General features: G+C 40.3%; 3 protein-coding genes and 1 pseudogene across 7 annotated transcripts; 2 read left to right on the top strand and 2 right to left on the bottom strand.

The window, feature by feature from the left end:
* Window positions 1-19,195: 19,195 nt before the first annotated feature.
* On the top strand, window positions 19,196-117,977 carry DUSP16 (dual specificity phosphatase 16). 4 transcript variants are annotated; one of them, XM_090272858.1, is made up of 8 exons: window positions 19,196-19,362; window positions 45,153-45,285; window positions 76,250-76,843; window positions 77,790-77,928; window positions 96,175-96,338; window positions 106,656-106,815; window positions 112,747-112,870; window positions 114,747-117,977. In XM_090272858.1, exons 3-8 carry the CDS (start codon window positions 76,616-76,618, stop codon window positions 115,921-115,923), a joined length of 1,992 nt encoding a protein of 663 aa, XP_090128984.1. In that variant the 5' UTR covers window positions 19,196-19,362; window positions 45,153-45,285; window positions 76,250-76,615; the 3' UTR covers window positions 115,924-117,977. The 4 variants fall into 4 exon arrangements, with proteins under 4 accessions (XP_090128984.1, XP_090128982.1, XP_090128985.1 ...); XM_090272856.1 differs by lacking the exon at window positions 19,196-19,362 and adding an exon at window positions 38,414-38,611; XM_090272857.1 differs by lacking the exon at window positions 19,196-19,362 and adding an exon at window positions 39,620-39,682.
* LOC150011413 (E3 ubiquitin-protein ligase makorin-1 pseudogene) lies at window positions 33,999-35,692 on the bottom strand (annotated as a pseudogene).
* Window positions 117,978-124,510: 6,533 nt separating the features above from the next.
* Window positions 124,511-197,878, bottom strand: BORCS5 (BLOC-1 related complex subunit 5). The gene is made up of 4 exons (XM_090275453.1): window positions 197,468-197,878; window positions 195,952-196,095; window positions 146,484-146,641; window positions 124,511-124,930 (listed from the first exon to the last, which is right to left on the bottom strand). The coding sequence occupies exons 1-4, from the start codon at window positions 197,523-197,525 to the stop codon at window positions 124,700-124,702; spliced, it is 591 nt and encodes a 196-aa protein (XP_090131579.1). The 5' UTR covers window positions 197,526-197,878; the 3' UTR covers window positions 124,511-124,699.
* Window positions 197,879-207,464: 9,586 nt separating this feature from the next.
* Window positions 207,465-225,995, top strand: MANSC1 (MANSC domain containing 1). 2 transcript variants are annotated; one of them, XM_090275451.1, is made up of 4 exons: window positions 207,465-207,978; window positions 214,169-214,468; window positions 219,013-219,153; window positions 223,941-225,995. In XM_090275451.1, the coding sequence occupies exons 2-4, from the start codon at window positions 214,246-214,248 to the stop codon at window positions 224,816-224,818; spliced, it is 1,242 nt and encodes a 413-aa protein (XP_090131577.1). In that variant the 5' UTR covers window positions 207,465-207,978; window positions 214,169-214,245; the 3' UTR covers window positions 224,819-225,995. The 2 variants fall into 2 exon arrangements, with proteins under 2 accessions (XP_090131577.1, XP_090131578.1); XM_090275452.1 differs by lacking the exon at window positions 219,013-219,153.
* Window positions 225,996-244,905: the final 18,910 nt, after the last annotated feature.

Genomic DNA, 244,905 nt, shown 5'->3' with positions numbered 1-244,905 from the left:
CTCCCGGTGTTAGACATAGAGTTACCATATGGCCAATAATTCCACGAGAATAAGTCCACGTGAAAACTTCCACAAAAATGTTCTGTCCTGGGAGCTTTATTCATAATAGAAGGTAGAAACAACCCAAACGACCATCAGTATTTGAATGACTAGGCCACTTGAGGTATATTGTTGGGATTATTATAAGACCATAAAAAAGAATGAAGTACTGATAACATGCTAGAATGTGGATAAACCAGGAAAACATGCTAAACGAAAGAAACCAGACAGGAAAGCCACATGTTGTAGATTCCATTTATAAAGAAATATCCAGAAAAGTTTAAAGAAACAAGTTGAGTGGTTGGCAGGGAGGTTTGGGAACAACAGGGTGGGGAACCGGGAAGGGGAGTGATTGTTAATGGCTACTGGGTTTCTTCTTGAGGTGAGGAAATGTTCTCAGATCCATTTGGTGATGGCTGCACCGCTCTGTGAATATACTAAAACCCACTTAATCGTACATTTTAAATGAGTAAGTTTTAATGGTACGTGAATGATGACTCAAAGCCCTTAAAAAAATAACTATGAGGGTCTTTGCGTCCTCCTAATTTAATCGAGTCAGTGAGCTTGTTGTTGCTTTAGCCTGTTAGGCCTTTGAGAACTTGACAAAGGTTGTGAGCTATTTTATGTTATTCTGGAGAGCCCTTTGACTCCTTTCAAACCCTTCCAAAATTCAGCTGAGGGAGAGTTCCCAGATTCAGCAATAAATACACAGGACACATGCAATATTTGAGACACACTTTTACAAAAAAAATTAAAAAAATTTATTCGGTTTTTCTTCTTTTTTTTTTTTTAATCTGAAAGTGAAAATTAACCGGGTGGCTTCTGTTTTATCTGGCAACTCCATACTGAGGAAGAGTAATTACAGGCAAATTGAATTGTCTCCCTCTGATCTATATAATCCTGAGGCACTATAAAAAAGGTCGCTTCTTCCAAGTAAATGCAGCTTAGGCAGGTCACGAGGTTAGTAATGGGTCTGGCACACTGTGGTTGTGGCTGTGGCTTTTGGGCCCAGCCAGGGGCACAGCCTTAACCCCTAAACTGCATACCTGGCTGGCTGAGAGTTGCCTAGCCATGTCCTCTCTGAGGATCAAGCACGCACTCTTCCTCTTCCTCATCTAATACCCGTTTTGTTCAACACCTCCAAGAGTCCCCTTCCACCTCCTAGCCTCCTCATCCCGTGCGGGGCCTGCCCTCAACTTGCCTCTTCAGGTATGCCCTTGCTGCTGCTAAGCCCTCTCTCTCAGGATGAAACTGGTTTTCTCCTCCATTAGTTCTCTGCCACTCTTCCTGCATCCCAACTGACAAAAGTGCACCTGGCCCTCTGTAATGGTGCTTATCCACCCTGCCCTTCCACGGATGGCCATGCCTGGCTGCATGTGAGTGGCTCACAGACCCACTTGCCAGCCACTCTGGAAAGAGGACTAAGATCGTTTGAACCACGTAGTAGAGATTAAAAACTTTCAGGGGGAGCATATACACTAGCTTCAAGAGAGTGGTTTTTCTCTAGGGAGGGAGGGGACTGGGGTGGAAAATGTCTTTGATGGTTGGCTGTGTATTTTAACTTTTAAAGAGATAAACAAATATGTTAAATCTAGTGGTGGGATGCATGTTGCATTGTTCTCTATTTCTGTGTATTAAAAAAAAATCACCTGAGGATATATTTTTATTGATTTTAGAGCGAGAAAGAGAACAGCGATGTGAGAAACATGGATTGGTTGCCTCCCATACACGCCCGACCAGGAATCAAATCCACAACCTAGGTATGTGCCCTGACCGGGAATCAAACCTGCAACCTTTTGGTGTAGGACAACGTTCCAACCAACTGAGCTACCCAGCCAGGGCTATATTTCTGTACATTTGAAATACTACAAAATTAAAATAGGAATTAAAATTTTTAAAGCTATAAACACTTTAGAAAGTGGAAATACTTTATTTAAAATATTTTTAATTTATAAAAATAAACCTTGCCCTGTCTGGTGTGGCTCAGTTGGTTGGCGGGTCATCCTGCAAAGCGCAAAGTCACCTGTTTGATTCCTGATCAGGAGACACACCAGATAGGGTTGCGTAGGAGAGGCAACCAATCGATGTTTCTCTCTCACATCGATGTTTCTCTCCCCCTCTTCCTCCCTCCCTCCCCCTCTCTCTAAGAATAAATAATAAATAAAATCTTTAAAAAAACAAACCTTAACCATATCATAAAATACCACCTTGTAAGTGGAAGAAAATCTTATGAAGAAGTTTTGTGTAGTCATATGTTCAACATTTGCAGAGAAATACCCAGAATTGGTAACATGAGTGCAGAAGAACAAGAGGGAGTATTAGCTTCTGTAAGTATAAATCCTCAAGAACTTTATAATCCAGGAAGTAGAAATTCACACATACAGGAGACTATACACAATCACTAAACAAGGCACAGATGAAAAATAATACAGATAAGTTTAATATCTATATGCTAAGTTGTTCAGAGTGGGTAAGGAGAACCAAGCATCAGAGTGATTCCTAGAAAAGGAAAAGGGAACACAGCAAATGTGTTCTCTCTCTCTCTCTAAGGAGTGGGAGGAAGTTCAGAAGAAAAATGTGCTCTCCAGATCCTGGGCATACTTTATATCCATGTTTTTTAATCTCTTCCTACATCGCCTTCTCAAAACCTCCAAAGCATGCAATTCCTTTTAAAAATGCATATAATTTCCTCCCCCCCACGTCTCTCCACATTTCATATATTCTCAGACACTCCATATAGAGGCACTGTTGGTCTATGATGCATCAAGCCTCTGCTGCTGCTGTGGAGTTTCTCGTAGTGAATTCCTAAGCAGCATGGCACACACCCACACCCACACCCACTAGGTCTGCACGCTTCCCATGCCCTCATCCCTCTCTTCCTGTTCTCCTTAGCACTAAGCTAAAAGAGCACAGGTGTCTAAACAGAGCCAAGATGATCATGTTACTCCGTGGGCCACATGGGTCTGCTTGGCACATGTCCCTTGGGGAACATCAGAGAAAAAGGAAGCTCATTAAAATACCTTGTTAGGCTCCAGCTGGTTTTCCATTAAATGTGACACATAAGACTAAGAATTTAAAAATTATCTAGCCCTTTCCAAACTTTCATTGGAAGTGAAAATAGCTTGATTCAATTCTGGCATGGAGATTTTTGCTAGACCCATCTCCAATCTAGAAATAGAAATAATTAAAAACAAAGTTTACCAAGAAAGAAACACCTCTGTGAAATCTACCATGGTACTGTCTGACCCACTGTACCATACTCTATACATATGGGGAACAAGGTATCCCAGAGTCATCCCAGAAGTGACCAGCTGTTACTTCTCTATCCCTGCTTGTTTTTTTCAGAGTTGATCGTCTGTGGCTGAGTAATAAAAATTTTAAAACAGTATGGTGTACAGTGAATTTGTGGATAGTTCCAGTTTTGACAGAGACTGAGAAAGGAAAAGATGAAAACTATTCAAAGAAAAAAACAAACCTCTGATTGAAGAGAGGTAGGGGGTGGCATGAGATTAAGTGAGGAGGGTAAGGGAACAAAAATTAACCTCATAGAAACCGCAAACAAGGGGAACAGTACAATGTTCTACATTCAGGAATTCCATGGCTACGTTGATATGTAAATCTGGCACTCAAACAACAGAGTATTATTGCTGCTGATATGATAATCTCGAGAGGTACAGAGGAAAAGTGGGTGGGTCATGTGAAATTCATGAAATAGTTGAGGTGAGCTCACTGTTGAAGTATTAGTCACATCTTGCTTCATGTGTGTTTTGTTTCCAATTTATTGTATAGATAAGTATTCCTCTGTACTTTTTGTTCCTGACAAGTTCAGTTTATTTTCATGACGCTATAAAATACTTAATCTCAAAAGTTTGTTTCTGTTCTAAAAGGCGTTTAGCAAAATGCCTCCCCTTCTTTGGCCTACTCTGACAAATATGCCTACATTTGCATATAGCACAGTACCTATTTGCTCTGAATTGGCTAGAAAGTTCAGAGGCAAGGGCCTGAAAGAACATTTTCAGACTGAGCACATAACTCAACCTCCAGCTTGTCAGCAGGAGCAAAATAAATAAATAATTCCAAGATGGGCTGAAACAGCCTGTTGACAAGGAAAAAGAGACCAAATCAGCATAAAAATAAGGAAGAGAAAATGAAGCTCAAGGAACCAAAACCTACCATGTTCAAACTTTGCCTTACCTCTTCCCCTTCGCCAATGTACTGAAACCTTCTCCTCAAACTCAACAGCTTTTCTTAATATTATCCTAACTACCATTTCTACTTAAAATACTGTTGTTATTCCTAAGCCATACATATAGAAAAGAATAAAGTGTGCCCTTGAGGTAATAATAAGAAATTTATTTATTTGACCTATAAGCAACTGCCTACAACTGAACTACCCTTTGTAAGAGATGGCTTGCTAAGCACTACTATTAGTCATTTACACTTCAGTATGAATATGCTTTTTTTCCCACCACTTACTTGCTACCTAAAGATTAGTGCAATATAGGGTTGAGGTGTAGAAGAAAAGAGAATTCTATGGCTTTGAAGATTTGGGTAGATATAATTGCTGTGGTGGGACTTCATCATTTAAAGAGCAGCAAGTAGACGCTAGATACCCGTAGGGTTAGGGTGAGGGAGACAGGAGACAGATGAAGAACCACCAAGTGACTGGGTACCTTCTTTCACAATCCTCCTGAGGGTTTACCCAACAGAAACACAGTAGACAAATACATCTTATTCTACTGACTCAGACCTGAAGAAGTTTAAACTTACCATGATACATGTCAGAATAAGTAAAAGAAAAAAACAAAAACAAAAAACCAGCCCACATTTATTGCTCAGAAAACTTTTTATAAAAGCAGCTTTCTTCCACCAGAGCTCACTTTTGAGGTTGTTTCTATGGTAAGATTTGGTAAATCCAGAGTTGTTTGCTGAGTGAGAATGTGACAGAGTTCCTCTTCTAGGCTGTGGGTTTGGTCCCTGGTCAGGGTGTGTACAAGCATCAACTAATTGATGTTTCTTTCTCACATCAATGTCCCACTCTCTTTCCCTCCCTTTCCCTCTCTCTAAAATCATTGAGCATGCCCCATGGGTGAGGATAAAACAAAACAAAACAAAACAAAATTAAATTAAAATAAAATAAATAAATAATTCTGTTTCATTTCTATTCTGGACTTGGTGCTGCCACACATTTTCTGGGACCTTCTACTAGAACTTATGGGGCATGTAACCACAGTGACTTATAGGAAATTTATATAGGCATATACATATTGTCCATGCAAATACTAAGCATTTTTGTTCATTTCATTGTTTTCCTCTTCAAGTTAGATCAACACATTGTTTCCCCCAAAAGATGGTCTTATCAGAACTGAGAGTTTTTAGAACTAGCGAGTCTGTTACAGGAATCCTTTTATAATGATCATAAGAATGTAAAAGTTTTAAGAGTTTGGTGTTACAGCCTCTCCTGACACTCCCTCAGCCCTCATGATGATGAGATTCAAAACACGAAAGTAACAACACCCTGATTCCATTTTTATCAGGAGTACATATTGCCCATTGATCATTTTATAGATTGACATTACATTTAAGTTCGGGCCTCTAGATATTTTTCTAAAGTCAAGTATTCAATAGAAAGTCATTTTTTCCTAAGTAATGCTGCCTTGCTCAAATAAGCTTCGTGAGTTGTATCGGTGCCAGTTCAAGATGGCCTTGCGCTGGCTAATGCAGATGCAGTTACAGCTTGTGCGAGGAATGCTGATCTTCCGCTAGAGTGTTTGGCACCCTGGTCGTCAGCCTGGACTCTTACTGGCTGCTCCACACTTCACCTTTCCCTTATAATGTGGTTATTGTGTTGTGCTGTATTGTTTTTGTTGTTTTGTATTACCAGACAGCAGGTCCTAGGAGAGGAGTTATCCTTTTCCTAATCCTGTAAGATTGTCTCCGGTTTGTTTTCTCTTGGAAAGCTCCAGGACTTCTGGTGAGTTTCCCTTAGATAGCCTCCTTCCTTACTCAGCACGGAACTTACCTGTTGATCTGCTCTGTTCTGGCTGCTGCAGGTGAGGCCCAAATACATGCTTGCTCCCCTCCTGCCCAGTTATAGTTTCCAGAGGAAAAGATCGTACTTCCTGTTCATGGTAACACCCATCCTCCTGGCCCCCTCCCACAGCCACAAACTGTAGGATCCCTGAGGTAAGTAGTACCAGCTACACTTGCCCAGTTTTCTGCCCTCCAGTTGTGTTTCCTCCCCATTCATCCCTTATCTCATTCGTGCTTCTCTTCTCCCTGGTTTTTACTCCTATATCGATATCTACTTCTCTCCTTGCTACTGATGCAGTACTTGGTAGCTCCCCAGGTTCTGCCCTCCTTCAGGCTTGGGAAGAGCTACTTCTTCAATTTCTCCAGGTGCCAGCTGACAGCTCAGTCCTCAGCCAACCGAAGTGCTAAGGTACACAGCACAGCTGTTCTCTTGTTTCCACAGGTGCTATTGCTAAGTTTGGAGGAGACAGTTTGTTGTGGGGAGACTGGTGATGGAATCAGACCCCCTTCAGCATTCTTCAAGGGAGCTGCCTCCCCAGATTTCTCTCTTTAACATTTCCAGCAAACAGGTGGTCACTCCAGTGGTAGGGAATTCCTGGATATTTTTACCCAACACCCCAGAAACAAAATGACAGTGTTATTGGACATGTCATACAACCAGGCATATGAGTAATGTCCTCATTAATCAATATGCCAAAGAAAATAGGTTACTATATAAGCTTGTTTGGAGAGATGCTAGCTATGTGAAGGAAGAAGAACTCAGCCATCTGCTTTAAAAAAGTACACTGTCAAGATTAAAATGATATATACTTGGTGACTTGGTATGTTTTCAAGTTAACCTTTCCCTATGCAAGATCGCACCAACTGTACAGATGACACTCAAGCAATTGTTACAAGCACCTCACTGTAACTAATGCCTTTGGTAATGCCTGTTATGCAGGGATTGGGGTAGAGATAAGATGGAGTCCAAGAAAGATGCAAGTTTTACCAGATTTGTCACTCTATTAAGGGATGTCATACTACAAAGAAAACCTGCTGCTGTAGTATGATTGATTCGTTTTTAAAACTCCATCTATTCATTTATGAGATGGATTGAGCACCCCTTCTCCCCAGGCATCTTACTATACACTAAGCACACAAAGGTCAATGAGACAGGGTCTCTGCCCTCAAGGAGCTTACACTCTAAGTACTTAAACAAGGACTGCAGGATAGTATATTAAGTGGGATAATAAAGGTATACATATCGATAAAAAACAGAGAGGATCTAGGGGAAATCTTTCCTGAAGAGCTGATTTCTGAGCCAGGTCACAAAGCATAGGTTCAAATTTTCCCAGAAGGCAAGGGAAGAAAAAAAAAGTCATTTCCAAAGGCATACTGATATGAAATAACAATGGGGAACTGCAAATAATTTGGTCTGGATGTAACAGGCACCTCAGGAGATGGGAAGAGCAGTGTCAAGAGCTAGAGCCAAAGAAATTGACAGAAGACAGATGATGAAGCACATTGAATATCAAGCTTAAGTGTGGGGACTTAATTTGAAGGTGCATGGAAGCCACTGAGAGTTTAAGCAGGAGAGTGACAATTAAATCTGGGGGGAGCTTGACTATTTCACATGCAGTCGGCAGCTCCTCAATATCTTTTATTTTATAATATACATTACATTATATTGTGTCATACTTGTATGCTGTCCCTGGCTGGTTTGGCTCAGTGGATTGAGCGTCGGCCTGCGAGCTAAGTGTCGCTGGTTCGATCTTCCAGTCAGGGCACATCAGAGAAGGAAAACTCTGACTCCAAAAAACCTCCGCTGCCTTGCGGCATACCTCTTCAGGGGAAAGGCTAAGGGAGTAAACCCCGACAGAAAATCCGGAGCCGGAGTCCCTAAGGCGGTTTGACGTTGTAGTCAACACCGGCAACTCCTGCGGCGCACCTGAAGCCAAGCTGTATTGACTCCGTCTTTCCCTTGGACCCTTCAGCTGCGAAGAGAGGGGGGGTCTGCTGCATGGGCAATAGCAGACCCTCCATATCACCCTGCCCAGGCTCTGTAGCTTCAGCTTCACTGGAGAGGACACTCCAGCGTCATCGCAAGATGTCGATTTAACACGGGAGGAGACAGATACCGTGTCACTCCCGAGTTGGACTGCACAGCCATTTTCGGCGGTGCAGATAGACTCTTAAGAAGCTACACCATCGTCTCTCGAGACGGACGGCTGCCGACGACTTGTATGCTATATGATGGTATGGTATATGGAATTTCATATTATTGCCTAAGAGCCTGGTATATACTAAGCTCTGAAAATCTGTTGACTAAATGAAGACTCTGACATAAGTCTCTCACCTTGGTCAGATGTTGGTCATATGACAGGACCATAGGCCAAACCTCATGATTTTCTTCTTCTCCAGGCTCTTTCTGTCACTCACTAGCAACTAGTGACAAAGGAGCTGTTGGGATGTCTTCATAGGTATGCATTTCTGCTATAGGATAATGCCCAGTATATATTCCAGAAATTAACTCCTCCATCACTGAGAATTTTCATTTAATCTATTGTAATATCTCTGGGAAAGGACATTAAGTTTTAAAATGCTGGTAAGGCATGGAATTCACTCTAAAGAAGTCTTTTATTCTCACTTTTGCTGAATTATGTCTACTTCGCAAGGTGAGTGATAAGCTAGGAATAAATAACTGCGCCGTTTTTTGATCCTTGGTTAGGAATCTACGGATTTGGAGGGCCAACTATATGCAGTGTTCTATGTCATCTTATATAATGAACCTAAGCATCCATGAATTCTGGTATTCATAGGTGATGGGTCCTGGAACCAATACCCCATCCTCCACCCCAGGTGGGTACCAAGGGACAACTAAGTTTTGGGGGAGTCAAAAGTTATATGCATATTTTTGACTGTGCCCCTAACTCTCACATTGTTCAAGGGTCAACTATAATCCTATTTATCAATCTTTTCTCTATGACTTCTGGATTTTATGTCCTACTTAGAAAAATCCTTCTCCATAACAAGATTATACAAATATTTGTTGTTTTATTTTAGTACTTTATGATTTCATAACCAACCACTTATCTCAACACCATTTAGTGAGCATTTTCCCTATTGATTTGGAATGCTCCTTTTATGTAAACTTATTTTGTTTGTGTCTTGGGCCCATTTCTGGACTCTCTACCTTTCTCCATTGATCTGCCTGTCTCTTTCAGCATTATACCAACTGTTTTAATTAGTGTAGCTCTGGAATATATTTTAAAACATAATGGCTTTAGATTTTATCATACCATGGAAATAATCCTTATAATATTACAATAATGGATATGTGTCATTATTCTTTTGTCCAAACTCATAGAATGTACACAATCAAGAGAGAACCCTAAGGTAAAGTATGACATTGAGTGATTATGATGTGTCAAGGTAGGTTCATTCTTGGTAAAAAAAAGGTACCATTCTGGGGAGTGATGTTGATAATGGGGGAGGCTATGCACATGTAGGGGACAGGAATATATAAGAAATCTTTGTACCTCCCTATCAATTTTGTTGTAAATCTAAAACCGCTCTAGAAAAAAATAAAGTCTTTAAAAAATAAAATTTAAAAAATCCAATGAAACTAATTTTTATTCATCATGCTATTCTCATGTTTATATTCCCAGATGATCTATGCTCAAGTGCCAATAAAAATGTAATTATATGTTCTGTTGTACAGAGTAACAATAGCTAGTAAGATAACCCAATGATTCTTAATAGCCAGTATGATTTTTATTGTTTTCATTCAATATTGTGGTGTAAACAACATTGATTCATACCTATTTTTCATACAAACTTCTGGCTGAACATTGTTTGACAATGCCCCAGTGTTCACTCAGCCACCATAGTGAACCCTCTGAAATGCACAAATATAGGCAGAGCTTATTGAAAATTGGAAATACTAGGCCTGTTGAGAAAGAAAGCTCATGTCCATCATGCTTCTCATCCTGTAATGGCAATAAATATAGGGGCCCAGAATCAGAACACACTATCTTTTTCTCCATACCAGGTATCTTCCATCAATGTATTTAGTTAGAGATGCAACTTTTCAGTCTTGGGAAAAGAGAGCTTTACCAAAGAGTACTAAAAAAAAATTTGGAATCTTAGTAACTGCTGTCACTGTGGCCAAATTCTAACCCTTATGTGGTTTACCACAGGCTATATTCTCCTTGTCCCCATGCCTTCCCCTTCCCCTTCTTGAAGTTCACAGTCATTCTGAAGGTCTCTTGAAACATCTGTGAGTCAAAGGTAGGAGGTTCAGAAATGAAAAGTTAGAAAGGTCAGAAATTACAACCAGAGAGAAATAACCCATGGTTTGTTGGTAAGCTCTGTCCCTCCTTATTATCATTTCCACCCCCACCCCACCACCCCCAAATGCCCCCAAGATCTGAAAGTTCAAATCTAGACATCACCTCTCTAGGACATGCTAAGGGAATTTCTCAGTTAGCTCTCAACTTCTGACTCCATTCATCTTGAAGTTTCAGATGGGCACTATTTTAACCACCAGCCACAGAAAAGCTGGGGAAATGGGAACTGATAGACTTAAAATAAGAAGTGGATTTGACTGGTGTATGTGACACTGAGCATAGTCCAAAGCCAGTTGCCTTGTGAAGTAATGAGGTTTTCCCTTGATGACTTTCTGCCTGGGAGCCTTAGATGGACTTCCTGAATTGGGCTAGAGCTTGGCTTAAATGATCTTTAAATTAGAGTGTGTGCGAGTCATGGAAAGTTTCCCCAAGAAGATGGCAGCCAAGCCAATCTAGAATGAGATTCAAATAGACAAAAGGGAGAGAACAGGAATCAGCATTTCAAATAGAGGGAAGAATATAAACAAAGACATGGGGGTGTGATACAGCATAGCAGGAGCTACAAATAATTCAGTGCTGTATTTCTGGAATATTAAATACCAGGTAAGGAGTAGTAGGGATAATGCTGGAGAAGTAGGGAGTGGCTCAGGGTCCCTGAGGAGTCCTGATATACCATGATTAAAAGCTTTGGATTTATCATACCAATGTTTGAAGGGTTTTTAAGCAGATGAATAACATACAGTCCCTGAAATAGCCCCATATATAAATATTGTAATGATGACCTCACCAAAAAGAATATAAGGCAATTTTGAAATTAACCTAATTAATGAAAGCTGGTGAGATTCTTGTCATTGATATGCTAAAGGATCATCATACTTATTCTAAGATTGACAAAAAGAAGTCTCCACTTAGCTTCTTACACTGGGTTAGGACATTGCTGGATTTATTTATCTATCTATCTATCTATTTATTTTTTATTTTATTAAATTTATTAGGGTGATATTAGTTAATAAAATTATACAGGCTTCAGGTGTACAATTTCATAATACATCATCTGTATATTGTATTGTGTGTTCATCACCCCAAGTCTCTATCCATCACCATTTATCCCCTCTTTATCCTCTCCTACCTTCCCCCACCTTCACTTCCCTCTGGTAATCACCGTACTGTTGCCTCTGTCTAAGAGTTTTTGTATTTTTCTTAATCCCCTCACCTTTTCCACTTAGCTCCCTAGCTACCTCCCCTGATCTGTTCTTTGTATCTATGAATCTGTTTGTATTTTGTCTGTTAGTTTATTTTGTTCATTAGATTCCACATACAAGTGAAATCATATAGTACTTGGCTTTCTCTGACTGGCTTATTTCACTTAGCATAATGCTCTCCAGGCCCATCTATGCTCTTGCAAAAGGTAAGATTTTATTATTATTATTATTATTATTATTATTATTATTATTATTATTTACGACTGAGTAGTATTTCATTGTATAAATTGTACCACAGTTTTTTTTATCCATTCATCTACTTATGGCACTTGAGCTGCTTCCATATCTTGGCGATTATAAATAACACTGCAATGAACATAGGGGTGCATATATTCTCTTGAATTACTGTTTCAGACTTTGGATATACTCATAGCTGGATTTATGTATTGGAAAGATCATACTGATAGTGTTGCAGGAAATCGTTTTAAGGGTATTGAGACTGGAAGTAGGAAAATAAATTAAAGCATTATTGGAATTATTGAGGAGAGCAATGATAGAGGCTTGAACTAGGGCAGTAAGTAGAGACATGTTGAAAAAAAATCAGCAGATTTGTTTTAAGAGATAGTGTGGCATAATGTAGTGCAATGAAAATGTATCTCTTAGAAAGAGTCCAACTGACTGATAATCCTTGTGTCTGTGTTCTGAAATCCATCACTGCTTCTTTCTAAGGTCATGCTTCCTGCAGGCCGCTTCATGAGTGAGTGCAGGAAGGATACTAAGGCAGGCTCATCCCTGGGAAATGTGGGACTTCTCCGATGGGCAAATTTAGTTCTAAGATGTTTCATCAGCTTTGCTGAACTTTCTTAGAATTGCACTACAGTCTAAGATTCTTCCATTCAACTTCCTTCCTTCCTCCCTTCCTCCCTCCCTCATCCCTTCCTTCCGTCTTCCCTTCCATCCTTCTATGATTCCTTAGGGTCTAATGGCTCTCCCAGACAACCTGGACTAAACACATGGTGGGTAAGTTTTTGGGCTTTGGAGTCACAATACCTTGGGTGTGAATCTGGCCCGACCATTCCTAGATTTATGAGTTCAAGTAAGTAATTTAATCTCTTAAAATTCCAGTCTTCTCATCTATAAAATCATGATAATTCTTGTGAGGATTAAATTAGTCACTCTTATAAAGTTCATAGCATAGTGTCTGGCACATAGAAAGTTCCTGATAAATGTTAGCCATTCTTATTATTAGATATGGGGAATGAAGGAGAGAAAGAAGTCAGGGGCAATGCCTGGGTTCCTGGCTATTTACAATACAGGGGTGGGAAAAACTAGATTTACAGTTATTCATTTGGAAAAAGATATGCAGGTTATGATTATGACAATAGCTTTAGTAACTAAAGAATGTCACAATGCAACTGTAAACTTGCTTTTGCCCATCCTTGTATATAAAGTCATCGCAAATATTATTCAACTCGACTCTTTGCATATAACAGATATCCTTTTGGGTACAGAAGAGGTTAGGAAATCCTTCCTTTCTTTCTTCCCACTACTAAATTTCTCCCGTGTTGACTCAACACGGGAGGAGACAGATACCGGTTATAAGCTCATCCGATTGGCGAAGGAAACGAGCGCCAGGGGTCTCCTCTGACGGTGGGAGAGGTCATCGCACCTCACTGGACAGCTACCGTCTCGCCATGGCTCGCCTGCCCCACTGGGTGCGTGGGGATCAGAGAGGCGCCTCTCGAAAAGTGGGCCACAAAACACCCGCACCAGTTAATTCCAAGCAAACAACAAGAAAGAAGCCTCCGGCTCTTCGCCTCGCTAGCTGGAACATCAGGACCATGTGCCCTGGACTTACTGCAGACCTTCCGTGGATCAAGGGTGCCAGGAAAACCGCTGTCATCGATAGGGAACTGGCACGACTAAACATCGACATTGCGGCTCTACAGGAGACCCGGTTGGCCGACAACGGAACTATCAGAGAAACCAACTACACCTTCTACTGGCAAGGGAAGTCTCCGGATCAACCAAGACAGCACGGTGTTGGGTTCGCTGTGAAGAACACGCTTGTTAACTCCATAGAGCCACCCACAGGAGGCACAGAGAGATTACTTACCCTCCTATTGTCAACAACTTTCGGCCCAGTCAGCATTCTTAGCGCATATGCCCCAACCCTCTGCGCCACCACCGAAGAGAAAGAACAGTTCTACCATGCACTGGACGAAGCGTTATCCAAGATTCCCAGAAGTAACGCTCTCTATCTCCTTGGAGACTTCAACGCAAGAGTAGGAGCCGACCACATGGCCTGGCCCACCTGCCTTGGAAACTTTGGGAGAGGAAAGATCAATGAGAATGGTCAGCGACTGCTTGAGCTTTTGTGTCACCACGGCCTGTGCGTGACAAACACATTCTTCAAGTGCAAAGAGATCCACCAGGTGTCATGGAGGCACCCCCGCTCCCGTCATTGGCACCAGCTTGACCTCGTCATCACCAGAAGAACGGATATTGGCAGCACCCTCCTCACCCGCAGCTACCACAGTGCAGACTGCGACACGGACCATGCCCTCGTGGTAAGCAAGGTGCGCATAATGCCGAAGAGGTTGCACCACTCCAAGATGAAGGGTCGCCCACGCATCAACACCAGTTGTGTCAGCAATCCAGTTAAGACCCAGCAATTCATCAACAAGATGGAAGATGCACTCGGCGAGGGAGTGGCGGCAGATGACATTATCGAATCCAATTGGCCACGTCTCCGCGACGCCATATACAACTCCGCCATTATTGCTTACGGGAAGAAAGAGCGGAAGAACGCTGACTGGTACGAGGCTCACTGGGAAGAAATGGAACCCGTGATCGAGGCTAAGAGGAAGGCCCTACTGGCTTACAAGGTCACGCCCACTCCCAGTACACTTCAAGCTCTATGGGCTGCCAGGAACAAAGTCCAGAAGACCGCCCGCCACTGTGCCAACACCTATTGGCTAAACCTGTGCAGAAGCATTCAGGAAGCCGCCGATATAGGCAACGCACGAGGAATGTATGAGGGTATCAAGAAGGCAACAGGCCCAATCCCCTCCAAGATCGCCCCCCTTAAGTCCAAGACAGGTGAGGTCATCACTGACCAGGAACAGCAAATGCGGCGGTGGACTGAGCACTACCTCGAGCTGTACGCAACGAAGAACACTGTAACAGACACTGCTCTTAAAGCCATCCCAGACCTACCAGTCATGGAGGAGCTAGACACCCCACCTACTGCGGCAGAGCTCGGCAAAGCCATCGACCGCCTTGCTTTCGGGAAAGCACCAGGAAGCGACGGAATCCCTCCAGAAATCCTAAAGAGCGGGAAACCAGTCCTGCTACAGCCGCTCCACCATCTACTCTGTCTCTGTTGGAAGGAGGGTTACATCCCCCAGGATATGAGAGACGCCAACATTATCACCATGTACAAGAACAAAGGAGACCGCAGCGACTGCAACAACTACCGGGGCATCTCTCTCCTCAGCGTCGTCGGCAAAGTATTCGCCCGGGTCGCTCTTGCCCGCCTGCAGACCCTTGCTTCCCGCGTCTACCCAGAGTCCCAGTGTGGCTTCAGAGCTGGCCGATCAACAGTGGACATGATCTTCTCCCTACGCCAGCTGCAGGAGAAGTGTCACGAGCAGCATAAACCACTCTACCTCGCCTTTATTGACCTCACGAAGGCGTTTGATCTGGTCAGTCGAAGCGGACTCTTCAGCTTGCTACGGAAGATTGGCTGTCCACCACATCTGCTTGCTGTGGTCATGTCCTTTCACGACAACATGCACAGCACGGTGTCCTACAACGGCGCAACCTCTGAGGCCTTCCCAGTCAGCAGCGGAGTAAAGCAGGGCTGCGTCCTCGCGCCTACGCTGTTCGGAATCTTCTTCTCCATGCTCCTCCAATACGCCTTTAAGGACTGCAGCGAGGGTGTCTTCATTCACACCAGATCCGATGGCAAGCTCTACAACCTGGCCCGTCTACGAGCCAAGACCAAAGTCAAAGAGGTGCTCATCCGTGAGATGCTCTTCGCCAACGACGCAGCTTTGACATCACACTCCGAAGAGGGACTCCAGCAGCTAGTCACTTGCCTTTCCCACGCATGCAAGGAGTTCGGACTAGCCATCAGCCTGACGAAGACGAATGTTATGGCTCAAGGCACGGGGACTCCCCCATGCATCACCATCGACGGATACACCCTGGAGGTTGTCAACGACTTCACTTACCTCGGGTCCACCATCTCGAGCTCTCTGTCAGTCGACTTGGAGGTCAATCGGAGAATCGCCAGGGCAGCCACAGTTATGGCCAGACTGAACCGGCGAGCGTGGAACAATTCCAGCCTCACTGTGAAAACCAGACTGCGCATCTACCAAGCCTGCATACTCAGCACTCTCCTCTATGGCAGCGAGACGTGGACCACCTACGCAAGGCACGAAAGGAAACTCAACAGCTTCCACATGAGGTGCCTGCGACGCGTCCTGCATGTCACCTGGCAGGATAAGGTCCCCAACACCGAGGTGCTGAAGCGAGCCAATATGAGCAGTTTGCATGCAGTTCTTAGCGAGAGACGCCTCAGGTGGCTCGGCCATGTCAAAAGAATGGATGCAGGCCGTATCCCCAAAGACCTCCTCTACGGCGAGCTAGCAGAAGGCAAGAGGATGACAGGGCGCCCAAAACTGCGGTTCAAAGACATCTGCAAAAAGGACATGACACAATGCTCCATCAATCTCAACACATGGGAAGTTCAAGCAGACGACCGCCTAGCCTGGAGGCTCGCGGTCAGGCAAGGTACGTCGCGCGCGGAGGCTGCGCGCAACGAGGAGGCGGTCCAGAAAAGATCGAGGCGGAAGCAGCGTCAACAGCAGCAACAACGGCCATCTGCCTTCACCTGTACCAAGTGCGGCAGGGATTGTCACTCCCGAATCGGACTGCACAGCCATTCTCGGCGGTGCAGATAGACTCTCAGGAAGCTACGCCATCGTCTCTCGAGACGGACGGCTGCCGACGACGACTAAATTTCTTGACTTCTCCAGTTCTTATGGCTAATGGAAGATAAATTATTTTTTTTAATTTAAGTAAAGTTGATATATAATCATAAATTGATTTTATTAGTGATCAGTGTACAATAGAGTGATTCAACATTTTTATATCTTACAATGTGATCACCCCGCTAATTCTAGAATCATCTGTCACCATATAAACTTATCATGATATTATTGACTATATTCTCTTTCCCCCACCCCCTCTTCTGGTAACCATCCCTTTGGCCTATGTTTCTATGGGTTTTTTGTTTTGTTTTGTTAGAGTCCACATGTAAGTGAAACCACATGGTATTTGTCCTTCTCTGTCTGACTTATTTCACTTAGCATAATACCATCTCGATCCATCGATGCTGCAAAAAAACAAGATATTGTTATTTTTTATTTAAAAAATTATATATTTCCAGTTGTATATATATATACCACATCTTCTTTATCCATTCATCTATTGATGGACACCTGGGTTGCTTCCATATTTTTGCTATTGTAAATAATGCTGCAGTGAACATAAGGGTGCATAAATCTTTTCAAATTAGTGTTTTCATTTTCTTTGGAAAAATACTTAAAGATTAACTATTAAATGCTTCATCAAAATGAACATAAAAAAGACTGCTCAGCTCTGGAGTTTAGAGGGTGGCCATTTTTTTTACCACATTACCCCAGGTACATAAGTTCCCAGTAGGAGATGAGCTATGAAAATATTCTTTCACCCTGTGAAGGAAAAGTCCATTCTAGAGCTCCTTCATGTAACAAGGGAGAAAAGTTATCCATCTTCCTTGAGAATCTGAGAAACGAGATGGGGGAATTCCAAATTAAATGCTTGTTAAAGAGTTTTATTTAAAACAATTTAGCTATTAAATATGAGATAGAAAGCACACTACAAAGCGCATATTAGCAAATGAACTTCTCCTTCCGAAGCACACTAAAACTTAACACAGATGGAGTTAAAACTAGCAAAATGGAATGGAAAGGGAAAATGTAAACCCCTAAACAAAATTTTAGGAAATGAATGGTTTAAACTTGGTACGGGGAAAATCTAGCTGAGCAGTGGTTTATATGAAAAAATACCATGGGTTTTAGGTTAACTGCCAGCTCCATGGAGCCAACAGTATCATTTTAGCTTGTAAAGAAATGAGTAATCTTTGACTGCATAGTATTGTAGAAGTTTAATATCCTAATAATGAGAAACTTCAGTTTCCTCAACTGCAAAATTAGAGGCTGGATTAGATGATTTCTAAGTTCCATGCAGTTCTCTGATTTTCTAAGTGCATGACTTTATGACTTTAAAGTTCTAAACCTGAATTGCTACATTTTCAGAAAATGACCATAGAAAAGATAAATAGGCTTGATGAAAACAGATCATCCATTTTAATCTGGTTGACTTTATAGCTTGACTGATCTTGGTGGTGGTAGTGGGGAATCTTCCTGTGTGTCGAAATGACGTACAGATACCTCTCAAAACAAGTGTGGCAATGGGACAAACTTGCATACGTGTATTTTGCACTATGTCAAGCTTGACACAAAACTATTTTGTCTTGAGGTGGCAAGCTTGAGCAACCAGTTTTTCCTGAAAGTTTGCCTGATGCATATGCTTATGGTGAGCTGTACTGTCATTCCTCTATCTTGCCATAGCCTTAAAGGGCCCCTCCCAAGCCAACTAGCTGCCTATTGACATCGGTAATCAAGGATTTCAGAGGCAGAATTCAAGGTCCACATAGGGCAATGACAGAAAGGACTAGAGAACCCTAGTACACAGGGCCCCCTTACTAGGCTATGCTGTACATGGGTTGAGGGAGGGCATTGATCCAAGTTTTAGCCACAGCATAATAGGCAGTGTGTGATGGTTTTGTGGGTAACCAGTGAGCTTCCTCCCTCCATCAGTCTGCTACCATTTTCTTCTGGACCCCTAAGCTGGCATTTTCAGGCATTTTAAACATATTTTGAGAAAAAGTCATCAAAAAAGACAAGCAAAGCTTTAATAAAAATAGAATTCAAAATATTTCAACTGGAATCTTTTTGTCTAGCTAAAAGAGATTTGGAGAGTGGACCAGAAAGCCTGCATTTCCTTCTTATTCTGCAGTTGACCAGGTGTATGCCCTCAGGCAAGCCTCTCACCAACCCTGAGCCCCATTTCTTCACTTGTAAAATGAGGAGGAACTCCATCTAGCCACTTCCAAGAGTGTCGAAGTATCTTTAGGCTGCCCTGCTTTCTGAAGGACCCCTGACCTGGGAACAGATTATCTACTAAGCAGGAAAGAAATTGTATATAGACTTTGAGGTGACCTCTGTGAGGTCGGTTAGAAGAAGGGCCCTAGAATCTAAAAGATGTGGTTCTGAAGGGCAATAAGCAAGAACTGAAATCACAGGACTCCCAGGTTCCTGCCCCGGGTAAGTCCCTCCCAGGTACTGGCTGAGCTGCTCTGTGCCTCACTTTCTGAATTCGGGCAGGCAGACGAGGTCATAGAGGGTGGGGCTATGACCAATGGACACCATTCTCAATGTTCTGGGAAAGGACAGAGGAAGCAAAAAAGCCAGAAGAGGAGTTTCCACTGCACATTAGCCTCAATTGACTATCCCATTCTCTTTCCAGATTGGAAGGGACATGGGAGCCAGGTAGCTTTGGCATCCCTGGCTTCTTAAATACCTTCATCGCCTCAGCAGCACAGTCACCAGCGGGGGCAAAGAAATCAAGATCTTGAACCAAACGGGGTAAGTCCAGGAGATGCTCAAGCAGATGTGCATTTGGAGGTTTTTTGTGGGACCCATCTACCTTTGTTTCCAGGGGAGAGGTCTTTCTTTCTTTTTTTTATTGTGGTATAATATACATAACATGAATTTTACCACTGTAACTATTTTTAAATACACAATTCAGTGGAGAAGCTTCTTCTGATTATGCAGTTGTCTCCCTATGCTGATGTATTGATAGATTGTGTGCTCCCTGCTAGCAAAGTTCTTGATTATTCTGCAGGGTCAGACTGCAGGGTCCTAGCAGTTAAGCTGGGTTTGGCTCTTGCAATAAGGAAACACCCCAAAACACCAGAAACAGGACAGCAAATTGTTCAGTGATCATTTCTCCTTGATACAGGGTGAGATTGTATTTGCTGCTATGTCCCTTTAATTTTTATCTCTGCCTTGGCCCTAACCACTTGTCCAGACCTGTGGCTTGCCCTTGGGCCTGCTTTCTTTTATTAGACTGCATTTTTGTTCTCTGACTCCTGTCTTATTCTGACAATGAAAAACCTATTTTTCCTGGGATCAGACCTGTCTTCCCCTTCCGTGATCCTGCATTGCTTATTTGTCAGATATGACCGACAGCTTCAGCTCTCTACCTGAGCTCCAGTCCCATACCCCTGAGTGCGTACTGGTCATTTCCTCCAGAATATGCCAGTAATTGTTCTGCCAAGCATATTGCAACATGCACAAAAACAGCCTTCATTTTTTTTGCTACAGAACAGCTGCTCTTATTACCTCTGAGTCCCTGTCAGTAGTTCATTAAATCATTTTGACAAGAGCCAAAGCCCTTTTCTGATTTAAGCTCCTTTCATTGCCTTTAGCCACTCAGTCCCTAAGAACAATCAGATTTTCTTTTAAATACTGTCCATTATTTCCATCCTTCCCGCCCCTCAACCCCATGCCCATTTCTAGGTCCTTACCACTTCTAATATAATCTAGTGCTGAGTCCACTCTTTCCCTAATTGAAGTTTCTGTGCCAGACTAATGCCAGACCTAGACCTATCTTCAGTAATCAAGTCAGGTCTGTTCAAAACTTTGAAGTTCTTCCCTGTTCCTATCATTTAGGCTTCTTGCCCTTATTAGGCTGTTAAAGTTTCCCCTAGTTTGATCCTATTATAGAAAATCCTGCCAGGAAGCTATATTTAATGGAAAGTTTAATGGACTTGAAATTAGTGGACCTGCTCTCAGATCCTAGCTTTGTACTCAGCAGAGCCACCTAGGGCCATTCAATGACTCTTGGAGTTTTGGATCCCCATTTGCAAAATGGGGGTCGTATGTATATCATAGGGAATTTTATGAGGATTTAATGAAATACGTATGCATAGAGGCAAATTAGCATTGTGCTCAGAACCCACATTTGAGCTGACTCCCCTGGTTCATTCCACTCAGTAACTATGTGGCCTGGGGCAAGTTCCTTGACCTCTCCGGGCTTCGAGTTTTTCATCAGTAAAACAGAGATACAACAGTGCATACCTCCCAGATCTACAGTGGCAATCAAATGAGAAAATACATGTAAAGTGCTTAATACATGCCTGGCACATTGTAAGCTATAATAGGTGTAAGCTATTCCTGTTATTATGTGCAAGAGACTTGTTGCTTGACACCTACACAGTACTTAATAAATATCTGTTAAATCTGTTGATGAATTCACCTTATCCATATGATCTCATTTCCCACTAATTCTTGCTATGCACATTCTTGTGCCACCCTTCCTCCAGACCATTTGACCACCTTGACTTTCTATTAAAACATTTTCCACTTTCCTTGCCTTTCGTTAGGGTGTTTCTGTTTTCTAGGATGTCATAATTTCTCTTCCCTGCCTCTCCAAATTCTTTCCATTCTTTAAGGTCTATCCTAAATCCTTCCTCCATGAAACTTTCCCTCATTACTTACTTTTTAAAATCCTCGCCTGAGGATATGCTTATTGATTTTAGAGAGAGAGGAAGGGAGGGGGAGAGAGAGAGAGAGAGAAAGAAAGAGAGACAAACATCAATGTGAGAAACAAAGATCGGCTGCATTCCATACATGCCCCAACCAGGGATGGAACCCGCAACCTATGTATGTGCCCCGACCAGGGATGGAACTTGTAACCTTTAGGTGCACGGGAACAATGCTCCAACCAACTGAGCCCACCCAGCCAGGGGCCCCTCATTACTTCTGTACTTATGGATTTTTCACTTTTCTGAACCAGTTACTCTTGATTCAGCATCTCGTACACTCAGATACTGTTTCCTATATATTTGTTTGTCTTCAACTAGTTTGAAAGGTATTCCTCAGTTTCAGAATACACAGTAAATACAGTGAATGCTTAATCTACTAGACTATCTTATCAACTCAGACAATCTCTTGGGATCACATTCCCAGATTATATTTAGGGTGGAATTTGGAGAAAGGGAAACACACTTTGTTGTTTGAGGGTGAGGAAGGATCCAGAATTCTGAAACAACTTTTCTGAACTAGAGTCTCTTACCAATAGAGTGGACCTGAAGGTGGGCATATGAGGGAGGTGGGGGGGTAAGAAGTTCCTGCTACATAGGACAAGGTCCTGTGGCCTCTGGGCCATAGTGTTGGAGAAACGCTTAAGGATGGGCTCTCTGCAATTGAAAGACTGGAGGCAGACCACAGCTGACACAGACAGAAAAGTGTCCCCATTCAAATTTGGTTGTTGCTGTGACAGGCTTTGCCTTTGACTCATTTCTCAAGCTTCTTACACAATTACATAACATTTGCCCTATTGAGAACTGGTTTTGCATGAAACTTCCCATGCCTTGAAGCAAGTATCCATGATGGTGTATGCATACCATTGGGGTTTTACCCCTCCCAAATGTACCAACAAAGATGAAGTGGCATTGAGATGACGTGATATGAAGGACATCACTGTAGCCTCCCAAACTGAAAATGTTGGAACTATGTGAAAGTTCATACCAAGATTTCACAATCACAGTAAAGGCCAAGAAAGACTAGCCCAGATGCAAGGTGAAGAATGTTGTCTTTGCCCCAGTTCTCACGAAACCTTCTTCGAGTACTGCAGCCTACACTGATCTCCCGTCTCTGAACTCCTGGAGTACATGTTGTCTAGACTACACAGTTCAGCCCTACATTATACATGGTCTTCTAAAAATTCTCTATGTGTTAGTGGTGTTCCTCCAGCTGGTGGTAAGTTCCTGAGAATACAGACTCTCTCTTATTCTCTTTTGCTGTCTTCTGTGCAGCTTCTCAATGCAGTTTAACTCAGTGTTGGGCACAATACGAGTCTCAACAATAAGTGTTGATGATTTGTTTTTAGAAACAGAAATTTATAAAAGGGGGTTTCACAAAGGGGAAATAGAAGACCTGTTTCTTTTTGAAAACAATAGGCAATGGGAATCCCACTATCATTTCTGGGACTGTCAGCAGCACCAACCTCCTTTCATCTGTTAGGGAATCAAGACAGTACAGAGAGGAAACAGGGTCCCAGTGATTTCCCACTTAGGAGAGAGGAATGTTCTGCCCTAGAGCCTGAGACCCCTTTCCGATTCCCTCTTCTCCCCCACCATGGAGGCCAACGCAGTAAGAGCTGTGAGGAGCATCAGATGAGGGTGGTGGAGGGAGGGTGTGTGGGCTACGGAGTCAGGCTTGGGCGGACACTAATCCCAGTGCTGTCACTTTTTAGTTTTGTCATTTGGGGAGTCTCTTCATATCTTAGAGCCTTAATTTCCTTATCTTTAAAGTGGGGTAATGCCTACCTACAGGAGAGGTAGTGAGAATTAAGTGAGATAATGGTATGGAAATACAGCTCTTGGCAGTAAGAGATGCTCAATACTTGTTGACCCTCTCTCCTTTCCTTCTCTTGAGTATCCTGCCCAAATTTATAAAAAATTAAGTGCTAGCCTCTCTTGTTTTCCAAGCTAGATATTCTTTCAACCACATACTAAACCTAGTCTTTCTACCCACTACAAAATTAGGATCAACCATTTAAAAACTTTAAGTGAACTTCACTGGGAATTTGGACCAATTTATTTGGAGCACATATATATGCCTCAAGAAAAAGAAATGAAAAGACAGAAATACTGAATTTCAGAGTGAAATTCAAAGGTATTGAGGTTTTCCCCACTTTCAACCACAGTATTTGAACTCCTGGAGATCCTAAAATAGTACTGATGCCTCATACCCCTTAAAAAATCTTGTCTCTGATATATTTACATGCTTTGCCTTTCAACCTGATATTTTTCACCTCTTTTTCTTAAGACATACTCTTCTGTCCATTAATCATCAATTGGAGCTAAACACTGCTGTTGAGGTTATGTTAAAGAAATAAGAAATATTTTTGATAATGATCACTGTGAACTTGTGGAGTGGTTTAGTCTCAGAAATGAAATGGACATTCATATCATTTGTAAAACTTAATGCTTGATGATAAATCTTTCTTTCCCATACTAGAGAAGACTTACTGGGATCATTATTTCTTTTTAAAATTTTAGCTAGTTAATATTCATTGTGTTTGGCTGCAAATATATTTTTAAACACGAAGCAGAGCCAGGAATAGACCAACAGAACAATCTCAGCATGAAATTCCTCCTAATGTGATTATTACAGAGATGAAATTGTGATTGACAGTTCATCACTTAGTGAAAAGGTCAGGTCTTACAAAGTAGAGGAGCAAAGCAGGAGCAAACCTTCCTGAAGTTTTCTTTGTGGAAGGTGTGGCAGGCAGAATAATGGTCCCTCAAAGCCCTTGTCCTAATCCTCAGGACCTGTGACTGTTAGGATACATGGCAAGGGGAGGATTAAAAGTGCAAAGGGAATTAAATTTGCTAATTATGAGACTTTAACAAAGGGGTATTATTCTGGATTATATAGGTGAGCTCAATGTCATTTCAAGGGTCCTTTGTGAGGGGAGAGGGGCAGAGGTGAACCAGAGAGAGGGTTAATTATGTGAGAGGAACTATACCCACTGTTGCTAGCTTTGAAGATGGAAGAAGGGTCCACGAGCCAAGGACTGTGGTACCTTCTGGAAGCAGGAAAGAGCCAGAAAATGGATTTTCCCTCCTAGAGCATCCAAAGTAAAACACAGCCCTGCTGTCACCTTGACATTAGCCCAGCAATACCCATTTTAGATGTCTGAATTCCAGAACTATAAGATAATAAATTTGTGGCCCTGGCTGGGTACCTCAATTGATTAGAATATTATCCTGATACACCAGTGTTGTGGGTTCGATCCCTGGTCAGGGCCCACGCAAAAAAAGATAATAAATTTATGTTGTTTTCAGCCACTAATTTGTGGTCCTTTATTTACAGCAGCAATCGAAAACTAATACAAAGTGTTTCTCCAAACAAAGGCTGACAGACTATTTTGCCAAAAAGATGCTGCCTGGCATTCTGGGATTTCACAAAATCATGGGCAACCTTTAAAGTTCCCAAAGGACCTGAGACATAAGGAGAGGCTAAATATCAATGTCAAGGGGGCAGAGTGATTGGTCAGTGGTTAGTAGAGAGTGCTTCCCATGTTTGGCCCCATATGGGATGGAGAAGAAATATAAATATAACTCATAACATCCAGGAGAGATGGGATTAATATCCATACTTGGTATTTGTATCACATCTTTTATTTCATAAAAGATTTCACTTAAATAGTTTCATTTAATTCTCCCATCAACCCTATGAGGTGGCAATTCTTACTATACCATTTTGTAAACAAGAAAACTAAAGCTTAGGGAGTTAATTCTCCTGAAATTAGACAATAGTAAGAAGAGTTGGAATTCAAACAGATCTGGTTCCAAAACCTAGGTGCTTCAGTACCTCAATATCTGTCCTGTTTGGAGAGTCATTCAGCCACAAAGTCAATATATGTAGAGATTGCTCATTAGTTAGAGTAATTTCTATTAATAAATGGAGGTTGTGGGGAGAGGTATGTACTTTATGGTGGATATCCACTTTCCATATGTCTGCTTCTCATGAACATAGAGCCTTCCTAGAATGTACCTATTGTCAAAAGCATCACTGGCCCAGTGGTGGCTTCCTGGTGAATGTTTGTAATTCATTATCTACCATAAACTTAAATTTGACATAAGAGGTCTGTCCAGAAAATGTCCAGCCATTGTTAACATAATGAGAACAGCTTGTGTTACATGTAACCTAACAGCCAAGGAGAGTGGACTGGAATGCACATGCATGAACAATGACGACTTCACTGTTGTAGGCAGCGGGAGTGGTAGACACTGTTGAGTGAGCATGTGTACTGTATGGCCATTCCATTAAACACGACTGAGTGAGTAGAGCAATGAATCTGCATCAGATTTTGTGTTAAGCTTGAACATTCCTCCATTGAAACTAATCAGGTGATTCAGAAGCCTTTTGCGGGATGATGCAATGAGTTCAACACAAATAAAAGCATGGCACAAACACTTCAAAGATAGTTGAGAATCTACTGAAAGTGATCTGCATTCTGGAAGGCCTACAGCAAGCAGAATACCTGAGAAAGTTGAATGTGTATGGACTGCAATCAACAAAGATCGGTGACTGACAGTGTGAGAACTGGAAGATGATCTGGGGATTCCCAAAACTACTATGTCCGAGATTTTGATGCAGGATCTTGGCATGAAACATGTCGTGGCAAAATTTGGTCCTCAGCTGCTGCTACCAGAGCAGAAGGAACATCGTGCTATAGTTGCTAATGACTTGATCCAAACTGCTACCAATGAACCAGATTTCCTTAAGAAGGTCATACTACAGATGAATCATGGGTCTATGGCTCTGATCCAGAAGCAAAGGCCCAGCTGTCCCAATGGAAGTCATCTGGTTCTTTACACTCGAAGAAGGCATAGCAAAGTTGCAGCAAGATCACGATTATGTTAACTATGTTTTTTGCTTGGGAATGTGTTGTCCATCACAAGTACACCCCTCCAGGCCAAGCAGTTAATAAGTACTACCTCAATGTTCTTCATCGGTTGAGAGATGCAATACAATGAAAATAAATGGCTGCAGCTATGGGCAACTGGTGACTGGCAGCTTCATCATGACAACGTACCCACTCATGCACCACATCTCCTGCAGAGTTTTTTTGTGAAACATCAAATCACCCAGGTAACTCAGCCCACTTACAGCCCAGATTTGGTGCCCTGTGACACCTTTGAAAGGGAAGAGATTTCAGACTGTCGTTGAAGTTCGGGAAAATACGACGGGGCAGCTGATGGCAATCCCAACAAAGGACTTTGCAGAGTGTTTTGTACAGTGGAAGAGATGCTCAGAGAACTGTGTGAGGTCCCAAAGTGCCTACTTTGAAAGGGACTGAGGTGTCATTATCCTATGCACAGTATTTCTTTTATCTTGTATCTTCAATAAATGTCTCTATTTTTCATATTATATGGCTGGGCTGGATACTTTCTGGGCAGATCTTGTATAGCTAAAGTATAGGTCAACTCCTACCTCCCTCACCTCAGTCAGAGCTCTACCCTGTTTCCTATTTCTTTTAAGAATTTTATTACTAATCAAGTCATCTAGACTCAACAGCTATAAAAACAACAGCTAACACTTACTGAGAATGTATTCCAGTTATTGTGCTAAGGAGTTAGATGTCATGCATTTAATCTGCCCAACAACCCTATGAGGAAGGTACAATTTTTAACCCCATTTATTGAGGCTCATATAAATGGCCAAAGGTGACACCTTTGCATCATCTTTCATTACTCATTTTCTTCACCCTCCATAGCTCATGAGCCACCAAGTTTTCTCAATTTCCCCTCTGTGCGTATTTGTGGCTTTCTTTCCATGTCCATTACCACTGTACCAGTCTTGGCTCTCTTTTTTTTTTTTTTTAATCCTCACCCAAGGACATGCTTATTGATTTTAGAGACAGGGGAAGGGAGAAAGAGAGAGAGATGGAGAGAAACATCGATTGGTTTCCTGTCGTTTGTGCCCCAATGGGGGATTGAACATGCAACCTAGGCATTTTCCCTAACTGGGAATTGAAACCACTACCTTTTGATTTAGAGGACGAAGCTCCAACCAACTGATCCAGAACAGCCAGGACTTGGCCCTCTTTGACTTATGCCTGAATTGTCATCATAGCCCAACATGGTCTATATTATTCCATGGTTCCCTTTCTTAGATCTTTCTCATATGTATATGCTTTGGTCAGACTAAACTACCTAAAATACCACTTTTATTCCATCTATTTCTAAGTTCAAACCTTTAAACTGGAGAAGGTACACCCAAATGTTTCCAGACAGTGTGATGCTAGTAATGTTTTTTTTTGAAAAATTAAACAATTTCATTACATTAAAATTAAAAGGAAAAAGTGTTACAACTATAGGTTGAAATGATAGGACAAGATACATAATAAAGATAAGCAAACATTGTACTGTATAAATGTATAGCTCAGACTTGCTTTGTTCCAGCATTGGGGAGTTCTCACTGGTCACCTCAACATCCCAAGTATGCAATTCTATTTTTTAGAGGCAAACTTTTGCATAAAAATTTATGTAAATGTGCTTAGTGTTTCCTATGTATTTGTAAACTTCATTACTGGTATTAAAATAAATGTACATGGTAAAAGAAAAATTGAATCAAAATACCACCAAAGATTTAGCAATAAAAAAAATTTGTCTCCCAAGGGTAACCATCAATTAAGGTGATTTGTATTTTCTTCTTTACACGTTACACTTTCTGAAATTTAAGACTTTTAGCAATGCACATGTACCGCTTTATAGTAGAAAATAAGGCCAATAAAGAATAATTTTAAAAAGAAACCAAACTTTCCACAATTCCCTGCTACTTATAATATAAAAACTAAATTCTTTGGCTGAGGCCCTATGTAATCTGGCCCCAAACTGCTTCCCAGGCTTATTATATACCATTCAATACAAATGTTCTGCTTCAGTTAAACTATTGTAAACACTCTTTCCCTGCTGTGTCTCTGACTGTGTGTTTTCTCTTCCTGGAATGAGTTTCCTCATTCTCTTTTAATATCCCAATTCAATCTATTGTTGAAGATCTAAGTCAGTTCTCCATAGAGCCTTTCTCAAAAAGGAAGGAATCAGTATGTAGCGAGTGTTTACAGTGTGGGCTATGTACTATATTTGGTGCTTTACTTGTTATTCATTTGAACCTCACAACAGTTCTGGATGGTTTGTATTAATTACCTTCATTTTACAGATGAGGAGACTAAGTGTCCCGCCAGTCACATAGCCAGGATGTAGCAGAGCTGGGATATGTAGCTGGATAACTGTCCTGCCTCAGTGCGCTCTCATTTTTTTCTACTTTTGTAGCACATACCTGAGTAAGCTGGACCCATAATCACAGAAGTGCATTCTAAGATTGCTTATAATGTTATTTTGAATGCCCTATATTTTGTATTTTTGTCATTTTGAATATTTTATATTTTGTATTTTTATTTATCTTAACAAAACCTCCTGTGGGAAAACTAGTGTTTGACTTCTAACTTACTATTTCCTAGCTATGTGTCTTCGGGCTGACTCTTTAATCTGTCAACTTCCTCCACTGTAAAGTAGGAAAGAAAGTAATAATAGCTAACTCTTAGGGTTGTTATTAGAGTTAAAAGCTCAGTATTTACTTTGTACAAAGGAGCTGATTATTGTCTGTTTGATTAAACATGGCAATATTAGTTTATTTTCAAATTCCATTTAATTTCTAGTTTCTTTATAGGAGTGGTTTGAAATATTCCTAAAACTCAGTGACCTAAAGAAGATCAGGCCTCTATCTTCACTACATTAAAAAACTGATTTTATACAAAATTAGAAAGCACTTTTGTGTTATTTGGTCAGAATATCCTGTCTTGCTATTTAACCAACATTGAACAAGAGATTCAGTAACTTGTTAAAGACTGTTCCTAAAGGTAAATGTTTATTTATATTTATAAACATGAATGTTGTTATTGAATGTTGTCATTGTTAGTCCAGAAAAACCACTGTGAATTTTAAAACTGAGCATATTGAGACCTATATTTACTTGGAAAGTGGAAAAAAAAAAAAACAACAAAAAAAACAAACCTACTGAAAATCCCTAACTTTCAAAAGCAGACATAATTTTTTTTCATATTCTTTATATTATAGAAAAAATAAGTCACTGTTTATTCCAATTATTTTCCTTTACAATCAGATGAAAAGAAGCAAAATTCACAAATATTTTTAGTCTTTCATTTGTTTTCAGCCTTCTGAAAGATGGATGCACCTGATAGTAGAAATGATAATTCTTTTATCCTTAATATTTTACTTCACAGTTATTAAAAGACTTGTCAAAATAACCTGGATAAAACCCCCAAATGTGTGTTCTACAGAATGTTGAAAATAAAGTTTGAGCTATAGATAGCAAAAGTCCATCTGCAGCGTTACTGAGATTGTGACCGAGAAATTCTCATTTCTCAAGGTACTTCTCTAATACCGATTTGTTATGAACTGTTTGATTAAAACAAAACGGTCTCATTATCAAGACATCAGGATCTTTGTAGGGCTTAAACGCCCTATATCTGTCTGTAGCTAGGTATTACCCTTTTTTCTTCTTTTAACAGTCAAACTTCTTAACAGTAGTTTCTATTCTGTTTTTTTTTTTTCTTTCTTCCTTTCTTATTCCTTTTTCAACTCACTGAAATCCTGCAGAGGCACGGTTGTTTTCAGTTAAGCCATTCTCTCCACAGTCTCTATTGCTAAATCAAAGAAAGTCTTTTTAGACTTATCTAGCCGGGCTTCTCTAAGCATTAACTCACTGGAAATATACTCTTTCCTGCTGAAACTCTTTTTCTTGGCTTCTGTGACAGCCATGTCCACTGCTTTTCTAGTTTCTCTTTTTCAGTCTCCCTGCAAGCTTCTTTATGAATTACCTCTTCCTGAAACATCAGTATTCCCTTGATTCCTGACACCTTTTTTCTCTTACTCTCTTTACATGATCTCATCCACTGGCCATGACTGCAACTAAATATGGCAAATGGATCCCACATCCTTATCTCCTTCCCAGACATGGCCTGTGAGCTTCAGACCCACAGATGCAACAATCTATTCCTCTAGAGGTTCCATAGGCACCTTGAAGGCAACATGCTTAAAATTCAACTCTCCACCTTTCCAATTGCCACAGTAAGCAGCACTATTATTCACCTATTTGCTCACACCAGAAACCTAGGAGTCATCCCTTGATACTGCCTTCCTGCTTAACATTCAGATCTAACTGGTCACCGGGATCCTTTTGATTCTAGTTTTTTAACATCTCTTGGATCTGTCATCTGCCCATTTATATTTAATTCTCTAATTTGTACAAGTGTCTCTTATCTTACTTTATATCCTCCCCACTAAACCATTCTTTACAGAGCAAAATGCAGATCTGATCCCGCCATTTCTCCTGCTTGAAGCCTTTCAGTGGCTTCGTCATTGCTTACCTTGAGTAAAGCCTGACCCCTTTGGCACAGCTTATAAGGCCTCTACGATCTTGATTCTGCTTAGGTGTGTAGTCCAGGCTACTCAGATCCCAGCTCTTCCATTTACTGTGTGAACTTGAGCATGTTAACTGTTAAATGGAGGTAATAACAGTTGTAAGAATTAAATGACTTCATTTTCAATAAATGTTAGCTATTAATTTAAATTATGATCAATATCCTTATATATATGTCTTTGGGAAATAGTACTGTTATTTCCTTAAGATAAATTCTCAAAGTAGAATTACTGGGTATGCATTTTTTAAGGCTTTTGAAAACATATTGCAAAATTGCTCTGCATCTAGTTAGACCAATTTATACTCTCACCAGTGGTGTTGAGAAGATCCCATTCTTCACACTCTTGACCCAATCCTGGGATTAACAACCATTTTAACAATCTTTGCCAAATTGATAAGAGAAAAATCATCTCGTGTTTATAACTTATTGTGTCTATGTACATATTTGCCATAGAAAGATGAGATATACACTGAAAACAGAGAGTGTCATTGCTATTTACTCTTTCTTGGTTTTATGTCTTAATTTGACATTGAGGTTTTTCATCCCTTTCCAAGCTGGGATTTTATCTTTTTGAACCCCATCACCTCTCTCTCTCCTTCCATTTCCCTAGGAATAAGAATGTCTTCATTTGAATTGAATGAGTTAAACATGTAATTCTTATTAGACTTTTAAGCACAATATTTGGTCCAGTTTCTTTGTAAACCTTTAGAAGAGGAGCACAGAGGAGAGTTGGGAGACCTGTTTCTAATCCCGGTTTAGTCCCTAACTAGCATCCTTAGGCAAGCCACTTAACCTCTCTGGACCTTCACTTTCTTATATGTAAAGTGAATGAGGTGGTACCAGGTAATGTCTTAGGTATCCTCTAGTTCTAACATTACATGGAGCTCCTTTGAGGGCAAATTCTTGGAATATTCCATTACTCTGCTGCAAATACGTAATGCTCTCCTGCAACATAGTGCCACCTCTGTGGGGCAGAATTTGCCTCTTTCCAGAACTATGACTCATTTATAAGGTGCCGTGAGCCCTAGGACAATCACAGCAACAACCATCCAAAAAGCACAGCCAAGACTTGAATGTAAAGTATGTAGGTCGCAATTATTTTGAGTATAACAAAACCATTTGAAATCTGTTGAAAGCTAGGGGCTTACTCACAGAAAAACACACACAAGGATATGTGCACGAAATTTTAGGGAGTCCCTAGATCCTCTGAAGCCTATTATGTATTACTGGATCCACAAATACTAGACTAAGAACATTTGATTTGGGGACATTAAAGGGAACCCTGGAGATAAACAAAATTATCAAAAATGCTTCCTCCTATTGGAAGAGGAAGCTGCTAAATTAAATATTTAAAGAATATTAAAACTCCTTTTAAAACCAAAATAATGGTGCTTACATGCTTAAATCTTTTAGAATAGAATGCAAACGCCTTACTACAGGGTTCTACACAGTGGTTGCTGTCCACTCTCATTTTACACCTTTGAGCTCTGCTGGCCCCTCTTTTGCCCTGGGAACACACCAACTCTCTCCAAGTCCCTGTCTTTCTGCTGAAGAGTCTCCAAGTGACTGTCCCCTCTGCCCACCTGATTTCCCTGGTTGCTATCCTTCAGGCCTCAGTTCAAATGTCCCCTCTTCATGAATGTGTTCCCCAACCACCTTCACACCTACCCTCAGATCATTTGCTAGGCACGTCGCCCAGTTTTTCCCCCCGTATAGTCAATCTTGCCACAATCCTAGCCATGGTTTTTGTTTGTTTGCTCAGTGTCTTCTCTCCCCAGCGGAATGTTAGTTCCATGAGGGAAGGGGCCTTGCCTCTCTTATTTATATCCGTATTCCCAGAGCCAGGCACAGAGCCTGCACTCGATTACCAATTGTTAAACGAATGATTAGATTTTAGCCAGGGATGGATTAAAACCTCAAGAAGGTCTAAATACAAAAGATTGTGATGCTCTTCTCCATTTAATTCTAATAAAAATTTTGGTGCCCCTCCCCCATATTATCTCTAACTAAAAACAATGCGAAATTAACCATACGCATACATGTACCAAAGTGAAAATAGCTCATTTGTAGATTAATTACCTGATTTAAGGTCTTGGAGCCTCTGCCTTGCTGGTGCCTTAAGTAGATTAGTTTTGTCTGCCTTTGGAGAATCTAACACTCACTTGTCTCTTTAAATGTGCTGGAAGCAGTTTTAGGTTAAATAAGCTTGTCTATGCCTAGAAAAAATCTTGTGGCAATTTTGATAGTAATTGTGTTCATCTATAGATCAATTTGCGAAGAACTGACATTATTTACTATATTGCTCCTTTCAGTCCATGACTATAGTAAATTTCTTCAGTTTTTTAGGTCTTCTTTAATTTCTTCCATCAACATTTTATAATTCTCAGCATATAGATTTCATACATCGCTTGCTAGACTTATACCTAAGTATTTCATATTGTTTGGAGCAATTTTAAGTAGTGTTGTGTTTTTATTTTGGGTCCACATGTTTATTGTTAGCATATGTAGAAGCTCTTTTAGTAGAACAAAGAGAAATGCACTGTTTAGTGAATTAAACTTGTTCACGGTTCACCTAGGGACTAGTAACAATCTATTCTAATAGTCAAGGACCTCTATAATGTGTCTCTAAATCTCTTAAATTTAATCCAATTCTTAATTGCTCCACACAAATCTCTACTACTATTAGAAGGGTTTGTTCGTTCCTTGCCTGGATACACCTTATTCATTCCACCTCATGTCTTTGCTCTGCTATTTCTCTCCTCTAGAATGATCCTTCCACTGAGTCATTTCACCACAAGTTAAATCTTAGCTATGCTTTAAGGTTGATGTCAAAGCATTCTTCAGCAGATGCCTTCCCTGACAAACCCTACATTGCTCCTTTTCTCAGTTGAATTCTTTTTTAAAATTTATTTTATTTATTTATTTTTAGAGAGAGGGTAAGGGAGGGAAAAAGAAAGGGAGAGAAACACCAATGTGTGGTTGCCTCTCTTGCGCCCCGAACTGGGGACCTGGCCAGCAACCTAGGCATGGGAATTGAACTGGTGACCCTTTGGTGTGCAGGCTGGCACTCAGTCCACTGAGCCACACCAGCCAGGGCTCAGTTGAATTCTTTTAACCAATATTGTATGCCACTCAATCATTCATTTAGTTTTGAATTAGTTTTTTATTTTCATTTAAATAAATTTATTTCTTGTAATTTAGCTCTGTTTAGGTTATGTTGTTGTTGTTCAGTTGTGAGAACAATCTTTAAAGGATGGTGGATTATTGGCTAGCTTAATGGATGGAATAGGAAAGCAGAATATGTAAAATGTCAGGAAACATACACTCAGAGCTGCTAAATTTGTTCACTGAGCCTAAGCAGGCTAATCCATTAAACACAATCTCCTCAGAAAAAGCACAAAGATTCTACTAACTGATACATAGGGTTTCCTCATTCAAATAAAAGTAGATATACCAACTAACCTAGAAGCTAGCTGAAATACAAAGAAGAAATCCCAATAGAAGAATACCCAAGTTTCAAGATAAAATGCATGCATTTAAATGCGGTCCATCTGGTTGAAAGTTGGCACAAGACACTAAATTCTTCCCCAAAATAGAAAGCACAAACGAAGACTGGGGAGGAATCTCACTTTATGATCTTGCTCTCAAATTGCTTAAGCTCTCTCCTCCACTTTCAGATACACTTGAGAAGAGTCTGTTAGGTGTGGTTGCAGTTGGAGAGGATCCCAAAGCAATGCTCACTGGGGTTGGCTTTCTCATAGACCACCTCCATGCAGATCCCACACACCTTGTACTTACTGCGCTGGATAGCAAACGAGAGCTCCATGTCCTTCTCAAGGGCCTCAATGCAAGATTTTATGTGTTGTGATCTCTGGGCAGCATCCACGGGATGGAGGACCTGCAGCCCACACGGATCACAGGAGTCTCCATGGAGATACACACAGTCCTCCCCATAGGGGCACTCTCCAACTGCTGCACAGGGGCAAAGCTGCTGCTTTGTTTCCACTGCAGGCTGCTTCTTCTCCGAGTCTTCCTTCATCACTGAGCCCTGCAGGGGTCCTTCGGTGCAAGAAGGGGCGGTAGGGCCCCGGGAGGGCTGCCCAGGAACAAACTCAATGGCATTCACCCAGTCTTCTGAATCTGCTGCTACAGTTGCAAAGTTTGAGTTTATTGACTCGGCCTCACCGGTATTCATGTCAACAATCGGTCCAACTACTGATGAGAGACGAGGAAGCCGCAAGGGATGATTTTGCAGTTAGATTTTGTAGTCGCTTCGTCCTGTTTCAATGGTTTGCTATGTTCCTATCTGCAGAGGTCTCTGTAAATACAGTACCCTCGCTGAAAATACTTGCACACAACACCGTAGGGACTGTCAGAGAGGTCATGCGGGTAGCAGCAATTATCTCCTTCCTTATAAACCCCATGCATGAAATACACACAAGGCTGGTCTTGGAACAGGGTGAGATGACCTGGGTATCCTCTGTGCCACATGGAAGGCCGCTAAAGGGTTTTGGACAAGGAAGGATGGATCTAGTTTTGAATTAATTTTAATCTATATCTTCTTTTCCTAGTTAGATGATATACACCAGAAAGGATCCCATAATGGCTATCATAGAACCACAATACCTGGGAGGCACTCCAATTTAATTGTTGTATAGACATAGACAGGGGAAAGAGGTTTCAAGATGTGTCAGAGTAAGGCTGCTGAAAGTGCAGCATGTATAAGGGTATTCTATAAATTCTCAGTTTTTAACCCAGGCATGATCCATGCTCTCCACTAGGACAAGGATTCTCTTTCTTCTCCTCCCTTCCCCCAAATCCAAGGCTCTCCAAAGAAGCAGATTTGGAATGTAGATCCTTTCCAAATAACCCTTCAAAACTTCTAAAACCAGCAGGTCTCGTTGGCAGCCGTCCGTCTCGAGAGACGATGGTGTAGCTTCTTAAGAGTCTATCTGCACCGTCGAGAATGACTGTGCAGTCCAACTCAGGAGTGACACGGTATCTGTCTCCTCCCGTGTTGAATCGACATCTTGTGATGACGCTGGAGTGTCCTCTCCAGTGAAGCTGAAGCTACAGAGCGTGGGCAGGGTGATATGGAGGGTCTGCTGTTGCCCATGCAGCAGACCCCCCCCTCTCTTCGCAGCTGAAGGGTTCAAGGGAAAGACGGAGTCAATACAGCTTGGCTTCAGGTGCGCCGCAGGAGTTGCCGGTGTTGACTACAACGTCAAACCGCCTTAGGGACTCCGGCTCCGGATCTTCTGTCGGGGTTTACTCCCTTAGCCTTTCCCCTGAAGAGGTATGCCGCAAGGCAGCGGAGGTTTTTTGGAATCAGAGTTTTCCTTCTCTGATGTGCCCTGACTGGAAGATCGAACCAGCGACACTTAGCTCGCAGGCCGACGCTCAATTCACTGAGCCAAACCAGCCAGGGTGACACTGAAATTACATGGAAGTAAAATACATAAAGGAAACTTTTTTTGTTTAAAGATTTTATTTACTTATTTTTAGAGAGAGAGAAGGGAGGGAGAAAGAGAGGGAGAAACATCCATGTGTGGTTGCCTCTTGCATGCCCCCAACTGGGGACCTGGCTCGCAACCCAGGAATCAAACAGGCGACCCTCTGGTTCACAGGACAGCACTCAATCCACTGAGCCACACCAGCCAAGGAACGAAACAGGTCTACTGTTAGATTTTTAGAGGTTTACTAGAACTCAGATAATCCCACGGAAGCTGCAGTAACATGTCCTGGCCACCAGAGGACAGGGAGTAGCGGGAGAGATTGCTTTCCCTTAGCAGGAGTTTTAGAGGTCAAAGGCAGAAGTAGAACGTGGGCTCTCCATCTATGGCTTTCAGGATTTTTTTTACTGCGTGAAGTGGTCAGCGGTCTCCCATCTCCAGATGGGCTCCTTTTCGTCTTCTAGAAGATGGGCCGGAGGTTCCCAGGGGCTTGCCCCAATACTAACATTAAACGATACCAGTCATAACGAATGCATTTCAGTTGCGAGAGTTAAAGGCAGAAAAGTATGGAGATGTTTTATCTTTCTCACCCACCCCAAACCCACTTTTCAGTTCTTGAGCCAGTTAAAAAAAAATCCCTTAGGAAGGGTCCAAGTGGACATTCCACAACAAAGATGCCCTTAGGGGACCAATGTCCCAAATGTAGTACGCAGCAAATGGAATATTTTAGGAGCACGATTATTCCTACACATAAATTCTGGCTCGAGCAGTCCATTCGCAGTGTGCTTTTCCGTCATTAATCACATCTTTGTTATGTGATATCCACGTGAGTACTTCTCAGTAGAAGCTGCTTCATGCTCAAATGCTCAAAGAACACTAGAATAAAGCTCCGATTGTCCTATTCAGTGATTCCAAGTCCTGGTTTGTCACCACCTCAGGTCTCTAGTTTTTCAGAGTGTGTAATGTGTCTCAAAACAAGGTATTGTAATTAATCCAAATAAAAAATGCACAAAGTGTACAGAATTAAACCCCAGGGTCTGGCACCTCTCAAGAGGCAGTGAACCTCTGGTCTGATTTAAAGATGATTCTGCACTGCCCAATGTAGAAAACATTTTTAAAGAGAATTTTTGGCTACTCATACTTATTAAATTTGTAAATATAAATAAGTATAAGAAAATATAGGCCAAGGAAAATAATAAATGTTAGGTACATTCAGATGGGGGACTTTCAACAAGAAATATGATAGCTGAATGTCTGTAAAACACTAGTGTGAATTTTCTTAAAGTACCTGTAACTTCTCTTTCATAACAGACGGCAGTGCCCTGCATTTTGGATTCGTCAGACTTTTTAAAAGAGTGACTGTAATTCTCTCAAATCATTGTTTGCGTTTCTTCAAGCTGGTGAGGCCGCTGGAAACAGCCCAAGGAGGAGGAAAAGGCTCTGGGTCTTGCTGCTGGGGAAACCCTTCAGTACCTGTTGGGGCGCGCGGCCCAGGCTAGGACCCGGGCGGGGGTCGGGGGCCGGGAGCTCGGGGGCGGAAGGAGGAGGCCGCGCGGCCGCCTCCACGGGCAGCCCCGGCTCCTCCCAGCGGCGCCAGCGAAACCGGCTTCGGAGTCGCCGAACTCGGGAACGGAACGTGACCCGACCCCTCCCCGCGTTGCCGGAACGGGGCGCGGAGTCGCGCTCGGGACTCGGGCTGCCGCGGGATGGGCGGGAGGGAGCGCGGCCCCGCCCGGCGCCCACCGCCCTGCCCTCGCCTGTCTCCTCCTTTCCCCCGGGCTCCGCTGAGTTCATTCACTGGGATTGGTTTCAAGTGACGCCATCTCTTTATTTTTAAACCAATGACCTCATCCGCGCTTGAAGTTTCCTGACCAGCGACTCTTTCTCTTTTTTCCCCCCAACCCCCCACCCCACCCCCCCCACCCCGCGCCTTTCAACCTCTTTCTGTGTATCACTGTTTGGGGGACTTTAGTCAGTTTTTAAACGATTATTATCACCCCTCCCTCCCCCCTTCACGTTCCTCACGCGGCCCCCCACCTTCACCTCCCCAGCTTCTTCACCCCTTTCAACATTGTTTTTTCAAGGCTGACTGGGGGTGGGGGGAGAGTGAAGAAAATTTGCAAACGTCTCCTTTCTTCCTAAGCCTCCCGCCCCCGCCCACCCCTCAGAGAAGAAGATAATATAGTGAAAAGAAGACGAGGAGAACGCGACGGGACGGACGCGAGCGGGAGCGCAGCCGCCCTCCCGGCTCCGCGGCGGCGCCTCGAAAGTCCGGGAGGCGAGGGGGGACCGAGGGGTGACGCCGTGACAACTTTCGTTTCCCCCAGAGGGAGTCGGGAGGTCGGCGGCCCCAAAAGTAAGTGGCCTCGGACCGGCCGCGCGGACTGTGCGGGCGGGAGGGTGCGGGGCTCGGGGCGCCCGCCCGCGCCGACAGCATGGACGCTCCGCGGCTAGCCCTGACGCTGGGTGCCGGGCGCCGCGCTCTCGTCCCTCCGGCTCTGCTTGCCCGGGCGTCCGGGTCACATTTTCGGAAGGCAGGGTGGGGGCGACCGCGATCTGGAGCCACCCGAGCGTTTGAAGCGGGGGGTGTAGGCCTGGCTGGGGGCCGGGCCGATCGGTAAGGGGGCGGGCGGCCGGGGACTCGGTCCGTGCGGGCCGGGCGGCCGGGTCCCGCCACGAGAAGCCGCCACCGCGGGTAGCCGAGGTACTTGCGCGGGCGAAGCTGCTCAGTTCCAGGCGCGTCTGTTACACAACACGCCTGCCAAATGGGGCCCCGGCCTGACTGTTCCTATTATCCCAAATTCGTCTTTGGTGTAAGCAGCGAGGCCACCTAGGTGGTGACGCCGTTGCTTTCTTAAACCAAGCTAACCTACTAACAACTCAATTTTCCATACTGGGGGCCCGAGTCATGATGTTGGGGAACCCAGTGCGCCATTGACTTCTTTATTCACACTAGTCATAAAACGTGAGAAATTAAAAAAAAAAAAAAAAAAAAGCTCGGGTAGACAACCGAGGATCTGTTTATCATGTGTGGTTTCATGTAGTAAAACACCAGGAAGGAAAATATTTAGGCAAAACTGGGGTTTACTTCCTAACACACACACACACATCAGTAATTAACTTGAGAAACATTAGATCTTAAAATGAATGGATACTGCAATATTCTAAACAAGATTATTAAACTTTAGCTGCAAAGATCCTAGAGTCCTGGGTGTCTTAAATTGTTCGGAGAAAGCACACCTCTAACCAGCCTGTGATGAATAAAGGGGAGGAAAAACCTGTTGCATAATCTCATTTGCCGTGGGGTTTGCTGTGCCGTCCCCCTTGAACGAAGGGGAAGTGAGTGAGTTAAGATTCAGGGTTTTAAAAACTCGCTCAAGTTTTTATTTACCCAGTGCTCTGGCTGCCACTTCTGCTTTAAAAGACTGTAAGTAAACACTCTGCTCTTACAAGTGAACCAAACCTATCAAACCTGTTTAGAAAATGAACAGGTATGTTTCATTTCTTTCTTTCGAGTGTGTGTGTGTGTGTGTGAGAGAGAGAGTGTGTGTGTGTGTGTGTGTGTGTGTGAAATTTACCATCCACGGAAGACCTTAATGAGTACTCTTTGGGGAACTTAGCCTGTCAGAAAAATGCCTCTTGCTGCAACTCATTTTAGGAGGCTGATTTAGAGTGCACATAGGTGACAACTGTTCCTTCAAAAGATTTGTACTGTTTTGAACTTCATGAAGAAAAGAGACTTTTTAAGGTAAATTTTTAAAAGAAGAAAAGAATTCTTACTAGTTGAGTTACTTTTTAATTCTTTACTTTTCGTTGCAAATCATGTATATTGGTGGACACACAGTTTGGGGGAGACTGTAATTAATTAATTAATTGAGACTTGTGGAGTCCTATGTTTGGTGAAGGCAGAAACCTGGAGAGGTAAATTGAAAAGCAAAGAACTTATGGTTCTATGTAGGTATTTCAGTCAGAATGTGACTAAGCACTGTGAAAAATAATAATAAAAAATAAGTTGTGGGATTTACTGAGTTGGAGGACTGTGGAAGATTGCTGTTAAAATTTTTTTTAGGGGGAGGTTAATATTTAACATCTTATGTAAAAATTTGGGCTAAATTACACCAGCTCAAAAGTCGGCTTTTAGGTAAAATCATTTATACTTATCAAGGTTAGACGTGGAGGAAAATTAAAAATGAGTTCATTCTTAATTCTGCCATTAATAGGGTGACAAGTATGAAAAAAATTGGTTCAGGCACTATAAACCTATGTTCAGATATAGAATAACTGAGTACCTGTAAAGAAAAAATAGTCAAGTAAAATTGAGGATTTAGGGGTCTCTTTGGCCATAAGCTTAATGGCAATAACTGAAAAGGGGGCGAAAGTAATATCCTACTAAATGTAATTTGCTGAAATTACCAGCTTGATATATCCTAGAAACCCAGCTTTTCCTGGAATATCTTAAAAAGTGGAGTTTTTTTATCCTGTGTTGTTTGGACTAAAAATTTCCCTGAACATTTAATGTTTTTTAAAATGCTTTTTGTTCTCAAGAAAATAGTACTTTAAATTGAAGATGTAAATTAGTATAGGAAAGCTGATTTGGATCAGAATCCCAAGAAAAAGGAGAAAATAAATCAGGGGAAACAGGAACCAGATATTATGACAGATTTCAACAGATTGAAAAAACTAGTTAAAAAGGCTTCATAGGAAAAAAAAAAAATTACAGTTGGTGTTTGATGGGCTTTAAAAAAAAAATTACCTACATCAGAATTTAAAACCAAAACAGATATCCACTATCATAAAAGAAAATGTTACTAACTTTGGCTTAAGTAAAAATATAATTAAATTAAATCTTGTCCAAAGCCACATATGATATATTCCAAAGCAAGATGTCATTTTCTTCTTGATTTTCTCGTGTTTTAAGTAATTTGATATATTTGTACATTTCATTAGCCCAGGTGATCAAGGGTTGCCCATGTGAAGGGATGTTCATAAAAGTTAGCTGCTGGATTTAAAGAAGCAGGCTCAGCCTTTACAAAGATGCCATCCTTATATTACATATAGTCCAAGAAAGGAAATTTGAAATGTAATCAAATAAGTGATGGAACTGGACAAAACAAGAGTGGCTCAAAAAGAAGTATATAAGTCAGATTACTAAAGACATGTACAAAGAAATAATGAAAGCTTGCCAGGGGTATGGTCACTAAAGAAGGAAATGGGATACATCTTGGCATGAAAGGGAAAAAATACCTTCCTATCCCTCAGCAACAAGAAGGGGGTAATGAAATTTTACAGCTCTTTTTTGATTGAGGTTAGGTAGGTATCACCAAAAAGTCATAAGATTCTTTTATATAAAATTTTTAATCTTGGGGGAGGGAAGATGAATAAAGTAAATTATGAGCATAAGTTTAATTATATGAGCATGTAAAACTTGAAATTGCCAAAGACATTTAAAACAGGGGGACCCACTACAATTTCAATTGAGTAATTGAAAAGGGAGGGATAGGTTATAAAAAGTTGAAACTATTAATTTATTTCTCAGTTAACTACAGATATAAATCAATCAAGCAAAAACACTTAATATACTGAGGTGGATACCAAAAGTTGCGGACCTGGGTCCATGTTTTTAATAAGGAAGAGGATTATAAGTGTTTTAAGGGAAGTGTGTACATATGCAAAAATGAAACAATTATCAGACAGCAGGGAAGTACCAAATTCATGGTATAAAGGAAGAGGAGATTGGAGGATTAGGTGAGGTAATCTTTATAGAGATAATAGAATTCGACCCTGGCTTTAAAGGGTCCTCAGCATGTGTATGGAGGAAAGGAAGTAGGAAAGGTCAAAGAAGGAGGCCATTCATCCATCTCTTCATTCAGCAGGTTTATTTAGATTTCTGTATTTTGTGCCAGATGCTGTTCTAGGAACTGCTCATAGAGTGGAAAGTAACAAATTCTTTACCCTTATAAAACTTACATTCTACTGGGAGAAGATAGAAAGACAATAACCAAGTAAACATTACGTGGATAATATAATGTCAAGTGGTGATGTTTGTTGAAGCTAATAATGAGCAGGGTCAGGAAGTTACAGAAGGCGAGTTATAGTTCCACTTATTCTGTGAATAACCTATTTTGCCTATGATATCCTGATAAATAATGTTAATGATATAACTTAATATTTATTTGCAGTCCAAACCCATTTGAATAGAATAACTTCATCTTTGCAAAAGGAACCTACAAAATGTTTTTTAGACTGAAGTGTGTAAGCTTTCAGTTTTTAACTCCTCATTAACAATTTATCTACCTTTTGTTTGTTTTTTTTCTGCCATTTGCTCAAAGTCTTTTTTTTACAGTGAGGTTAATATCATTGTTTATAATTCACTTAGGGTTGTGATGTATTGGAATGTATACTTAGATTCTCCATTAAGAACAATGTCACAGTAGTGGTATAAGGTAAAGCTAAATTCCAAGGACAGTTTCGATAGTACCTTGTATGATTGCACAGGCAGCAAAAGTTGTACAGACATATATGTAAGCTATTTGGTTCTATTACCAGATGGATAAAATAGGTTAAGGGTTCTCTGGGTCTTTTCCATATGGTATGGGAATCAAAAAATAAATTTGGACTGTGTTATGTTTTTGTGTGTTTAATTATGTCTTCTTAAAGATTTGTAGGGGAGTTAATGGTCTCACTGGAAATACTAGCTTAAACTAGGGATTTTTACTCTCTTCAAATAGAAACCTGAAGCAAAGTGCCAGTTCTGAAATGGGAAGTCTGGATTCTTACTACAGGTGTCTGACTGCCAGGTTTTGTTGTTGAGATCATGTCCTTTACACTGTCAGCTAAAAACTTCTTGATGACTATTTCTTATTTTTGGACACATTCATGAAATACTTCTGAAGCATTCTTGAAGAAATATGCTCCCTCCCCTTCTCCACTTTTTCTGCAATTTTAAAGATAAAATAGTTATAGGTGAAATTGTGGTAAAGGATTTATATTAAATGTATGTGTCTATAGAATCAAATCTTTGGAAAATTATTCTGTATGCACCTAACCATTTTTCATCGGCAGTAGATTCTGACACACTTGGGTAAGCCTTTGGAAAAGAAAATTTTTAGAGGAGGTAGGAAATACTTCAGCATTCCCTTGATTTTCTTTTAAACTAAATACTCCATTTAGAAACGGATTGTAGGTATGAATGCTGGGGGTCTGTGGTGTGTGTGATAAAAGCTAATGTGACTTGTACTACTCCAAAATATTTGGGATGGACAGTAAAACTCATATGTTTCAGCGTGTGGGTGAGAAGCAGGGCAAACTGATTTTCAGAAAAAAAGATGCACTATGAATTGTAATGGTATATGGCAAGATAATTCATATTAAAATCTTAATTCTTCCCCTTGAAATTAATGTGAAAGACATATGTAGAAAAGTATATGCTGTTTATTGTTTGCATTGTATAAATTAAAAAGCCCAAACAACTCATTCTAGGATACAGTAGTACCTGGTAGAGTTGGCTTTTGATGAATGTTTGCTGAATAAATTGAATTAATTTTCACAACTGTTACTTTTGATCGTGGTTCCATCACATGTCTAGCTTACAGCACTGCTTTTTGAAGGTTGAATTGAAATCTGAAGGGGGTTGGTTGCCTTCCAGCCTTGGTCACGTACCTGACTTGTTGAGCAGTATGCTCACTCTGGAACCTGGACCCTGACCTCCAGCTTGCCTGACCCTGTGGCTTGACCTGACCTCTTTTTTTTTTTTTTGAAATGGCAGGTGGTTGTTTCCTATCCACTTCTCTTCCTGAGCAGCTGAGCTGTGTCCTCTTCTTGTTCTCAGAATACTGAAGTGTCACCACCAGTCTGGCCTATTTTGTAGTGGGTTTCTTTCTTTTTTGTTTTTGTTTGTTGTTTGGTTAGGGGAGAAGCATATTCCTCAGGAAGATAGTTTTTGACTTTGTTTTGTAAACTGCTCGTGACATATTAAACATGGTATTATTTCCCCTTTCTTCCTAGCTTTTACTAAAAATCTTGTTTTTCTTGAAAATGAACTGGTGAGAATCATGTTTTGATGATACAAAGTAACAGACTCTTTTGGGAAGACAGTCAGGAAATTAGAACATGTAATATGTATTAGGTGGTATTTAAGAATCATAACCGCCTGGCTGGTATAGCTCAGTGAATTGAGCGTCGGCCTGAGAACCAAGTGTCGCTGGTTCGATTCCCAGTCAGGGCACATGACTAGGTTGCACGTCGGATCCCCAGTTGGGGCGCAAGTGAGAGGCAACCACACAGTGATGTTTCTCTCCCTCTCTTTCTCCTTTTCCTCTCTCTCTAAAAATAAATAAATAAATAAACAAAAAAAGAATCATAACCATAAAGTTTTTATCTATATTAGTGGTATTTTGTTGATGTTTAAAAATCCTCATATGTTAAAGGTACATATGGAAGTATTTATAGGTAAAATGAAATCATGACTAATATTTGTTTTAAAAAACTATAGGATAGGCACAAACACACATAAGAAATAAAAGAGTATTGACAAATTTTTAATTATTGTTGAAGCTGGGTAATAGGTACATTGGGGTTTGTTACTATTTTCTGTACTTGATGTATATTTGGAAATAGTCATAATTAGTTAAACGATATAAACTATACATTGCCAATTATAACTGTAGAAGAAGAAACAATATAGTGAAATTATGTGGGTGGACATTTGAGCTAATTGGCTAATCAAAAATCTCCACTTTGCATTTTTATTAAGTGCTGCTTTTAGTAATAAATTTTTAAGGGAGAGTTTTATAAAAATATAGTCATTAGAAGTGTTTAACACTCTTAACTTTGAGACCTTGTAATAATATGTCTGTAGTTTATAAATTGCTTTTTCATATTTTGTCTCTTGTCCTCAGAACAAGACATGAGTTATCCATTTTATGGATGAGGAAACTAAGTCCTTAGAGAGACTAAGTGATTTATCCAAATCTCAGAGCCAGTAAGAAGTGGTGCTAGAACGGAGCTGATAATCTTCTGATTCATTTTGAGGTACCCATTCTCTTATACATACATGTTTATAAGTGCTCTTTCTTAACCTGTAGTTTTCAAAAGTTTTGGTGCTCTTAAAAATTATTGAGGACCCCAAAAATATTTTGTTTATGTGGACTATGTCTATCAATATATAGCACATTAGAAATTAAAACTGAGAAATGTTTAAAATGTTTATTCATTTAAAATCATAAATTCATTACAGGTTAACATATATAAAACATACTTTTATGAAAAATGTACTTCAAAATAAAAAATACGGTGAGAAGTGTGACATTGTTTTACATTTTGCTATTCTCTGTAATATAATGCTTAATAGAAGAGAGAAGGATTTTCAGTACTGCCTTTATATTAAATCCGTTGTGCTTCGTTGTTTGCATGAAGTATATAAAGAAAACCCAGCTGTACACAGATATATAGTTGAAAAAGGGTGGATGGAGTATTTCAGTATCTTCTCATGTAATTGTGAATATTCTGTTACATCAAAACACAAAAAGTGAGCAGACTAACAGTGACTGGGGGGAGGAGGGAGGGAGAGAAGAGCGGTAAGAAAGGGAAGGGTCTAGTCAAGGAACTAGTACATATAAATGACCCATGGACACGGACAATGGGGTGGGGATTGACTGTGGGAGAAGGGGTGGATGGGGTTGGGGAGAGCAATGGGGGAGAAAGTGGGACAACTGTAATAGAAAACAATAAATAAATCAAAAAATTTAAAAAACTCAAAAAGTGGTAAGTTCTTAAAGGTTAGTTGCAGTGTTAACTTTGAAACCATATCAATGAAATTTTTTGTTCTCTGTAAGCTTAAAAATCTATTGGTTCATCTTGCACTTTGAATGGATCTTTGTGTATGTGATTTTATAACATCATACACTGGTCATTTGAAAAATAATGGTTTGTTGAGTTTGCAGATTTTTCAAATGTTGATATATTTGCTTATACAAATCACATTAATTAATATGACCATTAATCTCATCAAAAAAGTCTTTAAGAATTGGAAAGCAGCCAAGATTTTAGTGTTGAGTTCAAGTTTTCCATAATTCTATTTTTTTCTCAAAAGCTCAAATTTTATCATTGGCAACAGATATTGTCAGTTTTTCCTTGAAGTGTCAGGCTCACTTTATTCATTTTAGAGAAAATGTTTGCCAAGTACCTGAGTCTGTGTAAACTGTAAGTTGTCTGCCAGTCATTCTCTTAAGCAAAAATGGTATATACAATGAAAAAAGCGTGTAGTTTAGCTCACAACTCAAACAATTGCATACATGCATTTCCTTAAGGCAGCTATGGTATTAGGTATGTAGCAGAGAGATTTTTATCTGTACCTCCCATTTTATTACACAGAATATTAAAAAGACCAAGTTCTCAAGAGTGAGAGTTAATAAAATTAATAACTTTTGTTTTTATCAAAAACATTGTTAAGTGAAACTGGCTTTTTAAAAATAATTGAGAGAGAGGGAGGAATATAATTATTACTGGTTCAGTTTTGTACCCCTGCTTTGATTCATGCTAAAGTGCTAGCATTTTCTTTATTGCTTTTGTACCATCAGAGCAGATATCAACATGGTTGTTTCAGGATGAATCATGAGATTCAAAGTTATTTAATACTTTGAGTAATTCAGGAGCACTTGTATTTGTTGCCAAGTATTCACATAAAAGAAAACCTTTTTTGATGGTTAGTTGGCGTGGATACTGGGATAATAAAAACAAAACAGTAAGTCCATCCACATCCACGGATTTGTCCACTTATAAAGCAAAAGTACTATCCTTGAGGCGAAATATTAACTTCTAGTTCATGTTAGCAGTAAAATGTTAAATTTGATGAAATACGGCATCTTGATAAGCGGCATTGCTGTGCTTTCTTTCACTGACTTTTCATCTAGCCAGATGTGCAGCAGTGTCCGCCATACAAAGCTTGTTAGTTTCTCAGCTCTCGTGTGCACTGCTTCAACCCATGCAGTCTGATGAGTTACCCTATGTGATGCTTCAGTGGCTTTTTCCTTTCTAATTTGAAAACTATCTTTTGCTTTTAAAGAGCTCATCATGCCAGTGTTTGAAACATGCAATTTCTTTATCTTTCACTGAATTCATTTGGTGATTATAAGAATGAAGATTATAGCAGATATAATCAAAGATTGCTGTGCTAGGAAATAGAAGTAATGAGAACACACTGAGTTAATTTCTTTAAAAAATGCATGCTTAATACCTTAAATTTGCTACCTTAGAAAATTCTAAAGAACACAAGAATATAGAAGCATAGGTTTAATTAGCTGCCTGAGTGATACATTATCATTACACACCATGTGTCTTCTGGATTCATTGGTGTGCGCCCATGAGAGAATGAGAGCGAAAAAGGCAAATTACATCTTTTTATTACTGAAAATAATTTCGACATTGTGAATCCCCTAAACTGGTCTCAGGGATCTCCCACCAGGAGTCACTCGATCATACTTTGAAAATGATGATATAAACTAATGCAGTGTCCTCATATATTTTTAGAGCAGTCTAACATAGACACCTATATCAATAAAATATTGTTTTCATTTTAACTGATCAATTTGCATGGAAGATGGGAATATGCTAGTGTGTGGGTGGAGCCGTGTGACCCAGAGACCATATGGGTGGAAGGTATATCTCATCAGTGAGTAGAGGGATAAAGGGTAAACAGAGGGGAGGAGATGGCAAAAGCACTTTACTACAACTTAAAAAACGAACATTTGCTTGCCCTGTGTTTTTCTTTTTAAACTATAAAAAGCACTGAACCCGCATATATGTACAAAATATACTGTTCATACTATTTATGTCAGGATTACTAATCAGCCATTTTTTTTCTTGAATGACAGCAGGGGAGAGATGCTAACATACTTGAGAGGAGACCGGATGCTCATGGCAGTTGTTTGTTGTGTTCCTTCCAACTAGGGAGGCTGTTGATCTTTTTCTTTGTGGGACCTGAGGGATGACAGAAGACACATGAGGTTAGAAAGAAGAAATTGTAAAAGAGGGGGAAATGGAGTAGACGTGAGTGACATCAGCTACAGGCAGAGTCGGGCTGTGGACAGAGAGGGAGATAAGCATCGAGGGCAGAGAGGAAGACGGGGGTAAACTGGGCTCTCCCGTGCACCAGACGCAGGAAGAACAGGGCCACTGAGGTGCGGAGATGGGTGCAACGGGAGTCATGGAGGTGAACATTATTTGAAATACTTCCATCAAAATGTCGTTAAAATAACTATTTACAAAACGGTACTGGATAGTGTGACTTTTAATGTCTTACCAGTACAGTAGTCCCTCTCTGTATCACGGTTCACTTATTGCGGCCTCACTGTATCGCGAGATTTAAAAAAATAATATATTTAATTATTTATCGCGGGTTTTTTGCTGTATCGCGGGATGTTGCGGTACTGTATATGTATGTTGTTAAAGTTACGTAGGTTTAAGAGTGTAGAATATGTTTTAAGAATATAAGTAGTGTTTATAAAAGTGTGGAAAAGGTTAATAAGGGAGTGGGAGAGGTTAATAAGGGACTGGGAATGGTTTATAAGTGTGTGGGAAGGGTTTATAAAGCCTTAAAATATATATAAATACTAAAATAACTGTAAGGTTCCTACTTCGTGGATTTTCACCTACCATGGCAGCGGCGGGGGGTGGGGCGGTCTAGAACGGTCTAGAACGTAATACCCGCGATAAGTGAGGGAATACTGTATTCAGATTTTGTTACTATAACCAATGGGAAAAAACAACAATGCCATGAGTCTGTCGTAGTGCTGGTAGGTCTCTAAGTTTTGGTTACAAGCATCAGTATATGCAAATGTTGACTGGACGAGGATTGGGGCTGTAAATCCAAGATGAAATGTTAACACTTTATTTTTTACTAACAGTTATGTTTAAAGGAGACAGAAGAGTTTAGTTAACAAAAGGTACTATTTATCAGTTTGTTACTGATGTGGTACCTAATTCCAGAAAGGATTTGAGATGGCAGAAGCAATGATCCGAGTCAATAGTCAAAAACAAACATGATCTAAATTATGTTTTTTCCCTAATATTTTCTCTACTGATGACATTTATGTTAATAGGGTCATGTAGTTGAGGTACTATAACTATAAAGTAATCAAATTGGTCTCTGTCAGCTTTGCAGGAGAAATGTAATCCTGTCACTTTTTAGTTGCGTATAGTATAAACAATATATGTGTTTCATGGGAGTGAGATTGGGCGGGAAAATCATAGCATGCCACAGAAAAAAGATTTCTTTTTAAATTCAGGATGCTTTTGCCTGTAGTTAACAGAAAGCTACCAGCAGAGGCTCAGACCATGAGCTGTTTGTTTATGCAGCTCAGAGATGCTGAGGTAGGTGGTCTCATGGTTGGTCCAGCAGCTTAGCACTGTCCCCAGGTTCTCTCCCATCTTCTATTCTGCTTTCTTTTGTGCGTTCACTTATTACCTCAGCTTTAGGCATCACATCCCTTTTCAAGGCAAGGAGGAGGACGGAGACTAGTCAAGCAGTCCTTCCTCCTGTGCTTGCTGAACAGAGAACAAACGTTTTCTCAAAAGCGTCCATTCAGTTTTCTCTTCAGTATCATTTACCAGCACTGTTTCACAAGACTTCCCCGCTCACAGTAGAGACTCGGGAGGTGAGTGTATGGCCGGGAGGTGAGTGTATGGCCGAGGGGAACGGGGTTTCCATGGTTGGTGGAACGGGCATCATGTGTCATTTCCTGGGCTTGCATTGCCAAGGAAAAACTGGGATTCTGTTAGGCAAGTTAGAGGGGAAGAAGTGTCTGTTGGGGAGCTGGCTAATTGTGTGCCTGTCACAAATATGCAGGAAGGGAAGCACTGAAGGTATTAAGTAATTTGTTAAATATTTTTTTTAGTCTGGAGATTGTTATAAGTGTTCCCCACAAACAAGGCCATATCCATTTTCTTTCTTATTTTGGTGGAAGGTTATGCAAACTTGTATCCCAGTTAGTTGCAGAGCTAATTCAGAGACAATAAGGTCTCAGTTTTCTCAACTGTGAAATAAGAATATTGTATGAGATAATCTCTGAGGTGACTTACAGTTCTAAAACTCTTGTCTCTTTTTTCCTGTGATCATTTTATGTTTTTTTTTTTTTTAATTAAAAAAGTGGACAGGATTAGAGAGAGGATATGAGAATGTGTGGTGTTTTTTAGTCATCTTTTAAAAAATTTTTAATTTTAATTTATTTTATTTGCATTTTTTAATTTTACGTGCCCCAGGCATGAAACAGGTCTGGCCACCACCAATACAGGCATCAAACTAAGATGAACTAAAGACTTTTTTTGGTCATCTTGATAGCTGGGTAGTATCGTCAATAAAGATCTTGATGGTATAGAATAGTGATTTTCAACTGGTGTACTACAAGAATTTTTTTTAAAAAATAAGCTTTATTGATTATGCTGTTAACAGTTGTCCCAATTTCTTTTCCCTTTGTTCCCCTCCACGCAGTGACCCCTATTTTTTTTTTAATACAAGGATGAGTTGTTTTTGTTTCCTTTTTTTTTTCCTAAGATTCTATTTATTTATTTTCAGAGAGAGGGGAAGGAAGGGACAAAGAGGGGGAGAGAAACATCCATGTGTGGCTGCCTCTCACACACCCCCAAATGGGGACCCAGCCCGCAGCCCAGGCATGTAGCCCGACCAGGAACCGAACCGGTGACCCCTTGGGTCACAGGTCAGCGCTTAATCCACTGAGCCACCCCAGCCAGGGTACTACAAGAATTTTTAAAACATGCAATACATGACTATTTAGTCAGGGACACTGACCGCCTTTCCCTTAGATTGCGAAATAAGAAAATGACAATGGCTAACAACAATAATAGTCATCTGGTGTGAATGAATCAAAATTATACCTGTTTTTGTCATACTTTTTACCACAGAATTTTAGTAGTTTACATGAAGAGGGTTGAAAATTGCTGGTATAGAAGATTAAAGATAGAAATAGATTTTGACTTTGTGGCAGTTATTCATATTCTGCCCCAAATTTCCACTGAAAATGGAAAACTAATTGCATTTTATTTTAATAGGGGGTCATATACATATATTGCATAATGGAAAAACCCTGAGTATTATACAGTGTTCTGAGAAAACGCCCCCTGTCCCAACACAGGAGGCATTTTAAGCACTGTTGTTAAAGACCTGGCAGAACGTCCCTTTTTGGCATTCGTTCTTACCTTGTTAATGGTGTTCACACTGCATATTTGCCGTAGATAATATTAAAGGACAACTAAAGGAAAATAATTACCTTTGTGCATTGTATCAACTAAACTTTACTTGAATGAAGCCGAACTTCTGATGTTTCAAGTGCCTTAAAATGGGATTCTGCTTGTGTTACAGGGACAGCAATGATCTGTTTCCTGTCAAGATTTTATGAATTTAGTTGTACAGTGAATTGGCAATCATATTCCCATTTTAACAAATTACAAAGCAATTACACTACTTATAAAAGAGGTTGTTAAAATATTAACCTAAAAAGTGTTAGCCTTCTATTTAACAAAAATCTTACAGAAGGATTCACTGCATTTTATTTATGGTTTGTCAGTATTGGGAGATCCTGGAGATAAACATTACTAACTATGGCACTTAGGGACCAAAAACCATCTGCAATTTTGGGTTTATTTTTAAGAATAAAATGCCTATATATATGTATGTATTTAACAGCTGCTTTAAACAGCTTAGGGGCAGTGTCTAATTTCATTACCTAAGAATATCCAAATATCCATTAGAAACTTGCCTTCTACTGAAACCTTTTTAAGTATGTAACTAAAACAATTGTTTTCGTTTTTCATTATGTGAATGACTAAGAGCCTTGTTAATGTAAATATTCAGGAAGCTTGATTTTATAGCTTCTTGGTTTTATAGCCAACAATAAAAATTATGTACAGTGGAAAACCCCTTCTTTTCTTGTCTATAGTCCCAACTGAAAGACAGACTCAAGTGGTTTTCTCTGGCAAGTGAATGACCTGTGAGGCAGGATCTTAGATGCTGCCAGTGGCTATTTCATTATAGAATGTAATTAACGTGGTAATAGTTTAAAGGAATACAGTATTTGGGGCGGGGGGATTTCCAAGTACCAAGTTTTGGGCAGTATGGTATCTGTTTGCCAAGAAAAAAATCATTTTATCCAAATTTTAAATAAAAGTTATTGTGAAATCAGTAGAGATTTTTGTTAAAGAAAGAACCTTAATTCATTCATTAAAATGAGCACTTTGGTTTCTGTGTTTAGTAAGCTTTTTTCTGGACCAAAGATTCATTCCTTTTGCCAGTGGTCATCAGCATGTCATTGTAATTAGCATGCACATCCATTTATTGAGTGACTCCTAAGAGTGAGATATAATATTAGAAGGGATGCAAAGAAATAAAGCATGCTACCTTGGTCATCAAGGGGTTTATAGTGGCCAGCATCTCTTTATTGGTTTAAAAAAGTTACCGTAAAAGACTCCTTATTCTATATCCTCGGGGTTCCTCAACTGGGGGTCCAGCATACCATTCTCCACTCTTGTAGGCTGAGAGGTAAAGTCACAGACAGAAGTGGAGGTCAACCCACCCAAAGCCCTGTCCTGGCCATTTCACCTCTTTCCTGTGATTGCAGACTTGCATTGCTTACTCCAAGAGCAAGCGGTGTGCTAGCTGGCCGCTTCTGCAGAGTGGTTTGGGAGAAGGAAGACAGTGTCCTCAAGCAGTTCTTGATTCTTAGAGAGTGTGAATGGTTGGGAGGGATACAGCAAAAACAAAACAAAATAAAAACCAAAGTAACAGACCTGTTGCTGTTTCTTTCTTTTTTCTTTTTTGATTTTTTTTTATTGTGGTAAAAATGACATAAAATTTACCATTTTAATCATTTCTAAGTGTATAGTTCAGTAGTGTTAGCTCTATTCACATTGTTGTGAAACAGATTTTTTAAAATTTTTTCTGCTTACAAATGTGAAGCTCTAGATGCATTAAACAACAAATCCCATTTTGTCCCTCTCCCCAGCCCTATTCTACATTCTGTTTCTATGAATTTGACTGTTTTAGCTACCTTATGTAAGTGGGATCATATAAGTGTCTTTTTGTGGTCTATTTTACTTAGTAGAATGTCCTCAAGGTTCATCCACGTTGTGTTATGTGACAGAAATTTTTTCCTTTTTAGGCTGAATGATGTTGTATTATCATTGTATATATAATCACATCTGTTGAAGGACATTTAGGTTGCTTTTGGCTGTCATGGGTAATGCTGCTATGAACATGGATGTACATATATGTCTTGGTGACCCTGCTTCCAGTTCTTTTGGATATACACTCGGAAGTGGAATACCTGGATCATATGGTAGTTCTATTTTTAATTTTTTTGAGGAACTGCCATACTGTTTTGCATTGTGGTTGCACCGTTTTATAATCCCACCAAAAGAGCACAAAGGTTCCAGTTTCTCTACATCATTGCTAACATTTGTTATTTTCTAGGGTGTGTTCTGTGTGTTTGTTTGCTTTGAATAATAGCCATTCTAACAGGTATGAGGTGATACCTTCTTGTGGTTATGATTTGCGTTTCTCTGATGATTAGTGATGATGAGCATCTTTTCATATACTTGATTAGTCATTTGTATATCATCTTTGGAGAAATGTCTATTTAAGCACTTTGCCCATTTTTTTAATCGGGTTATTTGATTTTTTTTGTTGAGTTGTAAGATGCCCTTTTCTTTTTGAAATACGAATAGCATCTTAGAACTAGTCATAGATCGGGAATGATATAGTGCAGGGATAAAAAACAGAGTGAGTGGATATACTAACTGCAGAGTAGCCTCTCCCATCTCCTCATTACCAGAGCAGCTTGCTTAGTTGAGAACTTTGCAGTCCAAAGAGGATGAAACAACTATGGGACATTTACACAATGGACTACTACTCGGCCATAAAAAAGAAGAAAATGTTACCCTTTGCGACAGCATGGATGGACCTGCAGAACATTATGCTAAGTGAAATAAGCCAGTCAGAGAAAGACAAATGCCCTGTGATTTCACTCATATGTGGAACCTGAAGAACAAACTGAACTAACAAGCAAAACAGAGACAGACTCATAGAGAGCAGGGCAGCTCTGAGAGGGAGGGTTAGGGGGTGGAGGGATCAAGCAGATAGGAAAAAGGACTCATGGACATGGACAGCAGTGTGGGGATTGCTGGGGGGAGGAGGGGGGTAAGGGGGATACGTGGTAATGGAAAAAATATAATAAAACGAATGAAGAGGATTTGAGGCTTCAGATTTATTCTCTTTCTCCTCCTCCTCATTACCTGTAAAACCAGGGGGGTGGACAAGACAATAACCAAGGTGTCTTCCAGCTCAGAACTTCTATGTTTTGAGAGTATTGTCTTTTACTAACTGACCTCTAGCATCTGAAATATCTTTGGAACTTTGGTGATATCTGTCCCCTAGAGTGAGAAATCTTCGTATGGCTGGTAAGAAGCACTCCACCAAAGCTCTGGAACCTTTGGTTTTCTAACTTTTTATCTTGCTCATTTTTCTCTTGGTGTCTCTTCAAATCCTGGGCTGAAATGTTAATTCTGTAACTACTGCCCTATACACTCCCTCAGTGGGTACCTCATGGAGAGGTAGAGCTTGCACTTTGCCCTGGAGACATAACAGCAGTTTTTTTTTTAAAACCTTCTTACAGTCATGGGGAAATAGAAGCCAAAGTTCATTGGACAGTGTATTTGTTGTTTTAAATACATAGAGCAAATAGAACAACCAGTTCAAATTCAGTGTATTTTTATTTCTATAAAACCAGCTATATTTTTGTGTTAAATGCCAGCTTTAAAGAAACATTACCCTGAAACAGACTCACAGATACAGAGAATAAACCTGCGATTGTCATAGGAGGAGGGGGATTGGTGAGGGGACTGGGTGAAACATGGGAAGGGATTAAAAAGTACAAATCGGTAGTTACAAAATAGTCATGGGGATATAAAGTGCAGCATAGAGAATATATTATAGTAAATAATATTTAATAACTATGTATGATGCCATGTGGGTACTAGACTTATTGGGAGGGGTACCACTTCATCAATTATATAAATGTCTAATCACTATGCTGTATACCTGATACTACTATAAAATAATATTGACTGTCAGCTGTAATTGACAAAAAAAATTACCCAACTCATCTGTCTGTTTCTTGTCCATGACTTCCATAGTGATATGTATTGCAGCAATTAAAGGAAAGAAGCATGATTGTGGTGGTTGAGGTTGAAGGGTACTGTGGACTCTGCTATGATGTGCTTAAAATTACTGTAAGGTTTCATGTATTTGATATTTTAATTTTTCTTATAGATACTATTTGACAGGTAACCAGTCTTTAGGGAGCTTAGCTTAGTTATATGGAGTTTAATGTTATCTCCATATGGTGCTATGACTTAAAATGGTCTAATGCTAACAGTACTCTATGAGGTAATAAGGTGAACAAGCAAACTCTGGTAGACAGAATATGAATGAATGAGGAATATGCATGGCAACTCAGAAAATGAGTGATTGGTAGTTTTTGCAAGAGAACTCAATACTAGTTTAGTATTGTTTTTGAGCTTGACTGACTGTGGCATCTACATTGCTTTCTGGACTATTGCTTGGTCTTGATGGAACATTACCAATACTAAATATTTTTGCCAAAATACTAGATATAGCTGGGTGTGTAAACAGGGGAGGTCACGCAGGGGGTCTAAGGCAACTTCAGAAAGCTACATTGTGGGAAGCTACCATAATGTTCAGGGCTGCCCTAGGTCATTCTTAACCTAGATTATACAGTTAAGTCAAGGATTGAAATGCATTTGGTAACGTTATAAAGATTTCATTGCACAAGATTGTCTAGGCCCTGAGGGGGCTTCTCATCACCATCCCTCTGATCATAGGTTTGTAATTTAATTGTGAAAAAAAACACAATCATCAGAACATTGGTAAAATGAAAAGATAAAACTAACATGTGCTTGATAACTACGGGCCAGGATTCATTAATGTCATAATTCTCAAAAGGGTGTTAAGTTTCTCTTCCATATGATAGCCTTTCAGAAATATATCATATATAAAACAATCATGTTTTAATTATTTATCCCTTTACTTATGTTGCATGGGAAATATAACATTTCAATACTGTAATTTCATTGTGGTTTCTGAAAGTATATAATGTTACTGTTATTACAACATCAATCATAATTTTTAATAGAGGTTCTTTTTCCTTTTAGATGTTTCAGAATCCAAATATTAAACTTTCAGAGCGGTACATAAGGCTCTAAGACTGTGATTTGGTCACTGTTTCTCTGATTTGCTTTGTATTTAGTGTAGAAAGATTTGTTAGGAACTGTGACTGAAGTAATCATAGAATTCTGTCTAGAGGGTGGATTTAAGAATATCATTAGACTTCATTTTTCCATGTACCTTCTCATCTATTATTAGAGTAACCTAAGATTTGACCACAATTTGTATAATAGTAATAAGTAAGCTTTTCTAGTTAAATAGGACATATATGTATAAAATATTATGATAGTATTCAAAAATCAATTGCTATAATTCACTGTAAAAACAGCTGTAAAAAAGTAGAAACACCATATGACTACCTCACTGGATTCAGACAAAATATTTCTTAAAACCTAATACTTGGGTATGACAGTTCCTAACAAACAAAACTAGGGACTTCCCAAATATGACACCGAGATCTGTTGAGGATGCGGAGCAAATGGAACTTTCATGTGTTGCTGGTGGGAATGGAAAATGGTACAACTACTTTGGAAAACTGTTTGGTGGTCTCATAAGTATAAACTTTGTACACTTACCACATGACTCCTCAGTCCTACTCCTCCTAGGCATTTACTTAAGAATAATGGAAACTTATGTTCACACAGAAACCTGTACTCGAACGTTTATGCAGCTTTACATATAATCACCAAAAACTAGAAAGAACTCAAATGTCCCACAGTGGTGCAGGAATATACAAACTGTGGTGCATCTTCATAAACCATGGATACATGCAACAACATGGATGAATCCTAAAACATTATGTTGAGTGAAAGAAGCCACTCAAAAGTTGTGCACTGTATGATTCAGTTTAAGTCATATTCTAGAAAAGCAAACTATAGGTACAGAGAGCAGGTCAGTGCTCGCCAGGGTTTGAGGGCAGGGAGGAGGTGTTGATTACAAAGGAGTGGCGTGAGGGAATTTTTTGGTGTTATGGAGAACTTTACACCAAAAAAACATGAATTTTACTTTATATAAATTAAAAATAATACTTAAATAAGTTTAGTAATATTTCTAAATACCAGGTCAGTATAGAAAAAAAATCTGTATTTCTGTATAACAATAATAACCAGAAAATGAAATTTTAAGATGATATAAAACATCAAAAAATATCAATACCTATGACTAAACCTAATGAAAGATGTCGAAAACCATTACAGGAGCTGATTCCAAAATTTATATGGAAATACAAATGGTAAGAATTCCAAGGTAATAATATTGAAAGAAAACAAAATTATAGGAATTACACAATTGGATTTGCATTGTAGAATAAACAGATAGATCAGTGGAATAGAACAGAGACCAGAAACTCACCCATAATATACAAATACATAAATAAGTAAATCTAAGTGTGTGTATATTTGTGTGTACATATATATATATATATATATACACATACACACAATTTATGATTAAGATGGTATTACACAGCAACGTGGAAAGGAAAATCTTTTTAAAAAATCTTTGTTGTATTTTTTTTCCATAACCATTTAGTCCCCTTATACCTCCCTCTCCCCAGCAATCACAACACTGTTGATCCTAGGTCAATTGCCTATCCATATTTGAAAAAACCTAATTTTCACCCCATGTCATATCAACACACAAAAATTCCAGGTGAATGATAGATTTAAAATGTGGAAGGTTTAAAAAGCTTCTAAAGGTGCTCAACACATTAGTCATCAAGTAAAACCACCATGAATTACCACTACACGTAGACTAGAAAAGCTAGCATTTTAAAACAAATACAATTAAAAAACTTGAAAATATCAAATATTAGCAAGGATGTAGAGTAACCAGAAATCTTAAGCATTGATGGTGGAATTGTAAATTGATACTTTGGGACATTGGTAGTACAGTATTATATTAAAGCTCTAAATACTCATCATGCTTCCGACCCAGCCAATCAACCTCCAAATGTATACTCAACAGAATGTGTATTTATATTCACAAAAAGACGTATAAGCATGTTCATAGCTCAATTCATAACAACTTCAAACAGGAAACAACCTGAAGAGTCCCTTAGCAGAAGAATGGATAAATACATTGTCATATTTTCAATGAAATAGTATATAGCAGTGAACTGTTGTTATTTACAAAAGCATGGGCTCAAATATAATGTTGAGCAAAAGAGTTCAGACACAGAAGAGTTCCAAAACTGGCAAAACTAACCTTTGGTGTAAGTCCTTTAGGGAGGGAGATCAGTTGATGGGATGGCCTATGAGGCTGACTTCGAGAGTCTTCTATTTCTTGATCAGGATGGTAGTTACATGAATATGTTAAATTTGTAAAAGTTCTTAGGGCTGTATATTCACACTGTGTATGCTTTTTGGTATATGTTATAGTTGAATTTTTAAAAATTTGTTTAAAAACATTAAGAGTTAACCATAGGAGTGATTGGCATCCAAGATTGTATTAGTTTCTTTTTTCATTAGAAAAGTTCATAGTATCAATGTTGTAAGAAAGGAAATTATTGTATTTACAAATACAAGTAACTAGCTCTATAAATAAATATAGAGAACAGGCTTAAATTCTTTCCTAACTAAATCAAGACATTCCTACACTTCTTGAGGGTTTTACTGCTTTTGTTACTAGGCATAAACCCATTCTTCCTGTATCCTCTTTTTATTTTGTTTCCTTCACAAATGAATATATTTTTGGAAACCATTCAATATCAGTACATGTAAATAGACATCTTTCTTTTTAGACAGTAATGTGGAATAACACTACATTGATAATACATTTAGTCTATTTATCGTTCATTGACACAGATTATTTCTATTTCTGACTTTTACAATCAAAAACATGTTTCAGTGAACAGTATTTCACATATAATATACTTGTGCAAGTATTTATATAGGACAAATGATTGGAAGTTGAATTTTTAGATTTAATTTTTAATTTTTTGTTTAGAAACAATTTTATTTTTTATTTGTTAAAGTCTTTTTTAAGAAGATTTTATTTATTTATTTTTAGAGAGAGAGGAAGGGAGGGAGAAAGGGAGAGAAACGTCAGTGTGTGGTTGCCTCTTGCATGACCCCAATAGGGACCTGGCCCACAACCCAGGCACGTGCCCTGACTGGGAATTGAATCAGCGACCCTCTGGTTCACAGGCCAGTGCTCAATCCACTGAGCTACACCAGCCAGGGCTAGAAATAATTTTAAAGTCACAGAAAATATAAAAGATCATTGTCTACTGTTAAAGGTTTGCTCCTTTTTCTTTACTACTTGCTCTCTTGTTACATGATATATTTTCAATTTGAGAGTAAGTTACACGTGAGGCCCTCTACCCCCAAGCACTTCAGTGAGTCCGCAAACAGGCACATTCTCCTACCCACACAGAGCTGTCCTTGACTTAATACCTCTATTCAGTCCACCACTTGTGTTCTCAGTTGATCCAACTAGATTCCTTTTTTCCCCCCAACAAGATTCTTCGTAGCATTTCCCCCCTATTGCACAGGATCCAGTTTGAGGATCAAATATTGCCTTTACTTGTCATGTACCTTTTTAGTGTTCTTTATATTGGTAGCTTCTTGCCTTTTCTTTGTATTTTTTTTTTTTGGATACAACTTACATACTATAAAATTTATTTTAAAGAAATTGAGATATGGTTCACAACTATTTTAAAGTATACTAATCTGTGGTTTTTATATCTGCAGAACTGTGCAATTTTCACCACTGTCTTACTCCAGAACATTTTTATCATTTCCAAAGCAAACCCTGTATACATTTGCAGTCACTCCCCAACCATCCTCCCTATTCCTCACTGTCTCTGGCAACTACTAATCTACTTTCTGGCAGTATAGATTTGCCTGTTCTGGGTCTTTCATATATATGAATTCATATTTTATGTGGCCTTTTGTGTGTGGCTTCTTTTGCTTAGCATAATGTTTTCAAAGTTTAGGGATGTTATATCAATATTCATTCCTTTTTATGGCTGAATGGTATTTCATTTTATGGATATATATTACATTTTGCATATCCATTCATCAGTTGATAGCCTTTTTGACTTATTATAAATAATGCTGCTAAGAACATTCTTACTCAAGCTTTTGTGTGTCCATTTTTCAGTACTCTCATATCATATCTAAAATCTGATCTCACTGTGTCTCACTATAGCCCTCTGCCTAACTTTCTTGGCCATTGTTTCCTCTAGAGTTTGTAGTGGATCATTAGTAGTCAGAGATACAATTTTTAGACGTGGACCCGACAGTTCCGTCACTCTGTAGACTAAAAACCTTGAGGCCCATGGATCTAGACACCTAACTTCTCTATAACAATTATTACAGATTGTCCAACTCCTAAAAGTTCATGCCTTTTGCCTACCTTACTGGACCGTCCAATAACATGGACTAATTTTACTAAGGGTTTCTCTCTTATTTTTCCTGCTTAGCTTTGTGGGTGATGCTGTTGGGCAGCAATAATGTCAGTGTAGTCTTGGTAGATAAATGTCTGTGTTTGTATTTGTATTGGGGGAGGGGACTGGGGACTGGATGTACCTCCAGTCTAAAGGAAGATGAACTGTCTTCCCCCTCCCTGCTTTCCCTCTGCTAAATCAGTACCACAGTGAGAACCAGCAACCTACCTGCCTCCTGAAGATGAATCTGTACTGTTTCCTTGCAGGAAGCAGCCAGCCGTCAGGGACCAGCTGGAAAAAAGCTTGCCTTCAGAATCCACAAGGGAGTGTGCTAGCTAGTGATGTCCTTACTCCTTCCACACTGCGCTTGGCCAGAGGCTGTTTGTGAATACAGAGAGATTGTGTAGCAGCACCCTAAGGAGTCAGGGTAGCAGAGCATTCTGAGGAAATAAATGTTGGTGAGATTTCTTGCTTCTTGTTGACTTCGAGTCATCACCACTCGAAATTCTTTTCCTTTCCCGCTCTTGGATCGCTCGTATACTGAGCCTTGAAGATATCTGTGCACAGATTTTATTTCTATGGTATTATCTTAAATTGTGTCATTCAAAGTGTCTGAGCAAAAGGGCTTGCACAACAAAATAGATGTTCAAAACTGTTGTGTAAGTGCATGAGCCACAAGTTAGACCCTCTATTCCAGGGAGACCTCCAAATGAGCATTTTCTAGTTGTGTTTCTTTTGTTTTATGTCAGTAAGGTGTATTATGAATAAAAACTCCTGATTCTGAGCCCTGGCTGCTGTGGCTCAGTGGATTGAGCGTCAGCCTGCAAGCCAAGTGTCGCTGGTTCGATTCCCAGTCGGCACATTACTAGGTTGCATGTCAGGTCCCCAGTTGGGAGCACAAGTGAGAGACAACCACATAGTGATGTTTCTCTCCCTCTCTTTCTCCTTTCCCCTCTCTCTAAAAATAAAATAAACAAACAAAATAAAAAAAAAAACAACAATTCCTGATTCTGGTTGAATGCCACCTTTTTTAAAAAAAGTAATTGCCGGTACAACCTTGAGAAGGGTGAGGAGGTCCTTTATTTAATGTAATATAGAATGTTTGGCTGAAAGTCCAAATCTTGGTTTCCATCAGCAGCTTATTAAATGAAGTTTTACAGGACTGGATTAGAGGGAGGGATTACAAAAGATTGTCTGCCCTTGTACTGGTGGTTTGTCCTTAGTAATGGGAAATTCCTGTGTGGAGATGTTTAACTTATATTCACACACAAGTGAACACTGAGATCTATCTTGTCTCCTGCCAACCTATAAAGGTCTTTTCTTAATACATCTGCATCTTAAAAACAGTGGAGAAAGATTAGAAACTACATTGCTTCAATCATAAACTCTTACACTGAGCCAGAATGAGGTTCTGTGCCCCAGCATATCCTCGTGGTCTTTTGTTGGTTGTCACAAGTGATTTGTTGTGCTCCTTCATTATTATTGGAACTAAAGAAACTGTGACATTGAGAATTTGATCTATTACCTGACCATGTATTCAGAACCCCAGACTGCCAGCAGAGTTTAGGAAACCCACCTCAAAATATAGGTCAGATGCATTACAGTATTGTGGGTGTCACCAAATTTCTCCTTTCCTTCTTCCTCTTTAACTTTGCCTTCCAAGTGGCCTGTGCTTTGTGACCCTTTCCTTGGGAGGAGGTAAAGACTCCATCTTCACCTGCTTGTGTAGAAATGACTGATGCCTGGGCCCCACTTCCCAGAGGTTCTGATGTATTCGTTGGAGGTACATTAGGATGGTTAAGAGTTCCCCAGGTGATTTTAACGTGCAGTCAGGGTTCAGAACTACTGCGTTAGCCAACACCTCCTCCATTAATCCTGGATCGAGTCATTTTCTTTTTAGTGAATGTTTTAATTCAGAAAGTACTATGCTTCTGCACAGTCTTCTCAGAGCAAGCAAACAAGCTTCTGCTTCCAGGGTTCCTTATTTTCGATGACTGTTCTGTAAGAACTGTTGTCTCAGCATTTTGTCCGCTACTTCACACGGGACAGTTTATCTGTAACTTCATGGCAGGCTGGCATTTTGTAGAGGCCACCTCCCTTCACAGCCACTCACATCGAGTGCTTAAAAGGGTGTATTTTTTCTCACTTTTTGAAATCTATTGCTTTCTGTGCCTTTCACGAGCCTATTAAAATTTGCAGCATGTTTGGTAAGCCCCGTTGGGCCGTGGAAAGCACTATTCTATAGAAGCTCTAGTTTCTGTTCCACCATTGACAAATTGTGTAACTTTGGGCAAGTACCTAACATTTTGTAAAAGGTATCTTATTAACCTACCAGAAGGCATGCGTTAGGGATGAGACTTAAATTTTTCCCTAGCTGACTTCCCATTCCTCCCGTTATTGGCAATAACCATAGTCATGATTTTCAGTTCAAACTTAGCTTTTGCACCTTTATGTCCTCTATGTGAGAGAGACTGAAAAATCAGTGGGTCTTATAGGACTGATTGATTGTAAACACTGAGAAAAACTTTTTTTTTTTCAAACTTGCCTGATCCTAAGGACCTTCTGGGACATTTGTTAAAAATGCAGATTCAGAATCTACACTCCAGACCCTAAGTCAGTCTCCAGGAGTGGGGCCTGGATAATTATTTTTATCATATATATTTTAAAATTTTTAAATTAAATATATGGCTGCAAAAAATTTTTTTTCAACAGAAGTAAGTTTGCATTGTTACCCTGTGTCTGAAATAACCCAGACTGGAGTAAGTGCCTTATTGCCTAACCACTTTGAAGCTTGTTACTCAAATGTCACTTCTCAATGGGATATTCACTGGTTATCCTATTGAAAATTACAAATGCCCCTCCCTTACATACATCTGTCTAGTGCTGCCTTATCTTTATTCTTTACTTGTTCCTTCCCTTTGAATCTTTTAAAATAAGAATATATTCAGAAATTACTTCACTGAAAATACTAAGAGACAAAATTGGGACATTAAATGCCATGTTGAATTCTTAAGTAAAAAGAATAGAGAATAGAAAAATTTTAAATTAAATTTGGACTGACATCGGCTGATTACATAAGCTTCAATCCCATACTGTATCATCTGTGTATTGCATTGTGTGCTCATCACTCAAAGTCTAGTCTCCTTCTATCACCATAGATTTGACCCTCTTTACCTTCTTCATTTTCCCCCATTCCCCTTGTACTCTGGTAACCATCATACTGTTCTCCGTGTCTGTCAGTTTGTTTGTTGGTTGGTTCATTTGTTGCTTTCTGTTACACATCCCATTTATGAGTGAAATCATATGGTTCTTGTCCTTTTCTGTCTGACCTATTTGTCTTGACATGATACTCTAAAGATCCATGCATGTTGTCATAAATGGCAGCATTTCATCCTTTCTTATGGCTGAGTAGTATTCCATTTTATCACATTTGTTTATCAAGTTCCTATGTGATTCTTGTGATTAGACAAAAGTGGGAAGTTGCTCATAGGAAACTGAATGTAGTAGGTGTTCAATAAATGAACACAGGCCTACCCCACTAACCTGTTTAATTTTTCTTCCTGGAGTTTTACAGATTAGCTAAAGTTTAAAACCCCAGAATTCAAAAGAACAAACACTAGTTGCAAGAGAAAGAAACTATTTACTGCATTCTACTTAGAGGGCATTTTAGTTGCTGATACCTAGGGCTGTGCAGAGCTTAATGTGTTGATAGCAAATGTTAATAGGTTTTTTAAAACCTATTTGAAAATCTGTGCAGTGGGATAAAACAGTAGAGCTTTGTGAACATTATTCTTAGGGTCTGTGCCATGGACTACATTTTACATGAGATGGTGAAATTAGATATTTTGGTATTTAAGTCATTGTGTTTCTTAATAGACAATGCTGTGGCCTTGCTTTATACTGAATTTCACTTGGGGAAAGCTTATTGTATTTGTAATGATTTTGCTTTGAATTTTAATTTGGAATATGTAGTCGTTGATACATTTGGAAAAGGAACATTGCCTTGTACTAAACCATATATACTTATATTGCTTTGTATGGGATATATATATATATATATATATATATATATATATATATAGCATCTCAGAGCCTGGCTCTCATGGGGGATATGTAATTACATTTTTAAAATCTCTTTAATTTTTTCACACTACTAAGTCACTGTTGGATGAATCCCATGATCCTGTATTAAAACTTATTTTGGTTAATGATCATACAAAATAATTTTTACTTAGCTCATACAGAGGAGAGGCCTCAGTATTTTGACTTCCAGATTTTCTCCTTCTTCCTCTGAATGACATGAGCATGACTTGAGTTGTGACTGATTAAACAATATGTATATTTATTTTCTGTTGCAAATGTTTTATGTATATAATGGAAAATTTGGAAAGTACTGAAGACTCTGTAGGAGACAGCCACCCATGATGCCAGCATTCAGAGTCCATCTCTCTTCATCCTACTTTCCTTTATTTTGGCCTTTCCACATGCCTAATTCTTCTGGTTTATAAACAGTAACCTGCCTCGTCAAACTTGAACCTGTACCTATTGCTCATCTTGCTTAATACTGGTCCATTTGAAGCAGGGACAGAATGGAGTACTGAGATATTTTCAGATGCTTTACAGTGGAATAATTTAATAATGTAGTTGAAGTAGCCATTTTCATGGGCACGTTCAGTCAGGAAGCCAGTTACTGAGTAAGGGTATGTTTCGTGCCAGGAACACTGCCTTGGATTTCGACCATCACCAGTCTCTTGGGTCTTTCCTTTCCTGTCTGATTTTGTAGTCGCCATTCTAGGCAGAGCCCATCCTTGGAATACTAAAACTGTATGGTTTTAACTCATCAGTCTCCCTACTTCCGTTTTTTCCTCATTCCAGTCGGTAGAAAGTTATCAGAGTGAAACTCTTGCCGTGATTTTTCATGTTTTGTTCAGAAAGCTTGCAGTGGCTTAGGTAGCTTTAGACTTTCAGGAAACCTCACTAGCGTATTCTGTTTCTCGCTGATATAATCTGTTCTCTAGCCAGGAAAATCTGCACAGCCTTCCTTCTACCTTAGGGCATGCGTTTTCCTCATCTGGAATTTTGTTCCCTCTGCTCCCTCTTCTCTCTGGCAGTTCATGTCCCTATTTTCCTTCAAACTCGAGGGCGCCTTCCTCTGACTTCCTGTCCATCTGCTAGCACATTATCTTTTTATATTTTTCCAAATGTCATTTTTCAACTACTTACTATTGGGAATCTGCCATCTATTCTGTTTTTCCCACAGAGCCCTGTATTGGTTTGGAAACCTGTGTTAATTTAACTGAAACCAATACAGGCATTGGTATTTTTCAGTGTGGGAAACGGAGACTGTGATAGGATGGTGTTCACTGCTATGTGTGGCTTGCCCGGACCTGACCAACATCACACTGGAATTTATAGAAGGAACATAGTGTAATACCATCCAAAGTGACAGAATAACCTCTTACAAAAGAAACAAACAGACAAATAACAAATAGAAACACCATTCTCACAAACTTTCGTTGTAGAGCAAGAATTTTGTGGGAACCCTCTTTTTTTTTTTTTTTTTTTTTTGACTCAGGGTATTTATTTTATTCTGTGGGTTGTAAGCCATTACTATTTATTTGCTATTCATATTGTATGGGAAGTCCTTTCTAAAAACTGAGCAATGGAGTTACTGGGAGCTGAGAAAAGGGCCTGGAATTATTTAGTGTTCCACTCTGCTTTTCTTATTGTTCTTTGAAGATCCTCTGGATGGGGTTTTGCTCAGAGGAGAGAACTGATGACTCACCAAGGTGGGGGTTGGGGAAGGAGAGCAGGCAGGCAGGGACGCTGTCCAGGGGAAGGCAGCTTTGTGCACACATGCGGAGGTGACTTTCTGTTTTAAGAATCCTAGCAGTAGATTGTAAAATAATTCAGATTTTGTCAGTTGTCTTAGTATCTAGTGTGAAAACATGGAGAATTTGTGTTGTCCTCCGAGAGTTTGGATAGGGGTTTATAGATCATCGGGGCATTTGAAGGCTAATGAAAATGTGAGATACTGAATGGATTATCTCTACTCACTATAACCATGGATGAAATACCAAACTGGAACAATTTTACCTCTCCTCCAAAATAAAAGTTTTTATTTTATCCTTACAAGTAACCAGAAGATTTTAAAGGTTGATGAGACACCTGAATCCATGGATGACAATCTTCAAAACCATCTGGAGCAATTAGGATTACTCATTATAATTAGCAACACATCAAGGGCCTCAGTAGGCCCACTACTCCAAAAAAAGCCCAAGCAAACAGAAAATGGATTAAGGATGAGGACTTAACCTTAGAAAGACTTCTCTATAATCATGAAGAGAGAAATGAAGATGAATGTGAAGAGGAGGAGGCAAGACAGGGAAACAGCAAAGCCTCTAAGAACATACAAGGGCATAGAACCTGCAGTTAGATGGTGGATGGAGCCAAATTAGAGGGAACAGACCGGAGGGGAAACGGACAGAGTGGGAAAGTATTGGAGGAGGACAGGGAACATCCTGGCTCCCCGTGTTGGGCTGCTCTGTGGACCCTGGTCTGCTTGCTGCGATTCTCCTGCCCAGGTCCTGGCCCTGTCATCTACTTTGCCCTGTGGTGCCACTTCTGATATCATTACCCTCCCCCCACCCCAACCCCCAGGGCCCCAGAAGTGGGGCAGGTGCAGCGACTTAAATTAGCACCGCCTTAGGAGTGAGTGAGCAGTGATGCTGCCACCCCCTGGCCTCCCTCCCCTCCTTCTTCCTCACCTGGGGGGAGTAACATGTCCCCCGGAGGCTCCTGCAGAGAAGCGGAAGCCATTGGCCCAGAGCTCACCTTGGAAATCGCCGCCAGAAGAAATGATCTGGAGCAGTTGCCATGCCGTCTGTGGAGCCACTGCCCGGCAGTCACCCATTTTGATTGGGTGCTATGGGATATAAACTGGAATCATCACGTCAGCCCTGTGGCGCTGCTGGCCCTGTCAGGGCACCCTTACTGAGTCAGACCTGAGATGCACCGACTGTGCTATGATGCTATGATATTTTTGGGGAATAAGCCTCAGGTGTCAGGTGATGACAGGATTCCTCCTTCTGCAGTGAGGAAAAATAGGCTTAGGGATGTCAGGGGACTCTTGAAAGAACATTTTAGCATCTTTGTGGAAGAGCTGAAATTAGGAACAAGGTTTCCTGAGCCCTGGTCCAGTTTTGTTTTTGTTTTTGTTTTTTAAATAGTGCACCATATAACCTCACTCTTTCTAAATTCCTGGGATTAGTTTTGGTGTTAAGGGGCAAAGAAACTGAGCAGGCCCAGGATGGAGGTACAGAGAGACAGAGAAAGAAGCATGTGGTAGGGTTTCTGTAATTGCAGAGCTTTGTAGCTCCTGCTTTTACTGTTAGTGGAGCTGAGCAAGGGGCCTGCAGCTACCATTGGGCCTGGCTGGTGTCCCATTTTTGAGGCCCCGGAGTTATTTTTAGCTGCAGGGCCTTGGAAGCAGGTGTGGTCCAGGCTTGAAGGCCACCCCTGGAATGTGTTCAAGTCTTGTTGTGCATGTCTGTTTAGGAGCTGAGAATAGTGACGAGGCCACTCTATACAGTACTTTGTCAAGAGAATTTGTGCTTTTGCAGTGAGAGGAAGGAAGGTCATACTATGTTTCATTTGCAGTGCCTTAAGCAGGGTTATTTTAGAAACTATCAAATGAAATACATTTTAAGAGTGTTAGGGAATATGTTAATTTAAAAAAGAAAATAGCTATAAATCCTTTTTATATAGAAGAAACCTTTTGTATTATGAGTCATATCCCAACTGACCTGCTTTAAAAGCCCACATAGTCACAAGTGTGTGATTTAAAATTTATTTTTTCTTGTCCCCCCCCCCCAACATTATTGTTATTGAAAGTAATTCTTTAAAGTCCTTTTGTGAAGCAGAAATTCAGCTTTTACCTTGACGGTAAATGTAAATTTTCCTGTATTGTATCTGCTCATTTTCTTACCTTGCCCAAACCCACACTTTTCTTAACAGTATTGATAAGGAGGAGTGCAAACAGGACCGCCACAGACACAGTGCCTGGCTCTAGGTGTGCGTCATGCCCTTTTCCTCATATTTTTTCACTTTTCAAGATTGTGAAAAAGAATACTGTATAATAATATCTTTAATTACCCAAGCAGAACTATTATGTGTTTGTATGTATGTGGGTGTTGGAGGTCCTACTTTACCTGCTGTTCTGTAACTTGATTTTATTCTCTTAATAAATCATGACCATCTTTCATTGTCAAAAATTATACTTTGTACCATCCTTTTTTTTTGCCACGTGACCCAACATAAATCAATTTTATTATACGTACAATATATTTTGGTAAAGTTTTTTTTTTTTCTATTACAGTTGCCCCACTTTTTCCCTCATTGCTTCCCCCACCCTACCCGCCCCTTCTCCCACAGTCAATCCCCACCCCGTTGTCCATGTCCTTGGGTCATTTATACTAGTTCCTTGACTAGACCCTTCTCCTTCTCTCCCCCTTCTCCCCCCCTAACCCCCCTCCCCCATCAGTCTGTCTGTTCCTTGTTTACATGTCTCTGGTTCTGTTTTGCTCATTTGTTTGGGTTGTTCATGTACCATCCTTTTCAGGTGTTGCATGAGACTGTGTTGCAGGATTTTTCATAATTTTTAACTTATCTAATCCCCTTCTATTGCCCATGGAGGCCTTTTCCAATATTTTTTCATGTGTGTTTTAACTGAAAGGTGAGACGGTTTCTTGTAAGTCACTTTGGAAGTGTTCTTGTAAGCCATTTTGACTTTACCTTCAGGAGAATGTAGTTTGGCATTCTAGTTTTGCTTATTTTAGTGTTAGCAGATTTAAAGTAGGGAAAATTCTGGAAGATTACTATCATAAACGTGGGCTCAAGTGGAGGTGGTGGGAGGTTTGGTGTTGATGACTTGGGTTTTTCTTGCTTTTTCCTAGACCTTTCTGATCTTTGGGAAAATGTAGTTGTAGCCCCTCTCCCATTAGACTGTGTTCTGAATTGTCTAGATGTTTACTCTGGTCATAATATCTTTAATAACTTAGCTCTCTGTCAGGAAAAGTACACCTTATCTTTCATGCAGTGGAATTTTGTTGCTTTGGGGGTGGGGTGGGCTAAAGGTGGTGCTTCAGTAAAGACTATAAAAACTCATGTTAGTGTTACCACCCCCTTGAGTGCAGTGATCTAACTTACAAAGTCCTTGTGGTATTTGATGCACCTTCTGACAAGGAGAACTCGAAAGCATTTTTCTTCTTTTTTAATGGAATGATCCTTTAAACTAACTACTTCCTTGATGTATGGATCTCTTCAAGCATACATCTTGTTTAACATGTCTTTTGGTATTTTCCTGTGTTTTATGCTATAAAACCAAGATTCTCTTATTAAGTACAAAACATTCACGGAGTTGGAAGAATTGTATTACATTAGCTTTAATCTTTCTTATTACAGAATTTCTTTTTTATTTCTTTGGCAAATAATGTATTAATATAGGAATCACAGTTTCTGCCTTTGTAGTTTTATGGAAGAAATTGTACTGAACTTTCTTGGATATATATTGTAAAATTTCAAGTGCCTGGAAATGCTTTATAGATAGAGCCATAGTTCTCTGAAGAAAAACTGAACACCTGCCACATTTTTTATTGGCATTTGCCCAATTCAGCATTACCTTGGCCAGTGCAGACACTGGCCTCAAGCCTTTGACTTAGAGAGCTGTAGCCTCCCAGGTATGCATGGAGCTCACTCTCACCTCCCTCATGGTCTAGACTTAACCATTAGCGTAAGGCCTTCTCTGCCTCCTCTATATAAAATGCTAACAATCCACCACAGTACTTATCACCATCTGTCATACAACATGCTTTGTCTTTATTGTTGCTGTTGATTATGTGTCTCCTGTCACTAAATGAAGAACCAAGAGGACAGGAATTTTTGCCCATTTCTGCAGCATTCCCCACTGCACGGCCTGGCCCTTAATGGGTGCCCAGTAACTCTTTGTTAGTTGGCCAAACTAGTTACAGGAGGCCTGGCAGATGCTGAAGAAAACCAGATCGCACAAATTAGTCCCCATTTGACCTCTGTTCAATTTGTTCTGAATCTTTCCTCTTGAGCCTCTAGACCATCTTAATTATAAATATCCTCCCAAAACATTTGCACCTAAACTCTCAGATTAAAACAACCGCTGGTCACATTTTCTCTTGCTCAGCGACTCCAACCAGGACCTTCCATTCCCACTCCCTCCGGACCCCCTCATCTCTGGCCCTTCTTCTAGGAGGAAGAGTCGTTAGTTCTCAGGCGGGGTGCCAGGAGGAAACATTAAATGGAGAGGGGGTACGGGCGAGGGCTGTGTCTAGGATAGCTGCATGGCTTTGGAAGAGGAGAGCTCAGGTGGGTCAGGGAAGGGGAGGCAGGTGAAGCAGGTGAGTAGAAACGGGAGGCAGTGTTAAGAAGAAAAGACAGAGATTCTCCCTGAGCCAGTCCCAAGGGTCCAGTGCTCTCCCTTAGCAGATGCTTCGTGAAGACTTCTCCCAAATCTGGAGTGTGTCTGGGCTGGCCTGTGTCTGCAGCAAAGGCCTTCTATTTAGTCTCTGAAGGATGGCAGCTCTTCCAGCCTTTTTCTGTGGATCCTTGAGATGTATGTAAACAACCTGATAGGAGTGGGTTCTCCCAACGTGCTGTTAGATTGGAGAGAGGTGGCTGGCTTTTACGATGCTAACAAGTGTTTTCTCCATGTCTAGTACTGTCTAGAAAAGTTGGGCTTCAAGTAGTCTGTCCCATTACTGCCACTGCTTGTCAGAATATGTGTCCTCTAGTTTGGGCTAAGAAAATATAGTCAAGACATTAATAAGCAACTAAAAACATATGAAGCTCATATAGCCTTCTTGGCTTTGAGTTTTTTGTTTGTTTGTTTGTTTGGTATTGAATATATTTTACTAAATATCAGACCTCATAATTTCTATCAGGGTTAACCCACAGCTTATGAGGCAGAGTCGCTTTAGTCAGTGTAGAATGAAGACGGTCCATGGGAGGTTCTTGCTTGCTTTCAGACGTCATAGCCTGCTTTTTTCCCTTGTGGTTTGTTCAGTTTTTCTGTTATTGAAAGTCTGTACTTAAGGCTCTACTGAAAAGCTGTTTGGTGTATCTTGTTGCCTAATTCTTCAGTTTTATTGAAGGAAAAAAAAATTTAAACTAGCCTGTAGTTTAATAAAAGTAAACTTCTCACCTGATTATATCCTTTCTATAAATTCTCTGAGAATTTGAACTTGAGCTCAAGCCCAACCAAATAAGGCTCAGTTGCTCTCCTCACCAAACAGGCCTTTTAAGCACCCCATAATGTAGGATCCATTTCCTTCGCAGAATTTCTTTGTAAAAAGGAAGTGTTTAAAATGTAAATGTACCTTTCTGAGGGGTAACCCCTGCCTTCCCGGGGATCCCACTTTTCAGACCAGTGGGCGTTCATGGAGCTTTGTCCCTGCCCCTGCCTGCTGTGGGCCTTGATGTGGGCCTGGGGGTGGAAATATTGGGGTGGCAGTGCCTGGTGTTGACGGAGAGTAACCCGGGGTGGATGTGGAAACTGTGAGAAAGATTCTTACCTTTTTTTTTTTTTTTAATATACCTAGTGTCAGTCTCCCTGACTTAGAAGCCAGGATTGTGTCTGGTAAGTTGAAAAGACTAATGCTTCATCTGAGAAGAGGGGAGAGATGCTTAATCATTGACTAAGGATCATAGTCTTTTTAACATTTTCTGGTTGGGCACCAGCTTTAAAGGCTGCAAGTAGTGAAGAAAATTAAAACAAAGCATTTTTCCTCTTAGCTGTTGAGCCTAATGGCAAGTATTGGTTTTTATATAGTTGGACTTTATAGTGTTAATAAAACAGACTCCACAAGTTTACCTTTTCATGGAAATAGTCTTGACTTATGGTTCTCTGACATAACTAATTCAGTAGTATACTTTATTTCATTGATATTCTTTTTTTTTTTTATTGCCTCAGCCAAGGATGTGCTTATTCATTTCAGAGAGAGGGGAAGGGAAAGAGAGAGAGAGGGATAGAAAAGAAACATCGATGTGAGAGAGAAACATTGATTGGTTGCCTCTTGCATGTGCCCCAATCAGGGACTGAACCTGCAGCCCAGGCGTGTGCCCTGACTGGGAATTGAACCCATAGCCTTTAAGTTTAAGGGATGGTGGCTCCAACCAACTGAGCCACGCTGGCCCGGGCTTCATTGATATTCTTGCAAAGTTAGATGCAGAGTGAATTTCAATAAATAAAACTTTACTAATTTCCATTATAAAGTCATAGATACATTTCTGTAGGTAACTAAATGGAGTCTAAAACATAAAATAAATGACATAGAAAAACTTAAAACATTGTATATTAGAGGGGGAAGGTTCTTACACAACTCATGTTAATATTAAATGTTTTAAAATGTAAAACATAAATTGCTGAAATGCAAGCTGTGCCTAAATTGACATTTTTTTATGGGACTTGCCCATTTTGTTCCCTGACTTATATAGCCATTTTGTTATACTAAAATGTTGCCTCAGCCTATCTCTAAACCTTCATAAATAGTCTTTAAAAACCTTTATTTCTGAAAGGGGGATACTTTGCAAATATTTGTTTAGTGGCCTTGGTTAAGGTTACTGGTGTTCAGTTTGATAAATACTAGCTTATTGACTTTTATTTTAGAGAAATAGAAAGCTTTATTGTATGTATAGAAAAGGGCTATTTAGTGGTCTTCTGAAGGGAGATGACAGCAAATGTGCCTGTCACATAATCAATTTGGGAGAAGTCAGACATTGGGCATAGAGACGTAATAGGAGGGCTGCAGCTGGCCTGGGGACAAGGGAAAGGGGTGTCACTTGATCTTGATTTCACTTCCACTCCTTTGCTTCAATTACGTTTTCATATCGGGGTCACTCCGACCAGACCTTTGCTTGGTCAGGGAAAGGGTCTTTTTGTATCTGGAACTACTGACTCCGTTTCTCTGGGCAGGACTGACCCTTTTCTGCCCAGACAGGCTGTTGGCTTCAGCCTGTCTTTGGTGTCAGTGAGTTGGGCTTATGAGATTTGGCTGAAGGGAAGCAAAGATGAGAAGGTTCTAATTCAACTTTTGCATGTTTGCTGTCATCTCCCTCCCTTTGTCCATCGATCTGCTAACCCAGATAACTGCTTTGTCCCATCGGATTTTATCATTGCGAGGAGCCAATCCGACTCCGAGACTCAGTGCCATTGTCAGAGTCAGCTTGCTCTTGTTCTCGGGTTTCCACTTTCTGTGCCACCCAGGCCCCCTCATGGACAAGTCACGTCATTCTTTCTCAGTTCAGTTTCTTTATGGGACAGGTACTTAGGGAAAACAGGGTCACCCAGTAGTAGGATCCCTGGTTTGGGAATCAGACAATCTGAGTACAGGACCTTGCATTGCTGTGAACTGTGTCACTGAGCAGCCAGGACTTGATTCGGTGCTGTTGCCTTGGCAGGTGCTTTGCAAGGGGATTAGTTGATTGTCTAGGACAAATTCTCTGCTCTACTTTCTTCATTTGAAGGCAGAGATGACTTTTGTGCCTCATTGCCATTAAGCTATCATAAAAGTAAATATCTTAATAATAATGAAGACAAGAAATGGACAAATAATGTAGTCTATGGAGCGGCTTTGTGACAGGTGGGGGTGGGTGAGATGATTTCTCAGGTGCCTGCTCACTCTGTGTGTCTGGCTGTGTATAAAGGACACAGCTTGGCTGAAGCTGGACTGTAGGAGGCTGGAATTGCTTCTGTTTTTATCTGCTGAGTGGTGTCTTTCAGATTCCAGATGCAGGGCAGCTCTGTTCACCATTTTCCCTCTTTTCTCTGTGTAATATATAGTTACTTTTTCACTTACTCACTTTAGAAAACTTAGATAATTTTGTCCTCAAAACAAACTCTGTGTGGAGACAAGGCCAAGATTATATCCACATTTTCCAGATGAGGAAACTGTGGTTCAGAGAGATTACATGATTTGTCCAGAGTTGCATAACATGTAAATGGAAGGCCACTTCTCTTTATGTCCTGCTCCCTCTTCTCTGTGCTTCGGTTTCTAATTTGTAAGTCTAAACTTAGGAAGCAGGGGCTCGGTGATGTTTGGGGACGCTGCAATCCTGATCTGAAATCACTTAATCAGATATTCATTCAGTATCTTAAACTTTTTGAAACAAAGAGGATTATACCTAAAACAGCATAAGTTGAGTATCTTAGGTGCAGAACACTGTGGAGGTGAGAAATGTAAGACAGAACCCCTGCCATCAAGTACTTTATCCTCTAGAAGTTGAATGCCTGTGGACATCTGCTTTTCTGCAGCAGAGAATTTTATATAAGCAGAGATGGATCAGTAGGGACAGGAGTCTGAGAACATTGAAGGTCAGGGTGAGGTCCAAGCTATGGGTACAAAACAACTAGTATTAGGAAATGGTCGATTATAGGAGTGTGGTAAGAACGGGAAGCATTGGGTCGAGTATGAAGGGCTCTCTGTGTAGGTAGCTGTCCTGGAGTCCTAGGTTAGGGTGTGAGATTTTCTAAGGAGGGAGTCAGTGATTCTCTTAAGAATGAGGCACAAGAAAGTGAGGGGTCAGCCTATGAAGAGTCTGGGAACACTGGAGGGGGGGGCGGATTCAGGGAACTGGCCAGGGTTGTAGCGAAGAGTATCTTGGGTGGAGCTGGGTACATCACAGTACAACTAGCCCATCAATTAGCTCAGCAGTTGGTATGACAAGAATATCACCCATTTTCATCCATCTTCCTTAAGAGGCATCTGAAATTGATAAAATCTCACGTTTTTCTGCCGCTCCTCTCCTCCCTGAGGGCACTTTAAAGGGGTGTGTGCGTGTGCACACACTCACACTTAAAATAATTCTCAAGCCATCAGAAAAGGCTTTTTGTTGTTGTTGTTCTGAAAATAGGGGGTTGCTACCCTGGTCCTAGGCTATTGTTCTTTGTGTTATTTTAAAGAAATAAGCAAAGAAAATGGAGGATACCCACTTGGAGTAATAATACTCCAAGCTGCTTTATATAGCTCTTTTAATTTCATGCTATAACTCATTTAGTTCTGGGTCCATGGTGAGTATAATTCATGAATATGTCTTGTTTTGTCTTCTTTGTGTTTTTATATTTTGAGGTAAAATCGAATTATCATTAGCATGCTTTTCTGAAGGCATACCTAGTTGTCCTTTTTGCTTGTTTGTTCCTGTGAAACTGCATCAAGTATGGAATTAGATTAATGGAGTAAATATTATGAATCATACACTCTCTAATCTGACGTGCTTTCTTTTTTTGACCCCATGTTTTGTTTTCTGTCTGTCTTTCTCTCTTCGTGTAGGCTTTTCAGTCCAGTGTCAAGCTGTTGCAGCGAGGGAGCAAAGGTAAAGAATGATGTAATGTACTGGCTGCCCCAAAGCATCTTTTGTTGTGGAATGGTTATTCCAGTCATCTCTTTATGAATCAACTGTGAGGGGCTGCTTTGTGGAGGGAGTCCTTTGCAAGAGCACATCAACAGGAAAGAGAAAGAGACATTCACTTGGAGGGCTCATGCTGAAAATGGGTTTAACTCTCCTTTTGCCAGTCACCACCAGCCTGACCTCATACGTTTCTAGTACAATGGAGGGGCTGAGCCTGTGAGCACACCACCATTACATCATCGTGGCAAATTAAAGAAGGAGGTGGGGAAAGAGGACTTATTGTTGTCATGGCCCATGAGATGCTTGGGACTCAAATTGTTTCTGAGAGGTTGGTGGCTCTGCTGGAAAGTGGAACGGAAAAAGTGCTGCTAATTGATAGCCGGCCGTTTGTGGAATACAATACATCCCACATTTTGGAAGCCATTAATATCAACTGCTCCAAGCTTATGAAGCGAAGGTTGCAACAGGACAAAGTGTTAATCACAGAACTCATCCAACATTCAGCGAAACATAAGGTAAATGCTTTCCATTTTGCCTTCTTACAATAAATGGATACACTGAATGGGAATAATTTTACATGAAGCCTCTTTTAAGGGATGAAAATAATTTGAGGAAGTTCGGTTTTTAAACTCTGGTACCTTATGATACCTCAAAAGAATTTATTAACCATATTGTCACATTTAAGAATACACCTAAACTATACAGGGAGGTTAACTTGTTTTAATTTGGTTAGGTGCTGTTTTTCCATTAATGGCTTGCTAAAATTGTTTTATTAATTTAAACACTAATGATTATATTAATAATTGCTTTATTGGTTATTATGTATTAATACATAATAGTATATGTATTGATAATATATTAATATACTATTTTGTATTGTCTGCAAGTTTCTGAAAGGAAATTATTCTTTTCAATTGCCTTGGAAAGACAGTAGAAATAATTATATTAGAAAGTGCTTTTGATTTGTGGGAAGGTAAAGTAACATGGGTTAAGACTTAGGGATGCTATTTCAAGGACTAATTTCTAGGATACCAAAACATCATCTTGTGACAGGTCAGGCTATTATTTGTTTTCTTCAGGAATAAAAATGAGTTTATGTTTTAATTTTATTAGACAGCTGATTTCTTCATTGTTATAGAGAAACCATTTGTTAAATGTTTCTCTATTTGAAGGATTGTTATGTTTATTTTGCTTATAATTTTGTTTTTGTTCTTTACCCTTTTATTGTGTTAAGGATTTAAAACCAAGTAGTTTTGAGCACATCTACTCAGAAATAGCATCAAGTTGCCTTTTAAAAGTTGATTTTTTTATAAGCATTTAAACCATGTATATGCTAGGTTTATTCAATAGGTTTATCTAATTTTAATTGAAAACAGGAAGTGCTTACCAGTTTCAGCACCAGTACTTTATGGGATTGTTTTCGTCAACTTTCTTCCTAATAGCTTCACATTTGCATTTTAGGTCGACATTGATTGCAGTCAGAAGGTTGTAGTTTACGACCAAAGTTCCCAGGATGTTGCCTCTCTGTCTTCAGACTGTTTTCTCACTGTACTTCTGAGTAAACTGGAGAAGAGCTTCAGCTCGGTTCATCTGCTTGCAGGTAAGGCTGCGGTAGGATTAAATGAAAGGACTTGGAATCTCACTGAGCTCTATGAATAAGCACTATACAGTGAGCTCAAAGTGCAATAAATCATCACAGCTCTGAGGTTATTGTGTACAGTGATTTGTTTTGTTAACTATTCTGTTGAACTTGAATACTGTCATCCTTCCACAGTGACTGATGAATTTTTGACTTGGTTCTAATGCCTCTTCACTTGGTATTTAATAGGTAGAAGTGCCACATGACTAGATCTGTGTGCCTATATAGATAGCTCAAAGCCAGCTACTTCTGTCCAGGGATTTTTCCATTCACCTGTGATCTAAGAACACCAGATGCTCTGCTTCTCAGCTCCTGCTCTAGTATTAGCTGCTACTCCCTGCCAGTGTCAAACTCTTATTAAACATTTATAGGTAAAGCATACTCCAGTGATCAGATCACGATTCTTAGACATTGTGAACAATGAGGAAGGGAGAGAATATGTGTAGATTGTTTCTTTGATAATTAAGGGGACTATTTTAAAACTTATTTACTTATTTTGTTTTTACAACGGAAAGGAAGTCTCTTGCAAATGTTAAGCAACCAGATGATTTTACAAAGTACATGGGAAGACTACATATTTCATATCTACCCTGAAGGAAGGCGGTGTGGGAGTTCTAGCTCATTGAATTCCAAAGCAGAGCGTTCATCTCTTGCTCCCCCTGTTTGGCAGCCATTGCTACAGCCCTTTCACTCACACTGGCTCACAGAGCTGGGAATACAGTTTGACAATACACAGTAACCTTTAACACAAAGCTGCTGTGTCTGGCAGTCTAACAGTGATAGGCAAGAGTGCTTTTAAAAATGTGATCTAAAAAAAGCAAAATATCGATACTATCATTTTCACATCTTGACTTTTTTGCAAGGAGGGTGCAGTGAACATGATGTTATTGGCAGTTTGTTGTTAGAAGTATAAACACTTCCGTTTTAAGAGAGTAAGATTAATCAGTTGTTGATGCCTGAACACTGTTAAACTCTGTACAGGTTTAGATAAGATTTCCATGTCTGCAGTTCTTTCTCATCAGCTTTTGCTACAGTTCCCAAAGAACAAGGCTAGTTTCTTGTCTCTTTCAAATCATCTGTTGCCCCACCTTTCGTTTATGCTGTGATTTTTCTGCCCGATCTCTCTATTCCTATCCTTAAGTGAAGTGAGTTTTTCTTAGAATGTGGTTTTCAGAATTTTGTAACTGAGAATTATAGTATTAGGTGTTGGTTTTTGTTGATAGGCACATTCTTTTACTGGGAGTATTTACTGTGTTAAATGTGACAACTGTTAGGTTCCACCAAATTAGATTGGTGAGTTTAGGAACTCATTTCATGTTTCTTGTAGCCACTGTGAGGAACTTTGCCTTAGAATCCATTAATGGGACCAGAGTTTTTCCCAAAGAAGGTGCACCAAGATGTGCTTCTCAGCTAAGTGATTGTCCCACCTCTCACCTTAATCTTGTTTGAGACAATTTTCCCGATGAGGGGCTCTGACTTGACCCTTGGCCAAGAGGACACTCCTGTGGAAGAATGAGCTCATGCTGGATTTCTAGCTGAAGTGTTTTTGTTACTTATATGCCCATTTCCCCTTTTACCAAAAAGCACGCCTTTGTTACTTGGGAAGGTTCTTACCAGTCTTGAGTAGCTTTGGGAGGGGCATTTATTAGGCAAGGAAGAAAAAGCACTCGGTCTGATCAGCTAGGTCAACCCTAGGGACATAAGGAATAACACACTAAGTCCGAGCTCCTCGACACCTTTGCTTCATGCAGGAAATGTTTCCTAGGCTTAAACGCAATTCCCTTGAGGCAGCACCAGGAACCACAGTGAATGTATTGATGGCACCGTGTCATCATCCACACTCTCCAGTCCTGTATTTCTTTTGGCTTAGGAGGCGGCTTGGGGGACTGAGCCTGAATTGCCTTGTTTGAGAGTTTCTGAGCAGCCAGATCTCTTACCACACCTAAGAGAAGGGTCTGGATGGATAAAAGTCTCCCCAGCCATTTGAAAAGTTCGGACCAATTGGAAGTTCCCTTGGTTAATGAATCTGTTCCACAGAGTGGACAGAAACTGGGGTAAGGGGAAGAGAATGCTTGGAAAGGTATGGCCATCAACTCTTGGCTCCTGTTTTTTGTCAAGGTTCAGCTGGTCAGAGCATGTTCATGGAATATGAGAAAGAAGGACATATCCACAAGTGTTTCTTAAATATTTTGCTTCGTGAGGGTTGTGGGAGTAATTGCAGAAAAAGCACACTAGCTTCTCACAGGTGCTGCAGGAAATTAAAAGGTCACTAGAGGTGGTTTTCACCACAAAATACCCCTGTTGTTTTCAGCAGTTAGAGATGCTTGTCAGCCTCACTTGGATATGGTAATAGAAAGGCAAAGTGATTTCTTGAAGTGATTTCTCCATCAATTTAGAACTTTCAGCAACCCTGAGATTATTCAAGAAGAGAGCCTCAGAGATGTGAGGTGGTGTTCATGCTCCTTAGACGTGGAAGTGAAGAACTGAGGCCTGAAGTCCATTCAGTTTCTCAGGGCTCCCTGACCCAGAGAAAAATGACTCTGGAGAAGGGGAACAAGAGGACCTCCCCAAGTAACCGATAGAAGCATCAGAATGAGCTCTTTCCCTCAAACACGAGGAGACCCAAACTTACCTATAGGACATAGTTACAAGGGCACGAAAAATGAAGGTTTACTGAAGAGCAGGGGGGTTAGGTTAGGGAAAGTTGTCCTGGAACGCAGTGGGCTTCATTCATTAATTGGGGCCAGGTCCTGCTTTGGGGACGGGGCTAGCCTCTGATAGCTGAATATCAGTGAGAACGGATTCCCAAGTCTTCTCATTTTGAAACTTAGAAGCTGGTCTGCCATGAACTCTGTGTATATTGGCCACATCTGTGACTCTTCTCATCCAAGACCTTGATCCCCGACTGAACAGCTTTCCCTTTTTCTGATCCCAGTCAATGTTCTAAACAAAACGACTAATTTGATAGTCACATACTATCCCAAGCCTTTCATTTTTATCTTAAGATCTTATTTAACTTTATATTGTCATTTATCTTTTTTATTTATTAGCTTAACTGCCCAACTGGATTCTCTATTTCAGTTGAGGACAACGTCTTGTTCATCTTTGTGTTCCCTACAAGGACTAGCACTTCTTAAGTTTTTAATAAATATTTGCTATATAAATGAGCTTGCGCATAGGTTTATAATATTTACATTGCGTATGATTCATTTTATTAGTTTAGACTATTGATGATTGTATTAGGCAGTAATGAAACTAATCTGAAAGCTGAGCAAAACTTGAAGATTGTTTTGAAATAAACAAATACCAAAGTATATTTGTTCAGACAGAGCAAGCATATAGCTGTTATGGGGAAAATACCTTATATGAAAATATTTCCATCTGGAAGTAGATTTAAGTATGATTTTAAGATTTAATGAAAATACTTCTGCAATTAAACTGTGCTAATTTGGGTGATCCTTAAATACTGAACTTTAATAAGAGCTAACAGCTCTAGAAACCTAGCTTCACTCCTAGGAGAATATAAGTTCTTTCTTGAATCCATTGACTTGAGAGCAGTCTAAGGAAGTTGTATACCTATTAACTTGTAAATTGATTGTTCTGTTTAGCCATAAGCCACCCAATACTAAGCCAGACCGAACTGTAACATGGTTTTACCCCATGAGGATTAAAAGATTTATTTACCAGTAGCATCATCTTAGCAAAAAATAATGGATGTGTATGTCTTTGGAAAGTTTTCCATTATCATTGATGGATAGGTAATAGCAAAACCATTTTTCCACCTTTTAAAAGTAATTCGAAGTCAGTTATTGATTAAGCACAGTTAAAGACGTATACCATCTCAAAACTGTCTTTAAAAATAAGACTTAAGAATTTGAATCAATAGAAAGACAGAATAGATGTGACAGACGTGCTTCACAAAAATGACTTTAGAACTGAGCATCCTATCATGAGGGTCATATTAGATAATGCCTGTGAAATCTTGGTGTCAGTAGTCTTTATGTATTGATTTGAGAGGGAAGGAGAAACATCAGTTTGTTGTCCCCCTTATTTATGCATGCATTGGTTGCTTTTTTTTTTTTTTTAATTTAATTTTCTTTTTTATTTTTGGTTTTTCAATTACAGTTGTCCCCTTTTCCCCCAATTTCTCTCCCCCACCCAACCCACCCCCTCTCCCACAATCATATCCCTCCCCATTGTCCACATTGGTTGCTTTTTATATGTGCCCTGTGCCCTGTGCCCTGACCAGGGAGGGAACATGCAACCTTGGTGGATCAGGATGGCGCTCTAACCGACTGAGCTGTCCAGCCAGGGCAATAATCTTTTTTTTTTTTTAATTATTAGAAAACAAAATAGTCGCCAATATTAATGTACTGATACCTCTTTTGGTCTTGTTAACCTTTAAAAAATAATTTTGTTTCTTGGCCTTTACTTATTTATTGTGTATCATTTTATTGTACTTGCCATTGTCTCTTATATTTCTAAGGGTGCCAGACTGAAAATAAAATAGAAGAAAAAGATGACTGAATTTGCTAACAGAGAAAAGAGAATAAATGGGTTAATTTAGTAAAAATAGAGGTCATCCTACAGATGAAAAATTCTGTTCTACTATTTCTTTCTCTTCCTTACTGTTGTAGCTCTGAGTAAAAGCAGAAGGAACCCACAATACTTAAAAAGAAAAATTATACAGCACTAATTTCTATCCTGTGATGAGGCACAGGATAGCCCTCCAGCAAAAAACCGTAAATGAATCACACACTTCAGCCCTTTCATTTACAAGTGAGGAAAATAACAGAGCCCTTGCGTGACTCTCCCAAGCCCACACTGTTCTCCTGGTGTGCCCAAGGCCCATATCCACAGTAATTCCAGAGTCTCCTGGAACTTCATCAGAAGGCTGGACTGGGAGTCAAGGGTGCCCATTTCAGACCAGGCTACCGCTGAAAGGCTCTTATTATGGTGATTCTCTCTCAGGCTCTGTGGATTGTGTCATGCTCTTACTTCACATTTTGTGGACTGAGCAATGTATAAAAATAGCCTGTATATGAAAAATTGTAAAGCTTTAAGTTATTTTAGCCAAAGGGGATCATCAGATAAGTCTGAGTAATCTATTTAATGCTGACATATATAGCTCTAAATGTAACATTTATTAAGCACTTACTATTAGGTACAGTGTTAGGTACAGTGCTAAGGGCTTTCATAAGCATTTAATCTCTGAACACAGCTATGGCCTTAGATTAATGTTTGCTGTGGTTAAAAGCCAAACACACATTTCTTTGTATTGAGTTAGATTTGCTAGGGTAGTTAGGACTAGGAGTGAAAATGTATTTGACTCTACACGTCTTCAATTGAATGGGGATCTGGATTCAGTCAGTGGTTCTGTGTAATAAATGTATAGCTTTGGTTTAATGGAATCAATTACTATTCTTTCTAATGGAAGTGTTGTAAAACCTGATCTTTCTGGTTATAGATTTTGCTGTCCCTGCGATTTTTATCATCAGTTCTGTTATCTAGCATGGCGTTTCTTCTGTCCCTTCACCTGCAGAAGGGAGATCTTCAGTCAGTTCATTTCAAATCCTCTTGGTAAAAGAGAGTGATACTAACGGATTTCAGTAAAAGTACTACAGTAATTCAGGAATTGGCTGTTCTCGTGTTTAAAGAGCCGCAGTGGCTGAGACCCACTGAAAACAGACTAAAAACAGGTGCTGTTTTGCCCACTGGTTGCCGTGTATTTGCTGGCCCTGCTCCGAGCTTCCGTTTGCATGAGGTTGTCCAAGCTGGATCATCTTTTCTCCAATTGCTACTTGCCGGTGTGCGGTAAGCCAGTTTATGTCATTTCCCAGCTACCAGTGGCTGACATAATGCCTCGGGCTGTGTCCTGTTAAAAAATGGACTGCAGAGCAGGCTAAAGATAGTTCCTCAGTTCCTCATCCTGATATTTTGCACAAGGCAAACAAAAGCACCCTAGATGATGGTGGTGACATCAGTCTTCCCTTGCCCCAGTTGTGTCATCTGTGTGCTCTGGAGAAACGCCAGGTCCACACTTTTTCATTCAGTCAGCCTTGCAGCGTTCGATAGGCGCTCCCGGGGCTGGACTTGGGCTGGGTTCTGGGGGGCGGGATACCAGAAAAGCAAAAGCTCGCCCCTGCCCTTGAGAACCTAGCAGTTAATTTTGGGGAAGTACACCTAAGGTAGATGCCACAGAGAAGCATGTGATCACGTGCTAAACCGTGGGCTATAGTGACAAGGGATGCCTCTCAGTAGTCTGCAGAAATTGGGGAAGATTTGATTACAGCAGTGACATTTTAATCAAAACTTGAAAGATGAATAAGACTTGGGTGGGGAGGGGCCTTGGCCTTCTAACTGAGGAGAGAAGCATGATTTAAAAAATGTCAGAAATAAATTGATTTTAGGGGGCAGCAAGAGACTAGAGTGGATGTTTTTGTGAAGGGGAGAAATGGGAATTGAGAGGAAATGAGATCAAATTATGCAAGCCCTTTAAACCAGGAGGACGGATTTGTACTTTATTATGGTGGGCACTGCGGGCCATCAGCGATCTGACGGAGATGCCCGTCGCGGGATTGTTCTTCCGTCCTCTGCTCCTCTCCTTCTGCTACCAGCTAAGTCAAGCCAACAGCATCCCGCCTCAGATTGCTCCAGGAGCCTTCTCACATCCTCTGTCTTGCCACCTTTCAATCCGTTACTTGCACTGCAGCCAAGTTATATTTTTACTTTATATTTTTGTGTAATCCTGATTATATCACTCGTCAATGCTCATAGGATAGATTCAGAAATTCTTAACTGACTCACAAGGCCCTGCAGTGGCTGGCTCCTGCTCAGCTTCATCTCTAACTGCTTTAAGCTTCCGTTTGCTTTTGTTTGCTATTCCCACTCCTCAGGCCTTCTTCTCTGTGGGGCTCTAGGCCGGCGTCAGCCTCGCTGGGCCTCTCTCCTGCTCACCTCGGCGTCTCCCGCTGGATTCACTGAGGATGCCAGGCCTTCCCTAGCTATGGTTTCTGCTGTTATATACACTCCTTTGTCCACCTGCCGTAATTAGTTAATTATTCATCTAATTATTTTGTTAATTCCAGAGAGGGTCTCTGTTTTGGCTACCACTGTCCCCATCCCCTAGCACTGAGTCCAGCTCACTAGGTGCTCAGTAAATGTCCCTTTGACCTGATGTGTGAATCCCTGTGAACAGGTATCAGTCAGCTTCCTCACTGCTCTGAAGTCGTCAGGGAGGTGTGCAGTTGGCCAAAGAGGAGGACTGTTGATAGAGTGGTATACCCGGAAGTGGTCCACAGGAGAGCCTGCTTCAGGGTAGATGGAAAGCTTTCAGCTTCAGTAGAAAGGCCTGAGAAATGAGTTGTACGGTGACTCAGGGACACTTCACAAGTTAGTCAAATTTGATTCTTAAGAGTCATTCTCCAGAGACCAGACTCATATTCCTTTTTCCTCTTGACTCATAGCATTACTTCCTGATCGATAATCTCATCTTATTGTGCCCTCTGATGATCGCTGTGGACGTATCCAGCAGCCACTTCCTCCTCACTGTGGGGGCGGGGGGGGGGGATTGTAATTGGTCTGCTTATTTTCTTCAGGGATGTGCTTCTGATTCCCTGAGCCATGGAGGTGTTACTGGAATCTAGACTTGGGGACATCAGATAAAATGTGTCTCTCCCCACCGCTCATAGAAAGGTCCCTGGATAAGGCAGAGGCACACTGAGAATGTGTGTAGAAAAATGTTTTTCTCGCCCTGTGCTGCCTCTCACTCTGAGAGTCTCCTAGGGCACTGTGGGCTGGGAATAGGAAGCAGAATCTGGGCCCCCACCCATGCCAACATAGTTTTTGGCTTTGAATGGAGTCAGGAAGTCCTTTTGAACACCAAAACTATACAAGACTTACGTCCATCAACAGCTGTTCACTGTAACAAGGAAGGATTCAATAAACACATATTGAATTTTAATTATGTGCCAAGCACTGTGCTAAATGCTGAGGTGATTACAAACAAAGGAGTGTGCGTAATTCTTATCCACAAGGAATTTACAATGTATTACAGCTGGAGAAATAAGAGGTCACAACACACACACAAGGATAATTCAATTCCAGGTCAGTGGTAAATACTTATTGCCAGATGATTGCTATAAATTTTATAGAAGTTCTAAGTTGGCAAGACCATATCTAGATACACTGGTCAGGGAAACTTTTTTTTTTTTTTAAATGCAACTGAATAGAATTGAAACTATTGGAGAGCATCTCACATAGTAAGGGAAGATGGTATTGTGAAATTTGTTTCAGTGGTGAGTGTATATAGGTGTACAGAAAGAGGGTTTTAATGAAAAAATTATTTTATTGGTCATAGTAAAAAAAAAAAGAAAGAATATACTGCTGTAGAAGAGGTGTGGCTTGTGCTTGCCTGTGGTTTGGAAAGAAATATAAAATGGGGAGTAGAAGGACTGAATTGCCAAAGGCAAGGGAATATTAGGTTAGACCATAGACTGGGAATAGATTATGAAGGGTCTTGAATGTCTCACTAAGAATTTTGGGTTTTATTGTATTTGAGAGCAGAGAATACATCAAAACTTTATTTTAGGGTTCTTAATCTGGCCACAGAGTAGAAACAAGTTGGAAAAAGGACAAGTGGCCCAGAGAGAGCTGTTCCTGGATTTATTGAGAATGAGGTGCAAAGATCCAGAACTGGGGTGGTGGCGGGAAAATGGAAAGGCAGGGACAGGTAGAAGAGCCTGGGAGTGGGGGCGGGGGTGGGCTAATGTGAGCAGGGATGCAGAATGAAAGAGAGGGAGGCGTGGCTTCGGATTTATTTTCTTTTTTTCTTTTTTTTTTTTTTTTAATGTGTTTTATTGATTATAATATTACATTTGTGCCAATTTCCCTTCCCTCTGCTCCCCTCCACCCGGTGGCCCCCCTCCCTCCAGTTGTCCCCCCCTTTTAGATCATGTCCATTAGTTGTGCATACAGTTCTTCTCAACCTCTCTCTGTCTATTCCATTCCCTCCTACCATGATCCTTAATTCCTATATCATCTCCCTCCCTCTCCCCACTCCCCCTCCCTGTTGACCTCCCCCCAATATGTTCCCCGTACCTATAGTTCTTTTCCACTCTCGTTGCCTGTTTAGTTTTGCCTTTGTTTCAATTCCCTAGCTTCTGTTGTTTCTTGTAATGCAGTTTTCATTTTAGGTTTCATTGTCTTGATCCTCCTTTTTCTAAACCAGTCCCTTTAACATCTCATATAACAGTGGTTTGGATCTAATGAACTCTTTCAGTTTTATTTTGTCCTGGAAACACTTTCTCTGTCCTTCTATTCTGAATGACAGCTTCGCTGGATAAAGTATTCGTGGTTGTAGGTTTTGGATTTTCATTACTTTGAATATTTCTTGCCAGTCCCTTCTTGCCTGCAGGGTCTCCCTTGAGAAGTCAGCTGATAGTCTAATTGGGACCCCTTTGTACTTAATTCTTTTCTTCTCTCTTGCTGCTTTTAAGATTCTCTCTTTATCTTTAATTTTTGACATTTTGATTATAATGTGTCTTGGAGTGGTTCTCCCTGGGTCCAGTTTTTTTGGAACTCTCTGTGCTTCCTGGACCTGTAAGTCTATTTCCTTCCCCAAGTCTGGGAAGTTCTCCTTTATTATATTTTCACTCAATTTTTCAAGTTCTAGTTCATCTTCCTCGCTCTCTGGCAAACCAATGATTCTTATGTTGGGCCTTTTATAGCTGTCCCAGAGGTTTCTGATCCTCTCATTGTTGCTTCCCATTTCCTCTCTCTGCATTGGTTGACTGCTTGTTCCTTCTCCATATTCCGGTTTGTTGAAATGAACTCTGGATTTTTTTTCCTCACCATCTGTCTCGTATGTGGTTTTGCTCCTTTCGTTATGGATGTTTTTCGCTTCTTTCTCATCTTTTTCCAGATCTTTTGTGAATTCTGTAAGCCACCTGATAACAATGGCCCAGAACTGAGCCTCTGACAGGTTTCTTATCTGTTCATCTGTCAGGTTCTCCATCTGTTGCCTGGTGAGCTGTGCCACCGGGATTTCTATAGTTGTCTGCCTCATTTTGACAGATGCGTTTTGTTTTCTTGGGCCGGCTGTAGGGGGCAGTGCCTGTGTACTCGTAATGACCCAGCGACCGGCGCCGTTCGGCAGCCTTTCTTGCTGTGCCGTGGTGCTTTGTCGTCACAATCCAGCGACCGGCGCCTGTCCGTGACCTATTTCGCAGCCCTGTGGCGCTTTCTTTGGGGGCGGGGGTCCAAGATGGATTCACACAGTTATTCCGCTAGGAGACCGGGATCCGTCCTCCCGCCCCCCTGGGCCTCACTGTTCAAGGCGATGTGGTGGCTGCTTCTCCCAGCGTTGGGGTCGCGAGCTGCCGGGAGTTCGACTGCAGCCGGGGTTGTTCTCCCCGCCGCTGTCCCAGGTGCGACCGCAAACAGCACTGCCCACTTTAACTCTTACCTGCCCAAAGGGCGCCGCTGGTTTATAACTTCATATGTTGGGCTTCCCGTGTAGTTTTATTTTCTGGAATTTCTAGTTATCCTTTGTTTTGAAGTAGTTGTATTCCTCTCTAGTTGTAGAGGGAGACCTAGCGCGTCCGTCTAAGCCTCCATCTTGGCCGGAAGTCCCCGGATTTATTTTCAAAGAGTCAGTTAAGTCTTTGGCGTGAAAATGACCAAAGGGGATTAGAAATGTTAGATTGGAGTTTGGGACATGAAGCCCAAAGATACAAACTTGGAAATCTTTGATTTTCACGTGAAAATGAGCAGATAACCTCCTCCTTCCACACTGAGGCCTTCTAATTCCTCTTCCTTAGGAAGTCCCAGGATGCTCTTCACTTGGCTCTTGGCTTCATGTGTTTAAAGACTCTAGAGGACCGACCAGTCAGTGAACCTGGTTCTCATACTTGATTTTATCCAGCCACGTGGTAGATTCTGGCCATATTTCTATTCCTTTTGATTGATTATTTTGGTTGCATTTTTCAGGCCAATCTTTGTTTGAGGGCATTTATTAAAGAGTCCTACGTGGCTGTGTGTGTGTTTAAAGAGGAGGAATTTCTGGGCATAGTTATTATGTATTGCCAATTTGAAATATCAGTAAAATAGTAAAAATATCACTACATTTTCTGAGAACTCTTTACTAAATGACAGTTCTGGATTTTGCCAGTTGTTCTAGATAATGTTGTCTTGAGGGATAATAAGATCTAGATATTACAAATCACAAGAAATTGTAAGTTACATTATTTCAGTGTTTAGTGATTTACGATAACACTTTGAAAATTTTAATTCATTTGGGGTTTATGTGAAATTGTGTTAATTCAAAAATTAGATTAGATAGAATTTCCCATTCGCCAACTGTGCCAGGTGATGGAGTTGTATAATATAGAGCGAGCTTTTTGGAGGTGTTATTTAATGGCACATGATTTAGGAGGTATAGGCTACTTATTAGACTTCCTGGAGGGTCTCTACGGAAATGGTTATTTGTTCACTTTCCTCTCGAGTGGATGGGGCAGTGGAATAAGAGATTAAAAGTAATGCTTTATATCGTTTGGGATTTTTCTCCAATTCAGTGCTGCTCAGTGGAGAGTTGAGTAGATAGAACATAGATGGAGTGATGCTAGTGTCTTTGAGAAAAACATGCCATGCTCTCTACCCTTCTAAAAGTGACTTGTCAAACCTGTATGCTTGACTTATCCAGACCAACCTGTATGCATTGGAACATCCCAGTTACGCAGTTTTGTTTGCGTTCTTTGGAGGTACAAAATTATGTTGCCTTTATTTTTGTTTTCATTTTATTTAACCAGTTTTAATCCTTTGTGTACAGTCTGCTGACCTTAGAAGAACTGTAACCATATTTTAGTCTGTTTTTAAGTAGCTATAGAACAAAGTTGCCTGAATCAGTCACTTCAGACTAAAGCAGAAAATAACTAACTCTTAGTAACAATTAAAACACTTTATTGTGAGATATTCATTTCAACATTTTAGTTTTTAATATTTGGGTTGTCTCCTTTGTGTAGTAGTAGCAAAGTAGAAATTTTTATTTTCAGTAAGGTGAGAACTATACTTTACAGGTGCAGGTTTACTTCCACTTAAATCCTCTACATATATTCTTGAATAAATAAATGAATGGGTTATATTTATGTCACAAAAAGGGAGTCTTTGTTTTATAAAAGGATTAAATGACATGACAGCTATATTTAAAACTATGACATTATAAGTTATGTGAAAATTATTTAATATGCAGAAATTAAATTTTCATGTGACTTATTATAATACTATTTCTGTATAGAGGCATGGAATCCATTCACACCATGGGGGTGGGGAGTTGCCTGTCTTTCCACCTGGAGCAGCTCTGCAGACCCATTTGAACTGAAGTTTCAGCAGAGAAGTTCTGTTTCTCCCTGCAGGGAACCATTTAAAGTAATGGAATTAACATTCATCTCTAGTTTAACTAAAAGGATCGGGATCCATTTTTAGAATTTGCGACTTTCACTAAGCTGTAGTAAAGTGTTACTTTTGTTTATTATGTAAATATCCTTTCATTTTAAGAAGAAACATTGTGATTTATAACTAATTGCAAGTGTCAGAGGGAAGAGAAAAGAGCAACTAATTGAATTGTTTAGTACATTTGTGATATGTGTTTTATTTTACTTGGCAGATTTTTTCCCCTCTAAAAACTGAATGGTGTTCACAGAAAGTGGTGTTTATGATTGGAATTGTGAAGGAGGTGCACTTAGAAGGAGTTTTTCTTGGCTGAATTAGAATAAAGTGGCATATGAGTGATGAATGCCTTTAAGCTATATGAAATGTTTTCTCTGTTCAAAGTAATATACATATTTTTATTTATAAACATGCATGCTACTGGTTGGATTTGTGGAAGACCAACTAACAGAAATACGAATTTTAACATGGCAGTTTGTCTGCCTGTCCACCCAAATCTGCAGAGGCCGACTATGTGTGCGTATCTCTGTCTGCCAGGCTCCCATCCTCATTTCTTTACAGGACAGGGTGTCTGCATATGTGTCTTCCTCCTATGAACAACTACTTCTAGCATAATGGGGAATAGCAGCTATAGCCATTCCTAGATTCAGGTCTGTCTTATGGGAGCACATATAGGTTCTACGAGGTTTTATTTTCTACATTCCCAGATGATAAACAGCGTAAAATCTAGGGACAGAAGAAACTTGGCAAGATTGGTTGGCTAATCAAGTCCTTGAACAGCTTTTTAAAAATATTTTTTAACTTTTTCAAGACACTTATCAGTTATTAAGCACTGCTTTTCATGGGCAACAAAGGAGGATAATGAACTGATATTGTGTCTTCTGTAATGTAACCTAACGTGGAGCGTGTGCAACAGCCCAGAGCTATGACAAGGATAGATAAGATGCCTCTTTGTTTTGTGTAAGCCATTTGTAACAATAAGTTTTCATAAATGAATCGTACTTTTCTTTTTATTAGATTTAGTAAGAAGAGAGAAACATTTTAGACATATTTCAAAGCTGAGTTGCTGCTGAGGCCACAAATAGTTTTTCAAGGGTTTGGGGAAATCAGGCAGTGTCTCATCTGTTGTTAATTAATGAAATGAAACTGGGGTCACTGGAGTACAACAATGAATGAAAGGTCAGTGAATGGAAAAAACTGTCAGTGAAAGAGGATGTCGGCAAAGTGGAACATAGTCATAGATAAAGATCAGGGAAAATGTGCCCTTTGGCTGAGGTAGTGGTTTTAAAAAATTTTTTTTGTTTATTATTTTTGAGAGAGAGAGGAAGATGTTGATTTTGTTGTTCCACTTATTTATGCATTCATTGGTTGGGTCCTGTTTTTACCTGCAACGTTTGTGTATCTGACACGCTTTAACCAACTGAGCTACCTGGCCGGGGCCCTAAGGATAGTGTTTTCTGCAGATGACTAAGAACTATGGTTTGGGACATTTCAAGCCAGCCTGAACACCAAACGAATGCTCTGATTTCAACGAAATCCACTAAATATTTTAAGGCTGTTCTAGTTTGTGCTGGAGGTTAGTTGAAAAGATTTGTGAAAGAGAAGTTTCTTTTTGTTTTATCATGTGTTTTACAATGTGTTACTGCTGTTTTGTTTGCCTTTCAGGTTTTGTTTTGGGGTTGAATATAAGTTTCTTTCATTTGTTTCTGTTCTCTGTCTTAGAATTTTCTAGAAGCCACACTCACTTTTGAGATTCACTGAAGTTAAAGGGACTTAGGACCATTGTACTTAACATGATGGAGCTGGACCTGGAACAGCCCAGGCTGACCTTCAGCTTATGGTGGTTGCAGAATTGTATGCCCTCTGAAAGTTTTCCTGAGGGTGGCCTAAAAGCCATTGAGACATGGCTTCAGCTTTGCTACCAAAATATACCAGTGACTGTTTAAACTGTGGAGTGCATTTAAAGAGTTCCTTGTGTCTCTGGACCTGTCAGACCTTCTTCCCCTTTTTCTCTATCATTGAAGCTTTTGAACAATGTGGCTTTGGGGAAGCAAGTCCCTTCCATCAGTTTGGGAGAGGCCCATGGCCATTTTTAGCCTGGTATCAAGACCTGGCAGGTCACCACCTCTGGTCTGGGGAGGACTCCATGTAGCAAGACTGTCCCCATCCTAGAGAGAGCTGATCCCATAGTGACATAGCACAGAGATTGAGAGTACAGTCTTGAGCCAGACTTCTGGGGCTCATATCCTAGTTAGTACCCTCTGTTTTTCTGAACCTCTCTTTTTTAAATCTGTAAAATGGAAGTAATAACACCTACCTCGTAGGGTAGTTGTAAAGGTTGATTAAATACTTGTAAAGTGCTTAGAGCGATGCTTGTCATGTAGTAAATGTTCAATGATTCTGATTACTTACATTATTTGTAAGTATGATTGCTTATACATTTAAAATGGGATTCAAGCAGTTTCCTTGGATGGTTTGGTTTCTCTTTTCTCTGAGAACATTTATTGGAATATTGTTTTGTTGAATTTAAGTGAGCGACCATCCCATGAACTGTTTTAGAGCCAAAATAGAAAAAAAGAAGTATGGAAACAGTTCTTCAGAAGAATATCAGAACCACAGAAGTTAATAGAAGTTAAAATTTAAACTCATACAGTTAAGTTATAATCAAAATAGTGCCTGTCAGTTATTTGTTGGGTAGGTATAAAGTAGGCAAAAAATGATGAGATGCTTGAATATTTGTTACAAGAACGACTTTGGGAGGGGAAAACCTCGCGTTAAATAACTGTACTATACAATTAGGCTGAAAAGGAACAAAACAACAATGGAAACAAAATGATCAATCCTAAGCAGTGACACTCACGTGTATATGCCAGTGTTGGCTGACCCCTTTTTGGAGATTATCTGCGGACTGTACTTGCAGTAATGGACTTTTTCCAGGAGTTGCAATGGCCCTAGTGTAGCACTTCCTATGTGTGAGTAGCATTAGCTTTTTATACATTTTGGGAGTGGGGATGCGTGGGGGAATTCCATGATCAAATAAGTTTGGGAATCTATTTGAATTCAATAAAATTAAACTAGTTTCTTTGGAGATACTCTTTGGAGCTTTTAATATGCTAATGTGTGCTGTGACACTCCCAGGGACATGTGATATGCCGTATTTCTCTTACTTTTTGGACCAGTATCCCGTTGGTCCACTTCCTGCAGGGCACCAGTGCTCTGGGGCACACTTAGGGAAATGTAACCTTAGAAGGATTGCTTTTTTTCCCCTTCCACTTTGTGTCTCTGGTGAATCCTAACACAGTGAAGTTAAAACAACTAGATGTAGATCAAGGTTGGAGTAAGGCTTCATGGATGAGGCTGAGTCCTAAATGTGTATAATCACTACATTAAAGTAGTCACCCTTGATAACCTGTTAGGGTGCTTACTGTGTGCCAAGCACGGAGTACTTAGATGTAGTAACTAATTTAATGCATTCAACAATTCTATGAGAAAAGAATAATCAATATCCCTATTTATAGATAAGGAGACTAATAACCAGGAGGGCTTGAATAACTTGCCAACTCAGACAACCAGAAAGTGGTGCAGCTAGGATATGAACTTGGGTTCAAGAGCCTAGTGTTCTTACTTCCTGTGCTGCACGATCGTGGTGCTCACGTATGTGGTTTGCATGCTGTGGTGCATATGTGGGCAGGGGTGGGGGAGGGGTGTTCCTGGATGAGAGAAGAGCATGACAGTGTGAAATAACAGAGTTTTGTGTAGCTGGAGGTCCTGGTTGGAAATAGTAAGAAGTGAAACCATGGAACTGCAGATACAGATCCTGAGGCCTCATCTGTCATACAAAGGAACTTGGGGTTTCTGTAATAGAACCACCCACTCTTCCCATCAGGTTACCTTAACAGCTTTAGAAGGCACACTGCTTATACGTAAACAGTGCAGACAGTTAGGTGGAAGGCTAGGAATGCAGGTGGCCTAGTTGTCACGGACTTCCTGCCATCCTAGCTGGCTGCGTTGTGGAACCTATACCGAGGCACAGACAGTAGATGCAGGAGTCTAGCAGATTGTGCTTGAGTCAAACTTAATACAAAAACTACACTTCTGCAGTTTTTGAGGGTGTGTTTTGTGTGCCTTCTGGAAGTGGACTGAATGCTAATAGAATGTAACTCAAGGATATGGATTTATGGATCTCATAAGTATTTAACAAGGTTTTAGGGTCTTGTTTAAGGCTTGATTGAAGAGGTAAAAGTGGGGATGTCCTGTCTTCTCATAAGACTTAACATGTTAATTGTTTTTTAATTCAATACTTTAAAAATATACAAGTATTTTCTGTGATCCAAATATCTTTGGTTTCCAAGTTCGAACTTAGTGAGAAGTGAGGGTTTGGATAGCAAGAAATGTATGTGACAATGTATCAGAATCTGTTGGGTTCCTAGGTGTGGATTTAAATAGCGAGGAATATTTAGATTGGAAAATCCAGTGAAAGCCTCATTCCTTCTTTTTTTCCCCCACCCCCAGAGGAGGTGAGAGTGCCTCCTTTGACTGGACAGTTCTCTTAGTTAATAAGTGGCAAGATTGTGACTTAATGGGGGTCATGGAGCAGATCATTGTAAGAACAGGACTAGGAAGAAAGGGCAATCATTTTGAGTCCAGGGATCTTGCCACAAAGCTGTCGTGTACCCTAACCAGTTAGGGTCTGTCAGCACTTGTTTATTAGTGCTCAGCAAACGGAACAGGAGACCCCAGGAATCAGTAGTAACTATGGGAGCCTTGACTAACTGCCCAGGGAATCCAGGACTCAACATAGATAAGATTTGTAAGTAGAGCTGAGTATGTTTCTGGTACCTTTGCTATGAAAATCCTGTACAGTAGGAAGATTTAAACTTAATTCCAGGAAGAATTTTTAACTTGATGAATTTTATTTTGAAGAAATGTCTTCTGACCCCAGTTTACATTTTTTATACACCTGTTTTGCTTCTGTGAATAATTGTCTTGCCGTGGTTACTTGCTACTTACTTGAGTCCTCTTTACACTCTACAAAAAGCATTCACAGGGTGGGGGGAAGGGGAGCAGGCAGCAGATGTTGCAGGACATGTGGAAGTGAAGAGTGAGGAGGAGGACAGTCATCTTGGATGAGTGCCCTCAGGGCCTGCGTGTCCTGCTGTGGCCCTGGGAGCCAAGACTTGGCGCTGGGTTGTGTGTCAGGGTCAGCCACGCAGACAGGAAGAGGTGTATTTCCACGTGTGTAGCCGGGATTTGATATTTCTTTTTTCTTCTTTCTAAATTTACTTGTTTATAAATTGCATACATGGACTGCTGTACTTACATATTATGAAAATGATAAAACGTTTATAAGATTTGAAGTCAGAAAGGGTAACATAAAAATATAGTTTTTCTAATATTTTCTTTTTTAATTATAGTTTACATTCAGAATTATTTTGTATTACAGTTGTACAGCATTTGATTTTTTCATTTTATTTTAAATCATTAAAAAATTTTTTTCAATTAAAGTTGGTATACAATAATGTATCAGTGCCAGGTGTACACCCCAGTGATTAGACATTACATAACTTACGAAGTGATCATCCCAATAAACCTTGCACTCATCTGACACCATACACAATTAATAGAATATTATTGACTACATTTCCTGTGCTGTACTTTACATCCCCATGATGATTTTTCTTTTTAAACAATTTCATTTGAGTAGTTCACAGAGGCTAATTTTTACCTTTGTGCATGGCATAATTTTATCCTATTTATCCTTAGGTGGGTTTGCTGAGTTTTCCTGTTGTTTCCCTGGCCTCTGTGAAGGAAAATCCACTGTAGTTCCTACCTGCATTTCTCAGCCTTGCTTACCTGTTGCCAACATTGGGCCAACCCGAATTCTTCCCTATCTTTATCTTGGCTGCCAGCGAGATGTCCTCAACAAGGTGGGTGCTTTGAAATGTCCTTCATTGCAGGGTTTATTGTTATCAGCTGCAGAAATAGCAATTGCCCGTTTGCTGTCATTTCAAACACACCTGGCTCCCAGGAAGGAAGTACACAGCTGTCAGGGTCACCCCCCGGCGAGCATGTGTATCTTTTGGAGTGCTGTTTTATTTGATTTTAATGACTGCCATAGGAAACGTGAACTGTTGTTTCATTTGCTTGTTCCTCATAGGTCCAAGAGAACTGAATAGGACAAGATTTTCCAGAAGTTGAGCCTTATTTTCTTAGTGTATTCATGGTTCTGTTTTAATAACTGGGCACACTCAGGAAGGCTAATACCTCCTAACTTCACATTCATAAATGGGCTTATTTGCTGCAGCGCACTAGAAAGGGGCTCGGGTTGGGCCTGGGTTCAGGAAGGACTTCATGATGGTCACTGGCTGGAGGGGCAGGGAGGCGGTAAAAAGATGGCGAGGATGGAGGTAAGAGTATGCACTGCAGGCTGCACTGTCTGAGGCTCATTGGAGCAGTCTGGTTGAGAAAGAAGAGGGAACGGCATGGATTCTTGCTGGACAGGACCTGGGCTGTACTGAACAAGATGTGCCCAACGGAGGAACCCATGCTGTTGAGGCTGTTGTATATCATGGTACAAGCATAACAACAGTGGTAGAGCTACTGTACGACTCTACTACTGCTTCCCCAGCTCACATCCTCTTGACCAGTAGTGCAGCAGACAGTGCCCTAAGTGCCCTGAAGAGTGATTTTTCTCTAAAACCTCTAATTTACATCACCTTTTGTTGAAAAAACAATCAAAGATATTAATTCAACTGTTGGTGATTTAAAAGTGCTGCTTTCCTATATGAAGGCAGTACCTTAACATTTTCTCCTTGAGGAGCTGATAGAATTGTGCTAACTGTAAAGGAAGCGTCCAGGGTGGCTTGCTTTAGCAAGGGGGAAGCCAGGCTTTTCAGGAGGGAAAAAATACTCTATCATCGGGTGGCAGTGAGGCATTTGGTTCTTTTTTTCTTTTTTGCCTTCAAAACTCCTTACCTCTTTAAAATTTTACTTTGACACTGTTGTTAAAATATCAGCTCTTACCGTGAGATCTGCCTGTTGGAAATTTGATAGCTTAAGCATGTACTGAGCCTTTCTGGTGAGGTCACACAGTGCCTTTGAGCATGTGATGATTATTAATTCTCTTCTAGAGATAAGCAAACTATGTCACAGAAAGCAAAATTAATTTCCTAAAGTCACATGCCTCCCTAGGGCAAAGCTGGAGATACTTAATTCAGTCCTCAGATCAGAAAACAAACTAATATAAAATTCCTAGTTAGAGATCCTGTCCACAATTACCCCAGTAAAACTTAACCAGTCAACCAGCATGTAAATTCACAAATAATTGGTTGCAGATCATTTTGGTGACTTTTAACGTTAAATTGAGTGTCACATTCATTTTGCTACATACCTTTTCTGGGTTTAACAAAACCATGTCAGTTAGCAACCATGTGAGTGCCTGCCAGATGAGAGCTGGTAAACCTGAACCTGGAGTTGAGAGAAACAGTTTTCTTGTTTTTAACTGGCTTCTAAATGTATACTGAAGTGGATATATACGTAGATACATTGAGAAGAGGTGGTTGTAGGGGGAAGAATGAGTTTATGGAAGTTCATGGGTAAAAGATCTTGGGCAAGGAGTTATTATGGAATATTGTCAGAAAACTTCATTATTAAAATGTGCGTAGTCTAGGGAATGGTGAGAAAGAAGCATGTACTGGTAGGCTAGACAGCCTTGAAAGTGGTATGTAGAAAATTTACGTTTAACCTCCAGATTCATTGTTGAGAAGAGTCTTAGTGATAAGGGGATTTCATGGATCATTTAGTCATCCTTCATTCGATAAATGAGGAAATCAATATTGCAGAGATGTCAAATGAATTTCCTGATGATGAGTTGTAGAACCAGAATTTCCTCTATTTCACAGTATAAACTGATCTTCCTGCTCAACACTCTGGTTTAAACTTTCCAGGAAAATAATATGCTTCTTAAAGTTCTTCAAAGGTGAAGATTTTTATCATCTTTCCTAAAAGTATATTCCTTTTGATTAAAATTTAGAAGCTAAAGTCTAAAAACAGTACCCACAAGACCACTAATTTTACTAGTCCTTTTCTAAAAAAAAAACAAAAAAAACAGTGACACCAAAATATGTTAAAAGCATGTCACAGAAATTTTCTTGGGAGGATCGTAATAATTTACCATTTAAAATGCTAGGCTCTTTATATTATTGCATTTAACCCTCATAATAGCATTAGGAGATACGTTGGCCCTGAGTTGTTAAGTCACATACTCAAGACTTTGTGGCTAGGAAGTGACTGGCTTCAAAGCTGGTCAGTGGCAGAGATCAGATTCAAACCCAGGCTAGTCTGGCTCTAGGTCCTGTGTTTATAGAATTCCAGAAGCGCCCATCTCATGGAAAGTGGAGCTTTCTATAATAGGCTGTTGTGAAGGACTGACAAAGCTTAGCAGTCTCTTGAATCACAACTGAGATTTTCATTCCCTGCTTTTTCCATATCATATTTTATACCAGCAGTATCCAACAGAAATATAATGTAAGCCACACAGATGACTTAAAATTTTCCAGTAGCCTTATTAAACAAGTAAAAGGAAACAGGTGAAATTAATTTTAATAACATTTTATTTATCACAACATATTTAGAATATTATTTTAACATGTAATCAATATAAGAATTATTGAATTATTCTACATATTTTGTACTAAGTCTTTGAAACCTGGTATGTATTTTATAGTTACTACGCATCTCAGTGTGGATGAGCCACATTTCAGGTGCTCAGTAGTCACATGTGGCTTGTGGCTACCGTCCTGGACAGGCAGATTAATACTCTTCAGTGTGTATGAGTTTTTACTTACGTTTTAAAGATATGGCTCTTGTGTAAAAGACCATAAGAAGGAAACTTCTAGTCAAGATGGAGGCATAAATAGACATGCCTTGTCTTCTCACACAACCATAGAAAGAATTATAACCAGATCTCAAAAACAATAACCAGAACCATCAGAAAATCAAGCTATATGGAAGTCCAACAACAGAGGATTTAAAGAAAACACATTTATCCAGACGAGTAAGAGGGGCAGAGTCATGGAGACGAGGCAGAGAGGTGGTGGGGCTTGGACAGCGGCCACAGTGGCTGCAGAACAGACAGTTCCACATTCCCATGTGGTAGATAAAAATTGGGAGGGATAACCTGGGTGCGAGTGATCCCAGCCCCAGGCCAGACCACATAGTCCAGGGTGTTAGCACCCAGAAGATAAATCCCCATTACCTCTGACTAAAAACCAATGGGGGTTGGGGTGGCAGAAGAAACTGCCAGATTTTTGCCGCTTGAAGGGTCTGCATGGTCTTAGAACATACGCAAATCCTAGGGCAGCAACTGGAAGGGCACCAGTTACATACGAGAAGTGGGTGAAATGATTCGAAACTGAGTGAGAGCTGGGCAAATTGCCAGAAGCCAGGCAGTGGCATCGTCACCTCTCTGAGCCCCCCACCACACACAGAGCCACAAAGCAGTGAAGCAGGTGGCCCTGCCCTGGCAATTACCTAAGGCTCCACCCCCACACAATTTATAGGTGCCTTTTCTACACAGGCCACACGACTTAAGACAGGGAGTAAAAGCAGCTCTACCTAATACACAGAAACAAATGCAGGGAGGCTGCCAAATTGAGGAGGCAAAGAAATATGGCCCAAATAAAAGAACAGAACAAAACCCCAGAAAAAGAATTAAACAAAATGGAGATATCCAACCTACCAGATGCAGAGTTCAAAATACTAGTGATGAGGATGCTGAGAGAACTCATAGAGTATGGCAAAAAATAAAGAAGAACTGAAGGTTGCACAAAGTGAAATAAAGAAAAATATACAGGGAAACAAGAGTGAAGGGAAGGAGGCCAGGATTCAGATCAATGATCTGGAACAAAAGAAAGAAATAAACATTTAGCCAGAACAAAAAGAAGAAACAAGAATGGAAGAAAAAAAAAGTGAGGAGAGGCTTAGGAACCTCTGGGAGAACTTTAAACGTACGAAAATCTGAATAATAGGGGTGCCAGAAGGAAAAAAGAAATAGTAAGAAATTGAAAACTTACTTGAAAAAATAATTAAAGAAAACTTCCCTAATTTGGTAAAGGAAATAGACATACAAGCCCAGGAAGCACAGAGCGTCCCAAACAAGTTGGATACAAAGAAGACCACACCAAGACATATCATAATAAAATGGCAAAGATTAAAGATAAAAAGCAGCAAGAGAAGAGAGTTACCTACAAAGGAGTTTCTGTAAGTCTGTTAGCTGATTCTCAAAAGAAATTCTGCAGGCAAGAAGGGGCTGGCAAGAAGTATTCAAAGTGATAAAAAGCAAGGGCTTACAACCAAGATTACCCTATCCAGCAAAGCTATCATTTAGAATGGAAGGGTGGATAAAGTGCTTCCCAGACGAGGTAAAGCTAAAGGAGCTCATCATCACCAAGCCATTATTATATGAAATGTTAAAGGGATTTATTTAAGAAAAAGAAGATCAAAACTATGAACACTAAAATGTCAAACTCACAACTATCAACAATTGAATCTAAAAAACAAAAACTAAGGAAACAACTAGAACAGGAAAAGAATCACAGGTATGGGGATCATTTGGAGGGTTATCAGCTGGGAGGGAGAAGGGGGAGAAATGGGGAAAATGGTGTAGGGATCAAGAAGCATAATTGGTAGAAACAAAATAGACAGGGGATGTTAAGAATAGTGTAGGAAAGGGTGAAGCCAAAGAACTTAACATACACAACTCAAAGGACATGAACAATGTGGGGTGGGATTATTGGAGGGGAGGGGGGTACTGGTTGGAGGGGGGCAAAGGGGGAAGATTGGGACAACTATAACAGCATAATCAATAAAATATACTTAGAAAAAAATAGAAGACCAAAAGAAGTCATTGGTAGCAAAAAGAATACTTTTATTTTCCTTTTCCCTCACAACTGTATTCTTGTTTCTCACAATCTGTTCTTTATCCTCCAGCTTTTGTACTAGAGCTGGAACAGGAACAGTTTATTATACTGAGTAGTTTGCTGATGCCCAGTTCACATCTGAACTGAGTGGGGTTTGAGCAAGAATCTCTAGTTACTATGTAAAAGACAAAAGTTCTTGATCGTTTTTCTCCCTTATCACTTAAAATTTAAAATAGGGACTTTTGTTTCACACTTAAATACACGAAATGCATGATGGAATTACCTATTAGGAGTCGTTGCTAAGCCAGAATTGTATCTGGTGAGCCACTTCAGCCTCGTCAGTGAAGTAGTTCTGCTGCCCCCTCTCTGTTTGTCAACAGCGCGCTGCCAGCGTTCTGTGCGTAGCTTCCAATTTCAGCCTTTCCTTATGCAAACTGGGCATTGCTCTGCACCTTCCTGTTCTGCCTGCCACGAGGACTGCTGCTGCTTCCCCTTCCTTTCCTATAAGAATCGGGCAGTAGCCTAGACACAGTGAGTATATGCAGTTTCAGGGTTCCATATGCCCTAGGAAGACAAAGGTCATCAAACTTATCAGTAAAAATACAGCATTTATTCAGTGTCCACTATGTATAGAACCCCACACAGTGTACACGTTGGTCAGACAAAATGTGTTCCCTGAACAGTGATTCACAAGACAAAGTGATGCGCGCTGTAACTCCCGGTACCGAGGCAGTGTGGCAGAGTGACTGGGAGCCAGCTGTGGAGCAGGCAGTTTTGCATTCCAGGTCTCCAGCCATATCACTTTAGCCGAGTTACCGAATCTTGGTTTCTTCACCTGCAAACCGTAACGATGCCTGCCTCTTACTGTTCGTGCAAGGTTCAAATGAAATGGCATATGTCAAACACCAAGTACAGTGCCTGGTTTCTAGGGATGCTCTTTACTATCACCACAGGGGGATTATACCAGGTGCTGGGTACATGGTACCTACATACAGTGGGTGTGGTCGGTTAAGGAAGGCTAGGTGGACGAAGTGGGAGTTAAGGTCAGTTTTGAAGGCAAAAGGAGTGGCAAATGCAAAGTTATTCATTGCCTTGACTTCCAAAAGAAAAATTACAGTTCTGTTATCTAGAATTGCAGTGCCCATGGCGATTTAATGGAATTTCTGTTTTCAGCCTAGCTGAACATGGGAGGCCTGACCAAATAGAGCAGTTTTATTAGTGCTTCACTGTATAGTAATCCGTATCCTGTATATTACTCCACAGTCTACATCAACAGATCATAGAGTCCATATTTTAAAGTTAGTTCAACTGTTGGGGAAAATTTATTTCATGGGTTAGGAGAAAGAAATTTTTAATGAGAAAAACAGTACATGAAAATCATGATAAAATTAAGATTTATTTTTAACTCACATACTGTTTTTGAAAGTTTTTTTAATTGTATCTTGAAACCAGAATCCATTTTAAAAAATTCTTAGGGGGTAATCTCTTCTACTTTTTACCACATGAACCCTTTTTTATATCCAGCCTGATACATTGAGTATAATTTCCCTACGTAAGGCCAGTTAGAAGAAAGGATGGTTCGAATTAGTGAAAAATATGCATTATAGGCTTTTTGGTGGTGGTGGGGGTAATAGCTTTACTGAGTATAATTCATATACCATGTGATTTATAAGCTTTTTTATTGAGATATAATTGACACGTAACATTGTATAATCACCTGTTCTACAGTTGAGGAAACTGAAGCTGAGGGAGGTTAGGTAATAGTTGTGTATGTTTTACACAATATACTGAAACAAAACTGAATGAATAACATAAATATCTTTATAATTTAGTAAGACATCATTGATATCCATTTATGAATAAAAACCATTATTTTAATAACACAATTAGACCCATTCTCCATAATTGTAGCTCTGTCCAGTTCCATCCTCAGAAGCTTTGACAGAGATGCCCTCTCAGCCACTTACATGCACAGGAGAAGGATCAGGAGATGCAGTTCATGCATAGTTACGGGAGATTTCAGCCGGGGGTGTAACTGACCTCAGAGCCGCTCTGGGTCTCTGCCCTGACGCCCTCAGCGGTGAGCACTGGCCTTAGGGTACGTGCCTGCCTCTGGCTGCAGCACATCTACTGCCACAGCCAGCGGCAGTTGTGTGTGTCCCTGAACCTGTTTAGGCTCGTGTATTTGTTTTCACAATTATATACATTAATTAAAGTATTACCTACATCAGTGAGGTATGAGTGAGGGAAGAGAATCGTTTTTCTATGACCTAAGTTAAATGTTTTAGAAAGATTCAGGAAAGACAAATTGCTTTGCATTTTTTTCTGTCTGACTAGGTGGGAGGAAGGCAACTGTAAAATATTTAGGGGACAGTCACGATCTACAAGGATTCTGTTCTGATATTGTTTCACCCGTTCTTGCCCATTTAAAGCAATGGAAACATAAGGGGTGGATGCCTTTGGTTGTGATTTGCTTAAGAACTCCAGCCAGCAAACCTGTGAAAATAAAAGTAGGGCTCCTGCATCAGAAGTTAGAAGATTAATGTACATTTTTTGTTTTGAGTTAAAATGTTTTGAATACATACATGTCATTTTCTCCTTCAACTGACTTTTTCCACAGACATAGTAACTACAAATCCAGATGAGAGGGTACTTATTTATGGTATTTAATTCAGTTAGCCAAATCATATTTAAGTTTTATCTGGTGACATTTTAGGATTTTTATTTGCTTTTTTGTTTTTAAAATGACCATGTTTTATTTATTAAAGTCCCATTTTATTACAAAAAGATTTTTCAGGTAGCACTTACATACATTGATTCAATAAATAGGTTTTCTATAAGTAAAATTTTTATAAATCAAGTGAAATTATTCCATTTTTTTCTCCTTTTGTGTTTAAATTATTTTATTATCACTCAGTTTCAACACATTAATGTCTTTTTCCCTCCCCCCTTTGCCAGTGACTTAAAGCTATTATTTAAATCCACATTTTATGGTACATTGTTTTATAAGTGAAGACCACTTTGAGATATAAACAGTGTTATAAGCATGGGTCCTTGGTGTTTCTGAAATCAGGTCAGAGCCGCCCCTTTTCCACATCGCCTGTCTGTGCAGCATCACGGTGTACTTGCAGGTGGCTGGTGGCAGCAGTCAGTGTGAGGCATCCGCAAACCTGCCACAGCAGATCCCAGAGTGAACGCGGCCGGAAGACCAGCTCTGTGACGCCTGCTGACTGCAGTAGAGGCGACAGTGGAGGTGGAGGGGTGGGGGTAGGGGATGAGGGCAAATAAGACGTGGATGAGTCTCCTCAGATAACCATCTGGGGTTGAGTCACTGCTGCCTGACCTACTGCTGTTCTTATATGGGAGAAGCGGTAGTAGGTGACCTCAGCATGGAAAACAGATGTGACCTTTGCTGCATGTACAGTTTAAAAGCTGTACTAGTAAACACCATTAAGATCGTCACCGCCTGATTATTCACCTCACGGAAGCCTCTGAGACAATCAGAGGGCTGGGGCTTGGGCACAGCTACAGGGTGGTCACTGTGAGAAGCTCCCCTGGTTCCAAAGGCTATTTCTTGACATTGTTATCTCACAGTTGATATGGTGTTGCAATACGGTCTGGTTTATGAAGTCTACCTCTTATGTAAAATAAAGTATATTTATTGTGCCAAAATGGGGTAAATGAAGGGATTAGGGAATTGGCAAGTTTCAGGAGGGTAAAGAAGGAAATTACTGTCTTTCAGGTCTTGGAAAAGATTTGTAGAGGAGGTAGCATTCCAAGAAAAGGAAGAAGTGACCAGAGTCACTTATAGGAGGATTGTTTCAGGCTTAGGGCACTTCCTGAGAGGCAGCAGTGGATAACTAAATGAAGCAGTCGTAGAGGCTTGCCTGGAAAATGGTCGACGGGGCCATCAGTTGAAGAAACACGAATTGAATGCAGCTGGGTATCTGGTGCTGAATGTAGAAAAACAAGCAAAAATCAGTCCAAGATCTCACTACTTCATTACTTAATAGCACGGACAAGAATTATCTGCTAATTATAACATAGTATGCAACGTGCTTTGCTAATAGTGTGAACAAAGTATTTTGGAAGGCCAGAGAATGCAGTGGTTAATTACGCAGGAGCGGGGAAGAGTTCATAGCAAGGTTAATTTAAACCAGGTAGGAAGAGCGAAAGAGAGTCATCAGGAGGGGGAACAGGACCTGCTAAGCACAGCGTGAACAGTGGCACAGGAGGGTGGGTGCACGAGTGATGTCGGGGGATGCGGAGGTTGCACGGGGCCTGGAGTGGGCAGTGAGACACGATGAAATTGAAAGTGTGGATAAAGCACTTAGCCCTGTTAGTTTGAAGGACGATTACTCTAGTGTTTGTTTAGTTTATGTTTTGGAGAAGAAAACACTGCAAACTTCAGGAGCTCCCTTGGTGGCTTTTAAGTTATCATGATGAGGACTGACCACTGAGCAGTATCACTGAGTACAGAGAAGATAAGCGGGAGAGGTGGTACCAGAAGGATTTGGCACCTGTTTGGATATGGGGGTTGTGAGAAAGAAGCAAAATGAATTGATCCTATTTTCTAGGTCAAGCATTTGGGTGGATGTTACTACCGTAAACCAATTTTAGATTACAGAGAGGAAATGGGAATTTGGGGCAGAGAAGAGAGAAAGATAATGGGCTGAGCTTCTCACGTGCTGAGTCTGAAGGGCCTGAGGAAGATTCAGACAGAGATGTCCAGTAGGTGGCTGCAAATACGGGTCAGAAAGTGAGGAGGGAGTATAAGATTCATCTGTAGAGATGATCGTTAAACCTATGTAAATAGATTCAACCTTTAAAACGAGTATTTAGAATGAGAAGACTGCCTAGAATTGTATCTTAAGAGAACCACCAGCATGTTCAGTTTGGGAAAAGAAAATATTCTTGTATGTGCACATGTTCTAAAGTCACAGTAAACTGTTGTGGTTTTATTTTGTATTCTTTGTTCTACTTCTCTTTCTAGTAATGAAGTAATAATTGAGAGTTGACTTTGTTACTGATGTATGATTTTCAAGCATACTATTTTAAGCAGACTTTTCACCCTTCAAAGAACATGCTATTTTTAGCTTAAGTCTATGGATGTCATTATGCTAGGTTTTTGGGGTTCACTTATTGAATGAACCCTCACCAGTTCTGGAAACTAGTTGAACCCTGACCAGTTTTAGGAAGCTAGTATTGAACGAATTCTGATTATTTCAAGGAAACTAGGAATTTCTGTCATTACATTCAACTTGACTTTCAGAATGACCATGTTCATATGCTATGAGTCATTTTAACTGCTCTTTCCCTCCACAGGAACTAATACAGCAGAATGGGATTGGTTATGTGTTAAATGCCAGCAATACCTGCCCAAAGCCTGACTTCATCCCCGAGTCTCACTTCCTGCGTGTGCCTGTGAATGACAGCTTCTGTGAGAAAATCTTGCCGTGGTTGGACAGATCTGTAGATTTCATTGGTAAGTAGCTCAAGTAATATTAGAAGACCTTTGGTATAGGTACATCCTTTCCCTCCATTCCCCACCCCCTTTTTTAGGAGAAAAGAAGCCTGTTTCAGAGATTTCAGAAGTCTGGAACAACACATGATGCTGCTTATCTCATTTAGTGGCTAAGGTGACGTGTGTGCCACGCTTTCCCAAAGGACTGGCCTTGTGACATTCTAGCTAACTGAACGCTACCAACGTTAAGCCTGATAGGATCTGTGATTGTGAATTTGCAAGTGTTTGAAACTCAGTTAGACTTTTGGGGTTAAATCTCTTACCCACTTTTTGAAACCCTATAAAATACTTCAGAAACTTCGGTGGCTTTCCTTAAACTGTTTTTGCCTCACTGCTCTGTTTTTCCCAGAGAAAAGTCAAATCCTGTGAAAACAAATCCCATTACATTTAAAGTCTTTATGTCACAAGATTTCTAAGCCTCAGTCCATGTGCCAGTAATTTCAAATAGTTGTGGATCTAATCAAATTTTCTTATACACACACACACACACACTCTCTCTCTTTCTCTCTCTCTCGCTCGTTTGTTCACTGTTGCGACACAATCTGATTTGTACCGTAATGTCAGTCCTGGAGCCACTCCACCCCCAACACGACTCCCAGCTTCCGGGGTTGTGGTGCCGCTTTGGTGCCGCAGGATCGAGTCTGCTGGTAGTAAGCTGGTGATGTGTGTTTGCAGCGTGGTCTTGTTACAGAACCCCTGGGCTGCTCCAGTTGAAAACAAACCCACGGGCTCTTTAGTTAGGGGCCCGATTGCCCGCCGCCAAAATTATAACTCTCAATACCAGAGTTTGGTGAAAAGAAAAAAGAATTGTTTATTTAACAGTTATATAGATTTAGTTACTTGCGGATTTCTGTTATTAAGTCTTATGCTCTTTAAAACACCCACAAACACATATCCTTGCCTCCCCCCCCCTTCCAAACCAGGCTAGTTTTAGGGAAGTCACAGAAACCGTTTCCCTACTTTCCAAACACAGTTCAGTTTTACCAGCAGCTGCCAATCATTCAATCTGATTGGGGAGGTCCTTTCTGTGCTGTGGTGCCCTCCAGCTCTCAATGCAGGATCGCCTGGATTCTCAGCCTCCTTGCAAACTGCCTTCTTCCTGCAAACCGCGTGGATCTTCTCTCCTTCTCAGAACTGCATGGCGAGAGCCTCTTAAAGCAGCCTGGAGACTCCTTCTCCAAGCCACATGGAGCAGGCCCCTTCACCAAGCCACGTGGAGGGAGCACACGAGAGAGCAAGAGAGCGAGAGCCAGCGCGAGCGCGCGAGTGAGAGTCAGAGAGCGAGAGTCTCAGAGTAAGAGCACGAGCGAGAGCCAGAGAGAGTCCCAGAGTGCCAGAGCGAGAGCCAGAGCGCCAGTGAGAGCCAGAGCCCAAATGAGAGCTTGAGAGAGTGAGCTAAAATGTCTGCAGCTGCTTATATATCCCTGACTGCGTCATCTGACGCAGTGGGCGTTGCAAACAGTTCTGACCATTCACAGAACCTTACGTAGGCTCTGTGTGCTTTCCATACCGTCCCCTGGTTCAAGACTCCTCCCATCTGCCTGAGGCTTTGGATGCATTAAAGCCATTTGCATAAGAAAGACAGTAGCCACCAGCCTCAGGCATGTGGAAGCATTTGAAAAGCTGCTTACTTCTCCCCATCCCCCAGCAGCAAACTCTGGGAATTTTTGGACTCCCCTGTTTCTGTAACAGTTTTAGTGGAGACTGGTGAACAGAGGAGAAACATTGCTCACTCTTGAATAGCATAGCAGGTTGACCCTTGGTGTTCTACGTGAGTTTTTGTCATTGTCCCCCACCCTAAGGCACATAAATTTGAGCACCCAAATCCATAATTAAATACTCTGAATTGGTTAACTATAATTTAAAAAAGAAACCAGTTCCTTTTAAAAAGTGAAATTATGTAAATTAAGCCTCTCACTATATGTACTTTCATCTGCAAGGGAAATTTTTGGGATAATGATTTTATAACTTTCGGTAATTGTGAAACAGTTCTCTCTGTTTTAGAGATTCCAGATTGCCAAAAGTTTTCATCTTTTTTTAAAAAAATTTATTTTTTGGCTTTAGAGAGGAAGGGAGGGAGAGAGAGAAACTGATTTGTTGTTCCACTTATTTGTGATGCATTCATTGGTTGCAGCTTGTATGTGCCCTGATGAAGATTGAACCACAACCTTGGCACATCGGGACGATGCTCTAACCAACTGAGCTACCTGGCCAGGGCCCAAGAGTTTTCATCTTTAATTAGGATGCATCGGTGAAACATCTTAAGATAAATAGCTATTTCACATTAACATAATCACAAACAAAACTCCTAAGATTAATCCCCCCCCATTGTACTTTTAGGAAATACTCAGCATGTCATTTAGTTTTTGCCTCTTTAAAAGATTAAACAATTCTGGTTAATGTGCTCATTGCTTATCACACTGATCCAGGGACATTTGGTTCTAATCTCAGCTAAAAGTGCAATTTCAGAATCTATTTAAGAGAACCTGATTTCAATAAGTCGTGACACTGCCCAGGGTTTTGGAGCATTAATAGAAAAGAGAATGTGAGTAACTTTGCCCTCCACTTGTTTTCTTCCTTCATGGGAGATAGTGGTGTCACCCTGCCACTTCTAATTCATACGAAAGGAACCTCACCATGTTCCAAGTTCGTTAAACACACACACACACACACACACACACACACACACAGTGTAATTTATTTGTAGTATCTGAAAATACTTGAAAATGCTTGACACCATTTACTGGGGCCGCCATCCTTATCACACCCAATAATTCAGGGCCAATCACCAGCCCAATTTGGGAATCAGTCCCTTGTTCAGTGTGCTTGCTAGTCTTCTGCAGGGCGTTTTGAAGCCATGGTCAGTCATGGCTGAGTATATTATTAGAACACCAAGGGTCAACCTGTTACGCTATTCAAGAATGAGCAGTGTTTCTCTGTTTACCACTCTCCACTAAGACCGGAGCTGAGTCCTTGGTAAACGTTTGGTAGTATCCACTAAAACAAGAATGAAAAGGGCGGAATTTAGCTCCATGGCAGCAACTCATGATAAGCACATATGTAATTATTTAGAATTGAGGCAGTCATAGTACTGGTTAAAATGTTAGTTGCCTCCAGGCTGTGTAGGATCATTTAATCCACTCCCACAAGAAAGCTATTAAAGCTCCTCAGCAGTAAGAGATGGCAGCACTGTTTGTTGAATTGCCTTGGCTCTTGGTTCTAACAAAGTGGCCACGAGTGATTCTATCATGCTGCAGGGTATGAAGATTATGTAACCAGACAGTAACTCCTGGATATCAAGAAAGGGATGACAGTTCTCTTGGTCCTTGTTAGGGTGACTTACTAAACCTGATTTATAGTCTCTCTTGGTTTTCTTCTTCAATTCAACAAAGTTGAGCCACTTCAGGACATACAGAAAAGTCTCCTAATGAAAAATGGGGTTCTGAGTCAGCACTTTAAAAGGAGCTTGACCTGGCATCTTCTTGTGCTGTGATCCCACTGTGATTAACAGTCTGTCTGCCTCCCTGCTATTTTTTTTTAATATGCTATATTGATTATGCTGTTACAGTTGTCCCAATTTCTTTTCCGTTTGTTCCTCTCCACCCAGGGGCGCCCTCCCTCCAGTGCTCCCCCCCTTAGTCCATGCCCATTGGTTGTGCATATAGTTCTTCTCAACATCTTCTATCTACTCCACTCCCTCCTACTATGCTTCTTAATTCCTGTACCATCTCCCTCTTTTTCCCCCTTACCCCTCCCCACTGACCTCCCACAATAATGTTCCCCATACCTATAATTCTTTTCCCACTCTTGTTGCCTACTTAGTTTGCCTTTGTTTCAGTTCCCTAGCTTCTGCTGTTGGTTGTTGTGGTACAGTTTTCATTTTAATGTTCATAGTTTTGATCCTCTTTCTCCTAAACAAGTCCCTTCAACATTCGATATAACAGTGGTTTGGATCTGAGGAACTCCTTCAGTTTTACTTTGTCCTGGAAGCACTTTCTCTGCCCTTCTATTCTGAATGACAGCTTCGCTGGATAGAGTAATTGTGGTTGTAGGTTTTTGCTTTTCATTACTTCGAATATTTCTTGCCGGTCCCTTCTTGCCTGCAGAGTTTCTTTTGAGAAATCAGCTGATAGTCTTATTGGGACCCCTTTGTACGTAATTGTCTTCTCTCTTGCTGCTTTTAAGATTCTCTCTTTATCCTTAATTTTTGACATTTTGATTATAGTGTGTCTTGGTGTGGTTCTCCCTGGGTCCAGTTGTTTTGGAACACTCTGTGCTTCCTGGACCTGTAAGTCTATTTCCTTCCCCAAGTTAGGGAGGTTCTGCTTCATTATTTTTCCACATAATTTTTCAATTTCTAGTTCTTCTTCACCTTCTGGCAACCCTGATTCAGATGTTGGCCTGCTTATAGCTGTCCCATAGGTTTCTGATCCTCCCCTCATTTTCCTCACTTTTTGTTTCCTCTTTCTGCACTGGTTGACTGTTCCTTCCCTGTGTTCCAATTTGTTGATTTGATCCCTGTTTTTCTTTCCCTCACCACTTGTTTCGTATGTGTTTTCATTCATTTCAGCAGGACTAGCCTTCATTCCTTCCCCGTCTTAAGATCAGCTGTTAGGTCTGTAAGCTTTCTTGTAACCAAAGTTCTGAACTGTGTCTCAGAAAGATTTCCTATCTGCTGAGCTGTTAGATTAGATATTTGCTGTCTGGTCAGCTGAGTCACCGTCACCGGGATCTCTATCATAATCTGTGCCATCCTGACAGTTTTGTGTTTACCTTTGCTTCCTGGGTGGGGCTGTCACACCTCCTATGCTATAGGGGGCGGAGTCCCATGCACTTGTCACTACTGGGTGACCCTTCTCACCACACTGTGGTGTTTTGTGTGGGGGCGGGGATCCAAGATGGATTCCTGCCATTTACTCTCCACTGAGAGCCTGGGAGTCTCCTCTGCCATCCCCATGCCCTCTGGCCTTCACAGTCTGAGGCAATGGGGGTCTGCCTTCCCCAGCATTGGAATCGCGAGCTGACGAGTCTGGTTGGTAGCCGGGGGTGCTCCCCAGGTGTTTCTTGCTTCTTTTAAAATACGGGTGTCTGTGCTTACCACTGTCCTACCGCTATCGCCACTGCTGCCTCTGCCAGCACAGCTTGACCTCTCCTCCCCGGCTTTGCCCCTCCACCCATCTGGACAAGCACCACTTGTTTTTAACTTTATATGTTGGACTTCCATGTAGCTTTATTTTCTGGAATTTCTGGTTATTTCTGGTTTCGTGGTAGATGTATTCCTTCTTAGTTGTAGAGGGAGATGGAGTGTGTCAATCTAGGCCTCCATCTTTGCCGGAAGTCTCCGCCTCCCTGCTATTTAAATAGTAATGTATTTTCCATGTTTGAAATGAAAAATATTTTGAAAATTTTAATATCTTTCATATATTAAATTATGTTGTACACCTATGTCAGTTATATCTAAAAATTGGAAAAAAAATGTAATCTCTTTACTAGAAAAAAGTTGAAGTGATAGTCAACATGGGTAAACAAGATACTAGCTATATCTTAAGATTTGGGGTGTTATTTTCTTTATATTTTCCTGTATTTCTGAAATTTTCTACACTAAAATAGAATCATGGCATGTAGGATTTATACTCCAGGAGTTATTAAAATAACAAATAATGCAAAAATGCATGGTGAAAAGTACTGAATAAGAGTCAGTTAACCTGAGTTAGGGACAAATTGCTTATTCACATGGTTGGACCTTCATTGTCTTATATGTAAATAGTGGGGAGATTATCTTCCCCTGCCTCCTTAAAAGGCTATTAAAAGGAAATACCTGTAAATAGATGCGATGTACTTTGAGTTGTCAGATGAAAGACCACTGACCCTTCTTGAATTTGACTAACACAGAAAAAGCAAAAGCCTCCAATGGATGTGTCCTGGTGCACTGCTTGGCTGGGATCTCTCGCTCTGCCACCATCGCCATTGCCTACATCATGAAGAGGATGGATATGTCCTTAGATGAAGCTTACAGGTGAGGACAGGGACATGTCTGGTGTGGCTGGCTTTTCATATGCCCCGAAACGATGAGATGTGAGGGTGGGTAACCAAATTAAAGCTGTTCATGGTTACACTCCTTACAGGTGACTAGATTTTTAAATGGTCTTTTCAGAGATGGGAGAAGAATGCATTTTTATAATTCAGCACAAATTCTACTCTTAACATGTGTCACATGCATCCTCGGCTACTTGTTCTGTTTTAGGAACAACAAATCCAAACAGATCTCGATCCTGTTATGTGAATTTATATATTTTCCTAATTGGGGATATATCATTTATTCTCATTTAAATATGAGGAAAAAAGTTCCAGGTGACTACTCATAGAATTTCTACTCTCCTTCAGACTTCATCAATTTCATTGTGAGAAGGAAACCTAATACATGCAAATATTGTCAGACTAATAATTGTTAGACTCTATTCACTGCATAAAATTTCCTCCTTTCTAGAGTTGCCCAGATCTCATAGTGTGTAATTTTGACTGGGTTCTCCCACCCCCTTTCTCAGAATGGAGGGCAGGCAGGTGACAACAGCCCACCAGGGACTGGGATTTTCTTTTGTAACTGAACAATCTGAGTCCTCTGCGTGTCTTATTGGATAGAGTGGTTAGTTTTCATGTGATTAGGAATTAATAGAGATGCATGAAACTGGCGTGTCTGGGGATTTTTTTCCTTTCAAATTGGGAAGCCTAAACAGCTTCCACGTGAGGAAGGAAGTGGTAATGAGCGCCCTGTCTGCATTAGCCCTGTCATCCGTCCTTCAGACTCTTCACCCCAAGTTCCTCCTGCGCCACACAGAAACCAGGAGAAAAGGCACACTTATGTACGAAGCCTTATTATGAGGACTCTACATTTATGCTTGTTAACGTTGAGCCAGTCATTTCTTGGCTTTGTTAATTTGTTTTAGGTTACTTGATTTCCAAGGAGCTTATTTTTAATTTTTCTCTTTCCTTGTTCAAATATAAATTTTCAGTGTAGTTTCACTCCTGCATCTTGTGAGGAGTGTCCATGAGGGCCAGGAGCCACTAAAGAGTTTATCTGCTATCTCTTAAGTGTCTTTATTTCCACAGTGAAACATAACAGCTATTTATTACTAGTGTTGATCCCTTGATGAATCTTCTTCAATATGGTAGTGACAAAAACAGACCTTCAACCTGGTTTTGAATCCCAGTATCATCACTTAGTAGCTGTGTGATTTGGAACAAGTCACTTAAGGGCTTTAGGCACCTCAGTGATGGAGGTAGTTATACCCACCTGACATAGAGTGGTTTTGAGGACTGAATAATACTCTATTAACTTGATTTAAAGTATAGCATAGTGCTAGGCACACACAGATGGACTATCACTTTTGGAGAACACAGAGAAGGAACTTGGAATTGTGTACTTTTGTGCTCTGGCCATCTGGTACCCTCTTTTTTGATCATTAAAATGTGAACTGTCTTGAAGAAGTAGCTTTGGGGACTCTGAGAAGGCATGCTATTGGGAAATAGAAGATGAAAAGTAGCTATTACACCACACTTCTTTCTGATGGCAGCAGCGGGGGTGAGGAAAGAACCTTTTCATCACTTGCACTGGAAGCTTTCGGTCCTTGAAAATAAGGAGGCTAAAACAAGAGGTTTTGGGGACCTGGCACCCCCTCTTTCTAGCATGCTCCAGGGACCAGTTATAAAGCTTCTCAGTGCAGAGGCCCTTCTGTTCTCTATGTTGAGGTGTCTCCCTAATTAAAACAGTCATCTTCCAAAGGTATTTGGAAGGGTATGTCTAATTATTCCCTATTTCATTTATTTACTTAATATTCTTAAGATAAAGGGTAGTCATAAAATTCAAGGGTTTTGTTGTTTTCTTCTCTTCATAGATTTGTGAAAGAAAAAAGACCCACTATATCTCCAAACTTCAACTTTCTGGGCCAACTCCTGGACTATGAGAAGAAGATTAAGAACCAGACTGGAGCATCAGGGCCAAAGAGCAAACTCAAGCTGCTGCACCTGGAGAAGCCACATGAACCTGTCCCTGCAGCCTCAGAGGGTGGACAGAGAAGCGAGATGTCCCTCAGTCCACCCTGTGCCAACTCTGCTACCTCAGAGGCAGCAGGGCAGAGGCCTGTGCATCCTGCCAGCGTGCCCAGCATACAGCCACCACTGATAGAGGACAGCCCACTGGTACAGGCGCTCAACGGGCTCCACCTGTCCTCAGACAAGCTGGAAGACAGCAATAAGCTCAAGCGTTCCTTCTCTCTGGACATCAAGTCAGTTTCGTACTCAGCCAGTATGGCGGCATCCTTGCATGGCTTCTCCTCATCGGAAGACGCACTGGACTACTACAAACCCTCCACGACTCTGGATGGGCCCAGCAAGCTATGCCAGTTCTCTCCAGTTGAGGAAGTATCAGAGCAGACTCCAGAAACCAGCCCAGATAAGGAGGACGCCAACATCCCTACAAAGCCGCAGACTCCCAGGCCTTCAGACAGCCAGAGCAAGCGCTTACATTCAGTAAGAAGCAGCAGCAGTGGTGCCCCCCAGAGGTCCTTTTTATCTCCTCTGCATCGCAGTGGGAGTGTGGAGGACAACTACCACACCAACTTTCTCTTTGGCCTTTCCACCAGCCAGCAACACCTCGCGAAGTCCGCTGCTGGACTGGGCCTCAAGGGCTGGCACTCAGATAGCTTGGAGCCCCAGACCTCCACCCCTTCCTTGACCAATAGCTGGTATTTTGCCACGGAGCCCTCTCACTTCTACTCGGCCTCAGCCATCTACGGCGGCAATGCCAGCTACTCTGCCTGCAGCTGCAGCCAGCTGCCCACCTGCAGCGACCAAGTCTATTCCGTGCGCAGGCGGCAGAAGCCGAGTGACAGAGCTGACTCCCGGCGGAGCTGGCACGAAGAGAGCCCCTTTGAAAAGCAGTTCAAACGCAGAAGCTGCCAGATGGAATTTGGCGAGGGCATCATGTCAGAGAACAGGTCGCGGGAAGAACTGGGGAAGGTGGGCAGCCAGTCAAGCTTTTCAGGCAGCATGGAAATCATTGAGGTCTCCTGAGAAGAAAGATGCTTGGGACTCTGTTGACAGTTTTTTTCTTGTTCACACACACACACAAAGAATATTCCCTGTAAATCTGAAATATATATATGTACATAAATATTTTTGGAAAATGGAGCTATGGTGTAAAAGCAAAAGATGGATCAACACAATTGTTCTCAACATCTGCATTTGAGAGATCAGCTAATATTTCTCTCAACGCAAGTGGAAGGGCAGATGCTAGAGCTCCCCGTAGACAGATAAAAGTTATATGCAGTGAATTGCACATCCTCTCGTTCTTACTAAGTTTTATTTGGTGTTGGAGGACGAAGTTCCCTCCCGTTTTCATGTTGTGCTACAGAAATCTCAAGTACTAGTCTCTGTCCTGTCCTTCCATAGTGCACCTTAGCGCTGAGACTGAGCCAGCTTGTGGGTCGGGTGGGTAGACCCTACTAGGGACAGAACCTAATGGTAAAGCCAAGAGAAACGATCACATCCCAAGCTGATTCACAAATCTAAGCTCACTGGGCAGCCGAGTGATTCGAGCAGCATTCATTCTCCTGTTCAGACCAGTAGGGGCCTTGCCAAGATCTACTTCAGAGCAAACCCAGTACCTCAGACAGAGTCGGGGCTTTCACCACTACCACATCTGGGAGCCCGTTTTCTCGGCATCGTGAATAGGTTGGTGGCTAGTCACACTTTTCAGTCCAACTCAAACCATCTATGCACAGATTTCCAGTTGGGCCTGGATGGAGGTGGTAATATATTCCTTCCTTCCTTCTCAGCTTTATGAAGAAAAAGAAGGGAAACCATCTAGGACTCAGTGTAGCATCCAGGAATCTGGCAGCTAATGATTTAAGCTAAGGTTGTCAGGGGGAGGGCTGAACAAATGTGCCTCCCTCCTTATAAACGAAAGAACTCTCCAGAATGGGATTGGTAATCCTCCAAAGAAAGATGAACTTGGTTTAAAGCCAGATGTGAATTTATTTGGCTGGGTAGCTGCGCAGCAGCACTTCTAACCCTCAGGCAGCGTAGATGTTTTCCATTTGTCTCATTGCACAGATAACATTTTGTGAAAGTGTAATGATAAGGTCGACTTTTACCGGAAGCTACCAAGAGGGAGAAAGATTAAAGAAGTTTGTAAAATTGCTGAGAAGCAGCAGGAAACATTTCTCTGGTTATTTTCCCCTTAGCATGTGACGAGGGTGGTATTTCTATAATTTCCTTAGACTTTCAGATTGGCGAATCGGGCTGAGAGGCTTGAGCAAGCGAGGAGTATTCAGAACACACCAGGATAGGAAGGTGAGGAGAAGGGGGTTAAGTTTTGTTTCGTTGTGAGCAGAGTGGAAAGCCACAGCCAAGCTATTCTCAGAAAGTGTCCTCAATAATTTTTCAGTAGAAGGGACGTACCAAGCTGAGGTGGGACCAAGGTGGTCTGTCAGTCCTTGACCTGCTATCGCTATGGGATCAATCCTGGCAGCTGAAAATAGGAGATTTGAACAAGTACACAAGTGACAGTACATATCTGCTTTCACATAACTGGCTTGGGTTTTGTCAACTGCAGTGTGGTCCTCTTTTGAAGCCTTCATTCACGTCAGCAGCTTTTTTGGGGGGGTGGGTACCATTGTTCTTTACTGTAAGTGTAGCTAGTTGCTGACTCATATCTCAGGTTTTTCTGTGTTTGAGAAACGGACAGTCTTCTGACGAGGATGTGACTTGGTGTTTCCTGTTGCGACTGCCAAAACCAGCACAGAATGACATGACTTGATTGTAACAGTGAACGTGTCTGGTGATGCCCAGATCATACACTGTGTGAGATGGGTTTAAACTGAAGGCAGGAAGAACGTAAACTGCATGGGAGTACACTGTTACCCTATTGAAAAAGTTTGGTTAAATCATCTGAGTTAGTGTTTCTTTATACTTTGAAATTTTGGATGTAATCAGACCTTTCAAGGATTCACACAGTAACTTTTGATGCGTGTACACACACAAATGTGTAACTGCTCACTGCTTTCAGAATTTGGTCACAATGGTTGAACATGTTTAAGAAATGAAAGCAATAGGGCCAATGTTAAGTATGTCTCAGGAGGGTGAGGGGACTTGGTTTAGATGAGAAATTTGGGCATAAATTTGCCATGGGATTTCTCTTGACCATGGTCTCTTCCTTCTTGTGACTGTGATATAGTCATACACTACAACCTGTAGTCCTTGATTGTTAATGTCAAATAATCAAGTTCTTGGAATCAAGACTCCCTTGCTGAAAGGCAGCCTGCAAGGCTCATCCTGGAGCATGTGGGCGTCTCAGGTGGGGGGCGGGCGCTCCTCAGTTTGTGCTCCAGGGGAAGCCCTGGAGTCTGCGAGGATGATACAGAAGGGTGATTTTAAAGAGCAAAACTAGACTTCTGTGTGAGAAATGCTGGGAAATGGTTTAGAACATTTGTAAAGTTAGGTGGAAAGTGTGTAAATGTTTAATATGAATATAGTGTTCTTTTGGAGCAAGGCAAGCTGTTGAATGGTTAAATTGTGCATTTCTCATGTTGATGTGTCATGTGTGTTCATACGATGAAATAAAATCAAAACTGGTACCTGTTTATACTAAAATATGAGAAAGGACCTCTCTTTGCAGCTATAAGCCTGGTGAGAACAGCAATGTCCAAGTTGTTAAAGGAGCAGTGGTGGAACCTGCCCTGCTGTTATGGCAAAGAGGATTTAGCTCAAAATAAAGTGGTGAGGTCATCAGATAAGATGATGGGTGCTGTCGTGCACATGAAACACTGGATCACGAGCAGTATCATGCCAGCCTTCATTCTTTCATGTCTATACCAAGTGCACACTACAGTATAGAAACTAAGTATTTCCCAACTCATCGCACCCAGAATAAGCCCAGGGTAGGAAGACCAAAGACCAGGTACACATCTGTGGTACATGGTAATGTATATAAGTGGTGTTATAATTCTTGTAGGAAAAACCGAGGAGGAATAGTTATTAAAGGTCTGTCCTCCATTCTTGCCATGTACATCTGAACGACCTCTCTGTTCATAAATGACACTGGGCATGATGACTTAAGAAGACCAGAAGCTTAGTCTCATCCGTTAGTAAAGAATTACACAATGAAGGAATAAAGCATTTGCCTTCAGTGCAAGCAGATGGAGTTAATGATGATAATAAGAATCACAGGTGAAGTCATTTAAGTTGGTTGTGAGAGGTCTCTGGGTGAAAGTTAGATTTAAGAAAATTTAAGAAGGATTGGACTGGGTGAGTGAAGACTAGAAGAGCTGCCTTGGCAAGGACCTTGCGGAAAAATGGAGGTGTGACAAGAATAAAGGGCATGTGGAATAAATCTGCCTCAAGCTGGAAGGTGGCAGGTGTTCCAGGCAGAGGCTCAGATGAGGTGTAGGTATTGGGAAGGCGTGAGGGTCAAGCCCGTCACTAGCTTAAAAGCAGACATTTTGACGGGGGGGTAGGCTAGTGCTGAAGGATTAGTTAGGGTCTGACAACTAAAAGTAACCAGGGCCTAGACTAAGGGGAAGTAAAGTATGGATGTGGAGAGTAGGGTGCACATAGTGGGACTAGTTGACAAAACCTTTTTTACCCTTAAAACCTTCACTGCCATTGTATTTTAAATATTCCTGTTTGGTTTTGCTTTTCTGACACTTAGGTAGGAATATTTTAGGACTAGTAAACAAAATTTGTCTAGGTGCTTTTCTCTGAATATTACTCTTCTACGTCTATAAATGGAAGCAGGAAGTAAGTTATATCTAGCATTCTGTGGGACCCACTCATCTCTGTACAGCAAAATTATACTGGTTAGATCTTTAAAGTTGCAAAATCAACTGGAAAATGATAGCACTTTCTTGGAAGATGTCTACAAGTCAATCATATTGTTGCAGTTTATGTGCATAGACATCAAATTACATTTATGTAAAAGCAATTTTCATTCCTTTGGTTCTAGAGCCAGTTTGACATGCTATAGGAAATGCAGAATGTAACCTGGTAGGAGGGTTAGTGCAGCTATGGTCTGAATCAGAAGTACTTGGTTCACAAAAGCTCTCAGCATAAATCACGCCTCACCATGGAATAAAAGGCACCAGTCATCAATGCCATCAGGTCTTACAGTAACACTGATGACGAACAACAAATTCCTAAGAGGAATGGGTGCACGCACACGCTCCTGCGCACCACATGAGACACGGGTAACACTAGGAGCCAACTAGGTGCAGTTGCTAAAAACAAAAATTTGTTTGTTTGAAAAATGACTAGTTTATCTGGTTACCCTTTCCTTTTGTAGCCATGACATTGGAATGCCTTGTGTGTGTGCAGGAAGTAAAATGTTTTTTGTCATAAATGAGTGACACTAGGTAGCTCTTAACCAGAACAAAAGTCAGGGTAGGGGAAAGAAAAGCAAAATTATTTCTCTCATGATTAAGAAAAATCTTACACCTAAAAAGTCCACAAGAAGAAAATTTTTTGCTTCACTCTACAATCTAGTGTCAACATTTTAAGTAATTTCCTACTGGGCACTATATATATCTGGGTTTAGCTGAGGTATAAACAAATTGGGAAAAGAAAAATTTCAATCTAGAATGTAATACAGTGTTTGCTCACAAACCTCAATTTCTGAAGATTCCTGCTTTTGCTTTGGGACTTGCTAGGGGAAATGCCAAAGCTCAATAAATTCTATAAATCAGCACAGAAGAACCAGTGGCACACGTCAGTCCCCTGGGGCTACTGGTTTATGTAACCTTGGAAACGACATAGTTCTAATACCTATAATTACCTTTTTCATACATTAGAGGAAAAAACAAATACCTAGAGAATACAAAAACAAAAACAAATGAAAAACCCACCTCACTTCCTGAGTGCACTCCTATATCTCGGTATGAAGTCCTCAAAACTCAATTTCGTCAAGTATTCACTCTGGCAGAGAATATAAGTTACTAAGAGTGAGAAAACTTTGAGGGAAACAAAGACATGAAATCTATATAAGTGTTCATGAAGTCTACATTATTGTGTGCTCTAACCCCACAAATCATTTTTTGAAAATTTATATACACATAATACAAGGAGTGAAGATCAGCTTCTACAGATCTACTTCAACTAGTCAAACAAGGAGTCTGCATTATAGGGGCCTGTTTGATGGTGTTCATAAATAGAGATGAATAAACTGACAAGCAAAACAGATTCATAAAAGAAGGGAGCCACAGGATACTGAACTTATGATTAACAAAAAGAAGGAAAGCAGCTCTCCCTTAGGAACTCAGAATTCAGAGTCACTATCCGATCAAGAGCTATGGCCATTGCTCAGACAGAACAGGTAAGGACGGTCCTCATTATTGAAGACTGTCAGAGCTGCAGACTTGGGAGTCTGAGAGCTGGAAGGGCCTGAGAGCCCGCCCAGCCCAGCTCAGCTCAGCTCATGCTGTGGGGAGGTGGAAACTGAGATCCAGGGAAAGGTGACTTACCAGGGATCAAGGCTAGAAACTCCGAACCAGGGCTCTTCCCACAGCTCCAACGGCCTCCTCCCTTCTGAAACACCCTGCAGTAGCCAGATAGGTCATCGAGTATTACCCAACAGTTATCTAGCATAACTCTTGAAACAACAAATCATTCAGAGTCCCAGAATCCAATGGAAAAAGTAAAGTATTGAGGGAAAAGGGCAGGTAACACAAAGTTATCAGAGAAGAACCACTAGGAATGATATAGAATATGGGACCTTAAGCAATTAATTACAGGGGTTGGTAAAAAGAGTCCCAGTTCAGCTGTTCTTTCTTTGCCTGAAGTCACATGGTGGTAGTCGGGCAAGAAGCTGGATAAGGCAGAGCCAGTACGCCTGAAGCCTGCAAACAAGGTAGAACCAGCACCCTTGTCTCCCCGGAGCCCACGCTGGCCTCTTCTCTGAGCCTCCATTCCCTGCCACAGCTGACCTGAAGGAGAAGCTGGCCCGACAGCTTGGAAGAGCGGCAGGCAGAGTTCTCGGAGCTGGAGAAGCTGTGGGCCCTGCTGCTGCCCACAAGACCCATGAAACGGGCATGAGATGCCACATGGCCTGACCAATGGCAACTGTCAGCGAGTGACCTTCTATTGACAAATCTCATGCACGTTCCTCTTGTGGCCAAACCTAGCCTGCCATAAACGGAATTCTGGGAAACAGGGCAAGGCAGCCAAGTGGACACCACTGCGAAACCACCCCACACCATAAATACTTAGTTAACTAGAATTCTTTAAAAAAATATTGAATTCACCTGTTGTTCTTTTCTGCTGCTCCCCAGTAATAAGTAGCCTACCTGGTTAGGACTCAAATCTAAGTTAATGCCATGTTTTAATTCGTTTTGTTATGTAAATTGTATTAAGTGCAGTGAAGGGAATGGCACCTGAGCCCTGAGCCACTTTATAGCCCTGGAGACAACCAGCCCTTCCTTATTCAAAAGCTACAAGCATGTCCTTATGTTCAGAGCTCTGTATACGCCAGGAACTCAAAGACAGACCATGATGCCACTTACTGTCAGTCTAGGTGAAGGGAATATGAGCATTCTTTGTATTATTAGTTTTTACTTTTCTGCCAGTTTGAAGATTTTTAAAATGAAGTTAAAAAAATAGTAATGAGAGTAGGTGGGATCTAGTACAGCCATATTAGATATTAAAATGTATTATGAAATATATTGAAATATGAAAACAGCATGAAACAGTATGCAAAGAAAGATCAATAGATTAGAATATAGTCCGGACTTGATCCTCAATTATATGGAAATTTAATACATGAAAGGAATCCTGCATATCAATGGAGGGAATACACATTACTCAAAGTTGCCGTCTTCTCCTCTGTGACATTTCCCGGAATAACCATAGCTATCTGATAGGTTTCTGAGTTACAGAACATCTTTCTTGCTTTGAACGCTTAAGCATTGCTCTAGAAATGGTTTACGGCCCCACTTCAATCCTGACCATCAAAAGGTCTTATGAAGACAAACTTTCGCCAGCGTGGCCCAACCGAGGTTAAAGGTGTAGCTCCCTACTCGCAGCTCATTGCTCGCAATCCCTCCGTGGCTCCCTCAGACCACTTTATCTCTTCGGGCTGATGTCTGCCCCCCGCCCCCCGACTAATGGGGAAAGGCAGGCACCAGTGCCCAGGAAGGCAAACATGGCAGCTGGGGGTTGCCCTTGGAAAAAGGTGGATGGTACCCTTGGCCTCTCCCCTGGGCTCTGGTTTCCAACTTGTCTTCCTAGCTCCGACGGAATGAACAATCTTGATATATATATATATTTTTTTTTTTTGGTCCTTAGAAAACCCTAGAAGCTGTTATATTTTTTCCTATGTTTGAATTTAAAAAAATTTTTTTCCATTTAATTTAAACTGTTCATGCTTCTGTCATTCAGAATGTAGTCCATGATATAGTTCATTCTGACTATATTCCATTCTGGACTACATTCTGATCCATTGATGTTTCTCTGCATACTGTTTCATGCTATTTGTTTCTGTCCTACATTTTATTCTGGGTTCTAAGAACCTTGCAAGACAGTATCTGATTAAAATCCAAGATATAAAAAATTTAAAAATCCAAGAAGCAGATAAAGTTTACCTGAGATATGATAAGCCATGTGATAGCAACTTTAATCTTATAACTATACTGAAAGCTGTTTTTGACATCGAAAACACACCTGTGAGGTTTGGGGGAATAATGGGAGCGAGGTGAGACCTGCATGACACCCTGGCCCCAAGGGGCTTCCCTTCATTCCCAGCTCTCAATTTCCCTGCCTGGATCTGTTCCTACATTCCACTTCTTCGCTTCTTCAGTCTTTTCTTCCATTAGAACATTTATGGTGTGCAAAGAAGTACTTCTGTTGTTGCTCAGATTGCTTCCCTTCCTAAACTCCCAGAGAATTGCAGCAGCATTTTGAGTTTACTGTCTCCAGAGAAGCAGGGCAGGGACCCTGCGGCCACCTCTGTGTCCCCGGCACGTCCGACGGGCTCTGTAAATGCCTGCTGAGTGAGTGCTCTCCCGTGTCCTGTCCAAGCCTGGCCGCACAACACACTGGCCAGGCCAGGGAAGCAAATGCTGGCTAAACCCTTGTTAACAAAAATTGGAGTCCTGCCAGCATTGACGTAATAAAAAGAAACCTCCGCTGTGCCTCAAGGAAGCTAGTTATCAGTAGGGGAGAGGGACCCGATGAGGGTGTACAGAGGGCGTCGTCTGCTGGCGACGACACGTGAGGGACACCACAACCCGGCACAACACAAAGATCCCAGGGTTGCAGCAGGGCAGAAAGAGCCCGCCCCAGATAAAGCCCTATAGGGTGGAAACAGGGCAGAACAGCAACAACACACAGACCTGGATTCGATTAGTTCTTTATGTTTACAACCCATTACCCAGAGAGCCTCTTGAGTAAAACTTCACGGAGGCATCAAGGACACACAGCTTCTTAAAATATTTCTCCCCTTTTCTCCATAGTTTCTACAAGCTAGACTAGATAATATACACTCTCAATTAAAAAAAAAATCTTAACAAAATAAAAATAATTCCCAGTTCAGAGTTCTGTAAAGAATTCCTAATAAAACCGTTTCAACTTGAGGTATCACCGAGAATTAGCTGGGGTCAGTTTGCAAGGGGAAGTGCATCTGGGAAACAGGAAGGTAGGGCACAGCCAGGCTTTCGGGCCAGCGGGACTGCTTCACCTCCCCTGCAGCCAGCTTTGAGCCCCGGCCCCATGACAGGACTTCGGTTCCAAATGTCCTCGGGTATTGGTGGTGCCAGGCTCTGTCCCCACCGGACACCCGCTCAGCAGGAGGGGAGAAGCAGCTCTACAGCCTGAGCTCTCGGTCTGGTTTCATGCTGAAGGGCTCCAGCCGCTCGGTCTCGGGCAGCATGCTGTTGAGCCTCTCCATCAGGGGCACGGTCTGGTCTATGCCCATCTGTATGCGGCGGAGGATGGCGGACATCTCGTTGACCTTCTGGATCTGCTCCGCGTATTTGGCATATCTTTTCTGGCGCTCTTGCATGAAGCTAAAGAGTGTTTCTACAGAAAGATCTATCTGTGGAAGGAAAAGAGTGAAATGCATTAACCTAGTTCAAAGAAGTCCTCTCAAAAGTGTCAGGGGATCAGCATGCTCGGCATGAGGGACGGAGTCCCACAGGTCAGGTGGCAGCTCACTAGCTTCGGGGGAAGCACTGGGGGATGAAAAACCCTTCATGAACAAACTGTGAGTTATCAACTGAGGCCCCGGACCGGTCTTTAGAGGGAGACTAAGAGATGACTGTCTCCAGCTCTACGTTTTGGGAATGTCAGCCACTTACACCTTGCTGAGACCCTGAGATTTCCATCTCGACCTCTACGTGAAGAATCCTGGGCCTGGAAACAGACAGACAAGGGTTTGGAGTTGGCTCTGCCACCTGGGTTCACAACAATTCTGCTTCTTATCTCAGGGTCTCCATCTGCAAACACAGGAACGAATTCCAGAGCTGCAGGGTTGCCGTGAGGATGAAGTAACACAAGCAAACACATCTAGCACGGGACTCGGTATGGCACAGAGGTACTTCCAATGTGTTCTTCATGCCTCACTCTCTTCCCTGGGTGGCTGCAGGTGGGCAAAACTACAGGGAAGGGGTGGCTCTCCCTGCCCGGACCAGAATGCCAACCAAGGCTCAAGTCCATGCCCATGAGGCAAACTGCAAGAACCGCTGCGTGGACCCTCTCCCCCAGTTAAAGAAACTTTAGGCTCTGGGCTGCCTTCCTGTGACCTCTGTCTTCCCTTGGTGAAGTTCTTTGGACCCTCCCGTTAGGATAAAATAGGAGGAGGGAACCTCCAGCATGTTGGACGCCTGTACCCCCTCCCTCCCCTTGCCTTCCCCAATCAGCGAAGAAAGTCAAGCCACCACGATTCCCATCGCTATCCCCATTCAAACGCTGCTTCTGCCCTCTTCTCATCTATTCCAGAAGCACGCCCCTTCCCCACGCAGAACCAAGCCAAGTGCTGGCACTCAGACGTGTCTCACAGAGCCTCTGCAGATGGTGTGATCAAGGCAAAAACAAAACCAGCATGTAAGAGACCAAAGCTAACCCCAAGAAAAAAGAACCGGTTCTATTTTCAGATTGTATCCGTGTGGAGAGAGGTGATGAGGAGGGAGGTGTTAGAACTTAGGGCTTGATGTTTGGGTTGGTTCTTCTTTTCCCTTCTTGCTTTGAAATGCCTGAGGAACAAAAAGACAGCCAGTGGGAGGGGAGGTGTGCGGGTAGGGGGAAAAAGAAAAAAAAACATCTGAATGGGAAACTCCAAATAACGTGGAAACCATTTATACCTTCAGAGGGTTTTCTGCAGCCCCGTTCAGTCACTCAGCACTCTGGAGGTAGTGAGCCAGTAAATTATCATGTCCCTGACAGCCAGCCACCAGGCCGTTTGTGGAGCGCAATTCAGTCCAGCACCTAGAAATACCCCACCTTCTGAGAGATGGTGGGAGACGCAGGAGCCGGTCGGAAGCTGCACAAAAACCGGCACGCTCACTGAACAGCCTGCTCCAGAACTCAGAACCTTCCCCGGTTATCCCATTTCACTTGGCAGGGCATTCCCAGCCCCACCCCCAACCCCCAACTCTGAATTGGCCTCTAAGACTCTAATTTATCCTAAGGCCCTCAGCTATCAACGCATTCCCCGTAAATTATACCCAGTCAGACAATTTTTTCAGCCCTCTTAGCAAGGTATTTGTCTGCATGGCCTTCACTTCCCTACACATTTCTATATCCTGCTGGGGCCCTGGTTTAATGCGGCCAGAGCTTTGTGCAAAGCCACATGATGTTTCATGCTTACGTGAGAACACATCATTCAAACATGCTGTTCATACATGTTTGTAATATGTCTTTCAAGAGTCAATTCCATAACAGTCCACGAAAGAAATAAAACCACAGAGGAGTAACCTTAAGGTTGCATGACCTCCAAGGTCTCAGAGTGACAGAACCAAGACTAGAACCCAGGACTCCTCAGTCCAGCACTATCCTTTTACAAGAGCGTGTACCGTTAGTGATACATGAGATTTTAGTTGGTACGTGGCTTGGAATTAAAGAACATCAAATTACATGATGGAAACATCACTGCTTTAAGTCTTTTCCCATTTTTTCTGAATACTGCAAGAAAGTCTCAATTTGGTGCAAGTTAAGACTTTAAGACCTGGAAAAGAAGAATAAAACTGGCGATACCTACTTCTCGTGTCCTTTGCTCCCTTGAGGCAAGACTGCTCCCTAATCTCTATCTTTGTAGTGTCGACGTGCCCCAGTTTAGACTTACTCTAGCACATCTGACGTGACTGTACGCAGTGAAGTCGGCTTCTAATGCAATTCTGGATCTTACCATTTTGACAGTTTGGGATTTATCCTTATTTGCCTTTCATATTTCTGTTTTGGGCACAAAGGTTCTAGAAGCAGGAATATAATATACACAGTCAACAGACATTTTTGAGTACCACAGGGTGCATCATGCAAAGTCCTAGGCATATAAATAATGAGAACCAAAACTATTCACACCCACACAGCTTACGGTGTACATTATTATGACTTTTCTTTTCCACTCCTTCGTTAACATAACTGTACTATTCCAGAAAACTCAGGCCCAGAAAGAGAAATGTGGCAAATAACTTTGTTTCAGGAACTTCCAGAAACACCACTTAAATGTTAAAAAAACAAAAAGAGTGTAGATTTTCCAATACAGAGAATGACTGTCTATACTCCACAACTCTTGCCTTGAAACCCTTGCTCTGCTGTGACCACACGGCTAAGCTCCTGTCAGTGCGATGTATGATACCCCATGGAAGTCTCTTGTGCAGGCTGTTAGCTGGCACACACCCTTGGCACCTCCTCTTCCTTGTCTTCATCCCCATTCTTCACACTGCCGTTGCTGGAATGTGGATGCAGCCCCCTTAGACCACAAGAATAACTAAGGTCACATCACTGGTTTGGCTGAGCAGTATGCTAGAGAAGCCTGGGTCCATGAGGACTTCTGTGGCTGCGAGAAGCATCAGGCATGGGGGAGAGAACACATTTCCATTCTGTATAAGCCTGTGCAACACCAGATGAATTTAATCTTTCATTGATAGTAACGAATGCGATCAAGTCCCTGCCTTCAAGGAATCAAATACTTACTCTCAAACGCATATTTCTAACCTTGTTCTACATGTTCTATGTTGGTTTTCGTGACAGTACATTTTAAAGGACAGGTGGTAAAGGAGGTGAGATTATTTGTGGGTGCAAATGCGGGCTCTACTAATACATTAGATTTCTGCAGAATGTGCTCAAAGTTGTTCCAAATACCCTATATGAATGGTACAGCCTATATGCCCACCTGGTCCATCCACGGCCACATATGGATCCAAAATATTAGCAAATCAAGTCCAGCAATGTACCAAAGGGTAATATATACTAACCATCTCAAGGATGCATGCTATTTCAGCTTCTGAAAATCAAAATAATCTGTCATTTCAACAGAATAAAGGTTAAACATCATATAATCAATTCAACAAATGCAGAAAAGCATTCAACAAATTTAATTATGATAACTTCAGCAAACTAGAAACCGAAGAACAACTCTCCTCAATCTGATCAGGGGCATCTACGAAAAACCTACAGCTAAGAACACAGTTGGGGTGAAAGACACTCTTCTCCCTAGGATGAGGACAAGGCAAGGATGTTCACTTTCATCACTTCTACTCAACATGGTACCAGTGCAATCAGCCAACAAATGGAAATAAAAAGCATAAAAACTGGAGAGGAATAAATAAAAGGAGCTCTATCTATAGATGACATGATAGTGTATTTAGAAAATTGTAAGGAATCTACCAAAAACTAACAAAACTAACATGAATTTTGCAAGGTTGCAAGATATATGGTCTATATGCAAAAATCACTTGTATTTCTAGAATTTGCAATGAACAACTAAACAATGGAATAAAAAAAATATTTAGAATGCACCAGCAACATGAAATAGGGAAAAATTCAACACACTATGTACAAGACTGTATACTAATATTATAAAACCATGCTATGAAAAATTAAATGAGATCTCAAAAAATGGAGAAATACACCATGTTCACAAACTGGAAGATTCAATACCATTAAGATGTCAATTCTTGCCAAATTGATTTATTGATTCATATGAATCAGAATCAAAATTTTAGAAGGCATTTTTATAGGGGTTTGATAAGCTGATTCTAAGCACATAGACTGGCCAAAATTTTTTTGAAAAAAACACATAGTTTGTAGGTTTATAGCACTTGATTTCAAAACTTATTATAAAGCTACAGTAATCAGAATAGTGTAGTATTGGCAGAGACAGACACATATCAATAGATCAATAAAAGTGAACAGAGTATAGAAGCAGATTTAAACATATGTAGTTACTTGGTTTTTTTAAACAAAGATTCCAAGGTAATTTGACGGAGAGAAGGAAGTTTTTCAACTATTAGTGCTGGAATAAATAGATATCTATACAGGAAAAAAAGTAAACCTGGGACCCTACACCTCACTCCATGAACAAAAATTAACATGAAATGGGTCACAGACCTAAAACCATAGATGCTAAAACTTCTAGAAGAAAACACTGTAGAAAAACCTTTGCTACCTTGAGGTGGGCAAGGATTTTTTTAAGACAGGTTCAAAACACTCTAATGATAAAAGAAAAACAAAAACATTAAGCCGATCTTTATCAAAACTTAAAATTTCTGTTTGAAAGACACCATTATGAAAATGATAGGGCCAGCCACAGACTAAGAGAAAATATTCACTATACACACACACACACACACACACACACACACACACACACATACATACACAAACACATACATATATCTGAAATAGACATATCCAGAATATAAAAAAACTCTTATAACTCAATATTAAGAAAAAAATCCAAATTTGGGATCCTTTCAGAACTGCCCTAGCACCTTTGTTATTAAAGCATTAATTGAATATTTAAAGGGAAAAAATCAGCTTTTAAGATCTTTAAGAAGGAGAATCAAGATCCCTTCTAGGCAGGTGAGCCACCAGCTGATCAGCTGAGCATCAACCAAGCTTATTAAAAAGAAAAGTAGGGGGGCTGATACAGAGCCACTGGAAAAGAGCAAGGCAAACAGGGACAAGACCTGCGGGGGATTCCGGGAAGTGGGAGCTGGTCCTCTTGGGACGAAGGATCCAGGAGCTATGTATGAGTGAAACTTGTGTGAACATTGTATTCAAGGGCACTGTTAAGCAAACCAGACTACAAGACAGGAGAAGAGGGGTAGCTGGAGGTCAACCAGGCAATTGTCTGAGTAGAACGTCCTTGGTGAAGGCCTGACAGAGTGTGGAAGGAAAAAAATTCTGGTCAGTTCTCATGCCACTTTGAGGATTACAGAGGCTTCCAGCTCACGACCAATATTATCCTGAATCCAGTCCTCTGTCTCTGGATACTTACCGCTGTCGAATGAGACGTGGCCATCCATGACACCAACGTCCACGCCGAGCTTGCACCCCTAACCTCAGGAGGAGCCTGTTTTGTGGAAGCTCCCATCCTGACTGAGCTGGAGTGGCAGGATAAGATTCTGTTTCAAACTCATTGACCTATATACTCGATAATTCAGCCCTGGCCGGGTAGCTCAGTTAATCGGAGCGCCATCCCATTGAAAGGCTGCGGGTTTCATCCCCGGTCAGGGCACATTCCTAGGTTTTGGGTTCAATCCCCAGGCAGGGTACGTACGGGAGGCAACCAATTGATATTTCTCTCTCACATCAATGTTTCTATTTCTTTCTCTCCTCTCCTCTCCCTTCCTACCTTTCTAAAATCAATATTTGGGTGAGGATTAAAAAATATATATTCAAGAGGTTTAGCCAGAGCTTTTTACTTCAGGTGTAAAGTGACTATACAGACCCTGCAAATAACCTATTTAGATACCTGAAGGCACTGCTGAGCTCAAGCTGAGTGACTCAGAGTCACTTTGAAAGGAACGGACATCTCTCAGTAAAGGAAGGGCCTCTACAGAAGCAACACAATAAAGAATTAACGTGAGGCTGAGTAACGATTCTAGCTTTATAACCAAGTACTGTATACATAGTTTGCAGATGAAGACAGCAGTTTCAAACAGAACTGGGACAAAATCTTGGTCCTGCATATGCCTGATTACCTGTGACCTTGTACCAGTTACTCAACCTCTTTGAGCCTCAGCTTCTTCACCCTTAAATTGGGGCTAATAATAGTACCTACCTCATAGGGGTGACGTGAGGAGTAATGAGATATTATGTACAAAACACCTAGAAAAGCCCCCAGAAAAACAGAGCTCCATAAATTATAAAATTTATGTAAACTGAAACAGAAACTATGTCTAGAAACCTCTTCTACACGAAGAATGGAAAAGCAAAGTAGGAAATGCAATAAATAAGGGCAGGAAAGAAGGGATAATATTTTGAATATCCAAGGAGACACAGTCTGTCTCCGCTGCAAAGGCAGAGGAGCTTATTGTTATGACTCATCTCTGTCACACTGGCTGTCTTCATGGCTTTCACAATCACTCAGGTGACAATTTACTTCTGTGTTTTTTGCTGACATGTTTTATTTCTGTTCTAAATTTCTGCTACTGGAAATCTTACAACAGAGTCATATTACTCATCCCAAAGTTTCCCAACAGAGACATTTTATACTACGTAATGACTGAAATCATTATTTGCCTACAAGTCCTTCCATATGTTTTTGGTCTATAGATTCAGCCATGAGAATGAGTAACTATTACCACTGTTTGGTGTTACACACATGGTAAAATAAAAATATAAGTGTACCTACATGTACATACTTTTTTCAAAAAATATTTTGAAAGCAGACAGAAGAGCTTTAATAAGGATCTTCTACAACAAAAGTACATAGCTTAAAATTTTGTTACATAAAATTTCCTAATAAAATAAGTTTTGATGCTGGTTTGGGACAGGTGGGTCATCCTATGTAAAGATGTCTAAATGCTTGATGTGATCTCCCTTTCAAAGTAGTGATACATATTACAAGGGTCTATAGTTTTAAGTTAGAAAAGATGCATGATACAGCAATAAGAGCCTCAGATAGATATTGTACATCTTCTAAATTCTAAAACCTTAAACGAAGATGTGTGCAAGACGGCCAAAAACAAGTTTAATACATTTTTCATGAGTCAAAAGAAAAATGAGCAGGTAAATTGTATTTCACAGTTAACAAAATTCAAATCTATATGATTGATAGACTGCTGCTTTTCCTGTCTATCCCTAAGTTGCTTACGTTTACAAAAAATGATAGAAGCAAAGGAGACTGCCAAGGGACTTAATGGAGACCATATATAAAAAGTCACTCACCTTTCCATTCTTTAGAAGTAATTTTCAACTTTCAATGTGATGTCTCTCAGTTTACCTTAAATCTCAAGGTCAATTTTTATTTGGTCTCAGTAGCTAGTTCACTTTCTCTGCACTCATTCTACACTTAAATTCCTGTTTCCCAAGGAGGTCAATTTAGGAATATGAAGATGGGGAGGAGGGTGCCATGATGGGCCAAGGCCCGCTAAGCAAGTGGTACCTGATCCTCTCCTCACATTCTGCATCCAGCCCCAGCTTTGCTCCTCCCTTGCACGGACATACTCTGTGCTCCAAAATGGAATGACTATCCAGTGATATACAATTGTACTCTTTTATTGTAAGTTTTTCTAGCTAGAGGGGCTAAAAGAAAAAATGACAATTCATCCTATTTTATAGCTATCCAAAGGATGAATTCTGAGGTCAGTAACAATCTGTAGAGACTTGGTCATGCCTCAAATGTCTATTTGAAGATGGGCATTTTACTGATTTTTAGCAAGTAGACTCACTCCCACCCTAAATTCTTGACATGGCTAATAACTCATTACCATAAAAAGAGAGAAGGCTTAAATTTAAATCCTACTAGTTGTAAGAAAAATCACAAACTGAGTCTCAGCTTCTACTTTTTTAAAGTGTAATAATACCTGTCAACCTATTTCACAGTAGTGTTATGAAAATTACAAATGAAAGGAAATATACCAGAGTCATCTAAAATAGAGCTATGAAAATGAAAGTTTTTATTATTATAACAAATTCCACTGAATGGTCAAATATGCTTAGAGATTTGTTTTTCATAATACCAAAACAAAAGTAAGAAATTCTCAATTATATGACCCCATTCAAAGGAAAATGCTTCAATGTTTTACATAAAGCTTCATCCTTTCTCATGTTTTGAATCTCAGAACTACCAATTCTCCTGGTTAGAGAGCAGTTAACATAACTATATAAATTGTTACTGTCTAAAGGGCAAAATATGGTGTTGCAAATATAGCTCCTTTCTCCAAAGAAGACCTACAAATGGCCAATAAGTAGATGAAAAGATATTCTGCACATTAGTCATTAGGGAAAGGAAAATCTAAACCACAGAGAGATGCTCCTTCACACTCACTAGCATGGCTAAAATAAACAGACAGACAGTAACAGATGTCAGTGAGGATGTGGAGAAGTTAGAACGCTCATGCACTTCTAATGTGAATGTAAAATTGTGCAGTGCTTTGCAAAACAGTTTGGCAGTCTCTACAGAGGCTAAATATGGAGTTTCCATATGACCTAGCAATTTCACTCCTAAGTAAATACCCAAGAGAACCGAAACATATATTCACACAAAAACTTGTATGGAAATGTTCATGGCAACATTATTCGTAACAGCCCCAAAGTGGAAACAACCCAAATATCCATCAACTGATGAATAGATAAGTAAACTGTGGTATATTCATACAACAGAATATCATTCAACCATAATAAGGAATGCAATACTGACAAGCTACATGGATGAGCCTTGATAATATCATGCTAAGTGAAAGAAGCCAGATACGAAAGGCCACATATGATTTCATTTATATGAAATGACCCAAATAGGCAATCCTTAGACATTGAAAGGTTAGTGGTTGCCAGGGCACAGGAGAACAGGAGATGGAGAGCGACTGCTCATTTATACAAGGTCTCTTTTGGGGATGATGAAAATGTTCTGGAATCAGACAGTGGTGTTACTTGCACAATTGTGTGACCATAGTAAGAACCACTGAACTGTACACTACAATAGGGTAAGAGGTACCTCAAAATTGAGTTCTTAGCAACCTCTTGAATCCTTCTTTGCTTGTTCTTAAACTGACTTCATAATGGCCACGTTTTTAATTTCACTTCTGATTGGAGGCACCTTGTTTGTAAGATGTTTCTTCTACTCTAGGTGGAATGCCTCTTGCCACCAATCATAAATTTGGCATGTTCTAGCCCACCTTCCATCTTCTCTCCCCACCATACCTTCACTTGACCTCTCTTGGGGATTCAGACAGATTATGAGAGGTAGGGTATGCTAGGCTGCAACACCAACTTTTCCAGGTCAGCTGTGTGTGTGCTGGCTTTCTGGCCCTCCTCCGGATCACCATTCCTACAGAGGACCTGGGAGTTCTCTGTGAGAATGTTCTCTGGGATGCCTCTCTTACACAATGGACAAACAACAGGCAGATGTTTTCATTAATTCCATCACAGCTAAATGTCATCAGTTACCACATACTGTACATGTTGAAGTTACCCTGTTTCTGAAGATAATAGTTTGCTATGACAGCTAATAAAAGTCTTGCCATTTATTCTCATATCACACTTTTGATCTATAAATCAGACAAGAGGGAAACTCTTCCCTGACAAATCTCAGTCCACATGGCCCCAAGAATAAAAACTGAAATTCATACTAGTAGGATTATGTCTTTTAGTAACCTATATATAGCATATTAGGGTGACTGGGTAGGTAGAACACAGTATGTAGTATTCAGTAATTCCCTAGTTATTTTAATTAATGTAATAAAATAATGTATAGCAGTGACAACTACTATTAATTAGCTATTAAGTATCAGGCATCATACTATGTACCATATTATCTTTAATCCTCACAATGATCCTATAAGGAAAATATCATTCGCCTACTAGAGATGTGGAACTGGGGATTCAGAGATCACAAAATGTGCCCAGGGTCACACAGCTAATACTGGCAATGAAACCAGAATTTAAACCCATGTTTTTTCTCCTAATCCTCACCTATCTTTTCTACAGAGCTCATTAATTCAAATGTCAATTCATTTCACTGAAATACATACCATGTTGAGCAATGTGTTCAATACGTTTTCAAAATCCTTAACAGATGAATTTAAATGGCAATTTTTACAGTTTTCACGTGCAATGAAAGAATACTTTTGTTTCTAATTTTACCATCAATATTTATTTTTTAATAACAAAAATAAATTACCAGACATAGATGTACATTTATAAAAACAGAAATGGAGAGCAGACCAAAGGGATAAACTATTGTTAGCGGATGAACTTGAATGACATGTTCACTGGCAAGGCCTGTGTGTACACTTTGTACTCTGACATTTCACTTGGACAAGCGTTCACAATCCTTGACCAAGGGGGCTGAGCACATAGACTTGTGGAGCAGTGAGGATCCCGAGAAAGCATTGGATCCCACCCCCTCCCTTTACTCCAGAGTGGCTAAGTCTACACAGCTGGTGCTGCCAGAGCCAGGACTGGACTCCACACCTCCTGAGTCCAAGGGCCACCACATGACGTTACTGTCAACTGTCCCAAGCAATTAAGTCTGCCTGACATTTCCTTTTCCGTAGTGAGGTCTACCTTGTCAGATAAGTTATAACTGTGAGCGAAAACTGATCTAAAACAGTTTTTCAATACACTATTTCTGGCCATAAGGAAAACAAAAAATCTACTCTTAATTAAGTACAAATCAAACAAGGTCAAAACAAACATCTCCAGGTCCATTAGGAATAGAACCTACTCAGGTGGACCTAGATCTGCAAGTAGGAGGCTATCAGTCAAAATTGTGTGCAGTTTCTGCTTCCCTCTGGAATTACATAAGCCTTCTCCAGCTCCTTATTAAGTCTGCCATTTCCTGTTGCTCAACTGTGGAACAATGGGCAGACTGTCACCGGTGTTTTCATTAATTACACCACGGGATGAATGGCATGGATTACCACATAGTGGACATTTTGAAGTGACCCTGTTTCCTTTGTTCAAACAATGTATCTAAAGGTTTCAGTAAAGGAACAAATTTTATTTGGGTGTTCGAGAGAATTAGGAGATATCAAGACCTCAGAAATCTGAATTGCATCACTTTGTTCCAATTATTATTTCATGATTTGCCCAACTGCCCCTTATGCCTTCTTACTCTCGGCAGTTATGTCTAGGTGGGTTATTTAAGGATCACTTCTGAAATATAAAAATATAGTGTGCAACTATGAAGGAAATATTATAAAGGGATATTGGGTCAGGGAAAGTTACCATTAGGTTCAAATATGGAGAGAAGAAGTAAAAATCCTTGCATTAAGAATTGAAGAGAAAGAAAAATGAATTGCAGAAAGCATTTGGAATCTCAAATTTGGGTTTCAGATCTGGGTTTGAGTCCCAGCTCCAGTATTTAATAACCGTGTCACTTTGAATGGTTTGCCTTTCTGGTCTCTGAACCTGTAAAAAATGACAGCTGTATTATTATTACTACTACAACTTCCTTCAGAGGCGCTGTAGACGCCATGTTGGAAGACAGAGTGGGTGGCCGAAGAAGGACACCTGGGAGCCACATCAGTAACCTGGATTTCTCATCCCCATGTCCAGGATTAAAGGGAAATTAAAAGTCAGTTGGTATGATCTAACTGACACATTCAGTATTTTAAACCCTGGCCTTTGGTGACTAAATACTATAAAACCGGATCCCTGTGTGCTCTGTGAGTCCCTTACTTAGACCCAAACCATCCAGAACAGAACCCTTTTCTGACTCAGAGAACAGGCCTTGCAGGTGGTGTGGAGGCAAACGTTTTATAGCCGAAATACTCTAGCTTATGCCTGAGGAACGGACGGGAGACCCACACTATGAGGAGGAGATGCTGATGACGACACTGGGAGACTACTTGGGTATATCTCAGTTGACGCCAGAGTCTGTGCTCCTGAACACTATGCCGGACAACCTCTTCACACCGGATGATCTCTCCTGACATGCGAGAGCCTGTGCCCTAGCGTCCAGAGGCTCATATCATCACCCACGCAGAGCGCTGAGGTGACAGCTCATCTTCACGACACAAACTCACCCGGCAAACACTTTCTGAGCGCTAGGGGAAAATGAGACAGGAGGCCCCTTGTGGCCAAGGGAAAACAGGGATGTTTCATGCACACGCTGTTGGCACACACTGACAGGAGTACAGGGTGCGTCAGGCAGAGATGGGGATCAGATTCTAGCAGGAGGGAGCGCAGCTGAAGGCGGGGAGCAGGAGTGGAGGCCAGGGAGCTGTCTGCATTTAGTGGATTTGGGGACTACAATGATGATTATTATGAGATGGAAAGGCAAGTGAGTGACAGGCTATAGAGGTTCTGGTCTCGACAAAGGTGAGAGCGGTGAGGTGACTTACAGGGGTCCCCAACCTCCGGGCCACGAACTGGTACCGGTCTGGGCCTGTTAGGACCGGGCCTCAAGCAGAAGGTGAGCTTGAAGGTAATGCACTCTAATCATCCCGAACTCATTCCCCCACACCCTAGTCCATGGAGAAATCGTCTTCCATGAGACCTGTCCCTGGTGCCAAAAAGGATGAGGACCTCTGCCTTGGGATACAGGGAGAAGTCATTGCTGAACCTGTGCTGTCACTGTGGCACAAATACCTCTACAGATTAACACCACCTCCTCCCTGGTCTTGCTGCATTTGAAATAAATGACTTGTACTCCCTAAAATAATCTTATAGCACCTTCATTACCCAATTTGCGCTGAGCGGCACATTGGCTGCCACCTTAGTTTCCCGCATGAGCAATTTCTGGTAGTGGTTTGATATAGCCTTAGACAAGTGATCAGTTCTCTACTCATGTATAGAATGAGAGCTGAAGAGTACGTCTGAAGTCTTATAATATCAAAGTACAGCCTGTCAATATGGGCAGGAAAAAAGTTAACTGCTGCCTCAATCTCTAGGAACACATCCTGAGAAACCCTTTGGGAATTCTTGGAACCTGAAAGAATTAGAGATTTTTTTTAAAAAGAGTATCAATCTGAAAATGTCCTCCCAACTAACAACAGAGATAGCAAATAAGCCTCCAGTCCAAAATATCCAGGGAAGTATAACAATGACTAGATTATTAACAATGCATAGACACTTGGGTAATATGATTGTCATTGATCCAAAAATTGGATAAATTTTAGGTATAGATAGAGTTTTGAGGAAGAGTCTCCAGGCTTGCTCTGAACTAATACTAGTCAGGAGGTCTTTGTATTCAAAGTTCCTTTTTAGTAAAGACCTTCCCCTCACCCCCCACCCTACTGACATTTCAAATCCCCTTTCTTGCTTTATATTTTTTATTCTTAGCACTTTATTCTTAGATGCTACATATTTTACTTTTTGCCTTATCACCTGGTTCGCCAGTGGAATGGAAGGTGTATGAGGAAAGGATTCTGTTTTGCTCAGTGACAACCCTCAGCACCTAGAACAGAGCCTGGCACACAGTTGAGTGGGTTCGTGAATGAGGCAGACGCATAAAGGCGTGTGCACACCAAGTTCTGAAAGGCCTATTATCTCAGTGAGTCAAAAGTTATAATGCTGTGTTCTGGCTTTTTCACTTAATGTTAAAAGCTTAAGGGTTTTCTTAATATCACTTGATGAGAGGACTTTAAACAAGTGAAATTTATCATGGGACCTTGCACCAGCTATTCTCAATCTCAAAGATGGGCTACACACGCATTTTAGGAATTATAAGTCCAAGGATAACATAGATGCTTAAAATGTAGCTCCAGTTTTATATGACCCTGGGCACACATACAGATGACATTTCCCAGCCTCCTTTGTAGTTAGCCATGTGACTGAGTGCTAGCCAAAGTGTTGTACAACACTTACAGGTTTGGCCCCTAAGAACCTCCATCTTTGCTATTCCACTCTCTTTCCCCTTCCGACAACTGATGCTATCAGCAGCGTGGTCCTTGGGTATGCCAGAACCACCAATGGGAGGAGCCTGAATCCCTGAACTTAATGGAGGAGAGTCACCTACTAACCAGAAACATCTATCTTGAACATGAAGAAATAAACTTCTGTTGTATTTGAGCCATTACATATCTTTGAGTCTACTTCCAGATGCAGTCTAGCCCATCCCACCTAATACAACTCTCATAATGTTTATTTTCTCTAATAGAATAAGAAAGCTTATATTGAAGTAACTGAAGAATATATGAAACTGTTCATTTAACCAATATTTACTAAATGTTATTATGTGCCAGACATTGTTCTCAGGATTATAGCAATGCTCAAATTTGCTAAAGTTCCTTGTTTTTCTTCACTGAAAGAGATATAGGACAGGGAATATTTTTTCCCAGACCTACTTCTGGCCCTATAACCCACATATCCTTGAAACTGCTTACTAGCTGGCTTACGGATACCAGCTACCCTGCCATTCTTCACAAGAGAGGCGGCTGCATGGAGCTTCTTACGTTGCCCACTGTGGCGGACTGGAAATGAGCTGGAGGGTGGGTGGGGGAGGAACAGGGCCTCTAGTACCTGGCACATGTGGCCAGTACTAGGAAAGCTGGCAGCACCCATTGTCTAGGGGCATGTCTAGGGCAGACAAACCGGGGTCGGGGGAACGAGGCTGCTGTTCGCACATACTCATATGTCAGTACCCAGAATCAGAATGGAGTTAAATCTCGGAGCAGTGAAATAACCGGGCTTTGCTCATGCCTCGCCAAAAAACACAAGCCTACATGTCCAGAAGGCAGGTAATAAACTTGATTGGGCCCTCTTCCAGGCTCTCTGCCTTTTGGCAGAGCAGTGCTGGTGTGAAGGAAGCGTGGGGCCAGGATGAAGGAAGTAGTGTACGGCAGACCTTACAGCCAGGCAAACCAGAAGGAGCCCAATCCCCCATCTCTGTTTCCTGCCACCCAAGGGACCAGTTGTATTTCTTACTGAAAAGAAAGGTTGCCCAAAGGACAAGAAGGGGGGACAATATAATTATATTGTAAACTGTCAGCCTGAAATGTATACCAGGGTTACTTGTAAGACAGAAAGGGAACACAAACTTTCTTGAAATGCCTTGCCTTCATTATTTCAGTAAAAAGAAGCCCAACATCTCAGTGTTCTTGTGAAAATTTGTAGTTTTAAATAAACACTCCCACTTCATTTTATAATCTGAGGTCAAGCAAACAGCAACCAATGCCAGGATATGTTTAAAAGCAGCAACAGGAATCTAACAATGTGATCATTTAAAGGAGATTCACAGTTCAAGGTGGTAGGCAAAGGGGAAGAGCCTCACCTGGCCAATGGTTCATGAGAACCAGGCTTTGAACTGAAGAAGAGCCGAATGAATGCTAATGCCAGTTCAGACACTGATTCTCTGTGCAACACTGTGAGCAATGGATTTAACCTTGACCAATCTCTCCCCGTAGTCTCATGGGAGGAAACATGGTACAGGAAGTCAGGTCAAATACTTGGAAAATGGTTCCAGCTAGGTCTTAAATATTACAGTACTACTGACAGACAGAATCCCTGCCTCGCTCTGCATGCAGACCGCTGAATGGTAGCTCGCATGTTCAAACACCAGTTGCATGCCTACTGCATGAAAAGGAATAACTAAAAATGAGATGAAAGAGTCCAAAGAAGTGGACATAAGTAGTATGGTAAAGCAGAAAAGAGGACTGGAATTGGGAAGACTCATCTAATATAATCATTAACTAAAAGAAAAACCTTGACTGCGCAAGTCCCAGATAAACTCCAAGGACCTTGGTTTCTTTATTTGTGCAATGAAAGAACTAAATTAGAGAAACTTTAGGGTCTCCTTATAATCCTGTGTAATCATATGGCTTTCTAAGGATTGCAGTTCTTTTTCACGTGTTCATGTGAACCTCCCCTTCAATGTTTCACATAAGTTTATGCTAAAATAGCCTGCTTATGCCCTGGCTGGGGGCTCAGTGGCTTGGAGCATCCTCCTATACACCAAAAAGCTTGTGAATTCGATTCCTGGTCAGGGCACATACCTAAGTTGCAGGTTCAGTTCCCCTTCAGGGTGTGTATGGGAGGCAACTGATCAATGTTTCCCTCTCACATCAATGCTTCTCTCTCTCTCTCAACCCAGTGAACATATCCTTGGGTGAGGAATATATATATACTTAATAGCCTGCTTATCAATACACCTAAGAATGAAAAACACCGAGACTCCTGGAATCACATCATGAATTTAATTTCAAAGGCCTTTAAGTAAGCAAATAACAGTAACAAAATAAACCTAGTGGCTGTATCTTAGTTAAAAGGTATTCTAATTTATTTACACGTTGACAGCAACTAGAGTAAGGCAGAAATGTGATCTAGGCCAGTGACAAGAACTGCTCCAAATGTCTCAACTATGTCTTCCTGGGGCTGTGCATCTGCCACCAGCCTTCTTCCCTCCACCTTCCTTGCCCCTGGAGAAAAGCACCCACATTAGGAGGACACATGTTTTTTCTACCTTTCATTTAACCCAAATTTCAATGACAGATGTGACCTAAAACTTAAAGTGTCTGCCTGTCAACTCAAATCCTTAAGTAGAAATGATGAGAGATCACAGAAATCACCAAAATGATAAGTGATATATCCACAGCCTAGAAACCAAGGACTAATCATTTGCTGTCATCCAATCTCACATTCCTCAGGGACCTTACTGAGGTGGATACAACTCTTATCTCCATTTGACAGGAAAGGTAACTGAAACTTAGAGAATGAAGTAACTTGGCCAAGGTCACACAGTTAGGTAGAGGCTGTGCCAGGACTTGAACCCAGGCAAGGAGGCTCTGGAGTTTGCACTCAGAACCACTAGGCTAAATCACCCACAAATGCAAGGCAGAGGCCATCCCGCTCAGCTGAGCCCTCAGGGACCCCCAGTGCTCACAATGGTATTACTCCCCAGGGGTCACTCCCAACAAATGACCTCCCCTATTCTTCAGACAGAATACACAGGCTCCTCGGGAGTGAGTGACCTGTGCCAGGCACCCTCTTTTCATAAACTTAACGAAAGCTTTCCTTTTCTCTCAATATAATTAACCCCATGGCTCTAAATCCTATCTTCTCTGGTCCCCCCAGGAATCTTGCTCTATGAATCCCCTTTCTTTCTTCATCTTTGATCTCTTCTGTCTCTTCCCCCTTAATCTATAAACATATTCAAGTATACCACCTTCAGAAAATAAAAATAAATAAAAACAAACCCTCCTTTTATTTTCATTCACTTTTAGTTCCATAATTTTGACCATTCTCTCACTCTGTGACCCTGAACAAATTGCTCACTTTCTCTAACAGACTTCAATTTCAGTATCTAAATAATGACAGCACTGACCAGAAGGTCTCCAAGGCCCTTCTGACTCCAACATTCTGTGGTTCTTAATGTAGAGAAGATTGCTTTGACCAAGTTTAATTTCTTTACTGTCCCCCAAAGCCCCAAGTTATTTTTTTTTCTAGGATTGCCAAGCTCTTCCCCGGGCCAGCAATGATCTCCTCTTTCTCTCCATTCATTTTCCACATCCTGGTTTTCCTTTAAGACCTAGCTTAACCCTCGCCTGCTCCAGAAAAGCCTGATCTTTAACTCTTAGAGAACCTCAATTATAAATAATAATTGAGCATTCTCCATTGATAGTGCCTTATCTTTCATATTACTGTTCTGTGTATCTTTGTCCCTTCACCTGGACAGCTCTCAGCAAACAGGGACTTAGTCACACTTCTTTGTAACCTCTAAAGGACCTCGCACTCAGTAGGTCTGCAATAGTTGCTCAGCAGTGCAAGCTGGTTGACCCAGGGGTCATAATCCTGCAGCTATTAAGAAAACTAGTGGTCAATGTTTATTCCAGGACTCCCTGATTATGAAGGAAGACCACCTCTAACTTCTACTTCTGTCTCATACACACATTAATAAAACAAACTTGTCTTTCAAGAGCAGCATCCAAATTTAGCAACAGGAAAGCTTAGCTAACTCCTTGATTTTTGTTTTACTTGAATCAGACACAGTTACAGTCATGTTTGCCTCTGACCCAAACTTAAGTGATCACAAGCACCGTCACTTTATAGGCCTCTGGGTGATCCAGGTTCTACACTTCCACTAATACATATTCTCCATGGTTATTAAGTTCCCTCACTTTTCAATACATATAGCATTATGTTACTTCCTCACTCTGGCAACCAAATTTCCAGGAAACATCTGGAATAATATTAGAGAGTTGGTGTTTGATTAGAACTACATCCTCAGCTTTATTCATTTGGAAATGACTAATTTCAACCCTTAGGTTTGAATGGAGCACAGATGGATGTGTGATTCAGGAGTTTGCTAGCACTTTCCAACAGAGACAACAAGTCACCAATGAAAACCCAGAAACAGAGCTCACCTCTTCTGCACTAGGACAAGTAGGGAGGTACTACTCAGTCCTGTGAGTACTGGTCAGGGTCTTCCAATAATCCTGAGTTAACTACTGACAACTCAAGGTAAATCCTGAAGTTCCGCAAATGGAATTTTTAACTCAGCTTAATGTTTTAAATGAATGCTCCAGAACACTGGTTCTCACCGTTGGTTATAGATTCTAGAGCACTTTCATAAATACCAACACTTAGCTTCCTCCCTTCCCCACCCACCGCCCTTCAAGGATTTCAACCTAACTGGTTTAGAGTGACACCCATACATTGGTATTTTCTTAAATGCAGCTCAGTTGTACTGAATGAATTAAGATATTATTGTTAAATATTTTAGATATAATAACAGCATTGTGGCTGTGTTTTTGAAAAGGAGTTCTTCACTGGTGGAAATTCAAATAAGGTCTTTGTTTAGTTAATAGTATTGTACCAGTGTTAACTTCCTGGTTTTGATCATTGTATGTATGATTCTGTAAGATGCTCACTTTAGAGGAAGCTGTGTAAGGGGTATACTGAAACTCTGAATTATTTTTGTGGTTTTTATCTAAGTCTAAAATTGATTCAGATTTAAAAGTTTTTTTCTTAAAGAGTCCTTCACTTTTAAAGATATATAGTTATATACTTTTGAATGAAATTATACGCTTGCTTGAGATTTACTGCAAAATAGACCAGCCGAGGAAGTGATAGTGAGTGAGCGGGGGTGTGGAAGAAATAGGAGTTCGGACATGCTGATGCCTGGAGTCGGTGGGCACTGAGCACAGGGAGGGTCACAGTGTTTGTCTACTTCAGTGTGTGTGTAAAATTTTCCATCATATATGCTGGAGGAAAAATTCCCAGGTGATTCTGACACATATTCAGGGCCAAGAAACACTGCTCTGAGTCTTAAAAATGTATAATGAGAAGCTCTGTCTTGTACTACCCCCTAAAATACTTTAATCCAGCTCTTTAAAAATGAGCTAGTCAATCTTTCTGTACTATACTTTCCTAAACCACAAAACGATGGCCATGGAGTAGAGCGCCTTTTAAAAAGAAGACAAGAAGCATTAAATAGTTGATTTTTTCTAAAATGGTCTCTCTAAAAGTTAATGTCATGGTTAATTTCTAGAAAATAGTAAAAAATGGTAGAGCCTTTCTTATGCCTACAAGAGCATTTTCCAAAGAAATGTCTTAAAAAATGCTATACCTATAAGATGTTAATAGATGTTACCCAATATAAGAGTTCTGAGGTCAAAGAGTTGGTAAAGTGCAGGTTTTCTTTATGGTAAGATTCCTAAGAACTTTTTATAAAATAAGTTTATATGCATTGTGACTTTCCGCGTGATGATGGATTATGCAAAAAGTTCAATCTTCCTTACATGGACTAGCTTTATAAAACTTATATTGGAAAATAGTACTGTAGATCAGTGGATTCCAAACCCCAGGTAATGAAGAATAGCATTAAAATCATTTCGTAAGCTTACTAAGATAATGATTCACAAAACACAACCTAGACTAGTGCTGGGACAGGAGGACTCAGTAACAACACAAACAAAAATCCAAGTGATTCCAATGCAGTCATGTTTGGGACTTGAAGCCATGTAGATCATAATGTAGTAAAATAGTTTAGACCATTTGAAAGGCCACAGCAATCCCAAACAATATGAAATAGCATATTTAACAGTCCTCCAAATAAAAGATATCCACGAGAGAAGCATAACGCATACAACGTTTTACAAAAGATATGTGCTAATTTGCTGGAGGTGGTGGCAAATTTAAATCTATCGATATACTGATGACTACTTTGCAATTTCAAGGATGTATTTATGTCCATTACTAATGTGTGTTGCCTCATGTCCATCTTCTTCTCTGGCCTGAGTCAATGACCAGAACTACTTTGTTAAAATAACTGCAACAGGTGCGATTCACATAAGTGGTTTCTCTAAGATAGAGCTCCTGACCCTTTCTTTATATGACACTACCAGGGATATAAATCCCTTCTTGAGTAAAAACTTTGGAAAATGTACTTACTTATACCTTGGTGCTCCCAGCGCTGTGCCATGCAGTGGCCCAGTCAATGATAAATTTCAGTGCTTAAAAGAAGTACCTACTTACTGTTATTAATAAATACTCAACATCCTACCACATTCTTTAGTTTACTAAGTACTTTTGCATAAATTATCTTGTTTCTTTCCTTACAAAACCTTGTGAGTTAAATAGGCGCAATTGTTAACATCTAACCAATAAGAATCACTGGGTTGTCATGTGTTAACACAGTGAAAAAATATAATTTTCAGGGAGATGTCAAGACTCCTGCTCTCAAAGAACTGATACCCTATTTGACAATACAAATTACAAAAAGGAACCAGCTAAAGTTGTTCTGAAGATATAATGTTAGCAAATTAGTATGGCAAGACTTTACACATACTAATAAGAGCTAACACTTACTTGAAATAGGTCAGTCAGAGAAAGACAAGTACCATATGATTTCATTTATCTGTAGAATCTAAAGAAGAAAATAAAATGAACAAAGAAAATAGAAACAGATTCATAGATACAGAGGATAGACTGATGATTGTCGGGGGGGGGGCTAGGTGAAAAGGGTGAAGAGATACAGAAGTACAGATTGGTAATTGTAAAGTACAGCACAGGGAATATAGTCAATAATATTGTCAAGACTATGTACAGTGCTAGGTGGGGGCTGGAAATATCAGGGGGAACGAAGTATATTTTTGGCTAACCACTATGCTGTATACCTAAAACTGATAACAAAATAATATTGAATATAAACTGTTATTGAAAAGTAAAATTTAAATTTAAAAAAAAGAGCTAACACTTAACTGAACTATTTAATCTTCACTCAACCCTTGGGATAGATTATTATCATTTAGCTCAATTTTTCAGATGAGGCAACTGAGACCAAGAGAAGTAACTTGCCCAAGCACTAAGTAGTGAAGCAGGATTCAAACTTCAGATTTGTCTAGCTCCATGGACCGCTCCTTTTTATCTTTATATTTTACTGTTAGGAAAGAATCCCCCAAAGCAATGAAGACAAATGTCAAAACTTAGGTAGAAAATGACTACTTCCCATAACGCTCACCTGCCCAGTACAAGAGCACTCAGGAGTCACAGGGAATCACAGAAATAGATCAGCAATGTTATTCCCCCACAATACTTACCTCTTTGATTCGTTTAACCAAGGCATTCTGATCAAAAGCAACGGCCTCTGCACACTGATGCAGGTGATCCTGATATCGGAGGCAGAGCTGCAACACCTGCTGAGAATCCAGTTTCTCCAATTTGGTATTTGTTGGGGAAGTCTGACCACTCAGTAGCCCTTCAAAGCAGAAAGAAAGAATGAAACGAAATGGAAATTACTGTTAATAAATTTATGAATAAAGTAGTTTAATAATAAGTTTACTAAAGACTAGATAAGAGACCTAAATTTAATCTAGCATCTTTTGTTATATGCTAATGACAATCATAGCAGCCATCATTTACGGAGCATCTATTGTGTGCCACGCACTGGCAAAGTGCATTATTATATACTCATAATCACCACATAAAGTAAGCATTATCAGCGACGTTTTACAGATGAGGAGTCCTAGACACAGAGGTTAAGTAGCTTCCCTGAAGTCACACTGCAAGTAAGTGGTTTCTCCAAGAATCAGGAATATAAATCCCTTCTTGACCGAAAACTTTGGAAGATGTATATACTTAATTCTTTTTAAGAATTAAAATGGTTGACTGAGAAACTGAGAAAAAGAAATAAAATGTATAAGAAAACTGCTAGGAGGAGATGTAAAAACAAAAAAATTTCGAAAGTGAACAGAGTATCAGCTGACACACCATAAAGCTCATTCTTCACATTTTCTTCCAACAAAAGTTTAGTCATATAACTATTAAATTCCTTTACATTTGGATAGGACATTATATTTTCAAAGTTTTCATGTAGAATTAGCTTACTTTTCTTTAAGGTATATAGAACAGGATAATCATTAGCATTTACAGAAGAAGAAATCAATTAAAGATGCTAAATGACTTCCCTTTGGTCACGCAGAGAAGTCCTAAGCCCATGAATTTTTGGCCACGTCCATTCTGCTATGCCAAAGTCTCACAGACTTTTTAGTGTTACAACCCTTTACCTCCTCAAAAATTATTGAGGACCTCAAAGAGCTTTGATTTATGTAGTTTATATCAATGTCCACATATTAAAATTTAAACTGAGAAAATTCTTAGTGATTAAATCTTTTTAAAATGACAATTCAATTAAATGTTAACAAATAACATATTTTAAAGAAAATAATTATATTTTCCAAAACAAAAAAGTGAGAAGAGTGGCACTTTTTACATGTTTCTAAGTCTTTTTGATGTCTGGCTTAATAGAAAACAGCTGGAGTCTCATATCCGCTTCTGCATTTAATATGTTGCTTTTTTACGCCATGTAACCTCTGGAAAACTCTATTGTACACTTGTAAGAGAATGGGTGTAATTAGCAAAATGTCTCAGTATTACTGTGAAAATGGTTTTGACCTGAGAGAATCACTAGCAGGGCCCTGGGGACCTCAGGGGTTCCTCCACCACACTCTGAGAAGCACTTTGCTAGACCACGCTCTACGTCATACCGGGGCCACTGTGGGCATGATCAGGGGGGATCTGCCCACACCAAGAGTCATCTTGGGAACCCTTCCCCATTCCTGCCCCCAACCAGCCATGTCAAGCCTTCACTGGTTCTGCGGTGCTGCAGCCTAAGCCAGTGCTCTTTGGCCCCCAGACGGGCTGTAAAATGAGCCATCCAGGGGGCAGGCCCAGAGAATCCTTGGAGTGTCAGTCACTGCTCTCAGATCTTCATCTGCATGACAGAGCAGAATGCAGGGCTGAATCTGAGGCCCCGCCTCGCTTCCCACCACTCCCTGCCAGCTCTAGGTCCCTCTGCTGTTCCACTGCTGATCCTAACACAAAGAGCCCAGTTATTCTAGTGGACCTGTCTCCACACAGCAGCTTTTGGTGAGGTTGGAATTTGCAGAAATGGGGATTTATATTTTCAATTGAAATTTTTGTTGAGATCCTGTGTACAGGATCTTGTGTATCTCTTTACCCAGTTTCCCTTTGTAACATCTTGCAAAACTACAATACAATATCACAACCAGGACATTGACATTAATACAAGCCACTGATCTTATTCAGATGTCCCCATTTTATTGTATAAGGTTGGTGCAAAAATAATGTCCGATTTCGAGGTCTATTTTTAAAATGAAAAAGCCCATGATTATGAAAATATTTATTTATTAACATAACCTCCTTCACTTTCTAGAACCTCACTCCATCTGTCAACTAGCTTATAAATGCCACGCTTGTAAAATTCTTTAGGTTTTGAAGCAAAATATGAATCCAACTCATTTTCAACTTCTTCTCTCGATGTCAATCTAAGACCATCAGAATGGTTCTGTAGTCCCCAAAACATGTGATAATCAGAAGGAGCAAGGTCAGGAGAATATGGAGGATGAAGAAATATTTCCCAACCAAGCTCTTTCATGAAATTTTTGGTGAGTCGAGCTGTGTGAGGACGAGCATTATCGTGATGGAAGATGACAACCTTTCTGTTGACAAAGGAGGGTCGCTTTTGGTTCAAAGCTGCTTTCAGACGACAAAGTTGTTCACAGTAAAGATTAGCAGTAATTGTTTGATTGTTGTCTAACAGTTTGTAATGGACAATTCCTTCCATCTCCCACCATACACTCAACATGATCTTCTTTAGATGAAGTCCTCCTCTTGGTCGTTGAACTCTTCTTCCTCCTCGACTGATACACGAACGGCAGCATTTAGCATTATGGTAAAGGATCCACTTCTCAGCACTTGTAACAAGCCTACCTAAAAATGGTGCCTGAAGGTGTACTCTGATAGACTTTGCTGCTGTACTTGGATGGCACCCTTATGAAACTCATAGAGTAAAACATTTCTAATGTGGTCTTTAGATGGGATGAACATGGATGCAAATATTGCAGATGATTATGAACAATACTTTGATAATCTGAAAAAATAAGGTATAAATTAGTCACTGTGACATCAAACAATTATAAGAAGAGGCACGAATTTAATAAATACTATTTAAAACTTTCTTTTAAAAAAGTCGGACATTAGTTTTGCACCAACCTGGTACTTACACATGTGTGTGTGTGTGCCCATGTGCGCACCACTGTATTTAATTCTATTACATTTTTTCACATGGCAGGGTCACGTGTCCACCACCAGCATCAGATCCTGAGCCATCCCATTACACAAGGATTTCCTGTGTTGCTTCTTACAACCACATGCACCTCTCTCTTATCCTTGCTAGGGGAGCATCCTTAAACCCTAGCAAACACTAACCTGTTCACCATTTCTAAAACTTTGTCATTTGAAAAATGTTCTATAAATGAAATAACACAAAACCCTTACTCTTACTCTTAATAAAAAATGGGGGATGCTGGATTTCAAGAGAGCTGCCAAGCCTAGAAGGCACACTAAGGTAATTCAAGTCAAGCTGCCCAGTCAATTTCAAAGTTAAAAAAAATGACCCTTTAAATCACCATTATAAATCACTATTGTGCCCTCTAAATCACCTAAAAACAAAGCCCACATTTATGGGTCTATTGTAGGAATATGCTTCTTTAACTCAGAGGAATCTGAAAATCTGCTACAAATCCTGCTCCAGATCATAGAAGGAACAATACAGAAGAAAAACGATGGGCCACTTTTTCTACACTTGAAGTTACAAAGTCATGGCAACTGAGCAAGTTCTAGAAGCAGTGACTACAAAGTACTCCCATCTCTCAAGTGTCAAGAACCCATCTCCCTCGTTTTGATGAATGAACCACCCCTGTATCTTCTGATAAAAGGAGGAAAGAGAACAGAAACCTGGATTAATTGAGAGATGGTAAATTTTGTCATTTTCAGGTGACCACAAACTTCCAGACTTCAGAACTGCTTTTATTCTGAATGCACATTAAGGATTTTTACAAATCTTCTGCTATCTCAACCCCCACCCACCACTTCCTGTGTCTTGCACCCAGCCAGCTTCACTTGCTCACATTACCTGCCTACCTAACCTCTGGGGGCCCCCAGGTTCACCCCTCTTGTAATTCTTACTTACCAACTCTAATAATAACCTAAGCCCTTAGGTAATAGAGAATGAACCACATATAACATTGAAATTATTTTTGTATAATTTTATAAATGTTCTTTATAACTAAAAATGTATCTTTGTTTACTTTTTATTATATAAATTTTCAAACTCATAGAAAATATATATACCTAAATATTCACCTTCCAGATTCAACAAATAAGACTTTATCATATATATTTCATCTTTCTCTATTTTTTTCTTTTCCTGAGCCCATTAAAAAATTATAGATATCATGACACTTCCCTCCTAATACACTGTTCTTCCACATATTTATGGTTAGTCTTCCATTTTAAATAAAAGGGTCTAAATTATGTTGTCCTTACTGTGCTAGGGACAGAGCTATTACCCTCAGTTTCTAATTCTCCTTTAGCTCAAAACAGTGATGTACACAAAGTAAACGTTTATTGAGTTAAAAACCTGGTCTAATAGATTCCATATATTAAGAGTTGGGCTTGCAAATGGTAAAAACTGGAGACATTTCCTAAGACCCTATTGAAACCACTTTGTTTATACAGGAATGGAGAGTGGGCTCCAGGGAAGGGGTGAGGACCGAGACTGAGTATTACACAGATCAAGCAAACTGCCATCTGTACCTACCTCTCTGTGCAAAGTGTTGAGTGGAAAAATAATCAGGGTTAGAAATTTGGAAAATATTTTGCTGAGCAATCTTTTTCTTTCTGAAATGTCAGATAGGGGAAAATGTTTTTCTGAAATATAGTAAAGCGCCATATGGCTATTAACTTGGGTTATTACCAAGCAAAATGCTTGACTTTTAGAGGCTTAGTCACTTACAGGACTAGAAATGAGTATTATGAGTAGTGGGGCTTATATTTAAGTAACAGTATAACAGGCTCCATTTCCTACCACAGAATCCAGAAAGCAGAAGCTATGTAACTTTGCCAAAGTTACGGCAAAGGTAAAATTAAGCAACAACAGATTATGAGAAAATAAATTCCCCCTAAAACTTATAAGGGATTTTTTACTCAATTGGTCATGGTGTATTTCAAAAACAAAAAAAAAAAAGGGCACAGAAGCCATGTGTATTCTTTACTTCAATGAACTCTATAGTTCTCAAAGGCACTCCCTCCCCTTATCTTAAAGAAAGGGTAAAGTCTAAAAACATCTGCCCAACTTGAACAGAATGTTATGATGTATATAGTGCTCAATTATTTGGGGGCATTTAGAAAAAGGGTTCCCGTAACTGGTTCCCTTAGGACATTTTATGTCCATTCAGTCATGTCAGAGGAGCACCAATCTCACCCAGGAGAAGGAGCCACTCAGAATGACTATCGCCGTTTTGGTTAAACTATGTGGCAGAAGAAACTGCAAGTATAGACGAGACCAATACAATAGGCCAGCCCACCATAATGTTCAGTGTGAATAAAAACAATGCTCCTAGGATCTCTCTCCTGAAAGTTTCCAAAAACCACCAGATGGCCAATAATAAACTGTCTCATTGAGGTAATGTTACAGACTGAATGTTTGTGGTCCCCTCCAAATTCATATGTTGAAACCTAATCCCCAATGGCATGGCATGGATTTGGGGCCATTGGAAGTATGAGGGTGGAGCCCTCATTAATGGAATTAGTACTATTATAAAAGAGACCCGAGGGCACTCACTTGCCCCTTCTAGCAAGTGAGGACATAGCAAAAAAAAAAAAGTCTGTCTATGAATCAAGAAACAAGCCCTCACCAGACTCTGAATCAGCCACCACCTTGATCTTGAACTTTCCAGCCTCCAGAACTGTAAGGAACAAATTCCTGTTGTTTATAAGGCACCCAGCCTGTGGTTATTCTGTTATAACAGCCTGAGTAGGCTCAGACAAAAAGAATGGGAAAAGCTGAATTCAGTCCCATTATTTCTTAGCTGTGTGAATTTGGACAGTGACAACTCACATTTCATGATCTGGAACACAATACTCTTGAGATGTCAATGCCACCCAAAGTGATCTACAGATTCAATGTAACCCCTGTCAAAATTCTGATGACATATTTTTGCAGAAATAGAAAAACTCATTCTAAAATTCATATGGAATCTCAAAGGACTCCAAATAATCAAGGCAATCCTTAAAAAGAATAAAGCTGGAGGAAGACCCACACTTAACCTGATTTCAAAACTTACTATAAAGCGGCAGTAACAAATTAGTGTGGAACTAGCATAAAGAAAGACATATAGGAATAAGATAGAGAGCCCAGGAATAAATCTTCACATAGATGGTCAAATTATTTCCCACAAGGGAATATTCAACGGCAGAAAGGACAATATTTTCAACAAATGGTGCTAAGAAAACTGGATATCCACATGCAAAGGAATGAAGTTGAACTCATCTAACACAACATACAAAAATTAACTCAAAATGGACCAAAGACCTAAAACTATAAATCTCCTAGGAGGAACCAAAGGGCAAAGCTTCACAACACTGGGTTTGGCAATGATTTCTTAGCTATTTTACCAAAGATACCAGCAACAAAAGTAAAAAGACAAATTAGACTTCATGAAAACTTAAAGTTTGTGCATCAAAAGGCACTATTAACAGAGTAGAAAAGGCAACCCACAGATAGCAGAAAATATTTGCAAATCATGTATCAGATAAGGGATTAATATTCAGAATAATATATAAAGAACTCCTAAAACAACATTAAAAAAAACACCACCTGATTCAAAAGTGATCAGGAGACTTGAACAGACATTTCTCCAAAGAAGATATAAAATGGCCAATAAGCACATTAAAAGATGCTCAACACAACTAATTATAAGAGAGATGCAAATCAAAAAGTGCTGGCAAGGATGCGGAGAAAAGGGAACCGTAGTGCACTGTTGGTGGGAATGCAGACTGGTGCAGCCACTGTGGAAAACAGATGGAATTTCCTCAAAAAATTAAAAATAAAACTGCCTTTTGATCCATTGATTTTGTTGCTGAAAATATACCCTAAAAATCCAGAAACACCAATTCAAAAGAACTTACGCACCCCTATGTCCACAGCAGTGCTATATACGACAATAGCCAAGTGTAGGAAACAGCCTAAGTGACCATCAGTAGATGAGTGGATCAAAAAGCTGTGGTACATTTACACAATACAGCAGAAACAAAGAAAAAGGAATTCCTACCCTTTGCAACAGCATGGATGGAACTTGAGTCTACTATGCTAAGTGAAATAAGCCAGTCAGTGAAAGCCAAACACCATATGACTTCACTTATAAGAGGAATCTAATGAACAAAACAAACAAGCCAAACAGAACCAGAGACATGGAAACATGGAACAGACTGACAGCTGCCAGAGGAGAGGGGATAGGGGGACAATGGTGGAAAGAAGGGGGAAGGAATTAACCGAAGAACAGGTATGAATGACCCATGGACATGAACAATGGTGTGGAGATTGACTATGGGAGCAGGGGGTGGGCTGGGCAGAGGAGGGGAAAGGGGGAAAATTTGGGACAGATGTAATAGAATAAAAAATAAAAAAATTAGAAAGAAAGATTTAACCCCCTTCCCCCAACAAACTATAATGAAATACCACCCCACACTCATTAGGATGGCTACTATCAAAAACAAACAAAATTACAAGTGTTGGAGAGGATGTGGAGAAATGAACCCTTGTGGACTGCTGATGGGAATGTAAAATGGTATAATCACTGTGGAAAATAGCATGTCAGTTCCTCAAAAAATTAAACATAGAATTACTTACTAGCAATTCAACTTCTGGGCATATACCCAAAAGAATGAACGTAAGGTCTCAATGAGATACTTGTACAGCCATGTTCATAGCAGCATTGCTCACAGTAGTTAAAGATGTGGAAGCAACTCAAGCATCTATCAATCGATGAATGAGTAAGCAAAACGTTAATATACACATGATATAGACATAGATATATATCCCCAGTGTTACATTACTCAGCCTTAAAAAGGAGATAAATTCTGACATGCTACAACATGGATGAGCCTTACGGACATTATGCTAAGTGAAATAAGCTAGACACAAAAAGGCATATGTTATATAATTCTGCTTACATGAGGTACATAAAATAGCGAAATGCATGGAGAAAGAAAGTAAGAATGATGGTTACCAGAGGCCAGCAGGGGTGGGGGTGGGCCTGAGGAGAAGTTACTGTTTAATGGGTACAGAGATCCAACTGGGGATGATGGAAGCTCTGTAAATGGATGGTGGTGATGTTACACAATAATGTGAATGTACTCAATGCCATGAAATTATGTATTTAAAAAAGGTTAATATGATAAATTTCGTATTGTGTATATTTTGCCACAATAAAAAAGGCAAGTAGATTGATTTTAATTTTTGCTAAGGAAAAATATTCCACAATACACCTCTAACAAACCAGCTGAGAAAAAAAAAATGTGGCAACAGGGAATGAAATGAAAAAAATAAAAGGATAAATCAAGGGAAAAATGAGTCTCATTTCCTTCTCTGAAAACTAAGTGAGTTAAATCATGTTTTCTTCCTAGTCTAAACTTTGAAAATTCTGTTTCTATGAGAGAGATAAAGTATTATTCTATGCCACTACACCATATTTCTTTTATTATAAGGTCAAGATTAATTTAGTATTTTTGCAGAAAGGAACATATTTAAATTTAAAAGACCCTTTCTTTGAGTACAGAAATAAAAGAAACGCAGTCTACTACAAATATTCTCAGTTTGGATGCTACAACCTTTCAACAACTCTTACTTAATGAACACAGAAAGCCCATTTTTGTCTCATTTTTCCAGAAGAATGAATGCTAGCTTGTAAAAAGGGGCCCTGGGTCCTCCCTGCAACTTGGAAGCTCGTGTTCACCAAACCCAGGTGTTCTCCACTTGCTAAAACATCAATACCCCAAAACTATAGCTTCTCAGACCAAGTAAAGAAGGTTGTTTGGAGCACCAAAAGACCCTTCCCTTTTAAAAGAGTTTGCTTTAAGGAAGTGAAAGTATTCTTTCAAAAACTGGCATTTAACACAAATTGGCATTTAACACATGATTCCACTTACAGTAGTTTGAGGTATAGTGTACACAACTTCTCAGAAATACAGACTTTGCAAGGCACACCAAGACTGGCTATAAAAGAGGGCGGGTATCGTTAGAGTGTCCACAGCAATTACATTGGGGAGCTTATTTTTTTTTTTTTTAAGTTTTCAGAAAGATGAATCACAGATTTACTTTAATTGAAAACAAATGAAGTACTAAGAAAAAGATGCAATGAAAAAAGAAATCTGAAATATTAACGCCTGGGCTTCCTCGCTCAAAGGGATCTCCCTTCTTTTAAATGCTAACTCCTGGCTTCCTTAACAGATTACATACGCTACACTCCAACGGATAATGGAAAACACAGGATTGTTAAACTGGAAAAAACACCTAGATCAGATGGAAGTTCTCATTTATTAGTAGCTTAAAATGCTAAGGCAATACTATTAATTTATTAACAGCGAATTTCTGAGAACAAGATCATTTTAGAAAAAAAAAAACAACCCTGACTTTTCCACACATGGTGTCTACTAATTAGGAAAACTATCTCAGTTTCTACTCAGATTACATATAATCAACAGGAAATAGAAAATGTTTCTTCTATACATGGAGAATTAAGACCCAAAAAGCTGGCAATAAAGCCAAGTGTCATATACAAAAGCCTATTTGCCTATTACACTGAGAAGCTGAAGAATCAAGAGCCCCTTTTTCCCCACCTGCCTGCAGCTAGTAGCATGACAGAAGTTCCACTCTATATGCCCAATGCAGACCCTAAACAGGGAGTAGTGCTGCAAAGTAGAGACCTTCCACGATGTATACTCTCTGGTGACAGCGCTTTCCAGAAAAACAAGGTTTCTGAGGCAGCAAGAGAAGCAGAACCAGTTCCAAAGTCCAGTCACCACTGCCAGCTAGCGTTGTTTTTTTAAATTTATTAAATCATTTTTAATTGTTACTCTATTACAGTTGTCTCAATGTTTCCCGCCACAGGTGGGGCAAAAGTAGGTTTACAGTTGCAAGTATGTGAAACATTTATTCTTGTATTATTTATTAATTATTATTTTCCATGCAAACAACTATAAACCTACTTTTGCTCCACCCTGTATGTTAAATCCCTTTGTAAACAATAAGTTACATATTATTATAATTTACTAAAATGTAATTACTGTCCATTACTATATAAAGCATTTAACATTTCATGAGTAAGAAAAACAATGGCTAGCATTAATAATTGCACTCTCTTAGCCAAGCACTGTGCTAAATAAGCATATTACATACTATGGGGGACTCAAATGTTGGAAAATTTTAGTTTCAGATAACAGCTAATAAGCTTGGTAATCAATGTATGTAAAAAGCTATTGTTTCTGGAACTGGAGGTATGACCCACCTTGACTCCAGGAGACCATAAGCGGTTCCACTTTTGTGCCTCAGAAGGACTGCAGGGTGACCATCGCCCAGGACACAAGGACCACCACCCAGGACACAGATGAAAGAATGCTGCAGCTTTTATCCAATTAACTTTTTCCCTGAATTTCAAACCCCTTGCCTACACTTTTCTTCTCCTTATAAAAAGGGCCCATTTATAATAGAATTTAAGACAGTCTGTTGGGGTACAAATCTGTTGTCTTCTCAGATCACTGACCATCTGAATAAAGTGCCCATAAAGATTCAATCCCTGTCTCTGCTCATTGGGTCTGGTGGATGACAGGCAGCATTAACACCGGCTTTTCTGGTTCCATATATTTTATCTTATTTCTCAGGATGACCTTAAGGGGGCATTTTATTATCCCCTATACTTAGTAAGTAAAGTAATACAGTAGTAATAATAATTATGACAACATAATAATTATGACAGCATTGGAATTAAATGCTGGAATTAACTGAAAGAAAAAAATACTATAAATTAATGATTTTGGTGACAAATATTACTGTAATTAATAATTTAAGGGAGATACGTCGTCGGCAGTCATCCGTCTCCAGAGACGATGGTGTAGCTTCTTAAGAGTCTATATGCACCGCCAAGAATGGCTGTGCAGTCCAACTCGGGAGTGACACGGTATCTGTCTCCTCCCGTGTTGCATCGACATCTTGTGATGACGCTGGAGTGTCCTCTCCAGTGAAGCTGAAGCTACAAAGCCTGGGCAGGGTGATATGGAGGGTCTGCTGTTGCCCATGCAGCAGACCCCCCCTCTCTTCGCAGCTGAAGGGTCCAAGGGAAAGACAGAGTCAATACAGCTTGGCTTCAGGTGCGCCGCAGGAGTTGCCGGTGCTGACTACAACGTCAAACCGCCTTAGGGACTCCGGCTCCGGATTTTCTGTCGGGGTTTACTCCCTTAGCCTTTCCCCTGAAGAGGTATGCCGCAAGGCAGCGGAGGTTTTTTGGAGTCAGAGTTTTCCTTCTCTGATGTGCCCTGACTGGAAGATCGAACCAGCGACACTTAGCTCGCAGGCCGACGCAGAATGTTTAAATGTTGTCAGAGTTATTAAATCTTACTAGAGGCTGATGTAAACTTGGCTGCTGGATGCTCAGTAGCTTTACAAATCTTGTTATTTCCAACTCATACCTTTTTGGAGGCAAGGATCATTGCTTATACTTCCTGTGCCTTCAGGCCTTTAATGAGAAGAGAGAAGCAAAAAATAAAGTATTTAGCAGTGTGTTTAGACTTCTAGGTCAGTGTCACAGCCTTTTCATGTTTTACATCCAACAATCAATGGTCAAAACAAACTAGGTTTTCTTTTACTAGTCCCCATTCCAAAAGGAATGATCAGACTCATTACTGTTTAGTCCTGTGCCTCATGATGAGGACACTCAGTAGCTTAAGTTCTGTTTGTTGCCTTTTGGAGAGAGATGCTTGACTCCTTTTCCTATGTGTCTTTAGGCTTTTAAAGGGAAGGGAGTATTTCCCAGTGGGAGGAAGGCTGAATTCTCACCCTAGCCAGGTGTGCAGGAGGGTTCAGGAGAAGCAATTCAGGGGAAGATCCCAAAAGAGCCCACGATGGCATAGAGATGTCCAACTTCCATGGATTTTTTTTATGGGCAGTACTGTATTTAGCGTTGTACCCTAATTGTATTCACCCTGGCTGGTTTGGCTCAGTGGATTAAGGGAGATAATACAGTAGCCAAAACATGAGAGCTCTGGAGTTGCCAATGCTTGGAATTCTAGTGTATATAATTTGACCAACTTACTTGATGAATTAATCTAAACTACCACTTTACTCTTAATTTATGCTTAAGATAGTATTGCTTATTTGAGATTTGGTTTGGAATCTAAATGTTTTCATTTATAACTAAATCTTACTCTTTATGGGCTGTCTCTTTAGAGCACATTTGGTTAAAAGTTCATTTGGGGGATTTATCAGAGCATCGTTTTTGTGTATTATTATTGATATTCTTGCTCTCTCCCCAGTTACCTGATAAGGTTCTTGAGGGAAAAAAATTATGTATTTTTATCTCTTGAAGGACCCAAGCTGCAAAAGTGCCTTGTAAACGTATACAAAGTAGTTCTCCACAGATGTTTGCTATTGAAATACAGAGGAGTGCTCAGTTTGAATGAGTTCTGCAAACACATTTGGTGCCCCCTTGGGCCTTGGCTAAAGATCCCTAACTTCTTAATGCTTAAGTGCCCGGTTACTCCATTCCATTTCCTCCAAGCAAAGTTCTGATTTAAATTTATTTCTCATCAGAGCAAGAGACACACATTCTCTTCATATCTCTCCAAAGAAATGAACTCATTCCCGCCTCTAAAGTAAACTTACGTCACTCATATATGAAGATATGGGCTCTTCTTGTGCAAGTAGTGAATGAGACCTTATCTATAAATCACTTGACTGCAGTCTTTTGAAAATTCGGCAAAGGCAGTTATGTGAAACTACAAGATAAAAGTGATACCAAGGTCAACAAAACCAGGGCTTAAACTTTGTTCCTTTTCTCTAGTAACTACATAGAAATACATACACCATATATCCCATCATCACTCAGAGAAAATTTGATTGATCTAGGGTAATTAAATCATATATTCAGCAAGTTCACTCCTTGGTTCCTTAACTCTTGGCCTCAAGTTCACTGAGATAACATATCAGAATCCCAATGTGACTATAAACACAGATTCCTATCGCAGGGCTAACAGAACTGGTTTCCACATTCCATGTCCATCAAGCCTGTGCGTCATTGCCTTTGTTGTAGAAGATAACCAACTTATAAAAATTGAAACTTTTTCCACTATCTCTAAAGCACACAGCTGCGAAAACATCCTCCTTTATGAAACAGTTCAGTAGATAATATTCAGAAAAAAAGTATATAATTATTTGTTACTTTTTTCTCATTCTGTGCTTTAGTATCCCCAGAAACAGGAAGGAGCATCATAGGGAACTAGGGAGAGATGGGCAATCATAGGAAGGAAATCCTTGATATTCCAAACCAAGGGAGAAGAGCTGGGATTTAAGAGAAGCAAACAGAAGCAATATACTTCCAATAATGACACACACATACTTCCAATGTGATACACTAATCGAGTAACCTAGAGATTTTCAACAGGTGTGCCTCAAGAATTTTTAAAACACAAAATACCTGATTATTTAGTCAGGGGCACTGACCTCTTTTCCCTTATGTCGTCAAATAAAAAGTGATAGCAGCCAACACAACAATAGCTGTCCGGTGTGAATGCCCCATTTTGAATCATCTATACACAGGTCATGTAATAGGGTTGCACCTTATTGGTCATATCACATAATAAGGTTGTGTCTGGTTAATTTTTGGTACCGGAAATCCTTATATACAAGTATAGGCATCTGATTTTTTAAAAAATCACTTTGGAGCAAAAAGGGTAATAACTATTATATATATTTTAAATAAACCAATCAAAATTATACCTATTTTTGTCAGATCTGCAAAAAAAAAGTTTTTTTTTGTGTGTGACACTGAATTTTACTATTTATGTATATCATGATGAAAAAGGTTGAAAATTACTGGAGTGACTCAAAGACATGAGCATCGTTAGAACAGAAACACATCTGACTTTATCACACTAATATAAGTACGTTATGGAGGCAGAGCTGCAAGCTGGTTAAATACAGATTTTAGAATTAGACCTGGGTTTAAATGGTGGCTCTTCCTTTAAAAGCTGTGTGGCAGGAAAGGTCTTTAAATCTCTCTGAACCTCAGCATCTTCATCTACCGAATGAGAAAAATGCCTGCCATAACAAGCTGAACAGGGATTAATGGAAATAATATAACACCTTGCGCAAGAAGGAAAAATGAGGAGAACAACAGGCAGGAGGGGGAGAGGAGGAGGAGAAGGAGGAGAAGTAGAAAAAAAGAAAAAGACAGGAAGAAAGAAAGAAGCATAGAGGTTGTTATTATTATGTTATTAGTGGAAAAGTGGGACTGTGAGATTGTGTATACCAAAACCACCGCTTACATGCAACTTCTAAAAAAAACAAACAAAAAAATAATAATAATAAAATAAATAGAACTTATATCACTCTGGAACTTTTCTGTCCACCAAGTATTAACAATTTTTCTGTCTCATCTATGTTCACATATATACTTTTCACTATAAAGACAAGATAAAGCTAAATTATCCTTGGAAGGAAACAAAAACTAAAAAGAGGTAAAACAAACGTTTTCATGTTAGTTATAGTAGAAACTAGTAGATAAATACATAAAGGTGAAATATTTCCAAAATTATTTTTAAGGAGCCTTTCATTAAAAAAATAAATTAGACAATAAGACTCAGGGATATGGACAACAGTGTGATTGCTGGAGGGAGGGGAGTATAAAGGCATTAAATGGTAATGGAAAAAAAATACAATAAAGATTACATTTTTTAAAAAATAAGTGAAAGTTACAGAAAATCAAACTAATCAACTAATCAAAGCTGTCCAATAAAGGAGCAGATTACCCTGTATGACAATGAGCTGCCTGGGAATAGATATTTAGCAAGTCAAGGCTAGAAGTCTACGTACTGCGATAGGCTCTTCTACAAAATACACTCATTTCAGGGACTCTACAAGAAGTAGATTTTATGATAAAATTTTAAAAGTCCCTTCCAATTTTAACTTTCTATAATCTTTGAACGCTACAATGCACAACAAACTCTCTGGTATCAATGTTAGGGTAGCGTTCACCTTTAACTTGCCCCTACTAAAAAGAAGGGTCTCCAAATTCAGTTAAGAGACAGATTTGTCACTCAATTCAAAAACTGAGAAGCTGAGTTAATGGATTTCATGACCCTCAAAGTCATACTACTTTCTACTCTCCTGACTGCTTTATTTCCTCCCTGGACATCTTTCTTATAATCTATCCAATCTAATTCCACAAATATTTACTGACCTCTTCTAGAAATCTATCCAAAAGAAACAAACTGAAACTCAAAAGAAGATTTATATACCAAGATTGTTTACTCCAGTATTATTTTAATATTAAGATTGTCCTCCAAGGGGAGAATAACTATATAATACCTTTATACAAAGAAATGTTATGCAGCTATTAAAAATGGTGTTTTCAAATGATATTCAATGACAGAAAATGCCACAATATAATTTTAAGTGAAATTTGATATAAAAGACAAATTCAGCATGATTCCAAATCCAAAGTACATGTATTTCATATATGTGCTTAACTTAGAAGTAAATATAGAGCAAAATGTTAATAATGGCTATGTTTAGATGGTGGGATTTTAACATTCTTTTTTAAAACTGTTTTCCAAATTATCTAAAATAATCATATTGTCACCCTATGATCATAAAAAAAGAAACACTATTTTTAAAAAATATGAGCAAAAAATGCTATGCTATAGATATCTTGGATTTGTAACTCAAAGTGAAAACAATTCCTTAAAAGGAGGAAACTTGGTGTTAAAAAAAAAGTATGCATCTGACCCTATGTTTGAGATAGTTGCTAAGCACAGTGCTTTAAATTAATCAGTAAACAAGGAACAGCTGGGACAATATCTAGTTTCATTGAGGATGCAGAACAACAGGAAGTCTCACACACAACTAGGAAGGATGACCACTTTGAAGGAGTAATTTGACTATCTAGTAAAACTGAAAAGACGTGTGCCTTATCAGACAGCAATTTATTGCTAGTTACATATCCTAGAGAAAACTCTCATACGCATGTACAAGAAGATATGTACAGGATGCCCACTGCACACTGTTTAATAGTGAAAAATTTGAAACAACTCAAACATTAACTATAAAGTACAATATTCCCACATTTATCGTGGGTATTACATTCTAGACCCCCTCGCGATAGATGAAAATCCATGAAGTTGGAAGCTTACATTTATTTTAGTATTTATATATATTTTAAGGCTTTATAAACCCTTCCCACATACTTATAAACCGTTCCAAGTCCCTTATCAACCTTTCCCACTCCCGTATTAACCTTTTCCACACGTTTATAAACACTATTTATGTTCTTAAACATATTCTACACTCTTAAACCTACGTAGCTTTAACAACATATACAGTACCGCAAAATCCCATGACATAGAGAAAAATCCGCGATAAATAATTAAATATAGTAGTCTCTCTCTATATTGCAGTTCACTTACCACGGCCTCACTGTATCACGGGATTTTTAAAAATATATTTAATTATTTACCGCGGATTTTTTTGCTATATCGCGGGATTTTGCGGTCCTGTATACGTACGTTAAAGTTACGTAGGTTTAAGAGTGTAGAATAAATGTAAGGTTCCTACTTCGCGGGGCAGGGGAGGTAGTCTAGAATGTAATATCCACGATAAGTGAGGGGATACGTATAATATTTTTAAAAAATCCTGCAATACAGTGAGGCCGCAATAAATGAACCACGATATAGAGAGGGACTACTGTACTGTATTCATTTAATGGAATACTATGCAACAGTGAAAATATATACTTTTCACTATAAAGACAAGATAAAGCTAAATTATATCTTGGAAGGAGACAAAAACTAAAGGAGGTAAAACATATGTTTGTTTTCATGTTAATTATAGTTGAAACAAGTAGATAAATATATAAAGGTGAAATATTTCCAGAATTATTTTTAGGGAGCCTTTCATTAAAAAAACAAGTTAAACAATAAGACTCAGGGACATGCACAACAGTGGGTGATTGTTGGGGAGAGGAGGTAAAAATGAGGCATATACAGCCATGGATAAATTTCAAAAATATAAGCCGAAAATAGTTACAGAAATACATGAAAGATGGATATAGTAGAATGCAATGTATATAAAGTCAAATACATAAAAGAGTATTAGACATTATTTAGATACAAAAATATGTAGTAGAGAGTAAAGCCATGAAAAATATTCCTGGGCATGATAAACACCAGTCAGATAAATGATTCCTAGAGACAGGAAGCAAAAAGTATTAGGGAAAGTTACAAAGAGGGTGACAGGGGGGCTTTAAGTGTATTTGAAATGCTTTTCTTCTGGGGTCAAAAAAAAGAAAAAAAGATCTGAAGCAAATATGGCAAAACATTAAAATCTGACAAAACTATAAGAGTCAGGTGTTTGTTATTTTTGCAATATGCTCAGATATTCCAAATAAAAAAAGAAATTTTAGGTAGCAGCTGGCCATCTTTACTGAGGTCAAGGCTCCATCCACAGCAGTAACCCTAAAGTTCCTTTGGGTCTGAGACCCCTGTGCATACCTGACAGAGGCCACGGTTTCAGTTTCCACAGACTATTACGCCACCACCACTCCACCCTCAGCCACCTTAGGAGACAGTCAGGAAAACTGAAACTCTCTCTTTAGCTATGTGGTTGACCAAGGTAATTTCTACTGATGTTAAGATTTAGCAAAACGAACCCGTTCGGGAGGAAGTGATGTGCTGGCTGCTCAGAATGTTCGCCTGTGACAAAAACAAGACTTTCACTGAAGAAAGACTGCCAGAGTGTTTGACAACTAGAGAGAAGGCTAAAATAAAAGCCCAGTGATACACATGCAAACTAAATGTCTTCCAGACTAATTCGGAAGTTTTAGGAAACATGAGAAAAAATGTTCTTATGCTTAATTAAGCCTTGGTGCAAAACCAAGGTGTTAAGTTAAGCTGTGATTGATAATGAAGATAATGATAATGTTTCTATTTCTTAAAAACTTTCCTCTACTTGCACATCTTATTTAATAACATCAGATTTGGCTAATGATTATGCTTAGTTTTTCCAATAAAGCACTGTATTCTTTTCAGAAACTCCAGATGAACAGAAATATGACAGTTTTAGTTAGTGACTCCATTAACGAAATCTAAGGAAAATGGCTGTTGAGACCAAGAAGCCATAATGAAAGCAACAGCTGACACTATATCTAAATTGCTGGCTAAGTATCTAGAAGGATAGAGTCTTTTGAACGCAAGGCTTAAAAATCAAAACTATGATAGGACAGTAAATACCATAACTCAACATTCTATGTGAAGGTCTTTAACTGATTTAATGATCTCAGACAAGTTTTCCCCCTGTAAGGTCTAGATCTGTGATACACTGACGAGTCCCAGAAATTCTAACGTTGTAAGCTTAACAACGCCATGTAAAATCTCCAATTTCTTTGTTATCGCCTTTTATTACCGCCATACCTGCCTTTTTTACATGCCAATCTGAATCTTTTCTGCACACATGCCTCTTCCCCCATATCCCTCTGTCCTGCTACCCTGTCTGCTACCCCTGCCTCTACTCCTAGGGTATATATACTTGCTGCCTCTTAGAGAAAAAGGAACCGCCCACAGAACTGGAGATCTGGGGGAGCACTAACCAGCTAGTTAAGAAGCCATTTCCACCTCACCCTTTTTTTTTTCCTGGCAAGGTCCTTCCCTGCCATCCAGCTTTCCAAACTGCTTTTCCCAAGAGTGTTTTGTTGTTTTTTTTTTTTTAATGAAATCTCTTCTGAATGAAAGCTATAAATGCACAACTTCCTAAGACTTCCCAAGACCTTTATGCAAAACAAACAGTAAAGAAAACAATGCTGCTTAATCAGACTGTAAAGCACATATTAGTTTTAGATCTGCCCCTTTCTGAGGGGGATATGGATGAATGGGGCCTCTGAGGTGGTCAGAAACTGGGGGCACTAGTGATATTCAGGGGAAAGGATGCTAATCATCCTCCAACACACAGGGCGGTTCCCACGCGATGAAAACTGGTATATCCCCCAACCCACTCCCACACTCTCGTTATATAACACTGGGCCGCAGACATTTACTGAGCCAGATGACTCCAGCTAATTTCAGTAACTAACTGGCTAACCTTGACATTTCCTGGCTTTGATGAATATGTGAAACCGGCCATCAGGTTGCCTGGATTCCCAATGCTGCACAGAATTCTTGGGGGCAGGCGAGCAGGTGGTGGCGCACACCTCACACAGGCTGCGGTATTACCTTCTGGTGTTTGGAAATCCTAAATTTAAATGACTGTGTTTTGAGCTTGGTGTCACTGTTTTGGAGACTTCACTCATACTTGATGCCGCACTCAACTGAGCCAAAACGGCTACAGGGGCCATTCTTCCCTGAAAATGTGTCAAGGCAGTTACATAACCCTCCACAGGGATCAGTGCACAGGCCTGGGGAGGGATCGTGGGAGGAGCCCCGTAAACTTCTCTCCCCTTCATCACCTCATGTTCCAACTCAGATTCCTCCTAACAGAATAAACATGGCTTTTATATCATAGTAATTCTTTTGTAGCAAGCAACTCATTCTCACATTCCTTCTCCTGCTTATTTCCCCCATAATTCTTTACCCTTGGCCCGCAATTTCTCCTCCCCGCCATGTTGTACTATTTGTATGGAAAAAAAAATTGAGTTGCTTCTTGCCAAGTGTGACATCAACTCATTCTTATTTAGTGATGTCCGGCAAGAACTTGTTCTCCCAAAACGTTTGCTAGTTTTGAAGCAACAAGATTTCACACTGCATTTTGTTTTCCCCCTCTCTTGCTTTTGATGGGTTAGTGTATCTTCTGAAACAAAGGATGTAACACCTCATTTCTATGAACCAAAGGCACTATACATGTATGTATAAAAGATCTTTTCAAACAGCTTCAGGCAGACAAAGTATTGCCTCTGTTACTAAAAGGGAAGATAACACGATAATGAGTAAACTTCATAATTAAAGCTCCCTAAAAGATACCTCTCAGTAACAAGAAAGAGCTATATTAAAGAAAATGTAAGCCCAAAATTCTATTCTAGGTGAAGAACTTTTGTTACTTAGGGAGAAAAAAAGAAGAAATATAAGTGACTTTTAAAATAGTAAGACAGATATTACACTGCTTCATATTTAACATCTCTTTGGCAAAGTGCTATGTTATGAATAATTTTGGAAAGCCAACAATTTTATTCTACACATAAATAAGCTAAAATTCAGAATTATTTTCAGTTAGTTTATTGGAAAAATTGGTGCTGGTGTTCTTAATGTGTGTCCAACTATGATGGAACTACTGAACTATGTCAGGTACTAATCCTTCCTCCTGAAGTCTTCTGTAAAACCCTTTCCATTCCATTACTTTGTAAATTAAAAGGCACAACTGGAAACAATATTGTTCCCTAGCTCTCCTTCCTTCAGGGGATATTACCAACAAATCACTGAATTATCAGAATGCATTAGCAACAAAAGCAACAAAAAATATTATTGCAAAGCTATAAAATGAAAAAATGAAAGCATGGTATATAAAAACATCAAATATTACATCTAATGACTTTTAAATTTATTTTATTTAATATTTGAATAGATAATAATTCTATGATTTTCAAATCAAACAGTACAAAAATTCCCTGGAAAAGCTTGTTAACCATTTCCCAGATCCTATCCCATACCCAAAAATAACAACTTTTATTTGTTGGGTACTGTTCCAGAAATTTTTTAAATGAATAATCAATTAAGACAAATATATAGTCTTATTTTTATCTCTTTGTTATATAAAGATAACCTACTGCTTTTTAAACTTAATATATTTTAGAAAATTCTCCATCTTAGTACACTTCCTCTCATTTTTTTTTATCTGCATAGTAGTATCCTATTGCATGGCTGTATCTCTGTTTTAAAAAAATGAGTTGTTTCCAACCTCTTATTTTTCCAAAATCTGTTGCAACAAATAAATTAGTATATACAAATATATATACAGGGGTGGACAAAAAGTAGGTTTAAAGCTGTAATACAAATAAATAATACAATAATTAAGAAATAATAATACAAGAATAAACTGTGTTTCACGTACTCACAACTGTAAACCTATTTTTGCCCATCTCTGTGTACTGAATGCATTAGTTAGTGCCAGGTTTGGGTTGGTCCTGGACATGAATGCCTATTCTGTCATATCCTAGCATGTGCTGACCAGGATGGCACTGAAGAACCTAATCAACATAGAAAATGTTAGGTGATTGATGAGTCTAACATTTTACAGTTCACTTTCTATAATGTCGAGGCACTGTGTGGTTGCCAGTGTTACCCTACAGGAGTCAGTTTAGATACAAAGCACCTAGACATCCTTTCAGAGGTGTCACACTCAGAAGTCTTTGGGGAGACAGCTAGTTCTGTTTGGGGGCTTCCAAAGGCCTCAGAGATACAAGGTTTAAATAAACTAGGAGAGGTAAAAGAAAACATATACCTTCCAGGGGAACTGCAACTATTGAACAAAAACAAGTGCAAAAAGTCTATAGAGAAAAATAAGAAAATCATGGGGGGGTGGTGGTGGTGGTGGTGGTGGTGGTGGTGGTGGTGGTGGTGTGTGTGTGTGTGTGTGTGTGTGTGTGTGTGTGTGGTCAGCCTCAACGAGACCTAGAAAGTTGTAATTAGAGAAAATTGCTCAGGTGACTTCATTGCACCCACATGCTTTTGATTTTCAAAAGTATGATGAGCTCTTTTTAAGTTAGTGTTCTGGAAAGGCTGCAGCTGTTCAGCACAGATTTTACATGCTCAGTTAAGAACATTATTTTATCAACATAAAGGTTAATGGCTTCTAAATGAGGGTAGCAATTTCCAACATGAGTACTGTAAATTCATATTAGCATTTGCTCTGGTTAAAGGTACAGGCCTGGAAGGATGAATTGGTCATTGGCATGAACAGTGAAATAATAACATGAAGATTCATAATTCCCTTCAACTCCCACTCAGGATTTTTAGCTTGCCCGTTATAAAACATTACATCTGTGTTTAAGTACATCTGCACAAAGGTATTTGCCATGACTGTAATACTACATTCAATGTGTCCACCGCAAATCAAGTCAGGAAGACAGCAAACTTTGAAAGACACCTGCCACTCCCATTCCCTACTCTCTCCCCTGCACCCCACCGCAGCACCACTGCTTGTCCTCCAGGACCAGAGGGGCACCATGATGGTGCTCCGCCAGGAACGTTCCGTGTGCAGCACCACATGACTCCTACCAGCTGTGGGTTTGCAGGGCCATTTAAAGAACTTAACCTCCCCTTTCCAATTCTGCTGTTACCCTGCTCCCCCCATAGCTGCTTCCGTTTCCTTTATTTCCTATGCCCACTCTGTCAAGTCCTGTCATCTCTTCCTTGAACATGTCTCTCAAATTTGCTCTTCCTTCCACCATGCTCACCTCAGTCCAGACTTCCAACAGTTCATCAGTAGAAAACTACAGTCTCCTAACTGGTGTGCCCATATCAAGCTACTGTGCTACCAATCATCCAATAACCACAGCACATAATGTGTCAATACCCCGCTCCTCGTGCAGCAAGCATAAAACTAGAATCGCTTCTTACAGCAGCACCACCAAACTTCTTTCCCTGGTTTGCAAGAGCATCCGTGATCTGGCCACAACTTAGCTTTCTTACCTTACTCATTACTCCACCCCAAGATGCACCTTCTCTTTGGCCAGGCAGTAATCCCTCTGTCTCCACCCTACTTCCCCAACAGTAGCATGCTCTCCCCCCCCTCCCCCCCACTACTCACACTATCCTCCACCCCTCCCCGCCCAAGCCACCACATCCCACCAAAATCCTGCTTGCTCTTTTAGGCTCTGCACAATTAATATTCCTCTACATAGTCGTTCTCTTTGACTGTGGTCTACCTCTTCCTGTGTGATAAAAAGAGCTGGGTCTCTGGAATTTGACAGACCTGAGTTTAAGTCTCTGTGGACGCTGAACAAATTATTTAATCTCTCTCATTCTCATAGCTCAGCGTTCTTACTTGCATAATGGGAATGATCTTAAAACCTCCATCGTAGGATTGTTTTGAAGATTAAAAAAGATTCTGCATGGAGAACAACTGGTGTAGTACTCAGTACATGGTAAACAGGCACTCAACAAATGGTAAGTATTATAACATCATATAATATTACACAAGCACTATGCTCCTAAAATCCTAGGCTTTAAATACATTATGATGTTTTGTTTTTTCCACTAGGTTGTAAAACTCAAGAGCAAAAATAGTGTCACATCTAGTTGCATCTCACTTATTTAATAATTTCAACTCACTGGACAGCCAAGAAACAGGGAAAAGCAAATAAAAGGCCTACAGGCCACCCAAATAGTGTATTAAAAATCCCGCGCATTAATGCCAATGTGTTTTAGTATCAGGAAGCTCTTCAGACTGCCCCTAAAGGCCTATTGATTTTTATTTTGGTTTCCACACCTACAGCAACAAATTACAAGGTGACTGCAACTTGCTATCAGCAAGGATGACAACAGAGTAACTATAAAAAATAGACATACACAGCTGATCTGTATGAAATTATAAATGAAATCAAGTCTAGCAAACAAAACTTTTGTGCTAATTGGGAGTATTAGCAAGTATAGTTTCAGAGATTAAGTATCTCAAAGCCCTAATGTTACATAATACGGAGAGAAATATACAAAATTATAAAGATGATGGTCTAAGTCCAATGATCATAATTGTTCAAGTTAGAAGGAATTTCTGTACGATTGCAGCAATTACATGTTGAACCCCCAACAGGTACCAAATACACACTACATATAAGCCACACTGCTCACATAAATTAATCCTCTCATTAACTCCCTGAGTTAGGTATTGGTGTCTTTATTTTACAGATGAGGAAAATGGGACTCAGAGAGGTTAAGCTACTAGCCCAAGATTGTATGGCCAATACGTGACATTTTCCATCGCTGAACTAACTCTGAAGTCTCTGCTTTTCCCCCATTATACCACACTGTCCCTCCATATGCTTATGAATTACAAGAATTGATTCTATGTATGGAAGAGGATTCTTCCCATTCTGCTTAAACATATCTAGTAATGGAGAGTTCATTACTTTGCAAGACAGCATAGTGGTTATGAGCACAGGCTTTTGAGAACAGTCAGATCTAGGTTAAGAACAGCTGTTGAGCCCTGCCTGGTGTGGCTCTGTGGAGTGTCAGCCTGTGAACTGGGGTCACTGGTTCGATGTCCATCTGGGCACATGCCTGGGTTGCACGCCAGGTCCCCAATAGGGGGTGTGTGAGAGGCAACCAATTGATGTTTCTCTCTATACATGGATGTTTCTCTCCCTCCCTTTCTGTCTCTCTAAAAATAAATAAAATCTTTAAAAAGAAAACAGCTGTTTAGCTACTTTCTAGCTGCACAACACTGAACAAATTAATTTCTCTGAACAACAATTTCCTTATCTATGAAATGGGACTAAAAAATACCCATATGACAAGGCTGCTGTGAGGATTAAATGTCAGATGCTGCATGGAAAGTGTTTGGTTCACCACCTGACATATTGCAGTTGCTCAATAAATATCACCATTAAAATGATTATTATAGCCCCCAGAATACAACAAGGATGCCAGCCTGTTAAACCAAGCACGCCGTTGTCCGGGGACAGCCAACTGACCTGGAGTCTGCAAGATCCTTCCCCATGTGAGAAGGCCACCCTCACCTCCACATCCCCACTCTTATTAGGGATTTCTGGACCCAAGGGTAGGTAGGACGACGACCATGTCCAGCTTGAAGCAGCTAGAGGAGCTTGAGACCATCACCCATTATCCTTTATAAGATTATAAAGGGTTGTAAGTCTGAGAGGGGAGGATTGTTATTTTTTATTGTTAAAAAAATTAACTAATTAATTATTATTTTTTAAAAAGTATAATATAGGAAAGGGTGAAGCCAGAGCACTTGTATGTATGACCCATGGGCATGGACTGGGGCAGGGGGGACTGCTTGGGGGGGGGGGGTTGCCGGGCAGAGGGGAGCAAAGGGGAAAAAATTGGAACTATTGTAACAATATAATTAATAAAATATACTTAAAAATGATTATTATAGAAAGTTCTTTATATCAAACTAAACTCAACCTCCCAATAACTTCTCCCCACTGGTCTCAGTTCTGAGCATCAGGACTTCACAAAAGTAGATCTAAGTCTGTATCTATTCAGCAGCCATTCGATGTAATAGTAAAACACAATGTGTTCCTCTAAGGCAGCGGTTCTCAACCTGTGGGTCGCAACCCCTTTGGGGGTCAAACGACCCTTTCACAGGGGTCGCCTAAGACCATTGGAAAACACATATATAATTACATATTTTTATGATTAATCACTATGCTTTAATTATGTTCAATTTGTAACAATGAAAATACATCCTGCATATCAGATATTTACATTACAATTCATAACAGTAGCAAAATTACAGTTATGAAGTAGCAATAGAAATAATTTTATGGTTGGGGGTCACCACAACATGAGGAACTGTATTAAAGGGTCGCGGCATTAGGAAGGTTGAGAACCACTGCTTTAAGCCATCTTTTCTCCAGCCTTGAAACTCTTATCTGCTCCAAGACTTCTTTACACGACAAGGTTTCCAGACAACGAGCTTCTGGTCAGGCAATTCAGCACACACCCTAGTTTATAAATAGATTCCTAGGCATGATACCCAGAACACTGAGTGACCAGTGCCAAGTACTGTGCCTTAGGCTCCTGCTCTTCTACCTTCTGATCTTGACATCAGTAAAAGCTCCCACTGAACTGCTGTTGAGCCAATTTTCTCATATCCTGTCCTTATGCAACTGATTGTTTTGAATCTAAATGTAGGACTTCACATTTATTGTTTTTAAATGTCAATGTGGTCTCAGCCCATTTCAAATCTACTGAGATCATTTTGGACACTGGCTCTGTCATCCATCATTTTAGAATTCCTTCTAATATTTCATCATCTGCAAAATGATTAATATGCCTCTACCTCTTTATTTAAGGTTAATGAACAAATCTTTAATGAGTATCAAGTATGTCCAGGGTCATATGGTAGGAGCTAAGTCAACTGACATAATGTTGAATAAGACAGAGGTCAAGGTCAGAACCCTGTAGCATCTTACTTATGATCTTGTCAGCTTATCTTGAAAAGTTTCAGTTTGTAGAAGTCAAGGCTGATGGAAGCACAAGACAGTCTACAGATATTTTTAAAGGAAGAAACTCTGTAGGTACAAAGAGTTGGAACCAATAGATGGAATGTTACAGGGATGCACACTTTGGAATCATCTCCCCTCTCACAACTGTCCCCCTCTCCCCCTTCATTGCTCTCCTTTTTAATGGGGATACGTTTCTCCACGTCTAAATTTCCAGACCTCTTCAATTCTTCATAATTCATTACAGATGGCAGTTCAGTAACTTCATGGACAAGTTCCTTCAGTTCCCTAGAATGGAGGCGTGAGGATGGAGTGGAGGGATAGAGTGGGGGTGAGGAGACAAGCACCAGAAAACAATGTATTTTGATCGGCTAATTGCACTCACAATATATTCTATCTAGAATTTTAACTACTCCTTTGTCCCATCACTAACAGTTAATTATCTTTCCTCTTGACAGAAAATATGGAAGCAAAGGAGGTATCAAATAGTTACGCTCTTTCATACATTAGTACAACCTCAGCTGGCACAAGAGGCTGACTACATCTACTTACTGCTACCTTTGCTCTGAACACAATTTCTTATATTTCTAGGTATTCTTTAAGCCTCTTACCTCAGAACCCTCTGTTTATCTTAGCTTTTATATATCTTGACCCTATTCAAGTCCATGTCACTCTTTTTATATCTTTATACCTTTTATACAAATGCCTCTTTCTACTTTTAGTAAACAACCTTTAAAAATTAGAGCATTTGGAATGTTCTCTGCCCAGCCACAGTGATCACTTCAAATATATTAACTTCTTTCTCATCATAATGATTGTGTAAAGGTGTATCATATCAACTTAGAGAAAGAAAAAAGATGATGAAGGAGATGGCTTGAGGCAAACTTATATTCTAATGGGTGAACTATTAGAAAGCAAACTCTATGAGAGCAAAGAATTAATATTTTGCTAGAGGCTCGCCTACTAGAACAGTGCGTAGAAGCTCACAGTAGTCACTCAAATATTTGTTAAACAAATGAACAGTCAAAATCTTAAGGGATGGCCCTGGCCAACACAGTTCAGTTGGTTGGAACATCCTCCTGTGAACTGAAAGGTTCCAGGTTTGATTCCTGGTCAGGGCACATGACCAGATTGCAGGTTCAGTCCCTGGTTTGGGCACGTAAGAGACGCGACTTATTGATGTTTCTCTCTTGCATCAATGCTTCTCTCCCTTCCTTCCCTCCTCTCTAAAATCAATAAGCATGTCCTAGGGTGAGGATTTAAAAAACAATCTTAAAGGATGGTAAGATTTTAGCAGGCTGCAATAGAGAAAGACAGCTTTCAGACAGAAGAGCATAAGCAAAGGCATGGAGGTGGTAAAGCAAGGGAAGCAGTCCAGTTTGGCCTGGAGCTCAAGACACATGCAGGCAGTGGGAGAGGAGTATATAAATACTTCCTGAGATCTTCATGTCAAGCTGAGGAGCTCAGACTGGAATGTGCCAGGCAGTACGGAGCAACCAGACATTCTGAGCAGGAATTACATAACTTGAGCTAGGCTTAAGAAAGATTCTAGCAGAGGTCTGTGCAAAATTAATTATAATTATCATCGTTCATTAAAAATGTGTTTATTTGTATGGGCCAGGGAGGGAACTCTGGCTAGGGATAGCTAATAACCTTTCTACATACTTTCTGTTTGAACCCAGAGCATTTGCCTCAACAGCCTGAGTCCTGTCCCCATGTTGGAAAGAGTAAGAGTCAGTGAGTGTTACCAAAGCAAAAGTAGGGCTAAAATGAGGCCAAAGTAAAGAGGCCCCCAGAACTGCAGCTTCTTGCCAGAATTTATGCAAGTCGGAGGAGGACTGGCTTCAACTTGCTAAAAGAATGGCTTAGTTGTCTAATCAAAAGGAGTTATGCTCATATCTGGAACTTTTTTTTTTTTCATTTCCGTCTAGCACTTCCAACGTGTGGGGCTGCCTTGATATTGTTTCAATCTTTTTTCATATATTAGCAGGAAATGGAAAGAACAGCAGAAAGATAAAGCCCATCTGGCCACAGTGCTAATATCAGTGTTCCTCTGGTCCTCGGACCAGACTTCCCAATGACTTACCTTTTCTTATATGTGCCCCTTATGAGTTCGGTTTCCTTTCCATAATCATTCATGCCTTGTCCTGTTTTCCTTATTGTATTACTATGGAACATTCCCTGATACAGTGGTTTTAATAATATGCTTATCTACTACTGCTCAATGACTACATCCAAAGAAAACAGTGAATGTTATGATGAAATTTACTTCTTTATTTACAGATATATTTATTTTGCTTTTGGATATTAACTACCCTTGGCTAGCAGTTCCTCTTTGTTGATTTCATGCAGTCTAAATTAGCAGCAGCCATGACACTGCTGCCCTATTTAGGTTTGAAGGAGGTCTTAAAATATAATTTTTACTTTCCCTTCAATGGTGTGATTTTTATCTCTCTGGTCATGGCCACCGTATGTTTGGGAAGTGTGGTCCACAATGTGGTTTTAATCTCAGGGAAAAAAAAAACACCTCAACATTTTAAATAAGTATGGTAAGAATAATAAATATACATAGTGGTAATACACAGGATACCATAATAAATACTGTATTAATGATACATATAAAATAAAACATGGTTCTAATAAAAACATACAAGAAGGAGTCTCAATAAGTTTTACAACACTGAACATTACCTCTCACTAATTACATGTAAGACGGCAATCTCCTTATCCCCAAAAATACTAAGTAGAAATTAGAAATTTAAAAATATTCCTAACACACAGCAAGAGTTCTATCTCAGTTGGCTGTGATACGGCGGGAGCTGTCCTCTGGCTCTCTGATCTGAGTTTGTGCTGTGAAGCATTTTTCAGCAACCTCATCAGAGGTCACTCATAGTAGTTAGTCATGGGGGTTCACAGAAAAGCTCAGCAAGCTAAAAACACATGCCACACCTGACAATTAATTACAGACAACTGTAAAGTCTTACACTGAAGGTCCAAAAACTATCTGGAGAAATACGGAATGAAGGAGGTGTGGCGTAACAGCAGCACACGTGAAAAAGACTTTAGGGTTTTGGATGATTCCGTTCTGGCAGCCACAGCTGTATGAGGCTGCCAAAAAGCTCCTCCAAACTTGGGCTGTACTGAAAGAAATACAGCATGCAGAACAAGGCAGAAGATCTAGCTCATACCTGGAATGCTTTGCTCAGTGCTGGGCGTCATGTTCTAAAAGGGCCAAAATGGAGTATGTTTGGATTTTAGGTCAGCAGGCTGAGTGACACCAAGTCATGTCATATAAGGGACTGAAACTGGTCGCTTAGAGAGGACACAGCTCTACAGTTTTTAATGAGCATATATTACTTTTATGATCAGAATAAAAGACATTTTCATTTTGGAGAAAAAAAAAACATTTAAATAATACCCTGTACTGAAGGGGATATTATGAATCTGATATGTTCAGATACCACTGATTTTGCTATAAATGGGTTTATTAAACCTTTTGGAAAACAATCCTGCCACATATTGTTAAAGCCACAAAATTTGTTATAGTGGCTTTATAGACAAACTATGGTAGATTCATAAGATGGAATATTGATTGGCAATTTAAAAATAATAATAATAAAAGGACAAACTCCTAATACAAGCATGTGGGTGAATCTCAAATGCATTGTTCTAAGTGAAAGAAGCCAGACTTAAAAGGCTGCATTACCATGTAGTTCCACTTAAATTACATTCTAAAAAAGACAATACTACAGGGCCAGAAAACAACGGCAGTCAGAGGCTGTGGTGAGGAGTGAAACTGACTACCGAGGGACATAGGAAGAGTTTTTGATAATGATGGAACGATTTCATATCTTGATTGTTAGGATGCTTAACTGTACAGATACATCAACAGTCACAGAACTATATGTTAAAAAGGGTACATTTTACTTCATTTAAATTATATATTAATTTTTTAAAAAGAAAAAGGGGAAAAAAATAAAATCTTTAAGGCAGCCAGAGAAAAGAGATACATACAGAACAAGAAAGATAAGAATTATCTTTTAAAAATTACAGAGAAATAAAGACTTTTCCAGAACAACAAAAACTGAAAGACTTCATTACCAACAGATCCATACTACAAGAAATGTCAAAGGAAGTTCTTCAGGCAAAAGGAATATGATATCGAATAGAAACTTCAATCTATATAAAAAGTGAAGATCCCCAGAAATAGGTGAAAAATGAAGGTAAATATGAAATGCCGTTTTTCTATGTTTACTAGTGCTAAATAGATTGTCTAAAGCAGGGGTCCACAAAGTATGGCTCAAGGGCCAAATTTCACCCACTTCCTGTTTTTGTAAGTAAAGTTATATTGGAACACAGTAACACCCGTTCTTTTATGCATTGTCTGTGACGGCTCTCACACTACCACGACAAAACCCGAGTAGTTGAGACAAAGACCAGAAGGCCTGTGATGCCTAAAATACTCACTATCAGGCCCTTTTACAGAAAAAAAGTTTGCCACCCCTGGTCTACAGCAAAAATAGCAATGTATTGTGGGTTTATAGCATATGTAAAAGAAAAATGTATAACAACAATAGCACAAAATATGATGAGGAAATTGGACTATAAAAACCTTCCTGTGATAAAAAATCCTACGCTGATATGTGAAATGGTGATTAATCAAACACGTGTACTATAAACCCTAGGCAACCACACAAAAAGTGTTTTATGATTTAAATAATAAGCCAATAGTGGAGATAAAAATTAGATCATAAAAGGAATTGATGATTGTAAAATAGGAAAAAAGGAATAAAGAACATGTGGAACATAACAGAAAACAGCAAGTTGGAAGAGTTTAATCCAACCACACTGAAATTACATTAATATAAGATGGCTAAAGATATTGTTTAAAAGACAGAGAATTCAACATGAATAAAAAGGTATGACTCAACTACAGGATAGTGCAAAAGTAGGTTTACAGTTGTTCATATGGAAAATAATACAACAACTAATAAACAATAATGCAAGAATAAACTCTGTGTTTCACACCCTTACAACTGTAAACCTACTTTTGCACCACTCTGGATATGCTGGCTACAAGAAACTCACTTTAAATATAAACACATAGCTAGATTAAAAGCAAATAGATGGGACAGGTATGACTTCCTGCTATAGCCAAGTGAGGCAATAAACAAATCCCCTGCAAAAAGCAACTATAAAACTGGACAAAATTCGTAAAGCAACCCATTTGAGGCTGGAGAAACCAACTAAAGGCATACAATATTCTGAGAGGCATTTGCCTAAAAAACACATGAACCTGAATAAGAACAGGGGAATCTGTGGCGTTCTGACCTGGGGCTTCTCCTGTCCCTCCTGCCTCAGTAGAAGCAGATGTTGTTCAGAATGAGGGCAGGTTATGAGAATAAGGAGCTGCTTCTGCTGCAGTAGGAAGCAGCTCACTGATTTGCAGCAGTGCATAACACCCAATGCGCAGTGGTGGCATCAGTGGAATTGACCGTCTCAGAGATGGGCAAGTGGGAAGGGCCAAAGCACAAGGTTGGGGAAAGTTGTTTCCTGGCTGAGTGTGCGTCCTTTCACACAAAATCTGAGAGGATCCACCCAGTCACACTCTCCTGGCTGACAATGAGGCTGTGTGCATGCCAAGAGAAGAGGTGAAAGGGCCCAGTGGAATGTAAAAGATGAGAGAGACCTGAAAACACCCTGAACGTTGAATGTGCTACTTACCCATACACAGATCCATTGACAGGTGACAGAACCTTACTGTATCAAGGTGGTTCAGTATAACCTCTATTCAATCACTGGCTGACTAGTAAGTCATGTAGATATAGGGCAATGCCTGAGAAAGAACACTGAAAATAAAAACCAGTTTAAAAAATGAGAGAGACATCGATGGCCACAAATCATAGCAGAGAGAGATTTCACAGGTTAAGTAAGCATGTTACCAAACAAGGATACAATGAACAAATGAAAAAAAGTAACAACAGGATACATTAATTAAATTGTGGTGGTTGTTTCACAATGCATATTTATATCAAATCATCAAATTATACATCTTAAATATATACCATTTTTAATTGTTAAATATTTCTCAAAGAAAATAAAATATCAGAAATCTTGGGAAGCCCTGGCTGTTGTGGCTCAGTGGATTGAGCACTGCCCTGCTAACCAAAAGATCGCTGGTTCGATTCCTAGTCAGGGCACATGCCTGGGTTGTGGGCCAGGTCCTCAGTTGGGGGCACGTGGGAGGCAACCACACATTGATGTTTCTCTGCTTCTCTTTCTCCCTCCCTTGCTCTAAAAATAAATAAATAAATAAATTTTAAAAAATGTTGGGGAGATGAAAATCCATAGCTCTTATATTATCTAAAATGCCTAGTTCTCAACAAAAAATTAAGAGATATACAAAGAAACAGGGAAATGTGATTCATACTCAAGGAAAAAAGCAGCCAAAAGAAACTCTCCGAGTATCTCAGCTGAATATAGCAGACAAAAACTTCAAAGCACTTATTACATATAAATGCATATAAATGCACAGAACTGAAGAAGGTCATAATAAAAGAATTTAAAAAAAAAAAGCATGACAACAATGAATGCATAAATAGAGATTTTCCATGGCAAGAGATAAATCCTGGAGTTGAAAAGTACAATAACTGTAATAAAAATTTCACCAGAGCAATTCAACAACAGTTTTGAGGTGGCAGGAGAAAGATTCAGTGAACCTGAAAATAGAAATTATCCAATCTTAATAACAGAGAAAGACTGAAGAAAAATGAGCAGAGCTTCAGAAATATGTGCAACAACATCAAGCAGACCAACACATATGCAATGGAAACCCCAAAAGGAGAGAAGAAAGAAGCTTACCAACTCTGATGAAAAATATTAATCAACACATTCAAGAAACTCAAGAAATTCCAAGTAGGACAAGTACAAAGAGATCAACACCTAGATGTATAACAAACTCTGTAAGACAGAGTCAAAAAGAAAAATCTTCAGAACAGCAAGAGAAAAGTAACTTATCTGAAACAATGGAGGCTACAAGAGAGTTGAATGACATATAGAAAGTTATGGGGGAAAAACCTTTTGTCAACCAAGAATTCCATATCCAGCAAATTTATCCTTCAAAAATGAAAATAAAAGACATTTCCAGATAAACAAAAACTGAGTATATTTATTGCTAGTAAATCCATATTCCGTCGTCGTCGGCAGCCGTCCGTCTCGAGAGACGATGGTGTAGCTTCTTAAGAGTCTATCTGCACCGCCGAGAATGGCTGTGCAGTCCCACTCGGGAGTGACATGGTATCTGTCTCCTCCCGTGTTGAATCGACATCTTGCGATGACGCTGGAGTGTGCTCTCCAGTGAAGCTGAAGCTACAGAGCCTGGGCAGGGTGATATGGAGGGTCTGCTGTTGCCCATGCAGCAGACGCCCCCTCTCTTCGCAGCTGAAGGGTCCAAGGGAAAGACGGAGTCAATACAGCTTGGCTTCAGGTGCGCCGCAGGAGTTGCCGGTGTTGACTGCAACGTCAAACCGCCTTGGGGACTCCGGCTCCGGATTTTCTGTCGGGGTTTACTCCCTTAGCCTTTCCCCTGAAGAGGTATGCCGCAAGGCAGCGGAGGTTTTTTGGAGTCAGAGTTTTCCTTCTCTGATGTGCCCTGACTGGAAGATCGAACCAGCGACACTTAGCTCGCAGGCCGACGCTCAATCCACTGAGCCAAACCAGCCAGGGTAAAATCCATATTACAAGAAATATTTAAAGAAGTCTCTTCAGGTTGAAAGAAAGTGACCTCTGTTGGTGACTCAAAGCCACAAGAAGCAATAAAAAATAACAAAAATAGTAAATATTTGAGTTACTATAAAATATTAAATGTGTCTTTAATAATTTCTTCTCTTAACATACTTGAAAGATACAAACATTTCTAAAGCAATAACTATGATACTGTATTTTGGGGTTTACAATATATATAAATATATTTTTAATATAAGAAACTTAGTCAATGACATAAATGGGTTTAAAGTAAAAGAACTATATGTGTGTGTGTGTGTGTGTGTATTACAGAGATTAGAAGAGAGCAGCTATATTATTATCAGCTAAAAAAGACCAAGGCAAAGAGTTTTATTAGCAACAGAGCATTTCATAATGATAAAAAGTGACGTTAGGAAGATATAATAGTTATAAATGTATACACATCTAACACTTTAAGCTCAAAACAAGTGAAGGAAAAACTCACAGAATTGAAAGGAGCAACAGACAATTCAACAATAACGGGTGAATAATTATTCACCTCACTCTCAATAATTGATAAAACTAAACAGAAAATCAATAAGGATATATAAAGTGTTTTGAACTGAATAAAAATGAAAACATAACAAAATTTAAGAGACATAGTTAAAGTGGTGCTTAGAGGAAATTTTATAGCTCTTAAATGTCTATTTCAGAAAAAAAAAGAAAGCCGTCTAACCAATAAACTAAACTTATACCTTAAGAAACTATAAAGGGAAGTGTAAATTAAACCCAAACCAAACAGAAGAAAGGGAAGTAAAGTAGTCCCTCTCTATATCACGGTTCACTTATTGTGGCCTCACTGTATCGCGGGATTTTAAAAAATATTATATTTAATTATTCATCATGGATTTTTCGCTGTATCTTGGGATTTTGCGGTACAGTATATGTATGTTGTTAAAGTTACATAGGTTTAAGAGCGTAGAATAAATGTAAGGTTCCTACTTCGTGGGGAGTGTCTAGAACGTAATACCCATGATAAGTGAGGGAATACTGTAATAAAAACAGAGCAGAAAGCAATGAAACAGAAAACAGAAAAACAACAGAGAAAATCAATGACACCCAAAGTTGGTTTACTGAACAAATCAACAAAACTGACAAAGCAGTAGCCAGATTGACCAAGAAAAAAATGAGAAAAGATTCAAATGATCAAAATCAGGAATAGAAGAGAAACATCATATTGACCTTACAGAAATTTAGAGGATCAAAATAAAATATTATGAAAAGTCTTATGCCAACAAATTAGACAAATAAAATAAACAAATTCCTGGAAAGACAAAAATTTCCAGACTGACTCAAGAAGAAACAGAAAATTTGAATAGACCTATACCAAGTAAAAATCTCAAACCCAGTGGCTTCACTGTGAATTATATCAAATATTTAAATTAGGAATAAATACCAATTCTTCACAAACTCGTTCAGAAAACAGAGGAGGAAATACTTCCAAATTGATATTATGAATCCAGAATTACCCTCATACCAAAGGTATCACAAGAAAAACAAAACAAAACCTACAAACTACTCCCTTGTTTACCATGAGTCAAAATGGTCTGAATGTCCAGATACGTGCATGCTGACTTTCCTTTTATTCTAAACAATTAAAGTACAGGCATATACATATATTTTAAAGTGTGTTTTATTAGGACTTTTAAAAACTTTCAAGGTTATAAGTATATATAAAATTCATGCACTGATTTTGAACTGAATTATACTCAACACCTCTACAAACACAAGATCTCCCTCCACTACTGTTTCGGCCCACAGAATAATCTAAGTAAAGATGATGAAATAGAGAAGGAAAGCTCAAAGTTAGAATTCTGTAAAAAGGCATTTTTTTAAAAATTGAAATATGAGTTGATAGCAAAGCCCTGAGAAGCCTCATTAGATTACTGTGCACATCCTGAAAAAGCGGGTGGGAAGTATCCAATAACTTTGAAGAGCCAATGTTCAAGTGGCCTAAAAAGCCAGGACAGGGGAGAAATTTATCTCTTAGCAACAACATACATAGAAGTGTTAAAATGGACTCCAGGGTCCTCAGAAGTCCTACTTCCCTGTCTTCAAGAGAACTCGGTCTTGCTTTAAGTCATCCTAGGAAATGTCTATCCTAAAAATTCTACAGGGTATGAGATTTTAAAACCTTTCTTACAGCATCTGACCTCTCAGAAAAATTAGTCCAAATATGGAACTGCAATCTTTTCTAAGACAATATTTTATTATATTATATGCCCTTTACCAGCTCCCCCTAATATTAATATAGTACATACAATTATCAAAACCAGTAAATTAACATTGGGAGGATACAATCAACTAAATAAACTACATACCTTACTCAAATTACCATTTTTACCACTAATATCCTTTTCCATTCTAGGATCCAATTCAGGACCCCGATTGCATGTCTCCTTTGTCTGCTCCAATCTGTGACAGTTTTTCAGTCATTCTTGTCTTTCATGACTTGGACTCTTATGAAGAATAGTGGTCAGTTATTTTGCAGAATATCCTTAATATGTTTTTCTGTTTTAATAATATTATTATCAACAAGAATAATTTATTAAGGGCTTACTAAGTTCCAGGCACTATGCTAAATATAAGTGTTTTTAACAGACTTTAGACCAGAAGCATTTTCAAATCAAAGATGACTATCTTTAATTCACCCTTTGTTTTGAAAACTACAAAGCATTACCAAACACATTATCATTCACCCACCCCAATATTCTTTACTGTCTCTTCTCTCCTAAAAAATATTAAGTCCAAATATAAACCTTACATTCAAGGTCCTTGACCTAACCTTCTGAATATTTACTGATCATAATTTCCTACCCTTGAACCTTGGCTCATTACTTTCTTTACTTGTACCTGACCTCCCCTTTCATCTTTAAATACTCTTTCTTGAGGACACCTCTAATCCCTGACCCTAGCTCCCAAGAACTACTGATCCTCTGAAATCCCACAAAATTTAATGACTGTAGTGCTTATTTGGTACATAGATATTACCCTGAGCTGTAGACATATGGTTTTTGTAGATTCTTATCTCCCAACTGAGACTATCATAGCATATCTTTTTTTCCCTATGACATCTGGAATACTACCCCTAATGCATAATAACACATACTGGATACCTACCAAGTGTCAAACTTTATGCTAGGCTTTGAGAATTAGAGATGATTATGATACAATCCTACCTCTTGAGAAATTTTTGTTGTAGTATTTTTTTGAGTACAGTGATAGCCTGGAAATAGTTTTCAAAAATTTAGGTCACTGAAAGTTTCCTGTGGCAGTAAACTTTTCCCTTTTTTGTCCTGGTAAGCGCCAAAATAACTAATTATAGATTACTAATATGTCACAGAACATGTATATTTTCCAACTAGCTTGTGCCTGAAGCTGTGACCTGGTTTTATGAAAAATCCAGATGCTAGAGAGTAAACTTTAGCCAAAGGCCTTTGGCTACAATCTGTAGCATTTGCAAAGTTTACTAACTGTTTTAGTCTAGTGACATCTAGTGGCAAAAGTGTTAAAAACAGGGCTGCTATAAATTAAACTACATTAAAGGGAGGCCATCTTATGGGGAAAAAAGGCAAAATATGAATGAATTATGATATTTATTAGCATTAAAAATGTTTCACTGTCTCTTGGGCCTATATTACTGTTAACTCTTCTCAATGGGATTTATCATTTGCTTCCTTATCTTGTAGCTGGTACACCTTAACCTTGACATAAGATTTACTGAAATAAAAGATACTAATATTTTAACTATAAGTTAGAGAAAAGCCCCCAGTTAAAAAGACTGACTAGCCCTGGGTGGTATGGCTCAGTGGATTGAGTGCTGGTCTGTGAACCAAAGGGTTGCCAGTTCAATTCCCAGGGCCAGGTCCCTGGGTGTGTGAGAGGCAACCACACATTGATGTTTCTCTCCCTCTCTTTCTTCCTCACTTCCCTTCTCTCTAGAAATAAGTAAATAAAATATTTTTTTTTAAAAAGAAAGACTGAATAAAGAACACAGCTTTCCCCAATTATGATACGCCTGCTCCAACAATTTTGAAATTCAACACTGCATTGTTATTTAAATATATTTACTTACTAACCCTTTCATATGTGGATAAACTTGTTTAGAAATCTATTTAGAAACTTTTGTTAATGATTTTAATCAGCTCGATAAGGCAAATAATTATCTATTCAAACTCATTATTTTTTTTTAAGTATATTTTATTGATTATGTTGTTACAGTAGTCCCAATTTTTTTTCCTTCTGCTCCCCTCCATCCAGCACCACCCCTCCCTCCAGCAATCCCACCCCGCATAAGTTCATGTCCATGGGTCGTACATATAAGTTCCCCAGCTTCAACCTTTCCTATATTATTCTATTTTTAATTAATTAATTAATTTGGGGGGGACCCCCGCTCTGTAACAATTCCCTCCTCTCAGACTTAAGACCCTTTATAATCTTATAAAGGACAATAGGCAAAAGGTCTCGTGCTCCTCTAGTTGCTTCAAGCTGGATATGGTCGTCATCCTACCTATCCTTGGGTCCAGAAATCCCTAATAAGAGTGGGGGTGTGAAGGGGAGGGTGGTTTTCCCACATGAGGAAGGATCTTGCAGACTCCAGGTCAGTTGGCTGTCCCAGGGCAATGGCATGCTCGGTTTGACAAGCTGGCTTATGCCTCCTCTGCCACCTTGGATTTCTCCCAAACTCATTCTTTACAACATCATGTTGCATTTCACTGGATTTCAGTAAAATTCAATTTTGATAGAAAAAAAAAATTTAAACATTATGAAAACCTGTGACTTTTAAAGAGTCTTCCTCAAATAATGAATTGTCAATGAGTCCAAAATTTATTGTACAGTCATTCAATGTGAGTCAATTTTAATAATGGAGTTCATCCAAAAATAGTAAAACTCTAATAATACATTGAAAAGACTCTTTTGATAACCAGTTTTAAAAATATCTAAAGTCATTTAGTTAAATGATCTAACAGCTCTGTGATCTCAAGTAGAACACTCAAGTTCTAGCTCAGTTTTTTCCAAAGTGTGACCCATGGACCCATTTCAGAATCACCTGGAATGGTAGTTTAACATACAGATGCCTTAAACCTCAACGTACTGAATCATTCTGTCTCTGAGTTTTGGGCTCTATAATCAGCATTTAAAAAAGAAAAGCTCCGGGTGGTTTCTTATCTATAATGGAGTTGAAAATAATTACTATCAAGACCATGAATATAAATTCTTCTAAGTTGTTTTGGTTCTTTTTAGTTGATCTTTCCTGTCTCTCTTCAAATAAGTTGTTCTCTAAAGGGTTACACTTTATAGCAGTTATCATGCTGAAGTACAGTTTATCTGTTAACAAAAACACAGTTTCCCTCACTGGACTGTAAACTCCTCATGAGAAGAGAGAATGGTTTTTGTTTTTGTATCTCTAAGCCTAACAATGAACATGATTAAATGAATACATGAAATCATTTAAAATGAGCATATGGACTTTCACCTGCACCCAATTCCAAATACTACACAATTACCATCAATTTAATCTGTCCAATAATCAGTTAAAATTTGGGGACAGGGGAATGGAATTTTTTTTTAATTCTAGGAATACCTTTAAAACTCAGCTTTCCTAAACATTGCAGCCTCAAATATTAGTGTGTTTTAAAATAGAATAGCTTTTATATGCAGTTTACGGAAAAGTAGAATGCAGCCTTAGAATACAGTATTTCCAGGCTGTCATTTAGCAGAAACTGATAAACCAGAGCCATAAAAGAAAACATATACACCTATTTTTATTCTCACATTCCAGGAGTAATTGGCTAGCTCAGGCAGGAAATGGCGTTGCTTAGAAAGATATATCCCTGCTTGGTTGGGTAGTTCAGTTGGTTAGAGCGTCGTCCGGATTCACCAAGGTTGTGGGTTCAATCTCCCATCAGGGCACATACAAGAAGCAACCAATAAATGCATGAATAGATGGAACAACAAATCTATGCTTCTCTTTCTCTTTTTCTTTCTTTCTTTCTCCCTCCCTCCCTCTTTCTTTCTAAAATCAATTAAAAAAAATTTTTTTTAAGAAAAATATATCCTTGGGTACTAGTTAAAGTAAACCACATATATTTTGTTTAAAGTCATAATATAACACAAACTAAAAGCTTTTTTTAAAAAAGAGTAATCAATATATAAACTACCTGACAATTATTCTAGTAAGTTAATGCTTAATATGGCTTGAAATTAAAATCAGAATTTAACCTGCATACTTACTGGTACCTAGACTAAGAAAAGAAAATCAAAGCAGTATATCCCAGATATAATTTTGACAAGAATTTTCTAGCATCTTTTTAATTATATCTTTTTATTTATGTGGGAGACTCTTTAAACCATGAATACCCTCCCTAACCTTGTCTTCTCTAGGTGACTACCTCCTATTCATCCCGCAAAGCCCAGCTCAAATGTCACTTCTGCTGTGAAGCCTGCCCCCAAATCCCAGGTCAAATGAATGATTCTCATGTGTAGTCTTTTGGCACATGGCCGGGATTACTCAGACTATCTTATTATGAGTTATTAACCTGTCTGAATCACTCACAAAACCATAAGCTGCAACTGTGTCTTATATTCTTGGTATCTCCACTGCCTGGAATACTACCAGGCTTTTGGCAGATTTTTATCAATATACTGCAGAAATGAATGGTCAATTCAATAATCAAAGGTTGTTGGCATGAGGCTCTCAAGTAAAATGAAAAAAATGGTAATAAACAGAAAAGTATGATCAAAAAGCATTTTTTAGAGGATTTCTGCTTCTGTTCATTTCCCCAGACCAGAGAAGGATACCCATAAGAACTCAGCAGCCTGGGTTTGAAAGCTTGAAGAGTACAGAGTTTGGGGAGACTAGGGTGTCTAGAATTTATACAACAGAATTTGGGAGAGGAGGGAGCTCCACAGAGATCTTCACAGGACACCCTCAAACCTCTGGCTATATACTAAGCTGCAAATTTCTGAAGTGAGAATCCACAAGGTTGGAGAAAGAACTACAGGAAAGCAGTAGGCCAAACAATTTCTGAACTTCATACAGAGCTAAGAGCAGTGGACATTCCCACCACCCAGCGTGGAAAGGCCTCAGAATACATGGGGCAACAGTAAGCACACAGAAGGGTAGCGCCTTATCAGTGAGGTTGAATTAAACTAGACTAAAGGTGCCTGGATGAGCCCTAACAAAGCTTAAAAGCAAGCCTAGAAAGGGCCAAATTGATTACAAGTAACAACCTTATAGTAGAACAAAGTTCAATATTCGTTAAAGGAAGAAGCAAAATACAGCACCCAGAAACATAAAGTATTCCATGTTTGGCACACAATAAAAAATTACCAGGCCTAGCCAGGTGGCTCAGTTCACAGGAGCATTGGCGCGTACACCAAAAGGTGGCAGGTTCGATCCCTGGTCATGGCACATACCTAGGTTGCAGGTTGGGGAGGCAACCAATCGATGTTTCTCTTGGACATCTCTCTATCTCTCTCTCTTTCTCCCCTCCTTCCTCTCCTTCTCTCTCTCTCTCAAATCAATAAACATATTCTCGGATGAGGATTAGAAAAAAAAAATTCCAGGCATGCAAAGAAGCAGGAACATATGAGTTATAACAAGGAGAAAGTTCGTTCACTAAAAAACAGATCCAGAAATGATGGACTAGCACATAAGAAAGTTAAAAGTTATTATAAATATACTCTGTATGTTCCAAAAGCAAAGGAAAACATAAGCATGATAAGCAGAGGAATGAAAACCTTTTTTAAAAGGGGGCGGGCATCTAACCTGAAAAATACTATTATCTGAAATTAAGACTATATTGGATGGGATTAAGAGTAGCATAGATAAGACAGAAATGAAGACCACAGTACCTGGAAACATAGCAATAAAAATGATCCAAACTAAGACAGAAAAAAAGTGTTTTGTTTTTTTTGTTTCTTTTTTTTTTTATTTATTTAAAGGTGAGTCACCTGTGAGAAAATATCAAGGGGTCTATCATAGAAATTGGAGTCCCACAAAAAGGGAGAGGTGAGTGCAGAATATTGGAAGAAATAATGGCCAAACTATTGGATAAAAACTATAAACCTCTAAATCAAAGGACATATGGAGCACTTAGTGGGAATTCATCACTTTGAACATATATAGGTAAATATAGAAATAAACGTAGGTGCAAATGTGTGTGCATGTGTGTGTATTTCCTTGCTAAATGTAACAACAGGGCCTAGATGTGGTTTTACTACCATATCTACTGAAAAAAAAAAAAAAAAAAAAAAACTGAAGAAATGCCCGATTCTAGGGCTGAGGCCAGGGAAGAACAAAGTAAGTATGGGCTGTTATTGATATACTGTGCCAGAAAATAAAAACATGTTCAAAGAATAATGAGAATATGTCAAAAGAATAATGAGAATATGTCAAAAGAACATAGGAAGCTATACTGATGGTGCTTTGACTGGCTAAATTTAGAGCATTTTGAAAGTAAAGATAAATAATGACTGTAACAGATTATAACTCATTAAATAACATAGGAATTCACTATTCCACATTGGCTTAAATAAATAAATAAGTGGGGAGCAGACAAAGGTCCTCCTTACAGTAAAATCCAACCAATAATATTAATTTAGAAGGAATGACGAAGTTAGAAAATCACTATTTGGCAACCATCACTGTATAATTAATTCAAGCAAAAAACATCAATAGATATTATAGCCAGTGGAAAAAAAGTGTGTTGAAAATGAGATCTCACAGTGTCTCACAATATCTCCTCAAACACTTGGTAATTACAAGAAGAAAAAGAAGAAAAATAAAACTTTATCTTGAAAAGGGGCAAAAACTGACATTTTCAGATAAATAAAAACAAAAAAACTTTTGCTTCTAGCTGACCTGACATGCAAGAAATGCTATAAGAAGTTCTTCAGATTAAAAATAAATAATATCAAATCAAAATTTGAATCAATAGGAAGGGATTAAGAATTCCAGAAATGATAAATATGTGGGTAGACATAACATTCAATATGCAGCTTTTCCTTCTCTTAATTTCTTTAAAAGATTTATGATTGCTTAAAACAAATATATTTAACTCCACTATAGGATTTCTAACACATGGAGATACATAATTTATGACAACTAGCACAAAGAAGTGGAGGTGAATGGAACCATACTATTGAAAGGTTCTTACATTTTATGTGAAGTGGTACAATATTAACTCTGTCTGAACTATTATATGTTAAGGATATACTATTGTAATTCCTAGAGCAACCCCTTAAATATAATGCAAAGGTGTACAACTAAGAAATATAATAGAATTAAAACAAAATACTAAAAAATATTCAACTGATCCAAAAATCAGGAAAGAAGCATGAGAGAAACCAAAAAAGCAGGCAGTACAAATAGAAAATGAAGAACAAAAAGGCAGACCTGTATCCAACTGTATCATTTTATACCCCAATTAAAAGGCAGACTGTCAGCCTAGTTAGAAAAGCAAAACCCAATTATACTGTCTACAAGAGATACACTTTAAACATAAAGATACAAATAGGTTAAAAATAAATAAAAGAATGGAAAAAGATATACTATGCAAATAGTTAAGAGTAAGAAAGCTGGAATGGCTATCTTAAGACAAAACAGACTTCAAGATAGGCGATAATAGCATAGATAGAAGGAATTTCATAATGATAAAAGGATCAACATAATAATCATTAATGGGTATGTACCTAGTACCTAATAACAGACTTCCAAATCACAGACAGAATAAAAGGAATACACAAATTCACAATCATAGCTTGAAATTTCAACACCTCTTTCAGTAAGTTATAGAATTTAAAATAATACCATTAACCACACCTTGACTTACAACATTTACACCCAACGACACATTCTTTTCAAGTGTATCTGAATGTGTGGTATTCACCTAATAAAAATAAGATTCTGTAAATGTCTGTTACCTAAATACATACATAGGTGGAAGGGGGGGCATGCTGATGTAAGTAACAACACTGGGCTGTATTGTCTAGTTCATAGTTGAATAAATGGACGAGAAGCTGAAGCTGATGCTATAGACTTAGAATCACCTAGGCCAGCAATTTTCAACCCTTCTTCATCTCAAGGCACATATAAACTAATTACTAAAATTCTGTGGCACACCAAAAAATATATTTTTTACTGATCTGACAAAAAAAAAAAAAGGTATAATTTTGACTCATTCACATCAGACAGCTATTGTTGTATTGGCTGTTGTCATGTTTTTATTTGACGATATAAAGGAAAAGAGGTCAGTCAGTGCCCCTGACTAAAGTCAGGTATTGCATGTTTTAAAAATTCTCATGGCGCCCCAGCATGCCACAGCACACTGTTGAAAATTGCTGATGTAGATGTCTGTATTTCAAAATCCTTCAAGTTCACTCAGCTAGATGCTAGAGAGGAGGCATGTACAGAGGCGAAGTCCCAGCAAATGAAGGAAAAAGTTAAAGAAAGAAGCACTAAGTTTCAGAGAAAGGCACAGACACCTTCTCTGGGATCTGACACAAAGAAACAAAAAGGGGGCAGGCACAGGGATTTACTGGGGTGAGGAACCGGCTTTAGGCTTCACCTCCTTGGGCGGTTTAAAGGACCATTCCCTGGGGTCCCCCACTCTTCTGGGTAAGGCTCACTTTGTTGCTTAAGAACAGCCTTGTTTAAAAGGTTAAAACTGAGGAGCTATTACACATACAAATCAGCCTGCAAGATAATCAGGAATAAGTTAATTAACTTTTCAAATATGGTGTTTAGGGGAAAATCTACTCTTAGGATCAACCTGGGCTTAGAGTCACCTTCAGAAAAGACTGTGCTCTGCTTTAGATCCATTCTCTGGGCCCCTCCTCTGACACCCCATCTTCCAATGCCCAGATAAGGGCTGACAGCTGAAAAAGACAGGTGTCTGATAAATGCCAAGACTTTCTACCTTCACATTATTCATCTGGCTAACAGATAAGTGGGTGAGAAAGATGTGAAGAAACTGGTCCCTGGAAACCTAGCTTCCTCGTGTTCTCTGGGGCGCCCTTTTCCATCATCCTTCTAACCAGCTTCAACCTCAAGCATAAATTCTCAATGTTCCATGGGATCTGAGTCTTCACTGCTGTTTCATCAGATTTTGATTCACCAAGAAAAGCCCTTAGCTCTTTTTAATTGTCAAAATCTCCTTCACATATATCATGTTCTTCACAATCAAACACAAAACTCCCAACAAAGTTATTTAGTATCATTGAAGCAACTACTGTACACGTTTGACCTTCCCTGTTCAAGCACAGTCTCTTCTTTAAGCAGCAAGATAATCTTATGTTGTACCCAGGGTCAACAACAAAAATTATAGGTCAGTTGCAAAGAATGTCATGTGTGTGTGCATGCATGTGTGTATGCATGCATATATACACATATTCACCAGCACCAGAAGTAAACAGAAGTTACTTTTGTAACTTATGTATATATCATCGTCATCATCATCGGCAGCCGTCCGTCTCGAGAGACGATGGTGTAGCTTCTTAAGAGTCTATCTGCACCGCCGAGAATGGCTGTGCAGTCCGACTCGGGAGTGACACGGTATCTGTCTCCTCCCGTGTTGAATCGACATCTTGCAAGCTACAGAGCCTGGGCAGGGTGATATGGAGGGTCTGCTGTTGCCCATGCAGCAGACCCCCCCTCTCTTCGTCTAATATACACATATGCATGCATGTATATATATTCAGCACCAGAAGTAAACAGAAGTTACTTTTGTAACTTATGTATATATCATCGTCATCATCATCGGCAGCCGTCCGTCTCGAGAGACGATGGTGTAGCTTCTTAAGAGTCTATCTGCACCGCCGAGAATGGTTGTGCAGTCCGACTCGGGAGTGACACGGTATCTGTCTCCTCCTGTGTTGAATCGACATCTTGCAAGCTACAGAGCCTGGGCAGGGTGATATGGAGGGTCTGCTGTTGCCCATGCAGCAGACCCCCCCTCTCTTCGCAGCTGAAGGGTCCAAGGGAAAGACGGAGTCAATACAGCTTGGCTTCAGGTGCGCCGCAGGAGTTGCCGGTGTTGACTACAACGTCAAACCGCCTTAGGGACTCCGGCTCCGGATTTTCTGTCGGGGTTTACTCCCTTAGCCTTTCCCCTGAAGAGGTATGCCGCAAGGCAGCGGAGGTTTTTTGGAGTCAGAGTTTTCCTTCTCTGATGTGCCCTGACTGGAAGATCGAACCAGCGACACTTAGCTCGCAGGCTGACGCTCAATCCACTGAGCCAAACCAGTCAGGGACATATGTATATATATATATTAAAAAAATACATCAATATTGGATTTATCTTGTGAACATTTCATTTCTATAGAACAACATAAAATAATGAGATTCATTAAAGAATATGAGTGGTTACGTTTTAACTAAGAAATCTGTAAAGCTTGTTTAATCCCTGGGAATCTAATTTGCATTAAATGTACACTTTGACTTTGTGTTCTGTCATGACCGTTTATTGCTACTTTCTAATTTTTTAATTTAGTTTTATACTAAATGCTTTACATTTTAAAATAAATTGGTAATTCAGACACTGTTATGAGAAACAGAAATTCTTCTGACTTAAAAAAACAAAACAAAAAGAGGAACAGATATTTGGCATTAGTATGGAGCATAAATTATACTCTGGTATATTTATCCAAAAGGGTTAAGACCAAAGAAAGAATCTGCTTGCTTATTAAAAATGCAAACATTACCTCAGTTATACAAATGGCCCCAAACTCTCCAGCCCACGGCCTCTGCAGATCACCCACCAGCATTAGCATTACATCATATGACATTATGGAACAATAGTGAACTCTGTGTAATACTTGAATATATTGTTTTGGAAGAATAAACTGTCATTAACTGGAATAAAAGCTTTCTGAAATCGAACCTGGGGGGTAGAGCCCTCACTGTGTGGTTCTTTTACTACTTGGAGAAATAGCCTCATCCTGAAAGCAGTGAAGAGGGAAGAAAGATTAGTGTATAAAGGCAACGGTGATGAGTGGCCCCAGCAGCCGCCCAGCAGGCAGGCGGCAGGGCTTTAAATTACCAGGCAATGCAGGAGGCGCAGCCCAATCACTCTATTTCCTGTAACAGCCGTGACCTGAACAAAGGGCTTTGCTAGAATTGGAAGTTGAGTCTTATTCTGTGTACAAAATTGTTAAACTGATGTCCTGGTGTCATCAGAAGATGGGCTATCACTTACAGCCATGTGACTTTAGGCTCTGAATTTAAACTCTGAGCACCAATGTTTTAATCTATGAAATGGAAAGAATAATAGCTATTGTGCAGAGGTTTGGTGGTGGTGGTTGGGGGGCGTGGAATTAGCTACTATAATTATCATAATTATATTATTTTCACCCAACTGTCCCCTTTGCCTAGCTTTTCTAATCACTGTCCAAGATGTTTCTACTTCACAGTGAAACATGAGCATCAACTTATACGCTCACTCGCTTTGTTTGTTTGTTTGTTTGTTTGTTTGTTTCCTGCAGTCTGGCCATTGTCACATGTTGCTATTTCATTTTCATGCCACTCTTATCAAGTGATTTCTCTGTTTTCTGAATTCGGGATCACCTCTTAATTGCAACCTGCTACTCACCAGCTTTCTTCTCTCCTGTCCCTATTCTCAATGTTCTCAGAACCAAAATTCAAGGTCAAAAAACAAAACCAGAGCCACACAGCTAGTTGGTGGCCAAGTACCAATTAAAACCTAGGTATCAATGCAACCAAGTCTAGCTGCACTGAATTAATGTCACCACATTAATTATTCACTTTCAGGGTTCCCAGTGATCGCTTTAAATGTGAGGTTAGCTTCCCTTAACACCAAGCCTTTTCCTAGATGTTTCCCCTACTGGTCAATCTATTATCATAAAATACGAATTATTTCAAATGCTTAAAAAGAAACAATCTCAGAAAATGATTATACATATCTCAATGTTCCGGGGGGGGAGTTTTTGTTGTTTTTTTGTTTTTCATATTTCCTTAAAGTAGGGATGAAAAATTGGTCACAGAAGGCCTCACCCAAAAGTAAAAGATATGGGGAGGAGAAAGGTTGCAGATAACAGGAAACAGAGCCAGGAAAATTCTGACTGTGTGCAGTACGGCACTGAATTCCAGAAGGGATGGCGTGGAGAATACCAGTCCATCTCTCAGTTTCTAAAGCTAAAGGCTATGTCTTTTAATTTTATTGTACAAGGATATGTGAAGATGGAACTGTCATTAATGTTGGCTCCTTTGGAGAACCACATCATTCTTCAAAAATCATGAAAACTAGTAAGGAGAGAGGTAACAGGATGCAATGTGGTGTTTTATGTAAGAGCCAGAAGAGTTTTTTACCAAAGTCTAACTGTAAGGACTGTGGGGACCAGACTGAAAGCTTGTATTGCCTCATCAGTAAAGCTGATTAAGTGTTAGGAAGAATGGATTGATATATGGATCATGTATAAAGTACCATTTATACACACACACACACACACACTCACACACACATACATACATATATATTAAGTACAATGTGGACTAATGTAACTATTATAGAATTTAGCATCAGGGATGAAAGTTCAAGTTCAACCTCTATCAGCCAGCTATCTACCTGATCTAGCACAAATCATTCAAACATATTTAATGATATAAGAATTAAAGGAATGACATGTGTATGGCGGGGCCTTTAAAACAGATATATAAATGTAAGATGATTTATATTACTGTACATTGTACCAGGTTAATAAACCAGAACATTATGTTCATTTATGAATCCTAATCTTTTGGGGGAGAGGGAGACAGAAAGAGAGATTCTTATAGTAGAAACCCCACTCTATTAATAGAAAATCATCACCACTACTTAATGGAGATATGGAAATAATAAAATATACTTACTAATATAAATTAAAATTATTCAATAATAAAATTCATATTAAAAGGTAACTACCTCAATATACACTAATCAGCAGGACTGATGGCTTGTATGCACTCTCTCCTCCCAATATACACATTCTCCTCTCATAAAATTAAAAGTGTATCAGTGGTCGTGGAGATTTCTTCTATGGATCTGAACTAGTCAACCCATAGTCTGGACCACAAATAAGAATAAAAATCTTTCTGTGGAAATATAACAGGTGAGGGCCAAGTCCAACATCATTCATTCATTCATTTATTCAGATCCTACTTTACACCAAACTCTAGTTCAAGTGCTGAAGATTCAACACTTGGAACCAAATGCCAACAAGGAGCACACATTCTATTGTAGCAGAAAAATACAGAGAGTAGCCAAATAAACTATGCAGTAGGTCAATGATGATTAAGTGCAACAGAGAAAAACAGGCAGGGAAAACGGCTGCAATTTTAAATAGGGAAGTCATGGAAGGCTTCACAGAGAAGATGCCATTTAAACAAAGGCCTAAAGGAGATGAGGCACACAGATGTCTGGGGAGAGTAGTGGGGCTATGCAAACCTTTCCAGCAAGTCCAGATAAGTCAAAATGCAAGCCCTTACCTTTCAAAAGGGGTTGGAAAGTTGGAATCTCTTGCAACTTGATGACATCAGGATCATTGCTGACGTTCCGTGAGGCCTGGGAGCCCTGAGCTACCACAACAATATCATCCATCTTGGCTCTATGCTTAGCTGGAGAAGGAGTCACTGAAAATAGAGTTATTTTATTTAGCCACCTCTGTTTCATCAAAGCTGTTTCACTGTAAGTCATTAAAAAAAATATTTAATGGGGGCTTGGGTAAGGGAAATGAATCAGGGAGGACCTCTATTTTCTATAGTAGTTTTAAAAATTCAAACATTACAGGAATATAGATGAAACTGTTTTTGCAAATTAAAATATTTTATTATTCAGCACACAAAAGAATAGGCAGATTGTGTTTTTAGTTTTTAACTCTTCAATCTTCTTTGTCTGTCCCTATTTTACCAATAAGGAAATAAGGGTACAAAATTTGGCTGTGACTTGCCCAAGGTCAACAGTACTAGAAACAGGTTAGGAAAGGAATTGGAGGTCTACAGGTTGTTGGTATACATGACCCATCCCTGTGACACTGCAGTTGCAAAGCTGTCTAGCCACCCATCACAGCAAAACAAGTAGGTTTAACAGGTCCTACTCATGGAAAAAAAAAAATCCTAGATAATGGGTGTATTCCTGAGGCACCAGCTCCTCACCCTTAAAGTTACAGGCGTTAGTCTGAGAAGGTCAAAAATAATCAGTGGGTCCCTTCTAAGCTGAGGCAAAATTCAGCAACTTGAAGGACTGTTAGAGAGGCAGGTCAATTTCAGGTCTGTTATGAAACTGTAATCTACTTGGAAGGAAGTGATTCAAACTGTCAAGGTCTTCCTAGCCCAAGACATCCTTCTCTCCCCAGATATTTTCCTGGTTGGGGCCAGAATACACTTTTTAAAAGTATTTTACCCTCCATAAGGTCGTATCTGTAAGCTCATCATAGCCTCTCAAAGGTTGAGCCAGGGATGCCACAGAACTGCCCCGCCTCCTAGAGGCTGGAGTCTCCTATGGCATGGCATTCACTCTTCCAGAATCTCTACTAGTTTTATTGCTTTTTAAGAAATGTATCTTGGTAATTTACGTAACGTACCGAAGGGTTAAGACTACACCTGTCACACATCCCTTCTGAAAAGTAACCTGTTCTTAGAGGTCCTGTCTACGGTCCATCCACTGTGAGAACCAAGTCTCACTATATCAGTCTGAGTACTAAAGCCAATAATCAATCAGGTCATCTTTTAAACAGGTTGTAGCTAGGAGAAACAGCTGTTTTGAAAATAAGTAATGGATATGGGCGCCTATGCGTGGTTTGGCTAGCAGTCACAAGCACTTATTTCCATCAGGGGGATTCAAGGCTAGGCGGGGTTTGTTTGTTTTTAATAAATCAAAAAGCACGGGGAGGGCTTTCTGTGCGTTCCCGTCCGCGGGTTCCAGACCCACTAAGCTGGGAGGCAGTACGCACGCTCTGCAAGCCGACAAAGCTGGCTGGAGGGAGGTGGAAGTTAGAGCACCGACCTGAGGAGTTCAGATCGTTGGGTCGGCTCTCGGCCTCGGAACTCTGCTCACTGCCCATGGTGCCGGCAGCGATGGCAGCGGAAGAATGGTGGGACCGGCGCTCACCGTTCGGCGGCGGAGCGACAGGGCAGGGACAGGGACCTGGACGGGAATGCTACGAGTCTGGGCGCCGCAGCGGGGCCGCTGTATGCAGAAGGCGCGCTCAGCCCAGGAAGGGGCGCTGGGGATGGGGAATGGAGAGCCCCTATTTTGAGGAACAGACGCGCAAGGCGTAGGGGCCCGGCTGCACGATGCTCGGCTGCCTTCCTTAACAGAATCCTAAGGAGAGAAAAGTGGAGAACGCCCGAGTTCGGCCGCGCCTTCCACCGGCGGGCGGCGCAGCTTTCACTCACTCGCCTACGCGCCGCCGGCTGGCTCCTTCCGGGACGCGGATTGGCTGCGCCAGCTGCGCGCGGCCGTCAGTTCCGGGTTAGAGGGCCACCTCCCCTCGCCTCAGCATTGGCCGAGAGACTTGCACAGGAAACTAAGGCAACGCCCATTTAAAGGGCCCAACCGCCTGAAAACCAGATCAGCCCCGAAGGGTGAACTTTTTCCTTTTGTAGTGATGCATCACCTTTAAGCATCATCCACACATTAGGCACTGTATCCCTATCGTTAGAACTTTACAAAATAGATGTTTTTTTAAACTATGTTTTACAGATAAAGAGAGGTGCTAGGTATATTTGGGATCCAAATCCACAATTGTCTGGATACAAGACTCCTATTTCAGGTCCAAAAACTGGGAGTGTGGCAGTGGACAACCGTACAAAAAATTCTAAATGGTGAAAGAAGGAGCTCCAAATTGGTGTGTGTGCATCTTCAAAGGAAAGTGGATGCCGCCACAGTCTAGGCACTTTCTGGGGACCTTGACAATTATCAGCAAGCTGCCATTCTGAAACAAGCAAAGGCGAAAAAGGAACACAGGCCATGCAAAACGGAAACAGCCGATTTGAACAGGTCAAGGACCTGACCTAGCGATGCAATGCCATCAAGGAGTTGGGAGGGCCTGAAATTCTGAACTTTGCAACTCATTTTGTATTGTTTGCTTCAAGAAATTTCAAGCAAATGCCCAGAAATTTTATATACGTAAATATAATCTCAGGAGGAGTGCCAAATTCACTAACTGACTGTGTCCCTTCTATATCACAGACATTTCCCCTACTTTATCTTATTTAATTTTCACAACTGAAGCCCATAAACAGGTAGCTTCCTCATGGTCACCAGGCAGAATTTAGTACTGTCTGATTTCAAGCCTCAGGCTCTTTCTTCTACTCAGCATTACAATACTGTGTGTGGGGGGGGCGGGGGGAGTACAGATGAATGCAAGCTGAATATTCTGCGAGGTTATGAAGATAGAACTAAAAACTACCTGAGAGATCAGAGTAAGGTCCTAGGGGGTGGTGTTTGGCTAGCCTTGAGGTTTACACAAACCACCAGTTTGATGGGACTGGGAAGGGCCCACTAAGCAATGTGACTGTATTTTCCTGGAGAGCCCTTTTCTTCCCTGCCCTATCTGCCTTCATTTGGGGCGAGTGAAAGAGGAGGTAAAAGGGGGGAGAAAAACTCACATCCTGGTTCTTATATTCCACATCAAAGCATATTTATCCTGTGCTCCATATTCTACTCCATGCTGATTTGATGACATTTTTCATGCTTCCCTGTAGATGAATATTTCATTCTAAAAGGGATATTATATTCAATCCATCAACTGACGAATAGGTAAATATATTATCCCACTCTCTACTGATCTGCAAGGTCTCTGGTTGAGAAACAACTGATAGACAGCCTTATGAAAGTTCCTTGTTATGAGAAAAAAAATTTTTTTCTTGCTCCTTTTAAAATTCTCTCTTTGTTGTCCTGGCTGGTGTGGGTCAGTGGACTGAGCACCGGCCTGTGAACCAAAGGCTCACAGGTTTGATTCCCAGTCAGGACACATGCCTGGGTTGCAACTGGGTTTCATTCCCAGTTGGGGCGTGTGAGAGGCAACCACACAGTGATGTTTTTCTCCCTCCCTTCCTCTCTCTTTAAAAATAAATAATTAAAATCTTTGAAAAAAAAAAACCTCACTTTGTCTTTAATTTTATACAGTTTTGTTATAATTTGTCTTGGTGAAGAATCTTTGGCATTGAAATTTTGAGGTGATCTATTAGCTTTATAAACTTGAATATCCAGATCTCTCCTCAGAACTTTAGGAAGTTCTCAGTCATTATTTCTTTAAGTGAGCTTTCTACCCCATCTCCCTCTCCTTTCCTTCTGGGACTCCAGTGGTGTCCCATTATGTCCCATTATGCTTTCTCATTCTCTTTTCTCTTTGTTCCTCTGATTGGGTAATTTTAATTGATCAGTCTTCTAGCTCACTGATTTTTTTTCTGCTCAGTCAAGTCTGCTGTTGAAGCCCTCTGTTGAATTCTTCAGTTCAATCAGTGTATTCTGCTTCAAAATTATTTTTGACTCTTTCTTATGCTTTTTATCTCTGTTGAATTTCTCATCTTATTCTTGTATTGGTTTACTGATATCACTAAATTATTTATCTGTTTTTGTTGCTGGTGGACAAGCCTGTACCTTCAGCCCACCCCTTCTCAACAAGCCGAGCTGAGGGGCCTGATGCTAGGCAGACTGTGACAAGCTGCAGGAAGGCGGGGGTGCCCCTCTGTGGGTGGTGCAACTGTCCTGCTCCGAGGGGGCAGGAATCCTGGAGGACGCCACAGTGGCAGGGCACTACCTCCCCAAGTGGGAGCGGTGGTTGGGCCTGTCCAAACCAGAGCATTTGCTCGAAGTTAGTGGAGCTGCCTGGGTGAGGCCCAGAGAGCAGGGAAGCCAGGAAGCCTCAGGACCCAGCAGAGAAGGGGAGTCTCCCTCCACTGGCAGGATGGCGGCAGTGGGAGGTTCTTTTTTAAGATTTTATTTATTTATTTTATATTAGAGAGGGGGGAAGGGAATGAGAAAGAGTGGGAGAGAAATACCAATGCGTGAGAGTAACATCAATCTGTTGCCTCTTGCATGTGGCCCCCAGTGGGGACCTGGCCCACAACCCAGGCATGCTCCTTGACTGGGAGTTGAACCAGCAATCCTTCACTTTGTGGGAGGATGCTCAACCAACTGAGTCACACCAGTCAGGGCAGGGGGAGGTCCTTACACTGAGTGCGCTGAAAGCTGGAAATGTGAATGGATGGCCCAAGTGCACACAGAAAGCTAGAAAGATGAATGGATAGGGCTGCTAGCAGTCCAAAAGCTCAAAAGGTAATTGGGTAATGGAAAAGCCCTTGCACTCACCCTTCTGGTACCAGACTGGGGGTGGAATGGCAGCAGCAGGAGGTGCTGGACCAAAGAGGCCTGTCATTGTAGCCTGGAGAAAGAAGGGATTGGTTGGGAGGTAGATGCACCAAAAGCCTGTGAAAGTTTAGGAAGTTAATTGGTCTCTCTGAGAAAGCACCTGGCCCAGGTCACACCCAAAATGGATATAGCCCCAGGGGAGCAAAGACACTCTCCTTCTTGCTCCTTGCATGCTGCTTGGGACCAGCTCTGCTCTCCTGCTCATTGCTCACTGCTTGGGACCTGCTCTCTCTTGCTCATCCCTCACTTAGCAGTCACATGGCCCATGGCCTCCAAGAGGGTGTCTCCCTCTCTCTCACCCGCACATTCTCTCTCTCTCTCTCTCTCTCTCTCTTTCTCTCTCTCTCTCCTCATTAAGCATTTCCTGGTGTGTTTGCTTGATCACTCATTTGGGACACAAGACCTTCTGACCTAGCAGCCACATGGCCATGGCTGCTGCACTGCCTTCACACACAGCCTCCAGGAGGGAACCTGAAGCTGGACAGCAGCTGAGGACAAGCTAAGATACTTGGATGATTGCTTAGTAGCCACCTCGGGCCCCACAGGATGGTACTTTAAAATGGAGCGGTAACTCTGGGCACTGTCTTTTGTTCTGGTCTTGCTGAGGACAGCTGGGGTTTTTTCTGGGTTTTGCGGAGGAGATGAGCTTTGAGACGGGGAGTCCCCCATTCTTCAAGATGGTGCAGCATCTGAATAAAATCTTTTCCTCTTGCGTCAGCACCCGCCTCATGAGTTTGGCTTTCGTGGTGACAGGCATCCAAACCCCCATTTTTCTTTGTTCAGTAATGTGTGCTCTTGTACCTCTCTGAGCATCTTTGGAACATTTATTTTGATTTCTTTGCCAGGCAATTCCTGGATCTCCATTTCTTTAGGGCCAGGTACTGGAAGTTTACTGTATTCCTTTAGTGGAAAAGAAACACATTTCCCTGATTCTTCATGATCCCTGTGGCCTTGTGTAGGTGTCTAAGCACTTGAAGAAATAGTCATCTTCTCCAGACTTTATGGACTGACTTCAGTAAGGGAAAATTTTCACCTGCAGGTGGAGGCACAATAGAGCATGCTGTGTCCCCAGTGGTACAGGGCACCAAGTGCAGGAACAAGTGGTGGCACAGGGTATAGGGGAGCATGATGGCTTTTTGGCTCAGGCCACAGGAGGCCACAGAATCAACAACTCTGTGGGCCTTGGCAAAAACTGCAGGGTATTTTCAAGGGCTGGAAAGGCTATTGGAGTCTTAAGTGGCACCTCCAGTTTCAGTGGCTAGGGACCAGGGCAGGTAGCCATGGTGGCCAAAGCCAATGGTATTCATACACCACTTTGCAGAGGGCCAGCAGTACATGTCTCTGTAGAAGGAGGGGCAGGTTGCAGACACACAGTAGTGGAAGGGTCCAGGGAACGCAGCAAGGTTTAGTGCCAACTATATGCTCACTGGCAGGTGTAGGGTCTCTATTTGTTGGTGTGCACTACCCTGGCTGCTGGGTCTTGCCAAGGGCAAAGTGGAGGCCAGGGACAGGTGTCTCTCCAGAGGAATGCAGGTGCACTGTTGGAGGGGCTAGCTGCAGGTGAGTGCAGTGGTACAGGCCAGTGGTAGAAAGCCAGATCCAGGCCCACAAGCAGCTGTGTATATGTATGTATGTGTGTGTCGGGATTGGGGAGGGAGTGGTTATCGGTATGCTGTCTGGTGGCTGCACAGTATCCCCAGGTGTACACACTACAGTGGAGGTCACTGATGGGTGACAAGCCTGCAGTATGCAAATGCCCTGCTGGAGGAGCTAGCCTAAAGTGTGTACACAGCAGTGGAGGTCAACTGCAGCCACGGAAGCCTGCACTGGTTGCCACTGTGGTTCTGGGTGTTGGAGCAGGGGAGAAAGCAGGGAAGGAATGAGGCATCAGTCGGCAGCAAATAGAAATACCTGTGCAGTGAAAGCTGTTAAATCTCCAGGACGTTTATGGCACCTGTGCGAGCCATTGGTTTCTTCAGTGGGGCAATATGCTGGGTTTGTCTGCAGAGCAGATCATCAGGCACCTCAATCATTCCTGCTATGTGGCTGCCATTGTAGCCCTTGATTTTCGTCTTTATTCCAAGCCATGTGTATATGCCTCAGCTTTGCCAGTCTGAGTGAGCTGCCCCAAAAGGCTGGTGCCTCACCCAGCTCTTCCTATCTCAGCGATGGGAACTCTCTCCAGCTGGGAAGTTCCCTCTTATTATTAAGCAGTGCTGGCTTTGGAAGTGGGATGATGCAGACAAAATGAAGCTGTCTTCCTTCTCTTCTTGTGCTGTTATTCTCAGGGTCTTTGTTCTACTGAGTTGCTCCAGTTTCTTAAGTGCACTCCAGAGCTCCCCCAGAACTGTGTTTGTTCATGAGTAGCTTTCTAATTGTTGATCTTTGTGGGAGGACAGAGGCTGAGGACTCCTATGCTACTCTTGGGTTTTTGTTTTTGATAAATGGATAAATAGAATATGTCATATCCATATAATAGAGTATTATTTGCCCCCTCTAAAGAAACGAAGTACTAATATATGCTACAACGTGTTACAACATGCAATGTGGAAAAAAGTCCATCACAAAAGATTGCATATTGTAGATTGCATTTACATGAAACATCCAGAAGAAGCACTATAGGGACAGAAATAGATGAGCGATTACTTAAGGCTGAAGAGGAAGAGGGTGGAGGAGAAATGGGGAGTGATTATTAATGAGTATACTTGATTACACAACTAATAAGTGATAAAACCAAGATTCAAATGGTTTTTCTTGGTTTTATTTATTTTTAGAGAGAGGGCAAGGGAGGGATAAAGAGAGGGAGAGAAACATCTATGTGAGAGAGAAACATTGATCTGTTGCTTCTCGCAAGCCCCTGACCTGGGAAAATCTGTACTTTCCCTAAAATTTCCTTGTGAACCTAAAACTGTTCTAAAAATACTCTTTAAAAATAAATGGTTGAACTTATGCACCTTCTCCCAGAAGTCCACATTAGATGCCCCTCTTCTGAGCTTCCTTAGTTAACATCTTCTATCATGACATTTATTCCTTATACAAGCATTGATTTATATTCATCTCCCTCACTGCTCTTTAAGCATCTTGAAGGTAGATTCTGTGTCTTATTGGTCTTTAAATTCCCCTGCAGGTGCTTAATACATGTTTTCTGGGTAAAACATTTTTTAAAAATGTGCCTTCACAGAAATGGGACTCAGACTCAGGAGAAGAGGATCAATAATCTCTTTAGGCAGTGAGGAGACAATGAATATAATTTCTAATTTAAAAACCTAGTTCATCTTGGGATTGACTTTCAAAGGTAATAAAAACCCACGAGAAAAAAGGCCTGGTACCTTGGTTGGTTGTGCAGTCCATGGCAATCTTTCCAGGGAAGGAATGAAGGTTGCCTTCCTGAAAGATGGCTAGAAGGGACCTAAAGGCACAATGGGAAACCCAAAGGACTTGGAAAAGGCAGGTGTTTTATAGGCAAGGCTGAAAGGCAGGTATGTGGCTCAGCTCCTATGCCCTGAAGGGCAGACTGAAAGTCACCCTAAAGGTTCCTTGTGTAAGTTCCAGCAAAACAGACATAAAGATCATATGTGATCGTTTGTTTTTGTTGTGTTTATGCAAATGAACAGGATAAATTATAACTGGACTTAATGTGGTCACTTTAATGACAAGGAGGGTAATCTTAAGGAGAAAAACCACGATTCAAGGAAAATCACAACGCTCAGTGGTAGACTATAAACTAGTGCAGCTGTCTTTAAGTTTATTTTCATTTAAAGTTTGTTTTCATTTGAAAGTTAACCTAGGTCTGTGACATCATCAAAGATGCTTAACTTACAGTCAAGAAGAATGTCAAATGCCTTGCAACTGGATGTCTTTCCAGTAAGACAGTCTTGCAGATTTAGAGACTGGTTTGTGGGTTATGTTGCATAAATTAACATGTGTGTTCTGTTTTCATAGAGCATAAGCCTATGATCTCATTACCTGAGTGACTGTCTATACATATAGGCCTCACTTAATCCTGTCTGCATCGCTGCCTCCTGAGACAATGGTTTGGCTGAACTAAAGTAGCTGGGTTGGTCAAACATGGGGTGGTCTGTGGACTTCACTTTAAAACTGGCTTCTCTTTTCTATCCTAATGGCTTGGAAAGAAAGGGCCCAAAGGGATGAGAGGGCAGAAACCTAAAATATTCCCCTCAGCCCAAACTAAGTATAGTGGGCAAAAAGGTTTTGGGCAGGTATGACATGCCTGGCACACCTTCCTCCAAAGAAGCCTTTTTTTTCCCTAATGTGGGACATTGAAAAATTAATCCCTGCCTTTTGTCATCTAGTGGTTATAGACTGAATGATGCCTTTTAACCCTGTTGCCAAATCTGTTGGCCCCAGAACACAACTAGGGTGCCAGCCTGTTAAACCAAGCACACCGTTGTCCGGGCACAGCCAACTGTCCTGGAGTCTGCATGATCCTCCCCCATGTGGGAAGGCCACCCTCCCCTCCACATCCCTACTCTTTTTAGGGATTTCTGGACACAAGGGTAGGTAGGATGATGACCATGTCCACCTTGAAGCAGCTAGAGGAGCACAAGACCTTCCCCCATTGTCCTTTATAAGATTATAAAGGGTCTTAAGTCTGAGAGGAGCGAATTGTTATTTTCTATCATTATAAAAAATAAATTAATTAATTATTTTAAGAAAAAATAATATAGGAAAGGGTGAAGACAAGGACCTTGTATGCACAACCCATGGATGTGGACTAGAGGGGGTGGGATTGCTGGGGGAAGGTGGGTACTGGGCGGAGGGGAGCAAAGGGGAAAAAAATTGGAACTATTGTGACAACATAAAAAAATATACTTAAAAAATAAAAATAAAAACTTAGTTCATCTTAATAGAAAAGTTCTTTAATCATTGTTTTCATCATTAATCATTTTAATTATGTTAACTGTAATAACCAAATCAATAATATCAATGATAAGAGGTTCATTGTATCAAAACACTGAATCTGAGGTTTCTAAGTAAGGGAAAGGTCACTTAGTTCCTATCATGTACTACTTCTTATAGGGAGATTCAAAGAATGTGACCTCTCTATACCTTGGAACCTCAAGTATATCATCTGCAGAGATAAAATGTACTATGTACATCAGTCTCTTGCTGCATCAGGAAAATCATTCCAAGGGAAAATTGCTGTGGAATTTCCTTGTCTTTGATAAATTTTTAAAACCAAATTTTTGCACTATTACTGTAATTCAAGAGTAGGTCATCTATACCCAAAGGGTCCTGAAACATCAGTTCAAAAGAACCTATGCACCCCTATATTCACAGCAACACTATTTACAGTAGCCAAATGCTGGAAACAGCGTAAGTGCCCATCTGTAGATGAGTGGATTAAAAACTGTGGTACATTTACACAATGTACTACTATGGAGCAGAAAGAAAGAAGGAACTCCTACCATTTGCGACAACATGGACGGAACTAGAGACAATTATGCTTAGTGAAATAAGCCAGGCAACGAAAGGCAAATATCATATGATATCATCTAATACAGGAAACTAATGAACAACACAAACGAACAAGCAAAATTGAACCAGAGGCATGGAAACAAAAAGCAGACTAACAGTGACCAGGGTGGAGCGGGGAAGGGTCTAGTCAAGGACCTAGTATAAATGACCCATGGACATGAACAACGGGGTGGGGATTGACTGTGGGACAAGGGGTGGGTGGGGTCGGGGGAAGCAATGGGGGGAAAAGTGGGACAACTGTAATAGACAAACAATAAAAAAAGAGTAGGTCAACCTCTGTATACAGCTAGTAAGAGTTAGTTTCACACAATGGGCCATTATTCACGGGCAGTCTGTCAACATATGCTTCCCATAGGTATTGGATGAAGCTAGGAAATAGCTGTTGTCTTTATCAGGGCAGAATAATAATCTACAGTTGCAAAGTGCTTTAGGTTTGAAAGCTCTTTCACACCTACCAGGGTGGAGATATTCTCAAAGGTAAGACATCTTGGCAAGTATCAGTGGTTTAATAATGTTGCATTTGTTTGCTTGTATATTGGGATGGGGGTGGAGTAAGCATTGATTAAAAACACACTTCTATAATTTATGCCGTAATAGTTCTTTTCCATTCATTCAATCGACAAATACGTTTTAGTTAAATATTTACCCAGTACCTCTTAAGTACCAGTCACTATGCTGAATGCTAGGGATACAATTTTAAGAACTATAACAGACACCATTGTTTTTTAAATCATTATTCATACCTATAAACAGTAAATCCTGCAGTGTCTCAAATGTCTTCGGTGAGGCTTGACTTGCACATAGTATTTAACTCAAAAATTGCCAATTCTTAGGAAAAGTTAAATAGAAAAAAATGCATAAGTTGAACTCATCAAAAGAAGGATATTTAATTTTATCATTGACTGTAATGTGAATCTTGAATCTTTATATTAAACTCTTTTTTCCTATAGGAAAAAGAAATGCCAGCTCTAATTGAGGACCCTCCAAAGCCTCTATTTATCGAAATACGTTCTCATAACTATGCCCCAGAGAGAATGCACTGTAAACTCCCGAATGTGGAAGAACTGCGCTCAGTGATTGGCTGTCGGGACGGGAACCAGACTAGGACACCGGGTGAGAACCAGACTTTTCACTGTATATACATTTTGGTAAATTTTGCTCCTGTGTACATGCGGGTTCTCTGGCCCTGGGAAGCGAGATATGCGCAGCTGCAGACCCTCTGGCAACGACGAGGGTCGCGCCCACGTCCCCTCACCGCGTCCTTGGCCCTGGGTGCGCGCGTGGGTGAGTAAGGCGAGGCTTCTCTCCGCGGCTCAGCGTGGCCATCGGGAGCTGGAGACACCGCTGGGGGAAGTTCGCGTCTCTTGCCTGTACCCAAAGGACCGCGCTCGCAGTTGCGGGAAGCAGCTCCGGGTTGCAGGGCAGGAATGTGCCCTTCCCCCCGGCAAACTTTCTGCAGCTGCAACGGAAGCAGGAACTTGCGAACCACAAGCCAGCTGGGCCAGGAGAGAGCTGCAGAGCATCCCCTGCGATTCTCACCGTGAGACTTGCGCAGAGTCGCCGCTGCTGCCTCGCGAGCTAGTCGGAGCCGTCCTCGCACAGGTTGGGCCTAAGTGGCCCCGGGGTCCCCTCGGCGCCAGGTAAAGGCATCCCGGCCCACCCCTCCCGACTAACCCCAGGTAGCGTCGCCACCCCTCCTTGTTTGGGGTGAGGCCCCTCTACACGTCCAGGAGCAAGCAAAGGACCAGGCTGGGGCAAAGGAGGGCTGACCCGTATCTCTGTGGCGCTGCGGTATCCCAGAGGGGCTTTCCAGGCAGGCCAGAGGCACCTGTCATAAATTGCACTGGCTCCGCGTCGTCCTCAGGACCCGTAGAAGAATAGTTTCGTGAACGTCATGTATTTCCTCAAAGAAAGGGGAAAATTCCCATTTTTTTTTCTTGTATGATTTGTGACCTGTATTCATTTTCGAACCTAATAATTGTCTCATACTCTGTAGGGTGTGTGTGTGTCTTGCTAGATTAGATTATGCTGTGAGTAAAATGATTTCCAATATTTGACATAGTTATGTACACGTATGTTTGACTATAGTAAGCAGGCATTAACGCTCAGGCTCTGCCTCTTCCTCCCACCTGTATCCTTTCCCCTCCACATTTCAACAAAATTCAACTTGACTTTAGACCTTTTAAGGCCTGAATGATAATGGTTTAAGAGATTAATTTACCTAATAATTGTTGAGTACTTTTAATGAGATAAACTCTTCAAGACTTCTCACTGTCTAGGCGCTATAAAGATGTTGCATACTGAGAACCCAGCTCCTACCCCATACCCTTGGCATAGTCCAGGTTTCGTTGCAAGGGCTTCAGGAGAGAACCTGTCAGAATACATGTAAAGTATTGGCCTGGTTTTCCTCTTTTGTTCCTAGTTTGTTTTCTTTAGGGCTAGAAAAAAAGACTTGTAAAATGTGGCAGCATAAAAAGTTAAGTTCTGCTAGGATTCTTAACCTGGGGAGTCCACGGATAGTTTTCAGAAAATCTGAGAACGTCAGTGGAAAATTTTTTTATTTTACTAATCTTAACTGAAATGTATCATTTCCTGTAAGAGGCATTTGGGCAAAAGCCATCATAGTATTAAAGGTAGCTATTTTGCCACCATTAGAAATTACATGGATTTTTAAGTCTAAGTACTTACTGCACATATCTCAAAATATCCATTTACATTCAGCACTATTTCAAAATTATGGCAGTTATTGGACATGCCACCATTTGTTATTTAATAGATTAAGAAGCACATATAATTCACAGTTTTTAAAAACTATATTTTATTGATTATGCTATTATAGTTGTCTCAATTTCCCACCACCTTTGTCCCCCTCCACCCAGCTTCCCCCACTCCCTCAGGCAATCCCCACACCATTGTTCATGGCCATGGGTCATGCGTGTGAATTCTTTGGCTACTCCATTTCCTATACTGTACTTTACATCCCCATGGCTATTCTGTAACTGCCTATTTGGACTTCTTAATCCCCTCACCTCTTCACCCATTCCCCCACACTGCCCTTCCATCTGGCAACCGTCAAAAACACTCTCTGTATCCATGATTCTGTCTCAGTTCTTCTTGTTTGCTTAGTTTGTTTTTTAGATTCAATTGTTGATATGTATTTTTTGCCATTTTATTGTTCATAGTTTTGATCTTTTTTCTTAAATAAGTCCCTTTAACATTTCATATAATAATGGTTTGGTGATGATGAACTCCTTCAGCTTTTTCTTGTCTGGGAAGCTCTTTATCTGCTTCAGTTCTAAATGATAGCTTTGCTGAGTAGAGCAATCTTGACTGTAGGTCCCTGCTTTCCATGATTTTGAATATTTCTTGCCAGTCCCTTCTAGCCTGCAAAGTTTCTTTTGAGAAGTCAGCTGAAAGTCTTATGGGAACTCCCTTGTGGGTAACTAACTTCTTTTCTCTTGCTGCTTTTAAGATTCTCTCTTTATCTTTAACCTTTGGCATTTTATTATGATGTGTCTTGGAGTGGACCCCTTTCCATCCATCTTGTTTGGGACTTGCTGTGCTTCCTGGACTTGCATGTCTACTTCCTTCACCAAGTTAGGGAATTTGTCTTTCATTATTTTTTTCAAATAGATTTCCAATTTCTTGCTCTTTCTCTTCTCCTTCTGGAATCACTATGATGCGAATGTTGGACGTCTTGAAGTTGTCCCAGAGGCTGCTTATACTATCCTTATTTTGTTGGATTATTTTTTCTTCTTATTATTCTGATTGGTTGTTTTTTTGCTTCCTTATGTTCCATATCATTGATTTGATTCTCAGCTTCATTTACTCTACTGTTGTTTCCCTGTAACTTGTTCTTTATTTCAATTAGCGTACCTTTGTTTCTGACTGGATCTTTTTTATGCTGCTGAGGTCCTTACTAAGTTCCTTGAGCGTCCTTAGAACCAGTGTTTTGAACTCTGCTTCTGATTACTTGCTTATTTCCATTTTGTTTAGCTGTTTTTCTGGAGTTTTTATCTGTTCTTTCATTTGGGCCGTGTTTAGTTGTCTCCTTGTCTTGACAGCCTCCCTGTGTTTGTTTCTATGTATTAGGTAGAGTAGCTTTGACTCCGTGTCTTGATAGTGTGGCCTAATATAGTAGGTGTCCTGTATGGTCTAGTGGCACAGCCTTCCCTATCACCCAAGCTGGGTACTTGAGTTGTGCCTTTGTATGGGCTAAGTACATCCTCCTCTTGTAGTTGAACCTCGGTTGCTTTTGGTAGATCAATGGTAGGGATTTGCCCAGGCCAGTCAGCTGTAAGGACTAGCTGTGACCACTTATCACCAACCTCTGCCCTCCGTGGAGGATGAGCTGTATAGGCACAGGGTGGTGGTGCTCCAATGTGGTCTGTAGCTGTCCACTGGGTGTGCTGGCCCTGGGGTTTCCTGGGTGGTCCAGGCCAACCAAGGTCAGCCCCCACCTGTGTTTTGCGCAGGGCCAAAATGCCCATAAAGCAGTCTGAGCTGTAAAGCAATCTGAGATGGCTGCTACTTATGCTGGGTTTGCAGATTACCAGGCAAAGCCAAGCTGTGGATCTAGGCTGACTCTGCGTGCTGGGCCTGGGACTCACTGAGGCCAGCTGTTGTTGCTTGTTTGATAGGCTTTAAGGAAATTGTGAAGCAGGAGCCAAGATCAGCCATTCATATGGAAAGGCAGCTTGGGTGGGCCTGTAAATTGGGTGTGGCAGAGTCTCTTGGGATCTCCAAGGCAGGTCAAACAGTGTTAACCAGATTGATGGAGTCTCAGATATGGCACCAGTTTGCCAGCTCTGTTGGGGGAGGGTTTAGAAAAGAGACATTGACCTCTGCTTGCCTTGATGCCAGACACTTCAGTTTCTCCCTGTATACCAGTGGTGCCTTTCAAGCTGCTACCCTGGTGCTGGAGCTCAGAGGGAGTGAGTCTGGGTAGATGAATCCGTGTGTGGGTTCTTTAAGAAGAATTGCTTGGGGCTCCAGCAGTTTCTTCTGCCAACTCAGTCCGTGCTGGTTTTTGCAGCCAGAAGTTGTAGCGGCTTCTCTTCTTGGCACTGGAACCCTGGGCTGGGGGCAGCCTGGTGTGGGACTAGGACTCCTTACTCCTGAGATATCCCTCCTGAATTTTATCCGCCAAATGTGGGTGAGGGACCACCCCATTTTGCATCTGCGCCCCTCCTACCAGTCTGGATCTATGTGGTTTCTTTAATTTTATAGTTGTCAGACTTCCATTTAACTTGATTTATGATGGTTCTGAGTGATGGTTGTTCTATGTTTTTGTTGCAATTTTGATGTGGTTGTGTGAAGAGGTGAGCCATGTCTGCCTATGCTGCCAACTTGACTGGAAGTCCAGTTGTTTATATTTTATCTAAAAATGGGGATAATAATGGGATCTGTCTCATTAGGATTCATGTAAAGATTAAATGACATGTGTAAAGTGCTTAGTATAGACACTGGCAGGTGAGAAATGTAAATGTTATTTATTATCTTATTGTTTCAAAAGTTGGACACGTAGCAAGGTGGCTATTAGACTTGTGTTCTATTACCATTTACTGGTTTGTTTGCTTTCTTGGTTTTTAAACTATTTTGTTGTTTTTTACTTACTGAAGTATCTTTTATGTTAGAGTTCACTCTTTGTGTTGTACAGTTTTATGGGTTTGACAAATATAATGAAATGTATCCATCATTACAGTATCGTATAGAATAATTTCACTGCCCTAAAGATCTCCTGTGCTCCACTGATTTTTTTTATTGTCAAAATAGCTTTGCTTTCTCCAAAATGTAATTTAGTTGTAATTACACCTTTTTAGACTGACTTCTTTTATTCAGCAATAGGCAATTAAGGTTTCTCTCTGTCTTTTTGTGGCTTGACAGTTCATTCCTTTTTATTGCTGAATAATATTCCTTTGTACGGATATACCACAGTTTGTTTATTCATCAATAAAGGTTGCTTCCAGTTTTGGGCAATTATCAATAAAGTTACTATAAATATTTTTATGCAGGTTTTTTTTTTGCCCATTTTTATTTGGGTTGTTTATTTATTGCTAAGTTTTAGGAGTTTTTGGTATTTTTGGCTACCAGCTCATTATCAGATACGTGTTTTGCAAATATTTTCTCCCAGGCTGTGGCTTGTCTTTTTGTTCTGTTAACAGTGTCTTGCACAGAGAAGTTTATAATTTTAATGAAATCCAACTTATCAATTTTTTCTTCCATGGATTGTGCTTTCAGTGTTGAGTTTAAAAACTCATTGCCTATTCTAAGTTCACAAAGATATTCTCCTATGTTATAATCTAGGACTTTGATAGTTTTGCATTTTTACGTTTAGATTTATGATCTATTTTGAGTTAATTTTTGTGAAGGGTAAAAGGTATTTTTGTTTTTGTTTTGCATGTAGATGTCCAGTTTTTCCAGCACCATTTTTGAGAAGACTATCCTTTCTCCATAGAATTGTCTTTGCTCCTTTGTCAAAGATCAGCTAACTATATTTTGTGCGTCTATTGCTGGGCTCTTTCTTTTGTTCCATTGGTCTATTTATTTATTCTTTTACCAGTACCACACTGTCTTGACTATTGAAGTTGGGTAGTGTCAGCTGTCCAACTTGATTCTTTAGTATTGTGTTGGCTATTCCGAGCCTTTTTGCATTTCCCTGTAAACTACAGAATCAGTTTGTTGAGACCCACAAAATAACTTGCTGGGATTTTGATTGGGGTTGTGTTGAATCCATACATCAAGTAGGGAAGAACTGACATGTTAACAATATTGATGAGCATCGAATAGCTCTCCAATTATTTAGATCTTCTTTGATGTCTTTCATCAGAGTTTTGTAGGCTTATTTAACAAACTACTTTGATAATTATATTTAAATACAACTGGCTTCTTTGTAATTCTCTATATTTCATTTCATGCATTTTAAAACATGTCTCTCAGGAAAGATCCTAAACTTCACCAGGCTCCCAAAGGGTTCATTAACACCCCCGCTCCCTGCAAAAAAAAAAAAAAAAAAAAAGAAAAGAAATTAAAGAAGCATGCTCTAGGCTATTATTCAGTGAATAATTTGCATTCTGGAAGTGTGGGGTGAGTGGGTGAGGATAGTTTATGGTATTGTATTGCCAGGTTAACATTTATTTTTATTTTTCCTAAAAGAACCAACTTACCAGTGGAGCTGGCATTATGCATAGTGTGACTTGTGTTTTTAGGAATGTCAAAAGAACATCTGCCCCTAAACTTTCCTTCAACTGGCCATAATATTCCCTCCTTACTGGCTATTCCTAGAATTGGATTGTTTTGGGTTACTTGCCTCTGATTTGGTACTTAAAGAGAAGAAGCAACAAGAAAAACAGCCTTATTTTCCTCAACTATAAAGTTTATCATATTTAAGTTTCTTAAAATATGCCTGCCACCCCATAGGTGATTTTAAAATGTTAATTGTTATTACTGAGAAAGGAAATATGCCTAAACCTACTATCGCTGCTTCATCAGGGACTAAAGATTTTGTGTCCTCTCTCCTTCTGGTAAGGAGAAGGGAGAAGAAGAAGGATTCTAGGACTCAGAGGTAGGCCCACTGTTTATACCTCTTTCTTAACAGACACTTGTCAGTTTTTAAGCAGTGAGAGTGTACGTGTTTGTCTTTATTAGTGCTTTGCCAAATTTTAACAAGCTTATCTCAAATCTATTAAAAGTGAAATGAATAAAAATACTTATTTATTTCTGCCCTGTAAATTGTGAATCATTTACATTGACTTGAAGGGATGAATGTATCTTTTCTGGATTTGCTAGTAGAAACAAAACTCATCGATGGTTTTTTTGTTGTTGTTCTAGAGACAAATTTCATCATCTGTGCAATCTTCTTGAAGCAAACTTGGCCTTGGAAGACTAAAACTCTACTGAAATTGAAAATGTTCTTTGTGTCAGAACGGAGCTTGAGCTACACTTTTGCAATTATTTGTTTCCTGACAGTAAGGCTGTCCACCAGCCATAATTGTCCTACCCAGAGTCTAGAAGATGTTGTCATTGACATCCAGTCATCTCTTACTAATGGAATCAGAGGCAATGAGCCCATACATACATTAACTCAGGAAGACTGCATTAATTCTTGCTGTTCCACAAAAAACATATCAGGTAAGTAAAAGTCCCTTGACAACCCTTTATTCCATGTGTTTTGTGACATAAGTAGCTGGTTAATATGGCTTGATAGTTTATACTAATGGTTCTCAATGGGATAGAAAGGTAGGTGACAAAATCACACGGGGGAATGCTCCACAAGTGTGCCCTCCCCTCTCCTAAGCTGAGTCAAAGTTACTGATAAGTGTGTGTGTGTATCACTCAGGTGTGGGGGTATAAAAAAGTTGCGAAGCATGGGTGTTAGGCTGTAACAGGCATCTAGGATGTTGAAACAAAAATGCGATTTAAAAGCCTGGCTGCCATCGTCATGGAGTATTGCAACATACAATGTGAGATTACAAAGGACATTTAAACAGAGAAAGGGAGTCGAGACAAGAGTCCTGATTCATCCCATAGGAAAATCAGCATTTGATTTTTTTAAAAGATTTTGTTTATTTTTAGAGAGAGAGGAAGGAGGAAGAAAGAGAGGGAGCGGTCCCAAATGGGGACCTGACCTGCCACCCAGGCGTGTGCCCTTTGGTCCGCAGGTCGGCGCTCAGTCCCCTGAGCCACACCAGCCAGGGCTTAGCATTTGATTTTTAAGTGGAAACACAAAATCTCCATTTTGTCTCCCTTCCCTGGAACTAGTGACGTAGCTGAGTCAGGAAGCCACTGGCCACTAATTGAAGCCTCTCGGACTCATAAGGGGCATGGGAAGTCGTTTAGCCTGACCCATTCATGTGACACTGAAGGAAACTAAGGTGATACCTTTGCATAGTTCAGACTCCAAACCTGTTACCTGAAAAGAGAAGTATATAAGTGAAACAATGGTTATTTTTCAGTTGTTTATGAACCTGCCGCAATTCCCGAAATGAAAAAATAAGACCCTAAATTTATTGAGCACCTAATGCCTTGCTGGAGATTAACAATAAGATGGATAAGGCCTTGCGCTCAGAGCCTAGAAGAGCTAGCAAATGCTGGACTAGTGATTCTTACTTGACTGATTAGCCAACAAACTCCTGTTTTCTCTTAGATCTTTACTTCCCTTTTTTCCCTATGATGGTTGTGGTATAGGAAGGAAGGAAGGAAGGACGGAAGGAAGGGAGGAATATTTGGTTTTTGTCCCTGGTTCCTGACTCCTAAAACCCTTGGGACTTCCTGAGCATAGGAACTCTTTTGTTGTTCATAATGAACCCTTTCAACCATTTTTGAGTTCATGCCAATGACAGGACTCTTGGTTGGGCCCTAGGTAGCTTCAGGATGGGTGCTGCACACCAGAAAAGCCAAGCCTTGATTAGAAGCTTAGAATTTTCAGCTCTACCCCACCCAACTCCCCACCTCTGAGTAGAGGAGAAGGGCTGGAAATTGAATTCTGTCCCCAATGGCCAATGATTTGATCAATTATGCCTATGTTGAAACCTCCATTAAAAAACAACAACATCCTAAACAATGAGTTCTGGGAATTTCCCTGTGCCAGAAAGGTGATGCACCCCAGTTCCACAGAGACAGAGGCTTCTGTGCTCAGGACCCCTCCCAGACCTCAGCCTTGTACCTCTTCATCTGGCTATTCATTTGTATGCTTTATAATAAATTTTAATAGTCAGTATAACATTTGCCCAAGTTCTAGGAGTACTTCTAGCAATTACCGTACCTGGCATTGGGGTTGTGGGAACCTGAATTTGTAGCCAAGTTGGCAGAAGTGTGAGTAATCTGGGAACCTTAGAATTGAGACTGGCATTTAAGTGAGGGCAATCTGCCCTGGCTTGTATGGCTCAGTGGATTGAGTGCCGTCTTGAAAACCAAGAGGTCACCACTTTGATTCCTGGTCAGGGCACAGGCCTGGGTTGTGGGCCAGGTCCCTGGTTGGGGGCATGCAAGAGGCAACCACACATTGATGTTTCTCTCCCTTTCTCCCTTCCTTCCTCTTTCTCTAAAAATAAGAAAGAGAGAGAGAGAGAGAGAGAGAGAGAGAGAGAGAGAGAGAGAGAGAGAGAGAAAGCAATCTTAACAGGCTAAAAACCTCTTAATCCTGTGGAGTCTGACCATCAGCACTGAATTGAATTGTAGAACACCCCGCTGGTGTTGGAAAGTCAGCGAATTGGAGAACTGGCGTAGAAAATATACCACACATTTAATGTTGGGAGGGAAAAATCCTTTCATGGTTCTCAAATTAAACAGTGTGCTTTTATACAGTCTTTTTACAAGTGATTTATGGAAATTACAGAGATTTTATTTAAATGTCTAGTTTTGGCCCTGACTGGTGTGGCTCAGTTGGTTGAACAGTGACCCGCAAACTGAAAGGTCACTGGTTCGATTCCCAAATAGGGCACGTGCCTAGGTTGCAGGTTCAGTCCCTGGTTGGGGCAAGTACCAAAGGCAACCGATCGATGTTTCTCTTTAACATCAATGTGTCTCTCCCTCTTTTTCCGTCCCTTCTCCCCTCTCTAAATAAAAATAAGTATCTAGTTTTGCTTTAAATATTATATCAACATTTATGTGAAATAGAAACTTGCCCTGCAAACAGGACTGAATGCTCTGTGGGTATTTTCTGGCAACGTAGGAAACCATGCAATTCTCTTCAGTTTCATGATGGGCATTTCATAAGCAATGAGGGCTTGCTGCTTTGTTCTGCAAGTAAAAGTACTGTTACTGCTTTACTGTAAACAGAGTCAGTCTTGGGTCTCAGGTAATGGATATCACACATTTTCTTCATTTATTGAGCAAAAGTTTTTAAATGTTAAGGGCTCGTTGATAATTTGCTTATAACCATGGACTCCAAAAAAATACCCATAAGTACACCATAAGTACAAAGGACACAAAATGTGGCATATACCTTGGGGATCTTATGGACCCTCTTCTTTACCTCAATGCCCCTCCCAAAATGGTATTGCAGACTTATCATAGTACTGAGAGAGGAAAAGCTAGAGTAGTACCTTTCTTGTTGCCTGGGTGGCAGAGAGATGACATGATAACCCCTCCATAGAAACCAAGTCCTATCAAAGTTGATCTGTAATCACTGTCTGATTTGAGGAAGTGCTAGTAACAGTTGGCAGCCCATGTGGTTTTTTCCTCCCAGTTTATTGAGATATGTTTGGCACATAACATTATGTAGTGAAGATTTGATACATGTATAAGTTGCAAAAGGATTACCACCGTAAAGTTACTTACCACATAGTTCCCTTGTGTGTATGTACATGTATGTGGTAAAAAAGCATATGCAGGTTTTTTAAAAAATTAAATTTATTGGGATAACATTGGTTAACAGCATTATATAAATGTCAGGTGTACAACATTATAACAAGACATCTGTACTCTATTAGGTGGTCACTACGTGGCGTCTAAGATCCTTCCGTCACTATATTTGACTCCCTTTACCCTCTTTGTTATCCCCATTCCGCTGGTAACCACCATTCTGTTTTCTGTATCTAATGCATTTGTTTTGGGGGGATTGTTTGTTGTTTTTTGTTTTATATCCCACCTGAGTGATGTCATCTGGTTTTTGTTCTTGTTCGTCTGACTTATTTCACTTAGCATGATGCTCTCAAGATCCATGTTGTCAAGAACATGCATTTTTAATAATTAGCCTATATGCCTCTTAAAAAATAATAATTTGTTTGTTTGTTTGTTTATTTTTTGAGAGAGGGGAAAGGAGAAAGAGAGGAAGAGAAACATCACTGTGTAGTTGCCTCTCACTTGCGCCCCCAACTGGGGACCTGACGTGCAACCTAGTCATGTGCCCTGACTGGGAATCAAACCAGTGACACTTGGCTCGCAGGCCGACTAGCCAAATGCCTCTTAAACTTAAACTTGGCCCAGGGTATACTCATCCCTCAAGTGTCGCAGGTCAAGATGTGAGACTGCACCAGATTGAGGTCAAAGCCAACTCTAGTCCATGATGATTAGAATAATTTCTATTGTACATAACAGAAAGAGAAGCTAGAAATGAAAGGTAAGAGTGAAAAGTGAGGAAGGAAAATAGAAAAGCAAACATGATAAGGAAGAGGAGGAATATTAAGAAACAACCAAAAGAAGAATGGCACTGATAAAAAATAAAAAATAGACTTTGCACTCCATACACTACTCAGATTCTCTGTGGAAGGAGGCATATTATGTGGGATGCTCAATTTATGGACTCCATCTCAGAAAGCCAGGCTCATGTCTGCATGGGTGTGTGAGATGCCTTCAGGATGCAGGAGGTATGTGAAATCTTCAGGGTTAGATCTATTTCTTAAGGCCCAATTCGACTGTGAGTTGCGTCAAGATTGCAAAGTCAGTATATTTTGGTGGCTATTTTAGCAAACGGAAAGCTTATTTCTAAAGAATTAAATGTGCTATTAAAAATTGGTTTTGCCAAAATTACCTTAATTCAGGTTTGTAAATCCAATGTCTTGAAACATTGCTTCAAGTGACTAGACTAAGGAAAAGGAAGTGATTCAGTGGTCAGCAAGCAGGTGAACAAAAGTGTTTGTGTTGGGCACCAGAATAAATAAAGTTCTTCCTGCTTGCTGTGCTCCTTAGAAAATCATGTTTCAAAATAATGCTTATGAAACCTTTCATTGCAGGGGACAAAGCATGTAACTTGATGATCTTCGACACTCGAAAAACAACCAGACAACCCAACTGCTACCTGTTTTTCTGTCCCAGTGAGGAAGCCTGTCCACTGAAACCAGCAAAGGGACTTAGGACTTACAGGATAATTAGAGGTAATAAGAACATTGTTCTCTTTCTTTTGTGATTGGAATTGTTTAAAGATAGGGTTCATGTGAAAGATTTTCTACAAAAGAATGTAAGTAAAACTGCCAAAAGGGGTCACCCATGTGGAGGCACACGAGAAGAATGTTAAGATTTAAAATTCAGCTTTTAAACCAAACAGCTTCTTTCCAGTGAAAGACCTCTGAACTATAGTTTTTGTTTTGTTTTGTTTTTACCTTCATAAGATAAAAGGTGCACAGACTTTTCATGAAAACATTTTGAAACACCTCTTTAGAACAATGTCAGCAGCATTGGAATAAGTGTACAGGTCTCCTGTTTTGAAAGGATTAAGACCTATGCTAATATACAAAATTCTAGTGTGTTTATCATGAAATTAGAATTATTTTATAATCACATTATCTAAAGTCAAACTCAGTGGATTTTGTTGTGTAGACCTGGAGAGACATTCATTCAAAAGTATTAATTGAGCATCTACCATGTGCCATACTCTGAACAAGGCATTGGAAATACAGTCTCCATGCACATGGAACTTACAATTTGTTCAGAATACAGAAAATGAACTAAGATAATTATTTGGATGTATCTTGGGGAGAATTTGACTTGCTAATTTTTCAGGATGAAATGCTTTCAGTATCAAATTTCCTTGAAAGTTTTTGTCGTCATATCCTTGATTATTAATATTATTTTCTTTATTTAGTATTATTTAGTATCTCCTATGTGCCAAGCATTTTGTACACCCTAGGAATACAAGGATACAATACTAAACATAAAAAAACAAAAAAAAACCCACAAGGTCCTCACTTCTGAAACTCATGTTTTAAGAGAGACAGAGGTAATAAATAATCAAGAAAAATGGATCACAAGTGCTATGCAGATGCTTGAACTGAGAGACTATAATAGATACTCCCTGAGTGGACCCTCTGGATTAGATGCTCAGAGGAAGCATCTGTGAAGAAGTACTCCCTAAACTGAGATCTGAACAGTAAGGACCCAGATGTGAGAAGTTCATGGGAAGGCCTTCCAGGCAAAGGAAGTAGCCTCTTAGAATATCCCAGCTGTCTGACTCATAGGGAACCAAGTGCATGAAGAGCGATATGCCAGAAGTAAGGAAGGTAGAGAGATCGCATAAAGCTTTGTAAGCCAGGGCAGGGTAGGATGTCTTTATTGTAAGTATGTGATGGGACACCGTTGGAAGTTTTTAAGCAGGCATGGAACGTGGTGTTTTAAAGGTGATTTCTCAAAGCGCACTGTGACCACTGTATTGGGAATGCACAATGACCCATCAGCAAGAGGGGAAGTGGGAGGACGGGATAGAAGCAGAGGTGAGATCCAGGGGAACGGCCATATCACAATGGACCAGGGAGGTGGGAGAGGAGATGGAGAGAAAGAAACACAGGAGCTGTTTCAGAGGTAGAGCTGACAGGACTTGCTGCTGGCGTGGGTGTGGGGGACAAGGAAAAGAGAAGCACTGGAGCCAAGTCCTAGTTTTTATCTTGAGTGTCTAGATGGTTGGTGGCACCATCTACTGAGCTGAGGAAGATTTGAGGGGCGGCTTTAGGCTGGGAGGGAAAGTGCAGTCACCTGCTCAGGGCTCCGGGGCACTGACCCTGCTTTGTCCCTTGGGTGGGACAGTGCCTGGGTTTTACTCCTGAACCAGGAAAACCAGATATACCAAATTCGCCCTGAAGCAGATTATTTGTCAATTCTTCCTAAATAGTGATGTGGACCCAACTAGAAAGACTGACACATAAGATACAAAGTGTCACTTTTGCAAGATGAAAATGGTCTGGAGAAGGAGGGTGGGGGTGGTGGCACAACAAAGTGAATATACTCAGTGCCACTGAACTGTACACTTAAAAATGGCTAAAGTGGTAAATTATATGTACCCAATTCTTTAAAAACATAATTAAAAAAAAAACTATGACATAGAACAGGTTAGGCTTCTCAAAACACTCAAGGCCTTACCTTTCATGGACAGTGTCTTATCTCCTCCTCCCCTTCTGGGGCTTCAGTGGCCAGGGTGGCTGCCCCTGATCTGTGTCACCCCTTCACTTACTTCTCCAGCCTGTATGTACATAGTCTTGGCTGAATATGCAGGGGACATGCAGTATGGTGTGGATATGGCTTCTCACTGTTCCTCCTCGATCACCTGGAACATTGCAGAGCCTGTCAGACACCCAGAGGTGGTGTCCAGCCGGAGCTGGATTTGCCAGTCTGCGTTTCCAAAGAGGTCAGTCAGGGCTCAAGACACGGACTGGAACGTTTGCTCTTCTCCTTCAGGAGCTCCTGTCATATGGAAGTTGGACCATCACATTCCACCTCTGTCATCCCTTCACACTACCTTGTCTTCATTCTGTCCTTTCTCCACTATCCATGTGTATTCCCTGTGCCTATCATCTCTTTTACAATTAAGGCAGAATATTTCAGCCCTGGCCAACGTGGCTCATTGGGTTGGCGCATCGTTCTGTTGACCGAAGGGTCACGGTTTTAATTCCCACTCACGGCACATAGCTAGGGTGCAGGTTTTGTTCCTGGTCAGGGTGCATGCGAGAGGCAACCAATGGATGTTTCTCTCCCCGTCTCTCCCTCTCTCTTCCCCTCTCTCTGAAATCAATGGGCATGTTCTCAGGTGAGGGTTAAAAAAACAAACAATATTTTAAAAATATAGATAATTTTAACCCAGGGATTATAGTTCCATAAAATCTACACTAAATAAATAGTACCAAAACATGGAAGAAGTCTTGGTGTGAAGCTTTTTATTATGTAATTAGTCTAAAAACAAAAACAAAAAACTACATGCAACATAAATGTCCAATTGCCAGAGCATGGTTGGGCGTAAAATATGATGGATGCACTGGAGGGATTATGATGCAGACACTAAACATAAGCTGCAGGTGTAGAAATAGGCAAATTCACCTAAACATCTGGTGAAAAACATTCAGTTGTTTTTCAATTACATGAAAAACAAATGTTTTAACTTAAAGATATACAGACCTGGTGGTAGTGACTGGGACATGATAGAAATTATAGTTGAATTTGTTTTCATTTTCATAATATTTGGTAATTTTGTTGCTTTTATAATGCATATATAAAAGAGAGAGTGTGTGGTAAAGATTCTCTCGAGTAGAAATGAGAGAAAAGGGGACTTGGCCAGTGTGCATAAACTTTAAAGGGTTCGTGTAAAGACAACGAAGTAGAATTAGGATCATGCAGTTCCTCTGGTAGCCACCAGGGGGTGCCATCAGCCCAGAGCTGGTCGATTAATAACTACATATAAACAGGCTCCGACTCTGGACGTAGTGAGCAGCGTACTGTTCGTTTCGTTATCTACAGTATGTTTACAGGTTGTGTGTGTAATTCTATTTATGAATCTACCCATGTTGATGGATTGAGATTACCCATAAAACTAAATTATCTGCCTCCTGTTTGGAGTGAAATTAAACACCTGTTTTGGTGGTGTGTTTCCAGATAAACTCACTTCATTAACTAATATTTACAGACTGGAAATTTGAAAACTGGAAGTGTATTCTATTTATTCTATAATACCATTTAGCTTGGTATCATGTAATTTTTTTTTTTTTTCAGTTTGTGGGATATCATTTCTACCAAGGACTAGAATAAGGGAATTCCGAAGTAGCATACATTAGGAGTCTAGATTTCTTCAGTTGGTTTTCAAGTAATAGTCAGCCCCTAGGTTTTTTACTTAGTGAAGTCACTTAGAAATGAAACTCAAAAGAGGGGTTGAGGGCACAGGGCTGTTTCCCAGCTCTCTCTGTGGCTCAGCTCTCCGTGACTGAGAGAAAGCAACACACCCCAAAGGCAAACTTTGGTGGGTGAGGTCAATAGAGCAGGTGTGCAGAATCTCTGCATGGTTCTAGGATTGTTGCCAATAGTTGAATCTTATCAGGAAATGGGACTAGCCCTTTCTTTGCTTTATTTATGAGTTTGCATTCTTGAGAAAGAAACAGCTGTTTTGCTCATTCTTGTCAGTGGCCTTATTTAAGTGCTGAGTTCACACATATCACAGAGCAGTTACTTTAAAGTCTTTTAAAAAAACTTTAAAGTGAAATATGTTGAGTCCTGCTCTTTTTTAAAATATATGACCCTACCTAAAAATAGAGATGCTGTTTATCTCATGGTGATGCTATGTCTATGAATATGGTACCACCTTCAGCAGAAAACTTTTCTTCAGTATCATGGAGGAAAGAGGAATTCCAGGCATTTAAATTCTATTTTAGAGTAAAGGACTATGTCCTTGAGCAAGTGTCCACAAACTTTTTTGGTCAAGGGCCAAATAGTAAGTATCTTATGCTTTTTAGGCCAGTATTTTAGATTTTGTGAGTCATATGCAATCTGTCGTACTTAATCGCCTCTGTCCTTATATTACGAAGGCAGTGATAGACAATATGTAAACAAATGAACATGGTTGTGTGCAATAAAACTTTATGGACATAGAAATTTGAATATTGTATCATTTTCATGTGTCACAAAATATTCTTTTTTACTTTATATATATTTTAAATTTTTATTTATTGCCTGATTCTCTTCCATGCATCCCTCTTCTCCTCTGTCCCATCCCTACAAAGAAATCTCAGCCTCTGGTGGAGAGACCCTGTCATCAGGTCTGATTTAGCAATTTGTATTTTTGCATTTTACACGAGTTTCGATGAAATGTCAAGTATCAACAGTGTGAGGACTTATTGAACAAGCTGATACGTTTGTCTTTTTTAACCGACCTTAGAAATTTGTCTCCCTTTCATTTTCTTTACCTTTTCAGATGTTCTATCACTGGGCAAACCTGATTTGCCAAACCCAGCAATTACTCCCATAGCCCCTCATCTGATAAAGCCCACTAATATTGGATGGAGAGAGACATTTTCTCAGAAGTTTGGAGCCTCGGATCACTTGGAGAAACTCTTCAAGACTGATCCAGGGAGCACACCCTTCCCTGTTTATAAAGAAAAAGTCCACCCTCCGAGTTCACAGTTTTCTGCAGAACAAAAAATAGCTCATCGACTGCCTGAAAATGTGACAACATTCCCCACTACAGTGGCTGTTGCTTCTCTACACACCCTCGCTGCCACTCCAGAGCCCGTGTCCCTCTTGCCCACCAGTGCTCCAGTGACGCTGTCTGTGACTTCCCAACCACAGGTGGCCACCATCATTCCGCCTGCAGCGCCCGTCACTTCTCTGCCTCCCACAGTCATTTCTACAACATTGACACATGCTGCGGTTACACCCCCAGCTACCATGACTACAACAGCAGTTACAACTACCCTCGCTCCACTACCTACAGACGGGAAAGGCAGACCAGAAACGGTGCCCTTTAGAGATATTTCCAACCTAACTTTGACTGCAGAGGCGGCCCATAACCCTGCCACAGGTCTTTTGCCAAATGTGGATTCTTCTACAAATCAAACTACTTCCCAGGAAAATGGAAAGACCAGTGCAGGCAGCTCCTCCCAGCACAGTTTTCCAGAAAGTCAACACAGCCTTGCATTTGAAAAGTGGCTCCTCATCGGGACCCTGCTCTTTGGTGTTCTGTTCCTCACCATAGGCCTCGTCCTCTTGGGTAGAATGCTCTTGGAATCCCTCCGCAGGAAACGCTACTCGAGACTTGACTATTTGATCAATGGGATCTATGTTGATATCTAAGGACAAAACTAGATGTCTCTTAATTCATGTAGTTCCTAGTGGCCCAAATGTACTGAGTTTCTACTAACTTGCTGATCTTAGGAGTTTTGAAGTATTTTAAGACAGGCAAGTGCCCCCATCACTTTGTTTTTGCTTTTTTTTTTTTTTTTTTTTTTTAAGGGGGAAAGAAAACAGATTAGGTAATTTGTGTGATCTAACTCTTAAAATAGTAGCTAAAAACAAAACTCTAGCTAAAGTAATAAAGTACAATTGCCATATAAACTTGAAGAATGACAGGCTATTTGCAAAAAAAAAAATAATAATTGGTTAGGACTTCTAGGCTCCGATTTGTTAATATTTCTTGTTCCAGATAAAGTCAACTACTTATGATATTAATTCTAATGGATTTACTTTCCTGTTTATATATATTCCAATAAAATTTATTCCAGATGTATTTCCTTCCAATTAAATATTTGAATAAATCTTTTGTACTCAGTAATGTTCCTGTAAGTTATATGTCCAGCTGGATAACTTTTCATTTATTCCCACCAGCAAAATGATTAACTGATGAAAATACATGTTCTAAGTTATAATGACAACCTCACTACCCCTTTTACCATCAGTGAGCAAAGAGGTTCCTTTGGGAGAATTCTAGTGGAATATTAGCCTACATGGAGACAATGACAAGTCAGTTCTGATAAATGGCCAATTCCATTGGGTTAGTTTTTTTCCATACGATGGCTCTAGTAGCGCTTAGTTGTCTTTAATTTTCATTCAAAACAATTTTGTTAGATTGTATTGTGACAGCTGTCATATCAATGTGCATTTAAAAGAACTCATCAAAATTGGTGAATTTTTATGCAGCTATATTAATATTGAAGATGGAAGAAAATATGCAACATTTTTAGTGTATTATGCTTTATTATTTCAAGAAAGGAAAGAAAACACAACTGAAACACAGAAAAAGATTAGTGCAGTATATGGAGAAGGTGCTGCGATTGATCAAACATGTTAAAAGTGGTTTGCAAAATTTCTTGTTATTATTGACATTCTGGCTAAATAATTCTTTGCTGTGGGGCTGTCTTATGGATTGGGAGATGTATAGCAACACCCCTTGCCTCTACCCACTAGAAGCTATGAGAAATAGTGGACATACTCAAAATAATCCAAATCAATAAAGTTATTTGTGAAGATGAAACACATGTCTTTTATTTTACAGAAAAAACTAAACAGACATTTTGGCTATCCCAATACTTTTCGATCTATTCTAGTTAACTTTAAAATAATAATATAAGCATTTTCTAAAATTTACTTAGTTTAAATATAATCATATTATTCATAAATCCTTATCTAAACTTGACCGACACTCACTTTTGGCTTTATTTGGAATAACATTGGAAATAATAGATAGCATTATTATTCAATGATTAGTGCATTGTAACTTTTCTTGATTATTGAAATGTCTGAGAAATGCTATTAGTATATAGAGTCTTCCGAACAAGTTACAATAGGTAACTAAGAAGCCAGGAGGCCACCTAGGTCAGTTTGACACCTCACCCTTCTGGACTTCAAGTTGCTGATCTGCAAAACGAGAGGTTTGGTCCTGTCCTTGTGATAAAATGGAATTCAGGTGAGCACTTTATACAGTGAACATTAGAGGGCAGTATATGGTTAATAAGTATAGCAAGGAAGACAAATGCAGGAAATCACAAAAACAGGCTTTTCTCCTCTCCTCCTCACCTCTCCCTTCCTCTTTCCCCAGGGTACACTAAGCTCATTAAGAGGAAAGCTGGTCTATTGAAAATATTACTGCTTAAATATTTTCCAACTTAGCAGCTTGACACAAATCTCCAAGGGGTTTACATAAGCTTTAAGTAGATGAATAAATAAAATCTTGGATCAGTTTAATTTAACAAGTATTTATTGAATAGCCACCTGTAGGCCAGAATCAGATTAGTATCTCAGTGCCTCAGAATTTAAAAATTTCTCCCCTCTTTGTTAACGGAATTGAATTGTGGGCATAAGGCTTTCTGTGTATGTTTATAAAAACTTTCTCCTGGTTCGTTTGGAGCTCTCCATCCACCGTGCTGCACACAGTCCTTCCCGAGATGGAAACTTGATGGGGAGCCCAGACCAGAGACCTTAGCAGCAGTCCAGATGAGAGATGCTTTGGATCCAAACTCCGGCAGTGACTGTGGGGATGGATGTAGATTGTAGGGGAACTGTTGGTGATAAGACCTGCTTCTAAGAGGTAGGGTAGCTCTTCTCACATGCTTATTACCCCTGCCACAGTGGGTGAGACAGCTGCAAGGGGCAATCTGAGGGAAGGAAGCCTGCATTTGCTTTATTTTAAATAACATTAACAGTGATTAGCCTAGCCAGCCTTTCAGACAAGATGCTCTGAATCATGAGCTCTTCCTTGGTTTTGTGGGGAGAGAAGGTGACAGCCCAGTACAAGTGAGAAGACTACAATGGTTCCCCCCCCCTCCATCCCCCAAATATCCTCTCTTCATTTTTCACCAAGACACTTACTTGGGTTAAAAGGCTCTTCTTAAAAAAGAGAAGGCCCCTGAAGAATAGTACCTATGGCTCATTCCCTCAGGATGAATACGGCTGCATTCCTGTTTCTCAGTTAGGCCAGGCCTGAGCGAGGCATCCTTGAAAGTCTCTGGTTCCCACACCACAGTGGGCACCACAGGTTATCCACGCAACAGCCATGCCCAGTTCCACTGCGGCCTTCTTTGCTATAGGTCGGAAGTGTCAGATTCTTTCCCAGCCCCTCTTACTGTTAGGGATGGGTCTGTGACCCATTTCTAGCTGAAGGAAACCTACCGGGGGCTTCTAGGAAAGATTCTGATTGATAACTGAGCGTTACCCAAGTAAGGAAGCCCTTTTTGCCCCAACCCCTTATTCGCTGCTTGGAAGGTGGGTCATGTAGATATAAGGGCTTGGACCTACTGCATGCAGCCTTTCTGCCACCATGAGGGGAGAAATTAACAGCGAGCCAAGCATGGCAAGGTTGGATATGGAAGTGTCTGGGCCTCGATGACTTGGTTAAGCAACATCACGAAACCGGGACAGCCTGATTCCAATTGTGTTCCATAATAGTAAATCTCTAATTTATTTTGTACCACTTATAGTTAAGTATTCTACTACTTATTGATAATGATAGCAAAACTTATGGTATGTGCCAAGCCCACTTTTACATACACAAATTCATTCCTACAACAGCCTCATGAAGAGTTTTTGTATCTATTTTGCTGATGAGTAAACTGAGGCACAGAGAAGTTTAAGTGACTTGCTTGAGGTCACTTGCCCAGATAACCTGGCTCCAGAGTTCTCATTCTTTGCATTCTCATGACTGGAATGATACATAGGATAGCCAAAAAAAGAGGTTTGCAGTAGATCACACACATTCTAGACAACAGCTTTTCAATTTTGTTGAATTAAATGATACCTTGAGCCGAAAGCCTGGAAATTAAGAGCTCAGTGGTCTCATTCTGGGATAGGCCTCCTGTACTTTTCCAGTCTCTGACATCCTGTTTTCTTGTTTGGTCACTGACCACCTGGGCCAAAGTTAATGGCCACTCATTAGTGGAGGCACACCAAAATAAAGAACCCATCCTGACCCTGGCTTCTCACCCCTCAATTGTGCGTACACCAGCCCCCCAGTCTCCCTTGTACTGAGCAACTTCAAAGTCATACCCTACTTCTCTCACCCCCTCAGCCTCCACACCCAGTGTTTACCAAATATTTATTCCCTTTCAAAAATGCTTCCAAAGTCAACCCTCCTCAACTGCCGTCTCCGGTTTAGTTTCCCTAACCTGCTTCTCCTGACTCCCGAGCTACGCTCTCCTTCCATGCGGCCTCCAGTTAATTTAAAAACACAGCACACAATCCATCATGTATGACACCTCTGTTCCCCCCATTACCTGCAGGGATGATTACCCATCGAATGCTGCACAACAAGGCTCCCCCCAGCTACAGCCCCAACCTCCCTGTCCTCCCATCTACCTTCCCTCCCACAAAACCTGGGCTGTAGAATTACATCCCTGTTTTCTGTTTCTCAACGTGCCAGCCGCCTTCATGAGCTGTGCTGTTCCCTCTGCTTGTAAATGCCCTTTCCCTGTTCACCTGGCCAATTTCCACTCACCTTTCAAGATTCCATTCAAACATCACCTCCACCACTACCTTCCCCGAGTCCCCAGGAGAGGTATAATTCCTCCCGGATTCCTGGCATGGTTCTTGATTTGCACCATTAGCAAGACAGATCCACGGTATCTTCTAACATATCAGTTTATATGTTACCCCGCTTGAGTGTGACATGTTAGAGAGCAATGTTTCTCTGATTCTCCCATACCTAATAGTGTGCCTGGCACATAGTAGACACTCCATAAATGACCGTGGGTGAATTTTAAAACCTGTTTGTTGAAGTTCATTCCTTTCAGCAAAGAGCAGTAATGTGATCGGCTGTACACGCAACAGCTTCTATATCATGAAGAGAAAATCCAGCTAAGAACTCCACTTATATGCATTTCTTAAGAGAATGGGACACAATCCAAGTGCACAGTGATGAAGCATATACACTTAACTAAGACCATGTGCTGAGAACCCGGTAGATAAGTATTTTGATTTTGTTTATTTCTCTCCTTCAAGTTGAGGTTGTGCAATTTACTCAGCCTCCAGAGAGAGAGCTGACAGAATGTTTTGGCTTGTAGTCTTATATTTTTGGTTAATTTTTAAGGTAACTTTTAGAGCACTCTTATAGCCAAAGTAAGGCTCAGATTCTAAGTTGTCTGTCCCCAAATAGGTGTTGGTTAGGAACAGAGTCAAAAATGAAACCCAGAGCTCTAGCCTTTTGATTCACTATTCTTTCTACCACACTATACTGTGCTACCATGAGCAAGGAGGGGTGTTTTATGGAAATAATGCACCTAGTAACACACCCCCAGACATTGGATTGGGGGGGTGTCTAAGTTTCATTTTTAATCTCATTGTATATGATGTAATTTATAATGTCTTTAGCAAACATTTGTCATCGTTTTTTAATGAGAAACATTATTTACATTTAAATAATAGAAAATAAAGACATAAGATTTATCAAAGCCTGAATTTTGTTTTAACGATTATATGCAAATACTGTTCTTATCAAGGGCCAGCAGAATTATCCTTGATATTTTATACTTGTTTTCGCCTTCTCATGGGGGATAATTTGTCTTCCCAGCAATACTGCAAGTGCCTGGGCGAGCAGCACTTCATCTCATGTTGCCTTTGGTTTGCTCCTGTCATCTGTTGTTTGCCACCTGTGGCTGCTGTGCAGGAAAGGACAAGACAAGTACAGCTCAGAGAATTGAAGGACTGGCCCAGCCTCGTCCCGGACCCCTCCATCCTTGCTTTTTCTGCTGTGACAGCTCCCGCCGGCCCTTGCATTGAATAGGTGAGCAATAAACATCTGTTAGTTTTAACATCTTCTAGATATCTAAGCTCTAAGGTTTTTGGTCTTTCTTACCTGGGATGAAAGGAAGCCCAAATGCAGGCAGACAAAAATTATAAAAGGTAGGAGTAGGGGGCCCTGCATGGTCTGGCCCCTGCCACCCATCATTCCCATGTTGTTCTTCTCCCTTTTCTTGCCAAAACCAACCTCACCTCCATCCCCTCTGCCTCCAGAGGCTCAGCTCCCGTGGGAAATGGGAAGACACAGGAATGGGCACACCCTGCTTTGGTCTCCTTAGAGACTTGGCTTGTTCTCACAGTCCCCGAAAGCCACTCCCTTACACCATCAGAGGGAAAAAGGAAACCCTAACCAGCTCTCACAGCATGTACCCGATGACACACATTTGCAGGCCTTTTCTGCAGGCATATGCCTAATAAGCTTTAAAAATCCAAAGCAGCAAAATCTGAAAGGATGACACAGAAGAAACAGAATTTGGAGCTAATGCATAAATTGATAAGTGAATGAATGACGGTGAACAGGTGAATGAGAGGGGACTGGGCAGAGGAACCATTAGCCAGTAAATGGATGTTATTGTTTAATATTTAATGAATCTATACACAGGGCTGAATGTATCAGCCTTATCCAGTGTCCCCTAACGAACCACTAAGGTGGCCCACACTGGGCTGATCAGGTGCAGTGACACACAGGCCAGAGGCTGCTGTCACACAGCCTTCTTTTCAGATGCTCCAAGGCAGAGACGAAACAGGACAGCTGCGGTTTGCAGACAGCAAGGAGCTTCGAAGAATCCTTCTTTTGCTCCTGGAAGGCAGGAGCTCTCACACCCAAGTCAGGTTCTGCATGTCTCAGTTTTTCTTCCCATCCCTTTCCCTCAACATCACCAGCCATCTGAGGCTCAGCTTCTTATCTTTTTAAAAAAGGAAAGCTCTTGCATTTGGAGGACTTTGACCAGTGAGGGCATTGGTGACATTCGCCGCCCCCCCCCCCCCAACCCAGCCACAAAAACAAAACATACCTCTGGCTGGATTTCTGACCTCCCCTCCTCCCCCCTGCAGTGGAGAGGAAAAGGGCACAGCTTTGAGAAAAACAAGTATCGAGGGTGGATGGGGTGTGCTGAACTTCAGAATGTTAAATTACGGGGAAAAATATTTTGGAAAAGAAACCATCCTCAAAATTGTGCTACATAGTGAAGTTAATGGAGCCCATATGTCGTCTACAAAAACTTAGAAAAACAAACTAAAAACAATACTTTAGCGCCTGCCAGACTGAAATGGGATCGACTTCTTAATATTCACTCAACCCAGAGTAAAATGCTTTAAAATGGTAATGGTTCCAAAGTGCAGCGGAGCTCAGTGGATAAACAACAGACCTCAAACACAGGGGGCTTGTGTTCCATCCCAGCTCTGGGCAAATCGCTTAATCTCCTACTCAATTTTCTCAGCTCTAAAATGGGGATGTCAGTATTTCACAAGGTGTTTACAAGGCATACTAAAATGATTGTAAAGCACTTTACAAATGTTCAGTAACTGATGCTTTTTTCATAACTTGGCTCTATCACGTCCTTCATTATTCATTCAGTGGTGTGGAAAGAAACGGAGACAAGCCAAAGGGGCACAGAGGCCATTTATTCAGAGCTTGCTTTAGTAAGAGCTTGCTTCAGTCACCATCACTGGCATTTGGAAGAGACTCAAGCTCAGTGGGGGTGTCGGGAATCTTTATCGTGAAAAAAAAAGGGGGTAGGGGGGGAGGCTACAGGTATGCCCTGATTGGAGGTTGCTGGCTTGGGGCTACCTAGAAGCTGGCACCTTATGGGGTTGGTTTGGGGAACATAGTTGGCTTTCTCAGGTTAGTCCTGGATGGAAAGGGGACGGAGATCCTGAGTGGGAAGCCACGTGGTTAGACTTCTTCAGCTGGTTATGGCAAACGTTGTGGGTCATAGACCTGTTGTCATGTATGGGTTGGTTGGCCATTGTCTGTTGGGGTATTCAGTCTCTCATTGAAAAATAAAAGTTGGGAGGGGTCCTGCCGAAATAGTCTAGGGAGTAACTTGTGCTTTTTATGCCTTTGAATCGCTTTTAGAAGCAACAAAATTAGAAGATAGATGGCTGAACCAACAGTTTTTACTCTCCAAAATCAGTGGGCCTACCACAGGACCAGCGGCCCCTTCCCCCACCCCCGTTTCAGTTTCCTTGTGAGTGGGCTGAGAATTCCTATCTGTCTAGCTTAACTCATCCTCTGTTTTTGAGGTTAAGTAGCAGAGTGTTTGTAAAAGGGCCCTGTAAAGCAGTTACTTTAGAAGGATTTTAGAAGTGTGAGAAGGAAGACAGTGGCATAAGCCTTTGAACTTCCACCTCGTGAACTGGAGTTTTGAAAATGTTCTGAGCATCCAGTGGGGAGGGAGACTGGCTGACTCTCCCTTAGACTCTCTTCTTTTCCTGCCTGTGCTTCCGTTAAGGCTGCCTGGTTTCCACACCTCTGCTCCTCTGTTTTCCGTTTCACTGAAAGGCACCACCGGCCATTTGACAATTTCTTTAGACCTCTGCAGAAAAAAGTTGTATACTTGAGTTCTCCCTCTCCCTAATTCTCCCATTTATTTAAAAAAAAAAAAAAAAAAAGCTTCTTGTTATCTTTGAGTGAAGAAATATTTTAAAATTTCTCATTTGCTTTCTAATATAGTAAATATTGATAGCTATAATGATATAAACAAACCTAAGTGTTTGTCCATAGATGAATGAATAAAGGCTCTCTCTCTCATGGAATATTGTATAGCCATAAAAAGAAGGAAATCATGGCATTTTGAAACACATGGATGAACCTATAAGCCAGATAGAGAAAGACAAATACTGTATGGTATCACTTATGTGTGGAAACAAACAAAAACAAAACAAAACAAAAGGTCAAGCTCATAAAAACAGAGTAGAATGCCAGAAGGTGGGGGAGTGCAGGGGAAGAAAGTGGGGAGATGTTGGTCAAAGGGTATAAATTTTCAGGTGGAAGATGAATAAGTTCTGAGGATCTAATGCATAGCATAGTGATTATAGTTAATAATACTATATACTTGAAATGTGCTAGCATTCTCACACACACACACACAAAGGTAACTGTGAGGTGATGAATGTGTTCATTAACTTCATTATGGTCATTATTTCACAATGTATTTGTATATTAAATCATCATGCTGTACATTTTAAATATATTACAATTTTATTTTTCACTTCTACCTCAATAAAGCTAGAAAAAGAAAATTGCATGGATATGGAGAATAACTGGCAGGGTAATATTAAATAAAATATGAAACCATATTAGGTATAATCCCAATTTTGTGTATATATGTGTGTTTATGTGCGTGTAAAGGCTTAAAGAAAATTTACCAAATACACCAAACTGTTCACAGTGATTATCCATATTTGCGTTATTGGAATTTGGGTGATTTTGTTTCTTTATATTTATCTGTATTTTACATGTTACTATTTTTAAAACCTCAAATGTTATTGTTATAGTTAGAAAAACAAGTTATTTTTTAAAACAGGTAACACCTCATTTATATTGTTTACACAGACGTTTCCAGTTCGCCCTAAAGGTCAAGAATCTACACTTCACTTTTTTTTTTTTTTTGAGGAGCATTTGCTACAGCATGTGTAAGTGTGAAAACCTGTACAACCACTGCTTAAATATCCGATCATGAATCTGGAGTCTGAGAAGTTCTCTCCTTAAGCACAGAGCTCAAACTACAACAAGGGTAGGCCAGAAATCAGGCATATCTATGGGAGCAAGCAGAGGTCACTGGCCTGGACAGAGGTGCGTGTGGCTAAGGACATAAGCCTTGGTGAATATGGCAAGACCAAAAGGTAAGCCTAAGGGGAAAAAGCAGATGAACTCCCACTTTTATAAATCGAGTCAAAGTAGATTCTGAGGGTCAACTCCAGCTGGAGTGTGGAGGCAATTGACAGATGGTGGAATGAGGTCAAAGCGGCTTCTGGCAACAGGGAGATTCAGCAGGAGGGCCTCAGGTGTCAATCCCAAATTCTGGCATTGTGGATGATCTGAGCAGTTAAGGAACCAGAGCAGCATATTACAGTCCTATTCAAGGGGTCATGGATTTTACACACACACACACACACACGCGCACACACACACACACAAACACATGAAATGGTTTCAGCAACACACCTGAAAGACCTAGCTCAGACATATTCAGTCCAGCCAAGTGACTCGGTGCTAATTTTTACCTCACACAGTTTTGGTGGGACTTAAATATGGCAGACGAAATATTCAGCACAGAGTCTACACAGTAGAAATAAATCAAAGTCACTATTTAGTATCATTGTCATTATTGCTTTCTCTACTCACAAAATAGGGAGTAGAGTGTATGTAGGTAAGAATCAATGTTCCTCAGGAACATTTTGCCTAATGTACCAAGTTTAGGAATTCTCCAGTAAGTACCTGGACACACTTTCCTCCAGATCTGCAGGAGCCTAGGGCAAGGGGAACTCACAGTGACAAGCTGGTTATTTGATCTTGGGGCAAGGTTTTCTCACCTGGAGCAGCAACTCCTTCTTTGCACCACACCTGTATGTGCAGCCTGTAAAAATGAGACTTTATTGTTTTTATTGGTTTGTCTCTGTTGGATGAAGGAGCCAAAGCAGAGGCCACCTTCTTCTCTTAAGCCTTAAATCATAACATTAACAAACATCATACATATTATGATTAAGAAACAATTACACACATAGATTATGAATCATTTCTTAACCAATTGGCTATGTATTACATAACACATTTGAAAGTTACAGGGAGATTTTAAATGTTTACCTTCAAATTTCTAACATTATAGGGAATTAACCTTAACAGGAAAAAAATGTGAATTTCCCTCCTGATTTTTATGCCCTTTATTCAAAGTTAAGATAATATGCCCATACCTTTTGCTGCTCTCTGTATTGCATCCTGCATCCTGACCTTATTTACTTATAGGTTCAAGCTCAGCTCCACCAGGTTCTGAACTAAAATAAGACTTAGGCAGCTAGTAATTGCTGTTTAGGCCCAGTGTATGAACTTTAAGCCTTAGGCAAAATTATATCAACTCTAGTAATTATTTTTCACTTTTTGCCTGCCCAGCATCCCTCCTGCCTTTTCTTGTAACAGTATCCTATTCTTTTTGTTGGATTGGCAGGGGCAAAGAGAGTGTGAACAATATACTTGTGGTGGACCTCTCACAGTGCCCTGCTTCCCTCACATGGTGTGGGCGCTGTGTTTCTGAGTCAGAAGACTTGTCAGAATCCAGATGGTTGGATATTTAAGCAGTGGCTGGACTGACCATCTTTTGACTTTCTGACTTAATTGGAGCTGGGGCATCAGTATTTTTAAAAAATATGTATCCATCCTTTTTTTTTTTAATTAAAGGTATTGGGGTAACATTGGTTATGCAAGTTTCAGGTGTACAGCTTTTTACTTTTGAAAGTTCTGCAGGTGGTTGTAGTGTGAAGACAGGGTTGTGATCCAATGGAGCAGGACAAGTAAGCCAGAGAGCTCCTATCTCTCCCTGACGCAAGGAGCTCTCTTCCCCCTTGCGCTTTCTCCAGGTTTCTAGCTCTTGAACTTCCATCTGGTCGCTCTAGGTTATAAAGTGGGTATTTGTGCTGTAAAGTTAATACAGAATTAAGATTTTTAGATTGAAAATATCCCCCAGAGTTGGTGGATCACTTGTGACATTTTTATTATTCTCAGACCCAAATGCAGGGTTTGTGTTATCTTGAACAGACGATAGTTTCCAAGCAAGACACAGTTGTCTGCCAGTCTTGTGAGAAGAAGACTGGCGATGAGAAGCAACTAAGGCAGTTTGGAGGCTGTTTCTAGGGTATGGCAGACATATTCTTATAGGACTACCCTAAGTGGAAAGAGGCATGTGGCCCAATGAGATGAAAATGAGCCCTGTAATTCTGTGACAGGACATATTCTTCTAATTTTTGTGCTATCTTGATGCCAGAATTTTGATTCTGATACTCATTTAGGACTCATAGGGTCCAGGTATTACATATACCTATATCTCTAAGTCATGTTTTTAAATTTACTTAAATCAAGACTTTACAGGTAATAGACAAATGGGTTCATGTGAAAAGACTGAGTCCACATACTGGGATGCAAAGCATGGGCATTTGGCCCTCACAGAGGTTCATGTATAACAAACTATAACATGATACTTTCTGTGGAACAGCACTCACTACTTCCCTGGCAGTGGCAGCAGCTGGAAATTACTGCTTAAACGCTTCATGCTCACTGATGCGTGGGCTACGAAGCACAGGGCTCAAAGTATTTAATTCTATGTCCTGAAGTTAGCCTTCCACCTGCTTTCCAGGTCAGTGACAAAGACACCTGTTGTAAACCCAGTGTGAGTTAACAATAGCCAGTGATCTCTGGCCAAGTTGCAGTTTTTATTGGTGAGAGTTGAAGGCACTACTGTGACAATTTTCCTCATTTCATGCATCCATTTAACAAGCAGTGACTGAGCAACTTCTCTGTCTCAGGCATTGCGTTAGGAACAGGGGATTCAAAGTCAGTCAATACAAACAATTACAACAAAGTGTGCCCCAGATGGCCCCAGAAGTATGAACAAAGGAGTGTGGAGAAACAAAGTTTTCTCAAGAAATTTAAGGTGTCTTTTGTTTTAATGGGGGAAGTGATGTTTACATTGGGTCTTAAAGAGTATATGGGCTTTTCCCTAAAAGAAAAGTGAGGAATGATACTCCAGGAGAAAGAACAGTATGTACAAAAGCATATGAATAAAAAAGCATGGCAACTTTGGGAATAGTGAGAAATACAGTATCACTGGCACAGTGGTTTCCTGGGCATGGGGTTGAACATGGGACTAGCAAGGTAGTTCTTGGTGAAGGGCTTTTGTAGCCTTGCTTGAGGGTTTAGATTTTACCCTATGAGCACTCTGAATAAAGTCATTATTTCCAAGCATGCCATATTTTTGTTTCAAAAGAAAATCTGTCAGCTGAGTGTGAAAAAGACTAGAAGTCAGAGGAAGGACACATAACTTCAGGGCTCTTTTCCAGAGCAGTGGTTCTCAATTAGGGGAGATTTTTGCCCCTGGGGGATCTTCAACAGTGTCTGGAGGCAGGGGAATGTAGTGTGTAAAGATCAAGGATGCTATTAACATCTTACAATGTACAGAACCCCCCCCCTTTCAACCTCAAGAAAGAATTACCCAGCCCCAAATGACAATATAGTCTGCCCTCCCTATCTGCAGATTCTACATCCTCTCATGCCCCCAAAGTTATGTCCTTGCTGACATGTACTATGTAGCTAGGCCTATGATGGTTGTGTCTGTTCTGAAAATGTACACCATTTTTCTTTCTTGTCATTACCCCCTAAAAAATATAGCAGCTATCTACATAGCATTAACATTGTATTAGGCATCATGACTAATCTAGAGAGGATTTGAATGTCACGGGAGGGTGTGTGTAGGTCGTATGAGAATACTATGTCAGTTCATTTTGCGGACTTGAGTATCTGCACAGTTTTGTATCTTTCTGAGAGAGCTTGGAACCAAACCCCGTGGATACTGATGGATGACTCCCGGGCGGATGCCATGAAACCCTGTTCTAGGGTTTAGTGGACAGCTTCTGCTTTTGCTTGCTCGATGTCCATGCCGCCTTCTTCTTTTCTTCACGGAAAAGCACCTTGACTTTTATTCAGATGTTCACCTTCCTCTCTAAAACTCATGTGCTTCTGGGAAGCTGACCCCACCCCCATCTTCTGGAGGTGTGCCCCCCCCCCACACACACACACTGGATTAAACCAATCAGCTCATCCCATTCCCCTAGTGTATTAATTTGGGTAGAAGCCAAGCTATGGTAACAAAGAACCCCCCAAATAGTGCTTTAAATATGATGGAAACTCACTAATATCTCTCATGAAAGACAGTGCTCAGAGATCCGGGGCCAGCCGGGTAATTCTGTTCTACTGCCTATTAAGGAACAGAGATCACTTTCATTTTACTGCGCCACTGTCTCTTGAGGCACCGTCCTCACATGGTTGAGACTGCTCAGCTCCACGTCCACATTCCAGTCTGCAGGAATTGCAAAGAGAGTTTCCTGGAAGCAGTTTTTTGCCTTTAAGAAGCCGATGGAGAAGCTACACACACCACTTTTCCCTCCCATCCCATTGACGTGTACTTAGTCCGGGGTCCTGGCTAACACGAGGAGAAACCAGCGGGTGGCCGTATTCTGAGCTAAAACTGGGGGGGAAAGTGGTCGTTCTGGAGCTAAAGGAAAAGGAAGGTGTGGACACTGAGGAATAATTAGCATCTCTGCCGCACCTAGATTGATTCAGGGATGGAGCCAGGGCCATGATTTAATATAGGCCCGCGAGATAGGAAAAATAAATTTAAAACGGCACTTTCAGGGAACTTCTGGGAAAGAAACTAGTGAAATTCAAATAAACCTAAAAATAACTGACAGTGCCCTGATGTTTTTCCTTAACCTTATTAGATTTTCCCCCAAACTGCATTTTCACTCTCTTGGTTTCTGCAACGCCCTATTTCCATCAGTGTCTCACCCTCGGGTTCTCCCAATCACTGTGAATTTGAAATAGTTGATGTTCTCTTTCTCTCCTTCACCTTTGCAGCCCCCATGACTAATCGTTCATGAAGTCCATGCTACTCTTTCTGAGGTTCCTTCCTTTTCTTTCTTCTCTCCACTCCCCATGCAGCTTACCACTCTCATGACGATGGCCTGCAACACCCTAGCAGACCCGGTCTCTGCCTAACCGTCCGAGCACTTTCTTACCACCATCACCCGCCTTTTGCCTACTGGCCTCATCGCCCCTGGCCTAGTGCTTGAACGGGCCACACATGCTGTCCTCCGCGCTTGCGCTTGCTGTTCCCTCGGTCTGCAGTACTAGAGCCCCAGATACTCCAACGCGACCTCCCTTCATCTGGGTCCCTGCTGTAATGCTACCTCTCCCGAGGGACCTTTTGCAATCACTCCACCTAAATTTTAGTTATTATCCACCATCATTCTCTGCCTCCTTCCTCTGCCTCCCCCCACCCTCTGCCTTCATAGCACAGATCACTAGCCTTGTCATATTAAAGAATACAGTTGAAGGCTCCTTCCTCTGTTTTCCCCAGTATCATTCCATTTTCCTCCTTTACCAGAGGAAACCACTGTCATAGTTTTCATCTCTCTGACTTCATGTGTTCTACTCATGTTTCTATCCTTACACATATAGGTATGTGTAAACAATTGCTTTTCCTGTTTAAGTATTTTTTATACAGTTATCTATTATACTGCATGTATCTCTTTGCAACACACACACATGCTTATATCAATATATATCCAGTTCAATACAGTTAATGGCTGCACTATATTCTAAAAAATTAATATACTTCAGTTTATCTAACCCCTTATTGATGATTATTCAGGTTCCCCCCAATTTATAGTTACTTCGAACAACACTGCAAGACTGTATCTATGCTTGCGCTTTTGCACACATGTGGCAAAGTTTCTATAAGGTGTAAACCTGGAAGTAGATGTGTGAGTCATGTGATCTGTGAGATGTTTTCCATTGGCCCCTTAGATCCTCTCTCTCCTCCACTCTGCTCTGGTGGGGAGGCTAACCTTCATGAACCGCATCAATGAATTTCCTTTCCCTCTGGCTTCTTGTTGGACTCAGCTAGGGAGAAGAAAGGGTGGGGAGTGGAGGAGAGTGAGATCAGGGCATTTAAACTCCTGGCTCTCCTCCTGCGTCTCAGAGGGTTGGTCGCATTCCTCTCTCGCACTAAGGCTGCTGCTTCTTGGGTTCTGTGGATCCGGTGACCACTCCTTTTTATTCTTTCAAGGATCGTAATAAGGTCCCCAGCTCCCTTGCTATCACTACAAGGTTGCTTTTCTAAGTTTCCATGACCTCTACCCGAGTTTTTGTTGATAGTCCTTTTATGAAACTGTCCTTAATGACACAGGGTGAGAGCACATTTTATTTCCTGGAAGATGCTGACCAGTGCATATGATATGTACATTTTCAACTTGACTAGATGCTCATCTGTCAAACCTTCCAAGCTCGATTTCTCCCAGAGGACTTGTTGATGAAATCTTAGATGTTTTGCAGCGCTGCTAAAAGAGGAGTTCCTTACTTCCTTCACCATCTGAAATCTCTGCTCCAGTCAGATTGGCCTATTCACTGGTCCCTGGACATACTTTTGCTCTTAGGTTTTCCTTGAATTGAATATCAGTCTCCCCTCTCTTCCCCCCCCTTTACATATTGTGATCATCTGAGCCCTTCCACTTCCCTCCCTCCCAAACTTCCTACGAGGGAATCTTCCTTGCTTCCGGAAATCAAACTGCCGAGCGAGCTACTGTCTATGAACTCCTAGCACGTACTGTCCCCACCACTCAGGAGGCACTCTGCTTCTCAACAAGTTTTTGTGTGGCTATTTTCCACTATTAACTAGTTTTTCCTATGCATATGTCTACAATGCCTTCAACAACACTGTACTTTTCTTAAATGTAACTGATTTTTTTATGTTTACCCCTATTATATAAGTGCTGTGTACAAGAGATGCTCAATGTTTTTCATGAATCAAAAATTGAATTTCCTGCTTTAATATAAATACTCAAGAATGGTAATAACATGCACTCTGATGACTTGACATCCTCCTTGCAGTTAGAAATAGGCGTAATTTTTCTTTTTCATGACAGTTTAATTCATTCCTATGTCAAATGTGTCCTAAATGGCCTGTGCATCTGAAATCTGAGATGTATACATTTTGGTAGTGAGTGAATGAATGAATGCATGCCTATGAGTTTACTGTAGATATAAAACTTCATTAAAGTAAAAATATTTATAGTCTCATTAGGAAGTTTTTTCTTAGCACTGAAAACAACAATGATGATGTGCAATTGAGTTAGTTAATAGAGATCAAGGGCCTTCCATTCTCCACCCACTTCAATGTGAAAATCTGAGGTTTCTTTATCGACTTTGAAGTATCTGTTAACATCTGCAGACATCCTAAGGGAAATTGGCACTAAATAAATAGATCCATGCTATTTTTAACTCCACTGGGGGAAAAAATCAAGGGGAAATTAGGTTTCTCTATATGAAAACAAGAAGAGAAATGTTTTTTAGGAGTTAACCTAAACAAAAAGAAAAAAGAAGTAATTCCCCAACCTCCTTCACAGCCACCCCAAAAGCAACAACAACTACCTATCTATGGCTATTATATACACAGGGTACAAAATATCCTGGGTATGATGGCCTTCAAAATACTTTTCTCTTTAATATTGGGCTTTAAGCATTTTTAAAAAATGAATCTTTGAGAAGCACTTCAGTTGCATTTGTAAGCAGATACTCAGAGTAGTATACAGTAGTCCCTTTCCATATCATGGTTCACTTATCACGGCCTCACTGTATCACGGGATTTTAAAAAATATTATATTTAATTATTTATCGTGGATTTTTCACTATATTGCAGGATTTTGCATTACTGTATACGTATGTTGTTAAAGTGACGTAGGTTTAAGAGTGTAGAATATGTTTAAGAACATAAGTAGTGTTTATAAAAGTGTGGAAAAGGTTAATAAGGGAGTGGAAAAGGCTAATAAGGGACTGGGAATGGTTTATAAGTGTGTAAGAAGGGTTTATAAAGCCTTAAAATATATATAAATACTAAAATAAATGTAAGGTTCCTACTTTGCGGATTTTCTCCTATCGTGGGGGGCAGGGTTGGTGGTGGTGGGGAGGTCTAGAACGTAATATCTGCGATAAGTGAGGGAATACTGTATAGGTACTAGAGATGCTTTCAGTCAGGATGCATTAGACTGTAGGTAACAGAATGCCTGACTAAAATAGTTTAGATCCTTGCTGTTCAAAGTGTTGTCCTTGGATCAACAACACAAGCTTCGTTTGGGAGTTCGATAGAAATGCACAACTGAGGCTCCATCCCAGAATATGCATTTGAACAAAACCCTCAGGTGACTCACGCCCATTTAAAGTTTTAGAAGCACTAGCTTGGACTATACTGGGGATTATGATTTCACAATGCAACAAGTATGAAGATAGATCATTCTGAAGTTGGTTAATTCAGTTGCAAAACAATGTTGTTGATAACTTAGGTGCTTTCCAACTTTCTGCTTTGACATCTTCCATGGGTTGGCTTCTGGCCTCAGATTTAGCCCTTTATTGTAATAAAATCATTGCCACAGCTCCAAGCATCACATCCTCATATAAACTATTCAAAGCAGGAAAAGTAATCTCTTCATGTGTTTCTTTTTTTCTAAAGGAGAAAAATAATTCCCAGAACCCCCCCCCCACCAAACCTCTCCTTTTGTCTCATTGGCCAGAACAGAACCATAGACTGTCTTTAAACCAATCACCTTTGGTATACAAAAGGATTACAGTCATCACACCTTCTCTGCAGTTTCAGTTACCCATGATCAAATCTGCTCCGAAAAAATATTAAATGGAAAATTCCAAAAATAAATGATTCATAGGTTTTAAATTGGGTGCTGTTCTGAATGGCATGGTGAAATCTCACACCATCCCCCTCTGTTCTGGCTTGGACATGAATCATCCCTTTTTCCAGTGTGTCTATGCTGCATTGCTCCCTGTCCAATAAGTTACTTAGTAGCCTCCTCAGTTATCAGATTGCCTGTCACAGGATCATGGTGCTATGTTCAAATAATCCTTATTTTACTTAATAATGGCCCCATGGCTCAAGAGTAGTAAGGCTGGCAATTAAGATATGCCAAAGAGAATTTGTAAAGTGCTTCCTTTCCATGGAAGTTCTCATGTTAATAAGGCATTTCATCATCTCACATCATTACAAGAAGAGTAAGTAAAGTACAATAAGATATTCTGCATGTGAGAAAGACCGTATTCATATAACTTTTATCACAACATATTATTATAATTGTTCTATTTTATTATTATTAGTTGTTAATCTCTTACTATACCTAGTTTATAAATTAATCTTTTTGTAGGTATGTATGTATGTATGGGAAAAAACCAGTATATATAGGGCTTGATACTATCTGTGGTTTCAGGTATCCTCTGGGGTTCTTGGAATGTATCCCCTCCACCCATGGGTAAGGAGGCACTGTTGTAATATGCTTGCTTAAATCAATGATTCACTTGGAAATAGAAAGGGGCTTACCTAACCTGGATGCCTGAACCAAAATGGACTTCTATTAGCAAAAGGTATTCATATCTGTTGGGTAAGTACTATTCAAAAATGTTATAAGAGAAAAGTAGCCTTAGTAATTACTGGAGAAAAAAATGAGTTAATGAAGGGATGGGGACATATGGAAAAGGTTCTAAACATAGAGATTTTTCATATAAATATTGAGAATAGGTAATCAACAATATCAAATCTGTGTCACATAGTAAGTTTAACAAACAGTGACTGGATCTAGTAATCATAAAGTTACAAATAATCTTTATAGGCAGTAAAGTGGTAGATGAGGGTAAGAGAAAGATTACAGAACGGCAAAAAGAATGAATGGTGAAGAAATGAAAGTAGTCAATATAAACAACTTTAAAAGTTTGCAAGTGAAAGAGAAATATAGAGTGGTGGTTAAGGAATAGCTCTATCAAGGAAAGGTGTTTTTTTGAGGGGGGAGGTTATAAGAGGACTAAATGGTACTGGGAAAAATACAATAAAAATAAATAAATAAAATGTTAATGATATAAACTTGATTTTTAAAAAAGGAAAGGTGTTCTTGTCCCCCACCCCCGCACCCCCCCCACACCTGCCCCCATAGCTCAGATCTGAGAATGTCAAGAGGAGAACGAGTCAGTGAAAAAGTGAGGGACATTGTCAGCAAGGAGAGAGGTAAACTTTGGATCACAGGGGAACTTGCTTGTTTCAGTAAAGGACTGGTAAGGAATATGGAGTGGGTGTTACGGTGGTGGTCCTCAAAGTGTTGTCCCCAAGATCAGAACACCTTTGGGGACCTGTTACATAAACACACTTTCGGGCCACACCTCACACACCTATCGAATCAGAATCTCTGGGCATGGGACTCGGCAATCTGTGTGTTGACAGGCCCTGCAGGTGATTTTGATGCACATTCAAAGTTTGAGACACACCATGCCAGGGAATTGTTTATATCTTACCGACCTGGATGTGTGTCTCTGCAGTTAAACTGTTCGAGTTTTTCCCGTCAGAAATGTTTCCTACTTTGTTCTTCATTACTCACTCCAAGCAAGTACACCTGTGGGCTCAGGTAGACTCATGCTCTGAGGCACTTCTGGCCCCGATGAGGGTGTCTAGAACTCTAGGTAGTCTAGGAGGTCTTTCAGGTATCATCTTTGTTTCTATTCTGGCCGGGCTGGTTACCTACACTTCTTTTTTCCTGCCCAGGCTCTTCTTGAATTCATAGAAACAGTTCCATTAATTGCTAAACCATGAAAGTCTGCACCTCTTAGTGCAGAAGGCCAAGCCTTCTGTGACCTCACCTCTGCCCACTTCTTGGGCCTTCTACCATGCTGCCCGGAGAGCACCTCATCTCTGGCAAGAACTCTGTGGAAGGGAATTGAGAAAAATTCTTACAGATTTCTAGCTTGCAGAACTTTATCTATTACTTAAATACCATATGCCAGGAATTTTACTAGGGACTAGGGTAGAAAGATGGTTTACAGAAGAGTATAACATATTCTGGAA

This window comes from Furipterus horrens, unplaced genomic scaffold, assembly GCF_987537825.1.
Source record: "Furipterus horrens unplaced genomic scaffold, mFurHor1.1.pri manual_scaffold_4, whole genome shotgun sequence".
In the NCBI taxonomy this organism is placed as follows: domain Eukaryota; kingdom Metazoa; phylum Chordata; class Mammalia; order Chiroptera; family Furipteridae; genus Furipterus; species Furipterus horrens.
Note: the sequence above shows the minus strand (reverse complement) of the source record. Positions and strands in the feature narration are given on the sequence as shown.

What these genes read in the sequence shown, in the direction of transcription:
- DUSP16 (XM_090272858.1), top strand. Translation starts at nt 76,616, where the DNA reads ATGGCCCATGAGATGCTTGGGACTCAAATTGTTTCTGAGAGGTTGGTG. An exon ending in CTCGGTTCATCTGCTTGCAG is followed by an intron (nt 77,929 to 96,174) that starts GTAAGGCTGCGG and finishes ATTTATCCTTAG; the next exon opens with GTGGGTTTGCTGAGTTTTCC. An exon ending in AGCGAGATGTCCTCAACAAG is followed by an intron (nt 96,339 to 106,655) that starts GTGGGTGCTTTG and finishes TTCCCTCCACAG; the next exon opens with GAACTAATACAGCAGAATGG.
- BORCS5 (XM_090275453.1), bottom strand. Translation starts at nt 197,525, where the DNA reads ATGGGCAGTGAGCAGAGTTCCGAGGCCGAGAGCCGACCCAACGATCTG. An exon ending in CAACGATCTGAACTCCTCAG is followed by an intron (nt 196,096 to 197,467) that starts GTCGGTGCTCTA and finishes CTCTATTTTCAG; the next exon opens with TGACTCCTTCTCCAGCTAAG. An exon ending in TGGTTAAACGAATCAAAGAG is followed by an intron (nt 124,931 to 146,483) that starts GTAAGTATTGTG and finishes TTCCTTCCACAG; the next exon opens with ATAGATCTTTCTGTAGAAAC.
- MANSC1 (XM_090275451.1), top strand. Translation starts at nt 214,246, where the DNA reads ATGTTCTTTGTGTCAGAACGGAGCTTGAGCTACACTTTTGCAATTATT. An exon ending in TTCCACAAAAAACATATCAG is followed by an intron (nt 214,469 to 219,012) that starts GTAAGTAAAAGT and finishes CTTTCATTGCAG; the next exon opens with GGGACAAAGCATGTAACTTG. An exon ending in GACTTACAGGATAATTAGAG is followed by an intron (nt 219,154 to 223,940) that starts GTAATAAGAACA and finishes TTACCTTTTCAG; the next exon opens with ATGTTCTATCACTGGGCAAA.